The 268,144-nt window shown below is 43.5% G+C and overlaps 2 protein-coding genes and 1 long non-coding RNA gene across 5 annotated transcripts; 1 reads left to right on the top strand and 2 right to left on the bottom strand.

The window, feature by feature from the left end:
- Positions 1-29,656: 29,656 nt before the first annotated feature.
- CNGA3 (cyclic nucleotide gated channel subunit alpha 3) lies at positions 29,657-134,374 on the bottom strand. Of its 3 annotated transcripts, XM_039520813.1 has the most exons (11): positions 134,325-134,374; positions 108,761-108,931; positions 66,993-67,066; positions 64,363-64,494; positions 50,700-50,816; positions 47,368-47,547; positions 44,182-44,235; positions 39,083-39,190; positions 37,246-37,353; positions 33,740-33,846; positions 29,657-31,152 (listed from the first exon to the last, which is right to left on the bottom strand). In XM_039520813.1, exons 4-11 carry the CDS (start codon positions 64,461-64,463, stop codon positions 29,741-29,743), a joined length of 2,187 nt encoding a protein of 728 aa, XP_039376747.1. In that variant the 5' UTR covers positions 64,464-64,494; positions 66,993-67,066; positions 108,761-108,931; positions 134,325-134,374; the 3' UTR covers positions 29,657-29,740. The 3 variants fall into 3 exon arrangements, with proteins under 3 accessions (XP_039376747.1, XP_039376748.1, XP_039376749.1); XM_039520814.1 differs by lacking the exons at positions 44,182-44,235; positions 66,993-67,066; XM_039520815.1 differs by lacking the exons at positions 39,083-39,190; positions 44,182-44,235; positions 66,993-67,066.
- Positions 38,944-43,790, top strand: LOC120395978. The gene is made up of 3 exons (XR_005592908.1): positions 38,944-39,046; positions 43,267-43,392; positions 43,518-43,790. It is a non-coding gene; the product is annotated as an uncharacterized LOC120395978 (long non-coding RNA).
- A 3,598-nt stretch (positions 134,375-137,972) lies between the features above and the next one.
- VWA3B (von Willebrand factor A domain containing 3B) lies at positions 137,973-267,500 on the bottom strand. The gene is made up of 29 exons (XM_039520285.1): positions 267,445-267,500; positions 260,349-260,435; positions 259,675-259,902; positions 257,631-257,725; positions 253,589-253,839; positions 251,625-251,784; positions 244,628-244,797; positions 236,930-237,054; positions 231,238-231,354; positions 227,951-228,147; positions 227,102-227,256; positions 223,996-224,134; positions 222,555-222,686; positions 215,609-215,707; positions 214,058-214,240; positions 211,454-211,581; positions 209,636-209,820; positions 208,898-209,035; positions 207,707-207,746; positions 207,433-207,589; positions 200,593-200,711; positions 192,565-192,615; positions 191,629-191,848; positions 149,668-149,788; positions 144,160-144,284; positions 142,839-142,976; positions 142,182-142,279; positions 138,909-139,138; positions 137,973-138,248 (listed from the first exon to the last, which is right to left on the bottom strand). The coding sequence occupies exons 2-29, from the start codon at positions 260,386-260,388 to the stop codon at positions 138,244-138,246; spliced, it is 3,846 nt and encodes a 1,281-aa protein (XP_039376219.1). The 5' UTR covers positions 260,389-260,435; positions 267,445-267,500; the 3' UTR covers positions 137,973-138,243.
- Between the last annotated feature and the right edge of the window lie 644 nt (positions 267,501-268,144).

Here is a 268,144-nt window from a genome sequence, read left to right as displayed (position 1 = left end):
ATGTCTTTTCAGGATTATTTTAATAAATTCTTTCTAGTAATAGAAACAGACAAATGTTATGTACCTATAATGCTGAATAAAACAGTGACGTTTTTCACCATGGTTCAGTGAAAAAGAAGACAGTGATTTCCTTACTTTTACAAGTTAACATGGAGCATCATTAAACTATTTATTTTGAAACCTTTAAAATATATTATATGCTGAGGATGAGACAAACATTAAACTGTCCAGAAATGACATAACGCAGTGTTGCCAACCGTAAGTATTCAAAAATCATGAGTCAGGCCCCAAACCATCAAGATTGCCTTAAAAATTGAGATTTTTTTTAAATGAGATTTGAAAAGATGCTTTTTATCTGGTTTTGAGCCTTTAGGGTGTACTTAGAATACATTTTCAAGGTTTTCTCCACCACCATGTGGGCTAGAAACTGTTTTTGCTTAAATGAAAGCTGAGATTCTCACCTAATCACATCTGCAGAAGCCAGGGCTTGTTAAAAAAAAAAAAAAATCAACTATTGCAAATCTCTCACTACAACACTGCCTTACTGAATTATTTGAGCACTTCGCCATTTTCCTGTGCTTTAGATGGTGAGCATAGATGCTGTTCATGATTGCCTTGCTGCAGTTTGTAAGTATGAAGAGTTCTTGATACCACATGTTTGTTCTAGAGCTGTTCAAATCATATCCCTTTAATGTGATTTGCCCAGGAAATGTTCTGAATGATATTTATGTCCGGTTCTCTCGGTGTAAGATTTGTGGTGATGGTTATTTTTATATAGCTCCAAAAGTGCTAGGCATTTCACAGTCAGGTAAAAATACACGGTTCTTGCTCTGAATTGATTACATTCTAAATGGATGAGAGCTTTATACTACAGAAGAAAAAGTAACATTAAAATAATGTATAATTGTACTAGCTTTCAAAAAGCATGAATTGCTTTTGAGGGGGCATTACCAGATACATATAAAGCTCGTAGAATTACTAGACTTCTCATTTAAAGATACCATGTTAAAGATACCATCTATACTGGATCCTTCGGCCTGAGTTTTATCTCTTAGCACAGCACTGATGGAATTCTCTAGATATAAAGGCTTTTTTACCCTTGAGGAGTAGAAGTAGCGGTAGTAAGCCAGAACCCTTACTGGCAGCTGCCCGCTGTAAATACTTCCCTAAAATGTTCCATTCAATTTCATTTACTGACCTTATCAAGAAGAAAGCATTTCCCTCAGAGGACTGACTTTTCTGTCTTCAGCTTTTCAGGAACACTGACTGAATACCTTTCACTATTACGTAACTCCCAGGCTGGTCTGGTACAGTAAAGGCCTACAAAATTTAGCTTGGGAACTTGGGTACACCTGTTCAGCACTTTGATGCTTGTTCCTAGGCATTTTAGTGCACACCTTTTTCTTTTTTTATTTCCCCCAGGGTGAAGGCGGGGGGGCATTTTGGAATCTCTACTTTTTTTGCCAGCACGTTGGTGTTTTTACTAGATTCACAGAGCTCTACCATTGCCGTTGTCCTTGGCACACTGACACCATAATATCCTAGGCACTTGAACACCTTACAGTGAGACACCTGTTCTGGTTCAGTGCCTTGTTTGGTGCTCATCAATTATTTGGTTCAACATCCAGCACTTCCTTCAGTGCCCAGGTATCTATGGGCTGTTGATTTCAGGCATGGCATTGACGGAGGAAAGAAGGTTGCTCAGGTGCTTCAAACATTTGCCAAGTGGGCACTCAACATTTGTGAACATAGAGCCCTAACTGTGATGGGTTTTTACCAGCACACACACAGGTAGGGACACACCCAGCTGCAGTTACATACAGATGCTGTGCTCAGCTGTGGATGGGAAGGCTTCACCTAAGGGACTTCCTAGCTACTCACCTACACACACCTCTCCGGGGTATAATATAAACCCAACATTTATACTATCTTGCGCTGCACAGCATAAGCTCATGAAGTTCACCCCCGTTCCCTCCTTGTGGAGAGAAAATACACAACAGCTTTCTGCCCCGAGTTATGATTTTCACACACTGGTTTTAAACAAAGCAAAAACAAGTTTATTTACTACAAAAGATTGATTTTAAGTGATTATAAGGGATAGCAAACAGAGCAGATTACCTAGCAAATGAACAAAACTTGCAAACTAAGCTTAATATACTAAAGAGATTGGATATGAATAGCAAATTCTCACACTAAGTGATTATAAAGCAGGCTGTTAAGGGGCAAGCTGCACTGGCTTGCAGCTTAGAAACCCCAGTTCCATTCACAAGCTAAAAATCCCTTTAGCCTGGATCCAGCACTCCCCCCTCCCCCACCGCCAGTTCAATCTTTGGTCCTCAGGTGTTTCCAGGAGTCTTCCTGGGCGGGGAGTCAGTGAAGAACCATGAGGAGGTCATTCCCCTGCCTTCTATAGCTTTTGTGTATGACAGGAACCTTTGTCTCAAAGCTTGGTTCCCACACCAGTCAATGGAAAAACACTGGTATTCCAAGATGGAGTCCAGCACCAGGTGACCTAGTCACATGTCCCTGGTTACAGCAGAGGAGTGGAGCCTGTTTGTAGCATCCTCAGGAAGGCCCCCAGGTGGGCAATACACTGCTTCTATGGGCTGTTGTTCTCCCTAATGGTTTGTTAATTTGAATGGGACTTTCCCAGCCAGCCATCTACACTGAGAATCTTTTGTCTAGTGGGTGTTCCCCATATGTAAACACATTTGTAATAGATACATAATCAATATTCACAACTTCAGATACAAAAATGATACATGCATACAAATAGGATAATCATATTCAGTAAATCATACCCTTTCCAATGATACCTCACATGATGTATATTGCGTAAAATACATTGTCATACAATAAAATCTCTGAAGAATATGGAGGGCAGTGTCACACTGACCTCTACCTCATCACATATACTGAAGGCAGCTCCCTGAGGTATTCCTAACTCAAAGCAGCTTGTATTGAAGTTTCCTGACTGCTTCAAAGCAGTGAATACAAAGGAGAGAGATGATATCCGTTCCCCATATCACTCTATAGTAAGTGACATGCAGCCATTCCTAGTCCTCTGCAAGGATGCCATGAAGCCCTTAGTGTCAACTTTGAGTCACTCGTCTTCCATGAGGTCAGCAGGGCTATGATCTCAGTGCAGCAAGTGTACACATTCTGAGTCAGCGCTGCCCACACAAGAAAAGCTTTGGCTTAATAATAATTGGAGATATACCAATCTCCTAGAACTGGAAGGGACCTTGAAAGGTCATCTAGTCCAGCCCCCTACCTTCACTAGCAGGACCAATTTTTGCCCCAGGTCCCTAAGTGGCCTCCTCAAGGATTGAACTCACAACCCTGGGTTTAACAGGCCAATGCTCAAACCACTGAGCAATCTGTCTTCTCCACCATCAGTGCCTCAGTACTCAGGCCTCTGACACCGCTAATGTTGGTACTTGCAAATATAGAGTATTTGGGGATTCCATAGCTTTGCCAGCTTGCCATTACCAGTGTTCTGCCTGCTGGAGGCAGACCTGGAGGACCTTTTTAAAACTGCACTGGCAGCTGGTCTCCTCAAACACAGCTCCTGAGTATTCTTCAAGGTGGATGGCAGGGTACAAGATCAAAAGATTGCCCCACTCACGAAAATGCTCCCCTGTTTCTCAATAACGGAAACATGCAGGCAATTCACTCCCTTCTGGCACAGAAAGTCATCAGGCCTGTCTTACCAGACAAGATGAAGTCTTATTCCAGAAATGAATGACTATCTTATCAAAGAAATGCTTAAGATAGTCGCCCTGAGTCATCATGCTGCTTTATTATTATTTTTAAAGAGGCAGGACACTTTCATGTATCTGGGGGTGCTCCCCAAATACTGGAAAATTTGCTGTACTACATTCATATGTTACCTTTGAGGATATCATTGATGCCAAATGTTTTCATTAAAAGGCTGGAAGGGTAGTTGTGTCCTACCTGCACAGCCTGGCAGTACATGTGTTCCCCTACTTGTAAAATTGGCTGATTGCACCACTCTGAAATGTGTCAAAAGATCAATCCCTGTTGTGGAGTGTTGAAGCTGGAATATAGGAGTCACTACGGTTCATGATAAATTACCCGTGGATCCGATTTGTACCTAGCAGACAATTGGAATACAGATAGGTTAAAAGTTTCAGAAGTGCCTAAGGCTTGGTCTACAGTGCACTTAGGCACTTCTGAAAATTTTACCCTGTTAGATATTACTCAGCTCAGACAACTTTGCCTTGGACAGGATCCACAATATCACCATTCTGTCAGAAAGGGGTAAACCATATGCTACAAGAATATTTTGGACTAAGTTACAAATGTTGGGTCTCGTAGCCTAGCAGTGAGCTCTCTTCACATGAAACAATCTCACTGGACTTCATGGCACCAATGGCAACAAGCATCATAGACTCCCACATCATATCTGGGCAACAACTGAGCTCTGGACTTCTCTGCCCTCTTGATGTTCCAGGGACAAACTCCAGTCTAAACACTATCTGGTCAAATACTAGTGACTACCTAGCATTGAATGGAGTGTCCACACAGGGATTCAAAGTTCCATGGGAGTGGTCTCTCCAAGAGCAGCAGTTGTGCAGATGTTTTGCAAATAAGGATGGATCTGTATATTCTAATAACCTTTAGAGACCAGGTATCCCAAAAAGGGTGTCCTGATTGGCATGGTGAAGCAGGCCACCATGTTCTACATTAGCAAGGAATGAGGCACAAGTCACACCTCTGTTGGCAGGAAAGCCTTACAGGTGAGGGGGCTGACTTCTGGCTCAAGATATTCCTACATGCCATGTACCTAGTATGGAAGAAGACTGTTGCCGCAGGTAGGCAGTCAGTTTGACAGAGCCCCCTGAGTGACCTAGCTCAGGAAGCAGCAAACCAGCTCTTCCTCCAGTAGAGGGGGGATATACTGATCCAGGGAGACTTCATTTGCTATTAAAGGGTTTGGGAAGTTCTCTTAAAAAAACGCAACTTTTTTTTCCAGTTGACACATTTGACTGACGTTGTTACCTAAAGAACCATATGAGATGATTTGGAGGATCTGTCTATGCAATTTATTAATGCTGTTTGATAGCTGTTATGAAGTAGCTCTGTCATGGAATACCTCTAGGTCTGTGTAAATGCCAGGGCTTACAAGACTGAAAGCACACCATTACTAAATCAGGGACAACAGCTGATGATTAAGGACTATCAGCACCTGAATAGGTCTTACTTGAAGAAAACAAGAGTAACTGCATCCTAAGGGAACCCAGATCTCTTCACCTTCCCTCCGCTGGGGGCTGGTGATGGATAGAAGACTGGAAAATTACCAAAGAGACATAGACAGACAAGATACAGCAGGAGTGTAAAAAGGAAACGCATGAGGAGGAAGAGGGGAACATAGGAAGTTTGGGAGGAGATGGATACCCAAGGTCACAGAAGGCAAGCTGAGGAGAGAAAAGCTCCATGTTTCAGAACACAGTAGGACTCTGGATGGGCCAAAGGACTCTGACCACAGCCCAAGGGATACTCTGGAGTGCTGAGGAAATGGAGGCAGAGAAATGAGTGTAGGGTTTATTATTTTTGTATAGAACTATGTATTTCTCATGCTTTTGAAGAGCTATCCTGTGTTTGTCTCCTGTGCAAAGTCTGTGTGTGATACATGAGGGCCAACTCTAGGCACCAGCGTTTCAAACATGTGCTTGGGGTGGCACTTTTCAAGGGGCGGCATTCCGACCTTTTTTTTAATTTTATTTGTTTTTGCTTGGAGCGGCAAAAAACCTGGAGCCGGCCCTGTGTTACATGCTATGCCTACCACGAAGGCCCACACATTTGGGTAGAGTTCTGAGTCCTAAGAAATGTAATCAGATCTGTAGTACACATGTTTAGTTTACAGGAGAATTTTTTTGCAACCAGATTCCTAGTCAATCAGTAAAAGTACTTCTTGACTACAAAGATGTTATGAACTACTTTAAAAATACCACACCAACATCCTATTCTGGCTCACAACACCATTGCAGTATATCTCCTGTCCCAAGTTTGCATCTCATAAATGCAAAGTTCTATAGTTCCTGAGATTGCATTATAGAGGAAAGCTCTGTTTCTAAATTTTAGAGAACAGACCAATCTGTAGCTGATAGGAACCTTGATGGAAGGGCCAACAGGTGTGTCATTGCCAGGTCTACAGTAACCATGATCCATTACATTTGCTTGGCTGGTTGTAGCTTTGATTTCACATGAAGGATTATCATAGGCCTGGTTTACACTACAAAGTTAGGTTGACATATGCCGTGTTAGGCTGAGTTAATAATGTATGTGTCTACACTACTGAGTCCCTTCCGCTGCCATTAAAGGGCTTTGTAAAGTCAACTTCTGTACTCCACCTCCACGAGAAGCGTAGTGCTTCAGTTGACATCCACATATCAACATGGGGATAGTGTAGACAGTTATGTAATTCGAATGAATTGGCCTCCAGGAGGTGTCCCACAGTGCTCCACTGTGACCGCTCTGGAGAGCACTTTCAATTCCACTGCACATCAGCCAGCTACACAAGAAACAGCCGCCTTCCCCCATCCCCACCCCCACGTTAAAGCCCCAGAAACTTTTGAATTTTCATTTCCTGTTTGATGGACGTGGAGAGCTCGTCAGCACAGCTGACAATGGATGCTCAAGGTCGCAAACAGGTTCCAGCATGGAGCACACAGGAGGTAGTTGATCTTATTGCTGTGTGGGGAGAAGCGTCTGTGCAGGCAGAGCTCAGAACCAGCAGAAGAAACACTAACATCTATGCCAAAATTGCACAGGGCATGGAGGAGAAGGGCTACACCAGGGACACAGCAGTGCCGCATGAAAATAAAGGAGCTTCGACAAGCGTACCAGAAGACAAGGGAGGTGAGGAAGACATTGACAAGGAAGAGGAGACTGTGAGGCAGGCATGCGGAGGATCCATTCTCCCTGACAGCCAAGAATTTTTTTTTAACTCCGGAGCCCATCCCTTCACAGGATCAATTGTCGGCGGAGCATGATGCTGAGGAAGGCACCTCTGGTGAGTACACACAGGGGTTACATGCTTTTATTTTTAATGTTGAATCTGAATTTAAAAAATGGGATAGAAGTTATCGGCAGCCACTCCAGAGCGTGCGCTCTGAAAAAGGCTGTCCATGTGATGGGAGTGGCCAGGGAATCCTCCCTTGCAATCTCTAGGAAGTTTTCATGCAGGTACTCTGCAATCCCTTGCAGGTTTCTGGGAAAGGCTGCCTTATTTCATCCACCACGGTAGGACACTTTCCCATGCCGCTCCAGTATTAACTCTTCTGGCATCATTGCGGCACACAGCATTGCAGCATAAGAACCAGGTCTGTACCCAGACGCTTGCAGCATCTGCTCCCTCGCCACCTCTGTTACCCTCAGGAGAATGATATCGCATATGGTCACCTAGGGGACAAGGAGGAAGTTTTCAGTGGTAACGCTTAAACTGCAAACAATTCAACAAGTAATCCGCCCCGTTTGGTGAAATCTGGGTCACATAACCACAGTTTCCTGAGCATGCCCTGGTTGTGGTTGGAAGGGATTGCCACGTATTGCAGCCAGCATTTAAAAAGGGGGGCGACACTTCCTGTTTGTGTCCCTTCCACCCCAAACTGGTGCCGGTTTTGTAACTGTTTGCAAGGCTTAGCGCTGGTATTTGTCCTCAAACACCATCCCGGTTGCTATGGGAAAGGAGGCTGTGCTGAGGTTACAACCATTGATCCCAAGGATGTCTTCACAAAAGCTGCAGCACAAGACCTCTCGCTCATGCCTCGTGGCTTTACTCACTATGGCTGGAGCAGCAAAGCGACTCTTGCAATAGCCAGCGCTTCTGCTTACATTGTGGCTTGCAGGGAAGTGCATTGAGGGGTGTTTCTTTTATAAAAAGAATTAACCTTGCACCAGAAACAATGTATGCACTGTCAATGCTACCCTTGTTTTGTATTCTTTGCAGCTGAAACCTTGGCCGTAGGCACATCCTCCACACCAGGACAGAGACTTTCCCAGATTAGAAGGCGGAAAAAGAAGAGTCGGGAGGACATGTTCAATAGTTAATGCACCTGCCGAAAGTGACAAGATGGAGCTCAGCACATGGAGGATTGCACTGTCCGACAGCCTGCACAATGACTGCAAGAACAGGAGAGCATGAGGAAACGTGAGCATGACATGCAGGACAAGATGGTGTGGATTATGGGGGAGCCAACAGACATGTTGAGACATCTGGTTGAGGTTCCAGAAAGGCAGCTGGACACTAGAGTCCCACTGAAGCCTATGCTGAACCTGCTGCCATCATCACCAAGTTCCACATCCTCCTCTCCCAGATGTCCTAGGATGTGGGGGGAGGGAAGTCCAGTATCCCTTGCACTCAACTCCAGGGGAGGGTACAAGGACCAGAAGGTGTCCGTTCCCACACCTTTGATTGTTATTGCAACGCAATTGTAAGAAAGCTGTCCTTGTTTCTCTCTCCCCCGCCAGCCCTTTTGCCCCAGGTTATCTTACTTTTCTTTGCTATCTCTGTGTTTATGTGCAAAATAATAGTGGATTGAGGAGAAAAGGCTCTTTATTCGTTCAGCGCACTGTGGTTAGTGGGGGTGTAGTTTATAGGGGAATACATGCAATGAAGGGGACAGCTAGGTAAGGAACAACACACGTAAGTGTCATGTTACTGTGGGTCATTGATTAAACTAGTTTTCAAAGCCTCACAGAGACGTAGAGCCCCTCAATGTGCTCTTCTACTTGCCCTGGTGTCTGGCTGCTCAAAATTGGCTGCCAGGTGATCTGTCTCCACCCCCCACCTCACTGGAAACTTTTCTCCCTTTGTTTCACAGATATTGTGAGTCTGTGCCCCGACCCGCTCCCCAGCAGAGTGGCAGGGGAAGCTGCAGCACCCGGACCCCGGCTGCGGCCCCAAGACTGGAGGAGGTCTCACGGTCTGCCACGGCCTCAGGGCTGGGGGGAGCTCTCACTCTCCACCACTGCCCTGGGGCTGTGGCAGGTTGGGGGGCACAAAGCTTCTCTGGTCTGGGGGGGCCATAGTGAGGGGGCAGAAAAGGAGAAAAACGGTTGCAGGGCTATGGGGGGGCAGAACGGGGCCCACAAGCAGAAGGGATGGGGGGGTCCCCCCACTTGCTCTGGCCCAGGGACCCACGAAACCTTAATCCACCTCTGGAACCAGGCTAACAGAGATGTAGGTAGAGGGCAAGAATTATTGCTATATTTTAAAAAGTGGAAAACTATAAAATGGCATTAGAAAATGCTGCATTGTAACTGATCAGGAGTCCTTATCTGAGGAAGCACATGGATGGTTTTGTGAACCAGTTTAGTAAATGCAAATGGAACCACCTTTGAATGTTGGACCAATATATCACAATAGATACTGGATCAGAATGCAGGATTTCCTCTTTTACAACAGCTGTTGTTGGCTGAAGAAGGAGGGACGTTTGGGTGGAGCATGGAGCCTAATGAAATTGTCCGGACACATATTGTGTACAGTAATATTTCTAGAAAAGTTGTTCATTAATGTTGCACAGTGGAACAGAGCCAGTGAAGATATGAAGAACTCTTCATGGATTAGAAGGCTTATGGTTGAGAACTATTGTCTGATATATCTTTCATGCTTTTATCTGAGGCTCTTTTGTGTACCTCTGTATTGTGCCAATCAACATTTCTTTAGTAGTGCTACATTCTTCTTGAGTGCAGTATTTTTCCCCATGCACCTTTACACCTTTCCTGTTTCCAAACCGGATACCATTACAATGTAACATACACACAAAAATAACTGATATAAAAGGAAGTTATTACATAGATATTCATACTATAATCTTGGAGAGGCGCAGTTCTTTGCATTACTCAAGTCAGACCTAGAAAGGCTGAATGATTCAGTGATGTCAACACTCTCATCAAGAACAGATCTTTTACATATCAAAGGAAGTGATCTAACGTGATACAATTGAGGTATTTTCATAATTCCTAAAATAATTGATTAACCTTAATTTTACAATTAAATTTGGAAATTCAAAATTGAAATCAACTTCCTTATCCAAATTTTGGCTTTCCTTAATTAGGTGTGAGCACTCGTTCATTACTGTAGGGTTACTTTTAGTCAGTGGGCTACTAGTTTTGATATTTAAAAAGTAAGAGTATTGAAGCTTAATAAACACATACGAAGAATCACGTGAAATTTTAAAAATAGATACATCACCCAAAAAAGTTGGTCACATTTTGGACCTACCAGCTCAACAGGATCCTTTTGAAACAAAAGCCAAAGACTTCTGTATGATCGTGTGATAAGGATTGTTGTTTGGCCAGTTTCTCTCAAATTGGTTCTCTTTGGTGAGTATCTCATTGTAGTATTCCCAAATCAAAAGCTCTGCAGGGATATCCTTTCTGATAAAATTCCTATCCAGCTTCTTGACAGTAATACTTCGGTGGTTGGGTTCTGCACCTACCAGGGTCCATTTCCTCTGCTCCTGCTGCGTGTCTAGTAGTAAGCCCTGGTTGGCAGAGTGCTTCCTCTCTAACTTGTCCAGCAGTCGTTCCGAATAATAATCTTTTAAAAGAGAGCCCTGCTGCTGCCTCAGAGCTTGGAGTTTTTGAACAAAAAGTTTGACTTTGTCATTAAAACCAGCCTCTACACTGGCCGTGACCTGTGCCTTGACAAAGGAGGGCATTTCCACTGCTGTTTCACGCAACCCTAAAAAAGGATTCCTGGAGCTAGATCTCAGTGCGTGGTTCCCTCTGCTCGCGCCGCCGCTGTTATATGGGTGTCTTGGGAGCTCTCCTTTCAGTCTCCTGCCCTCTGCTCTTCCTTCGGGGGACACTGGCACACTAAGCTCGGTGTTGTTGGCTTCTGGGTCCTGGTGCTTTGTAGTGATTAACACAGAAGACATGCCTGGTGTACAGTCACCTGCAAACTGCTTTCTGTCAGATTTCTCATCTTTAGCAGTGTGGGGGCGCAGGTGATCAAAATGGACTTGCTTGTCAGTTCCCCGCCACTTTCTAGAGGCTGGGAAGCTTTTAGTACCTGGCTTACACTCTTTTTCACAGTGCTTTAGATCTCCCACGACTAGCTTTATTTCATTCTCTGAGACCCTTGGCCATTTGATGGATACATCCTTATTCTCTCCTTCCTCATCTTGATAGTCGCCACCACTTTTCTGCCCAGCAGATGAGATGGCAGCCCCTTGAGACTGGAGTCTACATGGAGCAGAAGTCACTCTGATGCTCTGTCCCTGCTGTAAAATGGCTCTCACGGCCTTCTCACTGTTGTCAGTCACAGTGGTGTGGAACGTGGAAAACGCACTCCGGGGGAGCTGTTTGACAAGGGCCCGGTTGCCGTGCAGCTTGGCATGAGCCAGTTCCGACCTCCTCAGCTTGGTGGTGAATCGATTGTACACGATTTTCTGATCAAGCGTTACGGAGTTTGCTGCCTGCCTTTTCATGGACTCCAGGAGGCTGAGTTTCCTCTTTAATAGGGTCTCTTCTTTGCAGTTGAAAGGCAAAGCTAAGTGGGACGTCGCTCCTTTGAACTGGATTTTCTCCCCCATTATGAAAGAGCAGTTTAAAACTGCTAGTAACAAGTGCCTCCGTTTTCCTGCTGTCTTTCCTTTCCACCTCGCTCACGTTTAGTTTGCTGTACTCACTGCTGCTGGAGTTAAAGTATTAGCATAAAGGCTTTTAAATCTGTCAGTCCTGAAATTCTACACCAGGGACCCTGAGTTTGTTGACATGACTTGGTCCATTATATGTTGTCAAGGAAAGACAGAAGCCTTTTATTCAAAGGGCGGAGAGAGGAGGGGTGTGCTGTACCTTTTAAATGATAGGTTTAATGCTTTGGGTAGTGCCAGGAACAGGCCCACCTCCAGCTGAGTAAATGTATTTTGTAGCAGGAAGCCTCAGTGTCTACAAACAGTGCATTGGGAAACAAGCAGAAAGAAGAAGGTGAAAAGTAAATGCACCTTGTTGTCAGCAACCATCTTAATGGAAATCCTAGAGCACTTTATGTAGCAGTTTGTTTTCAAACTATTTAATCCTCACACATACACCCAGTCAGGCAACTAAACTAGTAGTAAGAGACAGTGCAGATTGTGAGGATTTTAAATATAGTCAAGACATTTTTAAGGGATGGTGTCTCCAGCCTCTGTTTGCCAGAAGCTGGGAATGGGCGACAGGGGATGGATCACTTGATGATTCCCTGTTCTGTTCATTCCCTCTGGGGCACCTGGCACTGGCGACTGTCAGTAGACAGGACACTGCGCTAGATGGACCTTTGGTCTGACCCAGTACAGCTGTTCTTACTCTTATGTTCTACAGGTTCTTTTCTTTTATTTAGCTTGTGGGAGTGCCTAAGGGTGCTAACTGTAATTGAGTCCCCATTGTGCTAGGCACTGTCCAAATACCCCAAAACCACATGGGCCATGCTCTGTAAGAGATTGCTTTGTAAGGGCCCAAGCCTGCAAATAATTTGCACCTATGAGAGTCCCATTGAAGTTAATGAGATGACAATGGTGATCCCTTCTGGCTTTAAAGTCTTTGACTCATCTGTGTCATTATTCACGTGCATACACGTTTCCAGACCTGGACCTTAATTTAGGCTGGATTAAAAAAACCCTGAATACTAAAAGCGTTAAGAGCCTGGCTGTGAGTTTCCACAGAACAAATGCATGATTTTGCAGCACACTCTCTCCTTATTCATCAGCCCTGCAGTGTCTTTAAGAAGCAAGTGCTGTTGTAACTCATGTAACACCATTTAGATCAGTAATCATCCCATTTTGAAGAGGCTGTTAATAACCAACTAGCCTACTGTTAGCCAGCAGAAGTAAACCACTCAGTATACAGGAGAGTTAGTTCTGTGGGCTGATTGCTTTGCTGAGAGGAAAAACGTTTGTTTGTGGTGGCACTCCAATGAACATTAATTATGAAAGAGGGGGAGGTTTTGCTCTGCAGGATGATTTAATTATTAATACAATGAGTTAAATATAATGTGTTAAAATAGACGAGCATTGAGGAAGCTGAGATATTAGCTCTATTCAAACACTACAGAGTTATGTTCTGGGCTGATCTTGACTCATACCATTTTATACAGACTATATAAAACCCTTCTTTGGCTAATTGCAGGAGCCAGAGTCATCCCCGAACATACCGCGTGAATAAAGCGCTCATGCTAAAGTATTAGCGTGTTGTTTTACTGACCAAGTATTGTCCAATATTGCAGCTTGACGGGCACCAGCTGCTAAAAGCATTGAAGGAGCAGGAGCAATGGCAGAATAAATGCAGCTCATTCAGCCCGGCTCCTAAAAGAGGATTTTTGACGGCGCGCGGTGATGGGACTGACTGGAGGTGTAACAATGCGGTTTGTAAATTGAGTTGCCACATTGCAGCCTGCTGACCACAGGCAGAGGCCTAGAGTCTCAGGCTCTGGAGGCGTGTCCTGAACCCTTTTGGAAAGGAAGCCGGTGCTCCCACCCCTTTGATTAAATGTCCCTTCAGCCCAAGCAGTTAGCCAGTAGTCAAGGCCAAGCCAAGTTGTTTTCATTAGGAGGCGAAATTGACGATGGAGTCAGGCATATTCTTTGGTGCAAAGAATGTACACAAAGTCCTGTTTCCTTGAATACAGTTGGAATCAAACAGTGTCAAGCAGTTTCCTTGCTCACAATTTCTAAGCCTGCTTTTCCAGCCAGTCCTGGGCCCCAAGGAGCTCTGTGAATGCTCCCTTTGGGATCACGCTCACAACTGGCACTTTCACTGCCTGTTGGCCTGCTGCCTCTCTCTCACACAATGCTTGTCAAACCATTCCATTGCCTCTGCTTGCAGCCAGTGCCAGGGAAACCCCTCTGCGTCTGGCTGAGTGAGTTTTTTCTCAGACTTTTTCATGCAGCCTAATGCCTTGTTTCCACTGATCACTACCTAAAAGGGGCTTAATTGCTCCTTCCACTGGCTTTATAGATTCCAAGGCCAGAAGGAACCACTGTGATTATCTTTTGTAGCCTGACCTCCTATGTAACACAGACCATAGAATTATGTGGCTAGCACAGCCATTAGCTTTCACAAGGTCTGTGATTGCCAGTAGCTCAGAGACCTGCTTGGTGGCAGCTATTAATGCAGTCCAGCATTAAAAGGCTTTGTTTCACTACTCAGTTTCCTATCTACAGCCAGTAAACTATCAGTATAAACTACTGTATAAACTCAGCTTAGCTGCTCGAACTGACTGGCACGATCCTAACTACTGTGAGAGAAAACTGGGATTAGGCCTGATGATAAAAGACTGTGGGGCCGGACACTGTATCCACTGGCAAGGGTTTCTACAATCGTCCTGCTGCTGAAAAGTAATGTCTGTGCACAAACTGCTTCCACTAGCCTAAGGCTGTGCATTTAGGGTGCAGCTAAATACCCCCTTTGTCTCATTAAAGCTTGGCAGTTTGTGCAGAATGAGCCACTTTAACTTGCCGTCCTACATGGTTGGACAATTTGCAGCCTGGAGCCTTCTAGCAGATGCCTGTGTCTTCACCCTTCTCCAGTCAGCCAATGGCCATTTCTTTTGACTTCTTCCCCAGGCGCTTTTCATTAAAAGCTTGGATTGTGAAATCAAGATGCTTCAAGTCATTAACTCAATATCATACATCTTCTAGAAGAGATGCTGTCATTCAATCAGACGTTCTGGGCTTGGTGCAGAAATTACTGGGTGAGGGTCTATGGCCTGTGTTATGCAGGATATCAGACTAGACCAGCCCTTCTGTCTGTTAAACCCACCCTTTCCTGTGTTCAAGGGATTTTCAGTCTGTTTAGCTGGTTAAAATATTAAAACAGAGAGCTACTGGTAGGAGCAAAGCATCTCATGCTGCAGGAGAGGCAGGAGCCCTGCGATTATTGATTGCTGCACTGGCAGTTACAATGTCTGGATTTGTGAACTGAGTAAATTTGCTATAGAAGCAAGTGCAAAGTCATAACTACAGAACCAAACCAGACCATTTTTAGTTACTAGCTGCACTTGTCCCTTAGGGCTCACACCTGCTCCCATCGCCTACTCCTACCACTACCCCCCTTTATTTATTTACTTACATAGGTCTCTCGCAGTTCTGCTTATGTAAAGCAGAATGGAAGGGGAAGTGTTACAAGCACCCTCAATTATGGAGTCTGTCCAGGGGATTTTTCCCTCCATTCCAACAATGCAGCACACTATTCCACGACAGGCTAGCAAGAGAGACCTCAATGAATCATAGAATATCAGGGTTGGAAGCGACCTCAGGAGGTCATCTAGTCCAACCCCCTGCTCAAAGCAGGACCAATCCCCAGACAGATTTTTGCCCCAGATCCCTAAATTGCCCCCTCAATGGTTGAGCTCACAACCCTGGGTTTAGCAGGCCAATGAGCTATCCCTTCCTCTTCCCAGTGAATTAAAACTGCTCGCTGTCCTCAGGAAGGCCGGAATAGCTGAACTGTCTGTGGTTTAACTTACCATGGCAGCGCTAGGAGAAGAAGTCGGTTTTCCGTTTAGTGAATGATTCTTATTACTCACAGGCCTGGCCTGCACTTAGCTCAGGCGCTCAGGGACATGAAAAATTCACCTTCCTGAGCGCCACAGTTAAGCCAACCTAACCCCCAATGTAGATGTGGTTAGGTCGATGGAAAAATGCTTCTGTTACTTTAACGACCACTGCATGGGGAGATGGCTTACCCACTGCAATGGAAAACCCTTCCATCAGTGTAGGAAACATCTACGCTAGGACGCTACAGCAGCATAGCTACAGCACGTAGCTCTGCCACTGTAGCTGCCGTACTGTAAATGCAGCTAAAGGAGTACGTAAGTGTTTCTATGACTGCTGAGTTGTACAGGCACTGATACCTTTAAAGGGCTAGAGTCCTTTTGGCTGTTCCAAGATGGAACCACTAAGAGCATAGCCAAAACATTTGCATTAGGGATGATTTTGATCCACTCAAGAAAAAAATACAAATTTCTGTCCCATTACTCAACTGAACGTATTCAGGAGTGGAAGGGTTAGATTTTTCTCAGGAAATATCAGTTTGGGAGCATATTAAAGTTTGATTTAAAGATAAATGTGAGGTCATCAGTTTGTGTTTTAACTTCTATAAAGCTTAAACTTTTTGACTCTCAGTGTCGCCTGTCATTAACTATTGTCTAACCCCCCCCACCCCCACCCCCGTTACCTACTACGGTGAACATTGAAATTGATAACAATAAAAATGAGCATTATCTGTCAAAATTCTAAAAAAAGTCAAACTCAAACACTGCTAAACCTAAACGCAGTGGGATGAGGCAGAACCCCCAGCTGGGCCACTTCCAGAGCATAGCCGCCCATGACAAACTGAATGTGATGGGGCTGATGCAGCCTCTTGTCCCCCTGACCATGAACAATAAAATGATACAATTTTCCAAACCCTGCAACAGCCAGACAAGCTCAGAAAAAGCAGATAGACTTTCTTTTGGTGGAGGGTGGGAAGGAGGGAATGTTATATAAAGCAAAGGCATTTCTCCTCCTAGAATAATGAATGGTTGGTATTCACAAAAACCTGACTTACAGCAGACCTCCAAGGAAAAGAACTGGGCTGAAGGAATTTTGGGTGTTTTCTCCTTAAGGCTTGCTTTTGCTGCAACAAGTACACAAAATATCAGGCAACTAACAAAAACTCACCCTCGTCACAACATGATGGTGTGCCCTAGCCCTTGTGAGCAATCCCATAAGTAAGTCCCTACCAAAATCATGATGTGATGTTTCCCCTATGCATTTCTTAAGTCTCCAGTGTGCATAAATGGCCAACACCCTGTAGCCTGGCAACAAATGGCTGGGGCCCTTCATCCTGCAAGGGAATAGCTAAAGGTGAACAAAGAGATCAGGTGATCTCCTGGCCCAGGAAAGAGACAAAGGCCAGAAAGGAGGGGCTGGAGGGGATTGCAGTTTGGAGCTGGCTGGGGACAGGAAGTGAGGGCAGATGGGGTTGTCTGCCTTGTTGGGCCCCAGAATGGACCCGGCTGAGGGGGTCCTGTTCTCTGTACCTACAAGCTCTGTTTTAGACCGTGTTCCTGTCATCTAATAAACCTCTGTTTTACTGGCTGGCTGAGAGTCACGTCTGACTGCGAAGTGGGGGTGCAGGACCCTCTGGCTTCCCCAGGACCCAGCCTGGGCGGACTTGCTGTGGGATGCACACGGAGGGGCACATGCTGAATGCTCCAAGGAGAGACCCAGGAAGGTGAAGCCATGTGAGCTTCTTGCCTTGAAGACAGTCTGCTCCAAGGGAGAGGAGGCTCCCCAAAGTCCTGACTGGCTTTGTGGGGAGCAGTTCCAGAGCATCGCCCGGGGACTCCGTGACACACAGCTGTGAAAAATGTGTCATGGACCATGAAATCAGACCCCTCCTGTAAAATCTAGCTATTGGAGGGGAGGGACAGGGTTGGGGGTTCCCCAGCTGCGGGCTCCTATCAGTCCCCTGGCGCCAGCTTCTAGTCCCCTCCAAGCTGGGGAGGGTCAGGACTTCCCTTGCACAATTGCTCTTGTGGGGAGCTCAGACCCACCTCCAGATACCTACCCTGGCTGTAGGAATTGTCAGGGCTGGGCAGTAGCCCCCAGACCTTCCTGCAACTGCAGGCGGTTCACAGAGGTGGAGGTGGGTCTGATATCTGCCCGTGCTGCTGGGAGCGCCCCAGCTGGGGCTCCTAGCCGTTAGTCCTGGCTGGGGAGGGACAGGGCCTCCTCTTCCCCTGCATGGCCACGCTCGAGGGAAGATCAGCCCCACCTCTGGGTACCTGCCCGCAGGCGCTTGCTGGAGGTAGAGTGCTGAAGTGAGGGCGGTAATCCCACAACCCGTGCCCCCCCCCCCCACACACACACACAAACACACAACAGCTTTGCAATCCCCCCATAACCATCTTTTGGGTCAGAACCTCAGGGTTACAACACTGAAATTTCAGATGTAAACATCTGAATACATGAAATTGACTAAGTTTCAACTCCTGCAGCTGTGAAATTGTCCAGACTCGACCTTGGATTGGGCAGGGCTCTACCCATAAGCGTCCATCTGGCCACACACAGCTCCCTACTCTCTTGTTGGTCCCCCTTATTAGGTCTAATTTATGTTGTAAGCCCCTCTAGGCTGTGCTCAGGTCTAGCTCGGTTGGGTGGGGACAGACGTGATACTGTCAGTGTGACGCATAGCAACGTGAACCACCGTTTCCTCCTGACACGCGAGGCCAGCGCGGGAAGAGATTTGGGGCGCACCGAAAGGATGGAATGTTTTGTTGCTATGTAGCAGCACCAACAGCTGTCAGGGGAGGGGCAGTGCCCCTGCCCTACAATGTTCATGCCGCTGCACTCAGTGAGGCGTGGTTCACAAGCGAGCCTGGCACGGTGTTGCCTGCTGTTACTGAGGGAAACATAAAACCACAGCAACATGCCTCCCGGGATGGCGCATGCAGCAGAGGGTTTGGAGTTAAGGCTGTAAAGGTTTAGGCTGAACAGCAGTAGCACCTCGGGGCCTATTTGCTTAATCACAATTGTCTTTCATGTGGCTGGCTTAAAAGCAAGAGCTGGTGCTAGGAAATGCCTGCGGGGTGGAAGCAGAACTCCGACTACTTGCATCACTGTAATAAAAAAGTATTTGCTTACTTTAATAGCTTGGTCGTGTAGAAACAAACTGATGCGTTAACACAGCAGCAGCATAGGCATGAAGATGTAACACAACATTGGAGACAAAATGATTTAGTTGCAAGAGGGACACACTTAGTTGTGACAGCACAGATGGGCACCACAAGGGCCTCAGAACAAGGCTGTTTTAAAGCGACCTGTTTCCTCCCTAATCTGGGCATAACCCCAGGACCAAGGGCCTGGACCAGCTGAAGTGGCCCACAGGCACTGTACCAGTTTTGATGAGTGCTGCTGTCAGTGGTGTTTGAGGGGCAGGGATGGGGATGGGGGTCGGGGAAATCACACAGCCTGAGATTGTTGTCAAAGTTGGGGGGAAGTTTCAACCTGGGACTCAGTGTTGCGGAGGCATCCCATGCTTCTTTGAGTTACACCCCTGCCCCCACCAGCCACACACACAGAGCCATTTATAGCTCACTAGCATTGTTCTGCACTTGGGCTCATAGCACTTGCTCCATGGTTGCCCCTGCCCAGTGTGCTGGAGCATTAACAGAACTAGACCAGTCCACAGCCGGCCCTCTGTTTAGGTTGCCAATTTTCTACTTGCACAAAACTGAACACACTTCCCCGCCCACTGCCCCACCGCTCCTCTGAGGCCCTGCCCCTTCTCTCCATCCCCCTGCCATCTGTTGCTCGCTCGCCCCACCCTCACTCTCTCATTTTCAACGGGCTGGGTTGGGGGGGTGTGCGGGGGGGGCAGGATGAGGGCACCCGCTGGGGTGGGAGTTTGGGCTCTGCAGTGGGGGCCAGAAATAAGTGTTTCAGGGTGCGGGAGGGGGATCCAGGCTGGGGCAAGGGGGTTGAGGGGCAGGTGGGAGGGGTGAGGGCTCTGGCTGGGACTCAGGTGTTAAGAGTGTGGGAAGAGGCTCCGGGCTGGGGCCGGCGGTGGGGGGGTGGGGGTGAGAGCTGTGAGGGGTGCAGACTCTAGAGTAGGGCTGGAGATGAGGTGTTTGGGTGAAGGAGGGTGCTTCGGGCTGGGTCAGGGGGTTGGGGCATGGAGGGGTTCAGGGGTGCAGGCTCTGGGCGGTGCTTACCTCAAGCAGCTCCTGGAAGTAGCAGCATCTCCCCCCACCCCCCAGCTCTATGTGGTGGCACAGCCAGGTGGCTCTGCACGCTGCCCTATCTGCAGGCACCCCCCCCCTGCAGCTTTCATTGGCTGTGGTTCCCAGCCAATGGGTGTTGCAGAGCCGGCACTTGGGGCGGGGGTAGTGTGCGGAGCTGGCGGGAGGACATGCCACTGCTTCCGGGGGCCACACAGAGCCACAGAAGGCAGGGAGCCTGCCTTAGCCCCACTACACTGCTGATTGGACTTTTAATCGCCTGGTCAGCAGTGCTGACCGGAGCCGCCAGGGTCCCTTTTTGACCGGACATTCCGGTCTAAAACCAGATGCCTGGCAACCCTACCTCTGTTATACCAGTGTGAGCCAGGACTCCTGTTAGGGTGGCTGCCGAGAGTTCCTAATTTTTAGGAGTGGAGCCTATACATGTGCTGATTTCCTGGCCCCTCCTCCCACCACCACCACCACCACCAAAAGACAGCTTCAGGCGGAGTCTCTAACCTTGGCAGCTGGGAGTTGTTGGAAGGCACGTCCTGGTCATAGCCCTTGTCCAACATGCCACAAATAATCTGCCCGTAGGTATCGATGTGCCTACAGCTGGTGAGGAGCTGAGACTGCCCAGCCTCCTCTCCCCACAGAGCCAGCAGCTCCAGCAACTCTGGTATGCTCCCAGTGGGAAAGCGTTTGCTATGTGGCCGCCATGGTCAGCTGGGAAGATGCGATGTGAGCTGTCCACGCTGAGCAAACAGAAAGTGGAATTTCAAAAATTCCTGGGCTTTTAAAGTGACATAACCAAGTACAATGTCTACACTGGTGATATAACTTTGCTGCAAAAAACTCTATGCCTCTTGTCTTTTAGTTTTATTTTGTCAGTTGCAGAGGGACCATTGCAGTGCGTACAGCTCCACAGTTTTGGCAAGAAAAGCTGCCTTTTGTCAACAAAACTCTGTAGTGTAGACAAGACCTTAGAGAACCACCTGCTTTCTCTTGCTCTGGTTTTGGTTGCAATGTGGTAGAATTCTGGTGTCTAAGAAATAAAGTAGGTAACATTCAACCTTCCAGAAAGAATATTTTATGTTTTTAATTTACCGTCTCTGTGTGTATGCCATGAATGCCGCACACACTCTGCTAGAAGCCACTCTATTAGCATAGATCTGGTCCAGTCACACCTCCTGTCCCATTAGTCAGGACAGCTTGGTGGCAGGGGGATAGGAAAGGGAATGAGTGCTTGGAAGGGAGTGGTGGCCATTTTTTACCATTAACAAAGGGTCACACGCTCTGTTGCTTTTATAGGCCAATCTCATTGCACACACTGGGGCTCCTTGAATCTCTCTAGTGCTAGCAGATATTTTTGTTGTTTTGTTCTATAGACGATTGCAGACAGAGCTGGTTGAATTTGATGGGTCTGCTAACCAGATACTGGGGGGAGGGTTCTGATTTTCCACCAAAATCAGTAGGGTTCTGCCCCCTGATGGCTAGAACATTTCTTGGAACATTGGAATTGATTAGGATGATGCTGTATGATGGAAATATGACCATTTATAGCATTAATATTTCCACTGTTACACAATTGTAACAAAACGTGTACAAAGTATATCAGGTAAGGTGTCAATGGAAAAGTTATGATTTGCTAAAGATGATTATCCATGTATCACCACTGTACCTGAAGTTATGAATAGTGGCTATATATCTGTATCCCAGTGTTTCTCAAACTGGGGTTGCTGCTTGTTCAGGGAAAGCCCCTGGTAGGCCGGGCCAGTTTGTTTACCTGCCCCGTCCGCAGGTCCGGCCGATGGCAGCTCCCACTGGCCGCGGTTCGCTGCTCCAGGCCAATGGGAGCTGCTGGAAGCGGTGTGGGCCAAGGGACTTACTGGCCGCCGCTTCCAGCAGCCCCCATTGGCCTGCAGCAGCAAACCACGGCCAGTGGGAGCTGCCATCAGCTGGACCTGCTTATGGGGCAGGTAAACAATCAGCCCAGCCCACCAGGGGCTTTCCCTACACAAGCAGCGACGCCAGTTTGAGCAACACTGCTGTACTGCAAATGCATTTGTTCCTGGGAGTAAAATCCACATTGAAGTCAGACAGCTTTGTGTTGATGGCCCCCCGCAAAGACAATTATCTCTCACAGTGGGCCATAGAATAAATGTCCCACCCAGCATGTCTTCCTGTGGACACTTTAGCCTCCAAGTGGCTAGTGGCTGCCGCTGTTAGCCAGCAAGCGATGTAAGGGCATATGGCCTGCAAATATGACACACTCATGTGACCCTGGATTCCATCTTGCGCCTGTACTTTTCCATGAACAGTGCTGGGCGTTTGTTTGGGACAGTAAAATTCCATCCACATGGCAGAGGATATAAAAGACACTTGTATCATTTCCATGGTGCCTCTCTCCTGCTCTGATTCTCTGGACTATGGCCTTACAACTCTAAGGAGCATTCCAATCTCCGGACTGAGGACCTTCCAATCTTTTAGCAGTCCCCAGAGACTTTACAAACCAGCAGACTGTAACATCACTGCTACAAAAACTTTGCAATGATTGTATGTATCTGCAAAAAGAACAGGAGTACTTGTGGCACCTTAGAGACTAACACATTTATTTGAGCATAAGCTTTCCTGGGCTACAGCTCACTTCATCAGATGCTGTAGCCCACGAAATCTTATGCTCAAAAACATTAGTTAGTCTCCAAGGTGCCACAAGTACTCCTGTTCTTTTTGCAGATACAGACTAACACGGCTGCTACTCTGAAACCTGTATGTATACAGTCTATTAACCATTTTTAACTCTCTTCTTCTTTTTTCTTTTAAATAAACCTTTAGCTTTAGTTACTAAAGGATTGGCAGCAGTGTGACTATTGGGTAGGTTCTGAGTTGACCTGGCTCTGTGGCTGATCTCTTGAGATCAGAAGAACCCTTTGTTTGATGACACTGGTTTTCAGTAACCACTCATCAGAAAGTCTAGTGCCTGGGGTGAAATAAGGGCTGGGATGGGTAAGGAGACTGCATTTTTGATTTCTTGATAACCGGTGTGGTGAGACAGAAGTTTACATTTGTTACTGGCTTGGTATAGTCTAATGCTAGAATAACCACCAGTCTGGGGGTGAGTCTGCTCTGTTTCTCAGCACTTTGTCCTCAATCTGGCATCCTCAGCTGTGACTCACTGAGACATGATGACAATCAGATGCAGCTTTCAAAAGTTATCACTGTTCATCCAAACAGGGAAATGCCATGAAGTTGTGTATAGAGCCTCCCTTCACCTGGCCAATTAAAGTGACTAATTTATCATTAAATGCTGGGATGTTGGAAATTACACAACAGTAACAACAATAATACTAAGCAACAGAGAGTCCTGTGACACCTCTAAGACTAACAGATGTATTGGAGCATGAGCTTTTGTGGGTAAAGACACATAACAGTAATACTTTGTACCCGTGGACGGGGGGGTGTCCTGTTCAAAAGTGCTTTACAGACATTATCTGAGCTTCACACCATTGGTCAGTAGTTAATAACTAGAGCGCATCATGAACTTTTTGTCGGAATGACTTTCCAATGAAAAACACCCTTTTTGTGAACATTTTCTATGGGATAATTTCAGTTTTGAAAAATAAAAAGGATTTTTCCATCCAGAAAAAAGCAAAGTGGCAGCTACCCCGTTACCCATCTGGAAGGCTCTTGTTGCTTTCATGTTCTCCCTGCAAGGACAGCGCTCTGGGGTGTCTTGCCACACAGAGAAGGGTTGAGGAGGACCAGCTATATTGGCTATGCAGGGACTTTTGGGATGCAGGGGGCAGGGCAGGTACTGCCTATGCTGCAAAAAGTGTCTAGTTAAGGGAAGACAGCATGTGCCACCACACTACAGTAGGGGCAAAACACAGCTAACTGCCCAGCTTCCTGACTATTAACCACTCAGTGTTTGCACACAAACCATATTTACGGGCAGCCATGCCACCAACTGGCTAATTTGCTAAAATTGGTAGTGCTGGCAGAGCCTAAAGCTAGTAAAACATCAGGTGAAACTACAGCTAGGATTGTGCTACAGTCTTTGTCTTATTAGCCGTGAAAATGCCCTTAGGGCTGAATCCTATTACATACTAAATCAGGAGCATTTTGGGGTTCTGCTCCTGTTACTGGACTTACACAGGCTCCCTAGTCTGCTCACATGCATCCAACTGCAGGATTGGGGCCTTGGTGGTTACAGCTTTTTGTTTAAAAGGAGTGCAAACTAAAATCAGGACTGCACCAGTTTCATCGTGTTTTCCTATCACTTTAAAGCCTTTCTCAAAGTAAAAGTTTGCTGGGTCTTATCCCATAATACAGACTTCATATATTTTTTTAATTTAAAATGGCAACGGTATTAACAATAGGAAATATGCTGAGATGCATGAATATTACTCAGAATATTTTCACACACATACTGTATCCACACTAAGGAGGAATACAGAGCTATATATGGATTTGCAATGAAAGACCACAAAGTATGCAATACCAATCACACCAAAAATTATGCATTTAAAAGTGAATGACATCAGCAGAGTATCAAACACAGTTCTTGTGGTTCCAAACGAGTAATAGACTATATCGGGGAGAGGAAGCGGGAGAGCAATAGACAATTACCTGACAGATAAAGCTGTTCTGGTCTATCAGGTAAATAATATGCATTCTTTTGAAAACATTAATTATATAACAAATAAATACATATACTTTACAAAACTGGACAAATCCATCTTTACTCACTAGGCCAGAACAGAGGAAGGGTTTGGGTAAATAATTGAATATTTTCAAACTTCTGTGACTGACTTAAAAAATACACAGACAGTAAAGCCCAGATTCTCAAAGGCATTTAGGCACCTAATGCCCACTGATTTCAATAGGCCTGAGTGATGCAAATGGGTGTTAGGCACCTTAATACCTCTGAGGATCTGGGCCTAGCGCATGGGCTGTTTAAACAAACTGTCAAGCGCAGGGAAATCCGGCATTCAGACTGTCACCCTTCAGCCACACTCTTGTTCATCTTTCTCTTTTTGGAACAGAACAGCAGCTATTAGGGACACAGTGTGTGCCTTCATTTTGAATTGCTAGGCTTTTTTGTTGTTTCTGTCACAAATTTGATAGCATCTGAAAACAGTATCAATATTGATAAATGAATACCAAGTGAACATCAAACTCAATGCCGTCCTACTCTCCCCACCCCCCACCCACCCCCACTTGACTGTACAGGTTTCTTTATGTAGGATAGCTAATCTGAAACCCACTGAACCCTATAACACATACTAGTGAGATAACAGTTACATTACTATGAGCCACACCTTGTTTATTTCAAGGAACACACCTGTGGGAAAAGACTGGCTGACTCTAGGAAGTTTCACAGGCCCTTGTTTTTTCCCTGCCTTGCACTTAGTGTAGTCATTGACACTTGGGCCTGGTCTACACTTGTGGGGGGGGGGTTTCAAACTAAGGTACGCAAGTTCAGCTACGTGAATAGCATAGCTGAACTCGAAGTACCTTAGTTCGAAGTACTTACCCGTCCTCACGGCGCGTGATCGAAGTCCGCGGCTCCCCCGTCGACTCTGCCACCGCCATTCGCGGTGGTGGAGTTCCGGAGTCGACGGGAGCGCGTTCGGAGTTCGATATATCATGTCTAGATGAGACGTGATATATCGAACTCCGAGAAGTCGATCGCTACCCGCCGACCCGGGCGGGTAGTATGGATGTACCCCCTGGACACAGAGGGCGTAAACCACTGTCAACTCTGAGGTGTAGCATGTTACATCCACTTTGCCCAGGTGTAAATGACTACACAGTGTAGTCATTTATACACTGTGCCAGGCGCTCAAGAATCTAACTGTCTCTGTCTAGTTTGGTCTGGGCAAGCTCCACCCCGGTTCAGGGTCAGCTACAGCAATTGTACTGTTGGCACAGCTCTGCTGGGAACGTTGACACCCCACATGGACACTAGGAAGCTTAGATCACTCATCCACAAGGGTAATGAAGTTGCTTCTAATTTGTAAAAGGATGTAGAGTTATAAAATGTGTTTCCAGAAATAAAGCAAGCCTCTTACGGCAGTAGAACCTCAAAGTTACGTTTGGCCACCTTCATTAAGGTGACACTGAACGAGTTCACAAGAGGCAATGTGTGTGATGTTTCTCCTAGAGCCCCATAAAATTCCTGGGGCGAAAGAAAGGAAAGAGTAACAGCTTCTTAATATGATTTCAGAGGCCACATTTTTTCCACATTTGATTTTATCACCACAACGTATTAAAGAGTCAAACTTTTATGGGCCACAGCTGTGCATGTCAGAGAGAGAAAGCGTTAATGGAACAGTAACAACACAGAGATAGACAAGATTGAAGCTGATAGCACTTTCATGCCACAGCTATTAAAATAAGTAGAGAATAATACAGGCTAAATGTAATGTCTCAACTGAAGAGCTGAGGAAGGGGAAGCTCTGAACTATTACGAGCATCAGATAGTAAATTTATGTTTCTGTTGCTGCAATGGCAATGCTCAAGGTGCCCTGCTTATCTGTCAGGGAATCTATTTTGCCTGGCAGAAGGGAAACTTTCCACTTCTCTGAATAATGATTATTACATGTTTCCTAGGGCAAGTCTACACTACAGCACTACATCGGTGCTGTAATTACTCCACCTCGGCGAGAAGTGTAAGCTATATTGGCAGGAGAGCATCTCACACCCCGAGCGATGTAAGTTAGATTGACTTAAGAGGTAGTGTAGACCTGCCTAGTGTCCCCTGAAACAACTTATGGAGAATGACAACACAGATAGGCATCTCACTGAGCACAGAATCTATCTTGTCAGCTGCTTTTATTTGAAATTCAATAGATCTGAGACATAATGGCAAAACCATAATGAGTTGTCTAATCAATGGGATTTAGAGCTGAGAGGAAGCTGGGGAGTAAATAAACTGCAGGTTAATAAAATTGTCAATAACACTGAAGATGAAATCCCATGCTCGATAAAGAACTTTTGCCATTAACTTCAGTGGGGACAAGTATTCACACTATATTTGGAGGGGCTGCAAATGCCAGTGAGAACAGAGAAATAATACAGGAAAACGAGAGCTAATCAGGACATGAGCAGAAAATACAAAAATGAGGCTAAAGGGAGAAAAGCAAACTAATGCATTTGGGGGGAATAATCCAAAGCACACCCAATGGGAGAGACAGAAATCTGAGACGTAGTCATGCTAAAAGAAGCTCCAGGGGAGGAACACAGTGTAGGGTAGTAGCCATGAGTTTGCAATGGGATTTGCAGGGCCCTACTAAATTCATGGCTCATTTTGGTCAATTTCAGGGTTACAGGATTTTTAAAATAGTCAGTTTAACAGTTTCAGATATTTACATCTGAAATGTCAGTGTTGTAACCATGGGGGTCCCAAAAGAGGGTCACAGGATTGCTACCCTCACCTCTGTGCTCAGAGCTGGGCAGCTGGAGAGTGGTGGCTGCCAGCTGGGCTCCCTGCTCTACAGCCAGTGCTGGTGTCAGCAGCAGAACAAAAGTGAGGGTTGCAGGGTCTGGGGGGGGCTCACTTTGGGGGGCGAAGGGGCGGCCTTACAGGTGGGCAATCGCCCAGTACCCCATGGTTAGGGGGGGCACCATGGTCCTCCAACCCCAGCCAGCTCAAGGTCCTTTTAGCCCCCGAGTGCTGGGCCCTGAGCTGGGGTGGGGCAGGACAGGGCAGGGCAGTGGGTGCCCCACCTGGGGGCTCCTACCGTGTGCCGGGCTCCAGCTGCTAGTTCCAACAGGGCTGGGACTTCCTCTTCCTCTGCAGGGACTGCTCCCAGAGCCGGGTTAGACCCACCTCCCCTGGCAGAGCTGGATTAAGGTTTCCTGGGGACCTGGACTAGAGCAAGTCACGGCCCCTCCCCACCCCTTCTGCCTGTGCCCCCACCCCCGTGCCGCCCCTTCCACCTGCGGTCCCACCCACCGCCCCACCCCTTTGTGCCAATTCCACCCAGGGTCCCCTCCATTCTGCCCTCCCCACAGCAGCCTGTTTGCTCCTGTTTGCTCCTTTCTGCTCCCTGCCCCACTGTGGCTCCAAGACCGGAGAAGCTCTGTCTGCGCCATGGCCCAGGGCTGCAGCAAGGAGTGAGATCTCCTCCAGTCCCAGGGCTGCAGAGGGGTATCAGGTGCTAGGGCTTTCCCCACCACCCCTGTGCTTCTGTGGGGGACCAGGGTGGGAGTGATGGGGCTCCTCCCATCCCACCCACCCGGCGCTTCTACTGGAAAGCAGGATCAGGCGCTGGGGCTTCCCTGCCACCCCATGGCTTCTGCCAGGGATGGAGTCAGGGGCCACTGGGCTAAATTCCCTCTAAGCTGTGTGTTCGGGATTAAGTGCCGTGCAGGCGCTTAGGGCTGCAGTGGGGAGAGATGGCCCCGACCCAGAGCCAGAGCCAGACCAGCCCCGGACCTGCCACAGCTGGGGAAAAGGTGCTGCCCCCTCTTTCCCCCCCAGCCCAGGTGTTACTGTGGGGAGAGCTGGGGGGGGGAGTCCTCTCTCCCCACCATAGCCCAGGGAGCCCCACTGCACCCCCAAACTCCTCATCCTGAGCCTCCACCCCCAGCCAGAGCCCTCACCCCCTGCACCCCAACCTGCTACCCCAGCCGAGCCCCCTCCCACACTCCGAATCCTTTGGCCCCACCCCCGCCACATGAATTTTGTTATGTGCATTGATATGGAGCTGGAGGTCAGCACATGGTAGGAGCTCCCTATCCCTACAATAGCCAGATTTCATGGTAGGGCCCTAGTGATGTGGCAGTAAAAATCCTCAATACAATTTTGCCTGCCAGTGTGATTGCACTTGGGATGTTGCATTCAGTTCAGGGCAGAAATTTACCAGAAAGATAAGTGACAACCTAGAGCAAGTTCAGAGAAGAGCAACCAGAATGGCTAAGGGCCTGAAGGGGCTGTCTTGAGGAAAATTAAGAGTAAATTTTGTCTAGCTTAGCTCAGTAATGCTGATGTGGTGCCATGGTAACAGATATCTGAAAGCCGTACATTCCAAGACGGGAGAGGAATTCTTTAGGCTGGCATGAGGGGGTTATAACAGGAGTAATAAAATAAAAAGAGAAGGAAACCTTAGGCTTAATATCAGGAAAGGCCTCCTAACAGGATCCAGGATCTTCCTCCCCTGCAGAAATACTTGCAGATGGAGATCTGGGTGGAGGATCAGAGCAGAAAAATCTGCTCCCCCCTCACACAATTTCCCTCAAATTATTCAATAGGGGTTACCCCCATGCATTATAGTCAGCAGTTCTGCCCCAAAAGCCAGATGAAATCCTAGGGGATGGAGAACAGGCCCTCTATATAAAAGCAGAAGGTTAAGCACCATTGGTTGCTCTATAAGGACTTTCCAATGACCACAGCACAGCACAGTAGAAAGGAGTCATTTCGAGATCTGTAGCATTCAAGTACCTGGGTATTTCATAGCATGTAACAGATTATATAGCCAAGACAGATTATATAGCCTTTCCTATAGGTTCCTTAACATTGCTGTGAAAGAATATAGATTTTGGGTAGTCTGGATTTACTACATGGATTTAGTAGGTTACTAGGCTACGAAGGTAGAGGGTGTGGACATGGCATAGTTAATTATTAATACAGATCTGTCTCCTCTTTCTGGAAGAGTCCATTACTTTACACATGATTCCTTCAACCAGAGCATGGAAAGAGATAAACAACAATTAAATGTGTAAAGATCTATACATACCACATTAAAGATAATCTGAGCATAACTTGTAAGAAACATGTCATCAGTACAAAAAAAGACCCAAATGACAATCCAAAGTCTCCTCCTAAAAACAAGATAAAAAGTAACAATTTCCTATTTACAAGAAAATATTGCTTTAGTTAAAAACTCTAAAAACCATTCTCTTGGAGTCCATATAAAAATAATTGTGTGTGTGTGAGAGTGTTTTCATATATATATATATATATTTATGGCTTTACATGCTGAAATATTCTAGATTAAATGAGGAAATATAAATGAACTATTAATTCTTTTTCTCCACTTCTTCAGTTTTTACAGATTCTTCCCCTCCATCAGATAAGAAGCCACTTCCATATTTCTTCATTTTGTTTTCCACTTTGGTGAGTCTCTGCTTTACTTTGAGTTGAGTTGAGTTGTATTCTGCCATGAGCCTAGCAAACCTAGTCTGTAGATTGTCCAGAGTGCTTTCAAGTCTTTCTACTTTTTCTTCCAAGTCTTTAGGGTCAGCTCCTGCTTTTGCCGCCTCCTCATCTATTAAATTGTCTTTCATCAGAATTTGCCGCCCTTTCTCTTCCAATGCCTTTTTGGCATCAGGATATTCAGTGAGGGCTTCCATCAAATCATCTTTGGACAAACAGAATAGATCAGAATAACCAATGCTCCTGATGTTGGCTGTCCGTCTGTTACCAGATTTGCTACCTTTGATGTTTAAGATGCTGATTTCTCCAAAGTAGCTGCCATCGCTTAGGACAACAAACTGTGTTATGCCATCATCTGCCACCACAGCCAACTTCCCCTCCTTAATGATGTACATTTCTCTCCCAATATCCCCCTTTTTGCAGATGTAATCTCCAGGACTAAAGACCGTAGGTCTCAGCTTCAGCACCAGCTCAATAAGAAGCCCAGCTTCACAATCCTGGAAGATACGCACTTTCTTTAGCGTGTCCAGATGGACATTGATAGCAATTTCAGCCTTAAGTTTGTCAGGCAGGTTTTTAAGAACTTCCTTCTCATCTACTGTTTTCTTGTTGGTCCAGAGGTAATCAAACCACTTAATGACCCTGGCCTCCAAATCCTTTGTCACCTTTCGGAAATGCATATACTGTTTTATGGAATCAATTTTGGCCTGGAAATCTGCCCTGGAGGCATTCATGTTGGAAATCATAGAGCCTACGTTACCGACAATAGTAGCGAAGATCAGCACACCCACCAAGAAGTCAATGACCACAAAGAGATACTCTTCATCTTTCACAGGAGGCGGGGTTTCTCCAATTGTCGTCAGTGTCAGTGTTGACCAATACAAACAGTAAATATACTTTCTGGACAGACGTCCATATTCTGGATGGGACACATTGGGATAGACCCAGGAGTCAGTTCCAAACCCAATAAGCTTTGAAATTGCAAAATATATGCATGCATTCCAGTGGATGATGATAAGAATGTACAAGACAAGATTTCCAATCCGAAACATATTTGGATAGTTTGTCCTGGTTTCTGTGCGGTCAAAAAACTCAAATAGCCTGGCAAACCTCAGCAAGCGGTTAAACCGTAGTTCAGGGTAGTTCAACCCAAGTTTTAAATATGCCAGGTCTGTTGGTAAAAGAGAGAGCATATCTAATCTGAACTGTACGGTAGTAGTGTAATGTAGTCTTAGTTTCTTTTCATCTTGGACTAGTAAGCCTTGTTCAAGGAAGCCTTAAAAGGATAAAAAAATAACCGTTTTTTGTTATAATACATTAGAAGATGGACCACAAACCTATAATTAGTCAGAAACAGGCTGCAGCTTATGCCTGAAGGATTCCTATTTGCTTGCAAATACTAAAGACATTATTGCATTTGAAACTTATAATATATATGGACATTAATGTACTTTCCATAGGTTTCTAGTATAGTTCATAAAAAGATATTGTATAAGCTTTATATTTAGTAGTAGCAGTAGAATTACAATAGCACATAGACACCTCAACCAAGACTAGGGGTCCATTGTGATAAACATGCGATATACATTAAGAGACAGTACATGCCCCCAACGAGCTTACAGTATAAAGGCCCCAAATTCACAATGACAATTATTTGGACCACTGAAACATGGAGCCCTAATGAAGTCAGTATAGCTCCATGTGGGTGTTGGTTCTATCTGTGCAGATCTCATTGCAGGATCAGGGTCCAAATAGATAAGCCACACCATGAATGGGAGCACTATTACCCCACCCTCCCCAATTGTTAACAGAGATTAAGGGCCAGATTCTGATACTCTTTCTCATGCTGAGTTGCACTTTATTCCATGATTAGTCCCACTGAAGTCTATGGATTAAGATGCTGTTCAGTGTAAGGATAGCAAAATCAGTCTCTAAACGTATGTCTGCACTACAATTAAACATCCACAGCTGGCCTATGCCAGCTGACTCGGACTTGCAGGGCTCATGCTAGGGTCCTGTTTAATTGCAGTGTAAACATTAGGGCTTGGGCTGGAGCCCAAGTTCTGGGACCCTCACCCCTCGCAGGCATGGGTGGCAAGTTTGTAGAATTTTTGGTGGTGCCCAGAACCCGCCCCCCCAAACTCTGCCCCCACCTGCCTAAGGCTCTGGGAGGGGTTTGGGGGGGGGTCTGGGGTGCAGGTCCTGGGCTGGGGATTATGGTGCAGGAGGGTTGCAGGGTGCAGGCTTTGGGATGGAGTTTGGGTGCTGGGTGCAGGCTCCAGGCTGGGGCAGGGGGTGGGTGTGCAGGAGGGGATGAGGGGTGCAGGCTTTGGGACGGAGTTTGGGGGTGAGAAGGGGTGTGTGGGAAGGGGGAGGGGGTGCACCCTCTGGGAGGAGGTGGGATAGGAGGGAGTGCAGGGGTGAGGGCTGTGGGGCTGAGGGTGAGGGGTTCATGATGCAGGAGGGGGCTCAGGGCTGGGGCAGAGGATTAGGGTGTGGGGGGATGAGGGCTCTGGCTGGGGATGAGGGGCTTGGGGCGTTGGAGAGGCTCAGGGCTAGGGCGGAAGGGCAGGGTAAGGGCAGCCTGCCCTGCCATTAGGAGATGGGGGGAGCTAGGACCCTGAGGCAGCAGACAGCAGTTCTGCCAGGAGCCGCTCCACATAGGAATGTGCTATTCCGGCAGCACAAGTAGGCATGGGAGAGGCACCCGCCGCTTTCTTTCAGGCAGGGACACGGGGGGGGGGGGAGAAGACCCACGGGGGCCAGGGGAGAGACCCAGCTCCAAATATTGGTGGAGCACAGCACCCAGCCCTGAATATTCCTGGTGCTCGGGCACCTCGAGCCCATATAACCTGCCGCCTATGCTCGCAGGACCCTATAGCCCATGATCCAGCCTGACCCTGAACATCTACACTGCAATTAAACAGCCCCACGAGGACAAGCCCCATGAGCCCGAGTCAGCTGGCATAGGCCAGCTGCGGGCTTTTAATAGCAGTGTGGACATACCCTAAGTGACCTGCTCCAGGTCACACAGCAAGTCTGTGGCAGAACTGGGAACTGCACTCTAGAAAGTTGCAATCTAGTGCTAGCCTTAACCACAAGACCAATACTCCTCTCCCGATTTAAGTGAATAACTCGGGCTTAGTGATGCAGACAAATATGTGACAAAATATGAAAAACTAATCTATATTTTAAATATATTTTATTTTAAATATATTTATGATAAGGAGGCTGAGTTTACTTTCTGCTGTGAATTGTTTAAATGTCTCCCACGGCAATAGCAGATTTTACCTCCCTCCTGCAACTGTTGTCATCATTTTACTCATGTCATTTGCTTGGTTGCACAGAACATAGTATTAAAGTTCTGGTTCAAATCCACAGCAAGAGAAAAGTTCTTAGCAGAGGCTGTCACAGCACTCTTGCAGGCAAACTGGCTCCGTCACCTCATGACATACTTTTTTTTACACAGAGAATAAATAGCCTGCAGAATTCATTGCCACAAACTATCATTAATGCCAAGACATTAGCAGGATTAAAAAACAGTACTCAACATTTATATGGATTTAAAAAAATCCACCATTATAGTATATAGGGTTGTTTTGTTTTTGTTTTTAAATTTGGAAGGGATATAAGACAGGGAATATAACAATCTCTAATTGAGGGGCGATAGGAAAAGCCTTCCCTAAACACAGGTTATTCCATAATTTCCCACCTCAGAGTTTCCTGTGTTTTCTTCAGAAGCTTCTAGTTTTAGATGCTGTTGGAGACAGGATATTGAACTACATAGGCCACCAGCATACTGATCCAGTAGGGCATAACCCATGTTATGTCTGAAAACAATGTAAAATCCTAAGAGGACTCACCTGTCCTGAATCTGACGAATGTGTCCAGTATGTAGATGATATCTGAGCTATAGTCCAAGACCACCCATAATATAATATGTTTAGTTTGTAGCTCATCAAAACAGGCTCTAAAAAAAAACACAAAGACATGGAAGATTTCATTCCTCTTGTATAAGGAGGCGCAGAGAGTACTATATGCGTATTCTGAAAGCATTTTAGCAACTGTTGCTGGCACTGCACAGGCTATGGACATCATGTCTGCACTGGAGTATTTGCTGTGAATTTAAATGTAATGACTTAACATAATGGGATATTTCTGAAACCAAAGGTCTTACATAGCAGGGGCAAATTTCACATATATACACACATCCCACACATGTTACTCTGCATCAGTTTTCTCAGCTCAGATCCTCAAGAACTCACATCACAGCATCAGAGCTACAAGCAGAGGAGGACTGTACAGAATTCATTCAGATCCCATCAAGTTAATTCTTGGATCAACTGGAAGAAGGTTTGCTCCTGCGTGACACAGGGCACATCATCTCCCATGCCTCCCAGAGGCTAAGTGATATACCTCCATAGCACTCCCATATGACTCTGATACACTGAGTCCGATTGTCCATTTCACATACTCCAGTAATATCTTCCTGCCACTGGAGGAAAAGCCATGTCAAAATTCCTCATACTAACTTTAAATGACTCTTCTCTGCCTACTCCCTGATTTTGCTTGCCATCCACCAGCCTATCTATCCCTTATTGACTACCACAAGTTTCTTCATAAATGGTAATAGTGCCTAGAGAAATACATTGACTTAGTGTCACTTTGTACTGTAGCCACTAGATGGCACACAGATGCCATTGCAGGCACAGATTTGGGAATGCTTGCTGCCAGTCAAAGACTTTTTAGGCAGACAGACAAAAATCATCAGGCCACAAATCCTAACTCATAAAGAAGACGTATGAATAAACTATACAAAGGGGTTGTATGCAAAGTCACCCAAGAAATTTTATAGGGAGATAGAATGATCCAATGGGGAATTAACCAAATTGTACACTTCTAAATGCTACCTTTAAGGAGAAAATAAAACTGGAATAAAGTCCAATAACTACCAGCCAACCCCTCATCTGTAAAAATAAAACTGCATCTTCTGCTATAACTGCCTCTGATGGCACCTAGCAAGCGGTCATCAAACTTCTATCCCAGGAAGGAAGAGAAAAGAACATTTCAGTGACAGGCACTCTGGGCTCCTATGAAAATGCAGAAAGCATGAAATGCACATTCTCAGCTTTTGTTTCGCAAAAGCAGAGATTTACAATTGAAAAAAAGAGAATGGAGGGGTCTTCTCAACCTATCATAGAATCACAGAAATGTAGGGATGGAAAGGTCTTTGAGAGGTCATGTCCACCCCCCTGCCCTAAGACAGGACCCTGACGGATGCTAGGACCATTAAAGGCTCATTATTTTCCAAGTCATGCCTGTCCCCAGCCTGGTCTCTTATGAAGGAATTAAATTCCACATTAAACAATCTAATATAGTATCAGGATTGTTAGATTTTTAAAGCTGCCTCAAAAAAGGGAAACAAGGAGGGTGAGGTAATATCTTTTATTGGACCAGCTCCTGAGGGTGAGAGAGACAACAAGAAGATCTGTGTGTGGCTCCAAAGTTTGTTTCTCTCACCAACAGAAGTTGGTTCAATAAAAGATAATACTTTATCCACCTTGTCTCTTTAATATCCTGGGACCGACATGGCTACAACTACACTGCATAATGAAGAAACAGCTTTTAACAAGAGTGCTATGTTTTTTGTACAAAATGAAAGAGAAAGAAAGAAAATGCATGATGGTGTGGTGTGATATAAAGGTTTTAACAGCATGAGTTTAGCAGTAAGTTCTGCAGGTAATTCCAAATGAATGCTGAGAAAATCTTGATAGTGCCCCATCCAGTGTGTGTGGAGGGGCACATTTTTTACCAAAAAACTATTTTAAGAGAACATCTTAAATGTTAAAGCAACAAAGAATCCTGTGGCACCTTATAGACTAACAGACGTTCTGCAGCATGAGCTTTCGTGGGTGAATACCCACTTCTTCAGATGCAAGTGATCTTAAATGTTATTAGTAATATTTTCAGCTCCCTCTGCCTGGAACAACAGGTTTCATTAGGCTCATGAGCCCAAATATACAGACTTGGAGGGAGAAGAACACTCTTCAAAATCACCTAAAATAGCATTTTTATACAGAATATCAGGATTTTAAGGCCCAGGGAATTTGGGGCCTTTTAGGCTAAAGGCATAGAAAGAATTTCCATCTTTCTGGAATTTCCTCTCATCAACAGTAGAAAGCTCCTGCTTATATCCATGATTGGTGGCAAGATTCTCCTAGCATAATCCTATCACTGATGCAGTACTCACTTGTCCTACACCTCGAGAGCTAGGGGTAGAACTTTTATCTGGTTTGTTGGGCTACTTGTGGGAGGTGGAGAGTAATGACAGCTGTTTTAATCTGTTCGGGAGAGACAGATTAGTGAGCAGAGTGCAGGGAGTCCAAAGAACATGATATATGTACGGGACTCTTAATTTTATCCCATAGATATCGTTTCCACATATGTAGTGTGCATATGTAGGTGTGTATGTATATTAGGCCTGGTCTACATTAGGGGGGGGTCGAACTAAGGTAAGCCACTTCAGCTACATGAAGTCGAACTACCTTAGTTCGAACTACTTACCCGTCCTCACGGCGCGGGATCGAAGTCCGCGGCTCCCCCGTCGACTCCGCCACCGCCGTTCGCGGTGGTGGAGTTCCGGAGTCGACGGGAGCGTGTTCGGAGTTTGATATATCGCATCTAGATGAGACGCGATATATCGAACTCCGAGAAGTCGATTGCTACCCACCGACCCGGCGGGTAGTATGGACGTACCCTTATATACATGCACTTTAGAAGAACAGAAACCAGAAAAAAGGATTTGGAACAGATGTCTGACACATAATCCTAAACCAGGGATCAGCAACCTTTGGCATGTGGCTCGCCAGGGTAAGCACTCTGGCAGGCCGGGCGGGTTTGTTTACCTGCCGCATCTGCAGGTTCGGCCGATCGCAGCTCCCACTGGCCATGGTTCGCTGTCCCAGGCCAATGGGGGCGACAGGAAGCGGCGCAGTCCGAGGGATGTGCTGGCCACCGCTTCCCACAGCCCCCATTGGCCTGGGATGGTGAACCACAGCCAGTGGGAGCCGCGATCGGCCGAACCTGTGGACACGGCAGGTAAACAAATTGGCTCGGCCCTCCAGGGTGCTTACCCTGGTGGGCCGCATGCCAAAGGTTGCTGATCCCTGTCCTAAATCTTTAAAAAAAATAAAATAAAGACATATCCTCAAGAAAACTAATTAGTGAATGAGCAATGCAGCAGCAGTAATGGGGAGGAAAAAGTCTGGGCACTATATTAAAATAAAAGAATCAGGTGGGCTTTTCCAGTTCCAGACAAGCCAGGCACTCCTTCCGCAACCTAAAATAAGCATTAAATATAAATCCATACCTGCACACTAGCATACACCAGTTATAGAATACTGGGGTCGCGATTATGGTCAGCCACCTATAGTACAGGTTGCTTGAAGGATCAATCACAAAGATCTCCTTTTTCTTCCTGAAAAGTAAAACATGCAGAGGTACACCGGGGGAAATTATTTCCATAAGGAGGTCGTGTTTTTGATCTCCAAGGCTGAACATCCTTCTAGTAGATTGTAATGGTTGCAGCTCAGTTAATGACAAAGGTATAGCACCAAAGGGCGTGCCATCCCTGCCGAAATCCCAGATATTACTCAATACAGCAGCTGAAGATTTTCTCATTTGACTCAGTCTATTCCTACATGCCCCAAAATCCAAGGAAATCAAAAGGAACTAGAAAAATTTACATAAATGTCAAAATAACACTGAAACATGTGCTATCATTAGAAAAACCCCATTCTGAACATTCATAGTATAGGCACCCTTCTTTTAAACTGAAAACAAACCTATTTACCTTTCCCACCAGCCAAGAATTTTTACCAATTTCTTCTAAAAACCACAACAAAATTGTGATAACCCTGTTCCTGGAGTCAAAGAGGTCATTGCCTACTTTGCACTCTCAAAAGAATAACCCTTTTTCTTATAAGTCAATCCCATTCTTTTCTCTTCTGGTTTGTTTCAAAGAATCTTAGACTTGTGTGAAAGGACAAACCCCACTGCACACTATGGGAGGTTGACTAAGCTTCCTCTAGAAAGCTTTGGTTAAGAGAGAAGAATCTATGTCCTGGGATCAGAAAGAATCCATCCAGAAGTGGCATTCTTAACTAGGGATACTACAGCAATACGGTACCTACAGCACACTCTACACACATCTGTGATGTATTCATTATAACACACCTCTCAGAACCAGCGTTCATTCTGCACATATAACACTTATTCTCTTTCCATCTTTTCTTCTTTACATGGCATTGAACTAAAGCCAACCCTAATCAATGGGAACAGAGTTTATAAATTGCTAATTAGGGAACAATTGTCTATTTATATAACACTAAGGGCCAAATGCACTGCTTGATGTAAGAAATCACAACCACATTGAAGTCAATAGAGTTTCTCCTGCTCACAGTAGGGTAAATAATGGAAAATATAACTGAAGATGTTGAATTGGTCAGTATTTGTATAAATATAATGTTTATGTTCTGTGCCCCACCTTGAATCTACAGATATTCTGAACCATGACCAAGCCTGTACAGACTTGCAAAGGAGACTGCTGTTAACTAATAGGGCCTCTTAGAGAAGGCAATTTGAATTGCCAGATCAGAGATCATTTGAATTCCCTTTACTGCTCAGCCTGAAGCAGGGGTGCCAGAACAGTTGGGGGTGGAGGGCAGAGGGCCAGGGCCCCATCATTTACCAGCTGTAAGGATGAGCGACAGGGTGAAGAGGAGCAAGCCGGGGGCGGGGTCTTGGGGGAAGAAGCAGGGTGGGGGCATGGCCTTGGGGAGAAGAGGTGGTGCGAGGGCGGGGGCTTGGGCAAAAGGAGTGGTGTGGGGGCGGGGCCATGGTTCGGGCGCCAGTGGCCCCCTCCCGCTTTTAGGGAACTTCCGCTACTCCTGGTCTGAAGTTAGTGCAACAAAACATTGGGAAGGTGCCAAGGACAGACCTGTATGCTTGGGAAGATGCTGCAGGTTCCTTGAGCGGTTGCAATTTCAAATTTGAAATTTTATTATAGCTTTGACATGAGAACACCCCTGCGGCTTGGGAAAACACTGACTGTAGCAGGAGCCTTGCTCTGAAGACTTAACTACTCCATGTAAGGCTCTATGGTGCAGGAGGTGTGTTACAACCATACATTCACTAGTAATACTTACTCCTCTTTTTTTTTATCATCTTTTTTGTCGTCTTTTTTCTCCTCTTTCTTTTCCTCCTTTTTTTCTTCTTTTTTCTCCTCCTTTGCCTCTTTCTTTTCTTTATTCTTGCTGTGTAACACAGTGTAACGTTTAGCAATGTTCCCCAATTTACCAGGCTAGGCTGGGCGAGGCTAAGCGAGGCTAGAGGATGGAAGTTGAGGTGGAATAAAGGAGGCTATAGAGCTGGGTTTTGCTCCTACAGCAGAGGAGAGGGCAGGGCTTCTCAAGTAGGCCATCCACCCATTTAGTATAAATGGGACCTGTATTACATGATCTACGCTCCAGAATTAACAGTAACATGGTACGAAATCATGTTGGCTGATTTTGTGAGAGATTAACCCATGCTTTATCAGGCAAGTAAATACAACAGTGTTTGCTTTGTTTATAGCGAAATGTTTCCTGTTTGCTTGACTCTTTAAAATTCAGGCAATCAAAAACATCTATTTCATGGCATTAGAACTTGAAATGGTTCAACAGTCTCAAGATTTGCATGGTCCTTTGATATACTCTAACCCCAACAGCAGCAACTGCCTATTTAAAGCTGTGGTAGTGATTAAGTAAAAAAGGTCAGATCCTCCTCTCACACTTATTTTGCTCCTGGGTAACTCCATTAAGAGAACCATAGCCAATGTTTGAACAAAGCCAACCAAAGTGTGGAAACAAGCTTTTGCTGTCTATTCAGCACAGCAGTGTTATTCAAAATCTGAACATGAAAGGTGAAATTCTAACCCTCTAGAAGTCAATAGGAATTTGGTCATTGACTTAAATGGGCCAGGTTTTCACCTCACATTTATTAATTGTTCCGTAGACAATAAATGTAAATAAACAAATGGTGTTCTGCTACTGCTCTCTCTTCACACTGTTATTTCCTGACATTCAACAGCATAAGAGGTAGACTCAAGCTGCAAGGTTCTGGTCTGGATACAAACTCTTCTAGAGTTCATATCTGGGGTTTTGCTTCAGCCCAGTACAGAGGAAGCAGTCCTCTATTTGATTTGAACTTCCCCAAAGTTTGGGGTTGTTCAAATCCAGGTTGTGGTGGTATGTCTCCATATAGACAAAGAAACCTTTTTCAGATTGGATGGAAATTATTTGCTAGAATTTTGCCACTACTTGATTGATCTTTAAATTTTGGGCCAAATTCTTTTTGTGTAAATGGTGAAACTCCATTGAAGTTAATGGAACTGTATCAATTTATACCAACAAAGAATTTGCCCCCAAAATTTCTACATACAATGTTTGTATTTAATATTTTTGTTCCCAAAGTAGACAGTATCCCCATGCTTCAGTTAGGAAAGCATCAATATCCCTGACAGTTTAATGTAAATGGGCCACTTGCAAGTCTAAAACTGTACGTACGAGCTGTGGCTTGGGTGGTGGACATGGCATTTTCCTCCCAGGGTGTCCGTCTGTTCCACTCTGATCTGCACACACTAGGGGCTAGTCTACATTGGCAACACTGCTGCAGCAGCGCTTTTACGTGGCTTGTGTGGTCGCATCAGAGCGCTGGGAGAGAGGTCTCCTAGGGCTCTAAAAAATCCACCTCCACGAGGGGCATAGCTACCACCGCTGGGAGCATGACTCCCAGACACCCCCGCCCCCACCAAAACTTGCTGTACTCGGAGTGGGGGAGGTGTCACACCCCTGAGTGAGAAAGCTGCAGTGCTGTAAATTGCCAGTGTAGACAAGCCCGAGGTCTGATTCTGCTCTCACATCAGTGTAAATCAGGAGTAAATTTATTCACGTGAACTGAATCACTCCAGTGTGAAGCTAGAGAATACAAGAGCAGAACCACCTACCAGAGAGGCATGTAGAAAAATCCTATTTGCAGGATCTTAGCCAATGGGCACAGCAGGGAAAAATGCCATGAGCTCACATCACATGTGTTCACCACATGCTCTTGCACATGCCTCTCACAGCAGAGAAAGCTTATGCTGTGGTTTGTAGAGTTACCTAAGAACATGCCAATTTTAATGAGTGTACAGTATTTTAAGGGACAGGAGGACAGTGTGAAAATATATTCACTAATTTTAAGATAAGTGCAATTGGCTTGGAAATATCCCTTACCCAATGGTAATAAACATGAGCTCTGATACTGCTACTACCACACTCCCATTGTGATGCAGTAGGGCATGGTTATTTGAAAGACCCCTGCCTTACTTTGCTGGGAGGATTCAAAATCCTAAAACCATCCCTGTTTGCATACGCCAAGAGGTTATTTAAATGTTCACCAAACCAGGCTTGAGCACAGTCAACACATACAGTGAAACTTCACTGATGCCCATGAAAATCCAGGGAGCACAACTGTAGGGCAAAGCTAGTCTTTGTGTTGATTGTCTGATTAACTGAAAGAGCTCCTAAAGTCCTACTACACATAAGGCCAATCAAATAAGTTTTTGCACATCAACCCACCTTAGCAAGGCTAGCACAACAGCAGAGGGTGCTATTCACAATTTCATTTTCTTTACCATTAGCCTTCTGATCTTGTGTGACTGCATTTTAAAGTCAAATATTGCCATTCCCACAAAGCTCTATGCCATTCAGAAACACTCTTGGGTATCACATTATCCCTTCTGAGAGCAAGCTACTATGCTTTTGTGTATGACATGAACCCCATTCATAACCACTATTAGTATCAAAGCACTGGTCCATGATACTCAAAGTGTTTGGCTCCCAAGGGTGGTTGTATCACTAGGGCATAATATCAGAGGGGTAGCAGTGTTAGTCTGGATCTGTAAAAGCAGCAAAGAGTCCTGTGGCACCTTATAGACTAACAGTCGTTTTGGAGCATGAGCTTTCGTGGGTGAATACCCACTTCGTCGGATGCATGCATCCGACGAAGTGGGTATTCACCCACGAAAGCTCATGCTCCAAAACGTCTGTTAGGGCATAATGTTTCTTTTAAAAAGAGCTGTGCTGCTGCACATTTATAAGCCTGATTATGCAAGGAAGATTCATTTGACATGGCTAAGCAATCAAAATGTATCAGTGCCATTGAACCATGGAAGGGGTGTTTTGACAAAAATCAGTAGTTAACCCACTCACCAGTAGATGGCTGTTTTTATTGTGTTTGGGGATGGAATTTCCCCTGACCCTCTCCATTTACTACAGGTATTCCCTGGGGGCTGGATTCACTCGCCTCTTTGTTTAGACACTGCTCTATCCATCTCCCCGCTCTAAGACACAGTAGCTATTGGCACGGGAATGTTAGTACAATGCAAAAGCACTCTGAAGACTCGCCACTGGACTCAAAGGAAAGGAAAGGCCACTCCTTTCCTCTAACCTGAGAGCAAGCACAGCCCCTGCATGACATCTGCAGACTTGAAGGCCTCATCTCCACTGCCCCAAGAGTGGGCACTCTGCTGCCCCTTCCATCTTGACAAACATGGAGCTTTACCAAAACTGCAGTTTATTTCCTCTGAAGTATTATTGAGTAAGCAGCATTCAAGTAATTGTTTGAAAGGATATTCATGTCTATTCCCTTTGACTAAAAGAAATGGAAAGGTCTTTTGTCCAGTTTCTCCTGAGTACAGGGGGAGCAGATGTCCCTGTAGGCTGGGAAAGACTTGCCTGCCTATACCATTATAATCATATTACTATAGTATTTAATAAAATGTAGTGCTTCCATAATGTTTTTCACCTTTAAACTGCTCTACATATCAACTAACTATGCCTCACAACACCCTCGTAAGATAAGTCAGTATTGTCTCCATTTGGGGAAACTGTAGCACCAATAGTTGAGTGACAGGTGCAAGGTCACAGCATGAATCATGGCCCGAAATGGGATTAGAATTCAGTATTTATGTCTCTGAGTCCTGTGTCCTGACCACTAACCCAGGCTTTGCACTTTTAGTTCTACCATTACTGTTCTACAGTAACAGCCCCAAGTCCTGAGTATTGGGTCATTGTTGTAGCACACATGACACTTATTTTTAAATCAAGCACATGGAAACAAACAAAAACAAATCACTTAAAGAGAGGTAAGAATTTCTCCCAAGTGTAAGGATGGGGTTTTGAAATGGAAAGAAATTTTCAGGATTTATCATTTTAAATTCACAGTGTATTGTGAATTAATTAACAATTAATTGTTTGGGGGAATAAGAGCAATTTCCTCTGTTTCTAATATGGCCTAAAATGATCAAAAGAATTTCCTTTTGGTCCTGGGGATTTTTCTTTTTTGTTTTTACCCAGGGGAGAAATGAAAAACTAGACTAGCATCATGGCAGGAACAAAGCTGCTGCTGGCTGCTGTGCCATTCCCAGAGCTAGAGGGTAAGAGCCATTATCAACAGTAGTGTGGAGTGATTTCAGATTACACATTGTCTAGAGCTCTTCCTTTGAAGGAATTAAATAGCCTTAGAAATCTAAAATGTTCTTATTCCCTATCACTTCCACAGATCACAAGGCCAGAAGGAAATGTTGTGATCATTTCTGTAGGATCTTCTGTATGACACAGGCCATATAATTTCACCAAGCAATTCCTGCACCTACCCAACAACTTTTGGTTTAGCTAAAGCATATCTTTTAGAAAGACATCCAATCCTGATTTACACAGAGTGCATCCAGAACTTCCGCATAACCTGCTCAAGATCAACTTTTAACCACAGATGACAACCTGAAGGAATTTGAACATTTGATTTGGAAGCAAAGCCCTGTGTGTCAATAAAAAAGAGAACACTGTTAAAAAAGAATATAGAGCTCTCTCATTCATAAGTTTAAATGTTAACAAACCCATTAATGAAGCTGCAAAATCAGCCAGCCTGAATTTGAGGAGATGGGGGCTAAGTAGCTGTTTACTCAGACTGGGTGGGGGAAAAGAAGAGAAACTGCCCTTCAAGTTAGGACACTAAGAATTCTCCTGGAAACACAGGGCTATTTCCATGACCTACAAAACTAAATCTTTCTCTACAATAAAGCCATATATCAGGAAGGTGCTTAGAAAAAGATAAGCAGGAGTCTATAGCTACAATTGTCACTAACATGTTTTCAACAGGAAAGAGGATAAGGAGCTGGTACATCACAGGCAGGTAGGTGCTATAAAGCAAGCAGTGATGTACTTACTCTTCATTGGTGTTGTTGCTGTTGTTGACATTAAATCTGGCCAGGGACCAGTGACTGTAGCAAGTTAAATAGAACACAGTAAAGGAACAACATGAAAGCCTTGGACATTTTGTGCACATGTTCACCAGCATGATAGACCAAACTGCTGGTCCTACACATACTCTGAAAAGATTAAGAGGGTCAACTTTGACCGCCGCTGTAAGCCCCTTTGCATAACTATTCAGGGCACCAGTTGCCCTTGATCATGTGTAGAACATACACGTTTGTAACCATGTCAGATGTCTGAAGCACTTTAGCCTGCTCTCAGGCGTATTAATGCTTGACAGCATGAATCTCGTTATTTATAGCAGCGTTCCCATTTGGCTGCTCTTATAAGTGTTTCGCAAGCCTTTCAAGTCTTCTTCATAGAAGCAGTGCCAAGAATCCTGGACAGACAGCAGAAATGCCTACTGTTGCTGCAAAATTAACTCTCCATAATGGCACAACAATTTGGAGCTGCTGTCACATGGCAAGAGCAGTGTAATCTGAGATGGGGAGACTGTGTATCTCAGAATTTGGTTATCTAAAGAAATAACATTGTTGGCACATGACCAGTTTTGTCCACTCTAATGGCTTTGAATCAGAAACACTAATGGGCTCCTAATGCAGAAATCAGAAAATCTCTTGGCTGTTGACTTGAGTGACTAGAAGATAGTAGAATAACTAATCAGACAAAATATATTAGACATACACGGTTTCCAAGCCTGAATTATTAAGAAGCAGTTTCAGCGAAGATGGAACTCTATCGATCTGCAGCAAATCTGTATGATGTTCACTATAATGTGAATTACCAGCTGCAAATTCAAACCAAATCCTTACCCATCTCAGACTGTGCCACAAACTATGTGAGCCTGAGCTTCAAAGTAAGAGCCTGCCAAAAAGTTACAAGTTACATCAAAAACCCATCACTGTGTTTTAACAAACCGCAACATTTTTTTTAGACAGCTGTGTGGGGATAATTTAAGCCACTAAGGCCTAGTCTACACTACAGAGCTAAGTCAATGCAAGGCAGCTTACATTGACCAATATAAGTTTCTACACTAAAATTTCTCTCCTGCTGATGTAACTGCCCCACTACACCGACTTAATAACTCCACCCCCACAAGAGGCATAGTCAATGTTGATGTAGTTAGGTTAATGCAGTGTCAGTGTAGACCAGTGGTTCTCGACCAGGGGTACACGTACCCTGGGGGGTACACAGAGGTCTCCCAGGGGGTACATCAACTCATCTAGATATTTGCCTAATTTTACAACAGGCTACATAAAAAGCACTAGCAAAGTCGGTACAAACTAAAATTTTATACAGACAACGACTTGTACCTACTATACACTGAACTGTAAGTACAATATTTATATTCCAATTGATTTATTTTATAATTATATGGTAAAAATGAGAAAGTAATCAATTATTCAGTAATAGTGTGGCTGTGACATTTTTGTATTTTTATGTCTGATTTTGTCAGCAAGTATCAGACTCCTGAAAGGGCTACAGTAGTCTGGAAAGGTTGAGAGCCATGGTTGTAGATGCTGTATTGGTTACATCGACTGCTACTGGTTTTCAGAAGCCATCCCACAATAGCCCACATTGACAGTACAATCCGTGCAAGTGCTCCTGGTGAGTACGCACACCACCGACACAAGGAGTAAAGTGTAGATGCACACAACCGATGTCATTATTGCAGTGACTGTATGCTGATGTTAGTTAGTTAGGTCACCTTAATTTTGTAGTGTAGACATGCACTAAGTCATGTATTATGTTCTTTTGCAAAATAGAAAGCCTGGAAACACATGAAGGGCTCGCTTGAAGGCATTAGTTCATTTATTTAAAAAAAGATTTTAGACAAGACTAAACCTGCTTGTGGAACTGATGAGTGAACATCTTCTAATGACTCAACTCAGCCAAAAAAAATTCTGATTTCTGGACCAGAAGCCTATCAGTGATTTGATGGAGGATATTTGGGTGGGTATGATTAAGCGTTACTGTATTTTGCACAAATACTTGTAGTGGAGTTTCCAAGCACTAGAGGCTAACGTCCAGATTCTAAATGTCTTTACACTGGGAACTGCTTTCATCCCCAGTATAGAGCAGCAGAGAGACAGCAGGTAAGCTGACCATATATCAATGTGCTCTTTTGGGAAGTATTTTCCTCCCAAACAGTACAAAATAAAGTCCAGGTGTAAGGGACTGTTATGTCATAAGCAATGTAAGCTAAAAACGTCACTTCTGAAACTCTTGCCAACATGCTTTTGAGGAAGAAAACATTTTAAGGAAACAGTATTCATTATCATCATTCATGTGAGGCTCAGACAATTGGTTTGTTCAGTGCTTGAATAGGATTGTGTGGTATAGGTGTTTATACTACAACCTGCCTCTTACTGCAGAGTGGGAAAAAGTGAGGAAACTGGGGCATACAAATAGTTCAGGGGGACAAAGCATTTATTTTCTCCATTCAGGAACTGGGAACTAGAGAAATAGCATTTCTAAGCCGTGGTTGCACATTTGCTAGCAAGCACAATGACTGCTAACAAAAGCAGCAGGAATGCATTAGTTGTAGCACAAGTATCAACATCATCTGCATGTTGCACCCCTATGTAAGAATTTCTTATGTTATATCAGCTGCTGGGGAAATGTATTATTTACCTAAGTGCTCCTGCAAGCTACCTGCAACTGAGGGCTTGTGCCTCCATCTGTGAGGCACAAGACTACAGAGCTGCAATTTCAAACTGAACCATGCCCTCCTCCACTGCTTATCCAGGGAGATTGGCCAAAGCAATGCTTACCTTCAGCTAATTATGTATAAAAACCCGGCATGACAATCCCTAGAGAAATTACATTTATTAAGCAGCTCTATCTTATTTCCGTTCCATTGCTGGCTAAGCTCTATTGAAACGCATGTAATTGGATACGCTGACTTCTGGAGAATTAGGGAAGCCTCAGCTTGGACTATACTCACTATTGCTTTCTCCAGTTTTCTTGGAAGTTGGAGGACTTAAATTACTTTCAGGAAAGTTTCTGGAGAGTATCAGCTACCCGACTCATTTCCTATCCTCAAATAAAACCCAGCATGCTCACATCCCATTCACAGAAAGAACATGATTACCACCAGACCACTCTTCTCCCACTAAAGTACAATCAGATCAACTTACTTTTTCACTTTGCCTGGCTGCTCATAGTTGCTCAAATTGGAATGAGTGTTACTTTCCCTGCTGGATACCTCTTTGAGCTCTGGCTCTCGGATACGTTCAAGGAAAGAATCTGGCCTTTGGTCTTCATGATGCAAATGTTGTGTCGCCCATGATCTCAGTGATAAGATGAAACGGGATAACCTGCAAGGAAGAGACACACAATGTTGTCTGAAGAGACAAGAATCCCAGATAGCTCAGGCTTCCCCCAGGACTAGAGCCATGCCCAGTAGCAGCTAGAACTTCTGCATCAATGGGGCTTGGGCGGAGAGTATCCCAGATGGGGTTTTCACAGCCTCTGGACCCCTGCCACATCACTGGGGTATGACATTTTGCTGTATAATATTAGGCACCTTCAACAACTTCCACATCATGGGCTCCCCATCCTCTGACATGGTAAAGGAACCAGGAAGATACATTATTCACCAGCCTCAGTGTCCCCCACCAGCACCACATGGGACGGGAGCCAGAGAGACATCACTAGCTATATGATCAGCAGGCAGCTTGCCAAGGGGCGAGGGACTGGAAATCATATTCTAGAGCTCTAGAAGCTTCTGACATTAGGAGTAATGTAAAGAGGTGAGAGATCCTGTGCTGAGGGAAGGGGGGAGATGTTGAATCCTCATGTGATGACATACCCAAAGGTTGCCATGTGAAGTAAGGACAAAGGGTGATTGGGTGGTGAAGGAGGATGGGTTGGCTGCAGGCTGCAGGCCTTGTCTTAGGTGCAAGATTTAGGGAACCCATTGATCTGAGATGAGTGACTGGTCTCTTGAGACTGGAAGCAACCTGAATGTGGTTTGATTTTTAGTGTAAGTGACCATTTATCACTAAGTCCAGTTTGTCTGGATGGCGATAGGCTAGAGAATCTCAGAGGACTGTCTGTGACTCTGTGTTAAGACTGTTACAGTGATCCCTGAGATCACATTTGTTACTGGCTTGGTAAAATCTATGTACAGAACATACCACCAGTTTGGGGTTGCTGCCCTGGTTTTCCCAGTCTGCCCTGAGGTAGGCACCCATGGTCGTGCGCCCCTCCAGACAGAGTGACATCATCTAACTACCTTCCTATTTCATTTCCTACTGTTTGTAGCTTTTGCCTGTTGTGTCATGTCAATTATTAGACTGTAAACACTTCAGAGCAGACAATATATCTATCTGTATGTTCTCTAAGATGTCTAGCATACTGTGTGCATTATGAATAACTAATTATGATAACAGGACTAGCCCCTAATATGAAAGCCACTAATTGCCTGTTGCACGTAAACTAGCATTTCCTCATCCTAAAATCCTAATGGAGCACTAGAATAACAAACAAACACTCTTGACACCCATATAAGTTTTATCACTGCTGCACGGTTTCTCTTTATGTTCTTCCCACCTCAAGTTACATGTTCTTAAAGGACAATAGTCGTTCTTTGTAAAAGTGAGTATTTTGCTTCTAAAATATGTCCAAATGACAATATTTGAGACTGACATCCCCAGCAGTGATAACAGTTTATCAATATAATATTCCACAGAGGAGACTATTTTCCTCTAATGGCAGCCCAGTCAGGACAGGTGCTGTGTACTTCCATGCTTCCTAGACCTGCCCTGAGCAAACAACATGGTGAAATGCTGAACAGAGCAGAACTTCTTTGATAGGCCCAGCAATATTCAAGGAAAGTTTCATTAGACTTCTCCAGAAAAGCTAGCATTACATCTGTCCAGAATATACAAGGTGGATGACACAGTGATGAAAACACTAGTGCTTTAGCAATTAAAATGCTACTGTACAGTACATATGCCACTCGATTGCATATTCTCAAGGGCCTAAGACAATAGTCTCTGACAGACTTTCCTCGGGAAATCTTACCCTTGAGTTGCAAAGGATAAAAAAGGAAGGAACACAGAGATCAGAGGACAGTTTTTCACATCTCTGTTTCTTTATTAGTTTCCACATCGGGTCAGTATCATACATATAATCTAAAGCCTACATTAATTAAGGGATAGAATGTAATTCTAAGACTACAAAACAAAAACCTCACCAAGGCCACAGAATAAATGATATAGCCTTCACCTCGTTGACAAAAACCTTCACATATGAAATTAAGATCCAGTATCTTTGTGCCTGTCTGGTAGACCACAGTTTGTGGTTTGCAAATATAATGAAAATGATTCATTTGGTTCATCTTAACTACACTAGAAAGCAGAACATTTTAATGGGGCATAGTCACCTCTTTTAGGCACCAGTTTTACAAACCTAAGATCAGTCAAGAAGTTCCTAATATATATTTTGATTCCACTGAAAACCATTCACCAACAGAATTTGCACCCCACACATTGCAGCACTGTGTTATTGCATGAGAACCGGAAAGTAAAAGTAACTAGAAGCAAAAAGGGAATTGAGTAGTTTATTTTCCATTGTCCAGATGAGAGAAATGGAGAATAATAAACTACATTTGTAAAATGACTTCAGTTTTAATAATCATTGTTTGTTTTAATATGTGACATTTAACTTGAAAGTGTCCCTCACATAATTAATGACTATATCAGAAGACAAACAGAGCTCTGAATTCAGTTGAAATTCTTTAGGTCAGGCACAGAGGCCCCTATTTAGGAATGCACTTAAATCCAGGCTCCACTTCAGACACGCGCTTAATTCCCAATTAACTAAATGGAACTTAAGCACATTCCTGAAGATAAGCATGTGCTTAAGTGCTCTCCTGGAGAGGTGTGTTTTCCTAAATCTGGGCCAAAGTCAGCACCTCCAACCTTTGTTGATTGAGGCTCCAAGTGCATCACAGACATAATTTAATCCTAAAAATACTCAGCAATCCCTGTATTCTCAACATCTACTGTCTGCTTTCTTGTCAGAGCCATCCACCATCAAAACTGGGAGGGAATAGTTATTACACTCTTATTACATAAGATTATATCCAGTTAACAGTCTGAAAGAAACGTATTTATCCCTTCCCTTACTGTCTGACTTTACTACTAATTTTTCCTCCATATTCAATTTATTTTCAGCACTGATTAAACCTTTTTCCTATTTGAACTACAATGTGTTTTTCTGCCTGAGCCCACTCACCAACTCCAGCACACTAAAAATTGAGCTATAAGGTACAAAATTAAGGTCAAAGCATCTTATTGCAAGTCACATGATATTTATGTTCATTATAGGCTTTTTGTGTTTTCAGATGGACTGAACTCATTTTCTAGTAAATCTGTGATGACCACCCGTCCTCCCACATTCAACAACCTTTTGCAGACATGCTGTCCTTTAATATTCAGAATTAAGCTAGTTAGCCAGTTACCTAGCCATTGCTCCAGTGCCTGTGAATGAGCTCCTGCGGGATTCAGACAGGCCTCTTGTCTCCATGGAAATGACTCTCTGCAATTCTGAACAAGTGTCCTCACACAGTGAATGGGTCCTGCAAAATCAATTTTAAAAAAGAAGGCTTTTATTCATCCAGCAATGCATTTGCCACTCATTTAGTTCTTCCACTCACATAATAAGGGGGTGAGAGGAGCAATAATCTTCTCTCCATCACAAAGGCTACTGCAGCCAGGTACAAAGTGAACACATGACAAGCCTAGTTTACTAATTTTCTGTCACAGTCTTGCACCCACTGAAGTCAATGGAAGTTCTGCTATTGATGAAAGCAGACATAAAAGTGGACTTTTTATTGATAAATACATGGTTCAAAGATCATACAGAAGTTACTACAACAGAATGGGGTTCAGTGTTGCCAATTACATGAGCTCAAAATTTATGAGTCAGCCCCCCACCCCAAAAATCATGAGATTGGCTTTAAGATCATGAGATTTTAAAAATAGTGGAGAAACCCTGTTCTTATTGAAGACAATGGGAGTTTTAAAATTGATTTCCATGGGCCAGAATTGCATCTCGTCCAATAAATTCTGGGTTCTTTTTCATTACCTCCTGGTTTTTCACTCCTTAGGATTCACATTTTCAAACTCTTCTCTGCAACCATGAGAACTAGAAATGTATTACTTTTTTAATGAAAGCTGAGATTCTCACATTCTCACATGACTCTGGAACCTGGGGCTTTATGGAAAACACCAAATATCACGTGACTTGCAATAACATTGCAAGAGTTGGCAACACCCCAACAGAGGAAATTAGTTAACTAACTTGGGTGTATTTTCAGTGGAGAAAATGACTCGCACCAGCGATCACACTTACAACTTAAATAGCAACTCTTCAACACACAGTCTGAAAAGAACTCTTTTACCAAATTGTTCCAGAAACTATTGGGATTCTCCCCATGCTGATTGTTTTCTTCTTATTCTCTTCCTGATACGAAAAGATAACATACATTCTGCTTGATGTTAAAAAGGCTGTATAAATCTGACTCAGACCTCTTGTTATTGATTATAGTATTTTATATATAAACAGCGATCTTAGGTACCATTAGTACTATAATGTTATTGCAATTACTGTTCACATTATTTTTTTCTTATGAGTCTAGCAAATAATTTTTTTAAGGAGAGAGTGGAATAGGAGTTCTTATAGAAACAACTAAAATTCAGAAATGTAGAGTGAGAAAAGTACATCTTCTAGAGAAACAGATACTACAGATGTCCAAGAAAGTCAGACCTGTGTATACTGAGAGTAGAATGGCAAATGATTCCAGGCAGAAGATTTCTTATTCCAGAATCAAAGGGCATAGTGTTCATCTTGTACCACCACCACAGCCTTTTGTTCCTCAAAAGTTAGACTAAGGGTATGTCTACACTGGAGGTGGAAGGTATAATTTCCAGCTCAGGTAAACAAATCCTCGCTAGCTCTGATCAAGCTAGCATACTAAAAATAGAAACGTAGCCATAGCAGCATGAACAGTGTGAGGCCCTAGCTGCCCTGATTATCATCCCATCAGAGACACTAGGTACCTATTTGGGGTGGCTAACTTGTCCTATCACTTGTGCCACTGCAGCTACACTTCCATTTTTAGCTTGCTAACTTGATCAGAGCTAGTGCGGGTATGTCAACTTGAAGCAGAAATTACATCTTCCAGCTCTATTGTAGACATACCCTCAGAATGCACATCTCCTCAGAGATGGGCGTGTGATCTCAGAATGAACATCTGTTTGGAAAATCTGGGTTAGGGATTGGGCCATTAATATTGGATGCACATCCATAGGGCCTAATCCTGATCTCATTCCACAGAGAATCCCTTCTCTGTGACTACACATCCTTTCAGCAGCCAGGAGGTAGAAGTGGCTGCCTAGAGAGAGAGGAAAAGGGTAGCTGGGGAGAGCAGGAAAAAGGCTACTGAACTGTTGTTAGGAAAAGAGCCTGCACTGGATGCAGGTCAATCTTTGTGGGATAGGCAACCATGGGTGGAAAGAAGGTGGTGAAAGAGCCAGAGGTTACTCTTGAGGGAGAAGGAGAAGCAGCCATGGGTGAAGAAGAGATATAGGACAGAATGGAGAGCAGGCAGCCATAGGAAGGAGAAAGAGGAGGTAGCAATTACGAAGATAGAACAAATAAGGGAAGCTTCATGTGGGGCAGAGGAAAAGTGGGGAAGTTGAGGAAGGAACTGGGATAGGGGCAAGGAACAGAAAACCAGGAAATCATGAGGGGCAGAAGGAAAACATCAACCAAGGGTGCAGGAAGGTAGTATCGGTGAGAGAACAAGGGTAGGGGGAGGAGCATGACAGCAAAAAAAAGAGGCAGAGAGACAGAAAAGATCATTAGGACTGGGGTAAAAGTAGGGAGAGCCATGGAAAATATGGGGACAAGTCATATGTAGGACAAAGAACATTTTTCAAAGGGGCAATTTTTCAAATAAAGTGGTGTGGGGAGAAGGGTTTAGTGACTGCTGAAAGGTTATAAGTGTGTTCTGTTGAACTTCATATTATTTTCCTGTGCCCTTTTCCTTTCTCCCTTCTAAGAAGGAAATAACCTAAAATTTACAAGGATGTATACACAAGAACAACCATCCAACAGCTGGGTGTCTGATAGACCCCAGCCTGTGACATATTTGAATATTTGCCTTTGGCTAAATCTATACCATCTTGGTAACTATGACCACAGCCAACAGCAATGATGACCAACTATCCCACAAAGAAATTAGTCTACCAGAGCCCAGTTGTACAAATATACCCTATTTGTACAACTGGCAAGCAGATGAAACAGTATAACCACACAAGTCAACAACAGTGTGTTAAGACCTTTCCCATGATGGGAGAAAAGGGCAAAAAAAAGGTTTTGCACATATTGGTTCTACCCGAGAAAGACATCTGATTGTAGAATGAAAGGCAGATGTGGAAATGTAACTGAATGAAAGAGCACAGAGAGAGTTGTTTCCTAACTAGAGTCAAACCAAGAGTAGAGAGAGATCAGTGGGTTGTGAGCCTTGTCTATACACAAACTTGTAATGGTGAAGTTAAACTGGAAGGACTTAATGTAAGCTAAATCAACATAAGTAGGGCCCTACCAAATTCATGGTCCGTTTGGTAAATTTCAGTCATAGCATTTTAAAAATCTTGAATTTCACAGATTCAGATATTTAAATCTTAAATTTCACGAAGTTGTCACAAATCGTGAATATGTATTAAAAAACAACAACATGTAAAGCCCTTAAGTCAGTGTTTCTCAAACTGGAGTTCCTGACCCAAAAGGGGGTTGCAAGGCTATTATGGGGGGGTTACAGTATTGCCACTCTTACTTCTGCACTGGCTTCACTGCTTGGCAGCTGGAGAGCAGCAGCTGCTGGCCGGCACCCAGCTCTGAAGGCAGCGCCACATCCAGCAGAAGTGCAAAAATAAGGATGGCAATTCCGCGACCCCATCTCCAAACACCAGATTTCATGGGGGAGACCAGATCTCATGGTCCATGACATGTTTTTCACTGCCAGGAATCTGATAGGGCCCTAAATATAAGACATTTCTAAACCTATTTAAGTGTCCACACTGGGGTTTGCACCAGTTTAACTAGAACAGTGGTTCTCAACCAGAGGTACCCATACTCTGGGAGTACGCAAAGCTCTTCCAGGGGGTATATCAACTCACCTAGATATTTGCCTAGTTTGACATCAGGCTACATGAAAAGCACTAGCAAAGTCAGTACAAACTAAAATTTCATATGGGCAATGACTTGTTTATACTGATCTACCTGCTATACACTGAAATGTGAGTACAATATTTATATTCCAATTGTTTTATTTTATAATTATATGGTAAAAATTAGAAAGTAAGCAATTTTTCAGTTGTTCCTTCTTCCTCGGCTATCCCTCGATGCAAGGATGATGTCTGCCAAGGAGGTTCATTGGTGAGTTTTTAAGTAGCTGAGGAGCCCAATTCTTGCCCTGCACATTTTTCCACAGAAGTGACAGGTGTAATCTTGGAGGAGATATAGTTGTTGGCTGGACAGTTGTGCCCTTTCTTTCCTCCTTTGTCACTTCTCTGTCTCATAAGCATATCTGATCTCCTCAAAGTGAGCTGTGGCTTGATGCATGGTGTGGCGCCACTGTGTTCTGTTCTGTGCCAAATCCTCCCAGTTTGTTGGGTTGATGCTTCCCTTTTTAAGATGTACTTTCAGTATGACTTTGAAACGCTTCCGCTGCCCTCCGCGAACCCTTCTTCCTTGACTTAACTGAGAGAAGAGTATTTGCTTCGGGAGACGAGTGTCAGGCATAGGTAAAACAGTGTTTATTTCTGTTTATTTTTCAAGGCTTGTGGATCTCCTCTGTGCTAACCCCAGATGCTTTTGTTTGCTTGTAACCTTTAAGCTGAACCCCCAAGAAAGCTATTTTGGGTGCTTAATTTTTGGAATTGCTCTTTTAAAATCTAGCAAAAGCCTAAGTTCCACATGTATTTTTTCCTTTTTGTTTTTTAATAAAATTTACCTTTTTTAAGAACAGGATTGGATTATTGGTATCCTAAGAGATTTGTGCATGCTGTTTGATTAGCTGGTAGCCACAGCAAATTTCCTTTGTTTCCTTGCTCAGCTCTTCCCCGGGTGTGGGGTGAAAGGGCTGGAGGGTACCCCACAGGGAGGAATTACCAAGTGCTTCTTCCTGGGTTAAAAGGTTGGTGTTTTTTTGGCATTTGGGTGGTGGCAGCGTTTACCAAGCCAAGGCCAGAGAGAAGTTGTAACCTTGGGGGTGTAATACAAGCCTGGAGTGGCAAGTATTAATTTTTAAAATCCTTCCAGGCCTCCACTTCTGCACTCAGAGTGACAGAGTGGGGATTCAGCCTTGACAACCTTTTTGCAGATCCCTATAATTGAAGACTTGTTTGAGTAGTCTTCCAAAAGATGTGCTGGTACAGCAGATACTGTATTCAATTTCTGTGTCAATTCTAGCTATTTGGGAAAGGTGGCTGCCAAGGTACAGAAAATGGTCCACATTTTCCAGGGGTTCTCCACTGATGGTGATTTGTGGAGTACGAAGAGTAGTCTGTGCAGGTGAGGGCTGGTAGAGTACCTAGGTTTTCCTGAAGTTAAGGAAGTGTGATAGGTATCTGCAAAAAGATTTAGAGTGCTTTGCAGGTTGGCCTCTTTGGGTGCAAGAATGATACAGTCATCTGCATACTGAAGGTCAGTGATGCCAATTCTCGTGATCTTAGATTTTGTTTGGAGATGTCAAAGATTGAGGAGTTGGCCATCCATATGATACTCAATCCCAATTCCGTCAGGAAGGTGGTCGTGCATGAGAATCAGGATAACAGCAAGGTAAATGGAGAAGAGTGTTGGAGCAATGACACAGCCCTGCTTGACAGTGGTGCGAATGGTGAATGGTTCGGTCTCTGTGCAGTTGCACAAAATGGTGGCAGTCATCCCATCATGGAGTAGTCTGATGATGGAAATGAATTTCTGTGGACAGCCAAACCTACCCAGCACTCTCCATAGGGCATCACGATTGATAAAGTCAAAGCCTTGGTTAGGTCAATGAATGCCATGTACAGTTCCTGGTGTTGATCTCTGTACTTCTTCTGAATCTGTCATGTTGAAGATCATGCTGGTTGTGCCTTGGGATGGCCTGAAGCCACACTGTGATTCGGGGAGTTCCTCGGCAAGGGGGAGGAGGTGGTTTAGTAGGATCCAGGCAAGAATCTTCCCTGTGATGGAGAGGAAGACAATACTTCTCTAGTTCCTGCACAAAGATTTGTCCCCTTTCTTGAATATAGTAACAATGTTGGCATTCTTAGTCAGGTGGAATTTCTTCGCAGGTTCCAGATTTTGTTGAGGAGTTGGCAAACTTTGTGCTGGAGCATTGTTCCACCAGCTTTAAAAACCTCAGCTGGGATGCCGTCTGGGCTTGGTGTCTTATGATTTTTTGTCTGAGTGATGGCATACCGGACTTTCTCAGAATATGAGGGATCAACAAGGTGTTCCAGTGCTGAGTATTGTGGAATAAACTCAATGGTGTCTTCAGAAACCTTGGATTTTTGGTTTAGTAGGCTCTCAAAGTGCTCATTCCAACATTGTTTAATGGCTGCATTATCCTTGAGGAGGCTGGAGCCATCCTGAGAGCGAAGGGGGTTGGGCCTTTGGAGCTTGGCCCATATACAGCTTTTGTTGCTTGAAAGAAGCTTCTCATGTCATCCTAGTCCACGAAACCCTGGATCTCAGAGGCCTTCTCTTGCCACCACTATTTCAGTAATAGTGTGCTGTGACACTTTTGTATTTTTATGTCTGATTTTGTAAGTCATTTTTAAGTGAAGTTAAACTTGGGGATACACAAGACAAATCAGACTCCTGAAAGGAGTACAGTAGTCTGGAAAGGTTGAGAGCCACTGAACTAAAACAATTTAATTAAACAAGGGCAAACCTGTGTAAGTTTGGGTATAGACATGCCCTTAATGTACCTGGAGTCTTAATATAAGGAGTCCCAGAAGAAAATCGGCAATAATACAAAAATCAAAGTGAACACAGATTAAAATATTTTGGCCATGTTTTCCTGAAGACAACTAGAAATAAAACCCTGTGTTCTGCCTTTACTAGTGACTTACAAACCTCTGATTTCACAAATCAGATCTTGCTGCAGTCAGGCACAAATCTCAGAGCGATTTTAATTTCAATTGTATTAGACTCTAAGAGCACACTGAAAAAAATTAACACTGAAACTAATATAACTGTGCTGGTTTATTAGTAGGAACATAAGCCAGGCAGGAGGTAAGAGATACTACGAGAAAAACCTTATTTCCTAACCTGCTTCACTTTGTTTTTCATTAAAACCAACGTAATTTCCTTCTTTGACTGATTTAGTGGGTAGGAGAGAAGCTGTAGACATGATATATCTTGATTTTAGTAAAGCTTTTTACACAATCCCACATGACAGTCTCATAAGCAAATGAGGGAAATGTGATCTGGATGAAATTACTATAAAGTGGCTGCAAAACTTGATGAAAGACCAAACTCAAAAAGTAGTTATCAATAGTTTGCTGTCAAACTGGGGGGATGTATCTAGTGGGGTCCTGCAGGGGTCTGTCCTGGGTCCAGTACTATTCAGTATTTTCATTAATGACTTGGATAATGGAATGGACAGTTTGCTTATAAAATCTATGAATGGGATTGCTAGCACTCTGAAGGACAGGATCAGAATAAAAAACAACCTTGAAAAACTGGAGAATTGGTCTGAAATCAACAAGATGAAATTCACTAAAGACAAGTGCAAAATCCTACACTTAGAACAAAAATCAAATGCACAACTACAAAATGGGGGATAACTGGCAAGGCAGTAGTACTGCAGGAAAGGATCTGGGGGTTATAGTGGATCTCAAATGAAATATGAGTCTACAATGTGACGCAGTTGTGAAAAAGGCTAATAGTCTGTGGTCTATTAATAGGAGTGTCATATGTAAGACCTGGGAGGTAACTGTGCTGCTCTGCTTAGAACTGGTGAGGCCTCAGCTGGCATAGTGAGTCCAGTTCTGGATACGTTAAGAAATATGTGGACAAACTGGAGTGAGTCCAGAGGAGATCAACAAAAATGATAAAAGGTTCAGAAAACCTGACCTATGGATGAGAAAAGGTTAAGCAAAATGGGCATGCTTAGTCTTGAGAAAAGAAGACCGAGGGGACACCTGATAAGAGTCTTCAGGTATGTTGCGGGCTGTTATACAGAGGACGGTGATGAATTGTTCTCCATGTCCACTGAAGGTAGGACAAGAAGTAATTGACTTAATCTGCAGCAAAAGAGCTATTAGGGAAAAAGTTCTAACTATCACAATAGTTAAGCTCTGGAACAGGCTTCTAAGGGAGGTTGTGGAAACCCCATCATTGGAGGTTTTTAAGAACAAGATAAACACCTATTTGTTTAGGTATACTTGGTCCTGCCTCAGTGCAGAGGGCTGGACTAGATAACCTTTTGAGGTTCCTTCCAGCTCTATGTTTCTATGATTTCTATGAAAACTCTCTAACCTCAACTTCCTGTGTTTTGGTCCCAGCACAGCTATATCTTAATTAGGGCTGTCAATAAATCGCAGTTAACTCACATGATTAACACAAAAAAGCAATCGCTATTAAAAAATTAATCGCAATTAATAGCAGTTTTAATCACACTGTTAAACAATAGAATACCAATTGAAATTTATTAAATATTTTTGGATGTTTTTCTACATTTTCAAATATATTTATTTCAATTACAACACAGGATACAAAGTGTACAGTGCTCACTTTATATTATTATTTTATTATATTATTAATATTTGCACTGTAAAATGATAAACACAAGAAATAGTATTTTTCAATTAACCTCACACCAGTACTGTAGTGCAATCTCTTTATTGTGAAAATGCAATTTACAAATATAGATTTTTTTGTTACATAGCTGCAATCCAGACCAAAACAATGTAAAACTTTAGAGCCTACAAATCCACTCAGTTCTACTTTTTATTTAGCCCAATCACTAAGACAAACAAACTAAGGTGACACTGTAAACAAGAAGCAGGCAACATTATCTCCTGCAAATATAAACAAACTTGTTTGTCTGAGCGATTGGCTGAACAAGAAGTAGGACTGAGTGGTTTCATAGGCTCTAAAGTTTTCCATTGTTTTATTTTTGAATGCGGGGGTGGGGAGGTTGTACATAATTTTACTTTTTACGCTCAACTTTCATGATAAAGAGATTGCAGTACAGTACTTGCATTAGGTGAATTGAAAAATACTATTTCTTTTGTTTTTTACAATGCAAATATTTGTAATCAAAATAAATATAAAGTGAGTACTGTACACTGTGTTGCATTCTGTGTTGTAACTGAAATCAATATATTTGAATATGTAGAAAACATCCACAAATATTTAAATAAATGGTATTCTATTATTGTTTAACAGCGCGACTAATCGCACGATTAATCATGATTAATTTTTTAATCACTTGACAGCCCTAAACTTAATACTTGCTGGTGTTAGATAAGGAGTTAAGTAAGCAGCTGACAAAGTCCCACTCTGCAAGACACATATCTATTGTGAGAGGCCTTCTGATCCATGGTTGCCTCTTCAGTACACTGTAGCTCACTCAGAAACTGAAAATCCGGAGTCCATTGTCCCCCTCACCCCTCGTGCTTGAAATGGCTTAAACATGTATAATATAATCACATTTTGCACTTCAATAGAGCCCTTGAGACTCTGAAGAATCAGCTGGGGAGCATGCAACTACCCATCTAGTTGCTAGCATTAGCTACAGGGAACATATTAACCAGCTCTTCATCAGCTGCATGAGCTTTGTATTTAAGTCTGGGTGTTGATTTTGATCTATAAAGCTATACAGTTTGAGTCCTGGCTATTTGAATGATCAACTTTCAACCTAGTTAAGATCAGCTGGCACACTCAAGCTAACAGTCACCAGATTTAATCACCTAGAATCCAACCCAGTGCTCACTGAAATCAATGGAAAGACTCTTCCATTGACTCAGGAGACATTGGGTTAGCCACCCCCGCACGCTCTCCCCATGACCAGATATTCTTAGTGTAGGGTCCTTGACTCCAGAATTTACTTCCTCAGTTGCTCCATCCGAGCCAGAATCTTCTTAACTTCAGGAAAAGGAACAAGGCCCAGCTCTTTCCTCAGGCTTTGGCTAAGGGACTGGTGCTGGGTGGGTAAATGGCTGTGTCATTGTATTTTGGGAGGTCTTGTGTTTTGTTCTTGGTGCTTGACTTTTGTTTTAAAAAGGTCGCTTACCGTATTAAGCTGTGTACACATGCCCTGAGACTTTTTGCAGTTGAGCTTATTTTATCAATAAATATATGCTCTGTAGGCATGTATAATGTGGATTTGTAGCTTAGGAAAAACAGAACCCTTGTGAGAAGACTGTACTGAAGTGATGACATTCCACATTCACAGAAATGGGTTCTATACATTTGCAACTGGATTTACTTTTTTTACGAATTTATCAGATATCTTTGTTTCTGAAAGTGTCATTCCAACATCACAGAGAAGTAATTGAAAAGAAATTAAACCCGATCCTACTCACTTATAAAAGTGTAAATCAAGAGTAAATCTAAAATGAACTCCATTGCCTATAGAAACACAAAGATGTATATAAACTAGTATTTTCCTGATTTTCTCTCCCATGCTCTTTGCATGCTGCTTGTCCTCTTAGGCCCAGATCCTGCAACTGGCTTTATCCAGGCACAAAGGTCAGTTTACAGGAGCCAGCCGCAGGATCGGTGTTTTAGTTGCAAACTCTTCAGTGCAAGAACTGTGTCTTTTTTTGGTTTTACACAGTGCCAGGCACAATCCTGATAAGGGCCTCTAGTTACCACTGTAATATTAAAATATTAATTATTATTATTATTGTTAATGTTGAGCCAATGGGTTACACTGGTGTAAAATCAATATGAGAGGAGACTATGGAGTCACTGAACAAAAGATAATAGGTTAAAAAACAAAAACTCATATTAGTTAAATAGTGCCTTTTAGGCCCAAACCATGTTAGGCATGGTGAAGAGCCACACTACCACAGTGGGAACTATGGCACTGTGCCTCAGGGTATGTCTACACTATGGAGACTATGTGTTGGCATAACTATGCTGGCATAGCCCCTTAGCGCAGAAGCACTTACTGAAGGGATTTTTCTGTCAGTGTAGGAACACCACCTCCCTGAACAAAGTTAGCTGTGTTGATGGACGCCCTATTCCATCAGCGTAGACCAGGCCTCTGAGAGAATCAATGGTACATGCAGCTGCTGCTCCACCCTTAAAGGGGTGAAGTCTGCAAGCTCATCTGCAGTTGTCCATATCTAGCTCCAACCTCCTCCCATCCCTTCTGGGTATCTGGCAGAGCTAGCCCTGCACAATGCTTACCCTGGTCCATGCATAGGAAGTTCAGGTCTGGAGGCTTCACCTTGCCCTCTTTATAGAGCAAAATGAAACAAAATCACTTTCACCTGCAAAAGACAGTTTGACTTAATGGAAACACTTCAAGGTTCTGACTCAATTTTTAATGTCCCCTTTTGAGCAACTGATGCCATTTAGACATCTAACTACCCGATTGTGCCTCCATATCAGCTAGTTTGATATCCCTGTTATGTCAACCACACCCATACATTATGGGAAGCTGGATTTTAAAAATCAGAGCTAGAGTTTTTTGGTACAGTGGACTAGGTTGGTAGCACACTTTCGCTCTCAATCACACCCACGAGTTACAGAGAAAAAGCTGACACTGTACATTGTGTGGGGCAGAGACTACCTCTCTTGCCAGTACTGATAATTTTCACTACATTTGATGTTTAACTTAAAGCCCTAGCTCTTGGAGACCTGTTATTAAATGAAAATCTGAGTTTTCAATTTCTTAAAAAGTATTCTTTTAGTCCTCTTAGTCCTCCATCTCCCCAGTACGCTTCAGGGAGTCTAATTCCCCTCCTATCTCCTCAAACTGGAGAATGAGAGACATAAGGGAACCGGAGATGTGGATTTCCACCTATCTATGATAATGACTCATGGTTTATAATAAAAGCCTTAATGTGGGTTTGGGGATAAGAACCACCTTTTGCAATTTGTGAAAGACAACATATGAAACAACGCATTACAACACATGAACTCCCGAAGTTCTCCATTCACCTACTCTCTTTGCCACAATTCCAAACTTCCTGAAATTTTTTACAAACATGTAGGTTATAAGCTATATTTCCTGTTTTTGTTTCAATCACATTGGTAACATTTTTGCAAAAACTGCATGAGCTTCATGGAGTGCTTCAGTATTATCAAAAAATTCACAAGTTTGTCTCATTGTTGCTTAGAATTACATACTTACTCACAGCCTGACTAAGCCAAACTACATTGTCTCTTGATAAATACCGGTATATCTCACGGAGTGTATATCATTTCAGGCTGCTGATTGATATTACAAGGGCATTTTATATTTTCTAGAAATCATCTTACAACTCTTCTCTCTCTATCTTTCTCACACACACACCCACACGAATATCTAATCCAATTACCTTTAATATGTCATCTCTTTTAAAGGGAGATTACCTTTTTTTTACTCATCTGTAATTCTTGTCATTAATATTGGCAACAGCAAACAGAATGTTTGAAACAAATGCTTTTCCAGGATTACCCTCATGTTGGGAGAGTGTAATTCATGTGGTAGACATGTATATTTAAGCCCCATTAGCTGTCATAATTAAGTCTTTACCTCAGATATTGACACTGAATGCAGTGACTCGGTTTTACATTTAAACCTTTAGACAAATGCAGTCACAGCTGCATAGTAATTTTGTTCTGCAAACTGTCGATCACTGCTATCCTTTAGTAAAAGGACATAGAGGAAAGAAGAAAAGACTAACCCTTGCCTTCAGCCACATTTTGTCTCTTTTGCAGCGGTGTCAGTGTGCACAGATGCAAACCCGTGCTAAGATCTGCAGTCATGGTAGCTGCAGATCTCCCCAAGTGAGGACATTGTTCAGTATCGCTAGGTCAAACAGGCCATTCTGAATGGAATAAAGGCAACTCCACTTTCATTATGCAGCTGTGAACAGCCATATATAGCCTATGTTCAGGAAGAAGGTGCCCACTCTATACAGAAGGAAAAGTCAGTGGACCCAAAAAGGGGAAGTGGGTGTTTCCAGGTTCTCTTCTGGTTACTCAACACCCCACACCCATTATTCACAGAACCAAACCCATTCAGGCTAATACGTTTCTCCAGTCTTAGAGCACAAATAATAAACACCCCACAGTGGTTGCCCCTACAAAGAGGCAAGCTTGACTGAGACGGTGTGCATCCTCAAGAACAAACCGAGCCATATTTTCACTGTTGTAAATGCACTGCAGAACATTCAGGGTAAATCCTACTCTCCCTCCCCGCCCTACAGGCATGGGGCTCATCTGAATTGGGAAAATGAGTAGTGTTTTATAATACATTAACTCATTTGCTTATACGTTATATACACCATGCATTCTCCGAGTCTACCCATGCCCACAGAGAGCCCTGAGTGCAAAGGTAGCTGGTACAATTCCACTGTATGGGAGGAAGATATGAAGAGCCTGCAAAGCAACACACCACTCCTATGAGCCCACAGCCCTGTAAGGGGCTCTTTTTGCCCCAGACTGCAGGGAGGTTTGAGAGATGACCTATAATTAGAGCTAGTGGATTTGCAGCTATGCAGATTCAACAGCCATTCCACCGGGAGAAGCAGTAGCTTGGCATAGAGAGAGGATCCCTTCTCCTCTAACCCTTCCAACTCATCCCAGTACAGAGCCCAAAAATTTGAGGAGTATTCTGTGAATGGGATTTGGTTTTCCTTGAGCACTTATAGTTCCCACTGAAGTGAACAGTGTTGTTACCCAAGGAATGCAGGATTTAGCTCCAGGAGCAGAAGTGATAGTAGCTTTCCTATTGTTGTGCCTTTTGCTCATCACAGCTACTAACAGTTGAAATTCAGTTAACTTCACTGGGTCAAAGACTGTGTGGGCAAGCACTCCCATAATGCATAGCACTACAGGCTTGCCACAATATATATGCAGTAATTTCTGTCTTCTTGACTGTGAAGAAAAGAACATATTACCTGCTAAAGCCATTTTCAATTCTTTCAATGTCTTCATCAGTGGTCCTAATAGACAGCCTGTGCATAGCAGGGTAGGAATGCTGGGTGTTGATTTTAGCCATTTTGCTTTACATATCAGCATCCAAGTGACAGCTAAAACACAAAAATAACATATTGTAAAGACTGCAATAGAGCTAACGTGTTAAATATTTAAAAAGTGATTTATTAGAAAAGAAAATTCTATTAATAGTTTGTAAAATGGCCAGTGATATTTATAAATGTAATGTGAACATTACGTGGTACATTTAAACTAGACAGGGCAAAACATTAGTGAATGTCAACAGAGAATAATTCTGCATTGGAGGAGAAAAGGACTAGATGATTTAATAGACCTTTCCACCCTCTAGCTTCTACAAATACTCACTGACAGACATATTTTATATAATAAAATTACATTAAAAAAATCTTGTTAAAGAAACATTTAGGATGCAAAAAGTTAAGTTATACCTGAATTAAGGTTACTTGTGCAATCTGAATTTGGCCCCTTTGTTCATTATGACACAGTCTTTAATTACATGGTCACATATTATTTTTTTCACAGGACCCCCATCTCATTCAATGCACAGGATGGACAGTGCTCACTCATGGGTAGCCAGTCAATATTTCTTTTTAGCCTCATCATTAAACATGTGGCACAATTCATTATTTACTGTTCACAATCCAACCCAGAACTGAATGAAAAATTATTCATTTCCTCCTGGGCCTTTCCATGGTGCTCTCACTGTAGTGTCTTAGACCCCAATCCTCAAAGATATTTAGGCACCTAATTCCCATTGAAAATCATTAAAGCACTGCCGCGGCAAAGGACTATCCTTAAAGTGCTGCGGCCCCTTCCCACCGTCGGTGGCCCTGCAGGTACGGACCCTACCGGCAGGGCCCCCGACGGGAGGCAAAAGGGGCAGGAACATTAAAGCACTGCGGCAGCAGCACTTTAAGGATGGTTCTCTGCTGGGGGGGGGGGGGGCTAAAGCACTGCTGCGGCAAAGGACCCAGCAGCGCTTTAATGTCCCTACCCCGTCCCCTCCCCGCCCCCGGCTGCTGATGGGCAGAGGGGGGGCAAAGAGAGCAGCTGCCCTGGGGCTAGTGATTTAAAAGGGCCTGGGGCATCAAAGTCCAGAGCTCCAGGCCCTTTAAATCAACAAAGGAGCCTCGGGCAGCCTGGCTGGGGCCAGAGCCACCCCCCCATACCAGTAACGGTCCCCAGTTACTTTCACCCCTGGACAAATTATAGCAGGAATGGCAAAAGGCATATCCCTGACACAATTGCCCCACTGCCCAATGTCAAGCCCTTGCTCCAAAGCATGGAGGCTCTACAGTTTCTCAGTGAAACTTGTAATGTTTTTAATGTGGGCAAAACACTACTTTTCTTGTTCTTAGAAACAGCTGAACCAATTCAGCAGGAACTTCCCCCAAAAAATCAGCCATAGGCAGACACCCAACATGCCCAAACAGTTTGGCAAAGTTATAAGCAACAGAAGATAGGGTCTTATAATGGAACATGTTAGGCAACTTCAACGACAGGAAGCACTACCTGAGCTGCCTATAATCATGCAACACATGATGGTGTGGTATAAAGTTTTAATTGGCAGGACTCAAGAACTGCTACATTGTTCACAAGTGGCAAAGCGAATGAGATCCAGTAGGATCTCTATATTACACCTCTCCATAATGTATTACGTTATGTGCCACAGATCTTACAGTACTGCTATTTTACAAATGTTTTAAAGAGTTTCAAAAACCATGATTGGGTCTATGTATGTATCCCTCCTCTTGTAAAGCCAGATGCCTTAGTTACCCTTAGAGAGAGTCATGCAGAACTTCAAAAGTGACCTAACATACTTCTAAATGTAAAATTGCCACATATTTAAATTTTGACATCACAGGCTCTTGCAGGTCTAGAAATCACTCCTGTGTGTCCTATTGGAAACCTGGCAATCTCTCCCTCCGCTAATGTAAACATCCCATTTCTAGCTCTAGCAGGAGTGGCAGAAGTGCCCTAAAAGTGTGGAGGGGGGCACAGTCGCCTGAACCCACGCCCAGCCCGTTCCCGCCGACACCCCCCCCCGCCGCACTGCCTCTTCTCCTAAGGCCCCAGTCCCATGCTGCCTCTTCCCTCCAAGACCCCACCCCTGTTTGCTCCTCTCTGCCCCATCTCCCCGGTCTCTTGCCCTTAGGGCCAGTAAGAAGTGGTGGGGCCATGGCCTCCTGGCCATCCCCTCTCCACCATTCCAGTATGAATCTTGTACATCCTTGAACACTTGGCCAATGTAATTTTTGAAAGAAAAAAAATCTGCTGATTGCTTTAAAACACAAGGGCTGTTTGAATCTACTCAGAGATGTGAAATTTTAGACGTTCCAATAATTCATGTGAATTCATTCATAGAGTGCAGGTGAGATAGTTTTATGCCAATATACATGTAAACACTAGTAGAAATTTTAACTGAGAATAAATTATCTGACAAATTTATCCCTTTTATCTGTTCACAAACCATTTGTCAACCTGACTTCTATGAATCTATTAGATATTCATAAACAGTAACCAAATGTTTTGTTCAAAGCATTTCAGACAATCAGTTGCTTCTAATGCTCACCTCAACTGACTTCATTTTATATTATTCCTGATATGTGTTTGGTCACCTAAGTCATATTATATTGCTTCTGCTTCCTGAAACATTAATCACTAATGAACAGCAAATAATGCATTCTCAGCATGACTTTTCAGAAGAGGTTATGCTAAAATTATCAAACCTTCAGGATTCATACATTTTCATAAATTAACTAGCGAGCTAAATAATCACCAAAAAAAACAAAAAATATGACCCCATAAATAACTCACCATTATGAAAATATTCATAAATCACTTTTTGTATTATCTGACCACTTCTTGCATATATGCACATGCATACATATGCATACATACACAAGCATGAACAGAATCATGGATAGACACATGAAGACACAATTGAAATTATTTCTGTTTGTTACATTATTTCCTTTGTCTCAATTGCAAGAGTTCTGGGAACAGTCATGTCTCAAAAAGTTAATTTGTGGTTAATTTCAGGTGGTGAGAAAATGTCATTCTCCTTAGGAACCCTCTTGTTGTCATCAGTGATTGCTTCACAGTTCAGTTTACTAAAATCTGCAGATCTATTCTGTGACTTATGCTCTGTCACACTATGATGATTTTCAGCTGTGGGGTCATGAGCTCCAGATGGGCAACAAGGAAGAGGCCATGGTGTCACAGCTAAAATCTCTCAATTTAAAAACAAAACAAAATGCCTGTTTGCTGGCAAATTGTTGGACAAAGAGGGAGAGTAGGGGAGAGAAGGAAAAAAATGCTTCTTCCTGCTAATGATCTGCTCCTGCAGCCTCTCTAGCACCTGTTATTCATTTTCATTTCCTTGCACTGTACTAGGCTCTAGGAAAGGCATCTTTCATAGTGTGGCCAGCTGCCTGGATTCCGCTGCTGTCTATGGCCCCCTTGCTCTCAGTGCTAAGCCACTTTCTTTAAGCAAGAGAAAGTGTACAACAGCAGAGAACACTGCAGGGGAGAGAAGGAAGCTAAGTTGACACTCTTTCATCCACCTACCATCCTCCAGCACCCCTAACCCATTTTTATTTTTGCATTAGTTTAATTTTTTTTTAAAATGGGTGATGGGGAAACAGAATGACTGACAGGATTAGGATGACCAAACTGCAAGTGTGAAAAACAGGATGAATAATGAATTGAGACATGCATATCTCTAAGGATCTCTTCACTAAAAAATTACAGGAAGTTAGGATACAATCTTCAGGAGTAATGTTAACTAGCATGGCATTGACCACGCCTTTGCAGTTATTTACCACCACCCAGTTGGCATGATGGCAAATATGACTTGTCCATCGACACTGGCTGCTAAGTCATGGTCAGCATAATTTAAAATTCAATAAGTCAATATGCATCTAAGAGTGCTCAGAATAAACAATATCTCATTAAGAAAAGCCACCCAAAAATTGGAAGGTAGCAAAATGTTGTATTTTAAACAGGGCTGTGATCCAGGACCTGTAAGCTGTACATCTGTACCTGGTAAATTGGTTGAAACAGCAATTAAAAACAGAATAACAAACACCTGAAGTTAGCATGGTTTCTTCAATGGAAAATTATTTCTTACTAATCTCTTAGGAATCTTTGAACTTGTCAATAAAGTAGTAGATAAAGAAGGATCAGTTGACGTAATTTATTTAGGACTTCCAAAAGGCCTTGTCCCACACAAGAGGCTACTAAAGAAGCTAAGTAGTCACAGGGTCAGAGGCAAAACATTGTTATGAATCAAAAATTGACCAGAAAGCAAAGAGTATTAATCAGCTGTGCAGCCTCCTCTGGAAAACTGTGTGCTGTCCTGGTCACCGCATCTCAAAAAAGGATATTTCAGAACTAGAAAGGGGTTCAGAGAAGAGTGACAAGAATGATCAAAGTCATGAAAAAATATGATGAGAGATTGAAAAGATGGAAACTGTTCACCTTAGAAAGGTGGGGACATAAAAATATAAAAGTAAAGTTGGAGCCCATTTCAGAACCCATTAACCCCAACTGCAAAACTCAATACACCTCAACCCCGATATAACACTGTCCTCGGGAACCAAAAAATCTTACCGCGTTATAGGTGAAACCGTGTTATATCGAACTTGCTTTGATCCGCCAGATTGCGCAGCCTCGCCCCACCCGGAGCACTGCTTTACCGTGTTATATCCGAATTTGTGTTATATCAGGTCAAGTTATATCGGGGTAGAGGTATATTCGGTATACAACCTGCCCCAAACTCTAGTTTGTGCAGCCTCAGTGGGGCAGGATAGTAGGGAGGACCAGTCCCACTAAGGGGAGATAAATAATGTGAAATGATGTATGTGCTTTTGGAGCGAGTTAGATGAATAGTAGATGGAGGTTAATTGTTAAGCAGTGTGATCTGTCCCAGAGGGACATAGTGCTGGAGTGTGAGTAACAAATAACTCAGTAGCTTGGTAGGAGGCCAGGTCCTAGAAGCTCCGTGCAGCTACAGATTTGGCAGCATTTCCTGGCAGCATCCTGCATGATATGAAGTCCTGAGAATGCTCTCCCTTGTTTGCATTGTGACAATACACTATTACATGAATTGTGGGGATGCAACTTCATGATGCAAACATTGCAGCACATCAGCATGCTGTGGCATCATTCTTTTATGGCTTTTTCTGGTACCATTTCATAAAGAAGAGGCTCTCCAACTCATCAAGATTTAATACTGTTACTAAGACGTTATTTATTTGCTAAAATTATTAGGAGGTATAAATAAATGCTGATTGTGGGATTAATCCTACTTACATTGAAGTCAATGACAAAGATCACATTGACTCTAATGGTGCCGGATCAGAGCCTATATTTGCTATTTTTTCTTTACTAGAAAATAATGGCATGTGTTTAATAATATTCAATAGATTTTCTGGTAATAGTATGCAATCTCCTCCTGTACCAAAATGCAAAAGGAAGTGCCAATAGCACTTGCCCCAAACAGACAACACAGCAATATTATTTATAATTAACATTTATGGCCCAAAATCTCAGCTAGTGTAAATTGGTACGGTTTCATTGAAATAAATAGATTTATACCAAGAAACATCAATGAGGACCTGGCCCATATCTTTAAATTGCTATACAAATATTAATTAAGCCTCACAACATCTCTATATTGTGTACAAGTACATATTACTATCCATATTTTCCAGATAGGAAAACTGAGACCAAGAGAATTTAAGTGACTTGACCAAGACTACACAGCACTTAAAATGTGAGACTAGAACTCAGGATTTCTTGTTTCCTAGTCTTGTGTTCAATCCACTAGAGCCGAGCAGATAATGAAAAAAATCAAACAAGGAAAGTGCAAACCGAAAATGCATTATTCATGTACCTTATATGCTTTTTAAAGAAAGATTTATTGTAACCATATCTCCGTGGATAAAGTAGAAAATCCGTAGAACAGGGGTCGGCAACTCTGGCACATGGCTCACCAGGGTAAGCACCCTGGCAGGCTGGGCCGGTTTGTTTACCTGTCACATCCGCAGGTTCGGCCGATCGCGGCTCCCACTGGCCATGGTTTGCTGCTCCAGGCCAATGGGGGCTGCGGGAAGCGGCGCGGGCTGAGGGATGTGCTGGCCACCCTTCCCGCAGCCCCCATTGGCCTGAAATGGCGAACCACAACCAATGGGAGCCATGATTGGCTGAACCTGCGGACACAGCAGGTAAACAAACCGACCCAGCCCGCCAGGGGCTTTCCCTGGGAAGCCGCATGCCAGAGGTTGCCAACCCCTGCCCTAGAAGATACTTAGGGACTGAATTTAGTGCCTGTGACAACACAAATGTTATCTCAGGATCTTACATCAACATTTTATATTTAGCCACAGAACAGTTAAAATGAGTGCATTGGTCCCCACATTATCTTGTCAACATGCCTTGCACAGATCCACAGAGCATATTGTGCCTTTGATTTTTATACATTCTCTCTGAGTGTACTCTGTTAGTGCTAGCCTTGAGCCTCCAATTTTTCGCAAAGGGGAGACCCACAACTCCACTACTCCAAGATTGGTCCCTTTGGCTTCAGCACTGCTGTCTCTCACTGTGGCACCGCCAGCAGACCAAAATGAGTGTAGACCTTCGTCAAAGATTTAGGGCTGTCTACACTTTAAAATCAATCTGAAATAAGGGAGAGTGTGAATTTAAAGTTGATTAATTCTTCCTGATTAACTACTTGTGTGGTCACTCTTATTCTGGAATAAGACTATCTTATTTCAAAAGCTTAAACCACTGCCAAAGCAGAAAAAAGTAATTTGGAATAAGGCACTCTTATTCCGTAATAGGGACACCCACACATGGAGTTAATCAGGAATAGTCAATCAGGAATAGCAAGTCTAGAATAACTCCCAGCATAGATAAGCCATTACCCTGCCTGGGAGTCATACAGCCATCAGATATTTATAGTGACACAGGACAGACTTTTCAAAACAAGCCAGCATTTATTAGTCATGTAGGGTCTTTAGTTTAGAATGGAAAAGCAAAGCTTATATATATGTCCATGATGCTAGCCCAACCAGCCCCACTTGACCAAACTTCCAGGATTCAAATCTCTCTGACTGCATTGGGCAGCAATCTACTTAACCCAGTCTGCTCATGCTTCTGGTCTTGTTTCAAGTTATAGTCATGCTGTTTTCATACGTTCTGACTTCCTTGGCTGACAATCATGAAGTTAATGTCTGGTCATTGGTCCTGAGGCTCCATCCCTGGCCCCACTCCAGCCCCAGACCCACCTCCAGCTGTAGACCCAGCCTCAGCCCCATAGGCTCCAACTTTCCCCAGCACCAGTGGGCGCTCACGCCCCCCGCCCCTGGTCCCGCCCCGACTCCACTCTTTCCCTGTCCCTGCCCCGCCCCCATTCCAACCCCTTCCCCAAAGTCCCTGCCCCTATTGGACCCTTTCCCCAAATCCCCGTCTCTTCCCCGAGTGCACCGCGTTCCTCCTCCTCCCTCCCAGCCAAGCGAAACAGCTGTTTCGCGGCGCAAGCGCTGGGAGCCAGGGGGGAAAAGCAGGAACACGGTGCACTCAGGGGAGGAGGCGGAGGCGGAGGTGAGCTGGGCGGGGGGGCAGGGAGTTGCCAGGGGAGCTGAGCACCCACCAATTTTTCCCTGTGGGTGGTCCAGCCCCAGAGCACCCACGGAGTCGGCGCCTATGCTCAGCCCCCTTACCTCTGTCCACACACCCCCAAGCCACTCCCAGCATGCAGGATTCCCCCTGAGAACTGGACTCTGAGGACTTGAAAGCAAGATCTCTCAGCTTGGCCCTTTCCTTCTCCTAGGTGACTCCCAGTTTGTAGAGTTTTCCTGGGAAAACTTCTCCCAGCCAGGCTAAGTTAGCCTTCCAGCTCCCTACGGGGTATCAGTCACCACAGGGCCAGTTCTGCTCTGGCTGCTAGTCTAGGGCTGCTGCCTGCCATGAGTGTATCTGAATGCTGGGGTGAGAGACTAAAGTTTGGATTTTAGTATAGTTTCGTAATCTGTACCTTCAGCCCTGCATCCCTAAGTGGTATGGGGAAATCCTGGGAGCAGAAGCAGCCTGACTCCTGCATGAAGAGGATGCCTGCCAGCAGTGACCATCAGCCCCGTTGCACTGACTGAGGATTCTAGAGTCATCTCTAAACCTGAGGATCATTCACAGAGTTTGTGAGTGCACTATCTTTTAGTTAATTAGTCAGGGAAATTGTTTGGGAGACCCCTTACTCCCTGAACTGTGTCCTCAAGCCAAGGGGTCAGGGTTTGGGGATTTTATTACCTGCTGCCTATGAACCCTGAGGAGGGACTTACCACCTTATCCCACTTGTGAGTCCTTTGGGCTGTACTGAACCCAGTCGCCACGCTGCTAACTGCTGCACAGACATGGTCATAGGTCATCAAGGGCCCCAACAAAGTATATGTACCAACGGTTCACTAATTTTCCATTTGCTATATCAGGTCATGCAACTGGGGAAATTCACAGATATTATCAGCATGGGCACCGGTGATCATAAGAATAGTGCTTTACTTTGTTATATTTATCTCCTGTTTAATAAAATTACTGTGTTGAATATATTGTATGCATTGGGAGTATTCAACTATTTAACAAGTAAGCGGCGGTTACCCCATGATTAGAATTTTCCTCCCAAACTGCCCCGGTGATCTTGTCAGGAAGGAGTGAGAGGGATGGAGGCACTGCCACATAAATTCATATAGGAAGAAAATAAAGGAGATACACCCTGCCAAGTGGGTGGCAGGATCCAGAAGAACCCAGGCCTGTCCATCAAAACCTGTAAACAAATTGGCATTAAAGGATGTAACCAGGTGGAGCAGGGGCACTACAAATATGATAATAGTGCTTAATAGTTCATTCATACCAATCAATATGCCTCTTGCCTACATCCTACCCAGTTCCCTGTCGCAGGCAAGAAATTAACCCCTCCAATCCCAGCTGATAACAAAACAAAAGTGAGCAAGGAAAGCAAGTAATGACTATTTTTCCTAAAAATAATATAGAAATTTCCCACAATCTCTGCAATGCCAGAAGGTGGCACCTCTAAAATAAGAAAATAAGTCTATTCAGCTGTCCATTCACTCCCTGGCCTCTCTGTTGAGGCTGCCAATTTGTGCCAATTGTGATAAAGACACCTATCTCACTGAATACTGAACATATATGACTGAGCAGCCATCAGATGGTAATATCTTAATAGACAGTGGGTTTAAAACAAACAAAAGGAAGCATTTCTTCACACAACGCACAGTCAACCTGTGGAACTCTTTGCCAGAGGATGTTGTGAAGGCCAAGACAAAAAAGAACTAGAAAAGTTCATGGAAGATAGCCATTGATTGACCTATTAGCCAGGATGGGCAGAAATGCAAAACCATGCTCTGAAGCATCCCTAGCCTCTGTGTGCCCTGGGTGACACAGGGTGGATCATTTGATGATTACCTACCTGTTTTGTTCATTCTCTCTGAAGCACCTGGTATTGACCACTGTTGGAAGACAGGATACTGAGCTAGATGGACCATTGGTCTGACCCAGTAAGGCCATTCTTATGTTTCAGTGACTACCAACCTAAATAACCAGCAGGATAACAATTCTTGTAGTGATAATGTAGTGTAAAGTAATGATAATTTTGATTATGGGAATATCTGTCCTCTAGACACTGGACTGAAACCAATTAATTTCACAAAGCTCACTGAACAGCTATCAGATGGAAACAACTTCCTTCCAGTACCTGCATGGGGCTTCACTGATTCATCACTATATCACTAGGATTTAGACTGGTGTGACTCCACTGAAATCAACAGTCATACTGGCATACCACTGGCTTAATGGAGTGGTGAACCAAGCCCATGAGCTACATGTAAACCAGAGACACTCAGCTGGAAAGCTTCATAAAAATTCCCTGAAGTCTCCAGTCCTCCATATAGATATATATATATAGATATATATATACACACACACACTTTGACCAGACAGCACCTTTAATTTAATTAACAATCCTCAACACTAAGCATGAGATTTTCAAACGCACCTAAATCAATTGATGCATCTAAGTCCCTTAGCTATTTCTGAAAATTCCACCCTATATTATATAATAGTTCTGGGCCCAATCAAAGTTGAGGGTATTCATCATCTCACAGAATCAATCACCACTGCTAATACCTATTATGAAAGGATATTAAAATAGAAAATACACCTCTACCTCGATATAACACTGTCCTCGGGAGCCAAAAAATCTTGCCGCATTATAGGTGAAACCGCGTTATATCGAACTTGCTTTGATCTGCCAGAGTGTGCAGCCCCCCACCCCCTCACCAGAGCACTGCTTTACCATGTTGTATCAGAATTTGTGTTCTATTGGGTCGCATTATATCAGGGTAGAGGTGTATGTGAAAAAGGTATACCACATAGAAAAGTAATGTGGAAAAATCATAATACCTACCATCCTTGTCAAAATTAGGGTGACCAGCCAGCAAATGTGAAAAATCGGGACGGGGGTGAGGGGTAACAGGAGCCTATATAAGAAAAAGACCCAAAAATCAGGACTGTCCCTATAAAATCAGGACATCTGGTCACCCTAATCAAAATCTAGAGCAAATAAATAAATAAATTACAGAAAATAAAATTGTAATAGTCTATAATCAGATATCCAGTAACTTAATTATAGGGATTGATCCTGCAAACCCTTACTTCTTCTGATAAGCAATTATTCATGAAAATATTCCAATGACAGTGTGAGTGAGAGCAACTCAGATGAGTAAGGGATGTAGGATTGTGCCACAAGTTATTACAAAATGTACTTTGCTACAGCAAAGGTATATAATGATGCTTATGTATTAGAAAATGAAAGACAACTTCCTGACATGCAGTCCTTACTCCCTTAAGTAATTCTTACTCCCATGAATAGGCTCATTTAAATCAATGGGACTAATCACATGAACACAGTTGTATAAGATTAGGCCTGTGGGGATGACTATACTACTTTAAGTTAAATAATATTATGGGTCAGTGGTAAATAGCATAGCTCCTTTGAAGTCAATAGAGGTAAGCCCATTTATACCAGCTGATGATCTGGCCCCATTTTTTTAAATAAACTTGGTATTATAATTGGAAATGTTTCTCTTCATGACTGAATTAGTAAGAAGAAAGAAGATTATTTGATCAGAAATCCTATTATTTCAGTCATTTATATGTAGTATAAAGTACATACAAATCTTGATACACTACTGATCATCCTTCTATTTCAAGGAGATATTTTTGCTCTTAAACATGTAGGGTTCATGTGTTTAATAATACACATACAACATTCTTATGTGACACTTAGGAGACTGTTTTCCATATTTCATTTTCTCTCTTGAGATTTGGTCAGTATTTTAGAGTTCTAAAACCTTTAAAAGAATTGAAAATGTAAACGTAATTTAATCTTGGCTGTACAGAATGAAAGTCCCATCATGCAGGTAAAAAGGATAGAATATGACCCTCATACAAAGTAATTAGTGATGGACTTACTCATGCTGTTTACCCTGTGCTAGGACTAAATACGTTCCTACCTTCCCACCTCCCTAACCTGTATACACCACTGAAAGAGATCCTGCTTCCACTAAAGTCATTACAAGTTTTGCCACTGATTTCAATGGCAAGGGGTTAGGACCCTGCCCCCTTTCTATTCACTGTAGGTTGATTGTCCACTCCCTTGCACCATGTGTATTCATTTACATTTGGGCAAAGTGAGTGCTTAATGGAGATAAACCACTTTCAGATTAGAATGGTAGCACTTTACACCCACTTTGCTGAGATGTAAATGACTACACAAGGTACAGAGCAGTGGAGAATCAACCCTGCAATATTCTCATTCTTTATAACACAAAGAGTTGCATACGTATAGGGACAGGTCCTACTCCTATTGAAATCAATGGGAAAACTCATTTGTACAAAAAGGGAGAAGGAGGAGTTGATCAGTGCGGCCGGCATCCCTGGACATGACTCACAGACCCCCTGGAGTACCCTCGCAGACCCTGAGGGGTTCGCAGACCCCAGTTTGAGAAACCCTGTTCTAGCTGAAAACAACTCTGGCTCTTGTAAGTCTGGCATCTTTAACATCAACTTAAACCATACTTTTCTTTGTTTTGGAAACTAATTTAACATTTCTCTCTTCAAAGTCAGTTATGGCAATCTGAAAGTGTTGAATAATAATTGCACATCCTAGAGTGTTGCTTCCACATACATAAATTATCAAATAAAAACTCGGGCTAAATGAGAAATTTATATCATGCTACTAAAAATACAATGAATTATATATTTAAGATAGTGCTGCTTATTTCATATGCAAATAATTCAAGTACTTTTTCATCCTTCTTGCTTTTAGATTTGAACAGCAACTAATGTGTTGTTTGACAATAACTAACATAATAAAAGATACATTTTAGGTAGGACTGAGTCATGTGTTTGACAACAAATATGGATTCAGGTGAGATTTGACAATTTCAGATTCAGATAAGCATTTGCTAATTTAGAAGAAAAGGTTTTGTTCATCTGTCTGTACAAATGTGACCACTAAAGACTTGGGGCCTCATTCACTACTCTTTTACAGGATCACCTTTTTGTTTTGTGTTTATATAAAGCCTGGAAAAATGGGGTCCTTGTCCATGAGTGGGACTCCTAAGCACTAATGCAGTACAAATAAACAATAATAGTTTTACACAAGTGTATCTCTATTGAAATCCAAGGATTAAGGTAGTGTTTAATCAGACCCATACAGTTTTGATATGCGCAAATTAAGATATAGTCAAAACTCAGATAGGTAAAATTCAAAAAACATGCTAAATGAACAAAAATTAACATTTCACAGTATTTTATGTTAAATAAAAATGTGCCTCCTTATTGACCTCTAGGCCTGATTTTCATTCACACAAGTGCCATTTTACACTGCTCTGGCAGTGAAAACTTACAACAGCAGAAAAATATATATTTATATCCACTTTAAGATCTTTCTTCAGGTATAAAGTGGCAGAAGGTGGCCTTAGTGTAGGTGAGAATCAGGCCCTCTATTTTTAAACAGTGTTCCTCATTTTACTGAAAAGTACACATGGTCATATAAATTATTAAGTTTTTAACTAATATATAATTGTAATAAATAATTTTAATGGAAAATAGGTTTTTATCATTTAAGCAGAAACTGCAAATACCAATTCTGTTCTCAGCTTCAGTAGTGTTAATCTGGAGAAACTTTGTTGATCAGATTTACACCAGAATAAACTAGATCAGAATTTGGCTCATAGTTTCACCAAAAAAGTCCAATCCTTTGGCTGTTTCAGGTAAAACTCCTAATTACTCAAAGTGACAATGATATTGCTGTTGGAAATAAAATGTATTACTGTACTTAGAAACAACTGAAAGTTGAGTACACTGCACATACCCTTACCATTAATATGGCTGAAAAAGGGTAGGGCTAATATGGTTTACATTTACCCAATGAATATCTAAAACTGTCTCCTTTTGTAACTGTGAGAAATACTTCACCCTGGAGAGAGCTTGTTTTGAACTGTCTACTTCTAAAAATTCTAGAAGAACCAAAAATTGTTGTAGCACTATAGTTTTAATACATGCATCTTACGTCAACAGGAGTTCTACCAGAGTGAGGATTTAATATTCCAAAAGCTGTTGTATTTAGATGATCAGAACTGTTTGCAGAAAAACAGCACAATTCAAATTCAGCATTTCAAGGTGGAGTATTTATCACTGTCAAAAGAAGGCAGTTTTACCAACTACACAAATGCAAGCCTACTAATTCCTACCCCTTATAAACGTTCTGATAAATAATAAATAACATAAGAGATTTTGTAAATATTTGACTTATTATCCCAGCATCAGTTACACTGTGCACAGGTTTACCTACATCGTTTACATAAGACAGGCTCCAATCCGCTACCTCTCTGATAAGTCTTTTATACCTTGGCATTTGACCTCCATGTAATTATCCTTGTTACAGCATCATAATAGCTGGATTGGAACGGTTGATTATCCAAAAATACAACTGAAGGCCTGATTTCCCTGCCCTTATTGGGTCTGATTCAAGTAAACATGCCCACCCTCCCCAAGCTGCAAGACCCGGAATCCACTAAGTGACCTGACCTAAATGTCTATGCCATGCCATTCATGAGGGAGAGAGTCAAGGAAGTTTGGTTCCTCAGAGGAAGGACAGCTAATGGGCCTGAGTCAGCACTCTCTTACAGTGGGTTTATACCAGTATAACAACTGTTATAACTGTAATGGAGTGGTGAATCAACCTAGCCTGCTGTGTCTAAAATTGGTATGTAAGGGGAATAATGGATGAAAGTTCCCTGTTAAAGAGGAAGGGAAGGGAACCTGCAATGTGTCCAAGTCATGATTGTGGAAACTAATGTCTGTGTAAATAAATGGAAATTTTTGATTTAATTATACTTTGCACTAGTGTAAACGACCACACAAGGTAAAGACAGTGGAGACCAGGTCCCTGTTTCCCCCCACAGGGGCTCAAGTTATTACCCCACAGAATGCTCCAGGCTTGTCTACACTGGCAGTTTATAGCACTGCAACTTTCTCACTCAGGAGTGTGAAAAAACACCTCCCTGAGCGCAGCAAGTTTCAGTACTGTAAAGCACCCATGTAGACAGTGCACCAGCGCTGGGAGAACGGTAGCTACGCCCCTCGTGGAGGTGACCACACAAGTCACGTTAAACACTGCTGCAGCCGCGCTTTAGAGTTGCCAGTGTGGACTAGCCCTAAGTCAGCACAAAACAGCTCCTATTCCACAGCACTGAAGTGTATGCTGAGCAATAAAGAGCACCCTAGCAGTGATGGGCCTGAGGCACCTGCAGCCTCAGATTTGGCAGCTTTGTCTGAATTAGTCTTAGCCCTTATTTTAACAACATTTGCACTGGCTTGAGTGTGTAAAGTGTGTAGTTTCTCTCTCTCTCTCTCTCTCTCGCATATATTCTAACTTCAAAAAGAACTGTAAAACTGTGCCCTCAGAGTGGCAAGATAGTAGGATGAACCTTTTCCATCAAGCTCCATGGTTCTGGAATTTTCTCTCCCTAACTGAAGATATATTTTATTTTCACTTTAATTTTGGTTTGTTGCTGTGGCTTTGATTGTTGATATAGTGCAGGCATGATGGGAATTTATTAGTGGTTTTGCTCGTCTTTGCTTTTACTGGAGTATTATACTATGCTGCTTGTTTTTCATAATCAGGGCTTTTTTTTAATTTCATGCCTATAGGCCACTTGGGCAATGGGCTTTAAGAAAATTAAAATATTATAATATTCATACTATTAGAGCATTCAAAATGCTTGGCTCTCAGGAGTGGAATTAGAATGAAGGAGCTGAACTAGAAAAGAATGAAAGTAGCTTGTGTTGTGTTGTTTAGAACACTAATTTAGGCCCCATGAGGGCAGTAAAAACCATGAGGGCAGTCCTTTGTGCCCATGGGAGCTCCACTAAAGTCAATCAGTATCTCACTGCAGGATCAGGGCTTCAACTATAAGAATAATAACTACATAAAATAATAGCAAATATGTTATTTCCAGTCAATTCTAAGACATAATTTAATCCTACATTCTTAGCTACTGATTTGGTATTATATCTGCTTCATTCTTCTGTACTAAATTAAATAATAAAAAAGATAAAAATAATATACTTTACCTTTTTAAAATTTGAGGGACTGTTAGTGTTCATGGAAAGACTGGTCTGACTGCACACGCTAACAGAAAGAATAACAAAGATGGGCTGTCTGCTTATTGTTTCAAGCAGCTTTGACAATTTGCTTTATTCCTGACATGCAACATTTCTGCTATGTTGGGGGTCCTTGCCTAAGAAAACATTAAGGCACCTAAAGATAGGTTCCAAGTGAGATTTCCAAAAGCAACTAGGTGCCTAACTCCAAACCTCACTAGGCATCTATCTACATCTCTAGGCACCTAAATACCTTTGAAAATCTGGCCTTTTAACTTGAAGCAACTTTAAGCTCTAAAGTCAATGGGACTATTTATGTGTTTAAGTACATGCTTAAATGCTTTGCTGAATTGGGGATTTGTGCAAAAAACGTACAGTCCTAACTCTGCAAACTCTCATAGACTTCAGCTTTGTTTATGTAAAGGCTACTGGATCAAGTCCAGCAAGATGAAAAGGGTAATAAATAGGTTGCCTTACTTAGGCCTCTGGTGCTATCCTTTCGAATTATTAAGGTAATAGTTTAAAACTGCAATTTGAACTATTCCTTTGAGGATTTTTTTAATAAATGTTTTATTTAAACTCTTTTGAGTATTAGCCAAATTATATGGCATTTTCTATGGTGTCCTTATCCCATGAAGATCCAAAGAATTTATATGTGCATCGCTTATTAACCGTCTTAGCAATATGCCTTTAGACAAAACCCATATACATATAAGCTCAATAGTGCTTGAAAAGATATGCATATACACTTTTGTATGTATACATGTGTGTATGTATGTACACATACAATTTTAAGGTAAAGCAGAGCTACTGGATTGAACTTCACAGGACTGTCCTTGAACCATTAGCTTTGTTGGATTTTTGCTAACTTTTAGCTAAAGCTGAGTGAATACTCCTTAGCAAATAATTTATTAGATAAATTGAATCGGGAGGGTTCTGTTCCTGAATTGCCTCTGAGCAAATTTCAATTTTATTCAAGATTTATTCACCATTCGACATTTTGCTAGATAATTTCTATGAATAATTATTGGATAGTAGGTTTTTCAGGAGCAGTCAGTTATAAATATTCAACACATGCGTCTGATGAAGTGGGTATTCACCCACGAAAGCTCATGCTCCAATACATCTGTTAGTCTATAAGGTGCCACAGGACTCTTTGTTGCTTTTTACAACACAATATTGTAAATTCAAATTCCAAGATGTGTTTAGTTTGATTGGATACCCAGATCACATGGGATTGTTTCTGTTCCATGACTGGATTAGCATAACACTTAAAAGCAGATTTCTCATGCTTACTTGTTCAAAATAAATTTTCTGCAAATATTCTCTAATATTTGTCTACAAAGTGCTGTTTCCGCAAACATGTCTGACAATACATTTATTGGCTATAATATCTATGAAAAGTGAACACAAAAGGGGGATGAACTCAGCTAAAGCAAATTCATATTTTATTTGAGGGAATATTTATAGGATTTTTTTAAATTATTCATTCAAATTTGCTTTTAGCATACTTTATGTAGACTGCCACACAAGTGCATCTTGATTAGGAAGGAAAAACAGAAGAGCTCATTTGTATCACATTTTGCATGTGGTAGAGTTCAGTAGAAGAGGATTTAAAAAGACATTAATGAAAAGAGATAACAATATCAGAGAATGGTACAAGATAATGTGTTGACCTGAAATGACGGAATCAAGGTGCAAATTGGATGACATAATCTGGGGTCATACAAGGGAGGATGTTCCAGCCACGGCAAATGTCCATGGTGTTCAATTTTTCAAAGCTGATGAGCTCCCTCTCACAAATTGTGTACTGCTTGTTTACCATGATTACTATACTTTATTGGTCACCATGACAATCCCACTACTACATGAAAGATTCGTTTTCCTAATCAGCTTGTGAAGAGAGACAGGAGATATATAAAGGGTGATTTTACCCTCAGTCCTCAATGAAGGTGACACAAAAACATCAAGAAAAGGAAATAATGAAAGCATGCCAATAGAAGTCAAAGTTATCCTTGAGTTGTTTCAAAGACTATAATATTTGAAATTCCAATTTACTCAACTGTAGCCATGAAAATAACAGCTGTAAATACAGTATCCCTATTACTACTTATTTTGACTGTAATCTTTCTGAAATAGAAAGGAAAGAATAAAAACTGTTAGCTACTAGAATATACCCCTCTGATACTAGAAAATATTGACATTTATTTTTAGCATTTTTATTTCTTCAGCAGTTACAAAATTAATGTTCAAATAAACTGGCCCCAAGTTTCCTTTGCCTTTTGCCTTTAAAAATGAGTGTATTGTATATTAAATAAATGCACTGGTTATAATAATTATTGTATAGTGAATATTGTCTTATGTATCTTAACCTTCTCTACACTAGGAAAGTTTTGCAAAAATATTTCATCAGTGTTAATGCATCAGTTAACACACACATCAGTTTCACTGCAACATTGGGAACTCTAGTGTAACGGGGCCACTGAATGCCATCACTGTTTTAAGGACCATGTTGGTTAGAGCTGTTCCGAGCATGGTTTGATAATGCAGTGCTTAAAACACTGGCAATTGCCAGCAGGCCATCTAGACTGGGGTGGGCAAACTACGGCCCACGAGCTCCCACTGGGGAGCGGGCTCTAGGGCATGCCGCGCTCCAGCCAGGGCTCTGGGGAGGGGGCCACACCATGCAGTGCAGCCCCACTCCAGCCAGGGTGCTGGGTCGGGGGCCACACCATGCAGCATGGTCCTGCTCCAGGGCGCTAGGTCAAGGTCTGCACCATGCAGTTTGGCCCTGCTCCGGCGCTCCAGCTAGGGCACAGGATTGGGGCCACACCACCCGGCTGGACCCTACTCTGGTGCCACTCCATGCAGCTCCCAGAAGCCGTGGCATGGCCCCGCTCTGGCTCCTAAGTGTTCCAATGGGCGCTGCAGGGGCAGTGCCTGCGGATGGGGCATCATGCAGAGCCGCCTGGTTGCGCCTCTGGGTAGGAACCGGAGAAGGGACATGTCACTGCTTCCAGGAGCCGCTTGAGGTAAGCACCGCTCGGAGCCTGCACTCATGAGCCTCTCCCCATGTCCCAACCCACTGCCCCAGCCCTGATTCCCCTCCCGCTCTCCAAACCCCTCAATCACAGCCTGTAGCACCCTCCTGCATCCCAAACCTCTCATCCTCAGCCCCATCCCAGCAGGGGCGGCTCTAGGAATTTGGCCGCCCCAAGCAGGGCGGCACGCCGCAGGGGGGCGCGCTGCCGGTTGCCGGTCCCGCGGCTCTGGGGGACCTCTTGCAGACGTGCCTGCGGAGGGCGCGCTGGTCCCGCGGCTCCGGTGGAGCATCCGCAGGCATGCCTGCGGGAGGTCCACCGGAGCCACGGGACCAGCGCACCCTCCGCAGTAATGCCTGCGGGAGGTCTGCTGCTCCCGGGGCTCCGGTGGACCTCCCGCAGGCATGACTGCAGAAGGTCCACCGGAGCCGCATGCCGTCCTGCTGGCAAAATGCCGCCCCAAGCGTGCACTTGGCGCACTGGGGTCTGGAGCCGGCCCTGCATCCCAGAGCCTGCACACCCAGCCGGAACCTGCACCCCTTCCCGCACCCCTGACTCAGCCCTGATCCCCCTCCTGCCCTCCAAACCACTGGTCCCATCCCAGAGCACCCTCCTACACCCCAAACTCCTCATCCCCAGCCCCACTCCAAGACCCACACCTCCAACCTGAGCCCTCACCCCCTCCCACACCCCAACCCCAATTTTGTGAGCATTCATGGCCCACCATAAAATTTCTATTCCCTGATGTGGCCCTCAGGCCAAAAAGTTTGCCCACCCACGATCTAGACTAAGGCTCCTAACATTGCTAATGATGGTGACGATGAATTGGAGTTGGCAGTAGTTGGGAAATTTTTTCCAAAATTTGATAGACAAGGTTTATGTGTACTGTGACTGTACCCATACATTATTTGTGGCATTTGCCATATACTATCAATTCAGGTAATGGGGTGAAGAATTCAAATCCAGTTTGGGGTCCTTAAAAGGAAAGTTAGAGGGATATGTGTTTTTTGTTGGTTTTTATTTTGGTGGGGGCGTTTGTTTTACATTTACTATTATGTTTAGTTTTAAGGTGTTCCTGCTCTCAGTAAAGTCAATGACAAAACTTTCAAAACCTCTTCCACAGTTTATTTTTAGAGAGAAAGAGAGAGAAAGAGAGAGTTCATTTTGCAGGGCAAGGGTTTGAGTTCGGAGTCTTTTTCATTAGGTCTCATTTGCATTTGCTTTTAAGACATTATTGTTGAGCATAATGAAAACCAGAATTGCATGGGGATAAAACTCCCTAGGAAAAATAGTCCACTTCATTAAAAATCAAACAAACAAAAAACAGGGCATTATCCCCTAAGGTGCTCTGTGCCCTCACCTCCTATGGAAAGCAACAGGCCCCTTCATTTCAATAGGACTACTTGCAAAGTAAGCTAATATTCATCCTGAGGAAGGGGTGATGAGACCAGATTCCCACCTAATGCTGATTGCACTTTGCACCTTGGCTTGCAGGCTGCCATCCGAAGCATGCATCCTCGGGGCAGGTTTGGCTAGCACTCAATAGCTGTTCAGAGATGGGAAAGCTGAAGGAGGACCTGGAAACCATTTGGATCAAATCTGATTCATTTACACACGCGCGCGATTATCCAAATACTGTACTTTACGTGTGGCCTAGAAGTCCCATGGCAAGTTAGAGGCGCAGGGGCAAGCGCAAGGCGCTGCAAGATCCCGTGCGGGCTATGCAAACCTTGGGGCGCCGAGAGGGAGCTGGCGGCTGCTGGGGCAGGGAGCGAGCTGCTCCGAGGGGAGGCAGAGGAAGAGCCCCGCGTGGCAGCCCCGGTGCTTGGCGCATTAAGATTACAGCGAGAGCCCAGGAGTAAACCCGGCTAAACGACCAAGGAGCTCTAGGGTTTTACTATCCTGTTAAGTTCTTTCCAAGGATCAGACTGTCAAGCAATTGGTTTGTGCGAGGCACAGTTGTGGCCACCCCGAGGGGAGGGTGAACCAGCTGCTAGCACCTCACCTCGCCACGATCGAAATGCCCTGCCGGAGTGACCCCGCCCCCAGCACCAGCCGTGCCCGGGGCTTTCCAGTGCAGGGCAGAGGGAGTCTGGTTAGCCGGGGAGCCGCCGCCTCGCCACTGCTGCTTAGGAAAGCCAGGGGCAACTCGTACACACACACACACACAGAGCTCTCATACACATACACACACAGCTGTCCCCCCCCCCCCCCACACACACACAAATACCCACACACAGCGCTCTCTCTCCCTCTCGCACACACACACACACACACACACCCAGCCCCTCAGCGGGGTCTCTGCGCGGAGCTCCTACCTGGGGGTGTCCGGCCGGCGCACAGGGGCTCCGCGTGTCACCATGTCCCCGCGCGCGGCGAGGCGGGGCGGGGCGGGGGGCGGGGCGGCGGCCCGGCGGTGCCGGGGCAGCGGAGCCTCAGTGGCTCCCGCGCTGAGCGAGCCCCGCCGCCGCCATCCCGCGCCGCTGCCCGGTCCCGGCTCACAGCGCCCGCCGCCGCGCTGCTCCCCTGGCAGCCCCGCCGCGGGGCCCGCTCAGCCGGCTCGGCGGGCGGCTCGCAGCCTCGCCACAGCAGCCCATGCCGGGGCGCGGGGCTCGCCGCGCTGCCCTCAAGCTCCGAGGCTGCGGGTCAGCACCGGGGGCGGCGGACAGCTCCGGGCGGGGAGAGACACCCGGCTCCCCGCCGCAACCCCAGCCTCCCTCCGCCCCGCCAGTCCCGGCTCTTCAATCGGCAGCGGGAGCGCAGAGCCAAGGAGCCGGAGCGCGCTGCCCGGGCCCAGCCAACCCGCCGGGGCTGCAGCGCGCTGCTCTCCGCCAGCACCAACTCCCCTAGGCCGGGAGAGGCGAGTCCCTCCCCCCGGCTTAGCGTGCGGCGCGGGAGGGGGCTCGGAGGTGGGAGTGGGCGGGTGTCCGGAGCAGAGGGAGGGTCAGAAATTAATTGAACCACGCTCTGGCTGAGCCTCCCCTCCCCTCCCCCATTGCTACAAACTCCTGCGGAGCCGGCCCGGCCCTGAGGGCTGGGGCTGCTTGGGGAGGGCGGCTCGCCCCCAGCTCACCGGGAAGCCGCGGCTCGGGTGTCCACACTCCCCCTTTGCAAAGTTTCTGTGCCTGCCTGGCGCGACAGGGAAGCCCGCGCACTGAGGCTACTTCCACGCTGTGTCCGCTAAGGAGAGTTCAGCCCCGGAGCCGAGCACGGGTTTCCTTGAACACGGGACACTCTCGCTGAATCCCCCAAAGGACCCGCTCCGCCGCCTGGACTTTGCAGGAGTTTTGGTTTTCATGCTTGAGTGGCCGGCGGGCTTTCATGCTCCTCTGAACTTTACCTTATAACCGCTGCTTCTGCAAGGCCTTTAACTCCCCGTCAGAGACATTCAAAAACTACCTGAGAGCCGGGAACAAACGATCAGAACATTAGGTAGAAACACTCCGTGCAACTAACGTTCATGTTGGAAAAGGAGCTGACAAAAGCCACTGCATTCAGCACCGAAAGAGGCTTCGGCACAGCTGCATGGGTCTCAGCTGCAGCTTCCTAGAGAATCTTAATTCAAATGGACTGAACATAAGAATGTGCCAGGTACACTAGGGACCCCATTTGTTTATTTATTATGATCTAAATAAAAGGAGACAGCTAGGCACAGCTCTAGGTACCCTGACACTTATTTTAAATATCAAAGACTAACAGCCCAGCACCATAACAAAGCCCCAATGCACAATAATATTAAGTTAACCATCCACTAATGTAAGTAGCAAAAACAAAAATGCCACCCACATCCTAAATGATACCTTACTTAACCCCTTCAGCCCCTTCCAAAAGCTCTAGCAAACGGGTGGGTGTTGCAGCATGTCAAACCAAGGTCAACAGACTCAGGCTATTCTGGATTAATATGAGGGTAGTTCCAGAAGCCTGGAGCATAAAATATACAAAGAGCATCTTTTCTTTCCATACCACTCCTCCTGGTAGTATCTTGTAAGTGATTGGTATTGTAACCAGCGTTACTGGAGTTAAAGCTTAAGCGTAAGGCTACAGTTTGCTCTCAGGAGCTTGAGGCACTATTCAAAAATTCATGCTGGTGAATGCAGAGTAAGTGTAAAAATCATCCATGATTTAGTAAAGAACAAGGCCTGATCTTACACGTATTACTGATGATTCATAGGATAACGCTGCTGCACTAATTTAGGTATTAGAGGCCCCCAACTGGAAATTTGGTAAAGCATGAAGCTAAGAGGGACAGCTGAAGAAGCACCATGGCTGTTTTGTTTGCATCCTACTTGTAATAAAGGAGATTGCCCAACCCAAAACTGGATCAAGGATGGTTGTTTGAACTTAGATCAGAGGTGGGCAAGAGTAAATTCTGCCCATGTCATTAAATGACCATTGCCTCCTGTGGTTTGAGGTTGGGTTGCACCTATTCTTACTGTTTGGATAGTCCACATTAAGAGGTTAATGGATCCCAAGTGTTTCAAGAGGGTTCTGAAGGAGATTATGATTTCTCTGACAGACACTATTAATGGATTGGTTGGATTTTATAAAGATCTTTGGTCTTTAATCTTCAACAGCTTGGTTCATGCAGAATCTGCAGCAGGTGAAGTGAGCAGGCAGATGGCTGAAGTGCCCGTAGAAGTACCTTGTATAGTCTGACCAGCTCTGTCAAAGATTTTTTTTTTTTAAATGAAGGCTTTTTATTACCTTTCCTGAGCAGTTTTACTGGTCCTGATGTGACCACACATTTCATTGCATTCCTACCAACATAACTCTGGTGGAAAAGGTCCAGGCAGCATCTCTGCTGCATTCTGTCCCACTAGGGCTGCCCATCCCATGCTGCTCCTACCTCCTCCTTCAGGGCTTCCCCTCGGCCTAGTTCCCATCACAACCAGCTTTGATTGTCGGCAAGGGCACAAGCTCGCCCTCCTAGGCGTAGAGGGAGGGAGCCCAGAGCATTTGTGGAGTCTTCAGTCACCGGCTAGGTTGTCGAAGATTTTAAAAGATTTTATATTGTGCCTGTGTGGGAGGCAAAAAGATTTCTTTACCTCAACCAAAACCTTCTTCAAATCTCAGCTAGCACATTTGTTTCAGGTGGTAATATCCTGGTTAATCTGGACATTGTCCTCTGCCTCAGTGGTTCATATGAGTCCCTCATTCTGAGGGAATTGTGTGTTACTTTGCTGATATAACCATACAGATTCAGAGTGAAATGTCCATGCCTATAGGAACAGAGCAATATCTTCAGGGGATTAATACTAAGTCTGCTCTGTTTGTGCTCTCTGGACCAAAAAAAGAAAAAGAGAATTAAATATGAATGCCTAGTTAAAATGAAGTGGTTAAAAAAATACTGTAAAGCATAGAATAAGTATTTTGAGACTTCTTGTTTTCGGCTAAACTCTGTTCTTTCATTACCTTGTCCTCCTACCTATACCCATTTGCTTGTTTCATCTACCTGTTGCATTCTTTCTGATATGAGATTGTAGGCTCTTTGGGGCAGGGACTGTCTTCTTTTTTATCTGTACAGCACCTAATATAATGAGGCCCTGATCCTAGACTCTACAACAGGCCTGCACAACTCGTAAAGCGGAGAATGCCACATTACTCCAAAGAAAACAGCTGAGGGCCGAAACCCCCCAGCCCCGCGGAAACACCCTCCTAGCACCTCCCGGCCCCCCGCCCCAGTGACGCCCAGCCCTGCGGAAACAAACCCTCCTTCCCCAGCGCCGCCCCACCAAAACAGCTATGGGCCAAAAAGGAAGGTTGGGGGTGGAGAGGTGATACTTTATTTTAAATCAACCAGGGGCTCCCAGCTGAAGAGGTAGCTGGGAGCACTCAGGGGCAAATTAAAGGGCCCAGGGCTCCGTCGGCCGGGGGAACCAGGAGCTTTGCGGGGCTGGGGCAGGGATTTAAAGGGCCCAGAGCTCCTGCTGCTGAGGGGAGCTAGAGCCCTTTAAATCCTGGCCCCAGCCTGGCCACGGGAGTGGCAGCCAGGATTCAAAGGGCTCTGGGCTGCCTGCAGCCGCAGGGAGCCCTGAGCCCTTTAAATCCCAGCCGTGGCAGAGATTCACCATTCCTTACCCATCCTGGCTAATAGCCATTAATGGATTTAACCTCCATGAATTTATCTAGTTCTTTTTTAAACCCTGAGTTCCACAAGTTGACTCTGTGCTGTGTGAAGAAGAACTTCTTTTTATTTGTTTTAAACCTGCTGTCCATTAATTTCATTTGGTGGCCCCTAGTTCTTACATTATTGGAACAAGGAAATAACTTTTCCTTATTCACTTTCTCCACATCACTCATTTTTTTATATACCTCTATCATATCCCCCCTTAGTCTCCTCTTTTCCAAGCTGAAAAGTCCTAGCCTCTTTAATCTCTCCTCACATGGGACCCGTTCCAAACCCCTAATCATTTTAGTTGCCCTTCTCTGAACCTTTTCTAATGCCAGTATATCTTTTTTGAGAGGAGGAGGAGATGTACGCAGTATTCAAGATGTGGGTGTACCATGGATTTATATAAGGGCAATATGATTTTCTCCGTCTTATTCTCTATCCCCTTTTTAATGATTCCTAACATCCTGTTTGCTTTTTTGACTGCCACTGCACACTGTGTGGACGTCTTCAGAGAACTTTCCACGATGACTCCAAGATCATTTTTCCTGATTCACTGTAGCTAAATTAGTCCCCATCATATTGTATGTATAGTTGGGGTCGTTTTTCCCAATGTGCATTACTTTACATTTATCCACATTAAATTTAATTTGCCATTTTGTTGCCCAGTCACTTAATTTTGTGAGATCTTTTTGAAGTTCTTCACAGTTTGCTTTGATCTTAACTATCTTGAGCAGTTTAGTATCATCTGCAAACTGTGCCACCTCACTTTCTACCCCTTTCTCCAGATCATTTATGAATAAGTTGAATAGGATTGGTCCTAAAACTGACCCTTGGGGAACACCACTAATTACCCATCTCCATTCTGAAAATTTACCATTTATTCCTACCCTTTGTTCCCTGTCTTTTAACCAGTTCTCAGTCCATGAAAGGATCTTCCCTCTTATCCCATGACAACTTAATTTACACAAGAGTCTTTGGAGAGGGACCTTGTCAAAGGCTTTCTGGATCCCGCTTGTCCACATTCTTGGCTGCCCTGCTTAAGACACTTTAAAGGGGCAATATTTTCAGAGTTCTGAACAACCACCATTTTAAAAGGTACCTCAGGTTGGGTACCCAAGAATGGAGACATCCAAAATTACTAGCCCTGTCATGAATAGTTAGTAAAGGGTTAAAGCATAGTACCTGGTGGGCACCTGACCTGAGGACCAATCAGGGAAGAGAATTTGAAACTCCTAGGAGGGAACTTTTTCTCTCTGTTTGGGGGGGTCTTTGTCTTTGGCCGTTTGGAAGTCAAGAGACCAGACGAGTTAATCAAGTCCCTACAAGTTCCACCTTTCTGAACTAATTTCTTCTAGTCAAGATAGTGAGTATTAGAAAGATACTTTGTGTCCTTATCTAATAATCCTATGTTTGCAATTCTGTGTGTTTGTTATTGATTATTCTTAATTCTGCTTGTACTGGTTGTACTGAGAAAGAGAGAGGATTCTCTCCAGAACTTAGCAAGGTTATACCCTATGAGTGTCCAGCTTGGACTCATAGAGATTCTGTATTTTCTTTTTGTTCTCTTAATAAATTCTTTTCTTTTCTTTGGACTTGGTTAATTCCTTCCCTTGGGGAAATTCAGGAAAGGAGGGGATGGGCTGCTTCCTGCTCTTGAATCCAGACATCTTAATTTACACAGAGCAGGCTTTGGAGAGGAAGTCAAAGGCTTTCTGGATCCCTCTTGTCCACATTCTTGGCTGCCCAGGAGGTCTTAAGACACTTTAAAGGGGCAATATTTTCAGAGTTCTGAACAGACCTACCCTAGATTTTGGGGTGGGAAAGACACATGCTGGTCCTCACTTTGAAACCCCCCAGTTTCAAGTGAGGGTTCAGACCAGGACAAGCCCTTTGAAAATCTGGGCCAATAATAATAAGTCACTAAAAATATATCCACATGCCAAGTTACATTTCTAACCCAAATTCTCAGCCTGATCTTGCAGCCCTTACTCACACAAGGAACTAATTGTGCAAGCCTGGGAGGGATGGGTAGGAGGGGAAATGCCGTGTACCCGGGGGAAGAGGTGGGGCCGGGGATGTGGGGAAGGGGTTGGAATGGGGCGGGGAAGGGGCAGAGCTGGGGCGGAGCCGGGGGACAAATACAGGATGCACAGTTCTTCTGTATTTGCAGACCCGCGGGAAGTACTGCAGCAATGGGGGACATGATGGTTTCTTTGAGGACAGTTTAAAAAAAGGATATAGTGAAAAACAATTCAAGTTTGTTGGTGGTGTTCATGGAGCAGCTACAAAAGGTGGAGTCCCACTTCTGGGCCTAAGAAACTAGCACTGCCTGATGGGATTGCATCATAATGCAGGCATAGGATGACAAGCAGTGGCTGCAGAACTTTCAGATGCAAAATGCCACATTCCTGGATATGTGTGCAGCGCTCATCCCAGCCTTCCAGTGCCTGGACAACAGAACGAGAGCTGCACTGACAGTGGAGAATCATACTCCAGAAATTTGCAACAATGGATTGGTACTAATCAGTAGGAAATCATTTTGGAGTTGGAAAATCCACAGAAGGACCATTATCATGCAAGTGTGCAGGTCCATTAGTCATTTCCTGCTATGCAGGACTTTGACTCTCAGTAATGTGCAGGACGTAGTGGATGGATTTGCAGTAACGGGGTTCCCAAACTGCTCTGGGGTGAGAGATGGCATGCACATCCCTATTTTGGCACCAGACCACCTTGCCATGAACAGAAAGGGCTACTCTTCTATAAGAACATAAGAATGGTCATATTGGGTCATACCAATGGTCCATCTAGCCTAGTATTCATTCTTTCGACAGTGGCCAATGTCAGGTGCTTCAGAGGGAATGAACAGAACAGGGCAATTATTGAATGATCCATCCCCTGTCATCCAGTTCCAGCTTTGGGCAGTCAGAGGCTTAGGGACACCATGAGCATAGGGTTGCATTCTTAACCATCTTGGCTAATACCCATCGATGGACCTATCCTCCAGGAACTTATCTAATTCTTTTTGAATCCAGTTGTAGTTTTGACCTTCACAACATCCCATGGCAACAAGTTCTACAGTTTGACTGTGTGGCGTGTGAAGAAATACTTCCTTTTGTTTGTTTTAAACCTGCTGCCTATTAATTTAACCCTCTGTTTCTTCTGTTACATGAAGGGTTAAATAGCACTTCCTTATTCACTTTCTCCATACCATTCATGATTTTATTGACCTCTTTCTTATCCCCCTTAGTCATCTCTTTTTCCCAAGCTGAATAGTCCCAGTCTCCTCATATGGAAGCTGTTCCATGCCCCTAATAATTTCAGAATCAGAGCACTGAACTTTACCAACTTCCCTCCGACACTCTTTATCAGGATATAGAGCTGCCCCTTTAATAATTTCATCCCTAAAAGATGTTTCCTGAACAGTGTGCTCCTCCGTATCAGTTAGCTTTCCCCCAGCCCTTAGTTTAACAAATCCTCTGCAACCTTTTTAATTTTACATCCCAGCAGTTTGGCTCTATTTTGGTTTAGGTGGAGCCCATCCTTCCTGTCTAGGCTCCTCCTTTCTCCAAAGGTTCCCCAGTTCCCAATAACCCTAAACCCTCCTCCCTACACCATGGTCTCATCTATGCATCAAGATCTTTCAAGTCTGCCTGTCTTTCTAGCTCAGTGCACAGAACTGGAAGCATTTCAGAGAATAGTACCATGGGGATCCTGGACTTTAATCTCTTTCCTAGCAACCCTAATTTGGCCTCCAGGACCTCTATCCTACCTTTCCCTATGTCACTGGTACCTACATGTACCACAACCATGAGTTCCTCTCCAGCACTGCACGTAAGTCTGTCTAGCTCTCTTGTGAGATCCTGCAAGGTACAAAGGTCATGGGTATTTACCGTGCTGTTCTCACAGTCACCACAAACCCAATTATCTATATTTCTAATAATCCAATCCCACATTACTATTACCTGCCTCTTACCCATGACTGGGGTTCCCTCCCCAGAAGGGATAGCCTCCATGCAAGAGGATACCATGACATGAACTGGAAGGGGGGTCCCAACTATGTGACTGTTTCCCTCCCCTTCAGCTTGCTGTTCTCCTTCCCGAAGCTGTCAGACTAGGGGTGGGACCATTCTATTGTGTCCCTAAAAGTCTCATCTCAGTACCTCACAGTCTCCTTTAGATCCTCCAGTTCAACCACTCCAGTATCAAGAGCAAATACCGTGTCTCTGAAGGCCATGAACTGCTTGTACTGCATCCACACATGCCACTTACTCACAAGGCGGGTAACCTTACATGCTGCATTCAGTGAAATAAGCTGGATAGTCCCCACTCTGCTGTCCTAGGCGCTGCATGAACACAGAACAAAAGGACAGTCCCTGCTTCATAAAGCTTGCAATCTAAGTATAAGACTATCTTAAGAGACAACAGATCGAAAGAAACAGACTAATTGTAAGAAGATAGCCTAGCTTAAGTAAAGGTGATAAGCAGGTCTGTCCTAGATAAAGGAATGTGCATTTACCTCAATTTACACATTAGCCATAAATAAAGCTATCAAACAAACCAGTGGGGGTTCTCTTGCACCTGAACTTGAGTGACAGAGAATCAACATGGCTCCTGTACCCCAGAGACACATAAGAGACTGAATCCCATGGAGGGGGGGGGCTTACTAAGTTTGATAACAAAGACAATTCTTTGAGAAAATAAGGAACACCTAAGACGACAAGGGAAACCAGCATTCCTCATACTTCTGTGGAATGTGCTCACTGAGGGACAGTCAGCAATGCCGGCCAAAGTAATTGGTGAGCAAAACCATCTTAGACAAAAAGACTGTGCCTTGCTAGACAAGTTTTAGACTTTTATTTACTTGTAACCATCTTTACCTTTATTTCTTTTAGTTTGCATCACTTATGTCCTGTTGTTGATAAACTCATTTTATTTTAATCTAAACCAACCCAGTGCTGTGTTTGAACTGAAGTAATTGTTAACTCCAGTTAACGTGGCAAGCTGCTGGGTATTGTCTCTTTAAAGGAGCAAACAAACCTTATTATTTCTCTGAGTGGTCCAGAAGAGGGCTGGACACATCAGGACAGACAGTTTTGGGGAAATTCAGGACTGGGAGTGTGTTAGGATCACCCAGCAAGCAATTACTAAGGCTGGGGAAAACCAGAGTGGGGCTGTTGTGTTGTAGGCAGGCTGCTAGGGTCAGAGAGCTGAACCAGGCTGCAGAGCACAGATACTCATGGAACTGCACGCTTGTCTGCTGGCTGTTGGTGTCTCAGCTGTGAGCCACAGCAGCAGAGCATATAAAGTATTACTGAGGAGGTGGTGACAGCCCCTTACTGGTCTGGACTGCATTCCAAAATATGACACTTATCAAAGACTGTTTTAGTCGTTTAGGAATAAGGGCCCGATCCTATCCCATTACTCTGTCTCTATCCATCTGTTGTCTCTTAAGACAGTCTTATACTTACTTTGCAAACGTTGAGGCAGGAGCTGTCTTTTTGTTCAGTGTTCATACAGCACCTAGGACAATGGGGCCCTGGGCCAGGAATGAGGCTCCTACGCACTACAGTAATACAAATAAGAAATAATGATATATCCTATTGCACTTCTGTGGGCCTAAATTCTTTTGGATACTTTTACCTAATAGAAATTCTCAACACCTCAGAAAGGGAGTGCCCCCAACACACACAGCCCACCTCCATTACTTACCCCACCTGGGCCAGTTGCTGTCCTTCCAAGCAATGTGGTTTGAGCATTGGCCTCCTAACCCCAGGGTTGTGAGTTCAATCTTTGAGGGGTCCACTTAGGGATCTGGGGCAAAATCAGTACTTGGTCCTGCTAGTGAAGGCAGGGGGCTGGACTCAATGACCTTTCAAGGTCCCTTCCAGTTCTAGGAGATTGGTATAACTCCATATATTTATTTAACCTGGGCTCTGCAGCATAGATCTGTGAGCAAGAGAAATGTCCCCTGTTAGAGGTCTGAACAATTAACTAGTTAAAAGGTGATGATGTTGGAATTGATCTATTTGCTGCTGCGGTAAAGCCATACAAAAAATGCTTGTAAGCACAGATATGCCCCAGAACTGAAACATGGCTTCTTCTTCTAATTTCAATCACGTGATTTACATTTGACTTCAGTGGTGACTTATAGACCCAAATAGCAAGTCTTAAAGTTACTAATTGGAGCACCTGGGTTCAAGGACAAGTTTTAGGATTCCACTTTAGCCTTTACCCTAATAATAATCTTAATACTTGGCCCATCTGCCTCACTTTTTCTTCAATGATCTGACAGTGCTGTACAAACATTACTCCAAAGGAGGAAAGGCAAAGGATAATACAGTCAGCACTTCACCAACAACTGAAACCAGGCCAACTTCAGAGAGACGAGAGGGAGCTATATAATACCACACAGAAAACACAAATTACACAATAATTTAGTAAAGAAAATTAGATCCAACTGAAACTGCAGGGAGGTAAAGTGTTAATATCCATGTTGGAATTTGGCCAGAAAATGGAGGTTAATCCCCAAGCTTATGAAAAGTGTTATGGGACTGAGGACCACAAATTGTCCAGTACTTGGTTTTACAGCTCAGCTGAAAGGCAGCTGCTCCAGCAGCAAAGCACCTCCCAATTCCATGTCAGGGCACTGGCTGGTTTACTGACTTAAAAGGAAGAGTGCCACCTACTGAATCCCACTCCCACTCCTTGGTGCTTCCAAATCCTGGCCTGGCACAGGGAGAACCGATACAATCACAGGATGAGGAGGCATGGCTGCAAATCAGAGTCATAAAAGTGACGTGCTCATAATCACAAAGGAGAGGCCCACATTTTACTATATAATCCTGATTCCCAGAGAGACATTTGTATCAGTTCTGTTGCTAATAGGGTGACCAGATAGCAAGTGTGAAAAATCGGGGCACTTTTTGTGGGGGAAGGGCATATGTAAGACAAAGCCCCTAATATTGGATGTCTGGTCACCCTAGCTGCTAACTTGCTGATGGGAGGATATGCTATTGGAACTTCATAACACCAATGATAATAAACTGCAATACATTGGCACTTGGGTAATGACCATGATAGTTAAGTTTCCAAAACAGTTTCCATTAAAACCTTCTATTTATAGATGCTCGGGTGTTTCACAGTCACCCTATAGGTTGAAATTTTCAAAGATTTATCTCTATCCTGTGGTCATTTTATTTTTAATTGAGCAAAATCAGCATTGTATTTTTGAGAGAAAATGTGAAATAAAACACTTTTGCCAATATACTGTGCATATAAAATCATAATTTCATTATGATGGCTACAGCCAAGATGGCTGAGGTTGGTAAATTGTAATTTGGCATTGAGTTCTCTTTCCATACAATCTTGGTATGATGTTTAATGACAGCCAATCAGAGGGCACTACTTATTTCCTGAATCCAGGTTGCTTCATTATACTCTATAAAATATAGTTAGCAATGAGAGGTAATTACTGATCTACTCCAGTGTTTTGTGGAAGAATAGTGAAAATATGCTTTCAAATTTGATTGATTCAAGGAGAAACAATTGCAACTATAGCAACAACTTGTCTGAAAAGATTAATCTGAAACTAAAAGGAGTAACACACTGAACAGTATGCTTCCATGACTTGCTGAAAGGACAAAGAATTACTCCAACTCAAATACATTTTCTCTCCATAAATACCTCACCAAAGAAAAGATTTTATTTCAGTGAATTGTACAAGGATACCAAGAATTATATTTGAGCCTTCTTGAAACATGTGATGTGACTTGTTCATGTAGCTATCTCTGAGGAGAAAATAGATAAACTTCTTAAAGCTAAATTAATCTCCAATAAAATCTTAAATGACTTACTGGAGATGAATTTGGTCCATTGATTCAGTATGGGGTTGGTTTGATTGTACAATTCTTCTGTGATAAAGAAGAAGAAAATTCAGTGTCCATTGAACTGAATGTTACAAAATAGGACTTCCTCCAACAGCTCACATTATTTTGATTAGGCACTGATCAGGCCGCAGGTGGGAAATGGACATCAAATCTAAACTGAGAAAGTGTGCTTCCACACCAGATGGGTTTTAGGATCAATTTTTAATGTCAGACATCTGTGTACAGTGAACTGCTCCTTCTCCCACTGGCACTGGTGTGAATCACAAGTAATGCCATTGAAATCAGTAGTGTTCCACAGTGTAAAAACAATGTGATAGCAGAATCGGGCTCTAGAGGGAAAATTTTCAAGGACACAAATGGAAGTTAGGTATTTAACTACCATCAACTTTCAATGGGAGTTAGGTGCTTGCCTTTAAAGTCTTCCCGTATATCTTTTAGGTGATTAAAGAAATAATCTGCAATATGTCCAAGAAGTAATAGTTTACCCTTTTATGAAGGCCTTTTTGTTTATTACACTGATTTCCAAATCCTCACCTGGTTTAAACTGATGTAGCTCCAGAGAAATCAACAAGGCTATGCTGATTTACACCAGCTGGGGATTTGCCCACACACATCTGCAGTAAGGAACATTTAAATCATGCAAATTGCTCTGGCAGATCTGCTATGGCTACAAAACAAACAAGATGTATTGCAGGAGAATGTATCATGTTAATGGTTGCAGTTCTTTTCAATGCTTGCACTGGTGCTTTGACCTTTTTCTTCTGATTGCCCCAGTTAGGTTGCTTACCATGAGCATGCACAGCCCTCTAAAATAATTGAACTAAAATCCAAAGCCAAGGAAGCTCATCTGGTTGCATTATCAAGTCTAAAACCTGGCCAGATTTTCCTAAAGGGCCGCCAACATTCACACTCCTTTCAGTGAACGTTGGACAGCAGCATTATAGTTCGGAAGCCAAGTGTCACTTAGTGGGTTCCACTGAATTTTGTGTTGAGCTTGTGGGTTTATTCAAACACAGAAATGCAAAGCAAAAAGATTACCAGGAACCTAAAGGACAGAGTTTTTGCACAGCTCCACTACAACCTGATCCTATGAGGTGTTTAACGCCCTCAGCTGCAATGGGAGCTAAAAGTACTTGGCTTTTCACAAGATTAAACCCTTGGGGAGCAGGACAATATGCAGTTTACAAAAGGCATATGGAAATACTGTGTAATTTCAAAGGAAAATATGAGTTTACAAAGCTTTGCAAAAAAATAGCAAATGAACAGCAGCTCAATCCTGTTCCCATTGAAATCAATGGAAAATATCCTATTGATTTGAGTGGGCACAGGATTGGGCCTACAAGTTATAATTTAAAATCTTTTAGTAACTCTTGAAGTCATTCCTTTTAAAAGTAAAGTCAAACAATACAAGCCACTGTAGGCTATGTTTTCAGAAAATGCATTTTAAGCATCTAATGCTGTGTAATAATAATGCTATTGCTGACACATACTGCCAACGCAAAAAGAGATGTTTGCATAAGAATAACCTCGTGCAGTCATAGATCAAGAACTTTCAAGTGAGCGCTCAGATGTATTATCATATTATTTCTATAGCACCACCAGTTTGCAGAGCAGTGTACAGCAAAGCAAATAAGTTTCTGCTTCAAGGAGTTTACAACGTTAGGAGACATAGCAGCATACAATGGAATGGAGAGCAACCACTAAGTGGTGCATGGCTATTGTACAAAGAATAGTTCATAGAATAAGTGAGGGAGGGGGGTGAGTTTTTGAAGGGAAAGGCAGGAAAGGAGCTTGAAGAATATTGATTAGGAGGCTTTTGTGAGTATGAGGGTGGCACAAAGAATGAAGTCTTTGTTGGGGATGGAGAAAAAGGGAGCTGTTAAGAAAGAGCCTGGGAAAGAGCCCAGAGGAGTGGGAAGGGATATGGGAGGCTCTCAGGGTGGAAAGGTGCAAAATATTAAACAAAAAAAGTGTGCCATTAAAAAAAAATTAACAAAAATGGTTTGTATGCTCATAATTATACCCTGGTCAATGCTCTCTTTGAGAACTGACACGCACACACACACACACACACACCTGCCCCCCGCCCCACACCACACACATTTGAACTACATAAGTGGCTTATAAACAAGCCTGTTTTCTTTTCATTCAAATAATCATAAAAATTAGGGCTGGATTTAGGGGCCGGCGACACAGGCAACCACCTAGGGTGTGGGACTTGGGAGGCGCTGGGCTCATATATTTACAGATCCTAGCATACAAATTTATCGTCTTATACGACAGGGATAAATCATGCATGTAAATCATGCATCCAACTTGTGAAATTGGCTACAAATGCAATAAAAAATAAGGTATTCAAAAGTTTAACAAATGCAGAGAAGGCACTGAAGATGCTCCTCGCCTGGGGCACCATTTGGTCTAGGGCCAGCCCAGATCAAAATGACAGTTGCAGGAAATACTCTGGTCATTACTGATACAAGAACCAAAATGTGGATTTCTTTAATGCATCACCATGTTTTGGGGGTTTTTTTCAGGGAAAGTTTCAGCAATGCTTTTTTTTTTTTTAATAGTAGTATTTTTGGTACTGTCTCACAATAACACAGGAAAAGCTTCAGCCACTACACAGCAGAAAAATTTAATTCTTCTTTTTTATTCAGGAAAAAAAATACCATAAAAATACCCTACAAATTTTGAGGGATCAAATAAGACAGTTACAGAGTTAAGACAGATTTTCAGGTGAGATATCAAATGAAATGGAGATCTAGTTGACTGGTGAAAGAAAATCTCATTTTTGCCTAAAGGCTGACAAATTGTAATATTTTACTTATTAGTTTTATGCAACTTAGTTGCTGGTATTTAAGAATGCAAAATCTGTGCTTGTTTCTTCATGAGGAACACACAGAACCTAGTTGAGGAATGGATGGCTGGAGGGCTGAGAGGGAGTGGGAAGGGGAAAAATGGTTGCATAATTTTTAAACTTTACTTCTAAAAACCTCTAAAGGTGCTTTTTAAAATTTCAAAGTCCCATTTTCAAAGAGATATCACAATCAAGCCTTTTGGAATCTTTTCAAGACAGCAAAGAAGAAGAAGCGATCACAGATCAGGGTGTGAGCAGAGCTAGAAACTGAGCAGGGCAGGCACAGGAGCAATCACAGCTGCAGAAATCAGCATTAAGCAACCCTCAGCGTCACCTGCTGGGTTTAAGAGCCCATCTGCTGGTTCCTCCATCCTATCAGGTGGTCTGGCCAGGCAGGTGATTCAGCTGTGAGCCCTCTGTTGCTCACTAGGGAGGTGGAGCTAGCTGGTCCCCGGTTCAATTGCAAGCCCTAATTCCTGACATATCTTCTGATAACACTTCTCATCTGTACATCTCACAGCACATTACAATAGTAGGTAGGTTTTATTATCCCCTCTTACACATGGGGAAATGGAGGTGAAGTGACTTGCCCAGGACCATACAGCAGGTGGGTGGAAGAGCTGGGAATAGGGCTCCTATGCTGCCTCCCTTGAGTTCACTTTGGCTTTTGTAAGCCATGTCAGCATGGTGGTAAGGGCAATGTGACTGCACAATGAATTCCTCCTACTGTAGTCCACAGGGAGTTTTTACTGGTGGGTTCTGCTGAGATTCTTCCAGACACATTCCACTAAGGACAGAGAAAGGCATCTGCCCTGGGGCCTAATAGAATGGTCTGTGCTGCCATGCTGTAAACATGAGTATCTTCCTTGTCTCAGGCTTTCATTCTATGGCTTTTCAGGGGTGCTTAGTGACTAGGGGGAGAGTGTCTTGGCTTGGAACAGCTTCCCCTCATGCCCTCCCTGAGGGAGAGCAGGAGAGAAGTAAAGAGGAGTTTTCCTGTTTCTTTGTGACTCTGTGCTTCCCTCTGTTACTCAGTACAAAGGGAAGCAAAGTACAGTACAAGCAGAAGGGCACACAGGGACCTGAATCTGCAGACCAACATGACCTACACTCCTACCCTCAGAGCCTGGGGGTGCCTCCCGGCAGTGTGTGTCTGTGGATTTTGAAGGGGAGAATATTGGGAACAGTGAGTGGATGCTCCCAGTATTCACTCACTATTCCTAATATTTTCCCCTTCAAAATCCACAGACAGCATAGCATGCTCCCCTCCCAGTTTGGCACATTCCCAAGCAAAGATCTGTACAGGAGTTAATGCTGCTCATCCTAATCCACAGCTTCTGACCCTCCTCACAAAGAGCAGGTAGTGGTTAGCCTACGCCTTCCAATCTCCTGAGTGATTCATAGAGCCAGGGAGCAGGAGGCCCAGTGAACCATACAGAGCTGGTGAGAGGCCTTGCAGATGCCCACAGAACTGCAGATTTCCCTGTGGATCCTCAGACTTCACAATTTGAAGGCAATTTGACTCCCAACAGTTCCCCACAGAGGAGAATGAGGCTTTAACTTGTGGAGTTTTCAGAAGGGGAAGGAAGAAAACGTAGTCTCTGAAGAGGTCAGCAATGACAAACAAATATCACCCCAGTGGGTTAACAATGGTGATTTCTAGCTACTCTACAGTTTGACTACTGTACCTCTCCTATCAACACAAAAAGAGCTTCTGCTGTTACTACAGCACCCCAGGAGCATGTTTATTTCATAACTTGCTGTTTGTGACAAACCTACCCTGCAAAGACACCCATCCTGATACTCTAGGAGATTTTCAGCAACATGCCAGTCAGGTCTGAGGTGTGTGGAGAGGCACAGAGGAGGACTGCTCCAAACAGAATAAATCAGCATTTAATTTAAGCCACTTAACGGGTGGTCCATTACCACACAAGCAGAAGAGGAAAGAAACAGAGCAAGGATAAAAGCTTTTTCCCTAAGGCTCCAATCCATCATGTTTTATGAAGACAATCACTGTCAGCACCAAGCCTCACTAATGAGTCTTGGAAAATCCAGTTGACAATCCGTAGTCAAATGTTGCTAATCACAGATTAAAGTCATCTCCTTCATGAACTCAGAAATTCCTTTCCTTGGCTCCAACAGTAACAACAACAGACTACTAGTTGGTTAGTGTCCTGACAGAAATATCTGCATATATGAATGGCAGGTCCCTAACTGCTTCCTATAAACACTGCACTAAATCTGGGAGGAACTCAAATAAGAAGGTATATTCGAAAGCTAAAGCGGGTTAATAAATCTAAGTTGTCACCTGCTGTATTCACCTCATTAGCAAACATTACAATAACCCATCTCAGCATTAAAACAGAAAGCTGTGATGTACGCCAGTCACTGAGCAAAGAGGAAATAGAAAGTGGACAGGATCCTTCCATTTTGTTTTGTTTTAGCCAATCCCATTTTATTTCAAGCTGTACATGTGTGAAGCTCTGGGTGGAGATTATTTGTCACTAACAAGAAATTCATAGATTTATAGACTCTAGAACTGGAAGAGACCTCGAGAGGTCATCGAGTTCAGTTCCCTGCCCTCATGGCAGGACCAAATACTGCCATGAGGGCAGGGGACTGGATTGAACTGATTTAGATTGGAGCCATCAGAAAGTTTAAGTTAAATTTAAAAATAACAGATACAGAGCACTCAACACCTAAATAAATAGCACAATCTTACTCTAGTGCCTAAATTCCCTACTAACTCTGATTACACGACAATACTTACATTTATTTGATTCCCACAAATGGAGCATGAAGTACAACAATGATCCCTTCTGGCTTTATAGTCTGTGACAGCAACAATCTGACTGCAGTGTCACACAGTCCAATTAAACACACAGAGCACTTAGAATATAGCCACTGTACGAAATGACCAACCACCCCCCAAAAAGTTACAGAAATTGGATGATGTGAACTTGACATACTAAAGGTGCTAGAATGCCTTTTAAAAATGTACTGCAGATACTGAAATTAAGAGGCTGCCTCAAATATACTACTGTATTAAATTACACTAGTGATCAACTACTATATAACAAACCATCTGCTGCCTTTCAAAAAAAAATTGCATCAGCTCCTTACTTCATACTTTTCCCTGTCTTTCTGTGAATTGGATTATTTCCCCAGAAAATGCCCTCATTTTGCTTATTCTCTCTCTATTCATGGTATTATCACATTCAGATGTGGGGGCAGAATAAGCCACTGTAGTGTTGTGGTACAGAGCTCTGGATTAGCAGTTTGCAATGAGATTGCTGCTAATCTTCTGATACCTTTGGTAAGTCAAAGAAATGCCAGTGCAGCTACCTCTGGGGGGAGAGATTGCTCAGGGCAGTGCTGTGCTTTAAACAGAGAGGAACCCCAGTTAACAAAGGTAAGTTGGACAGTAAACAAAAGTAAGAACCACATGTAAACCTAGTGAGTTTGACAAGAGCTTGACCGGGAGGGGGGTAGTGACATGAAAGAACACAAAAGGTTAGTCCTGCCGAAAGCATGTTTAGCTGATAAGGATTAACCCCAACTGTACCTGCCTATGCCAGGAAGAAAAAACGCTGCCTTCTAGACTTACTGGGCAAGTTGGCTGATCTTGACTCTGGCTTTAGTCTAATGATGAGAATGGTTCTAAGGGGAAATTCTTTCTATGGAAAGGTCATTATTTTCCCACACCTTGCCTAGAGCAAACTTTTCATTTTCCTAGAAAGGCTCAACAGGGGCAACCCTAAAACCTTCAGATCTCTGTTCCAGGGGCAGGGGTGGCTCTAGGTATTTTGCCACCCAAGCACGGCAGGCAGGCTGTCTTTGGCGGCTTGCCTGCGGGAGGTTCCCGGTCCCGCGGATTTGGCAGCACGCCTGTGGGAGGTCCGCCAAAGCTGCGGGACCAGCGGACCCTCTGCAGCCATGCCGCCAAAGGCAACCTGCCTGCCGCCCTCGCGGCGACCGGCAGAGCGCCCCCTGTGGCTTGCCGCCCCAGGCACGTGCTTGGCGTGCTGGTGCCTGGAGCCGCCCCTGTCCAGGGGAGAGGAGGTTTCTCTTAAAACTGAAAGCTTCAGGCCAGGAGACCACTGTACTAATATTGTGCACTTCCCACTTCAGCAACACTAAGCATTTATATAGTGCTTTTCATACAATAATGAATGGAGCTTCACAAAACATTGACAGGCAATAGGTAGGAAGTAGTATTCTACTTGTTTTTCTCTACAGATGGAGAGAATGAGACAACAGTGTACTGTAGGTACTTACACTGAAAGTTTACTGGTCATAGACTACACTGTGAACCACTGTCAGAGGTGAGATTAAAACTAATTGGTCCTGCTGCCCAGTCCCCTATTCAGTCCACTAGAAACACCTTTCTCCTAAAGCTGCTGCCTTTGCTCTAAGTCAGGGGTTACCAAATTTGGTTCGCGGCTTGTTCAGGGTAAGCCCCTGGCAGGCCATGAGACGCTTTGTTTACCTGAGCGTCTGCAGGTACAGCCACTCCTACTGGCCATGGTTTGCCGTTCCTGGCCAATGGGAGCTGCGGGAAGTGGTGGCCTGCTCTATGCTAACTCTCCAGGGGAGATATGTATGCAAAGAACCTCACAAACTAACAGTTCCGTAGTTTTTAGTACCTGTTCCCTCATGCCACACCAGGTATAAAACAAAGTTTTGGTTTTCAGGAAATTCCATTTTCCCCACCTTCTCCACAACTTCACTCTCAGTGTGAATGGTACAGACAGATACATGTGGCTGTAGCACTGTATAAGCACTTTGAGAGAGAGAGAGAGATTTGTATGCAGGCTTCTGCCATTGAGGGGTACCTAATCACTCAAAGCCCACAAGCCTATGCTATATACCAATACAGATTCCTATCCATATCTCATTCATCTGGATCATTTCAATTCACTGAGGATGGAGGAGGAGGAAAAATTTTCACAAAATCTTTTAAAATGGGCTTGGATCCCTATAATTTACACAAACCACCATCATTCACAACTAGACTCCATGTAACTATCAACTTCCTTGATAAAAGGACATTGTGAGCCAGATCCTCAGCTTCATAAGTGGCTGACTGCTACATCAAAGTCAATGGAGTTATGTTGATTCATGCCAGCCAAGCAGGGGCGGCTCTTGCCATTTCGCCGCCCCAAGCACAGCGGCACGCTGCGGGGGGCGCTCTGCCAGTTGCCGGTCCTGCGGCTCTGGTGGACCTCCCGCAGACGTGCCTGCGGAGGGTCCACTGGTCCCGCGGCTCCGGTGGACCTCCTGCTGGCACGCCTGCGGGAAGTCCACCGGAGCCGCCTGCCGCCCTCCCGGCGACCGGCAGAGCACCCCCCGCAGCATGCCACCCCAAGCACATGCTTGGTATGCTGGGGCCTGGAGCCGCCCCTGCAGCCAAGGATCTGGTCCTGTGGTTTCAAGAGTGGGTGCTTCTAATCTTCAGCAGCCAGAAGTTAAGTGCTTGAATACATATTGCAGGAGGAATAAAATCAAAGGAGGTGGTAGGATTGTAGGCACATGGAGTCTTTCCACTGACTAAAATGGGAGTTGGAACCAACCCTTGCTAAGAATTTCAAATAAAGCAAACTCCTATCTAACTAGACTTCACTGTGAGCTGTGGATGATCAGCACCTCTCAGGAACAAGCCCCTAAGATTGTATTCTAAACTAGAACTATTTAAAAGCCATGCCATTTCATGCTACTTTTCCTAAAGAATTCACACAGAGCTGCTCAGCTCACTGATCACTGCCCTACAGGAGGGCTATTAGCCTTCAAAAGATTAATTATGAGAGTTCAGTCCAAAAAAAAAAAAAAAGTGAAGTCCCTTTACAGGGCAATAACAATTCAGGGGACAACAGCACTTCATGCAAGTCACTGAGCCTTTTCCATTGTGGCTAGATTTTATTTATGCATAACATATAGGAATGAACAGTAGAGGGTGTTAGCTTAAAGGAAAACTCCAGTGTACTAGAGAACATATTCTAGTCACTGACTAATTACAAAGAGTAAATCTTTATAAAAAATTCTTAAGTGCAATTTTACTCAGAAGTAGAAGTAGATCAGTAAAAATGACACTATGGAGTAAAAGGTCTATTTTATCTCTGTTCATGGATAGACATGTGCTCCATCTGAAAAAAAAAATCCTAACTACTAACCCTACAAACTCACCATAGCCTCAGAGAGTCAGACTGGGTTCTTTCTTTCTCATGCTTCTTCAGTGCAAATTATGTCTTCATTATACCTAGGCACACAGTGACAACAGTGCAGCCTCTTTGCCTTCAGTCGATTTGCACAGATGGGTCTGACTGGAACTTGACCCTGCAATGTACAGAGCTCTCCTAAAAAAGTTCTTGACACCCTTAGTTCCCACGGCTCCAGTGGGAGATTAGGGACAGATTTTTAAAAGGGATTTAGGCACCTAAAGATGCAGCTAGTCACCTAGTCGGATTTCAAAAGCACCTACCACCTAACATCTATTGGGAGCGAGGCACCTAAATGCACCTATCTGCATCTTTAGGTGCCTACATAACTTTGGTGCACAGAGCACATCACAGGAGCACTCATCACCTTGTAGGACTGATCCCTAAGCAACCCATTCTGTTCATGTTATACAAGAAGAGACAGAATCCAGCTCACTCTCTTAACTGCATTGGTTTTGCTGCATTAATAATAGCAAAAAGCAGCAAAGACTTATTTCCGTCACTAACGTCAGCAAATATGATTTGGAAATCACACAACAAGCATATCTGCTGAGTAAGAAGATATAATTTTACATAGTGTATTTTCAAAGTAAAATTGCATTGAAGAGCTTGATTCTCCATGCACTGTTTATGTCAGCCGTAGGAGTAGGCAATATAGACTGAAGAGAATAAGTACTGTAAACAGCAAGAAAGAAGTCACTGTCTTTATAATTCAGCAATTTAACATAAAACTGAAAGAACTGGCTTTGGCGTCAGAAAGTATCAATGTAGTTATTCCCTGATAAATTCTATCATTTAAAACCATTTTTAGGTTTGAATTGTTAAATTAACTATTACATTAATCCCTCAGAAATGTGTAAATAAAGAACTTTCCTTACAGCAGCTCAGTAACTTTCTGGAGTGGGATTTTCAAAAGCACTTAAGTGACTTTGGGCCCAGATTCTCAAATGAATTTAGGTGCCTAACTTTCATTTATTTTAATGTCTGCGTATAAACACATTTGAGTATTTGGGCATTGGAGCAAGAGGCCTAGTAACTTTCAGTGAGAGACTTGTGCTTCTGAGGGCACATCTACACTGCAAAAACAAACTAACACCAAAAAATCCAAACCCCATAGCAGTGAGTCTCAGAGCCCAGGTCAAATGAACTGGGTTCACAAGGCTCACGCGATGAAGCTAAAAATGGCAGCATAGAAGTTCCTGCTCTGGCTCTGAAATCTGGTGAAAGGGATCAGTCTTAGGGTATGTCTACACTACCTGCCATATTGGTGGGCAGTGATCAATCCAGCAGGGATCGATTTATCGTGTCTAGTCTAGACACGATAAATCAACCCCCGAGCCCTCTCCCGTTGACTCCTGTACTCCAGCACCGCAAGAGGTGCAAGCAGAGTCGATGGGGGAGCGACAGCAGTTGACTCACCACAGTGAAGACACCGCAGTAAGTCGATCTAAGTACATCGACTTCAGCTACATTATTCACGTAGTTGAAGTTGCATAACTTAGATCAATCCTCCTCCGCCCGCCCCCCGCCCCCAGGGTACACCAGGGCTCAGAACCCTAGCTCCACCCAAGCAGGAACATCCACTTGCTATTTTTAGCCTTGTAGCTCAAGCCCTGCAAGCCCAAATTGGGCTCTGAGACTCACTGCTGCAGTGGGTTTTTTTGCAGTGTAGACGTACCATAAGTCACGCAGGTGCTAGTAAAAACCCACCCCCTAATTTTCAAATTTAAAGGCAAAGCTGATTCTTCCCAATTCTTGCATAGTCATACAAGCCCTCTTCTTGTAATATTTAACAATCTCCCCCTGAGATACACCTGCCTCATTCAGTGGAGGGAGATGGCTGTTTCTGTTTTAATTCTGTAGCTCTGAAAAGAAAAGCTGTTTTAAAAATTCTGTAATATATATAGTACCATATTTCTGTATTACTGTAACTTCTCACTGAATTTTCCCTTTAACTAGAATTAGAGGCTACAGTTGGATCCTAGATTCACAAGCATTCATCCACTACAAGTCTTGCATGTATGTGGATATGAACACACACACACACACACACACTTCCCAGAGTAGCTAATAGAGTATTAACTGTTCCCATGCATTTTAGATCACAAGTGGCATTTACATCACAAATAAAATACATTTTCAAATCAGTGGCAGGGATAAAATCACAGGAATATTATGGATGCTAATGGGAGTCATGAACCTGGATAAATTCCTTTCCACTACTTTTCAAATGTAACCCTAAATAATTATTTGTGGTCGCTGTGGCAATGAAGAGATCAAGGTTGGACGCCTTTCAGCTAGATACTGTACTAACACATAAGATAACAGTCCCTGTCCTAAAGAATTCACAATATAAACTGACGAAACAAGACACAAACAGCTATAGACAAACATGCAGACAGTGTATAATTGAAGATAATTCCTAACTTCTATTCCCTTTAAACAAAACATTTATTTCCTGCCTTGTATTAGCGTTACCTACCTGTTCTCAGAAGTGGCTATGCCAGCTTCTGTAACTAAATGTGTCTGACCTCTTTTCGTTCCTCTGAATTGTTAGAAGCTACAGCGCTGCAGCTTGCCTGAGCATGTAAAACACAGATACAGACAGGTTCACATGTAGGTTGGAAGCAGAGAAGTCTGGGGAAGGTGTAGTCTGTGGGGGAAAAAATTAGGAATTCTGTTCAGTCTCTCTGAATGTTATGAATTTAAAAGCTTCACAGGTAAATGGCACAAGGATTATTTATGATGTAAACTGGTCAAAACACAATTTTTAAAATATTGATTTCTTCAGTTTAAAAATATACATTTTTGTTGGGCAGAAAAAGCTCTGCTTATTTGTTACCCACAAAACTCATTACTGAGAAAGAAACTAAACAGATTTCATCCTGTGTAAAACACTGGGAGTCCAACATGGGAGAAGGAGCCATCAAACTGCAAGGGATGGCAGGGCTTTTCACTCCTTGCTAAAAACAACCCTTTCACTTTGCAGTCTAGGAAGTGTAACCCATTGCCCTGTTACTGTAGGGTGAATGATCTCTTTCCTGTTGTTCTGCTGCTCAGATATGTTCAATTAGGCAGAGGATCAATGCCATGAACAAGGGAGAGGAGGAGGAGGAGGAGGAGAAGGCAGCAGCAGCTGTACCCCATTACAGAAATGTAGTGATGGATTATATGGGAAACTGGTGTGTAACCATAGATTTGCCATTAGGTGATGTGAGTGGTTGAGTCCCTGGTGTTTTCTGTCAGTCCAGCCAATATGCAACATTTAGACATTTATTTAATAAGATTTTTTAAACACACACACACTAGTGCTACAGTCCTATTTACAATTGAATTGTCTGTAAATACATACATACAAAAAAAAAGTATGCCAAAAGACGTAAACACCCAGACACTTGTCAAGAAGATTGTGTGGATTAAACACTTTCCTCTATCTGGTAGTTAAAGGTCTGAGTTTCCTAAACAAAAGGAGGAGGGTTGATGCTCAAGCTCTATCCTTGAAGGCCATGTGAGCCCAGGGGAGAAGTTTTGAGCTAAAGGGGTTTCCCAGGTTTAAAGCTCAGGGACTGGAGCAGGAAGTGAAAACTGTATATAAGCAATTGGTTTTGTGTGAGACCTGCGAGACAATCTCAAGGCAGCTGCTTTTTAGGACAAGGCAGTAGTGCATTACCTGAAGTTTCTGCAAAAAGCAATTATCTGTGTTGCTTGAAGTTCAGATTCTCAGAAGTAGGACATGTGTACAAATTACACCAAGAAAATAGCCTGACTCCAAGACACCAATTTTTCAACCTCAAATGAGAAACTGACCTGTCAGGTCATAAAATCTGCTATGCTCAACAAAGAAGCTACAATACTGTCTGCAATGTAATGAGGAATTGTAAGTTATCACTTTAGGAGTTGTGGGGTTTCCTGCACCTGCTTGCAGGCTACAAGGTTCTTAGGGAAGTGTGCAATCAGAGTGAGTCTGGAAAAACCTGACTTGAACAAGGTAGGTTGAGCTGTGCTTCTCTTCCTTGTAGGCCTGGCTTGACATAAGTAAGGCCTGGTCTACACTACGCATTTATACCGAATTTACCAGCGTTAAACCGAATTAACCCTGCACCCGTCCACACAACGAAGCCCTTTATTTCGATATAAAGGGCTCTTAATATGGATATCTGTACTCCTCCCCAACGAGGGAAGTAGCGCTGAAATTGGTATTGCCATGTCGGATTAGGGTTAGTGTGGCCGCAATTTGATGGTATTGGCCTCCGGGAGCTATCCCACAGTGCACCATTGTGACCGCTCTGGACAGCCATCTGAACTCAGATGCACTGGCCAGGTAGACAGGAAAAGCGCCGCAAACTTTTGAATTTCATTTCCTGTTTGCCCAGCATGGAGCGCTGATCAGCACGGGTGGCCATGCAGTCCCAAATCCAAAAAGAGCTCCAGCATGGACCATACAGGAGATACTGGATCTGATCACTGTATGGGGAGACAAATCTCTTTTATCAGAGCTCCGTTACAGAAGATGAAATGCCAAAGCATTTGAAAAAATCTCCAGGCTATGATAGACAGAGGCCACAGCAGGGACTCAACACAGTGCTGTGTGACAACCGTAACGGAAAGCCAAAGAATCAAATGGATGCTCATGGAGGGAGGGAGGGAGGGGGGACTGAGGACTCGAGCTATCCCACAGTTCCTGCAGTCTCCAAAAAGCATTTGCATTCTTGGCTCTCTGAGCATACTGTCTCCAGGGCAAGAGGCTTACACAGCTTCGACCATCCTGGGTCTGACCTCGGAGCATTCAGCATCCCCTTCCACACCGTGCACTTCCTGCAGCATGTCTGCCCGGGCGGGGCTCCTGGGAAAGCCAGAGGGTCCTGCACCCCAACTCTGCAGTCAGACATGACTCTCAGCCAGCCAGTAAAAAAGACGGTTACTCACCTGTAGTAACTGTTGTTCTTCGAGATGTGTTGCTCCTATCCATTCCAGTTAGGTGTGCGCGCCGCGCGTGCACGGCATCTCGGAACTTTTTTACCCTAGCAACACCGGCGGGCCGGCTGGCGCCCCCTGGAGTGGCGCCGCTATGGCGGCTGTTATATACCCCAGCCGGCCCGTCCGCTCCTCAGTTCCTTCTTGCCGGCTACTCCGACAGTGGGGAAGGAGGGCGGGTCTGGAATGGATAGGAGCAACACATCTCGAAGAACAACAGTTACTACAGGTGAGTAACCGTCTTTTCTTCTTCGAGTGATTGCTCGTATGCATTCCAGTTAGGTGAATCCCAAGCCTTACCTAGGCGGTGGGGTCGGAGTGAGACGTGGCGGAGTGTAATACCGCGGAGCCGAAGGCTGCGCTGCTCGAGACTGTTGCACCAACGCGTAGTGGGAGGCGAAGGTGTGGACCGAAGACCAGGTGGCCGCTCGACAGATGTCCTGGATCGGAACATTGGCCAGGAAGGCAGCAGATGAGGCGTGCGCCCTCGTCGAGTGTGCGGTGAGGCAGCATGGCGGTACGCGAGCCAGCTCGTAGCAGGTCCGGATACACGCAGTGACCCAGGAGGAAATCCGCTGGGAGGATATCGGCTCTTCCTTCATGCGGTCAGCAACCGCTACGAACAGCTGGGGCGAATGCCGGAAGGGCTTAGTCCGCTCAATGTAGAAAGCGAGCGCCCTGCGGACGTCGAGGGTATGCAGCTGCTGTTCCCGAGGCGAGGCATGTGGCTTCGGGAAGAACACCGGGAGGAAGATCTCCTGGTTGAGATGGAAAGCTGACACTACCTTCGGGAGGAAGGCCGGATGAGGGCAAAGCTGCACCTTGTCCCCATGGAAGACAGTGTATGGCGGGTTAACCGTCAGAGCGCGAAGCTCAGAAACTCGTCTCGCTGATGTAATAGCGACGAGGAAGGCCGTCTTCCAAGAGAGGTAGAGCAGGGAGCACGTGGCTAATGGCTCGAACGGAGGACCCATCAGCTTGGCCAGCACGAGGTTCAAATCCCAGTTCGGAGCAGGACGCTGCACCGGCGGGTACAAGCGGTCCAGGCCCTTGAGGAAGCGGGAAACCATCTGGTTCAAGAAGATGGACCGACCTTCCATGGAGGGACGAAAGGCGGACACCGCTGCCAGGTGAACTCTCAAGGAGGAGACCGCAAGACCTTGCTCCTTAAGGTGCCAGAGGTAGTCCAGGATGGTAGGGACCGGGACTACGAACGGATTGAGACCTCGTTGATCACACCAGAGTGCGAATCTCTTCCATTTCGCTAGGTAAGTGGAGCGCGTGGAAGACTTTCTGCTCTCAAGCAGGACTTGCTGAACTGCTGCAGAACAGCCCCTCTCCGCGTGGGTCAACCACTCAGGTACCAAGCTGTAAGATGGAGGGACTGCAGGTTCGGATGGCGGAGTCTGCCGAAGTCCTGGGTGATAAGGTCCGGCCACAGCGGAAGGGGGATGGGTTCCCGAACGGAGAGCTCGAGCAGCAGGGTGTACCAGTGCTGCCTCGGCCAGGCCAGCGCTACGAGTATGACGTGGGCTTTGTCCCTCCGAAGCTTCAGGAGCACTCGGTGCACGAGCGGAAACAGAGGGAAGGCGTAGAGGAGGCGATCCGTCCAGGGGTAAAGGAAGGCGTCCGACAGGGAGCCCGGCGAGCGACCCTGGTACGAGCAAAACAGGTGGCACTTCCTGTTCTCCCTGGAGGCAAATAGGTCTACTTGGGGAAACCCCCACCTCCGGAAGATTGTGTGGACGACATCTGGACGGAGGGACCACTCGTGGGAGAGGAACGACCTGCTGAGATGGTCGGCCAGCGTGTTCTGCACTCCTGGAAGAAAGGATGCTTCCAGGTGAATGGAGTGGGTCACGCAGAAGTCCCACAGGAGCATCGCCTCCTTGCAGAGGAGGGAGGATCGGGCTCCGCCCTGCTTGTTCACGTAAAACATTGCTGTTGTATTGTCCATGAACACTGTTACACAGCGGCCTTGCAGTCGGGTGCAGAAGGTGCGACAGGCCAGACGGATCGCTTGCAGCTCGCGGACATTGATGTGCAGGGCGAGCTCCTGGGGCGACCACAGACCTTGCGTGTGGAGGTCGCCCAGGTGAGCTCCCCAACCGAGTGCTGAGGCATCCGTGGTCAGAGTGGCCGACGGAGGAGGAGGACGGAATGGGACTCCGGCACACACGACCTCCGGGTCGAGCCACCAGTGGAGGGACTCGAGGGTCGTCCTGGTGACCGTGACCACCATGTCGATGGGGTCTCGATGAGGCCGGTACACCGACGCGAGCCAAGACTGGAACGGGCAGAGGTGGAGCCGCGCGTACGCGGTGACATACATGCACGAAGCCATGTGGCCCAGGAGGTGGAGGCAGGAGCGCACCGTCGTGGTCGGGAAGGTGATGAGGTCCCGGATGATGGAGACCATCGTCTGGTGTCGAGCGCGAGGGAGACAGGCCCTGGCCACTGTGGAGTCGAGGACCGCTCCGATGAACTCCACGCGCTGTGCCGGGATCAAAGTGGACTTCTCGGCGTTGATGAGAAGACCGAGTCGCTGAAAGAGAGACAGGATTTCTGTCATCTGGTCCATCACGAGTTGTTGGGACTGACCTCGAACCAGCCAGTCGTCGAGATACGGGTAGACGTGTATCTGACGACGTCGGAGGGCTGCGGCAACTACCGCCATGCATTTGGTAAATACCCTCGGGGCGGTGGAGAGTCCGAACGGCAGCACGGCGAACTGGTAGTGGGTGTTGTTGACCACAAACCGGAGGTAACGACGATGGGGAGGATAGATTGCGACATGGAAGTAGGCGTCCTTCATGTCGAGGGCGGCAAACCAATCTCCCGGATCCAGAGAGGGAATGATGGTCCCCAAGGTGACCATGCGAAACTTGGGCTTGAGCAGGTACTTGTTCAGCTCGCGAAGGTCCAGGATAGGACGTAGCCCGCCTTTCACTTTGGGGATGAGAAAATAACAGGAGTAGAAACCCCTGCCCCGCCTGTCTTGAGGCACTGCTTCTATGGCACCCACGCTCAACAGAGTCTGGACCTCTTGTAAGAGGACTTGCTCGTGAGAGGGGTCCCTGAAGAGGGACAGGGAGGGTGGGTGGGAAGGAGGGGGCGAAAGAAATTGTAGGCGGTATCCCGACTGGACCGTTTGAAGCACTCAGTTGTCCGTTGTTAACTGGGACCACGCCAAAAAGAAATGGGAAAGGCGGTTGTAAAATAATGGGGAAGGATCCGGTAGGGAGAGAGATGGGCCGTCCTCGAGCGTCCCATCAAAAGGCCTGCTTAGCCCCCTGAGGGGCCTTGGAAGCAGCCTGGCCCTGGTTGCGGCGGTTGCCGGAAGGACGACAGCGATTTTGGGCCGGTCGCCAGCTATTGTAAGGCCGATATCGAGACTGATAGACGGGTCGGGAGGGCTGCTGCCGGAAGGACCTGCGCTGCGTCGCCGGCGTGTGCATGCCGAGAGTACGTATCGCAATACGGCCGTCCTTCAAAGTCTGGATTCGAGAATCCGTCTTTTCGGAGAAAAGACCCTTTGTGTCAAAGGGCAGGTCCTGTAGCGTGTATTGGACCTCCGGCGGCAGGGTGGAAGACTGCAGCCAGGCGATGCGCCGCATCGTCACGCCGGAGGCCAAGGTCCTAGCACCTGAGTCCGCAGCGTCGAGGGCGGCCGTGATGGAGGATCTAGACGACCTCCTTCCCTCCTCCAACATCGCCGCGAACTCCTGGCGGGAGGCTGTTGGCAGGAGCTCCGTAAATTTCGCCAGGGACGTCATGATATCGAAGACGTACCTGGCGAGGAGGACCATCTGTTTGGCTATCCGCATTTGCAGACCGCCAGCGGAATAAACCTTTCGGCCTAGCAGGTCCATACGCCGCGCATCCTTCGATTTGGGTGCAGGGGCCGGTTGGCCGTGCCGCTCCCTATCGTTAACCGATTGGACTACCAGGGAGTCCGGGGTCGGGTGCGTGTACAGATACTCATAGCCCGTGGGAGGGACAGAGTATTTGCGTTCAACCCCACGGGCCGTAGGAGGGACGGACGCAGGCGTCTGCCAGAGAGTGGTGGCATTCTTTTGCACTGTCCGCACGAAAGGCAGTGCAACTCGCACTGGCACCTCTGCCCCAACTACATTTGTGATGGGGTCCTCGTCCTCCTGTACCTCCGCTATCGGCAGAGCCATAGCCGTCGCCACGCGGCGAAGGAGGTCTTGGTGCGCTTTTAAGTCTATGGGCGGAGGCTCCTGCGTTGACACTCCGGCCACCGCTTCATCAGGCGAGGACGAGGAGGACAAGCCCTGGATGACCGCCTCCGAAGAGGGATCCGCCGCGTGCTCGTCGGGGGGGTCGGTCTGCGCGTGCCCCTGGGGTTCAGGCGGCATAGCATCCGCAGCAGGCGGCGAAGGGGCCGGTCGGCTGATTGTCGCCTCTGGTACCCTGCGCTCGGACGCGAGTGGTCTCGGGGGGAAGGGCACCCCCTGAGCCTCATACTGGGCCCAGGGAACCCAGAAGCTCCACGGCTGCGGCCCTTGAGGATGGCCCTGCGGGGTGGGCGGCATGAGTCCGTAGCCCTCCGTCCCAGAAGCGACCGACACGAGACGGGATGGCCATGGAGGTGCCGAGGCGCTGACGGAGTGCGCTGCGGAGTGAGGCAGGCCGTCCCCGGATGGCAGCGAAGAGCGATGCTGGTCCGCTCGGTACCGGGATGGCGACCGGGAGTGACGTCCGTCACGGTGCCGGGAGCTCGACCGGTGCCAGAAGCTCGACCGGGATCGAGACCTCCAGTGCCGGGAGCGCTCGCGCGAGTCACGGCGACCTCCGGCGGTGCCAACGTGATGGCGACCTGGACCTCGTGCGGCGCCGGGAGTATGACCGGTACCGCGATGACGAGAGGTACCGGGACTGTGACCGACGTTTCGACGGCGATCGGTACCGCGATGGCGAGCGGTGCCGAGATCGCGAGCGACGGGATGGAGACCTGCCGTAGGACCGGGAACGAGACCGGGACCGGGTGTGTCGTCCATGTCGCCTGTCCAGAGACGGTGGCCGGGTCATTCTTGCCGGCTTTCCCGCCGACACGACAGCCCGCACCGGCGGTGCCGGGGGCCGGAGGCCCGGTGCCTCTATGAGCTGAATCAGCTCCCGCGCGGAAGAGAATGTCTCCGGCGTTGACGGCAGCCGGGGCTCCACCACGGACGGTACCGGGGAGCGTGGCGGCGCCGGACTCGACGGGCCTTGCAGCGCCGGAGTCAAAAGTCCAGTGCACGGCTTGTGCACGGTCACCGCGGGAGCCGCAGGTGGCGCAACCGCTTTCGCCGAGTCCTCAGCGCGAGCCTGCGCGAGTGCCTTCACCAGCCTATGTTTCTTCGAAGGCGAAAGCGAGCGGTGCCGAGACTTCGTAGCCGCTTTCTGAGGCTGTGGTGCCGTGGAGCCGGAGCGGCTCGGTGCCGCCGGTGCGCTCTGTACCGAGGAAGCCCGCGGTGCCGGCGCGGACGGTGCCGGTGGCTGCAGCGACGCTTCCATCAACAGCTGCTTTAAGCGGATATCCCGCTCTTTTCGAGTCCGCGGTTTAAATGTAGAACAGAGCGAACACTTATCTGTTCTATGCCCTTCGCCCAGGCAACGGAGGCAGGCGTCGTGCGGGTCTCCGACAGGCATAGGCCTCTGGCACGCAGCGCAGGGCTTAAAGCCCGGTGCTTTGGGCATGAGCCCGCACCGGGTGAGGCAAAAGGGGAAAACCCCCCTTTTACCTTATCTATTAACACTAACTATCTAACTAACAAACTGTAAAACTAATCACTAAACTAACTATGTACAAACAAGAAGCGAGAGCTAGGGTTGTGGAGGACAAAGAGCACTCCACAGTTCCAACTGGCCGTCACGGGCAGTAAGAAGGAACTGAGGAGCGGACGGGCCGGCTGGGGTATATAACTCGCGCCATAGCGGCGCCACTCCAGGGGGCGCCAGCCGGTGTTGCTAGGGTAAAAAAGTTCCGAGATGCCGTGCACGCACGGCGCGCACACCTAACTGGAATGCATAGGAGCAATCACTCGAAGAAGAACAGAAGGTTTATTAGTCAACAGGAACACAAAGTAGAACAGAACTTGTTAGCACAGAAATCTGTGACTTTCAGTCAAGTCCATCTTTGGAGAAGGGAGCCCAGAGCCAGGGCTCTCATCTTCCCCGAGCCCCAAGCCAGCCGAGACTGACTCGCTTCCAGCTGCTTGGCCCATTGCTCCTCCTCCAGCCTTTGTCTCACTTCCTGGGCCAAGAGTCACCTGGTCGCATCCCCGTCCTGGCTCTCAGGTTATGAAGGGGCAGCTATAGCATTGGTGCAGGCAGCTGGAGCAGCCTCCGCAAAAGTCACACCCCCTTATTCCCACCACCTAGACATTGATGCAATAGACAGGGAAACTGAGGCACACACCGCATTCATGCAAAACAGTAAGACTCACAGAGGCTCACATACAACATAAGGGAAAATCCCCACTACATCACATCTCTCCCTCCAAGACCGAACTGAGCGGGGTCACTTTAGCCAGTGACCTGGGGAAGTTCAGGCCCCCATCTCCAGGACAAAGCATCAGCTATAACATTTGCACTCCCCTTAACGTGTACCACCTCCAACGCATAATCCTGGAAGGACAGGTTCCACCTCAGGAACTTGGCATTGGCCCCTCTCAACTGGTGCAGCCACGGCAGGGCGAGTGGTCCGGGTACACAGTGAAGTGCCCAGGGGTAGCTCTAGCATTTTTGCCGCCCCAAGCACGGCAGTCAGGCTCCCTTCGACGGATTGCCTGCGTGAGGTCCGCCAGTCCTGCGGCTTTGGCGTACCCACTGCCGAATTGCCGCCGAATCTGCGGGACTGGCAGATCTCCCACAGGCAAGCCGCCCAAGGCTGCCTGACTGCCGCCCTCGCAGGGACCGGCAGGGCGCCCCCTGTGGCTTGCCGCCCCAGGCATGCGCTTGGAGCGCTGGTGCCTGGAGCCCCCACTGGAAGTGCCACCCAAATAGATCCAGCTGCAGCCTTTTAAGAGCCCACTCCATGGCCAGGCACTCCTTCTCCATGGCTGCATAGCCCTGTTCCCGGGGCAGCAGCTTCCTGCTCCAGTACATGATGTGGTGTTTCTCCCCCTTTGCATTGGCCTCCCTCGGCACCAGGCCCAGCCCTGTGTGTGGAGCATCAGTGAACACCATAAGAGTCTTGTCAAAGTCTGGGTTTCCCTGCACTGGGCCCTTGACCAGATCCTCCTTCAGTGTGCAGAGAGCCCTCTGGCACTGCTCAGTCCAGACCTTACCCTTCTTGCACAGCTCAGTGATGGGAGCTGACACAGAGCCCTGCCATCCCAATAAAGACCTGGGCCTGTTTCTTAGTTTCTTAATATGCTTTGTGAGGTATCGTTTGAAAACTAACAACATACTGGTCAATAATATCATTGTGAAATACCTGTTACAATGTTATATGAGTATTTAAGTACTCTCTGTATAATGTTAATAGACCATGTTTAAGACCAGATAGCCTAGCCTAGATAAAGGTGACCAACAGGTTTGTCCTAGACAAAGGAATGTGGGTTTACCTCAATTTACACATTAGCAGTAAACAAAGCCCTCAAGCTAAACCAGTGGGAGTTATCCTGAGACTGAACTTGAGGGCATGGCTACACTTGCAGATATAGCGCACTTTGAGTTAAACCAGCCTTCGTAGAGCGCAGTAGGGAAAGCGTTGCAGTCTGTCCACACTGACAGCTTCAACCGCACTGGCATGGCCACATTAGCAGCTCTTGCAATGGCCACAGAAAGCAGTGCATTGTGGTAGCTATCCCAGCATGCAAGTGGCTGCAACATGCTTTTCAAATGAGGGGGGTGGGGTGGAGTGTGACGGAGTGTGTTGTGTGTATGTGGGGGGAGAGAGAGTGGGTTTTTGGGGAGCTGAGAGCAGGTCAGCATGCTGTGTTGTAAGTTCAGACAGCAACAGACCCCGCCCTTCCGCCACACACAGAGCATTCCACAGTAATGGTTGCTTTGTCTCAGAGCAGATAAGCATGCCAGCTGTCAGAAACGGAGCTTTCAAAGGGCATATTGGCATGCCTGCAATGATTCCAAAACAATGACAAGAGCGGCCACTTGACTTAAGGGGATTATGGGATGTTTCCAGAGGCTGATCAGAGCGCAGTAATGCAACATCTCGTTCACACTGACACCTGGGCGTTTCAGTCAATGCGCACCAAGCGTTAATCTTCTCGCCGAGGTGGAGCACCAGTAGCGCTGTAGCCGTGGAGTCAGAACGCTCTACGTGCCTTGTCAGGGTGGTCAGGTAGTGAGCTAGGGCACCCAGGGCTGCTTTAATGCGCTCTAACTCGCAAGTGTAGCCAAGCCCTGAGAGACAGAGAATTAACGTGGTTCCTCCACCCCAGAGAGACAGAGGAGACTGAATCCCCACGAGGCCTTCCTGAGTTTTAGGACAAAGACAATTCCTTTAGGAATATAAGGGACAGAGATTCCATCTTGAATTTTCACTTTAAGGCAGGGGTCCCCAACGCGGTGCCTGCGGGCTCCATGGCACCCGCGGGGGCATCTTAATGCGCCCATGTCCTGCCCCCTGGGAGAGCACCCGCTGAAATGCCGCTGTGGCATTTCGGCGGGGACGCCTCTCGATGACGACGCTTGTCGCCGACAAGTGATGTCATCGAAAGGCGTTGCTCCCGAATTTCGGTGGGGACGCCTCTCGATGACGTCGAATTTCGGCGGGTGCTCCATCGCCGCAGCGGTCCTTCGGCAGGCACCCGCCAGTCAAAAACGTTGGGGACCACTGCTTTAAGGAAACACATAAATCAAGCAATCTGATCTCTGTGGTGGGTCCCGGCCTGAGCGGCCAGTAAAAAGCTGAAAAAAAGACTCTGAGTAAGAGAAAAGCCATCTTGAACAAAGACTATCTTGCTAGATTAAGTTTTAGGCTTTTATATGCATGTTTTCACCTTTATTTGGTTTTAACCCAGGGCCGCCCAGAGGATTCAGGAGGCCTGGGGCAAAGCAATTTCAGGGGCCCCTTCCATAAAAAAAGTTGCAATGCTATAGAATATTATATTCTTGTGGGGGCCACTGCGGGGCCTGGAGCAAATTGCCCCATTTGCCCCTCCCCCCCGGGTGGCCCTGTTGTAACCATCTCTGCTTGTGGGGGTGTTTTTTAAGCTTGGTATCACTTAATCCATGCTCTTTTGTTAATGGACTTGTTTTGCTTTCATCATAAATCATCAGAGCTAGGTAAGTTCAGTAAAGTGTGTGCTTCTAGTAAGCAGGTTGGAATGCTATTCAGTCTCTGTCGAGGCAGCAAACCTAATACCTTTTCTGCGAGGATCCAGTGAGAAGGACTGGACCCTGCAGGAGGATTACGGTGGGACAGTTTCAGGGCTGGAAGGGTACTAGGATCAGCCTGGAAGGAGTATCCAAGTTGAGCAAAGCCAGCCAAGGTGAGGCTTGTTGGCTGCTGGCAGGCTATTGAGGTCAGAGCTCTGAACCAAAGCTGCATAGTCACAAGACACTCAGGGTCACAAGGCAGACGTTGACTAAAGCCCTTACTGGCCTGGGTGAAGCCCCAAATGTCACATCTATCTAAACACACTTATTTTAGACTAAGGAAAACAAGAAAGAATAAAAAGAATGCCCCCGAGACGGCACAGCATGCATCACCTCTTCAGTAGGCTTCAGAGAACAAATAGCTGCTATCTCTGCAGAGAGGCAGAGATCTGAAAAATTGAAGCTTCAGTATACAGAAAACAATCATTTTAGGCAACACAGCATAAGTAGCCCAGAGGTGAAAGTAAGCCGGTCCGGTCTGGTACAGCGTACCAGCAAGAGCCAGTACGCCGTGCTGGACCGCATCAACTTCCACGGCAGGGATTGAAAGGGCTCTGGGCTGCCCCCGGCGGCCGGGCTGGGGCCGGGATTTAAAGGGCTCAGAGCTCCTGCGGCTGCGGGCAGCCCAGAGCCTTTTGAATCCCAGCCGCGGCCGGGATTCAAAGGGCTCAGAGCTCCCCCCCGCTGCAGGCAGCCCAGAGCCCTTTGAATCCCGGCAGCAGCTCCGGCAGCCGGGCTGGGGCCAGGATTTAAAGGGCTCGGGGCTCCCTTCAGTGGCAAGAGCTCTGGGCCCTTTAAATCCCTGCCCCAGCCCTGCAAAACTCAGGGTTCCCCCCGGAGCCCCGGGCCCTTTATTTTGCCCCTGACCCCGGGGGGGCTACCAGCCACCTCTTCAGCTGGGAGCCCCTGCTTGATTTAAAGGCCCTGGGTCTCCCAGCCACAGCTGGTGCCCCAGGGCCTTTAAATCTTGAGAGGCCACGCCTCTTCCGGATGAGGCCACACTCCCTCAGGACTCTGGCAGTACCCATAAATCCTGTAAATTACTTTCACCCCTGAAGTAGCCTGAACTCACGCCATAACATTTGCAAAAGCCTTGGTAAACAATGAAACTTAACACCAGACTTCTGCTTTATTGCCTCCTGGCGGGTCATAAGTTCAGGAGCCGCAGGCCACCAATGAGAACATCCTTCTGCTACAGCCCACCAAACACATATGGGAACTGCTCAAGTGACCTAGTTAATCTCAACTGCTGGGCAAGAACACAGGGATAGAGGCAGTCTCTAAAATACACAGGGACCCAAACCATAATGGGCTTTATAGATCAAAATCACCACTTGCAATTGCACCAAGAGGCCATGCACTCTCTGGAGCACAGGTATAAGGCCGCTTGTGAGAAGTACTCAGGCAAACTCCTTCTGCATCAGCTGAAATTTCAAAGTGTTCCTCAGGAGTAACTCTAAATAGAGCATATGGTAACAATCTAGTCTGGGGAGACGCTGAGCTTGACAAGTGGGAATCTGATAGTATTTACTCATCTTAGACACTACAAAACTTGAAACAGCTCACATTCATCTGGAGTCATGTTTAATCATGAACACAAACTTCATCACAGGACCATAGAAAATGTTGCCAAAGTTTGTGAATGTTTTGGATGGGATGACAAGTGATTAAAAAAATTAATTGTGATTAATCGCATGATTAATCACACTGTTAAACAATAATAGAATACCATTTATTTAAATATTTTTGAATGTTTTCTACATTTTCAAATATATTGATTTCAATTACAACTCAGAATTCTTTATATTTATTTTTGATTACAAGTATTTGCACTGTAAAAAAACAAAAGAAATAGTATTTTTCAATTCACTTAATACAAGTACGGTAGTGCAATCTCTTTATCATGAAAATTAAACTTACAAATGTAGAATTATGTACCAAAAAACCTGCATTCAAAAATAAAACGTAAAATTTTTTGAGCCTGCAAGTCCACTCAGTCCTACTTCTTGTTCAGCCAATCGCTCAGACAAACAAGTTTGTTTACATTTGCAGGAGATAATGTTGCCTGCTTCTTGTTTACAAGGTCACCTTAGAGTGAGAACAGGCATTCACATAGCACCATTGTAGCCAGTGTCACAAGATATTTACGTGCCAGGTGAGCTAAAAATTCATATGTCCCTTCATGCTTCAACCACCATTCCAGAGGACATGCATCCATACTGATAATGGGTTCTACTGAATAACAGTACAAAGCAATGTGGACTGACGCATGTTCATTTTCATTATCTGAGTCAGATGCCACCAGCAGAAAGTTGATTTTCTTTTTTGGTGGTTCAGGTTCTGAAAGGGGTAGGACTGAAGATTGTCTTGGCTGGAGGACCAACACACTGCTACCTCAGACTTTGCAAGAAACGATGACCTAAAAATGGAGAGCTGCAGCTGAGTGAGTTGTACCCTGATGCACCCAGAGACAATCCAGTCACATTATCCAGATGGCAGCATATTGTAGGTGGCCCAGTGTCCACATAAAGAACAGGTTTAGTTAAACTGCTCAGAGCAACATCACATCACTTTCTGTGCTATGTGACTCACATTAGAAGGGTCAGCCATGTAGCTAATTGGAGTTCAGTCACAGATAGTCAGCCAGTTAGAGCTTAGCAAACAAGGTGGCAGTTTGCCATTTGCTGGGAATAGGGAACTGAATGGAGTATGGAGGGAAAGACCCTATATATATATCTTCAGGGACTGGGTCAAAGTTTCCTGCAGATCCCTCTTTCATGGAGCTGCCACTTTTGCATGAAGGAAAGAATACGCATTTGAAATCACAGTTCTGCAAACTGAATGCCCGGTTACTGGTAAGCATTTTTCTTTCATGCCTTTATAGTTCTACAAAGTAGCCTGGTGTAATCTTATTTTTTTCCCCCTTCCTTTGAAGCATCAGTAGATGATTAGTGCCCAATGTCAGAGGCAGTATCTCTGACTTAAGTATCAAAGGTCCGATCCAGAATGACAAATCCAGGCAGGTAGGTTAATGTGACAGCTTCTTTCTCAGATTCTCTTTTCTTACCAGAGAGAAACAGCAGAGTACACAATGAGTAACATCCTGATGGTCAGCAGGGAATTACACAAGAGAGATTGAGAAACATCTTACTAACCGGGCACCATATTAACACTTGCCTTCTTATCACAGATCAGTAGAAAGAAGGTGACAAATGAAAACATATCCTGTTGTGCATGTTCAGTGCTGTGTGAATCCCAGTTCAGAACTTAAAACATGCAGATTAAATTGGCCAGAACAATAAAACAGTATAAATCATGTAGACAGTTTCTAGACTTTATGAGAAATAATGAAACAAAAAAGTTTAACTAAATTGATAGAAAATCCTTCAGGGGTCGCAATAGGTAGAATTATCCCATGAGAGGTGATCTGAGGGGTCAAACTACAGACCCAGAAAGGAACAACAATGTGGACCCTTAAGACAAAAACAGGGAAGATCATCTATCACTTTCCATAACTCTACAATAAATCCATTCTTAAAAACTAGCTTCTGTCTAAAGTGCCAACAAAGATCTATGAGCAGCCCTTTATGAACTATGATCTCGCAAATGCATTGATTACACTTCCAGTTCTAAGACTCCAGCAGGGTAACATTTTGCTTTATATTTCTCATGCATTAGGACTACATCCAGTAGAAAATTGTAGTTTCTCCCTGGACCAAGTTTTCAAAGGAGCTTCAGCCTTTGGTTGGTACACAACTTTGCATATGCAAGTGTTTGCATGTGCAGTTATTTTACACAGGATCACTCAACTATTTATGACAAAATATGTGTGCAAAACTCATCTGTAGACACTTTTTGTATGCCATAGGATTGCATATGTTGGGCCAGATTTTTAAAAATGTTTAGTACCCAAAAATGGGGCCCACTTTTCAAAAAAAGAGCTCAGCTCCCATTTAAGCACCTAAATGTAGTGGCCAAATTTTCAAATATGGCCAGCACCCCCTAGTTCCCATGAAGACTTTTCTCTCTTTGATAGCAATGGGAACTGCTAGGTTCTGAGTAGAGCTGGTGAAAATTTTCCATGGGTGGGGGGGGGGGGAAATGGATTTTCAGTTAAATAATTTTTCTGTGAAAGGTGTCTGTTTCAATTCCATCTCTTTTTGTAGAAAAACTGAATGCCTGAAAACCAAAATATTTTGGCTGAAAACAAAATATTGTTTAGGATATGGTACTGCAGTGTGCATGATGGGAGTTATAGTTTGGTGGTTTCATATCCCCATTCTCCTCTATGGACCAAGCTTCCCAGCTGGATTACATCTCTTATGACGTACTATGTCTGGGGACTCCCATGATGCACCTTCACCTCCCCTCTTCAAGAAGGGAGGTGAAGGTGCATCATGGGAGATGTAATCCGATCAGGGAGCCCCACCTACAAAAGAGCATGGGAGCAAGAGGTATCTGAACTACAACTCCCTTGAGGAAGCACAGTAGCATTTCTGAGCTGAAATTTTTTGGTTTTGAATTTTTACTGAAAAAAATAAAAAAAAAAATCATGCAAAATTTAGATGAAAAGATTTTTTTTTCATTTTCATCAACGTTTTCCACAGAATCCCCCTCCCTCCAATCCATTTTCTGAGTAGCTCCAGCAAATCTGGCCCATAAATTCCACCTACTGCAGGCTGACGTGATTGCAGGTTCAATGCGGTGAATACACAAAGAGAAACCACATTTTGAAAATTTGGCCCTTAAACTATAACTTAGCTATTTCTAAAGATTGGGGTCTGTAATAGAGTCTAACTCCTTTCAAACAAGCATCTTTCACAGGGAAACTCTGCACCTATCACATGCACATACAGGCAGGCAATCTGTCACACACACACACACACACACACACAGATGGCATTAGGTCATATTCAGATTTCATATATGCTGATTAATATATGAAGCAATTCCACTGAAACCAAAGGTATACAATACTCTAGATTTACTGAGATCAGAATTGGACATCTTGATTTTTGTCACACCTGTACAAGGTTTTATCAGAGAAATTTAATTAAATTGTTTTGTGGTAAGAGATTTCTCCCAAGATCAACGTAGTTACATCAATGATTTGTGAAATTCCCAATGGGGCAAGCCACACAAAAGTCCTGAAGCTACAGACCAAGATAAATAGTAAAATGTAGTGTATTTAATAAATGTTAATGAGAATCATGAAAAAAATACACCTATGGCTGTCAAGTGATTAAAAAAATAATCGCGACTAATCGCACTGTTAAACAATAATAGAATACCATTTATTTAAATATTTTTGGATGTTTTCTACATTTTCAAATATATTGATTTCAATTACAACACAGAATACAAAGTGTGCAGTGCTCATGTTATATTTATTTTTATTACAAATATTTGTGCTGTAAAAAACAAAAAATAGTATTTTTCAATTCACCTCATACAAGTACTGTAGTTCAATCTCTTTATCATGAAAGTTGAACTTACAAATGTAGAATTATGTACAAAAAATAACTGCATTCAAAAATAGAACAATGTAAAACTTTAGAGCCTACAAGTCCACTCAGTCCTACTTCTTGTTCAGCCAGTCACTAAGACAAACAAGTTTGTTTACATTTACAGGAGATAATGCTGCCTGCTTCTTGTTTACAATGTCACCTGAAAGTGAGAACAGGCAGTCTCATGGCACTATCATAGCTGATGTTGCAAGATACTTACATGCCAGATGCGGTAAAGATTCATATGTCTCTTCATGTTTCAATCATTCCAGAGGACATGCATCCAGGCTAATGAGGGGTTCTGCTTGATAACTATCGAAAGCAGTGCAGACCGATGCATGTTCGTTTTCATCATCTGAGTCAGATGCCCCCAGCAGAAAGTTGATTTTCTTTTTTGGTGGTTCAGGTTCTGTAGTTTCTGTATCAGAGTGTTGCTCTTTTAAGACTTTGAAAGCATGCTCCACACCTCGTCCCGCTCAGATTTTGGAAGGCACTTCAGATTCTTAAACCTTGGGTCGAGTGCTGTAGCTATCTTTAGAAATCTCACATTGGTACCTTTACGTTTTGTTAAATCTGCAGTGAAAGTATTCTTAAAATGAACAACACGTGCTAGGTCATCATCCAAGATTGCTATAATATGAAATACATAGCAGAATGTGGGTAAAACAGAGCAGGAGACATACAATTCTCCCCCAAGGAGTTCGGTCAAAGTTTAATTAATGTATTTTTTTTTAATGAGTGTCATCAGCATGGAAGCATATCCTCTGGAATGGTGGCTGAAGCATGAAGGGGCATACGAATGTTTAGCATATCTGGCACGTAAATACCTTGCAATGCCAGCTGCAAAAGTGCCAGGTGAACACCTGTTCTCAATTTCAGGTGACAATGTAAATAAGAAGCCGGCATTATCTCCTGTAAATGTAAACAAACTTGTTTGTCTTAGCGATTGGCTGAATAAGAAGTAGGACTGAGTGGACTTGTAGGCTCTAAAATTTTACATTATTTTGTTTTGGAGTGCAGTTATGTAACAAAAAAAATCTACATTTGTAAGTTTGACTTTCAGGATAAAGAGATTGCACTACAGTACTTGTATGAGATGAATTGAAAAATACTATTTTTTATCATTTTACAGTGCAAATATTTGTAATAAAAATAATATAAAGTGAGCACTGTACACTTTGTATTCTGTGTTGTAACTGAAATCAATAGGATTTGAAAATGTAGAAAAAAATCCAAAAATATATAATAAATTTCAATTAGTATTCTATTGTTTAACAGTGTGATTAAAACTGTGATTAATCACAATTAATTTTTTTTAGTTAGTCATGTGAGTTGACTGCGATTAATCAACAGCCCTGTATTCTCTGCATCCCATTTTGGAGAGGAGAGTATTTTATAGACTGTGTCTTAATCAAAATACCTTAGAAATACACAGTGTAAACCCCCGACTTCTTAAGGCAAGATAGTATCATTAACCTCCAGTGCAGACAGTGTGTGATTGTACTTCCAGTGCTGCTGAATTCTTAATTAAAAACTAGTGCTTTCTAAGGGGTTAGCTCAGGAGACATGAATGGAAATAAGTGTAATAAATCCACTATTTACTTTGAAGCCGTGCTTTTTAAGCAAATACATTGGAAGAATTGTTTAAACATCTTTGGAGTGGACCAGAAGAAAAATTGGATATTTCTCCATTGCAAAGGTCAGAGAAGAAAAGCCTGCAGAGAAAAACCCTGGCTGGCGGGGTGGCCCGCCGGAGCAAGTGCTCAGATGGCGGAGCAAGCAAGGTGCTTTCTTCCCCAGGTCAGAGGCGAACTCACACAGATGCACCTCTGAACCCTGGGTCTTCACGGACGTAGGGCAAGCACTGAGAGTGGGGCATGGTGAGGGAGCAGAGAGGGGCACAGAAAAGGAACTGCTGGTTCTCAAGAACATGAGGCAGATGACTCTGCCCCACACACGCTGGGGTGGGTGTTCTGCTCACAGTTTTATGATTATGAATCCTGCTTGTGGCATTTTCCCTAATTAATGTTGGTGACTTCCCTCCTTTCATTAAAAGTTTCTTTTCTACACTCAGACTCTGTGCTTGTGAGAGGGGAAGTATTGCCTCTCAAAGGTGCTCGGGGTGGTGTGTAATTTTCACAGGTTATTGGGTGGGGGCTTGTAGCAGGGTGGAGTCCCTGCTCCGGGGTTTTAAGGGGTTTGAAAGCAGCTTGGCAGGGCTTGAGAGCTGCTACTCTCAAGCTGGGCTGATTGGGGAGGTAGCTGCAGCTGGGCTGTTGCCGGCTCAAAGAGCCTGAGGCGGAGCAACAGCGGGGGTTCGTTGCCCGGTGTGCGTAGCACTAATTGACACACCAGGGTGGAGAAGCATAACCAGGTTTATTTGAGCCCAAATAAGGTGCCAGGGAGAAAAACCATTCTCAAATCCTGCACACCCGCGCGCAGGCGGGATCCCAGCATTTATACCCCCCTTGTTTGTGTAAGCCTTTTGTTCGGTTTTCCCCCTCACCCCTCCCTTCCCAACAGCAGTTACATTAGGCATTACATTTCAGCGTGTTAGAAAAGTTCTCATCCGCATGTTTATCTCTGGCCTTCACAGCACAAACGCATACAGATTTTTCTCACCCCTCTCCCCCTCCTCCCCGCCGCTTCTGCTATTTCAAACTCCTGCATCTGCAAGCTGAAACAGCTGACAGTTACACATTTTGCTTGCTGTCTGTTAGCATCTTAGGCTGGTTAAAGTTCACAGCATGGAAGACCTCTGGTTCACTCAGGCCTGTAGTCACAACTTTGGTTTACTTAGGCCTAGTGACACCAACAGGGCCACACCCCAATCAGGCCACAGCTGGCCCCTATAAAAGGCTATGAGCCAGGAGCCCAGACAGTATCTCTCTGGCTATAGAGAGAGATGGGCCTGGCTGCTTAGGAGCTTGAGACTGGATACCTGAGTGCAGCAGGGCTGGGGAAGGCTGAGGAGCTGGGGAGCTCCAGCCTAGAAAGCCCCAGGCTGCGGCCTAGCAGTGGGCCAACAGGTACTGCGGGTTGCAGAGGGCAACCTAGGGGTAGGCCAAGGCAGCAGGTCCAAACCCAACTTTGCCTGTGATGAGTAGGCTGATACTGCAGTCTGCCCCAGAGGGTGGGGCTAGACAATGACTGGCAGTAGCCAAATACTGAGGCAAGGTAGGGATAGAGGGTGGGGGTTCCCTGAGACAGAAGGGGAGACCCAGAGAGAAAGGGGTTACTGCTAGGGGGCAGCACCCCATGTAAAAGGGCACCGGGTCCAGGGAGGGCTACGGGGGGGCCTAAGAACAGGTGGATCACCAGCCTGCAGAGGGTGCTCCAGGGCTGGACTGAGCTAACTTCGGAGAGCAACCAGTAGGAGGCGCCGCAGGGGTGAGTCGACCCGTTTACAGGGTTGAGCCAGTTCTGTGTTGTATTGTTGAAAAGGAACCCCCAGATATTGAACCCAGCACTGGTTGCTGCCAGCTCCACCTGGCAGAAGAGTTACATAAGCATGAGTCCCAGTTGGTCAGAACTGATTCTGTTCTAAAAAGGGAGAGGCCCATGCCAGGGCCTCCCCATTAAGCAGGCTCAGTACTAGCCCCACCTTAACTTAGTCTCTGATATACTCCTGGGGCTGGAGCATAAATAGGAGTCTGCATTGAGTAACGAACCCATGAAACTTACTGAAGGTACCAACATATCTCTCTGGCAAAGGAACTCTGGAGCCAGCCACTTGAGCCAATATGATAAGAGAAGCTGAGTGGTCACTCGCAGCTGCTCAGAGTGCTGTAGCTTGCTCCTGCAAGGAATGATTTCCCATCTGCAGCTGTCATATTTGGTCCCTCAATTTCTGGTTTTCTGCCTGGAGCGCACCCCTGGTGGTGTCCATACTCAGTCCAGCAGTTCAACAACGAGTCCCTGAAAAGACCAAGATTGATCCGAGCAAGCTGCCAGGACCCATAACGTGGCCTCTCTCTGGCAGGCTGCAATAAAGTTATTGTTGTTGATGCTCGCAGGTGCTGGCTGGCTCTGTTGATCTGTAGTGACAGAGCAAGAGCAATGAAGATGCTTTGGTAACCTGTGAGTTGAAGTGTTTAGGAGACAGCCAAGATTCTGATCTCGATGAAGTTGATGAAATGCAGTGAGTAGAGGAGTGACTGGGGGAGAATACATATTATTTAGTTAAACAAACATTTATTTTATACCTATTAGAAATATTTGAAGAATAGATAAAATCATAAGCAAAAAACCTTATAACTCATATCATGCAACATGTTCTGCAAGAATCAGGTGGGCCAATTGACTCCAGGGAAGTGATAGTGCAAAACTCCAGTGTAAAGGGGAGTCTTCACTGCTTTCAGCACCCTCAGAGGTCTAGTCACAATTCCCTTAATGTATTAACCTATAACTTTCTCTTAATGTATTATCATTTCCCACATATGCATCTTAATAGGTTTGCTATTAATAGGAGTGTGATCTTAAGGATAAATGATTATTTATGAAGCACTGGTGTTTTATAGCTATATAAAATACCAAGGTCTCTACTGTCTCTGCTCACAGTATAAATTAGACCATTAACACAATGAATTGATGGTGAGGAAAAAGGGTGAACCAAAACAGTCAGAATACTATTTTCCAGCTCAAAATAGATTGCATATATTGTTTTGCTTTTTCTTGAGCAGAGAAAGTGGGTTTTAAAACAGTCATACCAGCCAGGTGCTGGAGTGGTGGAATACCAGCTGAAAGAAAGCTGTTTTAAGGAGACATTTGAAGGAGGAAATTTAGGTGCATAAGAAGGAAGAGCTCTAAGCTCGACAAGAAAAAGAGATACAGAGTAATAAGTGGAAGAAAGAGGGAAAAGAAAAGAAAACACCAACTGCTCCAAGGCGTGGAACATTCATAGTGCAAATCAAATGTGCAAATCCCTCCCCCCACACAGGTAACGGCACTCAGTTCCGCAGGCAATTACTTGTTGTGCGCACTTCTGCACACATTTACATGCAAACAGACCTCAGTCACCAGGCAGCAAGCACCCGCTTTTAAAAAATGGTTACTTATTTGAATTGCCATGGAAACATCATCACACACTTTGGTATATTTTCTAGATTTTTAGAATACATTTTAATAACTTTATTCAAATCCTTCATGCATACCCATCAGTGGCACTGAGTGATTGTGAAGATATAAATTTCTTCTCCCTCCACAACCTACAGAGGGCCTATTGCATGTCGCAGTAAAGCCAATGGAAGACTCCAATTTATTTCAGTAGGAAGTGGATGAGACCTGTAAACACTCCATCTCTGTAAATCTCCCTGTAAAAACCTTCCTTTTCCCAGTAGCTTATAGTTTACTTTCTCCATAAAGCATGTTATCCTCTATAGGAGGGTTTCCACAAATAAATTTGTATACAGAGAAATGTATTTTGAGCTACAACACCATTCTTCAAAAGTATCACAAAATACTTCATAGTGAGACACACCATAGATATATTATTTGGAGTTGGATACAGAAGCTTCTTAGTGAGGCAAAATATAAAGTCATAAGGAATATAGAGAAGAATAAAATAAAATATATTGATTTTTTTATATTATTAGTTACTTTTATTAAAATAGTGCCTAATGGCCAACCAAAAACGGGACTCCACTATGCTAAGTCATCAATGACTTAGACGTTGGCATAGAAAGTACGCTTATTAAGTTTGCAGATGATACCAAACTGGGAGGGATTGCAACTGCTTTGGAGGACAGGATCATAATTCAAAATGATCTGGACAAATTGGAGAAATGGTCTGATGTAAACCGGATGAAGTTTAATAAAGACAAATGCAAAATTGCTCCACTTAGGAAGGAACAATCAGTTTCACACATACAGAATGGGAAGAGACTGTCTAGGAAGGAGTACGACAGAAAGGGATCTAGGGGTTATAGTGGACCACAAGCTAAATATGAGTCAATAGTGTGATGCTGCTGCAAAAAAAGCAAACGTGATTCTGGGATGCATTAACAGGTGTGTGTGAGCAAGACACGAGAAGTCATTCTTCCGCTCTACTCTGTGCTGGTTAGGCCTCAACTGGAGTATTGTGTCCAGTTCTGGGCACCGCATTTCAAGAAAGATGTGGAGAAATTGGAGAGGGTCCAGAGAAGAGCAACAAGAATGATTAAAGGTCTTGAGAACATGAGTGGGGGCGGGGGGGGGCGCATGGGAGCCGCCGACTTTCCCAGCCTGCCGCTTCTGCAGAGCAGCAGGGAGAAGCAGGCCCCAGCAGGCCCAAAGTGGACGGTCATTGGAGCGGCAGCAGCTGAGGGCTCCTCTCTGCCCCTGGGTGAAGGGAGGGGATGCAGGGTATGGAGGAGCCGGCAGGCAGGGGCAGGGGGTGAAAGCCTGGGCTGGCTGAATGGCCGAGAGGTGTTAGCAGCTCGGGGTGCAATGCAAGTGGAGTGAGCCAGGCTGCGGCCGCTTTTGAGCATGGGCTCAGTGCCATGGCGCCACTATAAAGTTGGTACTGTCAACATGCAGACTGAGTTCATGGCGAAGACGAGAATATATGACATACATGGCCCTATTTTCAAAAGTGCTGAGCTTCTGTAGCTCCCACTGAAGTCACTGGAACCAAACCTGCGGGAGCTCAGCATTTCCAAAAACCATGCCAATATACATACCAGGTCACCACCTAGATACACAAAATGGCCATTTTGATTCTTCTTGTGAAATTGTAAGCTAAGAGTCAGGAATCTGAAGCTCCACTGTGTGTTGCTATGAAAATATCAGTCAAGCGAGAGAAATAACTGTACCCTGGAAAGTTGAAGGCATCTGATCATATAGTGCAGTTTAAGGAACAAAGTTTGTTGGTAAAATAGTGAAAGCCACTGCAAGCTTGTTGTTATCTTGAAAAAATTGAAGACATGCTGTCAAATCTATATTCCTTACGATGTATTATTCACAGACATCATATTATTTTCTTTACTCAGTGCACACAGTTTCCAGAAACCTTCTGAAAAAGTTATAAATAAGCCATTTGTCTCTTGCTATCTGAATCTGGACAGAAATGAGACTGGATAAAAATCACATTACTATATCAACTGATCTACACTTTGTTCCATGGCACATCTGCCTTTTCCACTCTCTATGGCAAAACAGCTGACTACTGGTTTAACACATTTCTTTTTCAGGTGCATAAAGAGCCATGACAGGGGTGAGAATATTTTTGAGACATTAGCCTATAAACAAAATCTCAATCCAGAGGCCTCTCAATAGTCCTTTACTATACACAGCTGCACTAAATGACAGATTCAAGCTGAGATGAACTGACATCAACGGCTAATTAAATAAGCCGTGACCAACAAATGGGAGCACTATGCTTTATTACAATGACATTATCCAAATGCTAAATGAGCTATGGGAAATGAGAAAGGGAAATGAGCGTGTCCCTGGAAATATAAATAGCTAATAGGGGGGGAAACAAGTCCATCCACTAGCTTGCCAGTTGTCACAGCTTCCCTCTTGAACAGTTCTGAAGGCAGCGCCCTGCCAGCAGCAGCGCAGAAGTAAGAGTGGCAATACTATACCATGTCATCCTTACTTCTGCACTGCTGCCTTCAGAGCTGGACAGCTGGAGAATGGCGGCTGCTGATGGAGGGCCCAGCTCTGCAGGCAGCAGCACAGAAGTAAGGGTGACAATACCATACCATACCATCCTTACTTCTGCGCTGCTGGTTGCAGTGGTTCTGCCTTCAGAACTGGGATCCCGGCCAGCAGCCGCCGCTTTCTGGCTGTCCAGTTCTGAAGGCAGCGCCACCACCAGCAGCACAGAAGTAAGGGTAGCAGTACCGCAACCCCCCACGCACACAATAACTTTTCAAACCCCCACCCCCCCCACCCCAAATTCCTTTTTGGGTCAGGACCCTGTAGATTGCCACGGACTCGCAGGGGCAAAAGAAAATGCAGGCCTGTTATTTACCAGGCTGCACGTGGCAACAGACTATATTGGTAAGGGATGCAAGGAGAGTATGGGTCACGATGCAAACTGCAGACACACACACACACACTAAAATTAATCAATTTAAAGTTTTATTGGGGATAATTACAAGGGGTCAGGGAGCAGAGTATGATTAGCTAATAGAGTTAATGAAACTTAAAACACACAATGACTAAAATATCTACTAACAATATTTATAAACAAAGATGCAGCATTTAGTAATAACTGATACTTACAAATACAAACCAACGCATAACGACCGGCAAACGTAGAAGCTCTGTTTGAAACACGTGAGCTGAGAGAGAGGCTTCGAGGTGATTAGACTCGGTTACGGGTGTACACAGGATACACAGGATTCGTTTTTCTTTCTCCTCTCCCTGCCTGCACATGGCAGGCAGGCCTAAAGTACCAACTATGACATCATAGACGTGTCATAGGGGACGGGGCCCAAAACCTGTTTGTGTTCGTTTCTGATTGGCACAAGCAAAGTTTACACCAAGTAGGGGAGCAGGTGCCTTAAAGTCTGGCTTCGCTCCCAAAAGGTGAGGAAATGCATATTGGTATAGAATGCGTACAACACTGAATGACAAAAGAAGAGGCCAGGGCAATACCGGTATGGGCAAGTTTTACAGGATGCAGACAGGAACTCATCTCAACAGACCCCCTAAAATTACAACACTCTGAAATTTCAGATTTAAATAGCTGAAATCATGAAATTTATTATTTAAAAATCCCATGACCATGAAATTGACCAAATTGGACCATGAATTTGGTAGGGCCCCAGTGATGGGGTTCACTCACCACTGTGGTGCCTCCTGCTGGCTGTCCCAAGGATTAGCTCTGCTAGCCAGTGCGCCCTCTTCTGGTGCTATCTCACCCACCGTCACTTCTGCTCCTGGAACGGTGTCGTTCGAAGGACCACGGCGTCTTCTGCAGGACACAGCCCTTCGGCCACATCACATTCTGTTCTCTCCCCTTCTGGGGGAACTGCAGTCCACTGTCCAACCACTTCCCTCAATGGCAACTGCAGCCAATTGTCTGGCCACTTCCTCAGCGGCAGGCAGGGGGCAGGTGGAGACCCAGGCTTGCCAACTACTCTGGGTCCCGGCCCACGGCCCTGTAGATGGCTGCCACTTACTGCATCCCCTCCAACTCCTCAGTTCATTTCCCTGGGTCGCTTCCCCATGGCCCTCAGTACCCTCTTCTCCCTTGCCTCAGGACCCCAGCCTGCAAATCCCTGCAGCCAACAAGGAGCCGTCTTTTGCTTCCCCGTCCCCCAGTCATTGGTAGCAGCTCTGCTCTGTCCAGGTGCTGGCACTCCTTCCTCCTGCTAGGAGCCTGACCTTCCCTCCTCGAGCTCCAGGCAGCTACTGACCTTGCTCTGCCCTGCAGCTCTTCTTATTTGGGTCTACCAGGCCCCGATTGGCTGCTCCTCACAGCCCCTCTCTAATTGGCTGTCTCCTGCACAGCCTCTCTAGGGCCCTCTCTAATTGGCTGCCTTCTGTACAGCCTCCCTAGGGTTCTATTAACCCCGTACTGGCCAGTGTGGGGGCAGATACCCCATCGCAAGGCCCAATCATGGAGTCCATATTCATTCAAGTCAATGGATGTTTTTTGTGAGTAAGAACAGGCCTGGGCCACTGATTACATGCAATCAGGTAACAGTCAAGAATATTTTAGCTGAAAATATGCTGGCTTGTAGACATTTCAAAATCCTCTAACAAGTTTGCTTTAGTACATTCATACAGTACCCAAAAGCAGTGAATATATTAGGCTTCATCAAGTAGATTTTTCCAGTTGAATAAATTTACCTTGCTAGCTAAAGAAATTAAGAACCATATTGTACAACTCTTATTCATGCTAGGGAGCTCCTACTCCCTCTAGTAATCCCACTGAAATCAATGAAATGTTGAAATATATGTATGAAATCTATGGGACTGCTTATGTGAGCAAGAGTTCACTAACACAAGCAAGGGTTGCACATTCTGGTTCTATGGGTGATCAACCAAAGCCAGACATTTGAGGACTGGGTAGACTAGCTACAAAGACACTGAAAGCGTATCTCAAGAAAACTGATGTGAACATCTCAAATTGGGAGGCACAAGCACTAACTGACCCCAATGGAGCCACAGGCGGCATCAGGCAGTGGCCCGCTTTGAGGAGAAGCGCCTTGCCCTTGAAGCTGAAAAGAAAAAGAGAAGGAAGGAAAAAGAAAGAACTTTCTCCCAGCAGGCAGCTGATGCACCAGGAAACATCTACACCTACTGCGGGCGGGTCTGTGGTTCCAGGATGGGACTCCAGAGTCATCTCAGGACCCAGATGTAAATCCACAATAGAGATCATCCTCGAATCGAGGGATCGCCAATGATGATGAGGCTAGCATGGTTTTTAAGAAGGAGGCACTTTTTCATGGTACCAAGTATTTCTCCCGTATTACACTAGCGTGAATGGACTAGAGAAAATATGCTGCACAATTATGAACAAGAAATTCTTGTACTACAGGCAAACAATCAGGAGTATTGAGTAATTTGTTTTTATACAAATGAAAAGACATTAAAATTACTCAGGTATTAGAAACTATGTGGGAGGATTATAAACCTTTTAAATAAACCAATGCCCAATTCAATAGACTGCCTTCAGAAATCAAGCAATCAAGCAATAAGTGTAACCTCGTTACTGTAGGCTGTATTCAGGCTATTATAAATTATTAGTTTGTTTTTAACTATTAATGGAATTTACAACTATTCAAAAAAATTCTTTTGAATTGCTGAGATGGTGAACTCCTTTTTAAATCTGCCTTTAACAAGAACAATTAAGAAGTACTGAAGACTTTGAAAAATAATGGCAAACAGCAGTGTAGAGCACACTTGGAAAGTTTGAACATATACATCAAAGGCTTTTGGGTGTCTAAAGATCATCATCTTAAGGTGCTAAGGGCCAGATTTTAAAAGGCATTTAGGTGTCTGAAGATATAGATAGGCACCTAGTGGGATGTTCAAAAGTACCTAAGCAGATTGGGTGCCTAACTAATAAAGCAAACATGGTACTGAACTTTAAAAAAGGAAAGCAGAGTAATCCTGGGAACTAGTATTAGGTAAATCTAACTTCAATCTTTAGTAAAATAATGAACAAATATAAACCCCCTAACACATAACAGACACACATGATCCATTCTTCATGAGGTAGCAAGCAATTCCAGAATGAAAGGGTTAGGAAAAAATGTAAATATCTAGGGCCAGATTTTCAAAGGTATATAGGCACCTAAAGATGCAGATAAGCACTTTTAAAAATCCCACTAGGTGCCTAGGAAATCAACAGGAGCTTAAGCCTTTAAAATCTAGTCTCTAGAGATTAATGGAACACCACATTCATAGGACGCAGCTCTGCAATCCTCACTCATGTTGATGAGCACTTACTCATGCAAGTGATCCCACTGGTTTAAACAGAAGCATTTGTCTAAGTGCTCATCAGTATGAGTAAGGGTTGCAAAGATGGGATCTCAATAAGCAGCACATTTAGCACCAGACTATTAACTACTGTAAACTGCCAGATTACACCAGATGAGGATCTGGCCCATGAGACAAAAATGATACCAGGCAAACTTGGGGGTTTTATTATTTATTTATTTATTTAAATAGCATTAAAATAAATAGTGGATGTATGGAATAAACTACATGCAGTATGTCTGGCGTTTAGTAACATATTGACACTGGCTCACTAATTTTTATTTGCAAAATTGATTCAAATTTTCTTGGCTATGATAAGCACTATCATATACACTGAAAACTGACTGAACACCTGCAAACAAAGAGTAACAATACTCAACAATGTGTCAAGTTGTGAGAATGCATTCAAAGAAATCCTGTAGGGATCAGTGTAAGGACCAGTTTTATATAACATCTTTATTAACTGTATGAATATCAGAGGTTCTCCTCCACTTCCATCCATTCTGAGACACAAAGGGGTATGCAAAAAAAAAAAAAAAGGTAAAGCCAATGGTGCCATAAAAAGGGGACTCTGCAGCATGTTCCACCTCATGCCACCTAGAAGAATCTTCTTTGTGGGACTCAGATGGCCAAGGCTCTGCAGGATCTGGGTAAGGCATGGCCGGGATGGGCCAAGGTGATAGCCACTCTCCTCAGATTCATCCTTCCTTCAACCTGCAGGGAATTAGTAACAGAAGAGGCTAATGGGATCTCATGTTCATTCACCCTCTGCACATTGGAATCCTGGGGAGTTCAGAGACATCTATCGGCAGGGAGCCAGTCATGATATGGCTTCTGAGGAAGCTGTGCTGCTACAAAGGATGGTGAGAAACCTGGGCAGTACTGCAGTATAATGCTACTTCAGTACCAGACAGATGTAGACAAACTGGATGGAATTGACACAAGAGCAACAAAAGATGAGTACTGATTTATGAGGAAAGATCAGAAGAGCAACATACAAATAGCTTGACTTGATGACTGAGGAGTAAACATAAAAAAATATCGGGAGGGTCTAGGTAAATAGCCAGGATGTAGAGAAATTTGCTTAAGGCTGATACCAAGGGACGTAACTAGTATAAATAGACAAAAATCAAGAAAGCAATCTCATCTTGATGCTGAGATTAGCTAGTCTGTGGAATAGTCTCCCAATGAAAATGGTGGAAACTTCATCCTTTGCAACATTTGAAATTAGACTGGACAAACCTCCAGAAAATATACTGCAGGGACCTTTCTGTAGTGGCAAGGGAATGGACTAAATGACCCAAAAGGTCAGTTCCATCTCTAATCTTTATGATTTTATGACTTGACCAAATAATTTGTTCCCCACTTCTTTACCTTCAGTTTCCTCTTTGTCACTAGGCAGTGAATTCCTTTCTTTGTTTTTCATTTCCCTCCTGGAGATAAATAGAAGATCATCAGAGTCTGAAGTCTTCTCCCTGGGATGCTTTTTGCTTTCTACTTTCCCTTTTTTTTTCTTTTTACCCCCATCTTCTTTCAATTTTTCCCCCTTTTCTTCTTCTTGTGGAGATGAGTTCTGGATGGATTTCTCAGCCTGTACATTTGGGCTAGAAATCAGAAGAGAAGATTCACTGATATACATCTGTGTGTGTAAATGTGGTATATCATGCTATTTCAAAACATCTTTATTTTATTATTCTAACACTTTGTAGGTCATCTTTCCCCACCTCCCACTATGTTGATAAGAAAAAGACTCATTGTGCTGACAGTAGCCTTGTGAAGTCGCCAGAGTTGGAAGAATGAGCCTGAAGTTAAGCATCACAGTGCAGATCTTTTTAGCATGCCTCACATAACAAGTTTCAGGTAGGAACACATGACTGACTAAACTCCCTGAAACAGGGGCTATAATGGAAATGTTGACACAATCTTTATTCAAGCAGTGCAAATGGCATAGCCAGCATTAGTACTGATTAATTTGCAGCTAATGAAATACAACTGTCTAATGATTTTTAATGCACAGTTTCTCATAAAAGAGGAAAACACTCATTAGACACTGTGTGCTAGACTACAATAAGCAATGAATATAAAGTAATGTCATGGACAACGTTGAATCTTTACGATTCAATCAGTGAATTAAGTTAGTCAATGCCTGGAAGAGGACAGGATGCATATCTACATGACATAAAAGTAAAGTGTTAAATAATATGGTAGAAACTGTTACACTTCAATGAGAACATTATTCCATTTACAAATACAGTATCTTAATGGAAAACAATAAAATATTGTAGAGAGAGCTTACGCGCAAAAGGGGAAAATTCTGCACTAGTAATTGTGTTCATCTGAGGCCACCTTCTCCTATCTCAGAGAAAACAATTCTATAGAGATGTAAAGCCCCAGCTATCAAAGAGGCAGCGTTGCCTAGTGGATAGAGCACTGGACTAGGACTCAGAAAAGCTGGGTTCAATGCCCTGTTCTGTTATTCATCTGCTGGGTGACCTGGACAAGTCTCCTAACTCTATACACCTCAGTTTCCCCGTCTGTAAAATGGGGATTATGATACTGCTCTCTTTTGTAAATCACTTTGAGATCTAAAGATGAAAAGCACTGCATTTAGAGCTCGATGTTATATTATCAAGAAGCAGGAGAAAAAAAAACAACCACAAGAGACAGATCTAGCCATGCTCCAACCCGTTCATAAAACAGACTAAAAATGCAGCAATATTAGAGATATGTATAGAAAAATATAGATTATTTAGGCGGGATGGACAGATAAGTAGCATGAAAGAAGAGGAAAGACTACAACAAATATTATTTCCAGCACATAATTTTCCTTTCTTTTCCCATCCTAATCTAAAAAGCAAAATTCAATACAGCAAAGCCAACAAGAGTGATGAGTAGCAAAAATATGGAGGTGCTTAGGAGTGCTTGGGGCTGGCTGGGTTGATGACTGAGCCAGCCAACTCAGCCAGTCAACTCAGAGTAAATGATTGAATGGATGTGAAGGAGAGAGGGATGGAATTAATGATGTTTACGGGGAAAGACAAAACAAAATTCTGTAGGATTCTTGAGTGGAATCCATGATCATCTTTTTATCCATGACAAACAACCAGTCTTAAGGGAGGCAGTGTGGCTTAGTAGTTAGAGCACTGGACTGAGACTCAGAAGACCTGGATTCTATTCTTGGTTCTGTCACTAGCCAGCTGGGTGATGTTAGGCAAGTCACTTCACCTTTCTGTGCCAGTTTCCCCATCTGTAAATGGGGATAATTATATTAATCTCTTCTGTAAAGTGCTTTGAGATCTATGAATGAAAAATATACAAGAGTTAAGTGGTTTTGATCACTATAGCCATTGACTGCGGCCAATGGGAGCTGCGGGGGTGGCACCTGTGGGCAGAGACAGCGTGCAGTCTCACCTAGCCAAACCTCCACCTAGGAGCAGCAGGGGCATGTCACCGCTTGTAGAGAGCCGCCACGGTGAGCACCACCTGGATCCAGCACCACAAAATGCCGGTTTCTAGAGTTTTCCGGTTTATAAAGTCCTGGAAAACACAGCTTTTACTGTACCATGTTCTTTATCAGCAATGTCACTGTGGCATTGATCAGAGAGGAAATGAAGATGGAATCTTTGGGCTCTAGAACCCTATATAATATGAGGGATAGCTGAGTGAGCCTCTTCCCATCTCCAGGTGTTTCTGACTCCACCCTAAATAACTTCTTCAAAGGAGGAATGAAGGGGGATGGAAAATTCTGTTCTGGTTTTGGGTGAGAAGTATTAACGCTTTGATTTATCTGGTTTCTCCTCTTTCTCTGGCTAGATTTTGATGGGGGTGAACACTTTCCCCCAAACATACCTGAAGCCATAGGAAAGAAGGCATCTCTCTTGCTTCATTGATCAGGTTTATATATTCCACAGGGCTTTCATGTTCTCTCTTCTTTGGAGAGGGGAGAGTAGGAGCCACTGCCTCAATACTTAAACCCCAGAACAGGGTTTCTACCACACAACACACAGCCTGCTAATGAACTCTGAAATCTATCACTTCTCAGGGATACTTCAAATGGGTTCATGGCTCAGGCTATGTAAAGGCCAAACAGAAACCGAAATTTACCTGGAAACCAATATAAGTTCACGTCCTATTCTAATCAGCAAACATCAGCCAAGATCTACGTAAGTTCACCCTCTCCAAGCCATTCCCCAGACTCAAGCCCAATAAGATACTGAGTAGTCTAAATACATTTCATAATTTGAAGCACAAGTTCATATCACAAAACACATCTTAAAATAAAAACTATCTCCAACTTCCAGCGTTTTCTCACTTCGAACTTCCTGTTATTAAGAACCAAACTAGCACCTCCCACGAGTCCTTCCCAAACTGATACGGTGCAGTTCCCTGCCAGGGAACTTTAAAAGCATGAAGTAGACAATTAATAACCATCACATCCAAACACTTAGTGGATCAGACACACATGGTGATGTGTCCAGGACCACCCAACCTGAATGAACCCTGTTCTAGTTTAAAAATCTACTTGTTATTGTATTAGATATGGAAAATCTAAAGCAAAATTGAATACAAAATATGCTTCTCTTCCCCCCCTATATTTTAGAATGCACATAACCAAAAGTTTACATATTTCAGTTCAAACATACTCACAGGAGGCAATCCACCATATGGGCCATTCTTATATAACGGCAGGAACAGGCATACTTTGTTTGGCTGATTTTAATAAGCCCACTTCGTATACAGTGTTTCTGCAATAACACAATCAAATTCATCCAGTTTAGATCAGTGACTTCTAAACCTCAGAAACAGCAGTTAAGAATAAAGGAACGCATAAAGAAAACAGGCACTTTGGTGCAACCGTAGGAAGCATCTGAAAAACCAAGATGACAATTTCCTAATGATAAGTACAATTTCTTTATAAAACACAATGAGAAAAAAAAAGATAAAATTACCATAATAATCTCCAACAAACAAAGCTAACAAAACACACTAAAAATAGTTTTATTTTATCCCATCAAAAACAATCCTTATTCTTCACATTTGCAGTCTGGAGCCTGTGAAAGCCAATAAATGGATTATGGAGAGTAGAGTAATGTTTGATTTAAGGATAAATTATGCTACACTCCTTACCAGTTTGTCCATTATGTTGGCCCAATACTTGGCTCTGAAATTTGATTTGATTTTGGTCAGCTGGACGGGTGAGTGGAACAATGTGCTCTTTAGCCAGACCAGTTATTTCTGCCTCATCAAAACCAGAATTATAATAATGCCATGGCAAACTTCGTATCCTTTCACAGGTCTACTTACTTTCTTATTGTTGTACTTCAAAACTGTGTAGAGTTTATCATCTGCTTCAACTCTTTTTGGTGTTGCTATAACAACAGCAGGCATATAATAATCATTTCCTGTTTGTGTCCCAGTTCTGGCGAATACATAGTCTCCAACCTGTGTACCGGAAAAGAATTAGGCTGCAAGAGCTTCATAGCATACCAGTTTAAAACGACGGTTTGACTGTACAAAACAACATGCTAATCCATTCTAATGGCTTAAAATGGAACTCTAGAGGAAAATACAAAGGTACCAATCATGCCATGTGCTGACTACCTTCAACTGCCACTGGATCAGCACCTCACAGGATCATGCCTTAATTCAGCATCCTATGGAAACGTCCTACAGAATTTCAGAGGGATCAAGCTAACAGGCTGCTAAAGAAATTATTCCAGCCCTTTATCCCTTAGAATTTAATAGAGAATTATATTTGTTTACGTTTTTGAAACACCACATGGAATTCTGTAACAGGAATATAATTTTTAATTGAATTATATAAGATGATTTTTAAAACCCTCTAGAAAGATTATAATTTTCTATTAAACCTGACAGGACACTTCCAGAATTGGACTCTCCACACAGAATACAGAGACATACTATTAATATCAGCAGGAGTTCCTTACATTATACAGGGAAAGAGTCAAGTCCCTGGTTTTAACTGTAACCAACGCAGGGTAGCCCATTGCTTTTTGTACCCATCATCCCTGTCTCTGCTAAAATAAGCCCCATTTGAAAGAAGAATTGTGATAATAGACGATTAGCTAGCTAACAAATACAGAAATGGAATATGATTTTTGTTTCATTATTGTTCTTTGGGGTTAGTAAAAGGGTGGTTTTTTGTTGGATTAAGCACATACAATGAAAAATAAATGGCTAGAGCCTGCTGTATGTTATAGTGTGAGTAAAAGGCTCTGTTAGGTTCCTATGCTGTGAGTGTAAATTAATTATGTGTATTGTTGGGAAACAGTAAGACCACTTGTGCTGAGTGACCTGCCAAAAATACTATTTTAGAGGGAAATCATATATATTTCTGATATACAAATATGTGTGATTTTAAAGAGCAAAGATTCTAAACTCTTATCACATATCATGCAATAACAAGTGACAAACATAAGAAATACTGGAAATAGCATGGAACCAAAGGAAATTTCACTATGAATGGAGAATCTTCTTTAACATTTACAAATTTATCCAAAATACAGAAATGATCAAACTATTATGTATCATCATGCTCAGATGTGAACTGCAGAACAAAGTTAATGATGCACATATGCTGCCTTAAAAAGTAATAGTTTTTCACCTGCAGTGATGGGCAAGGCATAGCACCCCCGACAGGTATAATAAACTTTATTGGTACAATCTGCGTCTCTCCATGGCTGAAGTTGACAAGTGCCTGGGAGGAACTGATACTCTTTATCACAGTTCCTAAGAGTTAAACATGAAAAATATAATATTAAAATTACATTTAGTATGTTTACCAATATATAAGAAGGCTAAAAATCCTGTAGCCTGTAACATGTCCCCATATTTCCTGCAGTAGAATCTACAATATTTGCACTAGGCACTGACAATGTACATTATACTGTACAAGTCACACACAAAAAGAAAGTCACTGCCCCCAAAGAATTTATAATATAAAGCCTGAGTTCTGCAAAATAATTATGCAAAAAAAGAAGAAAAAAAAACAGGAAACCCACCTGGAGATCATGTAAGAAACCCAAAGCAACTATCAAAACCTGCTGACAGCCATTCAACACAAAAAGAAAAAGTGGAACCAGCTACAACAACTCCACAACCCACTGAACTTCAACTCCAGGATAAACCATGACACCAGGACCCACCACATGGACACTAAATTACACCACAACATCATCAATATATCCAGAGTACCTCTTACTGGAGCTGAATTATCTGTACTCTCCAAGGAACTGAACTTCTGCCCCAACATAGAACCTGATACAATACTAACACATGGAGAACTTGAAGAAATCTTTCACTGACTCCTCCTCAAAGAATTCTTTTACAATAAGGACACCACCACCCACAACCACCACCTCCCCACGAACAGTCATAAGAAAAAAGAATCGGCTGACTGGCCACCCCACAATGGACGAAACAACACACTTGATCATTACAGTGATTGCTTTTGGGGAAAAAAAAACTGACTGTGAAATCCACTACAATCGCTCTACCACCAAGATGTCAGCTATACAGTCCCTGAAATCCAACTACCAGATAGGGATCAAGCCAGCAGACAAAGAGTGGTGTCACTGTAGTTTTCAACGGTGATGACTACGTCAACAAAATCAACCAAACAACTCTCCAACACCACTTACTATAAAGAACTCAAAGAAGACCCTATACCACAATTCACCTAGGAATTAAGGATAACATCAAATCCTTGCCCAAATAACTCCAAAAGAAACTCTACAACCTCATCCCCCACAACCCCTCTTCCCACCATTCCAGGACCTTCTCCATGCTTCCCAAAACATACAAACAAGTGAACCCAGGCAGACCTGTCATATCAGGCCATGGCACTCTTATTGAAGGAATATCAGGACTCATAGAAACCATCTTCAATGACTCACCCACAAAGTGCCAGCCTCCTCCAGGACACAACAACTTCCTCCAGAAACTCTGCAACATTAACCACCTCCCTCATAACACCACGCTTGCCACCATAGGGCTAGTCTACACTTACCTGCCGGGTCGACGCGGTGAGTTCGACTTCTCGGAGTTCGAACTATCGCGTCTAATCTAGACGTGATAGTTCGAACTCCCCGCGCGCTCCGGTCGACTCCGGTACTCCACCACTGCAAACGGCGGTGGCGGAGTCGACCTTGAAGCCACGGACTTCGATCCTGCGGGGTCTGGACAGGTAAGTAGTTTGAACTAGGGTACTTCGAGTTCAGCTACGCTATTCACGTAGCTGAACTTGCGTACCCTAGTTCGACCCCCGCCCTTAGTGTAGACCTGCCCATAGATGTCACCTCCCTATACACCAACATCCTTCAGAACGACGGCATTGATGCCTACTTCAAATATTTACAAGATAATGGACAACACTCAGATATCCATCCCAAATACATTGCTACACTCATCTATTTCATCCTCCTCATGTAACAATTTTACATTCAATAACAAACACTTTGTCCAAACTATGGGAACATCCATGGGTATTAGGATGGCTCCCCAATATTCCAACAACTTCACGGGACACCGTGATGAAGAATTTCTGGACAAATGCACCATGAAACCAATGATATACCTGATACACATCTATGATATTTTCATCTTCTGGACAGACGACCTAAACTTTCTTATAGATTTCCATCACAACTTCAACAACCACCACTCATCCATCAAACTCTCTCTAGAACACGACCATACCAGCATCAACTTTATGGATACCATGATCAGCTTCAACAATTGAACCTTACAGACTACTATATACAAGAAACCCATGGATCACCACACCTACCTTCACAGATGCAGTAACCAACCCAAACACACCAAAAGATCTGTTATCTACCATCAGGCCCTCAAATATCACAGAATATGTGCCGAGGAAAATTTCTGGGATACACAATTAACACACTTAAAACCACCTTCACCAAACAAGGACACTCCACCAGCTTCAATACAGAAGAAAAAAAAAACCCATTGTCCACATACCCCTTGTTGACACTTACCACCCCACACTGGAATCCGTACAGGACATCATGAAACAGTTACAACCCATACTCAATGGGGACCACATCCTTAAAGAAATCTTTCACAAAACCCCTCTTCTAGACTTCAAACAAGCCCCCAATCTCATGAAACTCATCATCAGAAGAAAGCTCCCCGCAGACTGGTGTTTGGAGGACAGGGGTCAGAGGCAGAAATAGAGAAGACAACATACACTGGGTGACCCACAGAAGGGAACAGCTTAGAAGATGCATTAAAAAACACAACAACAACATTATTACTATTTTAAAACAATGCAACTACAGAATAACTACTAAGAAAAGAAAGATTCTAAAATTAATAGAAGCCATAACAACCCTTTTACTATGGACCCTGATTCAGCAAAATACTTAACTATAAGCCTAACATCATCACTGTGAGACGCCCAAATGATTTCAATGGGACTATTCACATGCTTAAAGTTAGGTACATGCTTAAATACCTTGCTGAATTGGAGCCTTGATGAATGTGCAAATAGTTCATTCCCATTAGAAATAAAGTTTGCCTTTTTGTGGGGCTTGTTCAGAGAAACTAAAATTATTATTAATTTTACTGAAAAGGTAAATATAATTATTTTTAGGGAAGCAGCATTACCTAGTGATTAGAGCAGGTGACTGGAAGTTAGAACTAAGTTCTACTCATAGAGGTGCTGACTTCCCATGTGACCTTGACAGATCACTTAGGAAATAAACACAGAAAGGTTCATTTATAAAATGGTGATTATAATACCCACTTTGAGATCCTATAAATATTATAAATTATCTGCATGTGGGTAAAATGATGCAACAGTCTTCTCACTGTGTATAGTGTCTGTCATTTGGGGTCTGGCACATGATGCAAGAGACCCTCATGCATTTTGTTATTTCATTTAATGAAAAGGTCAAATATTCAAAAGAGTATGCAATGAGCAGCTAGGCAGGCAATTACCCAAATTGTGTGCACAATAGCTATGTGCTTCAAGCAATGGCAGGATTTTCTAAGGACACTTTTGCAAACACATCCATTGTACTCGTCCCTGAAAATCTGGTCCAATATGTGAAAAGTAGCATACCAAATTCTAAAGAAATTCAGTACACTGTTATTACTGTACCATTATTACTGTACCAACTGCAATATCTATCTTATGTTTTGAATTATAGCATTCTGAGAAAAAATAGTAAATGAATATTTCAGTAAATTTATACTGTACGGTCTTATTCATGTTAGGGTAGGAAAAAATTCTCCCTTTTAGACCACTTACCTTTCACTCATTTGATGTTTTACCGAATTAGCATTTGGATATAGGATAGAGAAACTTTCAACTATGTGACCAGGAAAAGAATACACAGCAGCATCAGACCATCCTTAACACTAACAGCTACAAAGCTAGATAAATAGCAAAATGGTTTTCTGATCCAACTGCAAAATTAAAGAATTCAGCCTGTGATTGTTAAATTGAAAACTGTTATCAGGCAATCAAAAAAGTACAGAAAAAATAAGCCAAGCTAACAAAAGCAATGAACTTTTCTCCATATTTTATCTGTACATGAAACAGTCCTAACAATAAGTGTCTCTGTTGGAATATCCTTAATTTGTTTTAACTGTAACTGATTCAGTGTCCATGAATGTGAGGAACTAACAGCACTGGCTGACGAGCCAGATGTAGTGTAAAGAGTCACAGAGCACGCTTCCCCACAAGGTTTTGCCAGGGGCGGCTCTAGGCATTTTACTGCCCCAAGCACTGCAGGCAGGCTGCCTTCGGTGGCTTGCCTGCAGGAGGTCCCCGGTCCCGCGAATTCGGCGGCAGCCTGCGGGAGGTCCGCCGACAGGGCCGGTGCAACCATTTAGGTGACCTAGGCGGTCGCCTAGGGCACTAGGATTTGGGGGGTGCCATTTTCTTCGGCAGTGACCGCGGCGGCCAGATCTTCAGCCGCCCCGGTCACCACCAGCATTTAGGCGGAGGGAGCTGGGGCAAGGGAGCACGGGGAGGGCCACCTGCAGCAAGAATGGGGGAGCACAGCACGTAGGGGAACTCCCCGCCCCAGCTCACCCCCACCCCGCCTCCTCCCCGAGCACGCCGTGGCTGCTTCACTTCTCCTGCCTCCCAGGCTTGCGGCGCCTAAGCTGATTGGCGCCGCAAGCCTGGGAGGCAGGAGAAGTGAAGCAGCGACAGTGTGCTCAGGGTGGAGACGGAGCAGAGGTGAGCTGGGGCGGGGGAGTGCCTCAGGGCGGGTGGGGGTGCCTCAGGGCAGGGGCGCGGGGCGGGAGAAGAGGGCGCAAGGTGGAAGTTTCACCTAGGGCGCAAAACATCCTTGCACCAGCCCTGTCCGCCGAAGCCGCGGGACCAGTGGACCCACTGCAGGCATGTCACCGAAGGCAACCTGCCTGCCGCCCTCGCGGCGACTGGCAGAGCGCCTCCTGCGGCTTGCCACCCCAAGCATGCGCTTGGGATGCTGGTGCCTGGAGCCGCCCCAGGGTTTTGCCAATGCACTTCGATCCTCAATACGCCAACTGTTCAATTCTTGCACCTCTCCTGAGAGCAGACTTCCAATGATGTCAAATTGCCTGTGAAATGTTCTCTGATGTCAGAAACTGTCCTGGAATACTTTGTCAATCATACAAAAAAGGTATGGGATTAGTTAGATTTTTTCCCCAATACCATATCATGAGATACAAATTCATACTACAAATATTCTGACTTAGAACTCAACAACACAACAGAAACAACTAGTGAATATTCTGCATATAGCAGATGGCTCAGCCTTTGCTAAATCCTAAATGGAAATAAACCAGCCTAGAAAGAAAAAGGAATAGATTGACACTGTCTTCCAATTCAAAATGTACACCATTTTATTCCAAAACATTTCCCACCACTTTCTTCTTAAAAAAACAGACCTATCAGTAGGGTGTCTGCAGAGCTTTCTGTACCTTTCTTGAAGCATTATGGTGAGAAAAGATTAAAAATCCAACAATATATACAGTAAACCAAATTAAAACTGAACCAGGTGAAAAAGATTAGGTAAATGTTGCTCTTTTTTCAGCAATCTTTCTAAAGATTTAAAAAAAAACATTTGAAATACACACAAAAACAATTTACCTGGAAAATAAAATCCTGTGATGTCAGATCTTGCAATCACCTTTTGGCCTTTGAGAGTCTCAAACACTTTTCCTTTCTGTCTTTTCTTAGACTGTGTCTTTACATTCTCTTCTGTCAGTTTCTGTAATTGGGAAGATAAAAAGATATTGCTCATAATGATAACCCAGTCAGCATAGGTCTATCTTTTTGAATGAATTAAGCATTCATGTAATTTCATGCTATGGATTAGATGTATTAATACTGTTGCTAATCAACAATAAACTTGATGATTGTAAGTACTGGGAGTCGTCAGTGAATATGGTGAACTATATGATAGAAAGAGCTGGCAACAATGCGTATCATTAAGCCTAACTAGCACTTTGTATGGAAAGATCCTGCTTTCAGCTGCTCACAATATTGCTAATCTTTAATTATCCAGCTGAAATTTTCCATGCTGCATGTCTGCCTCTAGATGAAGTATTTTGGAAAATCTCAACAAAAAACAGTTCATTTATTTCCAAGAACAAGGTTAGGGAAAAATGACGGTTACTCCCCTGTAACCAAGGTTCTTTGAGATGGACTTTTTACCGAGGGTTTTTAGAACCCAAAACAGTGGTAATTTAACTGTTTTACTTTAGGCAGTGTTAGGAAAAAATTAATGGGAACTCAGCAATTTTTGTTTGATAAATAATTAATACAAGTAAGCGTGCTTTTATTTAAAACTGTAATTTATTAGATATTAAGCATGTATAGGTTTAAAATATTGTAGATATAGTTACAGTTTGAGATAGTTTTGTGTAATTGCTAGCTGGATTTTTAGGGGCTTTGGTTTGTTTAGCTAATGGGGTGTTTAGATGTTAGGTTTGTTTGTTTTTTTTTAAGAAAAGTTTTTTGTGGACCGCTCTGAGATATTTATTTTTATTTAATGTTTATAGTTAATTTTAATAAAATATATAATTTATAGTGACTTTAGTGGGTTAATATAATTTTATTGGGTTATTAATTTTTTAAATTTTAAGAAATTATTTTAAAATATTTTCAGTATTTTCATTATAATATATTAGGCATATTTAAAATTAAGATTATTTAATTTTTTAATATTATTTTAATTAATAAACTGCAAATATGCAAGCATTTCACCTTGTTTTACAAAGGTTTAAGATTATTTCTAGCTATGTGATGTTTGTTTTTTATCTAGCAATGGCTGCACATACAAAATGGCTGATTGCAGCACTGTCAAGTTCTGGGGTATACACACAAATATCAAATTCTGGGGCAACACTCCCCTCCTTGCAGATTGGATATTTTTAATATTAAGATCTGCATACACACATACACAACGAGTTCAGTGGATTACTTGCCAGCCATCCCAAGACTGTGCTCTGGGTTAATGGACCAACCAATTTTCCTGCCACTCTAGCCAGATCAGGGGTGAAGGGCCTAACCTCTACCCATTCTTCTCCTCCTTGGTTACCCTCTTGGGGATCAATCTTCCTTACTATGGGGGCTATGGGTGCCTGCAGCTCTTCCAGTGTTTCGAGCAAGGGACCATATGGGGACTGCCCAGAGGAGTCCAAGGGAAAAGGAAGCTCACAGGTACCATCCCTCTCATCCTCATAATGAGGATACAAGTAGAGATTCACCTCTGACTCACCCCTCCTTCTTAGGCGATGACTCCCACGAATCACAACCACTATTTCTTTCTGTTCTCTCAACATGGCTCTGAGAGCACAACTTTGTCTCTTACATTCCCCATGATCTGCCTGGGTCTTATCCTGGGAATCCTTTAGTAAGGCTCTATCAGCAGATTCACACTCAATTTTTTGTTGTTTTAATTCAGACACTTTCCGCTCCAGCCTGTTACCCTCTCGCTCACTGTCACACTCCTGCTTCTGCGGTGCCACTATCTGAGCTGCCCTCAGGCTGGATATATCTGTGTCTTTCTAAAAAAATTTTTTTTAACTTCTTTATTTCTGCCTTTAATTGCTTTATCACTACCATCTGCTTACAGAACCACAAGAGCGCTCCAGGACTGGTAGAGCTCCCAGACTTCCAAAAAAAACATTATCATGCTCCTGCATGAAATCTACCAAGCTGTTATCCAAATCCATTTCCAGCTTTTGTTTCTTTCCAGATGTTCCCTGTCCTTCTGACATCCTTTTACTGAACCAGGCTTTTCAGCCTGAGCCCTAAATCGACAACAGAATGTGACCATAAATCAACTCATAGGTTGTGACCCTGTTCCACTGCCTCCTTTACCTATTGCAAAACAAAACAAACAAACAACTTGTATTAATCATTCCCTTCCTCTCTATCACTCCTGGCAAGTGGCTCACCAAATCTGTTATTCGGGGTTTTCAGAACCCAAAACAGTGGTAACTTAACTGTTTTACTTTAGGCGGTGTTAGGAATAAATTAATGGGAACACAGCAATTTCAGTCTGATAAATGATTAATACAAGTAAGCGTACTCTTATTTAAAACTACAATTTATTAAATATTAAGCACAAACAAACATAAGCAATAGTTCAGGACATTTTAGATATAGTTATCCACGGTTTGAGACAGTTTTGAGTAATTACCAGCAGGACTTCCAGGGGCCCTTTTTTCATCCAGCTGATAGGGAGTTTAAATGTCAGATCTTTTCCCAAAGAAAGGTTCCCTTGGAGTGCTTCGAGGTATTTACTCTTACCTAATTTTTTATAGCTTACTTTAACAAAACACATAACCTAACCTAACTCCTAGTGGGTTAACATCATAACTTTTTTGGGGTTACTATTTTTTTTTAATTTTAAAAATGTATTATTTTAAAACATTTTTAGTATTTTTAGCCATAAAAATATGTTAGGGACACTTAAAACAAAGGTTGCTATTTACCTTTTTTAAAATAACTTTTTATTTTATTTTTATTTTGATTAATAAACTGCAAAGCTATTTGACCTTGTTTTACAAAGGCCTAAGATTACTCCTAGCTATGTGATGTTTGATTTTCAGCTAGCAATGGCTGAGCATACAAAATGGCTGACCGCAGTACTGTCAAGTTCTGGGGTACACACAGGAATGTGCATATTCACACTCCCCTCACAGAATAATGAATGTTCCAAAGCAAGGGTATAAAAGAGGCATGGATGTCCAGCTGCCTCAGTTCTTTCTCCTGTAACTCCAAACTTTTTGATAAATAGCACTCTTAGGTGAGGCAGGTGGGGAGTGTGAATATAAGGGTACATCCCGAAGAAGCTCTGTTACAGGTGAGTAACCTTCATTTTTTCTTTGAGTGTCCTCTGCGTATTCCCACTCATGGGATAGATCAGGGGTCGGCAACCTTTCAGAAGTGGTGTGCCGAGTCTTCATTTATTCACTCTAATTTAAGGTTTCGCGTGCCAGTAATACATTTTAATGTTTTTAGGAGGTCTCTTTCTATAAGTCTATAATATATAACTAAACTATTGTTGTATGTAAAGCAAATAAGGTTTTTAAAATGTTTAAGAAGCTTCATTTAAAATTAAATTAAAATGCAGAGCCCCCCGGACCGGTGGCCAGGACCCTGGCTGTGTGAGTGCCACTGAAAATCACCTTGTGTGCTGCCTTCGGCACGCGTGCCATAGGTTGCCTACCCCTGGGATAGATTGAAAAGCAGTATCCTGAGCAGGATGATGGGACACAAAGCCCTAATTAAATAAGGACCGCAGAACTGCTTTACCAAATTCTGCATCAGGTCTAGATTCTAAATTTGAGGAACAGTGTTTAGTAAACACATAGATAGAAGTCCAAGTCACCACTCTACATATTTCTATTAAAGGAATATGCCTAGAAAAAGCCATAGACACTTCCCTAGCAGAATGTGTCCTAATTCCTTGAAAAAGGACATCTTTTTTATTCAAAAGTAACTTTAATACACAATCTAACCCATCTAGAGAGCATTTGTAAAGAAACAGCTTTTCCCTTAGTTTTTCTGTTATAAGCAATGAACAGTTTATGAGATTGTCTAAATTGTTTGGTCTTGTCTAAATATAAGGCTAAAGCCCTTCTAACATCTAGAGTATGTAGTATAGTCTCTCCATCATGAATATGAGGTTTAGGAAAGAAAACCAGCAAAATTATAGACTGATTTACATGAAAAACAAACCACTATAGGCAAAAATGTATGGTGCATATGAAAAACTACCTTGTCTTTATGAAAAATTGTGAATGCTGGATCGGCCATCAATGCATATACACCGCTACCTCGATATAACGCCACCTGATATAACACGAATTTGGATATAATGCGGTAAAACATTCTCCGGGGGGGGGGAGGGGGGCTGCGCACTCCGGTGGATCAAAGCAAGTTCAATATAACACGGTTATATCTGCCTTTTTTTTGTACAACAGCTCTCATAAAATATAACTAACTGGTACAGTACATGGAACTATGGAAATCCACAATCAAAACCTTTTTCTTTTATGACTGTCACATTTTCTTGCGAATTCCTTTCTAGAATGTAGCAATACATTCTGCATCTCCAATGAGCAGAGTTTCTAAATTTCCCAGAGTACTATCTCCCATGTTGTTAGGTGGAAAGACTGAAGTGCTGGATGATAAATCATGCCATGCTGCTGTGACAAGTCCAGGGCCAGAAATAGAGGTTCCATTAGATCTCTTGACAGGTGAACTAAGTCCAAATACCATAGCTGCATTAGCCACACTGGCACTATTAAAATTACCTTGGCCTTGTCCTGTCTTATTTTGTTTATGACTTTTTGAATGAACAAAATCAGAGGAAATGCATATATCAGGCCCTGACCCCAATGAATTAGAAAAGCATCTGATATTGATTCCCTGTCACTGCCTGATCTCAACCAAAAATTGACACTTTTTGTTGTTGCTGGATGCAGAAAGATCTATTACTGTACTGGATTCCCCCATGAACTGAAGAGGTATGTTATTATGTCCTTCAAGGACCATTCATGCATCTGACATTTTGACCTGCTCAGATGCTCTGCAAGGGTGTTTTGCAAGGGTGGATCACTATTGGATGAAAACACTAGACTCTATACTCCCATTTCAAGGCTCTTTGCCTGCATGAATAACTGTAGAGAACAAGCCTCCTCCCTCCCTTGTTTGTTCAGATTATAATGTTATCATATTGTCTGTTACTACCTGAGGTACCTTGTGTTGTACCTGAGGTAAAAATACCTTTAAGGCCAACGTTTTCTTTTGGTGACAATGAGCTCTGATAAATAGCTTATTGTTTAAATGCCCCCCCAACCCAATGTACATGCATCTGCAGTAAGTATCAGTGATAGAAAAAGAGAACTGAAGTGTATACCCATCATTACATTTTGAGCATTTGCCACCACATTAGTGTTGAAAACACTTGTTATGAAATTATTCTTCTTCAGTGCATGCTTCCTAAACCTGGTCTGTAATTTATTGCCAATCAGTGCTGGAGGTCCGTCATCTGAAGACGTGCATATGGTGTCACTGATGTGGTTGAAGCCAATAGACTTATCAGCCATAGAAAAACTGGTATTGGTTGTTGTGGGGATTGATAAAGGAGATTATGGACAGCTTTATCTTTAAAAGCAGCAAAGAGTCCCATGGCACCTTATAGACTTGCATCCGACGAAGCTCATGCTCCAATACGTCTGTTAGTCTATAAGGTGCCACAAGACTCTTTGCTGCTTTTACAGATCCAGACTAACACAGCTACCCCTCTGAGCTTTATCTTTATAAACTTTTCTTCTGGAAAAAAAGCCTTTGCCATAGCCAAATCTAGCATTGCCCCAATAAAGCAGATCTTCTGAACTGGGATCAAAACTGACATCTCCTGATTTATTTTTAATCCTACATTGGCAAAAACCAATATATTTATTTTACATGCAAGATGATATCCTTCCTGGATAACACTTTTATTAACCAATCATCCAAGTATGGGTTATACAAACAGCCCCTGCTTTCACAGACACACTGCTAATACCAATAGACATTTTGTAAAAACCCTGGGTGCTGTAGACAACCCAACTGGGAGGACCTGGTACTAAATGGTCCTTTGTCAGCACAAAATGCAGGTTATCTCCAATGACGAGGTCTTTTTGAGTAATGGCAATATGCATTTAAATTCAGAGCTGCAAACCAATCCTGAGAGGAAAGAGAAGCCATTACAGATGCTAGAGACAACATGCGGAAACAAAAATTTTTTACATGGGTGTTTAATTTTCTTAAATCCAATACAGGGAGAAGATACCCTTATTTTTTTTAAATTATAAAATAATGGTAGTAAAAACTGTTCCCTCTCTGATCTAGAGGGACCAGTTCTGCCACTCCCAAAACTTATTTACAATTGAACTTTTGCTCGTAACAACTGGAGGTGAGCTCAATCCCTGGTCAGGTATAAAGGAGGCGGATTGTTTGCGGGTAGAGATTTGAACTGGACTGTGTGTAGCCATGAGCAATTATTTTCAAAACCCATCTGTCCTATGTTATCAACTTCTATTAATGATAAATGGAACAAACAATCACCAAACAGTAGAAAACCAATGTCCAGTTGGCCTGGCCTGAAACTCCCAACCCTTATTTCAAATCTGAGACCTCCCAGATGACAAAGCTGTAGAACTCTTCCCTTCTGTCTTATAAGGCTTTTTTCTCTGTCGATGATACTGAGAATTATGTTACTGAAGTTGAAGGCAATAATTCCTCCTCCAGTACTGAGAAGACATCGATGTAGTAGGAAATTGCCTTTGGTACTTAAACATGGCAGCTGTAGATCATCTCCTATTCATATTTTAAAAAACCCTAGCAACCTAGCTGTAGATCTCAAAGTTTTCATATTCTCTAATGTTTCATCTCTATGTACACTAAATGAACCTTCCCCTTCAAAGTGAAAACCCTTGATCCTCACTTTTGCCTCATGAGGTGAAACTACTAATCTGAGCCATGCACGCCTCCTTAAAGTGATGGCTGATACTACTGTCCAAGCTGAAGCTGAGTCAAATGTTCCTCTCAATTGCTATTTGGCAACATTCTGCCCTTCCATGACTAGTGAATTCACAAATCTCTTATGCTCCTCTGGTAGTGTATTCAAAAATGATAACATCTTTCCCCAAAGATGGTACTGGTACCTTGCAATGACTGCCTCATAGTTCGAAATATGCATAGCAGAAGTGGTGGAAGAAAACATTTTCCTCCCAATGGCATCCAGTCTCTTTCCTTCTTTCTCAGATGGAGTAGATGCACCTTTGACTGCTGTAAAGCTAATTCTATCACTAAAGAATTTGGCGATGGATGGGTGTGGAACATCGCCATACATTCCTGAGGAAACTGGTACAATTTATCAGCCATTGTTGATAAAGGTTGAGAAGATGACAGATTATTCCAGACTAATTTTGCTGGTTGGCATAATCCCTCCAATAATATATCTAGTTGCGGATCCCAAAATACCAAAAATTGGTTGAGATGATTCCTCAATTAAAACTGAAGGAACATCCAGTGTTCTCACCATGCGATCTACTATCTCATGAAAAGCCACCTCTTCTTCTAAAGGTGACAAAGCTGACTTATCTCCTACATTTTCATTCAGGGGTGTCATGCCCCCAGAGTCTGGATCTGACTCTCTCAATTCCATTCGTTCTTCCTCTTCCAACAAAAATTCCTTCCGTCCTACAGGACACTTACCAGAGTTCATCAGATTCTATCAGATATGTGTTTTTCAGGTCCAGATGTTGCACCTCACTTATACACTAGCTCGGCGACATCCTATTTCCATACATCAGGAATTGCTGATATGGCACTGGGGAAGGCCAATGAGGCCAATTTATCCACAGTAGTATTTGCTAATCTAGCCAAAACCCCATATTCAGGTCCAGATGCATATATCTTTGTCCACATGGACCTGCTTCATATAGGTGTCTTTACTCATAATACTCCTTACCTGTGTCTGGTCTGCAAATCAAATTCCTTCTCCAATCCAAAACCACTCTCAGCTCTGACGGAACTGGCGACAACAATATCCTTGCCTGAACAAGGGATATTGGAGAAAAGAGAGGGTTACTCACCTCGTGCAGTAACTGTGGTTCTTCGAGATGTGTGTCCATATGGGTGCTCCACTATAGGTGTAATCGGGTCCATACATCTCAGATTGGAGATTTTAAATAACACTGTCTGTTTGGCCTGCACATGCACTATCCCCATCTCATGCTCTGCTTCGAGACTATCTACCATTGCATGGGCAAACCACCCTCAGTTCCTTCTCTACCGTAGAGCCCATTGGTAAGAACCACAGTTACTGCACAAAATGAATAACCCCTACTTCTTCAAATAGTGTCCCTATGGGTACTCCAATGTAGATGACTCCATAGCAGTACCCTGATGGAAGGGTGGAGCTTCGAAGTTGAGTCTAATGTTGATAATACAGTGGAGCCAAATATGGCATTGAATGCTGAGTCATGGGTGATTGCATAGTGTTCAGCAAAAGTATGAGCAGATGCCCAAGTTGCTGCCCTACATATTTCTGTGATGGGGACATTTTTGAGGAAGGCAACGGAAGGGGAAAGAGATCTCATGGAATGAGTTTGAACTCTAGAGAGAGGTTGGAGATTGTGAGTGCGATAACAATAGGTAATGCAGTCCGATATCCATGTACAGAGTCTTTGTTTAGAGATTGAGAATACTATTGATCTTTCTGCAATAGAAAGGAATAGTCTAGGAGACTTTCTGAAAGGCTTAGTTCTATCCAAATAGAAGACTAATGCTCTCCTGACATCAAGTGTATGCAATATTGCCTCTCTCATCTCAGTGTGGCTTGAGAAAGAAGTGTGGGAGGGGAATAAGTTGGTTTATGTGGAAAGCAAAAGATATTTTCAGGAGGAATTTGGGGTGTGGTCACAATGTAACCTTGTCTCTGAAAAAAACTGTAAAGGAGGGATGCTCCATTACAGCCCCTATTTCTCTGATCCTCCAAGCCGAGGTCATGGCTACTAAGAGCACCGTTTTCATAGATAGACGTATAAGTGAGCATTTGGCCATGGGTTCAAAAGGTGGCCTTGCAAGAGACTTGAGGATAAGCCTGAGGTCCCATGCTGATGTAGAATGTCTGATTTGTGGGAAAAGGTTACCCATATCCTTGTGAAATCTTTTCATTGTAGGATGAGTGAATATGGAGTAGCCTTCTATCTTATGATGGAAGGTGGTAAGGTTGCGAGATGCACCTGAACTGAACTTAGAGAAAAATCCTGACTTTTTTTAGATCTAGGATGTAGTCTAGGACAAACAGGAGGGGACAGGGTATGGGGATAACATGTTTTGAGGCACACCCGAGTTGGAACCTTTTCCGCTTTTGGATATGTGTGTGATGAATGGTTATTTTTCTGTTATGTAATAGCATGGGATAGGCAACCTATGGCACGGGTGCCAAAGGCGGCACGCAAACTGATTTTCAGTGGCACTCACACTGCCCGGGTCCTGATCACCGGTCCGGGGGCCTCTGCATTTTAATTTAAATTTTAAATGAAGCTTCTTAAACATTTTAAAAACCTTATTTACTTTACATACAACAATAGTTTAGTTATATATTATAGACTTATAGAAAGAGACCTTCTAAAAATGTTAAAATGTATTACTTGCACACAAAACCTTAAATGAAAGTGAATAAATGAAGACTCGGCACACCACTTCTGAAAAGTTGCCGACCACTGTAATAGCACCTCTTTTACATCCTCTGAAAAGGACATCTCTGTGCTTTGGAATCATTGAGCAGCCATATGTTGAGCCAGAGAACCTGCAAATTGCGGTGATGAATCTGACCAGCATTCTGAGAAAGGAGGTGAGGAAGGGGCTAAAGAGTGATTGGCAGGCACATCACTAACTCAGATATGGAGATGTGGCCATGTGGGAACTATGAGAATAAGCCTTGCATTTTCTTTTCTTATCTTGAACGGGACCTTTGATATTAGAGGAATTCAATGAAAGGCGTAAAGAAGACCTGTGTTCCACTGACAGAGGAAGGTGTATCTGAGAGAATGATGACCCAGTCCGGCTCTGGAGTAGAACTGGGAGCATTTCTTGTATTTGACTGTGCCAAACAAGTCTATCTTTGGGACTCCCCAATGCAGAAATGTGTTGTTGCGAATAGCAGGGTCTATTTCCGATTCATACTCCACAGAAAAATTCCTGCTGAGAGTATCCGTTGTAGTGTTCTGTATGCCCAGAAGGTAGGATGCTGAGATGTTGATGCAGTGTTGAATGCACCAACTCCCTAGTTTCACTGGCTTGGTACAAAAGGAAGGTGATCTCTCTCCTCCCTGGTGGTTTTTGTAAAAGACATAGCCTACGTTATCTGTTATAATCTGTTATCAGTTCGCCTTTGATCCGTGATAGGAAATGCGAGCAGGTGTTCCTGACCATTCTGAGCTTTAGCAGCTTCATATGCAGTGTAGATTTAAAGGGGGACCATTTGCCTTGAGCCATATGCTTGTCTAGATGAGCTCCACAGCCCAATAGAGATTAATCTGTTGTCCATATCAACTTCGTAGTTGGTTGAGTGAAGGGAACCCCTGAGCAAACATTCTGTGGATCGTTCCACCATCCAGAAGAGTTTTTGACAGTCAAGAGCATCAAAAGCAGTTTGCTCAGTCTGTGTTTAGTGAATATACTGTTTTGAGCCATGCTCGAAGGCAATGCATGTGGAATCTTGTGTCACTTGTTACAAACAAGCTTACCACCAAGTGCCCGAGTAGCTGAAGACAATTTCTGGCCAATGTCTGGGGGCTCTCCTGGAAGATGGATATTAAGTTGGTTAAGGTGTTGAACCTCTGTAATGGGAGGAAAGCTTTGGCCTTTATTGCATCTCATTACACTCCTATGAATTCTACAAGTTGTACGGGAGTCAGAGTTGACTTTTGAAGGTTTAGTTGTAATCCCAGCTGCATGAATAGATCAATAGTTTTTGCATGACTGTCAAGGTGTCAAAGGGTCGTGCCTTGAGCAGGCAGTCAGCTAGATACAGCAATATCATAATTCCTAGTTTGTGAAGATGTGCTGCTACCACAGAAAAGACCTTCAAGAACACTCTGGGTACAGATGATAGTCCAAATGGAAGCACCTTGTATTGAAAACAGTCTTGAGCCAGGGTGAATCTTACAGACCTCCTGTGGGATGGGTGGATTGTGATATGAAAACAAGCATCTTCTACGCTGAGTGCCAAGAACCAGTCTCCCTGGTCCAGAGATGGGATTATTGCTGCCAAAGTGACCATCTTGAATCGCTGTGTTTTTGAGTGAGCTCAGATCCAGAATGGGTCTCCAGTCATCGTTCTTTTTCAGTATTAGGAAGTATTTGGAATAGAAACCCTTCTCTCTGCGTTGAGTGGAAACTAGTTCTATAATACCCAGGTTTAGGAGATAGTTTGTTTCCTGATGTAACAGGTGCTTACGAGAAGGGTCCCTAAAGAGGGACAGGGATGGAGGGTGGATAGAAGGGAGGGAGACAAAGTGGATTGAGTATCTTTAAGGTCAGCTGACTGGGGGCCACTGATGTAGAGGGAATCAACAGAACCTGCAGTCTTCTGCGGTCCAATGAGTGGCCAGAAGATAATGTCCTGGTCCTTTGTGAGGTTGAAAAGCTTGGTACTGAGGCCCTCACCATCTCCAGCAGTGTTGTTTTAATGGAACTAGAATGCTCCCTACCGCTCCTTTCCCCTTACAATACCGATGTCCATGAGCCTGTACCTCTCAGGTCTTTATGCTTACTAGTGGTACCAATACCTTTGGCAACTGAGGAGCCTATAGCCACACGGGTACCCAGCCGCAGGTCAGTTGGTACCGATGTGATCGACCTTGCTGGGGATCTCTTTTTCCTGGTCAATCTTTAATCTGGGGACTTGAAGCCTACCTTTCTGAACTTTTCTGAGAGGAATCACCAGATTTCCTCTTTAAAGCCACTGGAGAGTGCTGCACCGAGGACACTGATGCGATTGGTCTCGTAAGGGACTGTTGCACCAGGGGGTCACGGGACAGAAGCTGGCCTAAGTGAACTTTCCATCATGAGGAGTCTGAGCTTCAGTTCATGTTTTTTTTTTCTTGCTCTTGATTTTAATTTCAGGCATAAAGTGCACTTTTGTGGTATGTGGGACTCTGTGAGGCAGTGAATGCAGCATGAATGGCCATCATGACTGGAATAGTTTCTCTACAGGAGAGACATTATTTAAATCTTGGGGAGCTGGTCATACCCTTTTTGGGTTTTACTTCCTGGGCTCCCTGTCACACTGTGCTACTATGACAAGCTGCAGGCAGGCTCCCAGCCCTACACTTCCTCCAGCATTCACACAGGTATGGACACACCCAGCTGCAGTTACATGTGGGCTCTCTGACCAGCCACTGCATAAACCAACAATAGAGAGGCTACAGCCAAAATAACCACCAGCTTCTCAGCCTAGGACCTCCCAGACTGGAGTATAAACCCAAAATTTTACAGTCTTGCACTGCACAAGGAACTGTACAGCGTAAGCTCATAGAGTTTGCCCCTCCCTCAATGTGAAGAGGAAATGCAACAGCCCCCTGAGCTAAGATACCCAAGCACTTCACTCTAAACTTACTGGTTTAGATTAAAACATAAAATAAGTTTATTAACTACAAAATATAGATTTTAAGTAATAAGTGATAGCAAACAAATCAAAGCAGATTACCCAGCAAATAAACAAAAACGCAAACTAAGCTTAACGTACTACATTGCTAATTCATATCCAACCTGTTTCTCACCCTGAGAGATAGTACAAGCAGACTTGCAGATTCTTAAGGTACAAACTGCACTTGCTTTACAGCTTGGAATCTCCAGGTTTTTCATATATAGGCTAGAAATCCCTTTAGCCTGGGTCCAGCACTTCCCCCAGTTCAGTCTTTTGTTCCTTAAGTGTTTTCAGGAGTCCCCTTGTGTGGGAAGTGAAGAACAGATTATGTCACTCCCTGCCTTATACAGCTTTAGCATATGGCGGAAACCCTTTGTCCCAAACTCAGTTTGTGGAAAAACACTGACATCCCAAGATGGAGTCCAGAGTCATGTGGCCTGGTCACATGACCTTGTAGAGTCATAGCAGCCATTACTTACAGGCTATCTGGAGCATTCTCAGGAAGGCTCACCAGGTGATGGATAGGCTTCTCCTAAGACCTATTGTTTTCCCTAATGGCTCATTACCCTGAATAGGCCTTTCCCCACCAGCTATCTGGACTGAAAGCATCTTGCCTAGTGGGCATCACCCAGGTGTAACTACATTTGAAATACAGATACATAGTCAATATTAATTACTTCAGATACAAAAATGGTACATGCATAAAAATAGGATAATCGTATTCAGCAAATCATAACTTGTCCAATGACATCTTACATGACCTGTCGTGCATAAAATGCCCCATAATTATGCCATAATCATATCATAATAAAATCACTATGAATAATATGGGGTGCAGTGTCACAAGGGAGATAACTGTTTTCAAAAACAAAATAAAGAAAAGGAAAGGTTTTTTAAGAAAAAGAAAAAGGAGAGTATTAACCTAATGAAAACTCAATGAGCTACACTATTAACTGGAAATAAAGTTCAGAAATAAAATTGTCACTTGGACTCTGCTAAGGTTCCATCTCAGGCTAAAGGCAGTTAAGACGCAACTGAGGGCAGTTCACCCACACAGTACTAGATAGCCTAGAGGAAAAGCACAAGACAGGGAAAACACATGTGCAGGCTGAATGGACACTGCTACCTAAAATCTCCAATCTGAGGTGCAGGGACATGGATACACTTACAGTGGAGCACCCACAAAGCTACTACTCAAAGAAGTAGTTCTTTTCTGGGGATCTAGAAGGTTTCCTTGGAGGTAAAGGAAGAGGAGAATCCCCAAATTCCTCTACATGTCCTTTCCCTTCTGGAGACAAACATATTTAAGACTGTTGTAGTATGGTGTCTCCTTGCTTCAATAACAAAACTGACCCCATACCCAGCAGAGCTGAGGTCTGATCCAATCTACGAACCTGTGCCTGAACAACTATGCAGTGCAATACTGTACTATCAGTCACCAGTGTCGCAGTATGCCCTTGTTTCACCAGCTCCTTAAGTCTCTTTTTTGCAACTGGCTCGTCCGGATCCGAGGGCTACAGACCCAAAGAAGGAAGATTCCTCACCTTTCCATGAAGCTGCTTTTCAGTACCTAGTTCCTTAAATTAGGTTTGTATAACGGATTCCTTCACTCATGGCTTGTCTCTCTTAAGAAAGGTAGACATACTCGAGGGCTTACTACTGAGGTCCATCTGGGCCAATAAATCATTATGAAGAACACTGGCTATTGATATAGAGGCTAATACTGCAGAGGTTTCCCTCTTTTTCTGGGTCTTGTTACCAGGCCACTTAGAGGCCAACGAAGATTACTTATCTTTTTGACCTGTAGAACCATCCAGGGCCAATGATGGTCTATGGATCATCTTATGGGCCTGTTCCTTGCCAGTAGCAGATGGCTTTGCCACCAATACTTCTTTCAACAGGACAGATTGTAATCTATTCTTTCTTTTTTCTTTGCTCTCAAGGTGAACGCAGAACAAATTTAGCACTTGGAGGGTAAGTGTCCCCCTAAGCATGACAGGCACTGAGCATGTGTGTCAGATGCCGGGAACATCGCTGGACAAGATATCTTCCGAAACCAAGTTTCTTTTTTGGTTCCATCAGAACTGAACAATACTATTACTATCTATATTACTAAACTATTTATAACTACAGCTACTAAGAATTAAGATTTTAAACTAACTAACTAATGACAGCTCTGAGAGGATTCCTGACCTCCACACAAAATGTTCAGCTGATCGCAATTAGAAGGAATTAGAAAGCAGCTGGAGTACCACACCCCTTTTATACTCCTGCTTTGGAATGTTCAGTGTTTTCTGAGGGGAAGAGTAAGGAAAGAATGTGAGCACTGTAATGACTACTGCTAGTTAAATCTCTACCAATCAGATGTACCAGTCCGGAGCATCCCATGAGTGGGAATATGAAGAGGACACTTGAAGAAGAATATGTTGTTTTTAGGGCTGGTAAAAAATTTCATTACAGCTGTTTTTCTATGAAAATTGGGTTTTCAAAAAAACAATTTTCATGAAAAATATCTGCTTTCCATATAAAGTTTTGACTTTTCATCAAAAATTAAGACAAAAACCTTGAAATTTTTTACTTAAAATTTTAATCACCAAACCAAAATATCAATTCAGAAGTATCTAAATTTAAATACCATCAAAACAATTAAACCAAAACAAAATGTTCCAATGTTCTTGAATCATTTCAACTCAGTTCAACATTAAAACTCTTTTTCCTGAACATGTCTCATGGGAGTTATAGTTCTGCCACCTTATATGCTTTCATTCTTCTCTATTGACTGGACTCCCTGGTTGGACTACATCTCCCATGATGCACTAGAGATGTGTTACTCCCATGAGGTGCTGCAGCAGAGCAAGTGGACCAATTTTAAATGGTGAACTGATCCAAAATTAAATATTGGCTCAACAAACTGAAATATTTTAATTTGGGATGACCTGACCCAAAGCAAAATATTTTATTTCAATTTTTGAGATAGAAACTTTCAGTTTTTGACCAAAAGTTTTTAGTGTTCAGGTTTCTGAAGAAAAGTTAAAATTATCTGTGAAGCAAATAAAATAATCCAACCAGCTCTAGCAATTTTTCCAATGTTAAAAAATTCTTACAGCTGTTTAGTTGAGAAGATGTAGCATCTTAATGCTTAGGCACAGGGACTTGATATTTCACAGGAAAGGTTGTTCTGAGATCAGAAGATATCTTTTGCTGACCCTGTGAAAATCCAATCAAAACTTGCCAAATTATAAGCCTTGGAAAACTGCTGTTTACACATGCTCGGTAGAAGTTTGTTATAGGTTGGCAGTAAGAGTATCCAAATATTCCGTCTGTACTGAGCATGCTCCACCCCCACAGAGCTCACTGAGAATGGTCCAGCATAGGTCAAGCAGGACTTTTCCTGAATTTGCTCCTCCCAGCTATCGGGGAACAGAAGTGAGAGCAGGTAGACGGTTCCTCCCAGGAAGTGTGGAGTAGGAGGAAAAAGCTGCTTATCTAGAATGTAGCATGGTGAGGAGTTGAATGGGCATCAAGTGCAAGCTATGGGGGGACAGGAACTGAGGGAGGAAATGGGACAGGAATAGACAAGTGATGGGGGCAGGGAGAGAGGGGTCTTTAACCACGATAGCATACTCGCCTCCATATTCTGGAATTGGACCAAGGATTCCCAGATCTCAACATTCCTCTGCTCATGTCAACAAATATTTGTGAAGCCCATTGGCAAAGTCTCTCATATCCCTCTTGTGTCTGGTCCACAAAGGGGATAACACCCTCTACTGTTACCACTTACTCCATTAGCTCAAGTGGTACAGGTCTGTTTTGTAAATCTAAGGGCTCCAATCCTGCTGATGACCTATCAATATGGTTCTACGTGAAGTCAATATGGTTCTATAGAATGGATTTTTTTTAGTTCACTTTCTTAAAAAAAACAAACAAAAAACTAGGAAATTACATTAAAAATGTACGTTAAAATCTGTTAAGTTTGCATAGTCAAGCACTCAAAAGCTAGGAATCGCCATAACTAAGGTTGCCAGTGCCACATTAATTTGGTCCCCTTTGGTGCATTATAATACACTCTTTAATTACATTATCACATTATATTTTTTCCACAGAACTCCTGCCTTATTCAGTGCACAGGTTGGATCTGTTCTGGGGATGAATCAGGGTTGTGAAGTATGCTGTTGTCTGTAGGACCCTTGCCTCAGAAGGGTGCTGCAGAAGTTGGAAGGCTTGTAGTGAATGAAGAAGGGGACTGGAGGAAATGAAAGGAGGATCTGATGGTAAAGGAAGTAGAATGCCACCTTTGAGAATTTGATTATATCACTGCCTCTGCCAAACAGCTCCTTTGTCATTCTGGGCAAGTCACATTAATCATTATTTTCACAGGTGGCCCCTGTGTGCTCCTCATTTTCTGGGAACCAACTTAGGACACCTGGAGTCTGAGAAGTGATGAGCACACACAGCTGCAATTGAATTCAATGGGAGCTGTGCTATGAATATATAAACATCTATAAAATGCAAAGCACTCTGAAAAATTAGACCTCTGGCTTCTCAAAATTGGCTCCCAAAATTAGAGGACACTTAACAATTTTGTTCTCAATCAATTTGTGCCTCAATTCCCTATTTGTAAAATGAGGCTAATACCACCATCTGATGTCACAGGGACTGTGAATATGCTTGTGAAGCACTAATAGGCTATGATGAGCAGCACCATAAAAAAGCTCACAGGGAATTGAATTATTCTGGATGCATTGCAGGGTTTGAATGGTGTACTGTAAATAAGGTCTAGGGCCCTACACTGAATGATGAGGATAAAAAGAATTACTGATCAAACTCCCGCTAAGATGGCATTTCCTGAATTCTGAGTTCTCAATTTTGAAATATTAACGTTCTTTTGAGATTAGGGTTTTTTTATGCAATTATAGATAATTTTGTGAGGTTTAGGAGTCACCCCCTTTAAGGCAGCTGTATCCTGGAGGAAAAAAAGGGAAGATGGGGAGTTAGTTTTTCAGTTTCCTCCCACCAAGGTCTCTCTCCCCCAAGACAGAGAGATTTTGGGGAAGGATGCTGAGAGGGGTGGCATCTATGAAAAAACATGGGGATCCCTGGTCCCAGTTCTTCAGGACTTTGGGAGTGTCAATGCTTGATCCAGCCCACTTCATCCCAAAACCTCACCATCTTCCTCGGGTTGTTCTCCCTGTCCTGCAGGCTCAGCAAACGCTCTGTTTGCTCCTGCATATCCTCACTGCTGCCATGAGGGATCACTAGTGTTCTCCTATCTACTAGCATTCAAATTAAACATTCAGTTTTTTGTCTCCTGAAGAAGTTATGAAAACAATATTTAAAGACAACAGAAAAAAACAGTTCACTCGTGTCAGGGTTATCTCTATCCCAGACTTTTCAGGTTCGTTGTCTGACTGCAAGAGAGACAGGCAATCCAGCAAAGTCCAAATACCAAGTTCTTTATTGATGTATGCACACACACAACAAAGAACCAGCCCGTTCTCCACACAGAACCAGCCCCACTTCTGCAAATTCAAATTGCTTTTATTAGCTGCTCCGTCGCGTCATCACTTACGTCACGTCATCACTGTACCTTCCCAGTTTTACTTTCCCAGCATACAAGAGAAAAACAAAGAGCAACTGTTATTTCTTGATAAGCTTCAAAAAGGTACAAGTTGCTTCACAAAGTGTCTGCAAGCATTTTTCCCAGACTCTGCAAGCACGCTCTTATCTAGCAAGGTCATACAGTCAGCAACCAGGCAAGCGCCTGACTGTTTCAGCTAGTATATTTTTTCTTCAGTAGGCCTTGCTGTGTTATTGCTAAGCAAAATAGGCCATCAAGGCAAACTCATCAACTCGAATATTGGAAATCATGTAATCCAAATCAATTACTTTACAGGTAAATGTTAATAATTGGCAATAAAAATTCATCTACATTTACTACACTATGGAACTCCTGAATTGCAATGTATACTTCTCTCCATACTTCTAAAGCTAATGCATCTGAACACAAATCATAGGGAAGTGTCAGATTATAAAAAATAAATCAAACAATCTCTCTTGCCCAATAATTCTTAAAGCACTAATTCATCAGCACACCTGGCAAATAACAATATGCACGTTCCCTTTTCCAACATCACAAAAATATACTGTTTGAAATCAGCAAGCTTCTATTTAGGTTCCCACAGATTTACACTCTTTTTATACACTGTATTTATGCACAGAAATATAATCCACACATTCCTACAAAATACTGCTGAGAAGGGAGACCATTAGCTTCCTCCTTCCTATCAGGACCTGATTAGTTTCCGCCCCTTCCCTTATAACAGTACATTTGTCATTAATGCCAACAATGCCCTGGAAAACAGTGGTGGTGCAGAAGACAGGCATCATTTTTTGTTGAATTGCTCACTGAGGGTTTTCCTGTAATTGTCATTAACACTTCCCCTCTCTATTCTTTCATAAAGTAATGCTGAAAAAAAACCAAACAGGCACGCTTTTCATTAAAAGCCTGCTTTCTAATTTTACCCTCTTACTAGAGAGCACTCAGAAAACACAATACAAAATGAGCTTTATAAACATTTTTATTTTTCAGATATAGTCTATAACAAAAGAACTTAATTGTCTGCTTGCAAAGTAAGATAACAAAGGCTAGTTTCGAAGACAGGGGAGAGGGGTTATCACTCCACTGACATAAATAGGTATTTAGACACTTTGCATATTTTTCCTTCGGTGACAAATAGACAGCTGCTGTTGAATATTTATTTTTAACTACAGTAATTTGTGATGCATGACTAACAATTTGTGCAGCTTTCATCATTCTACATTAATCTTAACATTAAAGACGGACTAACTGCACAAATGAGGATTTTGAACACTGCAGAATCCAGGGGATTCAGAAGCACATTTTCAGTTCAAGCCAGTCTCTGCTGAATACCATTTGCATTTACAACATACAGTGCAATTAACACAAATATTGTTAGAATTCCAGTTTCTGTGATAAAGTTGTGTGGTAACTTTACTACCAAAGAGCCGAATCCTGTTCATGAGAATGTCCACTAAAGTCAATACGACCAGTCCCACTTCCATTGGAGTCAACGCATCTGCTCATGTAAGGTCAAGCAGGATTTGGCGCACAATGTCTTTTCCATTTTGAAATTTCAGTTTCAAAGAGATTCCCTGTTTCACTTTTCTTTGATAAGGGTCATGTTAAGATAGATACAGAAGACTCCACATACAGTTCTGCTAATGCGCCTCAGTCCAGAGAGCAGAGGCCAACTGAGACAAGTATGTCATACTTTCATGATTTTAAACCCGGCTGTCAAATCCATTCTGTGTAAACAGCCACATTTCATTTTTAATTTTGGAGTATAAATTTAGGACTACATACTGCAATCCCCACCTGTCCAAAGGAGGATTCCCATCAATGTCAATGGAAATTTTGAACAAAGATCAAGCATATAATAACCTTTTAGTTGTTATTTGTAAGTCTTGCTTTACATAAGTAACTTGCCTCATTTCTTAGGGGGCACTATTGGGAAGGTGAATGGAAGGTTAAGTTGTAAATAAGAGCTTAACAAGAAGTATGCTGGAATAAGGATGTCTGTGCTAACTAAAATAAGCAGGAACACCTTGCTGCTAGGGACAATAGACAAGATAAACCTGGAATGAAAAGATCAGGTTCCTACATGAACAGCACCAGGACAGAGCATGCTGTGCAGGGATTGGCTCCTGCAAATAACCAAGCCAGTCCAAAAGCATGTGATATAGTATATAGTAAACGCAATGTAATGTATTAATGTATATAAAGGAAGAGGTTTTCTGTGCAACTTTGGATGTGTGATATGCCCCAGACCCCACCCCTTATGCTTGAGTCTCATCAGCTCAGTGTAGATTGCTGTATGCCAAATAAAGGAACCTGAATGATGAAATCTGGAGTTGAACTGAGTGTTTTGGATCCAGAGAACCTGATGAAATGTTCTCCCAGAGCTGGACACGGTGTTCTGGATAAGCTGAGTTGAAAAGGTCTCGGAGGGAATCCCAACATTATTGAGTTTTTTCTCACATTGTTTGTGGGGCTTGTTTTCTCTGCTACTCCATAAAATATACATAAGAATAAACAGAGTAGATGCCAATATACACATAAAACATTTGAAATTTAAAAGGGATGTTATAAAGAGGACAGGGATCGATCCTCATTAGCCAGTGAGGCTAGAACAAGCAGTAACAGGCAAAAGAATTAATAAGAACATTTAAGCAATGGAAGAAGCTGCCAAATGAGACTGAAAACTGCCATTATTGGAAATATTCAAGACTGGACAAAACACCTCTCAACTAGGGATAATTAAATCATTCTAGCCACTTGATTGGAATGAACTAACGGACACACTAGAGGTTCCTTCCAACCCAAATAAACCTATGCGATAAATCAATCACACTGTACATATGAACCATTTACAATTTTTTTGATGATAAGGTAATCTTCCTACTTCTTCCTTGGAATTATGTAATGAGTTCAGCATTAACTTAACTGTTCCCAAGTCAACAGAAAAACTCACACTGACTTTCAGAAGAACAGTTAGCCCAATATTGAGTGCTTTTTAAAATCTCACCCCAAATAAACAGGGGAGATGGTATTTTTTATTTTGTTGAATGAATAGAGGGTGACAGATTACATTTGGGAGTGATCTGCAAAAGGATGAAAGAAACAGCTGAGGCCCTGCTTCTGCAAACATGTATGCACATGCTTACAGTGGCATGAGTCTGTATGTGACGGGATAAGTCTCTTCACTAGCAAGGCTAGATCCTGCACCCCTTACTTAGGTCAATGGAAACTTGGCTTAGGTAAGCAATGGAGTATTATATCTGGAATGAAGAAGACAAAAGGGCAACAGTTTGCATTTTGTTGAAGGAGACAATGTTCATGGTTAGTTGTCTAAATGAAATAGAACTATTAATGTGCGTCTGTAAAAAGCTCTGTTATTTACATTAAAAAACAGCTGCATGAATCAGACGCAAAGGAGAACATGTCACATTAAAATCCATATTCTGAACAAATAGGTCCACTAGCAAACATTGCGGCTGTATTTCTCTGAAGCCATTGAAGGTCCATCAATGTACGGAAAAATTTAGTATGAAGGGTGGTGCGACCATCACTCTCAGAAGGCAAGCAAGTTAATCACACCTGACTTTCAGAAAAAGGAAAGAACTAAAATGAGGGGAAAGAAAATGTTAACGCCGTCAAAGGGGTTTAATATTATTTATGTGAACACCCCTGTCCTTGCATTATCACAATCTGAGAATAACCATGTGCAGTAAATGGTCAAAAAGTCTATTAATATTGGCCTCGTACTGTATGTTCATCTTAGGCTCTGGCAAATTTAAGCACCTACTTGTCGGCTGATGATCTTTTCCATCAATTTTCATCAACAAAATTATGAAATCTCTCTCATTATAATATCTGTGAAATATTTCAGGCTAGTTGGACATTGAAAGATGGGTGTGTTCCACCTCTACTGGGACCCATAAGGCCTTAGGTGCCTCATTGAGAGATGTCTTAATTACAGTGTACAAGTCCCTTCACATGGAGAAAGTACCCAATACTAAAGGCCTCTTTAATCTATCAGAGAAAATCATAACAAGAATCAAAAGGATGGATTCTTCTGATGGCTGATGTAAATGTAGAGCAACAGCTATTTTACGTTTAGATGTTTAAACCAGATAATTGCATCTGGAGCAGCAGAGTGTATTGCTGTGATGCCTCCTTTGTATTTTTCAGTTGGGCATTGAGTTGTTGTATATTCCATGTTCTGTACTGGGTGACCACAGTCGGCACACTGGACAGTCTTTAATTTTCCATTTGCGCAGCAAGTATCCGCATCTGCCATGGCTTGTGCAGATATGGTCTAAGGCTGCCCATGAACTTTGTGGGAGATTGAAGACAGGGATCTTCTGCATCTGGTCTCTCACCAGGTGTTTACTTATGACTTCTTGTCAACTCCATTCAGCTTTCCAAGCTTCGTCAAGGTGGAAGTCACACTGTTGAAGGTTAAATGCCTGGGTCCAAAATGGCTTATGCTACTTCAGGAGGTGGAGAGAGATGTTAAGGTCCTGGTGGATGGGAAGACATTCATTTTCCACGATCCTCTAGAATTCCCAAAGGGTTGTGGCATCTCGATGAATGGATTGGGGAGCAATGTGCTGTCTAAAGGTTGGATGTTAAAGCCAGACAAATTCAAATCAGAAATAATGCACAAATTTTTCACAGCAAAGGTGATTAACCATTGACAAGTGATGGATTCTCCATCTCTTGATGTCTTCATATCAAGACTGGATGCCTTTCTGGAAGATATGCTTTAGCCAAAACACATTTTGTTGGGCTCAAGGCAAGGGTAACAGAGAGAAATTCTATGGCCCACCCTATACAGGAGATTAAAACATCTTTTTAATGCTGCATAGATTTTAAGGCCAGAAGGGATTGTTAGATTATCTAGTTTAAACATTGCCCTGGGGCAGGGTCATCCAGGGGGACCTCAGGATCACAGCATGAGCCTCTCTATTGCCAACGCTAAAGAACCAGATCCATCAGCTTTGAGGCAGTAGCACACTCAAACTTTGATGCACTGTCTAGACTTTGGAAGGGGACAGAAAACCACACTGGTTTGTGTGGATTAGATTCTAAAAGCAGAGGTTGAGCAGCTAAAGAATCTGCTACATCTTGATAGAAAGGATGAAGCTTAATGAATGTTTCTGATCCACTGTTAGAGATTTCAGTGTTTCATTATCGATAAATGAAGTCCTCAAAAATTGACGAGTGAAATAATTTGCTGGACCATACTGGGCTCCTTTTCTGACCAGAACACCTTCTTTGCCACTGTGATACCCTGTACAAATCAGTCTCAAGCCCTGCAGAGTTTAAACGAGGTGTCACTAGTCAATACTAGCCAGCTACCAGAACTATAGTGTCACAGACCAATTCTCTTCCACAAATACAAGTTAACCTAGCATTTATGTCACAGGAGTGATGGCACCTGTACCAAGGTTTAGATCAAATATGTACACGGTATTATGCTAAAATGTACACCGAGGGAACAGTTAACTTGAATACAGGGTCAAATCAGTGACAGCTCAATCCAACACTGATCTTTGTCTCAGATACAGACTTTCCAAGGACAAGTTTATTTTGAAAGAAGACTTAATTCCAGTTTTATGAGGCTAGCATGAAGTGTATACATTTGCCCAGGCAAACGTATACTAGTGAAAATTCATGCAGCAAATGCTGTGCATCTGCTAGCAGTCCATTTAGAAGCATTTACGGTGGACAATGGATGGGCCAGACTCGTCATATTCCTGTTTGCTGATCCACATCTGCTGGAAGGTAGAGAGAGAAGCCAAGATGGAGCCACAAATCCAGACAGAGTATTTATGTTCAGGTGGAGCAATAATCTTAATTTTCAGTGCCAGTTAAATGGCTTCATGACCATTTGAATGGCTCTTTAACAGTTTCAATGTTGTGCTAATAGGTCTGGCAGGCTGAAAGGCTTTTTCACTTAAGTACTAGATCCCCTCTGGAGGGAGACTCACCAGGCTGCAGGAACCAGCTGTGGTGGGAGCCTGCAGGAAGGGTCAGAACAGGGATAGGAAGAGGCAGGAGGGTGGAGACTAAGACCGAGGGGTGCCCCAAATGTTCAGGTGTCCTACGCAGCCTCCTATGCCTAAGGACAGCCCTGCCTGCAGGACCCCACTCGATATGCCCTTTCAGCTTGACTGTGAATCACTGATAATTACTTTGAGAACGGTTTTCCAACCAGTTATACACCCCCCTTATAGTGGATTCATCTAGGCTATATTTCCCGAGTTTGTTTCTGAGAAGATCATGTGAGATAGTATCAAAAGCCAAGATATATCACATCTACTGCTTACCCCCATCACCAAGAATTGTTACCTGTCACAGAGCAATATTTGGTTGATATTTATTCTTGACAAATCCATGTTACTTATCACCTTATTATCCTCTAGGTCAGGGGTGGGCAAACTTTTTGGCCCGAAGGCCACATTGGGGAATAGAGATTGTATGGAGGCCCATGAATGCTCACAAAATTGGGGTTGGGGTGTGGGAGGGGTTGTGGGCTCTGGGGTGGGGCTGGGGATGAGGAGTTTGGGGTGTAGGAGGTTGCTCTGGGCTGGGACCGAGGGGTTTGGAGGGCAGGAGGGGGATCAGGGCTGGGGCAGGGGTGTGGGAAGGGGTGCAGGTTCCAGCTGGGGGTGCGGGCTCTGGGGTGGGGCTGGAAATGAGAGGTTTGAGGTGCAGGAGGGTGCTCTGGGCTAGAATTGAGGGGTTTGGAGAGAGGGAGGGGGATCAGGGCTGGGGCAGGGGGTTGAGGCATGGGGAGAGGCTCAGGGGTGCAGGCTCCAAGTGGCACTTACCTCAAGCGGCTCCTGGAAGCAGCGGCATGTCCCTTCTTCAGGTCCTACACTGAGGCGTGCCCAGGCAGCTCTTGACGCTGCCCCATCTGCAGGCACCGCCCATGCAGCTCCCATTGGAGTGCGTAGGAGCCAGAGTGGGGCCATGCCAGCTTCCGGGAGCCATGTGGTACAGCCCCCAACCCAGAGCCCCAGTTGGAGCAGGGCCGAGCTGCGTGGTGGGGCTCCCACCCTGTGCTCTGGCCAGAGCGCCAGAGCAGGGCCAAGCTGGGTGGGCCAGCTTGATCTGGCCCACGGCCCGTAGTTTGCCCACCCTGGTCTAGGTGCTGTTCCCTGTCTCCTTAGGACAAATAGTGGAAGGCAAGAGCACAGTACAAATAAACATAATGGTTTAAGCATACTGGAAGGATTTGCGGGTCCTAAATCAGGCCTGGGGGCTCAAAGGCCACTGCAGCATCCACAAACACCATCCAACAGCTCTACTAGTAATTGGAGAATTGGGAACCCTAAGGCCTTACGCTCCACTAAGGATACCGCCCACAGGGACCTGATTAGTGGCGCTCCGGAGTCCCTGATTGGGCTGGGTACACTAATTAAGCCAGAAAGACACAAGAAGTTGTCTGTACAACAAAGTGGATCCTGACTTGCTGCTGCTACAGACCCTGCCTCCGCTACCTGATCTCACGTTCTGCTGGTTCCTGCCTCGTTCATGATCCCTGCCCCCGGTCTCCAACTCTGGCTCCAACCCTTGGCCTTCGACTCTGACTTTAGCTCTGACCCCTGATTTCAGCTCTCACTGCCAGCTCAACTCCCGACTCCTGATTTTGGCTCTGACCCTGACTTGACTCCCAGCCCTGACTCCTGCTCCAACCACTATGTCCGACTGCCCAAGACCCACCCGTGACACATATAGGGGGTTCATCATCTCAAACAGACTTAATAAATTGTACGTAGACAGATTCCCCAAAATCATTACACCATGTAACCAAGATAAATTGAAATAGATCAACTTTCTTTTCAATGCATTTGGCCCCCAAAATGGCCACCAGTCCTGCATTTCACCTAACTTGCAACAGAACTCATACTCTGTAATCTTCTACTTTCGTACAGTTTATTCATTTTTGCCTTGTAAACTAAAGTAATAAAATGTGTCTGCTCATTTCCCCAAATGATCTACAGCTGACATAGCTAGAGGTTTTCAATATTCCCATAGTTCTATGCAGATGTCTAATCCATCCCCTCTAAATAAGGCACACTTTCATAGATACCAACACAGCAGCAGCATGAATGCAAAACCAACAGAAGGTCAAAGCATAGACTGAGAATAACCCACACCATTAATTCAGTTGCAGGCTTACACAGAAAGCTGCTGTACCAAGGACATCCAAAAAGGATTACTACTACTATTAAGTAGCTGTCAAGGTACTTAGCCATGCTTAAAAATAAAGGTTTTTAATTTAAATTTTAGCAAGAAAGCATCAGACTATTTGTCTATTTGCTGAACAGACTTTAAAGAATGTTTTGCTTGTCCATCATTCACAGTACTTCCTACTATGGCAATTTTCATTCTGTACTACACAAGCTATTTAAGAACAGTTGATAGTTACCATCATATATTTCAACTGGCAGTTAAAATTATTTACATCCATTTAGTGGATTGAAGTCACAATTAGGAAAAAAACAGCAGCCTTTTGAACAGTTTAAAGACTAGAGGCTTTATACTTCTTTGCATTGCATAAATGGAATTCTAATTACATTTGCATTTCTGCCACTCACCGGTAAAGCTTTTCAGTTGCAGATTAGCAATTACTGAAGATGGTGCTCTCATTAGGCCCCTAAAGCAGGTTGACTCAGGATAAGTGATTGCACAATGTTAATCATACCATGGGTAGCAACCTACACTGATACTTCAAAACAAGAAGAAACTGCCCCCATCAAGTCCAGCTCAGTTTTTAAGCTCAGCCTTATGCATAGTGGATCAGGATTTTGGGAGTTCATACAGCATAGACATGCTCTATAAGACACAATAATGTATCGCATTAGAGTCTCAATGTCTTGAGTTGAAGTGCCCCCAATGAGTGGGGACAAAACAACTTGTTTCAAGAAAAAGCTCTTGTCTATTTCTGGGCAGTCCTTTAAAAATCGTAATAATTTTGATAGCTATCTTACAAATCATAAATCTCTCCTATGCCAGGATTACCAACCAAAGCAAAAATGAAGAGTGAGAAACAAATGAGGACACAATACATTTTACCAAATTAATTTTGAATTATGGAAAAACTACTCTCTGAAATAGCTTTGAGATTCATACTGCACCATTAATTCATTATGTTATGGGCTTATGTTATTATATGAAGCCAATTCAATTTAAACATAATACAAAGAGCTATTTGTATCTTAAAGTTATACTATGAAAAAAGCCAACAACTCAACAAGAAATATATGGGGATTACCTTGTACTGTATTTTCTAATCTCCACAGAATAGTGATCATAGGCCAGCTGCTGCTCCTACTGAAGTCAAAGGCAAAACTCCCATTGACTTCAATGGGAGGAGGAGGCATATGTTCCATATATCTCTAAACAGAGGGCTGTTGGTTAAAACTACAGGTTTGCATTAACAAAGAAAACAGCATTATTCGTACATTCATTATGCATCAGGAAGAGAGTGCCACTACCTGAACCACTTTACAAGGAAAAGACATTTCAACTATGGAAATGCTGATAATTCACAGCTGTGCAGGTACCCTCACAACACTCACGTTGGTTGGAACCAGTTTACTTCATCATATAGATTACTACAACCAGAAGGGACAATTATGATCATCTAGCCTGACCTCCTGTATAACTCAGCCAACAGAACTTCGTGCAGTGACTCCCGCATCCAGCCCAATCACATTATATCAATGTTTCATTTAAAATTTAACTTCCCTCACTCATAAAAATAAAGCAATGAAAGAGCAGAAAAATAAAGTATGAACTTGAAAATGATTTCTCCTCCTTTTTTTTAAAGCATATATTCTGGTTGTGCCTAAAGGCTCGCAATCAGGATTTTCTTACTTTCCTATTCATTTACAGTTGAATTTAATCTAATACTAACAGTACAGCTCAGATTAAAGAATTTAAGGATCTGCTAAGATTTAGAAGTCTGCTGCTGATCTTCTGATGTCAGCAGTTCCATCAATCAGTAGAACACTTTTTGAAGGTGATGTGGATTTTACAGGAAAAAGTTCATAACTCACTTAGGAGAAATTGTTTGCATTTTTAAAAGTTCTCATTTTGAATTTTAAAACAGAGGTTCTAACTTCAACAATGAGCATGGAAACATCTTTCATAGGAAAAATATTAAAGCACTTTTAAAAAACATTCTTGATATCTCCAAGAAATCTCTCAAATACTCTACCGTGAGGCCTGCATAATGTCCTATGCTCTACTGAACCCTATGTCAAAGAACCTAAATGGTTCATAGCGTAGGTCTACGCAGGGATAAAAAACCTGTGGCTTGCCCAGGTCAGTTGACTCAGGATTGCAGGGCTTGGGCTCCAGGGCTGAAAAATCACGGTGCAGACATTCAGGCTTGAGCTGGAGCCCGAGATCTGAAATCCTGCGCGGGTGCAGGGTCTCAGAGCTCAGGTTCCAGCCTGATCTCAAATGCCTATACAGCAATTTTTAGTCCTGCAGCCTGAGCTCTGCAAGTCTGAGTCAGGTGACCCGGACCAGACATGGCCAGGCTGCAGGGCTTTTATCCCTGTATAGATATACCAACAGAGCCTTATAAGAGCCCCCTGCACTGGAGTTAATTTCACCTAATGGGCTTTGCCTGTTTCAGATGCACCCTTCTCATAGACTAAGCTGTCAGCAGAGAATATGATTTTGTCACAGTAAGATTATGTATAATTCATGGCACAGTCATGATAGAAGATTGGTAATTCCATGCTATGGTCACAGCAACCTTGTGGACCCTCCTGCCATGCAATATTCATTTGTTAGTTCACTCTGATGTAGTCCTCTTTGCATTGGGATTAGAACAAAGCCAATTAACTGTTAATCTCCGCTGGGGGGCTTGTGGGAGCCTGCCCTTGTCCCCATTTGTCCCCACTTCCACTCTGACCCCCACACCACAGACCTCTGGCCCCAGTTCAGAGCTCCTAAAAGGGGCAGGTCTGGGTCTTTGTAACCATCATGCCCCAAGTCCCCAGGGGTAACAGCTCTCGTTCTCTACCTTTTTTCTGTGTTGTAGGTCCCCCAGTCCTCAACACAGATACTCATCCTCCTCTACCCCCAGCTCACTGGATCCCCGACCCCCCAATCCCCGACTCCCTCAATCCCTGACCCCTCTTTCACCGCCAGCTCCCCTGATCCCCACCCCACTTTCCCATCTCTCTCCCCAGCCCATTGCTGGAGGAAGGTTGGTTGGAATGGGATGTGACAGGCTTGAGCTGATCTCCACCAACCAGCTGGCCAGTGCACCTCTCACTTCCCTCTGGGAATGAAGGGGTTTCTCCAGACTGGGGCTTTGGAGCCTGGCATCTGCCAGTGAAGTGCTGAGCCCAGCAGCAGACCCCAACGATAAGGTAGAGAGAGAGACAGCAAAGGGGATTGGCAGCAAGGAAGAGATGAGGGCAGGTAGAAGGCTGGTCGAGCTGGGGAAATCAGGGATCCAGTGAGCTGGGTGTCGGGAGGGAGTATGGATCAAGAGAGTCAGCCATGGAGTAAAGAAGGAAAGAAGGCAGAGAAAGGGAGCTGTCACCACAGGCATTCTCAGTGGTGGCAGATGACAGAACAAGGAGTAATGGTCTCAAGTTGCAATGGGGGATGTTTAGATTGGATATTAGGAAAAACTTGTTCACTAGGAGGGTGGTAAAGCACTGGAATGGGTTACCTAGGGAGGTGGTGGAATCTCCTTCCTTAGAGGTTTTTAAGGTCAGGCTTGACAAGCCCTGGCTGGGATGATTTAGTTGGGGATTGGTCCTACTTTGAGCAGGGGGTTGGACTAGATGACCTCCTGAGGTCCCTTCCAACCCTGATATTCTATGATTCTATGAGGAGGAAGGCAAAGACCCAGCCCTGTCCCTCCTAGGAGGTATGCACTAAGAAGAGGGGTTTGTGTGGGTAGTCAAAGTCAAAAGCTCTTTGCTTACTCTAAGAAAATGCTTAATTGATTCATGCAAATTTAAGAACATGCACAATACAGCCATTACAAATTTTTCACATTATAAAAGAACGATGTCATAATGGGTTCATCTTCACAGGGATAAAAAGCCTGCAACTGGCTCGGGTCAGATTACTCAGGCTGGTGGGGCTCAGACTCGGGGGCTGAAAAAAAATAGCTGTGTAGATGTTGGGGCTCAGGCTGTAGCCTGAGCTCTGGGACACTCACCCTGCTCAGGCTTGGGCATCTACACAGCAATTTTTTGCCCTGCAGCCCGAGCCTTGCAAGCCAGAGTCAGCTGACCTGGGCTAGCGACAGGTTTTTTACCTCTGTGTAGAAGTACCCAGTGTGGCTTGGCAAATAGTATTTATACTGGCTGTCAATCCAAATCTTCCAAAAAACATGCCAGCGTATGCTGATTATGATTGATCAAGATACTAAAAGCATATATGTGCTGCTTATTTCATAAGGTCATAGAGACCAGTGAAGAGATTCTCAGCAGACTCCCAGAGAGAATTTTTCTTATAGCTCCCAAATGGCAATCATCCTATGTCCATTCACAGACCTCCTGTATCTCGAGAGTTCTACATACAGCATGTATGTTATGATTCACTGAAGATGTCTGTTACACTGCAGTGAATCTAAAGCTAGTATACACTCTATTTGTATGTTCAATAACATTTCAGAAAGCTGTAACTTTGTATATTCTCATGAGATATTTCTTTGTCTTACTGACAGCTTAGCATTAAGGTTAAAATCATAGGGCCAGATTTTAAGATGGTGTAAATCAGCATAGTTCCACTGAGGTCAACAAAATTGTGTAATTTTATACGAGTGGAGAATCTGGCTCATAATGCTGCAAGTTGTCTTAGCAAAGCTCTGCAAGTTTATTAATACAAATAAAGCTTTGAGGGACTTGAGATATAAACAAAAAAATGGTGACAACATAGCATGATGCTTCTCAAGACTATGCACTAGCGCAGTGGTGCACGAACTGGGGGACGCACAAGAGGTACTCGGGAGGGGTGCAAAAAAACTGGGTCCCACAGGACCCGCTGCCATAATAGCAGAGGCAGGATAAAAACAGAATGGGTATTGCAGGGCGGGACGGGAGCAGGATTAAAAAAAATAGTCCTCCCGCCCCACAAACAACATGATCACCCCAGCCAGCAGCTACCACTCTCCAGCTGCCCAGCTCTGAAAGCAGCGCCACCACCTGAAGCAGCAAAAAAGTAAGCGGGGGGGGGGGGGACAAATTCCATGAATGATAAATGGGGGCATGATTGGAAAAGTTTGTGCACCACTGCACTAGAGCATTTTTAACTTCAAATTTTATCCTTACTCTCCACTGGCAACAAACCAAACCCTGTTTTCACGGGTGTATGCAAAGATACTGTTAATTGAATGTACTGCTGAACATAAAAAAAAATAGAATACACAACAGCTTTGGATTCATTCCAGCCTACAGACATTTAAAGTGGATCATATTGGTCTATAATTGTGTCAACATCCCTGGCATGCAACACTACCCCTGGTCTTTAGGCTCTTTCTATACTCGTATCTAGTGGCTTCTCCAAAACTTTCTGGCATGCCCCTCTTCCACCACTGCCGATTAGTGCCAATGCCTTTGCTAGAGCACTCAGTCTGGTACCTCAAACTCCCATCTGCCTCCTCTGAAGGCAGAAATGGATTTCCTTCCTCTGAGAGCACACAGCAGCATCTGTCACCCACTAGTAGTCCACAATTCCAATTTGCATAAACAAAAGAAGGCTTATTTAAATACAGAAAATAAAGGGGGGAAATCAAAGTAAATACAAGAGAAGCAGAACTAAACAAGACTCAACTAAAGCTTATGCAATTCTGAAACTTGTAGATGCCTTACTGCGTAAATGGGTTTTAATGTCTTACACTTCAATGTTCATTTGGTTCCATCCCTGCATCACAATCTCTAAAAGTATATAGTTCTTGCATCCTTTAAATGAGAGAGACCGTTAGTTTCTTGATTATGGGTCTATCTCTTGACAGCAAGAGTTTCATCAATTGTCAAGGTTACTGGGAAGGTTGTAGTGAGAGTCTTCAGATTTCCTTTATCCCCTTCAGTCTGATTTTAAACCTGGATATGCTATGGAAACTGAATTAGTCTCATTGGCTAACAACTGCCTAGCTATGTACAAAGGTCTGGTATCTTTATCAATTTCCCCTTAATGTGTCAGCATACACCAACAGTATAGGTGTGCTTAAAAAAATCTACATTTACCACACTGTAGTACTTTCAACTTTAGTAAATTTCTTAAACATGCATTTGGTAAAAACCCTGGGGGAAGAAGAGAGGCTGAATGGAAGCACTGTGTACTGACATTGGCATTCAGCCATGACAGTAACTTTCTGTGGCTCAGTAAAATCACCACATCAAAGTAGGCTTCCTGTTGGTCCACAGCAGCAAACCAATTATTCTGAGACAACATGGGGAGGACAGTCTATAGAGTGACCATTCGGAACCTCATGTACCCAATATATTTGTTGAGGTCGCAAAGACTGAGGATGGGTCTTATCCCTCCCTTGGATCTGGGTACCAGGAAGTATCGGGAGTAGAAACTGTGACCCTGATGTTCCTGCGGAACCTTCTCCACTACAGGTCTGTCATCTTACGCTGGGGTTACGTTCCACAGTCAGCGCGTAAAGCGAAAATCGCGTACAGTCAAAATTACATTGAGTGTAATGGCGGGCAGAATCGCCCACACTACAGAAACAGTATTTAAATTGTTATTTTTCTCTCTTTTTTTGTTTTTTTCTTGTTTTTGCCGACTGCGTAAAGCTGAAATCGCACATATTAAAATGTGCCTAAGATGCAACAGACCTGTATTCCCAAAGCCAGCAGAGAGCGGACCTGTTCATGAAGCAGTGTCTCGTGAGAGGGGTCCCTGAAGAGGGATGGGGAGGAAGGGTAAGGAGGAGGCCTGGAGAGGAACTGGATGGCATAACCTGATCTGATGGTGCTAAGGACCCAGCTGTCGGTAGTGATCGAGCCCCAAAGTGGGGGATGACGAGTGAGGTGCAACAACTGGAACAGTGCTCTGGACCAAGGAGTCAAACGGGCACTTGAAAGGCGTTGGGGGAGGGAACGTAGGCTGGCCAAACCCCAAGCCTGACTGCTTTCTCCTGTGGGACCTATCCCTCTTTCTGGGGTAGTCTCGTTGCGTCAAAGGAGGGAAAGGCTAGCCAAACGTGCTGTGATGGGCACTGCTGCTGCTGTTGGACACCACAGTGGCACCTCTCCACTGGCAGCATGTACACCTCCAAGGAAAGCAGAGTAGCCCTTGGGTCCTTGAAGGGGTTAAGCATCTTGTCAGTTTTGTCTGAGAACAGTGTATGGCCGTTGAAGGGCAAATCCTCAATGGCTTGCTGGACATCAAAGGCAATACCTGTATTCTGCAGCCAGGAATCCCTCTTAGTGGTGACCACAGAGGCCATCACCCTTGCTGAGGTGTCCGTGACATTGAGTGTGGACTTCAAGGACTTTGTAGCCACCGAGCAGCCCTCAGTGACAAACACTCAAAATTCCTCCCACGAGGCGTTGGTCAGCTGGTCTGCAAACCTTGACACAGCTGTGCAGTTAAAGTTATACATGGACAGCAAGGCTGGCTGGTTAGCAATTCACATTTGTAAGGAAGAGGAGGTATAAACCTTCCTGCCCATGGGGTCCAATCATTTGAAGTCCCTATCCTTATGGGTGGACTTAAACCTTCCCTAGCTCAGTTGCTCACTGCAGTTATGACTAGGGAATTTGGGGATGGATGGAAGTAAAACCCCTCAAATCCCTGCATGGGAACGAAAGAGAACTTTTCCAAGTTCTTAGCCACAGGCAGTACCAAAGCTGCCATGCTCCAGAGGGCCTTAGCCAGTTCAAGGCACGCACAGTTTATAGGGAGGGTGACTCTCCCAGAGGCAGTAGATGACTGCAAAATATCCATCAATTTGTGGGTGTTCTCTTGCAAGAACTCTGCTTTGGTACCAAGGGAAGCATCTACATGCCACAAAAAGTCTTGATATTCCTTAAAAGGATAAGCCAGTCAGCACAGAATTCTTCAGAGATGAAGATGAGGACCTTAACTGATTCAAAATCAGCTCCTGTTCCACGGCTGATAGACCCAGATAGGATGGCTCTGGAGGCTCCACAAGGAGAAGGACCACCGGTGCCTGGGCCTGCAGCAGATGGACGGTCACTACAACAGACTTGGCTGGCGATCTTGCTTTTGAGTGAGACCTCCATGATACAGACTAGGCATTGGCAGCCAGGAGGCACCAGGCCAGGGATCTCTGTCGCAATCATGAGATGTGTACCAATCCTGGTTCCCATAATGGTCCATCAATGGCCCTTGACACTGGTCAGGCGATGGAGAGCAGGAGGATGACCCTGATTCAGATGCAGAAAAGCCCTGGGATCCTGTAGACAGCAGTACCAGAGTATCTGATGGTACCAATGTCAAGGGCGGTGAAAGCTGCCACAGAAGCATTTGTGGTGCCGACTGCAGGGGTGCCAAGGAGGTTCCTGGTACCAAAGTCCGCTATACCGATCCCAGTACCAACCCCACTTCCACAACCTGTGGAAGAGAACAATGGGGTGCAGTGTCAACAGACCCAAGGGATCAGTGGCTCAGTCAGTCAAAAGGGCTATAGTTGATGCAGCCCAGGCAAAGTCCTGGGCCAAAGGAGAGACCAGAACCGAGAGGAGGAGGAGGTCTGTAGCTGCCTGGTATGGCACCAAAGTGGAAACAGTCAGTACCATCATCTCCCTCACTGGCACTGGACTCAACAGACACCTGGAGGCCAGAACCAGGGTTTCTGACATCCCTACTAGGTCCTGGGGAAGGGCTAGAGGTACCTGTACATGCTGAATGCCAGCAACAGCTCCATGCAGGCCCATGCTTTTCCTGGAGGAGGTGGAAGAGTCACTCTGAGACCTGGAGCAGTCTCAATTGGTTTTATGCAACCTTTTCCTCAGCACAGTCAAAGGGGAATGGCTCCTCCATTTCTTGGAGAGGCGTCTGCTTTGGAACATGAAGCAACAGTGCTCTCTGACCCCAAGGGCAATCTCCAACCTGATGAGTGCCTCAGTACTGAAGCAGGCCACATGGCCTGTTCAAACAGATGCTGCTTCAGGTGAAGATCTTGACTTGAGCCACTTGAGTCTGTTTCTTAAACAATCTGTAGATCATGCAATACTCCTTGACTTGGGCCTCACCAAGACAGAGCAAGCACTGTGAGTGGTGAATCACTCTCCCAGACGAAAAACAATGTTTAAACCCCCATGAGGGCACCACCGAGACCAACCAACTACCACAACACTAACTAACACTAAGGGTACTACTAATTAAGTATGAGAGAAAAAAAAATAAACTCGTTGAGAGGTTGAGACCAGACAGAGCTCTGGGGTCGGCACCGCCTCATGTAACCAGGGAAGGGGCTACAGCCAGAAGGCATGAACACCGTCCATCTAAGAGTACTGCTAGGCAAATTCCTCTGGCTCCTGTGTGCTGGGCATGCACACACCTAAGTGGAATACACAGCTGCATCTACTCGAAGAACTGTTTTTCAACAAACCTTCTCTTGGTACCAGGGCTGGCTCCAGACCCCAGTGCGCCAAGCGCGCGCGTGGGGCGGCATTTTAACGGGAGGGCGGAAGGCGGGTCCGGCAGACCTTCCGCAGTCATGCCAGTGGGAGGTCCAACGGAGCCACGGGACGACCGGACCTCCCGCAGGCATGACTGCGGCGGGTGCGCTGGTCCCGCGGCTCATGTGGACCTCCCGCAGGCATGACTGCGGCGGGTGCGCTGGTCCCGCGGCTCGTGTGGACCTCCCGCAGGCATGCCTGCGGAAGCTCCACCGTAGGCGCGGGACCAGCGGCACGTCTGCGGGAGGTCCCGCGGAGGCGCGAGACCGGCGCCCGGCAGCGCGAGCGGCGCGGCGCGCCACCCTGATTGGGGTGGCGGAATTCATAGAGCCGCCCCTGCTTGGTACTCTACTCTTGCAGTTGAGAGTTAGTTGTTTATGCTGTTTATTCCTAGATTTGATTTCGGAGTGGTCTGGCGGCAAGGCATTCACAATGAAGGCCCTCAACTCAAGAATCTGTTTCCTTGATTGGTTCAACAGAGCAGACATTTATTGAACTGGCACATTACACGATCTATCTAGTCATTTAGGATAAAATGTACCCCAGTGCATAAGGTCCTATTCATTACTTAAGCTCCACTGAAGTCCCGTGTTAAGAGTTTAAGTGGTGCACAGGGCCTTATGTGGGCCCTCTGCCCATGAGTGAATTTCACCTTCAGGCTCTTGCCCAAGAAGGTGGATTGATCTGTCTTTCTTCTTTGGCTTGGAGCATTGTCTTTTAATCAAAATTCTATCAAATTTAGTTATGTTTTTATGTGTGTGGTTGTAAGAAAAACATGTAGAGATTTTGACAAATCAATTTAAATACACTGAAAAATAAGTAAGTAAATGCTCTTGGACTGTCAAAAGCTACAAACACAGAAGCACACCGTAAGAAGATGTCGCTTGAGAATCCCGATTACAACCTTTCACTAAGGACAAGTTATTGTTCTTAGAGGACTTTTTTGTATTCACACTGGCACTAATGGTAGTAAGTATATTTGTGTTCCTACTGGGAGAGAGCAAAATTCTACTCTGAAGCGGACATGTCGTGCACCTTGTTGTTATATCTTTAACTGCATTCAAATGAACCGCACAAGGATCCTTTTGAAGTGGAAATCTGAGGTAAGTATGAACCTTTGTAGAGGACTGAGTCATTTAGAGATATTTCAGTGCACTTTATGTTTCTTTTTGAATGAGTTGCTCACAGCACTGGCAACACATTGAATCTTTGAGCTGTCAAGTTTCAAACAGCATTTGACACACTGAGCATTCTCTGTCAGGCAATCAAGATTGTCATTCATCTCAATATCTTTCACCTGCCACTTTCAACAGGCATTGTGATGATCAAAGAGAGCAGAAACATCACAATCAGTGCAGCTAAAGTCAATCTCTGAGTTTTTTATTTAAAAAGCAATATTCAAAAAAGTCATATTGTACCTGTGGATACACCCATATGGCTCCCACTGAAATCAAAGAGAACCACATGTGCACATCCGAGGGCAGAATTTGCCTCATCAGCTATCCCTTATATCTTTGGACAGGAAAATAAAATAAAATCACCATTTTCTTTGGAAGTGGGAGCCACTACAAACTCAACAAATACAAACAACTTCTCCCTTATCATCCTCCACTTGCTAAAAGCAATTTGATTTTTGAAGCCACAAATGGCAATTAGGTGTCCAACTCCCATGGACTTTCAATAGGAAATAGATGCTTAACTACCATTCATATCTTTGAAAATCTCCCTCATAACTGGAGTCAGAAAACTTTTCGAGGTGAAAAGCTGAACTGTTTATCTGCTAGAGACAGAGATTGGGCAATACCTGTTCCTAAGATTCTAGACGAGATTCTTGATGTGCTGCTGGATGAAACAGTACAACCCAACTGTCTGGATTTGCATATCTGAAAACTATCAGCTCTCCAGTACAGGAAATATTGCTGCTTTTTATTAACAGAATACTAATGTGAACCGTGTGTTGGTTACGTTAGAAAAGAAACTATTCAGCAGTAGAATTATACTGATTTATACTGATCCTGTGAGGTGCTGAGCACCCTCAAATCCCACTGAAACCAAAGGGAAGTGAAAACACTAAGGGCCAGATCCTCAAAGGTATTTAGGCTCCTAATTTCCAATCTGGGCCTAAGCACCTTGTAGCACCAAGCCCTTGCATTGTAGTTACTATGAAAAGAGAGAAACTTAAGATGTTTTCAGTAGCCATTCTAAAAATTGTGATCACTAGTGTCTCTTGATGTTCAGCCACATCCTTAAGTTTATCCTTAGATTTCATACTATGCAATTGTTGCTAAATTAAGTAGCTGTCTTGGATCAATAAATATTTCACCACAAAAGTTATTTTGAATCTAAAGCATTAGATCAGGGGTCCCCAAAGCGGTGCCTGTGGGTGCCATGGCGCCCGCCAGGGCGTCTAAGTGCGCCCGCGTACTGGCCGTCGGACGAGCATCCGCTGAAATGCCATCAACATTCGGCAGCATTTCGGCGGCGACGCCTCTGGATGACGCTGTTTGCCGCTGACAAATAGCATCATCCAGAGGCATTGCTGCCGAATTTCGGCAGCATTTCGGCGGACGACCTCTGTGGCTCGTCGTCTGGTGACGACGGTTGGGGATCACTGCATTAGATCAATTAAAATTTTAATTAATTTAAAAATCTTAATTGGAGAAGGAAAATTCTTTTCCAAAAAGTACTCAGAATGATAATCAGTTTAGCCTTGACAATTATTTTTAAAAATTGTTTATGCATTTTTATAAAAATTAAAAAATATTTATATTTGCAAAGAAATTCTCAGTTAAAACAAAACAAAAACCCACCATACACACAGACATATATACACACGCACACATTTACTTCAAGGCATTTTGTAAGAAAATACTAAAAAAAAAATTCCATATTAAAAAAAAAAAAAAAGGAAAAGAAAAAGAAAAAGAAAAAAGAAAAAACATTCAAGACTAAGGCCAAACATTCAAGACTAAGTTATATGATAGGTATTTACCTATCATATAACTTACAAAACAAAAACAAGAAAGAGAATATGTAAGCATATCATTAATATTACACTCAAACAAATAAATAAACTATTCTTGTTAAGCCTAAAGAAATGTAACATGTGACTATGTCCTTAACTCTGACCCAGAGGGAGATATGTACTGTTGTTATCTCAGTTTCAGCATTCTTTTTTATGGATACTGTTAAGTGGTAAATATTATCTGTTAATAATATTGTCAAACCAAAATGGAACCTGTTGACAAGTTACTCATAACTGCATAATTGCTGTTTCTTAGAAATAATGTTCATTGATTTATGGTAAACTTTTGTGTGTATGTTACCTGCATTTGGGGCTGATTAATTTGTACAGGGAAGGAGTATTGATTTGGAGTCCAAATCTACTTCCCTCCACCACTGTAAAACTGTAGGAGAGCTGAAGGCTTGACACTGTGCCTCACTGAAAAAGTAAAATCGTGAAGCTTAAGGTTGGACTCTTCCTACAGCACAAGTTTGGATACCTGTATTCTATACTGGAGCTGCACCCACCCACAGGTACTTACAAGAAACTGATATACCAAGTTTGCCAGCTAGTATTTCACCTGCATACCACACCGAAACCATCCCCCCCACATATTCAACACTTCAGAATAGTTGCAAGCCCAGAACTTTCCTTCTACAAACTGCCCTCAAACACCCTCTAAAGAGCTGGAATAGAGAAATGGTAACCATGAAGTTATTGCAATGGTCAACAATCTACAAAACAATTAAAGTTTTAGCTTACCGAAAAAACATGTAAAGAATATGTTATATGTACATATAGATATAGAAATGTCCTACAAGAATCTCACTAGTATGCAGTAGTAAAACTCACCCAAAGGCCCACTTAACCACGTAAGCTCTCTGTTAGCCTTGTGTTTAGGAGGATCACAGGCAGAGAAACTGCCAGGGAGCAAAGAGGATATGTTTAAACTGCATACTAAGCCTAGGCTCTGACTCAGGTTTACGCCGAAGCCCTGCTTCCACAAAGCAGTCTCACTCAGGTCAGCAAGCACTCAGGACCAGGTCCTACAACTTTGCTAGGGAGATGGGTCAGGGCCTGAATCATTCTGAGACTCAGGTCCAACCTCTTTCATTTTACAATGTGGACACCGTACAAGGTGCAGGCCTGAGCCAGAAGGCCTGTGTAGTGCAGAATGGACGTGTTAGCATGGCTGTGAGACCCAGGTCCAGCAACTGTAAGCCCAGATTTACAATGCAGAGTGGATGCTCTAGCCTGGGCTTGGGCAAGCCCAGATCCCACAGAGCTGGGTTTACAATTCAGTGTAGACATACCTGGAGAAGGGCTCAAATTTGCTGCACTTACATGACCCAAAAGCTCCTCAAATGGAAATGTGAAGGTGCAATGGCCACTATTTCAGCCCCATAGATTGGAATAACGGTGGCAGAGAGCCAACAGATTGGGCTGGGGGTGGATTCTATCCAATCCAACCCCTATGGAGTTCCCTGCACAAAATTTAACTACTCAGGCTTAGTATGATGCTGGGGCATGAATTTCACCCTAAATGATTACATTTAAGTATTCTTTTTCAGAGGAAACAAATCTACCTTTTGTTAATGAAAAGAAACATGAGGTATGTTTGTATGCATATATTTTTATAGGTGTGACTCCAGATGGCACAGAGCTATGATATTTACCCAAAAGGTTGCATGTAATATATCACTGGAAAACTAATAACTCAATGATCATTATCAGAGGAGTAGCCATGTTAGTCTGGATCTGTAAAAAGCGACAAAGAGTCCCATGGCACCTTATAAACTAACAGAAGTATTGGAGCATAAGCTTTCATGGGTGAATACCCACTTCGTCAGATGCAGGTGCCACAGAACTCTTTATCGCTTTTCAATTATCATTACAATTTTCTTGTGATATATGTATGTTTAACCCACAAAGAACTTTACAGGTGTGCTGGAAATATGTGATTAAAATGTGTTTAGATCAGGCGTGTCGGGGGAGTTGACAAATGGGTTTTCTCCAGACAAAGGAAAGAGGCCAACACCTCAAACCAGGTGTGGACAAATTCAAAAGGCTACTCTATTGTATTGGAGGTTGCAGGAAGAGATCATTTGCTTTGTCAAAAACCACCAGTGGGGAAGGAACCAGCTTGGAGTATACACCAGACAGCCTACCATCTACACCCAGCAGGGCAAAGGAACTTTATCTAAGGATATACTTCAAAGAATACATTTCAATGATTTACTAGACTATAAAGAGAGAGGAAGAAAAACCCTAAGTTATCCTTCACCTGAAGAGACAAAGGAACTAAGCACTCTGAGCTATATGAAAGGTCCTAGCGAGAATGCCTGGTCAACCAGGTTGGAAAAGAGACGTGGCGAGAAACACTTATTTGAACAAGTTTGTTATATCAGGTTTTAGTCTTAAAAGTGTATTTTCATTTTTGTATGCTTGTAATCCTTTCTAGCTTTATTCCTGATACTTGGTATCACTTAAACTTTTTTTTACTTTTACTATAAACCAATTTCATGCTTTGATTCAAATAGAGTGATTACCTTAACCCAAAAAAAGCAGCAAAGAGTCCTGTGGCACCTTATAGACTAACAGACGTTTTGGAGCATGAGCTTTCGTGGAGTTAAACTAATAAGCAGCTGGGTACTGTCTCTTTAAGGAGCAGTGAACTTAATACCTTCTGTGAATGTTTAGCAAGAGGGTTGGGCACTACAGGTCAGACGTTTTGGGAAAATTCAGGACTGGGGAGGCATTGGGGTCACCCTGCAGAAAGTAATTGGGTGGTGGAAGCCAAGGTGTGACCTGTATGCTTGTTTGCTGGGGTCTGGACTGTGAGCCACAGCAGCTTAGCATTTAAGATCCCAGAGATGCAGGACAGGTGGTGACACAACCCCTTACTGTTCTAGTTACAATAGGGAAACAAACTTTTCCACAAAATAGCAGGTGATCACTACAGCTTCATCTCTTTTTAGAGGCATTATTAGCAACTCAGTCTGCATGTTCTTCCCCAGTTTGTATAGAGTTATGGTTAGTGCCAACCTATCAAGTAGCTAAGTGACAGGTGAAATTATCCTAGGAGCAGACACTGAAGAATATTTGAAAGAAAACGCTTGCTTGCCCAGCTAGTACAACCTACCATTTTACTGTGGTTGATGTGTGATACAGAGGTTCTCTGAATTTCCTTTTTGGCAGCTTCCTGAAGATCAGAGGCTTGTTGGATGTAGGTTAATCCTGCCAGAATCTCATCTTCCAAAAGTGTCACATCATCATAAGAAACAGGCCAACCCAGATTTTCTAAGGCCTGTAGCAAAGCTTCCTTGTGTTCCATATACGAGACTGGCTCCTCCTGCTCAAATCTTTAAAAAAATTAGAACAGTTTACAATTATACGTAGTAATGTTTTTTATTTTCAAGACACTTTACAAATGTTAAGTAATTAAGCAGCACACTGCCCCCGTGAAGTAAATAAGTGCTAACTTCACTGCTCTTAGGGCTGTTCTACATACGGTTTTTGTACCATTCTAACTATATCAGTTTAAAACCCGATCTGATTTAAGTGCTACAAACCCCCAGTGTAGACGCAGTCATACCAGTGTAAAGGTGCTCATAATCTGTATAGCTTATCCCCTCACAAACCAATCCTTGGAGTGCTACTCACTGGTCAAGTAGAGAAGGGTTTATGCTGATGCCAAAGATGATGATGTCCCAATCCTCCCAAACCCTTGCCATTCACACTGAGCATAGATTAACACTGTTAAGGGAAAATGCTTATTCTCTTTTACAAAAATGAACAGCAAGGGGGAGAAGAAATCCTCTCACTTTGTAACCTAGTGGGTGGCAAACCAAAACCTGAAGCTTACATGTTACCGTGTCACACATAAATTTTTTTACCAGTAAGGTGTAGACAAGAAATACTTGAAAGTAAAATAAACTGGCCATGACAAGAGCAGCCAAAAAAGTGTGTTAAATATTTATAGCCTGATCCTCAAAGGTGCTGGGCACCACAGCTCCCATTCCATTAATAAATGTTTCAAAAATTAAATTATTAAGACAAGAAGAAGGTGAAAACTTACTTGTCTCTTTCCTCTTGAGATAGTGCTCTCCAAATAATTAGATTTAGGCGCCTATTAAATAAAAGAAAACAATTCCTGAGAGAATGCGATCAGTGTGTGGCTGATTATCATAATATCAATGAATAAACCAGAACACGCAGTTCTAAAGATATCTACCATGATTTGTATTCTGAAAGCACAAACTGTGTTCTTATCATTCAACTATGAATTTATCATCTGCAAAAGGATATAGGAAAACAGCATCTTCCATCTGGTAGCAACATGATTATTTCAGGGTCACTGAGAGATTAGTGGCAATCACTAATGTTTCCTGCTGGAATTTCAGTGGAGCGTTCAGTCCAGCACCCAGTAATCTAAACTGAGCAATAGTGCCGATTTAATGTCAGCCAAGAGCTGCCCCCGACAAGTTAACAGCTTCAGCATGAAGGCACTTGAGAAGCAACGTTAATGATTTTTTTCCCCACTTAAAAATCAAATGCAATCTCACCATTTAAATTTCTACTTCATTCCACTCTGCTCATTAAGGAAAGCTGTTGTGGTGAAAACAGAACTGCCTACCCAAAAGCATTCAAGTTCTGTCATTTTAAAAACACTACAGGTTTTTTTCCTTTGTTGCAGATTATTTGTCTTTTTTTATTTTAAGGCATAGATTACAAATTTCTACTAGCCAATTTAAATTTACAATTGTATCCCTAAATGTCAACATCCCAAAAATTAAGCCATCACATAACTATCTCTCTTATTTCACAATACAGAAGCAAATCTCTGGGAGTCCTAGCTGCCATCATACAGAAAAGTGAACTCTGCTACATTATTGTTTACAAATGTCTGAGCTGGCATCAGTTCATTTCAGAGACGACTCAGACCTTTCCAAACATTTGTCTTTTTCCAGTCTTGGTGAATTAACTATTGCACTTACAAAAATCCCCAACAGTCTATACAAAATTAGATTCTGAACATGGATTTCCGATTGATTCAGTTCATCTGCCAAGGAAAACAAGCACCAGCTACTTCAGAATGTAAATTACTAGTATATTCATATTCTGCATTCTTAGCATGCTCAGCTGTCTATTTCACACTTCTAAATTCTGCACATTCATAACTAGCTCATTTGTAAATGTCTGTAACTATTCAAGATCACACACTCTTTGTAGATCCCAGCTTTTTTCTCCTTTGCTGAAGGATATTTCTCTGTGGGAACATGAAATTATTGCCACCACTTTCCCCCTCTCTTAATGTTATGCTATTAATCAATCTAGGTATGGTGAGGTTATTGTCATGGTTTCTTCTATTCTTGAAACTGGCATGTACTACCATATTGTCTAATTTATAGATGTCAAAATAAATTTGCGACTATTCACTAAGCTGAACCCTCGCAAACCTTACAAATTCAATTATCAGAAATGTAATACAGTATTCATAGCACAAAAGACATGGTTAAATTGATGTTTCAGATGGAAATGTGGAGTTATAATTTGTCACTTACATCCACTATAGGTTGAAACTTGGCATCCACATATTTAGGCAAGGAATGATTTCACCTTTCACACGTACCCCACCTCCATCCTCAATAACATTTGCTGAAACTGTTAAAATCTTTATTGCAGCCTTGCAACTGCAATGCTATAGTTTAATTATACCAGTGTTTCTATTTTATAATCTTAGTTTCAAGGATTTATAGTTTGAGAATTTGGGATTTTAGAAAACTGCTTTTATTAAAAATTGTTACATACAGTAGAACCTCTGAGTTACAAACACCTTGGGAATGGAGGTTGTTCATAACTCTGAAATCTTTGTAACTCTAGTAACTTTAAACAAAACATTATGGTTGTTCTTTCAAAAGTTTACAGCTGAATATTGACTTAATACAGCTTTGAAACTTTACTATGCTGCTTTCTCTTTATTTTTTTTTCTTTTTTAGTACCTTACGTTTAACACAGTATGGTACTCTATTTGCTTTTGGGGGGGGGGTAGGGGAGGGAAGGATAATCTCATCTGCCCGATTGCATACTTCCAGTTCCAAATGAGATATGTGGTTGCTCAGTTCATAACTCTGGTGTTTGTAACTCTAATGTTCTACTGTATATGCCTTTTCCATGGTGAACGCCATGGTGCAAAATTCCATAAGCAATTTTTTTTTGTCTCACAAACTAAGAAGAAACAATATTTTTGGTTTTGAATAATTTTTCACTCACTTCTAAAGGAAAAACAGCTAAAATGTTCATTTTGAAATTTTCATTAGTATTAATGCTCATAACAACTAATGCCTTCAAGCAGTTTTATTTTTTACACATATTTGTAAAAATATTGGGCCCGGTCCTGCAAGCCCTTATTGATGCTAGTAAACCTGACTCACTTAAGTCAATGGAACTAGCATCAGTAAAGACCACTCATGTCAGTAAGTTTCAGAGAGATCAGGCATAATACTTTAACAGTCAAACCTGTGCTCTAGCTCTTCAGTAAAACACTCATAACATTTTATCAGAAGTCATTTTTCTCCCAACTCTACTGAAGTCAACCAGGATTATTTTTCAACACATTCCACAGTAGTGAACAAGATGGAAATAGTTATCAAAACCTCACCATTAAAATCAAGGACAAAATTCCCATTGACTTCAAAGAACATTGGATCAGGCCCCTAGAACTATTAACATTCAATCTAGTGAGCGCAAAATAAAAACAAATATATCTTAATTGATTTCCATAAATATTATACAAAATAAAGAGTTTCCAAATCAGTTTTTACTTTAAGACCGTGAAAGACAGGGCAGGTCTACACTACACCAATGTAGCTCATCTGGTGAAGACGCTTTAAGCCAATGGAAGAGAGCTCTCCTGTCGGCTTAATAACTCCACCTCCCTGAGAGGGAGTAGCTATATTGACAGGAGAAGGTCTCCCGCCGACATAGCACTGGGGTGTTAAGATTGGTGTAACTATGTCGCTCAAGAGTGTGGATTTTTCACACCCCTATGAAATCCGACGAAGTGGGTATTCACCCACGAAAGCTCATGCTCCAAAACGTCTGTTAGTCTATAAGGTGCCACAGGACACTCTGCTGCTTTTACAGATCCAGACTAACATGGCTACCCCTCTGATACTGTGTGATGTAGTTATACCAGAGTAAGTATGTAGTGTGGATCAAGACACAGACTTGGCAACAAAGACTGGGAATGGAAAGGGGATTTGTTCGTTGTTTCACAAAGGATGGAATCAGTCACTGAGATCTGTGAAGGAGAGTAAGACCTTGCCTACACTACAGTTTTGTTGATAAAAGTTATGTTGACAATTAAAAAGCGCTATAATAAAAATCGGTATTGCATATTCACACTCACTCCCTCTGTTGGCAGAGCATGTCCACACTTGGGGCACTACCATCGACAGTGTGAGCAGTGCACTGTGGGTACCTATCCCACAGTGCAGCTCGACACCTTCTGCCGTTAGGTCTTGTGGGAAGGTGGAGCAGATCGCAGCACATTTTGGGACCAAGCTCAGTGTCCCATGATGCATTGTTTTCCATCCCAGCATTCCATTGGCTTCCAGCTTTCTTTTGTGGCATTTTTCTACGGCCCTTGTTTGCTGTGCATCCTGGCATCTTTGAATGAAGGGATGGATCCTGCTCTGTTCTCCTATGCTTGGATAACTGTCATTAACACATCGCAGAGGGCAGTATTGTTAATCATGAAGTTCCTAATTGAACAAGACTCCCAGTTGCCTGACATAGTGTGTGATATGGATAGGAGGATCTTTAGATTTCTTTTGGCATTCACAGAACAGCTGCACACGGTGCACCGTTGCTTTTGGTCTTGGGAGAGAACCGCTGAATAGAGGGATCACATTGTCAGGCAGGTCTGGGATGATGAGCCGGGGCTACAGAACTTTCAGATGCAGAAAGCCACCTTCCTGGAACTGTGTGCGGAGCTCGCCCCATCACTGCAGTGCAAGGATACCAGAATGAGAGCTGCCCTATTGGTAGAGAAGCGGGTGTCAATTGCAGTGTGGAAGCTTGTGACTCCAGACTGCTATTGATGGGTCACCAATCAGTTTGGAGTTGGGAAGTCAACCACTGGGGCTGCATTAATGCAAGTGTGCAGGGCAATTAATTGCATCCTGCTACGAAGAAGCGTGACTCTGGGAAATGTGCGTGAAATAGTGGATGGCTTTGCAGAAATGGATTTCCCCTAACTGGAGGGGTGATAGATGGCATACATATTCCAATTCTGGCACCTGACCACCTTGTGACGGAGTACATAAATAGGAAATGATACTTATCCATCGTGTTGCAGGCGCTCGTGGATCACCATTGGTATTTCACTAACTTCAATGTGCGGTGGTCCGGGAAAGTGTATGACACACACATCTTCAGGAACACCAGCCTGTACAGAAAGCTGCAAGCAGGGACTTTCTTTCTAGACCAGAAGATTACAGTGGGGGATGTTTAAATGCCCATATTGATCCTGGGAGACCCAGCATGCCCCTTAAAACCATGGCTCATGAAACCTTACACAGGAAACCTGGATAACAGTAAGGAGTGGTTCAACAACAGGCTGAGTAGATGCCAGATGACTGCAGAATGTGCCTTTGGCAGATTAAAGGTGCGATGGCGATGCCTTTATGGCAGGTTAGACTTCAGTGAGGGTATTACACCCATGGTCATAGCCGCATGTTATACGTTGCATAATATTTGTGTAGCTAAAGGTGAAAGGTTTGCTCAGGGGTGGAGTGATGAGGCAGACCGCCTCACTGCTGATTTTGAGCAGCCAGATACCAGGGTTATCAGAGGGGCCTATTTGAATCAGGGAGGCTTTGAGGCAACACTTCAAAAATGAGAACCAAATGTACATCTCTGTGATTGGTACTGAAATGTTACATTACATCTAGTTTTCATAGGAAGCGATTGTGAAATTTGGGCCTTAAATTCCAGTAAGCAAATGATTAAACTGCCTGTGTATGGCTTGGTAGTGCCTGCTATCTCAATTTGTAGGACACAAATAAAGATTAGTTATTGTTCAAAAATTTGCTTTTATTTCAGAAAAAAACAACACACACACAAACGCACAAAGATGCTTGGTGGGAAAGGGGGAACCAGGGAAGGGCAGACTTTCAGAACTGTGTGTAGGTCCAGCTGTCATTTTGAAAGTTGTCCAAGAGGGTGAAGTGAATGGGAAACTGAGAACTTCTGGAAAGCAGAAAGGAACATGTGGATGAAGTTTGGGGGGGCATGGAGAAAAGAGTTCTGAATGTGCTGCAGAGGGCGGGCACACATCTGCTCAATCTGAGGCATTATTAAGGACTTCAGCATCTGCATTTGCTCTTCCATGACTTTATCCATCTGCTCAGTAGTGTCCTTAACAAACTCCTAATTTTCTTTTCTGTCCTGCCTTTCAGCTTCCCTCCACTCCCTGCATTCCCTTTTCTCTACATTGGAGAACTGCAGTACCTCTCGGAACATGTCTTCTTTGTTCCGTCTTGGGCGCTTTCTTGTCTGGCAAAGATGCTCTGCCGGTGTGTGTGGGGTGTCCCTCAAGGCCACATCTGCAGAAGCACAACAATGCACAGAAATGTGATTGTTAAGTTCACGCACAACATTGAAACATTTCAGTAAAATACATCTCTGGTAACATAACAATCACTTTCCCACTGACCCTTGGTGAACATCCCAAGCATGGTGAGTGTTGGCTGGAAGCGGGGGGTGCTCTACATGGGGAAAAGAGTGCTCTGGAAGGGTTGCAGTGCAGCCAACTGGGGGAAAAAATTCTAAATTCTACCACACTTTTCCACAGGTATGGGGTCATTGTAGCAGATATCTCACTGCTGAGAGTAAGCAGGGAAGTGAGGGCATATCTACTACACACTTGTGGATTCTGCCCTGATCCCTATGCTGCTCGTCTATGTGCTGCTTTGGTCCCTGCACAAGTGATTGCCGAATGGTGCGGGAAAGTTTCCTACCATTGGGGAAGGAACAAATCTGCTCTGCCAAGGAACCTTTAGCAGAGGATTGCCGAGTACCTCCAGGAAAGATTCCTAGAGATCTCTCCGGAGGATTCCCGTGAGATCTCCGCATGCATCAACACACTGTTCCACCATATTGATTAGCTGCACAGAGAAATGTCCAGCTCACAGAAACACAGCCAGCCTTGTACATTTCTATACCCTGAACCCACCTCTGCACTACACAAACCACAGCCACTTACCAGATGTCTCATCTCCTGCTTCTTGCTCACTGGAGAGCAACTGCTTAAACTGGCTAGAAACCTCTGGAGTGATAAACAGTTCCTGGCTGCCTGCCCCACCAGACGACCCCGCCCGGAGCTTCTCATCATCTTCTAACGCCACCTCTTCATCAATAACTTCATCCTCTGGGTTAGGTCCTCTTTCTGCTGCCTCCAGGCCCGCCAAAGTATTCATGGGGCTCTTGGCAGAGGAGGTGGGGTCACCGCCAAGGATAGTATCCAGATCCTTACAGAACTGGCAGGTCTTGGGTGCAGCACCAGAGCAATGTTTTGCCTCCCTCCCCTTATGGTACACCTGCCTCAGCTCCTTTATCTTCGCTCTGCATTGCACCGTGTCCCAGTCATAGCCCTTTTCACAAAAGCCTCAAGAAATCTGCCCACAGATATCAAAATTCCTACAGCTGAAGTACAGCTGGGACTGCACAGCCTCCTCTCCCCAAATACTGAGCAGATCCAGCAGCTCCGCAGTGGTCCAGCCAGGAGAGCGTTTGCTGCATGAAGCCGCCATGGTCACCTGGTAAGATGCAATAAGACACCTCCACGCCGAGCAAACAGGATATGGAATTTCAAAAATTCCCAGGGCTTTAAAGGGGGTGAGGCAGATGTTTTTTACTTGGCTGCAGGACAGTGGACTTCAAACTGCTTAGCACAGCAGTCAGGATGGGCGTTGTGGACACCTCCCGGAGGCCAATTAAAGCAATAAAATCAAGCGTGGGTGTCTACACTGCCACTTTATCGACAAAAAATTTGCTCAAAAAGCCTTATGCCTCTCGTCGGGGTGGTGTTATTTTATTGCCAAAGAAGGGCATTTTTACTGCCAAGAGTGACATCGTCGTGTGTGTGCATCCATTGTTTTGTTGATAAAAGCTGCCTTTTGTTAACAAAACTCTGTAGCATAGACAAGGCCTAAAACTTGGGAAGCCAACTCAACAATTAGTCAAGAAAGGAAGACTCAGATGTCATACATTTATTAGTTATTAAATCTGTACATTTTATCAGAATAAAATTTGACTAGACATCTAGTTTATTAAAGTTTTATGTCCATAAAATCCTGTTAAGATTACTAATCATCACACAATTTTCAAAAACCACAAACTTAAAAGCCAAGACATAAATAGTTAAGATTTATAAAATCCTTCCAGTGTCTACTTCCTATCTGATCCTGCAAACAATAAGCACAACACAACTCTTCTGGAAAAAAAAACCACATAAAAATAAGGGTCAATATCTTACAACACAGGTGCCTAAAGTTATGCTCCTAAACTCATAGTTAGCCTAAATAAGTAGTCTGATTTTCAAAAGTGCCAAGCGGTCAACAGCAAAACTCAGGACAATTATTTAGGCACCTAAATATGGATCTAGGAGCTTAATGTTAGGCACCTGTTGTTTATTTCCTTGACTATATTTGTATTATGTCTCTATTTCTGAAAAGGTTTTGTTTTACATTTAACATTTTGAGATTACAGTTGAGATTAAAATGAATTTTTGTTACGTAAAAAGAATAATGTGTGTATTATGTGTGCAATGTAATATTTATGGTGTCCCTGACTACTCATTTACTTTTAATGCCACACTTTTGAAAAGAAGAAAACATTTCTCTGATAGGATATATTTTTAGACAATGGTGGCTGTTTGAAAATGCTCAAATGTACAGAATGTTAAAATACATCTTTGAGGAGATGGATTAGTGAGCAAAGAACAGGTACGGCAGTCAGAGATGTAAAATGAACCCAATTCATCATATGAAAAAACGGAGTTAGTCTGTCAGCATGGAGAAAATCTGAAGAGCAGACTTACCTTTCATAGGATTTAATTGCTTGTTCCAGTTTCTCTTTATAGGCATCAAGATTCACTGCCTGAGGATTAATTAGTGTGATCCGATTCTTGTCATTGCTAACATGGGCCAGGGTTAACACCTACAACACAAAAAAAGGGAAAGACTTCATTTATTGTGTTCTTCTTTATCTACCAGAATACTGGAATACTCCAACCTTACCTACACAAGGCAAATCTCAAAGGAAAAAAAAGAAAAAGCAAGCACTTGATGTGAGTGATCAAGTGTTTGGAGACCCATCAGACTGATTTCGATCAAAGGTAATGAGGTTGAAACATAACATTTGTTTCTGAATTAAGACATCATTTTATTGTACTACATGTACACAAGCCTTGTAGCTACTGTGACCCCTTTAAATAAAATGTTGGAACCCTGCAAATGAATTCCTATGAGGCAAGGGACATTAAGCTAGCTAAATCTCTATTTAAATTCTAAATGGAATGAGCAGCACTCTCTCTAGTCTTAATCTACTAGTTAAAGGGCAGCACAGAAAAGATGCAAACAGGATCTACAACATGAACATACTATATACTGTATTATTTTAATACATCATTGTATTATACTTCTGTATACAACACCAGCTTATTGTCATCTATTTGTACACAACATGCAAATAGGGAATTTACTTATTTAAACATTTTAAATGTCATATCTTATACTCTAGGGGCAGATTCCACCAAGATATTTAGGTTCCTAAAGATGCAGATAGGTACCTATTGTGATTTCAAAAGATTGAAGTAGGTTAGATGCTTAACTCCCACTGAAACTAATGTCATTGATTTCAATGGGAGCTAGACGCCACACATGCATAGGCACTTTTGAAAATTGCACATGGTGTCTAACTACATTTGTAGGTGTCTAAATATTTTTGAAAATTTGGCTGTAGGTGTATGACAGGATCTACAGAAGCACACTTCATTACAAAAATAGCACAGCCAGACACCCTAATAAGGGATCTTAAAGAAAAGAGGGGAACGAGACCTCCCACAACTTCCCAACCCCCAAACCCAACCCATCTTCCCACAACCCTTCAAACAACTAAACTATTCCAGGGTAATTCTGGAAAAACTCCAGTGCACAGTACCACAAGGAAACATGAGGTACAGGAGGAAGGTACTACTGTGCTCAATGTAACAACACAGATTCTGCAAAACTTCTTTTGTCTCAAATGGTGCATTTAAATCTCTTTCCCAATGTCCATCTGAGTTTGGAGCATGGATGACAGAGAGCTGGCTGAAGTTCAATCCTGATGAAACTGAAGTAATGTTGATGGGTTACAGAAAATGATCAGAAGATGCATTAAAAAAAAAGTGCCTCTAACTGAAAGTATATCTCTGCCATGTGTTACTTGTGTCTATATCATGGGAGTCTGGCTGGATTCCCAGTTATTACTAGATGATCATCTTTCAGGAGTAGTCAGAAGGCTTTTTCTCCATCTGCGGCTGGCTCCAAGGTTGCCACCTTTTCTTTCTGAGAATGACCTTGTCACTGAGATTTAAGCATTTGTGTCACCTCACTAATAGACTACAGCAAATCACTTCACAATGGACTACACCTTAAACCCATTCAGAAGCTAAAGCTATTGAGAATATGGCAGCTCAGTTGTTCATAAGTGGAGTATTTTGTCCAAACAGATGAGATCAATCTTTGCTCTGGGGGAAATACTCAACAAGCAATGCCTGCCTCTGGATTTCCGGATGGAGTTCAAGCCCTAAATAGCCTGGGACCTGCTTACTTGAGATATCACCTGTTTTCCAATCCCATACTGCCATAGTTGAGATCAGTAGTTTTGCTCAAGCTGTGGTCCCCTTTATATAAAAGGGGTAAGAGACTGGCAGGATTTTTTCCACATAGGCTCCCTTTTCAATGGAATGCGTCCCCCCAGCACCACCCTTTTTCCCAACAGTACAATACATTAAAATTCAATATAACTTCTCAAGGAATGGGTCTAATATTCTGAGTGGTACTTGAAGGGAAAGCAAAAATACACGTATCAGAGGGGTAGCCATGTTAGTCTGGTTCTGTAGAAGCAGCAAAGAATCCTGTGGCACCTTATAGACTAACAGACATTTTGCAGCATGAGCTTTCGTGGATGAATACCCACTTCTTCGGATGCAAGATGCACTGCTTGCATCCGAAGAAGTGGGTATTCACCCACGAAAGCTCATGCTGCAAAACGTCTGTTAGTATATAAGGTGCCATAGGATTCTTTGCTGCTTCTACAAAAATACACGCATTATTATGGCATTAAACTTATTAAAGACACCACAATCTGCAAAGCAGATACACAAAAGAATCTACAGAGAAGTATTCCTCCAGAACTACTAGATGGGGACTGTACATTATGCTAAACAGCCAGAACACCTTTTATTCTGGATATGAAACTGATGCGTTGTGTAATGAATTAATCTCTTTGAAATAGCTCAGGTGAAACTGCCAGGGCTCACAAAAATGAAAGAGCACACGAGCATGATGTTAATGAAGAATTGCCATGGCAACCTTTTTGCTTGCTTCTCTGTTTCCAAAATAATAAATCTGATGTTAGTGCATTAATGTTTGTAGAGGATGAAAATAAAAATAATGTCCTCTAAGAAACCAAAGGAGCATTTTACCTCCAACAAAACCAAGATCTGAGGAGAAGGAATACCAACAATTGTGTATGTATTTATGATTCTGAATGGAGCCTTTTCAAGTATAGGAGCAACCAAGATTCTTAACGCAACCTCATAATTCCTGCTCAAGCTTTATAATTAGGGTCCTACCAAATTCACGGTCCATTTTGGTCAACTTCACAATTATAGAATTTATTAAATAGCCAATTTAGTGGTTTCAGATGTTGCCATCTGAAATTTCACAGTGTTGTAACCGTGGAAGTCCTGACCCAAAAGCGGGGGGGAGGGTCACGGGATTGCCACCCTTACCTCAGCACTGCCTTCAGAGCTTGGCTTCCAAGCCAGCAGCCACAGAGCTTCCTGCAGCCAGGGGAGGTTCCCAGTGTTGAGTCTGACCTGGCCCTGGGAGCTGCCCCTGCAGGGGAATAAGAAGTCCCGTCCCTCCCCAGCCCAGCCAAGACTAGCAGCTGGAGCTCACCCTCCCCTACAATAGCCAAATTTCACGGGATGATCAGATTTCATGGTCCGTGATGCATTTTTCAAAGCCGTGAATTTCATAGGGCCCTATTTATAATTAAAGTCACACCCTATTCTCAACTTTTCCTTCAAGTGTTGGCATGGATTCCAAAGGAGATTGAGTTCCAGGGCTGATAAAGGTAATTCTGTTGACTCCACTTATTAGTAGTTCCAGTTCCTTTCCTTCCTTGACATACAGCATATTCGTGACCTGCAATAATGCAGGCTCCAGCATTTCGGGCCATAACCTACCATTGAGCTATTCATTAGATGTCTTAATGAAATCTGTGGGGAAGTTCTCTGTAAAAATAGTTGGCAGGACAGGAGTGTTAATTTATAACTGCTTCTAACTAGAGCTGGGCAAATAATTGATTTTTTGATTCAGCCAGCAAACTGAAAGATCAGAGAAAATCTGCTCATTTCCAAAAAGGTTTGGAATTTGTCAGCAAATTGGAAAAGTCTGTTTCAGGTCAGGTATGTGCGTTTCCCTTTATAACCTTTAGCTCAGTGGTTAGGAAAATGGTATGTGGGAGACCCACTGTCAAATCCCCCCTCTGGAGCAGGGACTTGAATTCAAATCACAGCCCTGCCAGGTAAGCATCTATCGACAGGCTATAGGCTACTCTGGGTGGGTTGCTCTCAATTTCTCCTGTTGAAGCTGTTCCACTTTATTTAACTACTTAAATATTCAGTGGGCCAAAGTGAGAGTGACTCTATAGCCTCGTGATTAAGGCACTGACCCAGGAGATGTGGATTCAAATCTTCCCTCTGCCTGACTAAAAGGAGGAGTTTGAATCCACATCTCTTACCCCTCTCTCCCCAAGTGAGTGCTTTAATCACCAGCTATAGAGTCACTCTCACTTTGGCTCAGTGAATATTTAAGTATTTATACAAAGTGGAACAAATTCACTCTTATTTCTCTCAAACTGACCCTGAAAATCTTTCCCCAAACAAAACTATCAGGTCAGATTCACGAATAGTTTTGTGTTGACCAAAACTGCATTTTTCAGCAAATAAACTATTTTTTTCTCATAAGAAAAAAATGTGCCCATCTCTATCTGTAATTATGTCCCCGAACCCAAAAAGCCTACAAATATTGCATTGTTTGCTAACAGCTATACCATTATATTCATTTCAAATATAATGGACTACATTAATCCCTGTGGATGAATTTGGCCCAATAATATCTAGATAAAATATTTCTCTAAAATACCGTTTGCAGAGGTGGCTCAAACTATTCTAGAAGGCTTTTAGTTTTTACAAGGTGCTTCTTTCAAGCAGCAGTTATAACAAATTTTCAAGACTATCCTGGAAAGATGCAAGGAGTGCTTGGGAAACTCTCCATGGGGAGACCTGAAGAGAACAGCTGGTAGGGCTCTCCAGGAAAGGGCATAGGCATAGGCTACCAGCTCCCGCCTGGGAGGGTGGGGGGTGGCCGCTGACCGTGGGAGAGTGGCACAGACAACAGAACAGCCAGCAGCCCCCCCAGCAGGGCCAGGCCACAGCCACATGCTCATGGGGGGGGGGGGGGGGCCGGTGCGAAGACGCGGAGCGGGCGCCGCGCGCGCCCCCGCGGCCAGCGGCGGCCGGGCGGGGCGGGCCTTGCAGGGGCAGGGACAAGCCGAGGAGGAGTGAGTGGCCCATCCTCTGCAGCCGGGGCAGGGCTGCGCTACCGGCTCCCGCCGCTCTCCCGCGGTCAGCGGCCACCCCCCACCTCCCAAGTGGGAGCCGGTAGCGTGGCCCTGCTCCGGCTGTAGAGGATGGGGGGAACAAGGTGCCTGGGTAGGCCACTCCTACTCGGCTTGTCCCCACCGCTGCGTTCTCCTCCTCCTCCTCCTGCGCCACCTCCTGCCAGGGGAGGGGAGAGGGGAGCAGAGCGGCAGCCCAGGCTGAGCCGAGCTCGTGCCAGAGCCAAGGCGAAGACGAAGGATGAGCGGGGCTGGGATCCAGCAGCAGCCCCAACCCCTGGCCCTGGGAGCAGCGGTGTTGGGAGATGAATCCACCTCGGGCCAGATCCACAGCAAGGTAAGAGTTGGGCCAGGCGGGAAGGCTTTGTTAAAATTAAATGTTAAAATTACACTAGTAGGAAAGGTTTCAGAGTAGCAGCCATGTTAGTCTGTATCCGCAAAAAGAACAGGAGTCCTTGTGGCACCTTAGAGACTAACACATTTATTTCAGCAGAAGCTTTCATGGGCTACAGCTCATCCAATGAAGCGGGCTGTAGCCCACGAAAGCTTATGCTGAAATAACTTTGTTAGTCTCTAAGGTGCCACAAGTACTCCTGTTCTTTTTACTAGTAGGAAATTGTTTTATTTCACTAACTACAAATTCTCTGTTTTCATTTTTTTAAATTTTAAACAGTCAAATCAAAACTGCAAAGTGCAAACATGTGTAAAAGCCAAAAAAAAAGCCGGGGGGGGGCAGCCAACATTTTTTTTTTTGCTTGGGGCAGCAAAAAACCTAGAGCCGGCCCTGGGCATAGGGAGCAGTGACAATTGCCAGGAAATAGCCCATTAGAGTTTTGTCAAATTCCCAGTTTCTGTTATGTGACATTTCATACCCAAATTCACTGTTTTCCGCAGGTTCACATAAGTTTTGCTTTATTCAGTTTTGGCAAAACAGCTGTGAAATATGAAAATATGAAAATGTATACATTTTGAGGCAAAAATATATCTTTCTTTTAAAAAATGTCCCTCTCCCTTTTTTTATAGATCAGAAACAAGCTTGATTTTTTTTTGGCTATTTTCACTAAAATAGTGAGCCTATTTTTTCTTTAAAAATCTGAATATCACAGCAAAAATTCCCTTAAAAATGCACTCAAGTTGGAATTTAAAACTGAAATTTAAAAAAATCTTAAATTGCATGTAGGTTCACATTTTGTTATGAATATCTCACCCAGGTTTACATCATATCCCATTCACAAAGCCTTTACCTCCTCATTATTCAGTTTAAGCTCATGCTCTCCAGCTTTTCCACTGCTGTGTTGTTTTTGTAAAACATTTATTATTTAGCATGAACTACAACAAATTCTCAGCATGTATAGAGAGAATACACCAATTTAAGAATTCCTCCAGGGGTAACCTTCCACAACATGGATTGCCCTTTGGGGAGGGCATAGGTTCACATTTCAAGACAAATAATTCAGTGGAAATTGTTAACACATAGAACCTCACAAGAGGCACTCAGCACCTATCAAGATGGGATCCTAGATCATTTCAGTCTGTTCTTTTCTAAAAGCACTCTAGAGAACATGTGTAGCTCTGAGAACTCAGTGATCCAGGAAAGCGTAACCAGTTTACTAGCTGACTAACTGAGCCCAAAATTCAAAACTCCAATGATTTAACAAATACCATTAATGACTATGGCCCATAAACAATTTTTGAACACCTGGTGGCTGCATGTTGTCACCAACTGGTATATAGGCAAGAAATGCAAATAGCATTGAGCTCTATTATCTTGTCACGCTGCAGGAAATATAATTAATAATTGTATTTTTCATTATTTGTTGTGAATAAATATTTCCAAATGTATACAGTACATTTACTGTGAATAACCCACATTCTGTTATGGACACTTGAGGACATACTTATTCAATATTTATCTAGATGAATAATAATAAAAAATAAAATTAAAGGTAAATTTTAAGTTTCCCCTGAAACAGCATAAGAGTTTTACCTCATCAAATACTTTAGAAACAACATGTTTGTCTAAAACCGGGATGTATTTAGTGCTGTGAGGAACAGCTGTAGGAGCTAAGGCATCCATTATGGTGAGTCGTCTAGCAACCAAACTATGAGTCTTTAGCCAATGAGCTGAAGAAGTATCTAGAGAACTAAAAATAAGAGATTGTGAGATGTAATATCAAACAGAAACATATTTGGTAATATAGCAGTTATGGAAAATAAAGAAATATAAACTACTACCACTTGTGTGTGACACATGTACGTACTCTTTAGATGTTCTTTTTGCCACCTTTTGAATATTCAGCTCTGTGGAAAAACATTTACAAATTTACAAAGGCATCATGTAATGGTTTTGCACAAACACACATACACACACACACACCCCACAAAGTAATTAGCATCGGCTCTATCTGAGCCTATTAGAAGTGCTACTAAGGCTGTACAATAATGTTTATTCCAGCTACTAAATTTATTCATGAGAATTAATCTCTCTTGTGTTTCAGTCATGGTGCCTGACCACTCACACTTCACAAGAACTAATAAAAACAAAAAATGTAAAAGTAGATATAAGCACTAAGGCTATGTCTACACTGTGTAAGATGTTTACACTGTGCACCTTACAAGGGCATGGCTGTGTTGCTGCAGCCACGCCGTTGTAAGGTGCGCTGTGTGGTGGCAAAATAAAATCACCTCCAAGGAGGGGCCCATAGCTTCATCGCCAGGAGCGCGGCTCCCACCAATGAAGCGCTGTCCACATCAGCGCTTTTCATTGCTACAACTTTTGTCATTTCACACCCCCAAGCAATAAGTTTTAGTAACAAAAATGCCAATGTAGACAAACCCATTTCAAAATTATTTTATACTTTGTTTAGATTTATAGCCTTTAACTCAAGAAGGAAGATTCACCAAGCTTGTTCCTCAACTCAGGCCATAGTAACATAACATAGTGTCATTGCCATCTCATTATGCTAATATACAATGTTCATGTTTCTTTGATTACAATGAACAAACATATCCTAGATGTGCACCCTTTTCAGGAAAAACAACTGTGATTCAGATGTGCCTTCAGCAGTCTTCAATGACAGTATTCTGCACCACCTTCATGGAAAATGACCCTGCCAAAGTGACAGTGTATAGACAGTGTGCAAGGACCTTGAGGTCTTTCCAAAAAAAAAACCAGACCATTCTTTCCCTTGCAGATGATGCTAAACTGAATGCTATTTACAGATGTGTGAAATTGTATTCAATTTTCCATCGGTATCCATCATATTTTAATATCTCAAATTTACCATCCTGATGAAAATGCTTCCTTGACCAGGTCAGTGAAACCCAGTCGGAATTCTTTTTACTGCAGTTTACAAGCTCATCAACAAATCAGCTCTGTCTTAAATGTGCTTCCACCAGATTTAAACAAATTAGAATAAATGACTTCAATTTCCCCAGTTGTTATAACTTGCCTTTAAAAATAGGGGCAGATTTCAGGCTATTTCTGAGCAAACAACCCTTTCTTTCAGGAGATATTCTCTCATCTGGTCTTTCTTCACAGGATCTCACTCGATGGCCCAGGGTCCTGAGCAGACTAGTCTTTGTTTGCTCTGCAGGTATTCAGACAGAGAGAAAAGGACAACTAATCTACAAATCAAACGGCTGCCTGCAATTCTTGAAAACATGAATTTGGTTTTCATCCCATGTTCTTAAATGAACTGTCTTAGACAAGCCCTCACAGGTAACAATACTTCAGCTCTAATTGGTTCTCAGTACTTACCCAAGGTTTTTTTAATTAATGCTGTAGCTAATAAAACACACACGAGGTCTTAACAGTAACCTCAAACAATGATTCATTTATTTGCATTAAAAAGAGAGAGGAGTTAAATACCTACTATTAACTGAACTGCTTAAACTGTATTTTTAAAATTTCAATCAAAATAATTTAAATTAGGCATTCCCTTGCAGGGTGTGCAAGCCAACCATCACAGCACTGTACCAGAAAGTGCAAATGACTGGACACTGACCAGTCTAGGGTAAATGTCCAAGATGAACAAAATGCAAAAACGATGGAAGATAAATTAGAGTTTTAAGATAATGTTTTGTTTAAATAATCAAATGTTTTATTTGCAACAGAGATAACAGAATCATTTCACAGTGGATGAATAAATTCTGTTGAATAATATGCATGCTTCATTTTAGATAGTTACCTGCATACAGTGCTGTCTTCCTTCTGACTGGACTGTCACAACGAGTTTGCCATACATCTACTGTACGCTGGTGTGAAGTCAGCAATGGCTTTTCTGAGGCACAGTATGGCTTACTGGTAGGAGAAGTGTTCAGCTCCTGAATGTGTGTGGTTACAGAGGATGCAGTAAGAGTCTGCTTGTGATGCCTGTTTATGAGTGATAAAGACAAGAAACAAGCAAGTGAATAACCTTCCGGAGTATAAATGTATTTGTAAGGAACCACGTTTCAAACGTTAAGTTTAAATGCATGCAGTACTTAAATACTGATTTCAAATGCTCTGCAAGACTGCAAAATGATTCACATTATTTTACTACAGTCGTGATTTCACAAATAGGTTAAAAAATGTTAGTTTTACTTTCAAAAGTTCATGTAAAAAACCCTGATACACATGTAAGTTGTCTATCCTGTACTGAGGCCAGACTATTCTATTAAAGCTGCTTTGAATTCCCAAGGGTGGAGGGAAGAGAGTGAGCCATCCTATAAATAATAAGTGATATAAATGTCTCTACTAATGTTAACGACAACAACAAGCACTGACATAAGCACTTTAAATATTTTTTATACTGACCTGCTGACCGTTCCTTCCATGCATCTTAAATCATTCTGCACATCCTCTATAACAATAAATCATGAACTTTTGCTTGTATTCAGATAATTTTTTTAAGGCAGGAGATGGTTTTCATTAATTGTTGAAATCCTTTTTTGAGATGTAATTTTTTTGGTTTTGTATTTGTAGTACACAAGTGAAGTGGGCATCAGGTGAAATAATTTCCTCCTTTTTGTTTATTTAGTGCTCTTGTAAGGTATCCAATTGATATACCTGGAGATCTAAGATCTCTGAATTTCTATAAAATGGAAACTGCGTAATCAGCAGCAATGAAAACTTCCCTCAGTGCCCTAAGAATCTGCCTCCATCCACCGTGACCTAAAGGACATCTCAGGGACAGTCATTCTTCATGCACATTCACTCTTTGTCCAATTAGACTTTCAAAGAGCTTGTATATTGGTACTGAATGTAGTGGTATTGGGGGGAGGGAGGGGCAGAACTGAACTAAGACCATAAGGATCAATATGGAATCAGGGCCGGATCCAGACCCCAGCGCGCCAAGCGCACGCTTGGGGCGGCATCCTGCGGGAGGGCGGCAGGCGGCTCCGGTGGACCTCCCGCAGGCATGCTTGCGGATGGCCCACTGGTCCCACGGCTCCGGTGGAGCATCTGCAGGCGTGCCTGCGGGAGGTCCACCGGAGCCGCGGGACCAGCGGACCCTCCGCAGGCACGTCTGCGGGAGGTTCACCGCAGCCGCAGGACCGGCGACTGCCAGAGCGCCCCCCCCACGGCGTGCCGCCGTGCTTGGGGCAGCGGAAATCCTAGAGCCGCCCCTGTATGGAATGAATGTACAAACGTGTTCTGTGGGATAAAACTGAAGGGACAAACTGTTTTTTTCCAAGCATGTACTGTCTCCAGGAGGCCAAAGAATACTCACAGTATCTGAACTGGTTCGTGTTATTGCTGCCACCTTGGCTCACACACCATTTTGTTCCAATTCCCAGCAATACATTTTCATCATCTTTTTCTTCCAGACTTCTTTTTTTTTTCCATAATGATTCTTACAATAGTATTAATTAAAGATTTTTCAACCTTTCTTTGCAAAGGGAAAACATCTTAAGGAGAATGTCAGAGGTGAAAAATGCAAAATGAAGACAAAACAAGAAATGTAACAGGTAGCTTGCATAACCTATAGAGCACTCTGAGGCATAAAGACAGTTTGAGGACATACTTATTTTCACAATCTTTTTCTCCATTATACCAGTTCATCATCAGGCATTCAGTGTGAAAGGTCTGCACTTTCTCAAGATCTCTTTCCCCCTGTTCAATTTCTCTTTTTAAAAGGTATATATCTTCACTCTGCCAAAATAAAAATAAAATGTGTTACTATAATTACGCTTAAAACATGCTTCATTCCTTAACAGAAACAATCCAATAAATAAGTTTGGGTGTAGAAAAAGGGAATGACATTTTGGATTATTTGGATTTTTTCCTCAAAGAGTTTCCCTTATTTCTAAAACAAAGTTTGCTTTGGTCGCTCACCAAACATAGACTGACTATTAGCATAAAATTAAGAGGGAGGAAAATGATGATGGCAGTAATTTCATGTTCCCACAGAGAAATATCCTTTAGTGAAGGAGAAGCAGGCTGATGGCAAAAAATAGCACTAAAGTGTATTTGGCAAGACAATGTAAGCTTTGTAATTTTCTTAAGAAGAAGACTGCAATTACCTAACAAACCAGTTATCTCTTTGAAAAATTTTACATACTCCAAAAAAAAACCCACATGGATAGCCCTGTTGCTCCAAACTTTTAGTTACACACCTTTTGCTTCCCTTGTCCGTGTTTAGTGGTGGTATTATATTACAGCTAAGCTTCAGTAATTGATGTGGTTTCCCTTTTACTGTTACACATTAAAGATATATTTTTTTATTTCTCAAACAATTACAGCAGCATATCAATCAAATAGGCCTGATTCTGATATCACGCCAGTGTTAGACCTACTACTGAGAGTAAGGACTAGCAGTATAAATAAGGCTTTTAACTTAAATGAAGAGACTGCATCAGAATTAAACATGTCAGGAAAACCATATACAGCACCCACAAGATAACAAAAAGAGGTACAGGGGAAAGTAAAAAACCTGTACTTAATTGACCCCGTTCATACCCACTTTTCACCCACATCTAAACATCAGGTTCATGTTTGATAATATTTTTAATGCCCCAAATACCCTACTATATTAAGGGCCTAATTCCACAAGGTGCTGTGCCTGTTGTAGTAATCTCACCTGTGCAGAGTGAGTGAAAACTGGAGGTAAAAACATTACCAGTGCAGAATGGTAGCATTTTACACCAACTTTGCTGAGGGCTAAGTAACTACAACAGGTACAAAGCAGTGGAGAATCTACCCTAAATGATTACTGGAGAAAAATGCTGCTATAGTCACATGCCCATCATTTACTGATGGCAATAGTACATTGTTCCATTTTTTCAGAAACATTTTGCATCAGCTCTATTGACAGCCTTTTTAAAAAAAATGGTTGTATCATGCTTATATTCTCTTAACCAGTCATTAGTATTATTAGACAGTTCTTAATATTGATTATTGTTTATATTTAACTAATGTTCATGGGGGAAAAGCACTCATCCTGATCTTAAGGTGCCTTTGATTTAATTAAATGTACAGTAATATAGAAGATAAAACCAGCAGTTTTCCTCAACTTTAAGACAAGAAAATAAGTAAATAACCTACAAGAGATTAACATGAAACCAAACTAATACCCAGCACACCCCAAATCCCATCTTTATCACGTCCCTGCTTCTCCAAAACTTGGGATAAAGAAGTGCACCTCAAAGCATGACTGGAAGGTGAACAGATTTGGGCTCTTTTGGACCAGGGATGGGATCGAGAGTGAATTCTAAAGATGGCTCTAATATTTTCCCCATTAGTGAAAGAGCACAGAATGCGAAAGATACAAGCTTCATCCTTCCAAAACATTCTGGATTCACATAATCCACATCAGCTGAGCTATAAGGGCATCTATTCCTATGGAATATTTTGAATTGCATTATTTCTAGTCTTGCTTTTCTGAATTACTGTCTCTGATGTCCAAAATTTCATACTACTCTCTTGTTCCTAATTATGCTAGTTCTTATTCCACTTTTCCTTGTGTTTGGGGAACTAATTAATTGGTTGTATGCTTTAATTCAAAACAAGAATATTTAAAAAAAATGATTATTTCTGAAAGTCCATGAAGAAATTTACTACTGGGGATTTTTAGATTGAGCTTATTAGTTACACTTGGTAGGTCTGTGCTGTTTTGTAAATTTAGTGCTTATGGATATGGTTTTATTCCCTCCTGTACTCTCTCCCCCCAGCGGCAACTGTATGTCAAAATGTTAGGCATGAAACTCTCTTTAGCTATATATGCTCACATTAATTAACAGGACATTTATTACTGAAGTAAAAAATCATAGATCAATTTCAGTTCAGGTGTAAGCATAACTCCCATCTCAGACACCAGGAATCACACCTGCTTTTTCCAGGGCACAGTTTGACTTCCATATGTATTCCAGGGCACAATTTGACTTCCACAATACCCATATAAATATCCATTAAATGATATTTGTGATTTAGGTTTGTTTTGGCCTAATAAAATTCTATCACTGAGCAATGGCAGGCCTGGTGCTTTAAGATCACCTTAGCCTGACTGTTATTAAGTGATTAGTCTCTTTCATAAGTCACATACTTATCAAATTGCATATCTATGTAAGCTCTGTTGCACCTTAACATGCCATGAAGATTCATCCTCTCATATTTAGTTTGAATTACTCACCACAATAGGCTCTGGAGCTTCAGGATCCGTCACATAAATATTATAGTAATGAAACCGCCCCCCTGTTTCAGTTGACAGTTCATGCAAAAATTTATTGGCCTCCGTATCATCACAGTTGAAAGATATGGTATGAACAGGAACTTTATGACGAAGTAGGATTTGGGCCAGAATTGTTTTTGGTGGCTGTAAAAATAAAAAATATATAATAAATAGTGTTAAATATGCTGCAGAGAAACAACTATTTAACAAACACTGTACAGAATTTCATTAGCCATGGCGCTGCTTGTAGGACCAATCCCTGCTGCTTAAGGCACAAAGAAAAAGAAAAATATTTGCACTTTTTCCTAAAGATCCAAGAGGATTCTGGTTTATAACACTACCTGAATCACTGATTTATCATGTGAGCTTGAACAATTCACTTGAGGTAACATTCAACTCAGCTTTTAATCTAAGTAATATCCAGACTTTGTTGAATGCCAGATGTTGCAACTGAGCTGAATTTTCCTCGGTAATTGAATTATTTTAAAAATGCCCTTATCAGCACATTGGCCAGTTTTCACCGTGTATTATAACTTAAATTTTCAATTATGTCTCTTGTATAGCACGTGTAGGTGAACAAGAGGTGCTTTCCTTTCAGTTTTTGTTTGCTACATTATATCTTCTCAAACCTCATGCCATTTTGTATTAAAATAACACAACTTCATCTGCTATAAACATATTGGCACAAATTTTGATCTCACTTTCTCTTATATAAACCAAGAGTCTGAAGTTATTCCAGAACTATACCTTGTGAAATGAGAATCTGACCCAACGTGATCAAAGAGATGTTTTACATTAAAACAAACAGCAGTTTATGATAGCATAGATACTTGAAAAAAAATCTAAGATAAATGTAAGTCAACAGCTAATTTTCTGCCTACAGTATTTACTACAACATAAATTCTCCAGAGATGGAATAGCCCTTATGTGCTTTCAGCAAATGGATGGGAGAGGATCTACATGGCTACTTTGTATGTGTTATTTGGGGATGGGAGGAAGTATTGTAGCTGAAGGGCCATCTCTTTATCTACTTACTAGTCATTTTCACTTCCTGGTTCTTATAGAGTGCACAAGACTGCAATGTTTCAGTTGCAACACTGCAGGGGAATCTTTAAATCCAAATATATTGTTGGATTTTCAATTTTTCTGCATTTTTTTGATTCATGAGAATTTCTCTGTTAATATTACCTTTTTTTACTATTTAATCTTAGATTTAAGATATCCCTTCAGCCTTTTAGCCAACCACCAGCTGGTTAAAAAAGCTTCCTATAGAATTAAATTAAGTGCCATCCATCAGCTAAAACAGGGTTGCTGTAAGAGAGTTCAGGATATAAACCCATAACCCCCACTACCACTAGTTTAGAGATAGAATTCATCAACTTTGCAACAGACAACCACACAAGATTGAGCCTCCTGGATATTTTACTCATTCCTATTGCTGTGCTTTGGCATCCTACCACTACCACCACATCATCACACTACCCCATCTCTGTTTTCTTATTTCACAAATACCTGGTCAGGTCTCCCATCAGTCAGAAGATAAATGGCTTGAGTGTCACTATCAGCAAGTGCAATTTGAAGTGCTTTGAGTGTATTTGTGGAACTTCCAACCTAAAAACCCAAATGAGAGAGAGAGGTATACACAAAATACTGTAAAACTGCTAAAAATAGACCATCAGCTCTTTCTAGCAATTTCAGGAGCTAATTCATGATAAAAGCAGTGACATGGTGTAAATTACATGTTGAGTGTCAGCTGGTCAGAAAATTGATGGAAGTGGTAAAGTAGTAAAATTTGCACTAAATCAGTATTCAGTGGCTGTGCAAACAAGCATAACTTAAATATCAAGAGGCTGGAAGAGAGGGTTACTCACCATGTGCAGTAACTGAGGGTTCTTCAAAATGGGTGTCCTTATGGGTGCTCCACTTTAGGTGAATCCGCATCCCTATGCCTGCGATCGGAGACTTTCATTAGCAATGCCCATTTGGGCCGCACATGCTCTCTCCCAGTCTCACGCCACTCCTGGCAGCTACATAGCACTGTGCAACCAAACCGCCCTCAGTTCCTTCTCCACCACAGAGTCCATCTCTGAACAATGAAGTAGAGGGGAGGAGGGTGAGTAGTGGAGCACCCAAAGGGACACCCAACTTGAAGAACCTCAGTTACTGCACAAGGTGAGTAACCCTCTCTTCTTCGAGTGCTATCCCTGTGGATGCTCCACTTTAGTGACTATACAGCAGTATCTCTCGGTGGAAGGAAGGGGCTTTGCAAACGAGGATAAGAGAGTACTAACAGAGCTTTCAAAGTCAACTTGTTCAATTGGGTAGTGCTCCATGAACGTGTGTGCTGATGCCCTAGTGGCTGCTTTACAGAGTCCATGATGGGTACATTGTTTATTAAGGCTATCGAATTGGAGAACAATCTGGTGGAGTGTGCCATTGCCTGGGGGATGGGTGGGTTGCAGATCATGTTGGCGGTAGCAAAGGTGAATGCACCCAGAAATCCATTTTGAGAGCCTCTTCTTGGATATGGCAGATCCTTCAATCTTCCCATAACAGAAAGGAATAGCTTTGGTGACTTTCTGAAGGGTTTTGTCCTTTCAAGATAGAATGCTAATGCATGTCTAACATCTAGGAGTATGAACCATTGCCTCGTTTGTTCTCATGGAGGTTTAGGGAAGAATGATGGACAGTAGACAGGTTGGTTCACATGGAATGAGGAAAGCATTTTAGGTGGAAATTTAGGATGTGGTCTTAAAGTAACCTTGTCTTTGAAAAAGACTGTATATGGGGAGTATGCCATGAGAGCCCCTAGTTCTCCTACTCGTTGGGCAGATGTGATGGCAATAAAAAAGCCACCTTCATCAATAGGTGCACAAGTGAGCATGTCACCAAGGGTTCAAACGGGGGACCAGTAAGACAGCATAGTACTAGGTTAAGTGGGGCAAGGGCTTATATTTCAGGACAGAGGTTCCAAATACTCCTGAGGAATCATTTAGTGATAGGATGGATGCAGACTGAGTACCCATCAGCTTTGTGATGGAAAGCCATAATGGCTGCAAGGTGTACTCTAAGTGAGCTCGAGGACAGACCCAATTTCTTTAGCTCCAGTATGTAATCTAGTACCAGTGGTAAGGGGGAAGTAACAGCCATGGTTTGCTCATTCTGACACCATATGTGGAATCTCTTCCATTTGTGCAGGTAGAGTATAACATGTAGTCTACCTTCTGCTGTTTAATAGTATGTCCTTTACATCTTCCAAACAGGTCATGACATTGTCCTGGAACCATGGAAGAGCCATGCCTTCAGGTGGAGGATCTCCAAGTTTGGGTGGTGAACTTGACCTGCATCCTGAGACAGGAAATGTGAAAGAGGGCATACCGCCATCTTCAACTGGTAAGGGAACCAAGTTTGTCTGGGCCACATGAGAGCTATCAAGATGACTCTGGATTGTTCAGTCTTTATCTTGTATGTCACCCTGGATAGGGGGAGCTAAGGGAAAACACGTACAGCAGAGGCACATCCTATTTGATGAGGAAAACACTGCCCAGAGATCAGGGCCCCAATCCTGTTCTTGAGCAAAACTGTGGACACTTGGCATTCTGGGATGCAACAAAAAGGTCTATAGTCAGGAAACCCCAGCATCTGAATATATTCTGTAGGACCGTGGTGTTTATTTCCCACTCATGCTCCTGAGAGAATTTTCTGCTTAGTGTATCCACTGTGGCATTCTGACATCCTAGTTGATAAGTAGCTGATATGTTGATGTTGTGACAGATGCACAGCTCTATCATCTCAGTGCTTCGGTGATTTTGCTCCCTCTTGATGGTTTATATAAAACATGCAAGCAGTGTTGTCCACCCTTATGGTCTTGTTCCTGATGAGAGGTAAAAAACATGAGCATGCATTGCAGACTGCTTGTAGTTCCTGTAGGTTGATGTGTAATGTTTACTCCAAGGGGGACCACTGGCCCGGGATTGTGTGGTTGTGCAAGTGAGCTACCCAAACTAACAGAGAAGCATCTGTTGTAAGTATCATTGACGGAGGAGGCTGTGTGAAGGGAACTCATTGTGGGGTTGAGTCCACCAGTGTAGAGTTTTTGACTGAGAGTAACATCGTAAGACACTTGTTCAGGCTGTTTCTGTGCAGAATGTATACCGTCCTGAGCCAGCACTGATGACAATGCATATGTAGCCTGACACGCCTTACAACAAACGTGGTTGCTGCCATATGATCTAATAATTGCAGGCAAGTCCTGGCTGATAACTGTAGGCTGTTTTGTGGCAATCAGATTAGCTTGGGTGACAAATCTGTGTAGTGGTAATGAGGCTTTGGGCTCCAGTGCATCAAGTTGGGCCCCAATGAATTCTAGTTTTTGTTCAGGTGCCAACATTGATTTTTGCATGTTTATTTGTAGTTCTAGTTATGAGAAGAGAGCCAGTTTCAAAGGTGTCTTCCCGGGAGGAGACTTGGAGTAGACAGTCATCCAAGAAGGAGAATATCATTACCCCTTGCTTGCAGATGTGGACCGCCACCAATGCGAGAACCTTGGAGAACACTCAGAGAAATGTAAAGACACTGAAAGGCAGTACTTTGTACTGGTAGTGATCTTGTCCCAGAACAAATCCGAGGAATCTCCTATGTGATGGGTGTATGGTGATATGAAAATATACATCTTAGAGGTCAAGGGCCGAGAACCAGTCCTCCTGTTACAGTGCTGGGATTATCATTGCTAGCATGACCATCCTGAACCACTGAACCTTCACAAACTTGTTGAGTTTCCTTAGGTCAAGAATGGGCCTTCATCCCCAGTCTTTTTCCTGGTTAAGAAGTAATGGGAATAAAAGCCCTTCCCTTTATATTGTGTTGGTACTGATTCTATTTCCTGTTATAGAAAATGCTCATGAGAAGGTCCCTGATGAGGAACAGGGAGGGAAAGCAAGCAGCGAGGAGGAAAGGAGGTAAACTGAATTGAGTAACCAGTGTTGATAATTTCTAATACCCAATTCCTCCAAGGTGATGGTCTGTTATACTGGGTGGAATGGGGTCAGCCAGCCTGTGAAGGATGGACAGTTGTTGACGGTTTCAGCACTTGGAAATGGGACAGGTATGTCAGACCCTCGACCAAACACTCAAAATTGCAGTTTTGAGGAGAGTTGTTGGGATGTTGATGGCTGAGATGGGAGTGGTCTACCTCTATGTAGGCCTCTGTCCACATTGTTATGGGTCATATTGTTTCTGTGGTTGGATGTATGGTGCAGGCCCATTCGTTGTGCTAAGTGGTATTCCCCTGGCTTCCTTCTTTGTGCAGATGTGCAAATGCTTGAAGACCGAAGAGTTGTCCTAGAATTTTTTAGGGTATGGAGGGATTCATCAGTCTTGGCTGCGAACAATTTCAAGCCCTCAAAGGGAAGATCAACAGTAGATTGTACTTCTTTCAGAAAACCAGAGAGGTGACAATAAGAAGCCTGTTGCATAACTCTGGCTGTAGCAATGGATTGTGCTGCTGTGTCTGACGCATCCAACGAAGCTTGAAAGGCTATCCATGCAAGAAGGGGACCCTCCAAGATGACTGCTTTGAATTGTTCTTTTTTGTCATCAAGGATGCAATCAATAAACTCAGACATTTTAGAATAATTTGTGTGACTGTATTTGGCCATTAGTGCATCGTAACTGGCGATTCCGAATTGCAGAGTTGCTGACGAACAGGCCTTGCATCCAAAGAGGTCTAACCACTTCCAGTCTTAATCATACGGGGTGGCTCTGGAGTGGTGTTGTCTGCGCCATTCATTCCTGGCCTCTACCACGAAGGAATTTGGTAGGACATGTGAAAATAAAAAATCCAGATCATTAGAAGCAACTTAATAATTCTTCTCCGCTCTCTTACAAGTGGGCGGTATCATTGGGTGGTCTGCCAGATGGTTTTGGCTGGATCCATGAGTGCCTCATTTATGGGGAGCACAATCTTCAATGAGGTTGATGTTTGCAAAGTGTCCAACAGCTTGTGTTGAGATGCTGCAACTTCTTCCAAGGGTATCCTGAGCGAGTCAGCAATCCTTTTAAATAGCTCCTAGAATAGTTTAAAGTCATCAGCTGTTGTGGGTAGTGGAGGCATGATGGCTTTGTCCAGAGAAGACGAAGGAGATATTGGTTGATGGGGTGACTTCTGTTGAAACAGATCTTTTAATTGCCCACGGCTGGGCGGGTGTTACCAGTATCAGTGAGAATTCGGAAACCAATATGCTTCATGCACAGTAATTTATTTGAGGAAGAATCACAGAAGCAGTTAAGGTTACACAGTACACATCTTTTCCTATAAGCCTCAGCTCCCCAAGCATAAATCCTCAGTAACTATGTTAGCTCTACACAATATCCTGATTGTCAAACAAAGCAGGTATATCTACCAATTCTAGATGGAGCTGTCTTCTCTTCTCTTCTTTTCCCCTCTCAGGAACTTGGTCTGTCAAACATCCCCAAAGCTGGGCCTAGGTCCACCCTGAGCCCTTCTGGTTCTAGAAATGCGCAAAGGTCCCTCGAAGAAGAGTCTAGGTTACTCTGAGGACTTCTGTCTCACAGTCTTGAACCTCTTCAGATGTTAATTGGGAAACTAATCTAATTAATTTACTTTGCTAAGCATTTATACCTTTTGTTCTCAAAGGAGTCACACGTCCCAGAAATATGCCTTGTGGGTGTTTAATACTGGTATACTCTAATTAATAAAGGGATTGCAAAGCAGACACTGACACAGTCCGAAGCTCAATCATCATTTACCCTCTCACCCAGCACGTCCCTGCAGCCCGCCACTTCCCGCAGCTCCCATTGGCCAGGAACGGCAAACCACAACCACTGGGAGCTGTGTGGGGCCATGCCTGTGGACACTCAAGGTTAACAAAAGGTCTCACAGCCCGCAATCAGATTACTCTGATGGGCCGCAGGTGGCCCACAGGCCGCAGGTGGCCCACAGGCCGCAGGTGGCCCACCACTGTTCTACATCCAGGGTTTTGTAACAGCAAGTGGGCCCATCAACTCCTCACGGGGATATCTAGCTGGAAATTCTGGACTTTTCTTGTTACCTGGTATCAGTCAGCTTCTGTTATTTCCAGTCCATGAGAAGTTATAACTACTCCTAATCATAATTAACTAACTGCCTTTGTGTTATGTATGTCAAGTATATGCAGTGCTTTTGGGAGAAGTATACACAGCCACTAATATTAGGGGCATGTCAATCCTAAATACATCATGTTTAAATTGTTCATCTTTTGGTTCTTTTGGTTAATGGTATGTGTTTTTGACCTAATCTGAAATAAACAAAATATGCTCTACTACATCATGGAAAAACAGATTTGCTTGGTAATACAAGTGATATGAAGAAAACACTTGAAGTTGTCCCATCTAGTTTTCCATCATCTCAAGAACTCTGAAGCAATACTGTATTCGACACATCGCTGATATTTTTATCTATTAGTTCTAGCAAATTTGACATATTTTGTATACGATACTGTTATCTTATATGATATAAGTGTTGCCACTTGTAAGAGAATTTTCCAGGAACTGTTACTGTTTTACAGTCCCGTCTCCTTTTGAATACCCCCTCAAGTACATTACATGATATCAAAGAATTTGTTTTGATTAATATTCCTAGTGATTTGCTGTTCTCTTTAACTTTCTTCTTAAAGCCACCTTCTGATCTGAGACTTGTACACATGCTCTTTTAAATATACTGAAGGTCAGCAACAGATGTCATGCTTGGCAGTAGTTTGAAAAGCACAGGGAATTGCACAAGAACAAAAAGATCTAGAGCTGAGTGCATGACAGGAAATTCATAAAGACAACCACTTAGCCAGCCCTACTGAATAACAAAGAAAATGGATGTTCCTCACTGACTGGCTGAAATTATGCCAAATGGATGCCTTTTCAAGGTATTCCCGGTCTTGCATGATATTGTATTGCATACATGGCTTAAGTAAAGCGGTGATTTATTTGCAGGGAATGGAGGAAGCCCAGAAAATTCAATTTCATACCAATTAAACTATCTGTTCCCTGATTCTAAACATTCAGTAACTCCCTACCCAGAGCTTAGCAATGTTTCCCCCTCCTCTCTATATTCGTCTGTGATTTCTTACCTTCTCTTTATATTAGTTCACAGCTTCAAAATCCTTATGTGGCTTCTTCACCTTGCCCACCCCTCACTCCCAGGAACTCCACAAATAAATCACTGGACTTGGAGATATACAATGATATTACTAAAGAATTTTAATATCATAAGCTCATGAATTTCCACTAAAATCAAATACAAACTCTATATAACTACTGTATATGAGCGCCTTCTAGAACTCCTCATGGTCAAACTTTCCACATTACTAGTCAATTAACTTAATTAACTGAATAATATTATACAAATAGGGGATGTAAGTGGAACTTAGCTCATACATGCTTCTTGATATGTTACTCTCTATTTTACCTCCAGATCTTTTATCCAAAGCCAAGCATCTTGCAAATTCTCTTCATTAACTTCAGCAAGTTTCTCTTGCCAAGCTACTGCTTGAGCATCAAATTTCACAAAGTTAAATCTGCTTTTGTGTCTCAGTTGTTCCTGTGAGAGATAGTCAGTTGCATTTTTCTCAATATTAAAAAAAAAATCCATGTTACATTTGGAAAGCAACATCCACAAGAGTAGTTTTCATTCATGTATAATTGGTAGTTTAAGCCCAATAAATAATGACAAGTATTCTTTATACATATATGTTAGGTGGGAAATAGTAGCATCACCCAGTTTGCCTGACATTTCCCATTATAAGATCCTTCAGTTGCTTATAATTTTGTCATGAATGACTATGAATTGCCACTTTGAATGACAATGAATAGCCATTGGGCCAGGGAAAGAGAGTGAGAATGACTCTATAGTCTGGTAATGAGGGCATTTACCTAGGATATGGAAGACCTAAGTTCTAATCCCTTTTCTCATCAGGCACAGAGGGGAATTAAACATGGGTAAAGTAAAGCGACAAGTCAGTCATGGATTCTGTGATTTTACGTGACCTCCGCAACTGCAGCCTCAGGCAGCTGTCAGCTCTGGGCAGCTGGGATCGGGCTGTCAGCTCCAGGCAGCAGGGCTTCAGCTCCAGCCCCACACCACGGGGCTCAGGCTTCCGTGATTTAATGTTTATTGCCCGCGTCCTGCTTGTGACTTTTACTAAAAATACCCGTGACAAAATCTTAGCCTTCAACATGGGTCTCCCACATTCCAGGTGAATGCCCTAGCCACTGGGCTAAAGGTTATAAGGAAGCCAGTGGCACCACAACCACCTTCTTCTTCACCACCAGCCATTTCTTGAAATCTTTGCTTTTGTCAAAATGCCTGAGAGTCCAAAAGAAATTTTACAGGTCTAAATGAAAGGTTTCATTTCAACATTACCAAAATGTTTTTTTCTTTCAGTTCAATCAGAACTATTCAGTGAACTCAACACAAATTCACAAACTGTTCTGGTTAACCCCAAAATGCATTTTTTGGTGAATAAATTATTTGTCTAAAAATATGTCACCTAGCTCTAGTTACAAGCCTTTGTGGCGGTGGGGAATCACGATTCACACATGCTCAGTAGAGAGTTGGTAGAGCTTAGCTAAAATCTCCAAAGATTCTATCTGCAGAGGGCATGTTCCTGCCCAGGGCTAAGCAGGACTTTCTCTACAACTGCTGCTCTCTGCTGCTGCTGGCTGAGATTGGGCACCTGAACTGACAGTATTTTTAGGAAAATCAAATGTTTTCGCAAAATGTTTCATTTTTTTTTAAATGGCTACTAATTTTAACTGAAAACAATGTGCAGGGAAAAAAAGCGTCAATCAGCTCTAAGTGCTAGTACTGCTACACATATCAGGTTTCTGGAACCACCATTTTATCTAACCTGAATGAGCTGAAATATTTTCTCCTTCACAAGTGGAAGTTTGTCCCTCATAGACTGAGATGTATCAATGAGAATATAGATGTGATCTTCAAGCACATTCCCAAAGAGACCTCTGCTCCCTCGCTGAAGCCATTTAAGCCTGCAAGAAAAAAAAAACAAAAAAAAGTCACCTGAATATGGTATGAAAGGCAACATTTCAATAACATTTTGGAGCTAGAGAGCAGCATAAAGCAATATGGTAACATTAAAGCCAATAATCCTCCAGACTGAACTGGCTGACCCTGGGAGCGACCAAGGTGTTCCTACTGCTCAGTGACTGTACTCCAGACCCAATTCAGGGAAGCACTTAAGGCCCTGATTCAGCAAGAAACTTAAGCACTTAAAAACAACTTTAATATTAGGCTCATGTTTAAATTCCTTACTGAACAGGAGCCTTAACCACATGGTTAATTTAAAATTAACTGGATTCGAGCACAGGCTTAAAGTTAAATGTGTGCTTGAGTGCTTTCCTGAACAGAATTATTTTCCTGATTGAGAGCCTCTAACCGGTTCCACTTTAGGTTCCTCTGGTGAGCTGTAACAACCTGCGTACATTGCACTGTGGGATATTAACAAATAGTGCAGTGGCTCGGAGATAAAGATTACTCACCTTTGTACAAGTTAAAAGAGAATGATGCCATAAAAAAAAATAAAAGAATCATGTCACATTTGCAGTTGAAGGACATTTTCTCATGAAGTATTTCACAAAAGCATGCAAAGTACTCTACCAAGGTTTCATGACGAATGGACAACCCATTCAAAATAGAAGAATCTATGCTGGTGTTCTCGGATTTGAAATATAAAATCCTTGACTCTCAAATCTTTCCTGCTAGGAGCTTTCACTGGCATGTGAATTTCAACCAGAAGAAGACAAAGATAGGATAAACCAAGGAAAAATAACAAAACCCTGGATGTTGATAAATATATTCAGGCACTGATACCCTTAGTGGGAAGAAACATGAAAAACTATGAAGAGAAATGCTTGAACACAATTGTTTCTGTTACATGGAGAACAATCCCTAACAGACAAATATTATAAGGGCCAGGTTATGCCCATTAATTGCACGCCTGAGCTCTGGGTGGGGCAGAGCCGCACTGCACCAGCAGATGCTCTTGGAAGGATTATGCTTTAGGGAAGCAAAAGGCCTCTCGGAGCTCCTGGGGAGCTCCACTGCTGAGCCATCCCTAGGATTCAGCACCATGTTCTCCTCTCTATGGCCAGCCACCAGATCTAGTTAGGGTGGAGAGGAGGGTGTGACAATCAGTCCAGATGTCCCAAGGGAGGTACAAAGGGTCTGAACCCCAAAGAATAAGCAATTGAATCAAACAGTTGTATACAATGTTATTGTGGATAAATATATATCAAGAAAGGTCTTTAATGAAAGCTTGTAGTGTTCTGACATTGACGGTCATTAGGAGAGGTGTTTACAAGTTATGGCTATGAATATATGTTTAGAACATTGTAACTGTTGTGCAACCACAGCACCACCTCACAACAGAGGGGTGAAGCAATCAGGCAGCAAAAGACAATAGTGGAATTAATGGGGAAACATTAAAACAACTTGAAATTGAAATGAAAAGCCCAGTCTTGGAAAACTAAGAGAGAAGGGAATTTCCTCCACCATGCAGTATCACCATAGTCTGAGAGGGGAAAAAAAATCTGCAAATCCTCAAAAGAGAGGGGATTTGAAGTGAAGGACATCCAAAAACTGAGAGCCAGCATCTAGGCAGGGTGCTGTCTATGGAACACTAGATCCCCTCTATATAGGGCACATTGTGAAACTGTTCAGAGTCAGTAGGTAACTTATATTAGAAAAGAGAATTTAGCTAATATAGAAGTAGAAAGCCTGAGATTGACCTTTATGTTTATTTTCTGAGTGACTTGTATGTGTTTGCTTTTCCTCACAAATTTGTCTCTGAATCTCTGATTTTTCTATTAAATAAACGTTTTGTTTGGTTCTACTCCAAGCAGGTCTCTGTTGTGCAAACTGGAGTGTGTGTGTCAAAATGAACTGATAACAGGTGTCAGTTTTCACACCTTCAGGGGTGTCATACCATAGGGGAAGAGTTCAAGTGTCTGGTAGTTAAGAACTCTGGGAGATGGATTTGGGGAGAGTTGGACTAGACGTGCTGTTGGGGGCACCCTGCAAGGAGTATCTAGGCTCTGAGTCATAGCCACATACTATTAAGGCACCCAAGATTACAGGGCAGATGATGGACAGAAGCCATTACTAATCTAAGTGATTCCCAAAATGTTCCAGAGGGCCATAGCCTAACCCCCTCTCCACACTTTTTCAACAAGGAGATACACTTGTGATTCTCAGATGGAAGATGCTATACATGTGCAAACAATTTTGAATTATGACCTGTCTTACTTAATATTTATTATTGTAGCATCTGATTTGAACAAGAAACTTTCAGCTCATAGATAAATGGAGTAAATGCCTATCTAGTTTTATTGTAGATTCTAAAAGTACCTTTACTAAAAGGCAATTTTTCAACTTCTTACATCAATGCTCTACAGTGATCAATATCAGGCATTCATAGACAGGGGCGGCTCCAGGCACCAGCGCACTAAGCGCGTGCCTGGTGCGGCAAGCCGTGGGGGGGCAGTCAGGCTGCCTTCGATGGCATGCCTGAGAGAGGTCCGCCAGTCCCGTGGTTTCAGCAGCAATTCGGCAGCAGGTAAGCCGAAGGTGTGGGACCAGCGGACCTCCCATAGGCATGCCGTTGAAAGCCGCCTGACTGCTGTGCTTGGAGTGGCAAAATACATAGAACCGCCCCTGTTCATACACTCCTGGTTGCAAAAAATAGACAATTTTTCCTTCCACTCGAACAGAAGAATGCAAGGTTACAAAACTGTGTTCAATCCATACATTAGTCTTTCCTCGTAAATGAATACTAAGAGGTCCTACACATAAAGGTCAGACTTAAAAAAAGGTAACTAACTTCTTTATAACTTTTATTGAGTGTTTACCCCCTGCTTCTGTCTGCCATGGCTGTAAACTTAAAACATTTCTGCATTAGAGCACAGATCTGAACAGATTTCATTTGAAACCAAACTAACCTTCTTTCCATTTGTCCAAGAGCATTCTTCATTCTCTCTTCATATTGCCTGTACTTCTCAGTAGAGACATACACATGAACCACAGACCCATCTTTCCAGTAAGTGTGTACAAATTTATCACAGTATTTTGCGTGGATTATTTTTTTATTCGTCTCCTACAGGGGCAAGGAATTATTAATTAAATGTTTTAAAGTGTGATCTTTGCAATGTGCTGTAACAACATTTGGAAAATACACTTAAATAGCTGCAGAAGTAGCCACAGATTATAAACCTGCTCAGGACATTGGCTCCTGATATGAAATCAATAGAAACTGTTTCCCTGTCCTACTTGACCTGCTCTTAGCTAGAAAGAACAGGAGAAGGATAGTGAAAAGTGTTCTGGTGGAGCTTGGGAAGAGCAAGCAAACCACAGAATAATCCAACCCTTCACACTTTGCTTTGAAACCCGGTAGTATTCGAGCATCTGGGGCCTCTACATCTCCTAGACCATGTGGAACAGAATAAAAACTGACAAACATTCCTTTGCCCCATTCCACTGAGTCATAAAGATGAGGAAAAACAAGTGGTTGCTGAAACCATCCTCCCATCCTTCGCGGCAGATTCCATAGTGAAAGCTGTCCTTTCAGGGCAAAGAGAGGGTCACTTCCACTCCATTTCACTTATGAACTTCTTCATCCTGTTCCATTAACAAGATTTTATTATAATCCTCCAAATAAGGATGAGGTTACAAACAGACCACATGCTGTACAAAAGGCTAATCTATAAAGTTTCATTGCAAGTCTGAAAAGCAGAAAAGCAGATAGAAGCCAAAAAGGCCACAGCTTTCGAGGGAATCTTAGCAGTACTTACAGCATCAGTTTGTAAAGATTCATCCTCTGGCTTGGCTTTTATGTCAACCACCCCGTCAGCGTGCCGAAAAGTACAGTCAGCAAGTGCTTCATACAACGTCAGCTTCTGAGCTTTCAAGCCATTCTTCTGCAACCACTCCTTAGAACTTATATAATCCTCAGGTTTTGGCTCAGGCACTGGAGGATCAGTTTTGGTTGCTGATTTGAAAATATACATAACTAGTTGTACTTAACATAATTCACCAAAGAGTTTCTGTAAGCTATTACAAAAGAAGACTGATATATGGTTAACTGGGCCAAAATTTACAAACCTAAGGCCAACCTTGGGCTCCTAACTCCATACTTAGACACCTAAATAAAGAGTCTGATTTTCAAAAGTGTAGACAAATCATACTGATGCCAATGGAAGCTGCGGGATGCCCAGCACTTTATAAATGAGGCCAGCAATTTAACTGCTTAAGTATGGATTTAGGAGGCTAACGTTAAACAACCATGTTTGAGAATGTTGATCAGAATTCTGAGTAGAATCACTGAATAATTATAGTTATAGACATCTGACTGCATGCATGAAGTTGCAAGAACAGAGCCTTATCATATGAAAAGAATTGCCTTTTGACTGCTGATCAGTGGCCTTTCACAAACTCTGCTAAATCATGTTTAAAACAAGTCTGTTTGCATATTTTTAAAACAAATGTGTTTGCATTTTTTTCCTTTGCATATACTTTATGTAAAGGCCACGGCTTAGTGTGTATACATAATGTATTATCTGAAGAGTCAATGGAAAGTAGGCAACCTCTTTTTCATTTCACTAGAACAGAACAGAGTACATTTTAGGATACAAGAGTTTTAAAGAGATCAGAAAGACAAAGAAAGAAATGTAGACAGACGGGACAACTCCAGTTATCTGAATCACTGAGAGACAAAATAGGCTGCCCGAGTTCAGCTATTAATCACACTGGAATTTAATGTTTTCTTTAATTCAGTCTAGTGTATGATCAGAATATTTTCACATTTTATACAGTGATTATATATGAAAAAAATACATTAAAACAACATTAAGGTTGCAAAGTCAAACACTCATAAATTAGGAAATGTCAGAATTAAAGTTGCCCATGTAACCTTAATTCAGGCCCTTTGCACATATTTATTAAGAAAGTCTTGCCCAACATCATATAGGAAGTATGTGGCAAACCCAGGAATGGAACTCAGCTCTCCAGTACTACTCCAGAGAATGTCCTTTCTCTCCCTGCATCCCTCTGTCTCATTTATTGCCAAACCTGTGTACTGAACGAAGCAGAAGTTCTATAGAACAAATAACATGTGATTGTGTAATTATAGACTGTACCATAATGCTTACACACAAGGGAACCAAATTAAGGTTGCACAGGAAGCCTTATTTCTGACATTTCTTAATTCTGAATGCTTAATTTTGCAATCTTACTATTTTTAACCTGTATTAATGTAATTTCCTAGTTTTTTTAAACAAGAAAATTGAAAAATAATGGAATAATACTGATACACACACCCCACCCATGGATCATCAGCAGGATGTGAATTTAGGACCTTTAGATCCACTGCACAGATCTCCAACTTGAGCTAAAGTATTAACTGGTAGCAGTAGTAGGCTATTATCTCTATAAGGTCCAGCCACTAGATGGGGAAGGTGACACTTACTTTGCCAGTGGCTTACACACTATTTGTAAGAGAGCAGTGAAATGTTGGGAATTAAGAATTCTAGGTTCTATTCCTGGCTCTAGAAGGTAGTGCGATCCAATGGTTACAAACAGCATAGCCAACCATATAGATATGGCACAACTATTCTTAAAGGCAGAGTGGCTAAGTAGATCAGACTAGGGTCTTCCATATTGGAGGCCTGGGTTCTCTTCACAGCTCTGCCAGAAGCAATCTTGTGTGACCTCTTAGTTACACCTTCTGGGTATAAAGGGGGGGATCCGGGGTCAGAGGCCTTGTCCAGAAGTAATGACTATGAAGTGCACAGGATTAACACCTGAGTAGTGGAACAGCTGAGATCAGAACTCTTGGCTTACAACCCAGAACACTTTCCCCTAAGTCAAAACATGCTTTTCAGCTGTTTCTTTGCTAACTATCCTACAGAGCCAAGTAGGGAAGCCTGGGAACATGTGGTTGCCATGCAAAAGCCCCATCAGGCCTGGAATCATGATCAGGGCAGATTGAATATTCAGAGATTTTAGCAACAAACCTCTACACCTAAAATGTAGGCTGACCTAGCTATGTCACCCAGGGGTGTGAAAAATTCACACTCCTGAAAGACATAGTTAAGCCAACCTACACCCCAGTGTAGGCACCACTAGGTCGATGGAAGATGCTATTTTTCTCTTCCTCTTAGTTCCCACACTCCTTCATTTTCATTCGGTTCAGACTGGTGATAGGAGACCCATTGTGAACAAGACAATACTCAACTTACATGTAAACAGATATATGAAGAAACATCTCGTCAGGCAGAAAGCCTGGTTTTCACTTTTGCTAGTGACACAGACTAAGAACATATTTTCAGTATATATATTCAGAACTCCTTACATAGTATCTGCATACATATTTCACAACAATATTGATTACCAGTCTGACACTGGCTTTTTTTTGAGACCTCACATGACATAAAGTGTACAGACCAGACTCAGGTCTCCCCCCCACACACACTATGTCCTTTGCCAGTTGACAAACCTGGGTCACAACCACATTCCAGTGAAGGGTTTTAGTGTGTGGATGAGCCCTGAGTAAGGAGCAACTCTCGAGTTACAACTCAAGTTAATGCTGCAGTGAAGACAAGGCCTAAGCAAATGACAATTTTCAGAGGTTTATAATTTGGTCAAATGTGGATGAATTTTTGTGGGGCAGCTGAACTGCACAGCTATCCCCTGCCAGGTTTCAAGTCCCTCCCTCAAGCCATAGAGCTGATTGAGCTCCTTAGAAAAATAGCTGGAAAAATTAACATTAGTAAAACTACCTGTTTTCGCTAGTCTTGTTCTCAGAGACATCTGAATAGTTTTTGCTGAAACTTTCCAAAAGGCAGAAAGCAAGCATGGAAAAATTCACCCAAGAATTGTTAAAGTTTAACAAAGTTAAAGCAACTGTAAATAGAAGCTTATAAAGGTAAGTGTATGCAACTGTAACTATAGATGTCATGTCTTGGTCTTAAAATAGTCTTAAAAAGAAAAATCATCCCTAAGCTGGCAGTTTATCAAAATTGCCCACAAATGAAACAAATTAATCATGAACACAATGATATCTTTCTAGAAAGAACAATACCTTTGCCAGATATAGGCTGGTCACACTCTGATAAAATATTCTGAAGTTGTATCAGCGCATTTCTGGCCTCCTCCAACTCCTTCCAGATCAGGAAGACGTCCTCTCTGACACCAGCTACTGTGGGAGGAATAATGCACAGACTTTAATGCTTTCAGACAAATTCTACTTTCACCTCTACACCTGCTCAACAATCCTAAAGTCAATGGGGTTGCCTGGGTAGGTACCATTTTATTACCTTGCCCATAGGGTCTCTTTGCAGTGGGAACTCCTCTCTTTAAAAGGGGTTCAAGGAATATACATGAGCAGAGAGGCACCAGCAACGAAGCTTCACTTGAGATGCGTTGCCTGGGCTTAGGGCTCTGGGCCCTAAAACAGAAGAACCCAGCCTCCTGGGTTTGGGGTGGTGGGTTTTTGGTTATAGCCTGTCCCATAGTGAGGAGCAAATCCTCCTTCCCAGCATGGGGAAACTCCACAAGGAAATTCTCATAGAATTCCCCTATGTATTTTAATGCAGAAGTGGGAAATCCAGCCCTCTGTTCTTTTTTTTTTTTTTTTTTTTTAATTAAAACCGGCCTTTGCATGAGAAAGCCCAATCCCAAAATCTAGAAAAGCTGACATTTTCAGTTGCTTCAAATTCCTAAAACTACTGAGCAGATGTACTTGAAACTTTAGCAGTCCCCTAAGTATAAGTGATGTGATTTTAGCAATGTACATTTGCCCTCTTGCTATAACTAACCAAAACCTTAATGACACCTAAGTAATTTGTAAAATTCGTTTCGATTAGGCAGACAGGTGTCAATGAAATAAATTACTCAGTGCAAACCCCAAAGTTAGAGTAGATCTCAGACTATTTTAAAAATTCAAGAGATACTTTGCCCTTGATTAAAAGCTTAAAATTGGTCTTTAATAGAATTAAAGTATGCAAAAGCTGCAAGTTCAAAGCTGAAAAATAGAGACGGCATGCAATTCTGTTTCAAGAAGTCTATACAATGCTGTGAATAAATTAGGTAGCGTGGTCTATGAGAACTTAATACTGTAATATGGATCAGAAGGAAGACTGGCATAATAGAACAATACGAAACGTAAAAGGATTGAATCACAAGTGCTCCTTTCTGTAAAACCAGATTAGTAGCCTAATGCTGAATTACATATTACAACACTGAATTTGTCCAACTATATGTTAACATCTGCTGATGCAATCCAGCGTACCCAAAACAATTACAGGATATGCCATACTTGATAATATACTCAATATATCTCTACTAAAATAAACCATCACTTAACCTACACCAAACAAAACCCGCTCATTTTGACTGTTCAATAAACATCGTAGAATTGCCTTAAATGAACAATACATATATATTTTGTAAATACATCAACACAGTTTTAAATATGAAAGGCAGTTAATTTTCCATATAATCTTTTATAATGTGTTACTGTACACTGCCATCTCCTGGTATCCTCTTGTATTCTGAGAGTTCTGTTTTAACCAATACAAGTTAACATGAAAATCACTCTCCAAAATCATAAAAAGTTCAAGCAAAATGGAACATTCCACAGCATAAAACTGAAAAGGAAAAATAAAGTATAAGTTTCTCATTGACCTTAGAAGATCGAGAAAAATATTCTGACCAAAACACTTGATTCAGTTTCATTTTAAGAAACACCACGCTTAAAACATGACAATTGGCAAAACTGTAGCAGAGTTACATAAGAACATAAATGCACTATAAATTTGCAACTAACTACAACTACCAGGCCATTGAACATGTACCAGCTACAGTGATGTGGAAGTAAAACCACCAAATATAAATCATATATGTATTAATCAAGGTATTGAACATAGGGTTGTGCTGACAAATGCAATTCAGAAAAAAATATTTCCTTCCCAAATCATCATCTCCTACTAAAAGGGATCCAGATTTAATTTTGTGAAGGTTTTAAATGTTTCTGTTGAAAAGTTGAAAAATAGAAGCACTGTCAATGTTCTGCTCGTTTCTCCATGTCTTTCTAATTTATATGTTTTGAAAACTTACTGTATGTACTGATAATGTATCCAATATGGGACATGTATTGAATTCAATATTACACAATAAAACATTTATTGACATTTTTCACTTTCTTTTACGCCACAGCATTGTGAAATCAAATAACATACCCGTTTGATAGCAGATGTATTTGGTGACAAATCCTTTAGATGATAAATGCATTTTACTATAAAAAAACACAATATTTTTTTTACCCAGGTAACAACCAGGATTTACAAGACCAAGGACAAGATGTCAAGCGGGTCCTACCTGGTGCCTAGTCCCCCACAGCAGGCCAACCCTTCTAGAGATTGCTCCAACATCATCCCCAGCAACTCCTTTTTCTCCAACTGAAGGGTTCATCTCCCCCTTTTTTCTGTCCCACCCACCACATCCAGCACAGCCTCACACCCTCAGTCATCTTCCTCCACCTGAGAAGCCACAAGAGAGAAAAACTGCTCCTTGAGGCCACCCGAGAATCCCCCCCACACACAAATATAATAATATAAACATCAATATCCTTTATATGCACAGTGTCCCAAGTGATCTCCGTCATACTGTCCTACTCCTCATCCTTCCTTTCTCCTGCCTCCCTCTCCGATGCTGGCTCTCCTGTTAACCTCGTCTTAATATTTGTTTTTCCACTAAATATTAACAGCCCTCAACAGCACTGATGCTGGTGCCCACTTGTATTGCAATTACCTAATTTTAAAGGGGTGAAAACATTATCTATTTCGGGGGAAATCAAGCACCGACCCACTCCAGGCGAAGAGCTTGTCAGTTTAACTGTCTCTTTGGATCTACCTGAAGAACTCAACAGTTCCATTTCATAAAGGGAAAAGAACTCAGTGATGTCCATGGGGTTACAATGGAAACAGGCAATACGCTGGATAAATATGCCTACAGCTTTTATATTTACTCTCCACTAGCAGCAAGAATGAAAGTTGAGCTTAAAGTTTGTTTTCTTCTGCCTGATTCAGCACCATGTTGCACTAATTTTGTGCCTATGTAACTCCACTGATTTCAGCAGAATTACACCAGCATTAAGCAAGAGTAACACAGTGGTAAATCAAGCCCCTTATTTCCTTTACACAATAAGCTCCTATTTTGTGCCTAGATAACATTTTAAATTGAATGACTGACTCAGCGTTAGAAGGGTAAAATAGTTATTTAACTGTGTTCAAACCCTTACAATGAGTAATGTTTCAAAATTATTAACAGAATTTTAGAATTGGGTTCCAGACATTTAACACCTTTTACTAAATATGTACTACCTATTATAGTACCAGATATGTACTTCACAATACAAATAAAGATGAATTTCCTGCCCGGAGGGCTTACAATCTAAAGTAGCGATAGCTAAAAGGCTGAAAAAGAGCAAGAAATAATAACTAAAAATTTAAATTGCGAATGGAACATTTTAACTTGGTAGAATGTATACCCACTTTGCTGTACAGAATCAAAGTGTGTGTGTGTGTGTGTACACATACAAACTACAACTAACATACAACACCCCAACAAGCACCCCTTTCCACCTCCCAATTGCTGAACATCCTCACAGACAAAAAAAAAATCAATCTGTTCCAGTCTTACCTCCGAGCTGCTATACCCATCCTGCAGCCTGCTTCAAAAACTACTCCAACCCCACCTGATTTCACAACCAAGATACCAAACTAGCTTACAGCCACCAGCAAAGCTAAACAAAAACTGGCAAACAAGCACCAACATTTCTAAAAGTCCAAGAAAGAGAAGAAAAAAAAAGGGGGAAGAAAATTAATTTGCAGAAGAGACTGGAATATTAATTAATTCTGTGATCATTTGACTTAGATCAGGCTTTACAAAGGGAGAACAGACAAATGCAAGAAAATTAGACATTTTAAGTTGCTCAGACTTATTTTGCATACAAGCCAAGATGGGGAATTTAACTTCTTCCTGCAGAACCCTGCCTCCGCCACTGCGCGGCAGTAGAATACAGTACCATTCTTTAAAGTGCTGCTGTTTAAAGGCAGCACTTCAAAAATTAGGTACACACGGTAGCACTGGAGATGTATTTGCCTGCATACCTGGAACGTTCGATAACAGAGAAGCAAATCCTGATCTCCTTTCCACTGGCGGGAAGGCCAGTGGGATGCTATGCAGGTGAATTCTGCAGCCAATGCACTACCATGGAGCAGGACTCCATGGGGGTTCTCTCCATAGCATAGGAAGTGGGATTTGGACAGGGTTTCCAACTTTCTAATTGCACGAAACTGAACACCCTTGCCCCACTCCCTGTCCCACCCCTTCCCCAAGGCCCCAGCCCTGCCCCATCCTTTCTCTGAGGCTCCGCCCCTACTCACTCCATCCCCCTTCCCACACCCTCACTCACTCACTCACTCATTTTCACTGGGCTGGGGCAGGGGCCTCGGGTGCAGGACGAGGTGAGGGCTCTAGCTGGGGGTGCGGGCTCCAGGGTGGGGCCAGAAATGAGGAGTTCCGGGTGTTGGAGGGGGCTCCAGGTTGACGCAGGGGATTGGGGTGTAGAAGGGGGTATGGGCTCTGGCTGGGGGTGCGGGCTCCAGGGTGGGGCCAGAAATGAGGGGTTCAGGGTGCAGGAGGGGGGTGCCAAACTGAGGCGGGGGTTGGGGTATGGGACGGCGTGAGGATTCTGCCTGGGGGTGCAGGCTCTGGGAGGCAGTTAGGGTGTGGGAGAAGCGGTGATATGTCCCCTGGCTCCTAGGCGGAGGTGTGGCCAGGCGGTACAGCTTCTCCTACCAATATAGCTACTGCCGTACGTGGAGGTGGTTTTATTATGTCAACAGGAGAGTTCTCTCCCATCGACACTGAGCGGCTACACAAGCGATCTTACAGTAGCACAGCTGCATCAGTACAGCTGTGCCGCTGTAAGCTCGCTGGTGTAGACATGGCCTCAGTTTCCAATTATTTTCTTTTGTAGTTTATTCCACATATGCAAGAAACAAACACATTAGAGGCTAATCAGCATTTTTATTATTATTGCCCTCTGCATCATTCAAGAAGGCACCGTGAAACAAGAGACATCAGACATGGAAGAAAAGAGTAATCACGGCAATATATTTTCTGCTCTGAAAGGATTTAGAATCTAGACACAACTGGAGTTTTCTGATTGGTTGTCAGTGATGTCATAAACATGGCTATAATGCTTAGTAATTGCACAAGGCTAATTGTCTTCCTTTTTAACTTGTAAATTCTAGTCCATAATAGCAATAAGACATACCACACAATGCATTTCAAAGAGATTACTGCACTTTTAGGTGATTAAAGCTACTCATCATTCATCTTTAGAAACGATGGCATAGAAACAATTTCAGATATGCAACATTTACTGAAATGCTCCCACCACACCCCTAGCATATATACAGCAACACCCTTCCCTCTTTCCAAACAAAACAATCTTGTTCTTTTCTGTGTATCTCTCTCATACACACAAAGCTCTGTCAATTTCTCCCTTCTTCCTTCCCCCTCTGACCACGTACATAGTATCCACCCTTTCTCACCCAGAGGCCAGCCATTTGTCCTGCCCCCTTTCCCAGATGGTGAAGTGGGAGCACTGCTCATGCTTATGTTTATTAACACTTGGCTACATTTCCTAAATTACACTGTTATTCTGAAGGTTTTAAGAAAGAACATGCTTGTATTATTTTTACCTAAAGGCACCTTTCCTTTCAATTTTCTTGAATTCTGGGTGGCTAGACTTTCTCCATCCTCCTCACTCTTTGGTATAGGTCCAATGATATCTATGTAGTCAGTTCTCTCAGCAAACGCATGGAATCTGTAATATAAAAAGGGTTTTCATCTCTAAGTAAATTATGTAAATACATCCCTAGTTTATCCCTTCATTATGTACCTCTGAGCATCCTTGTTGCCCTTCTGTAGAACTCATTGATTTCTGTTACTGTATACTCATACGGTGAAGAGGCCAGAAATTGGGGTACTTCAGAAGTGTCAATATGAAGACACTAGCATAAATGTTCAGAATCATTTCCTTACCTGGACCCTGGAGTCTTTTTTAATCAGGGCATCCTGCAAGTTCAGAGCCCCACAAGTCCCTTTATTGAACTACTGATATACAAGCCAGGGAGACAGGCAGAGCTCAATCATCCACCTGAAAATATTCCACAGGAGGAGACAAGTTATTCCAAACACACTGAGGGTTTATTTCCGTGGTACTTGAGCCATAACATCTGATTAATGCAGGCCTCACGGAAAGGGACAGAACAGGCCTTTCCAAAACAGGGATGTACAAGAAACAAAGGCACTAACCATGTGGATCCCATGGATTCCTGACTAGAGCTATGGAAAAGCTAGGCTTACACTTTCCTCCAGGCTCCCTTCTGGTTGCACAGCCAGCTACCGAGCTGCCTGCACTGCATCTGTGCACAGCTACCCAGCTGCAAGGTGTTATTGCTGGTCCACTGAGCATCAACATTCACGCTAGACTTCTGCAGAATTATTTAGGGCTCAGGAGGGATCATAGCACATAGAATGGTTCTGCCCATACCATAGCTCTGCAGAGCCTCTACAACATGGCATTCCTGAGGAGGGACTGCCACGATGCCCATCATTATTATTATTATTATTTATTTGGATTATGGTTGTGCCTAGAAGCCCAAATCAGGTGTGAGGACCCATCAGCCTAGTCACTGAACCAAAACAGAGCAGACCTTGCCCCTAAGAGGTTACAACCTAAAAAAAAAAACAAGACAGACAAACAGAAATAGATAAACAACAACTAAATTAACTTAATATAAATATATACAACTCCTTAGTTTCCACCCTCCTCCCCCCCCATACACACACCATCACCCTTCTCCCCGCAAACCTATGGCCACTGTTCAGGACACAGCCAATCTGCATGTCACTGCCATTGCCCACCCAATGGGCCCTCCTTCCACCTTCTCCACCCCAAGGGAATACATTCAACACAGTCAGCTGGGGGAGAAACCCTGCCCAGTGTCTGAAGGCTGATACCTGCCTCTTCTCCCTGTGGAGCTGGTCACCTAACTGCTCCCCAGAAGGATGCGGCAGGTTGCCCCCCTCCCATGTGTCCAGCAGGGACAAAGCAGACTCTGGGAAGGCATGATACAGTGCGGAAGCTCCCCTCTATAAGGGCTGATGGATAACATCACCTTTGCTTCTTCTTGTCCCAAGACCTGCCTTAAATTAGGTAACATTGCAGCAGTTCTGACACTTCCTTTTGTGTGTTACAAGTCATCTGGCCAGCCCTCTGCACTGAGGCAGGACCACGTATACCTAGACAATCCCTGACAGGTGTTTGTCCAACCTGTTCTTAAAAAATGTCCAGTGATGGGGACTCCACAACCTTCTTCAGAAGCCTAGTCCAAAACTTACTATCTTTACAGTTAGAAAGTTTTTCCTAGTATCTAACCTCAATCTCCTTTGCTGCTGATTAAGCTGATTACTTCTTGCCCTACCTTCAAGGGACATGGAGAACAATTGATCACTGTCCTCTTTTAAACAGCCTTAACATATCTGAAGACTGTTATCAGGTCCCTCCTCAGTCTTCTTTCCTCAAGACTAAACATGCCCATGTTTTTAACCTTTTCTCACAAGTCAGGTTTTCTAAACCTTTTATCATTTTTGTTAATCTCCTCTGGACTCTCTCCAGTTTGTCCACATCTTTCTTGAAGTGCAATGCCCGGAACCAGACACAGCTGAGGCCTCACCAGTGCTGAACAGAGTGGGACAATTACCTCCCTCCAATATCTTACATATGACACTCCTGTTAATAAACCCCAGAATATTAGCCTTTTTTGCAACTGCATCATATTGTTGGCTCATATGCAATTTGCGATCCACTATAATCCCCAGATCCTTTTCTGTAGTACTACTACCTAGCCAATCATTCCCCATTTTGTAGATCCGCATTTGATTTTTCCTTTCTAAGTGTAGTACTTTGCATTTGTCTTTAATGGATTTTATCTTGTTGATTTCAGACCATTTCTCCACTTTATCAAGGTTGTTTTGAATTCTAATCCTGTCTTCCAAGGTGCTAAAAACCCCTGCCAGCCTGGTGTCTTCAAAAAATATTATAAGCACACTCTCCTCTCCATTATCCAAGTCACTAATTAAAATACTGAATAGTACTGGACCCATGACAGACCCCTTTGTCACTCCTCTAGATATTTCCTCCCAGTTTGACAGCCAACCACTGATAACTATTCTTTGAGTCTGGTCTTCCAACCAGTTTTTCACCCACTTTATAGTAATTTCATCAGAACACATTTCCCTAGTTTGCTTAGGAGAATGCCAGGTGGGACTGAGTCAAAAGCCTTCCTAAAATCAAGCTATATCATGTCTGCTGCTTCCCCCATATCCACTAGGCCAGTAACCCTATCAAAGAAGGAAATTAGGTTGGTTTGGTACAATTTATTCTTGAAAAATCCATATGAGCTATGAATTATTGTTGGCCTCTCCAAAATTTTGTTATATTACGGGTGGAAGCAAGGTTAGTATGTGTTCAGTTCATGCCCCTCTAGGATTTTTAGCAATAGGAAAGATTAAGGACAGGGAAGTCCAGCACTAGAATGCCCCCCACTCTTGGGGGACAACATAGAGGGAGACCAACTGTATAATCCAGCCCTTTGCACACACACCCCCGCCCCCCGAAAGGCTTACAATCACAGGAGAATGTGATGAGTGTGTTCCAAGCCCTGAAACAGGAAACAATCTGACTGGGATTTTTCTAGCAAAGACTGCTGCTGCTCTGGGTCCTGATGACATTGGGGATTACTCCCCATTTACATCCTCCTACTATGTGGCAGGAAAGCCAGTTACTGGTTTAGCCTTGATTTATGCAGGAGAGTACCAACAAGACCTCTTTTCAAGACAAACTCCCTCAGCTCAATATAATGATATTGCTGCACTGGTTCAGGCTATAAGAGGTGTGAAGATGGGGAGTGCTGGTGTCTGATTTGAGTTTTGTGTGTAATGCATTTACTGCTTTTCTTCCATTCGATAAAAAAAATGAATGGAAGAAGAGTGATGGCAGGAGCATTAAGCATGCAGGCTTGTGAAAGTGATTGGATCAGGTGACACAAGACAAGGGATTGATGGAGGTCTGGGTAATGAAGGATAAGGCACAAGCCAAGAGTGGAAAAATTAAAAGATGGAATGATGAAGCGGATAGGGCAGTAAAGGAAGCAGCCAGAAGTGGATTTATATGGCCAGGAGAGACAGCCACCGCTGGGGTAGAAGCAGTGACAACCAGGGCCATGAATCAGAGAGAAAAAAGATTTTGATCTACAGGCGCTACAAAAGGAAAATGAGGAAATACAAGACACCTTAAAATTATTAGGTGGGGGAACTGGTGTATTATATGAATGGGAACTAAAAAGACGGGATGGACTACTTACGGCTTGAAAATCAGAGGAGGTCCTGGTTGGATTAAGTGAGGAGTTCATGAGAATAGACACAGAGCAGGTGGACATTTAAATTAACTTAGCACTAAAAAGCGAGTGTTTACTATGCAATGGAGGCCAACAACTACAATTGCTAGAGAGAATAAATGCTTTTTTGTAATTGTAGATGCTTTTACTAGGCGTACAGAAGCTATTCTGACTCAACACTGTACAACCATCACCACAGCTCAGGTGCTAACAGAGCAAGTATTCTCTAGGTGGGGTCTTCCTAAGGCTATGGATAGTGATAATGGTCCAGCATTCATGGGAAAGGTGATAGGAAGGTTTGTGAGATACTACAACATGATCAGAAATTCCATATACCATGCCACCCACAGAGTTCAGGACGGAACGAGCCAACCTGACAGATTAAAAACAATGCTGAAGAGATGGTAAGCGGCTCAGGGAAAGACTGGGATGTTAAGCTACACCTTGTTTTAAAGGTCATAAGGGGAAGCATGGTGAAGGCTATGTGGGTTACCCCTTTTGAGACTATGACTAGAAGGGAGATGAGCTATTCATTAGCCCAGTGTAACAGAGCAGCAGCTCAAGGAATTGGTACGGCACATACAAGAGGTACACAAGATGGTTGCAAGAAGCCTAGGAGAGGCCCGACAAAAAAAAAAGAAAAGATAATTGATGACCAAGCCTCTGGCAAGGCATATGAAGTGGGAGATCAGTTCCTCATGCAGTAAAAGGCCATTTCCAAAAGCCAGTTGGGAGAGTCCCTGCTATGTAATGGACAAGGCTAGTCCATCCATACTGCTGGTCCGGGAAAAGGATGAAAAAGGAGGGGTGAACCACTGGTTGTATGCTATGCAGATGAAACCATACAGAGGGAAGGACAGAAGGAATCTATTGATATAAAAAAAGGAAGTGACAGTAATTGTTTTCTTTTTCAGGTATTGATCACCATGGGAGGTATATTATGCACTGCATTGGGGTCCGTGGTATTCGTGATACAGCAGAGGAACAAGTGGTGACAGTGCACAAGGGGGAGAAAGCCACCCTAGCCTTATGGTTTCCAGGTAATCATGCAGGAAAGCCTACAAAGCTCTGGTACAGACTGAACTGCAGTCAAGGTCGAAGATCCTGCAGCACAAGCAACTCTCAGAAGCAGGGACTTGGACTGGGGAACCCAAAGGGGGCCATGTGTTTAAATGGGATGGTAATGGCTAACCTAACCAGTTATAGCATGCAGTTAACACATGCGGGAAATATTACAGTTACTCTAGCAGATCATCAAATGAACTTCTGCCCAGGAGTCCACCTACCATGCCAGGAAAGTGACTGAGGCTTTGAGGTTCTCTCTGAATGTGACTAAGAACTGGCAGAGGACCACCACTGCTTCTGAACATACTGGTGTAACAATGCTTCCTATTCCAGAATTGAAGCACGATGAACCATGCCCAGAAATGGAAGCAGGACCTGACAATGGACTAATGATAAATTGTGAATATCAGATTATGTATAATAATGTACAGTACCAAATGATACCCATAGTATTGAATTTAACCAATTTTACATTCCCACAGCAGCTCTGTCATGCAAAATGTGCATGCTTCTATATGCAAATGGTAGTAAATGTGGTGCAAAATTTCAGACAATCAATGGATGGGGTGGAATTGGAGGAAATTTGGTAGCCTGGGGAGGGAAAGAGTCAGGGAGGAAGAGATAAAAGAGATACAGGAATAGTACAAGGAGTTGAGGCATTGGAAACATCAGCATGGAATCATATACATATCAGAGTATTGTGGGAAGAAAATCAGAAAATGAGTTCAATTACGAAGCCTGTTAAAAAGTTAACTAAACAACAGAATGAGGATATAGTGCAGGATTTAAAGGGTTTCAGGATGCTAGAACAACAGGACAGTTGTTTAGGGAAGTGGAAGCAGCACTCAATGAAATGCAAAAAATCATGAACCATCTTAATGTATCAAAGGTGATTACCTGTTTGTGGTATGGCAGCTTCCTAATACAGGAGCTACAGATAGGACTAAAGGAAATTCAAGGTGGGGAAGTGCCTGGGTTGTTGACAAATAAGGTGCTACTCAAGGATCTACTATGTTGAGAAAAAGTGCATGCTTCATGAGACATGGATCTTTCCTATAGTACCAACAATACCAGTGACCACAGGACTAAGTAAAGCATTAACAGTGTATAGCATCCAGTCCATAGGTATGTTGGAACCTACCCTGGCAGGTTACATCTTAAAGGAACATGTCACTCATCCTCAGATACTGATAAGGAAGGGTGGGGGAGTCTGGAAAGCCCCGGATACCTCATGTTGTTCCAAGAGACATGGTACCTATTTATGTTGTTGTGATGTACCGCATGTGGGTTCACCTTGGATGAAGAAATCCAAAACAACACATTACAGATGAGGCAATGGGGACAAGGTCAAGCCAAGGTTGCAAAGGCTGGAGAAGGCAAACACTGTATAACCTCGTGTGTTGGACATTTTCAGGATGGGACACAAACGTTATTATGACTGGCCAATGTTCTGCTCATTTTGTGCTTTAGCCTTTGTGATTTTGTCCCTACATGCCTGTGCTCTTCTTTTGTACTCATCCATAGCTATTTGTCCACATTTCCACTTTTTGAGGATTCCTTTTTGATTTTCAGGTTATTCAAGAGCTCCTCAGGGAGCGATTTTGGCATCTTACTATTTTTCCTATGTTTCTTTTGCAACAGGATAGTTTGCTGATGCACCTTTAATATTGTCTCTTTGAGAAACTGCCAGCCAGTGCTTGAATTACAGGGTAGCTTGGGGGAATGGGACCCCTTACTTTTAGGGGATACCTCACTTCTGTCTTACAGCCCCCTTACTTCTCACTATGGTTTAAATGAAAGCAAGCCACTTGACATTCAGGGGCACACAACTTTTCTCCTATAATTTAAGCATTGCTGCGAGTTCTCCTGAATGACTTTTTCCCTTAGATTTTCTTCCCATAGGACCTTACCTACCAATTCCCAGAGTTTGTTGAAGTCTGCTTTTTAAAAAAAAGTCTATTGTCCTTATCCTGCTGCTCTCACTCCTTCCTTTTCTTAAAATCATGAAATCGATCATTTCATGAGTGCTTTCACCCAAATTGTCTTTAACCTTCAGATTAGCAACCAATTCCTCCCTTTTAGTTGGAATCAAGTTTACAACGGCTTCCTCCTGGTTACTTCCTCCACCTTGTGAAACAAGAAATTGTCCCTGGTACATTCCAAGAACTTATTGGACATTTTGTATTTTGCCGTATTAGTTTTCCAACACATCTCTAGCACGACTGCTAACTATAACCACTGCAGCCTCTGCATAAAGCTATAGATTGTAATTAAGTCAGTAAGATGTTTGCTTTATGGTTACCTCCTCTTCCAACCCCACTCCACCCATTTCATTGTCTCATCCACCTGCCGAGTCTTGTCACAACTTTGTGAATTATCTGGGACAGAGGCTGTCTTTTTACTGTGTGTTTGTACAATACCTAATACAACAGGGTTCTGAATTCCTTATTGTTGCCCACAGGTGTTACTGCAATACAGTATATAAATCAATCAATCATCGTTTCAGCATATTTTTGTGTCCATCTCTTTTTCTTGCACTTTTTTTTTCTGCAGAGCCAAGAATAGGTGGAGCGGACAGATTGTTTCTCATTTACATAGTAAATTGACTTAAAGAGAGACCGTGAGCACGTGTATGGAGGGAAGTTTGGTCTGAGCACAGGAACTCTTGAGTTTTAATCCCAGCTCTTACAACGATTTCCTCTGTGACCTTAAGAAAATTACTTAACCTCTTTGTCTCAGGTTTATCATCAGTAAAATGGGAGTAATACTCACTTATCTCCCAGGTATGTTGTAAGGATTCACATGTTTCTATCTGTATAGTCCTTCAAAAGTACTGAAATCATGTAGCAGTAGTAGTAGTATTCCCCATACCTTCCAGAGGTCAGTTGGCTCAGCTCCTTTAGGAAAAGGATGGTTTCTTCCTCCTTTGCATTAAAAGATACTGTGTGGATTGGGTATGGGCTGTTAGAAACCTTCTGCAAGAGTAGCTGCTTCATGTCCTTTGGAAAATCACCCACAGTAAAGTAATAAACAGCTTCAACCTATGGTAGATATATTATGCATATTATTAAACAGAAAACAAGAATAGGAAGCCTTATTTTGCATATAGCTGCTTTGGATTTATTCTAGCAATGCATTATGCTGACATGATGAAAGAAAAATCAGTAGAGTTGACTCATTACGAGGGTCACAAGGCTAATAGAGGCTGGGTTCTCCTTCTCACTTATATTGGTGTAAATCAGAGGTAACTCCACTGGAGTCAGTGGAGTCACACTAACATAAAACTCGTTGAAGTGACAGGAGAATCAGTCCCATAGCTATTATAGCCTAGTATCTGAGACAGAATATGGTAATAACTGCAGTACCTCAGGCACTGTGTAAGTATTAATAAATGATCACTTTTAAAAGAAGCCACTCTCCACATACACAGTAGGGATCTCTGGAGCACCCACTGAGGAAAATAAGAGAAGATAAAACTGGTTGAGCCTGAGAAGGTATTAAGGAACCAAGTCCGTGCCTTCATTCTGCTGTAAAGTACAGGCCTACAGTAAAGCAGATTCAATCCTCCATTAGACCCAGTGAGTGTTTCAATTTTTGCCTTCTAAAAGGTATGTATACACTTTGAGCGGGGGCTGTAATTCCCAGTTCAAAGAGACATACCCGTGCTAGCTCTGGTTGAGTTAGCGTGCTAAAAATAGAGTGTAGCCTCAGCAGCAAAGCAACAGGAGGCTAGCTGCCCAAAGTAGATACCTAGCATCTTGGACCGCCATATGTAGTTGGGTGGCAAGCCTGTCTCACCACTTGTACTACCACGGTTACACTATTTTTAGCATGCTAGCTCCATCAGAACTAGCACAGGTATGTCTCTTGAACTAGGAATTACAGCCACAGCTCAAAGTATAGACACAACCTTAATGGGTCTTCATCTCAGTCCCCTGAATCCCTGATGAGCTAATAGACCGACACATGGGCATTTTTACCCCAACTTTTACTGCATGCACAGAGGAGGCAGGATTCTCCAGCTATCCCACACAGTTAGTAGGTGTTGGGAACTGCAGGTTAAATACGCTGACTCACTGAGGAAGGTGTGATTCATTAGATTCCACCCTGAGTGTAAGGGAGGGAGGACTAGCCCTCTGGGAGAGTGACCTAGGATTTGAGACAGGTAGGTCCTGAGGAAAGGAGCCCTAGGGAGTAGCTATGCCTGAGATGAAGGACAGTACCAGGTTTACAATGGCGCCATTGTGCCAGGCCACATGCAGAAGGTGCCAATTATGGTTGCCAAGCAGAAGCGCTGGAAGCTCCCTAGAAGTGGGGGGGACCACTGGTGCCTGGACCATGGCCCCACCCCCCATGCTCCACCCCAAGGTCTTGCCTACACTCTGCCCCTCCCCCCTTGGTCCCACCTGTGCTCCGCCCCACAGCCCTGCCCCGCTCAGCCCCTTTCCCCAGGCCCCACCTGCCACTCATTCCTCTCCACCCCCATCCTGCCCGTCACTCACCCTTAAGGCAGGAAAAAAGGCTATGCCCTCCCACATTTAAAGTTATGGGGCTCTGTTGCCTGCTGTCCGGTTTTTGACTGGAAAGTCCGGTCAAAAAGCAGACCTGGCAGTGTCTGGTCAGCAGTCTGGGTGCAGGAGAAACCGCAATCAGCCTCCCCGCCAGGAGGGCGGGAAAAGCAGCTGCTTCTGCCTGGAGGAGCTGCAGCTCGGCTGGCAAGAAAGAGAACTGGCTCCCAAGAACCCGGCTCTGGTGGAGAGAAGTAGGTACTGGCGCCGTGCCAAACCAGGGGGATCCTGTCCACTCTGCCCCACTGCCCTGCTGGGCTTGCCTCTGGCCCCTGCCTCACTCTGGGGACCAACCCTCCACCCCATCCTGCTGTGCTCTTGCCTCCGACCTCTGCCTCACTCAGGGACCAACACGCCCACCCCACCCAGCTATGCTTTTGCCCCTGTCTCGCTCTGGGATAGGGTTGCCAAACATCCGGTTTTTGACCAGAATGCCCAGTCAAAAAGGGACCCTGGCGACTCCGGTAGGCACTGCCAACCGGCCCATTAAAAGTCTGGTTGGCAGTGCATCAGGGGCAGAGGCTAAGGCAAGCTCCCTGCCTGCCCTATCTGCACGCAGCTCCCAAAAGGGTCCGCCAGGTCCCTGCAGCCCCTGGATGCATGGGTGGCCAGGAAGGCTCCACGTGCTGCTCCCACCCCAATGCTGGCTCTGCAGCTCCCATTGGCCGGGAACCATGACCAATGGGAGCTGCAGGGGAAGCACCTGCAGGCATGAGGGCAGCGCACAGAGTCTCACTGGCCACTCATGTGTCTAGGGGCCACTGGGACCTGGCGGCCACTTCCTAGGAGCCGCATTAAGCACCACAGGAACCCCGCACCCTGAACCTCCTGCCCCAACCTGGAGCCCTCTTGTGCACCCAAACTCCCTTCCCACAGCCCACACTCTGCACACACACGCACACCCCAACCCCTTGTCCCAGCCCTAAGCCTCCCGAAACCCTTCATCCCCGGCCCCACCCCAGAGCCCACACCCCCAGCCCGGAGCCCTCTCCCACACCCTGAACACCTCATTTCTGACCCCACCCCAGAGCTCACACTCCCAGCCGGAGCCCTCACCCCTCTCCCGCACTCCAATCCCCTGCTCCCAGCCCGGTGGAAGTGAATAAGGGTGGGGGAGAGTGAGCGACAGAGGGAGTGGGGATGGAGCGAGCGAGGGGCAGGGCCTCACAAAGGGGCAGGGTAGGGGTGTTCAGTTTTGTGCCATTAGAAAGTTGGCAACCCTACTCTGGGGACCAACCCCACCATGAGGGCCCACAAAAGATTAATCTGGCCCTGATGAAGGTTTAGGCGAAGTAAAGAAACCACAGGAGCAGCCAAATCTGGGGAAACAGTTTAGCTACTGTAAGTTTAATGTGGAATTATTTTTTTGTTAACAGTCTCCATGATTGAGTCACTTTATGACTCTATAACGAAGGTGTGGCTTTTGCCTGGAGCGAAGTGGGTACTTCACTAGTTTACACTACACTACACTGAACATACACTAAATGAATTTTCATTGATAAGGTAATAGTTGTAATTAAACTCTGGTCCATGATGACCAACAGCCAAAAGGACTCTCCTGGATGGTGCACTAACCCACCAGGGCTGCCCAGAGGATTCAGGGGCCCTGGGTCAACACAATTTTGGGGGCCCCTTCCATAAAAACAATTGCAATACTATACAATACTATATTCTCGTGGGGGCCCCTGTGGGGCCCAGGGAAAATTGCCCCACTTGCTCCCCCGCTCCCACGGGCGGCCCTGGGAAAAGTAAACCTTCTGCATCTCGGCTGTTTTGAGAAAACTTCTTTACAAGGTATCACTGGTTCTCAGCATCAGCTAGTGCTAAAAGGCACTAAACCTCATTAAAAGGGTTGGACAAATATTTTCCGTCAAAACTTTTTTGGATCGAAAACTAGGGGTTTTTAAAAAGCAGAAAAAAAAATCATGGACAATGTCTGCTTTCCTTCAAAATTTGTTGTGTTTTTTTTAATTGAAAAGCTGAAATTAGTCTGCCAAAACCTGAATATGGTTTGCGGTTTCAGAAGCGTGTGGCCAAATATTTTCTGCTTTCTGTGTTTGATTGTTTAAAGAAACAAAAAAAAATTCTGCTTAAAAAAAAATCCAAAACTTTTGAACCACCTCAGCTTGTGACCAAACGCGTGAGCCCATCGAGTCAGAGATTTTTCCAGATTTCTGATACTCTGCTGGCTTCCTTGACTCATATCTGTCTCCATAACTTTGGGTTCATTTAGGTTAGAACATAAGAACAGCCATACTGGGGTCAAACCAAAGGTCCATCCAGCCCAGTATCCTGTCTACCGACAATGATCAATGCCAAGTGCCCCAGAGGGAGTGAACCTAACAGGTAATGATCAAGTGATCTCTCTCCTGCCATCCATCTCCACCCTCTGACAAACAGAGGCTAGCTATCCAGCTAGGTTACCCATCCTGGCTAATAGCCATTAATGGACTTAACCTCCATGCATTTATCTGTTTCCTAGAGACTGGCTTCATGGGGTCCCTCAAACTGGAGACGGTTACTGTGGGTTTGTCTTTAGTATAGCTTATATACATACTCCACGAACTGAGCATTTGAGCTTGTTCCAGAATCTGAGATGAGCCTATGCTGTGAAAACTGAAATGCTCAAAATAGCACATGCATGTGAATGGACACAGGGTACTAAAATTAAATTAACCCAGGGGTTCTTAAACTGGGGGTCGGGACCCCTCAGGGGGTCACAAGGTTATTACTGGGGGTCGTGAGCTGTCAGCCTCCACCTCAAATCCCGCTTTGCCTCCAGCATTTATAATAGGGTAAAATATATATAAAAGTGTTTTTAATTTATAAGGGGGGGTCGCATTCAGAGGTTTGCTATGTGAAAGGGGTCACCAGTACAATAATTTGAGAACCACTAAATTAACCCCTCTGAAGCCTCAGGAAATGCAGGGGTGGGGGCTCTCCCTTCGTAGGGTTGGGAAGGAGGTAGGTGGTGTAGGATACTGCTCTTATCATGTGATCCCTCCCCCAGTGGCTAATTTTAAATGAAGCTACCCTCCCCTGACCTGAATCTCCCTATGGCACTGAAATTAAATAGAGACTATAATTTGGCATTTGAGAAGTGAAAGGGATGGTAGCCCTAATGGAAAAGCTAACAGCTTGGCTCTTCTGCAAGCCTCAAACTGCTGAATGAGCTTTAGGGTAGGGAAGGCTGTGCCTCCCAAACAGCCTGGTCCTGCCCCCTATCCGACCCCCACCCACTTCCTGCCCCCCCGACTGCCCGCCCCCCTCAGAATCTCCGACCCATCCTGCTCCTTGTCCCCTCACCGTCCCCCAGAGATCCCCCCCAACCACCACCCCGGGACCCCACCCCTGTTCCCTGTCCTCTGACTGCCCCGACCCCTATCCACCCCCCTGCTGAGTCCTGACAGACCCCGGGCCCACGATCCAACCCCTGTTCTCTGTCCCCTGACTGCCCCCCCAACCTCTGCCCCCTCCCTGTCCCCTGACTGTCCCCAGGACTCCCTGCCCCTTATCCAACCCCCCCAGCCCCTTACCCCTGGCTCCCCCCTCACCTGGAGCCTCAGCGCACCACATCCAAGAGCGTCCCTGAACAGCGGTGCAGCATGGCCCCGGCAGGGCCTGAGCTCCGCCCCGCTCAGAGCCGCATGGTAAGGGGGCGGGGCTGTGAACTCCAGGCCAAGTGGAGGGAGCTCAGGCCCCGCTGGAGCTCACAGCCCCACCCCCTTACCACGCGGCTCTGAGCGGGAAGGAGCTCAGGCCCAACCAGAGCCACGCTGCAGCGCTGTTCAGAGATGTTCCTGGATGCGCTGAGGCTCCGGGAGAGAGGCAGAGGCGGGGTCGGGGATGGAGCCCCAGCCGTTCTCATGGGGGCCCCTGTGGAGCCCGGGGCCTGGGGCAAATTACCCCACTTGCCCCCTCCCCACCGGGCAGCCCTGTATCCCACCAGTGTGTTGAAAAATAATAATAAGGCATATGGGTGAAGTTCTCTACCAGTTGGCTGGATTTTTTAACATTCTCTTCAGACCCGGACCTACAAGGCCTGATAAGCCTGATTTTTTTAGCCAGAAAATACTGCAAACTGGTAATGTTTTCCCAAAAAAGCAGTGATTGTCACATTGCTAAAAAATCAGACATAAGAAAATGTCACCCTTGGACAAATTAACTCCTCACCCAGTTTAATTTTAATATCAAATTACACAGGGGTCAAGACTCATCCACCCTGGTAGAGAACCAGGAGGCCTAAGCACCACCTTACATCCCACTTAAAATAACTTCTCCAAGTAAGACTTAAGTGGAACCTTGCACTGGCCCTCTGCACATCCCCTGTGTAAACAGATAACTCAGTCCAAACACAGAGGGCCAAATTTACTATTGAATTTAGCTTTAAATGAGTTGTACCAATTTTCTCCAGCAATAAATTTGGCCCAATGTGTCTTTGCTGCCAAAGGAATGGAGTGGCCGGCTAAAATTATGGTATATATTTTTATATCCTTTGGCTTTTCTTTAATGAGTAATGTAATATGGCCCTATTAAAAATAAACAGAATTTAACTGCAAAAATACTTGGTGTGCTTTGGGCACTATACTGTAAGAGAGTTGCTCAACCAGCTGGTGAGGCTACAATTTGGATGTCACAGGAGAGTTTACAGAATTCTTGGAGTCAGCTAGTGCTAAGTTAAAACCGTCTTCACATATATTTTTGGATTTTCTTGCATATTTCAGTAAGCAATACAGAATAAAAATGACATCCTTTTCTTGAGTAATATTTAATATTAACATTTTCATTAAAAATATTTTGAAAAGTAATCATAAAATAATAATAATAATATATGGAGATATACCTATCTCATAGAACTGGAAAGGACCCTGAAAGGTCATTGATTCCAGCCCCCTGCCTTCACTAGCAGGACCAAGTACTGATTTTGCCCCAGATCTCTAAGTGGCCCCCTCAAGGATTGAACTCACAAGCCTGGCTTTAGCAGGCCAATGCTCAAACCACTGAGTTATCCCTCCCCTGGTGAAGTCACTGGAGGGAAAATATTTATCTTACCCATCATGACTTCAGAACATATTGCTCCACAGGAAAACAAAATAAGTTTCTGCTTTCAGAACCTGATACATTTCCATACAGTATTGTTAAATATGGGCTGTAACTGTACTGGAAAGAAATACCTTCTAGATAGCCACAAGTTCTCTCTTTGGCCCTCCACAATTCATTAGGATAAAACTTGCAATCCAATTCTCCCACTGGATATTCTTGGGTTTACTGGAGACTTCAGAAGAGATGTATAAACTTACTGTCTCATCACTTATGGCTTCCAACAGAGCCTCGGTGGAGCTGGTAGAACTGATGTCTGGCATATGGTCCAACTTCCAGAGCCATTTAACAGCAGACTCTATAGAATATTCAGACACAGGAACGGCTTTTTGTTGCCACTTCACAAGATCTTGTGCAGTGCTGAAAATAATATTAGTGATTATTCAGGAGTAATGAGGAGCCACTGACAACACACAACAGCAGAGCTCAAAATATTTCTCCTGTATTAGACCTTTAATAATAATAAACCACCAACTCTTGAGGTTGAGGTTCCATTAATAGGACAGTAGTTAAAATACACATTTCTAAAACCAGACTAGTAATAAGATAAAGAGGCAAAATAAAACCCTCATAAGGCACCACAAGTTGGAAAATTAGTTTCTAGGGCAGTTGTTTCCAAAACAGAATTAAGATAACTAAAAAAATATAGCTGCTTTAAGAACAATTTCTAGAGCATAGTTCCCCTTAAACATGCATGAAACAATGTAAAAGACCTATCTGAGAAGTAGCTGACTATACAGGCTGGTGGGATGTGCTGGGGAGGGAACAGAAATATTCCAAGAGTAAGAAATAAATAATCAGTTTTAACAGTGTTGCCAAGCTAAAACAAATGACCATGTTCTCTAAAAACTGGGGAGACAGCATGGTCCAGTACTTAAAGCACATGACTGAGTGTCATAAAACCTAGGTTTTATTTCTCCCTTTACCCCCTAACTTGCTGTGTCACCCTTTGTGACTAATGAGTGATTTTTAGCCACTATGTCATCTGTAAAATAGGATTAAATACTTACCTACCTACCAAACCAGAAAGTTGGGATGTGGAGTTCATCGGTATTTTAAAAAAGTGCTTTGAAGTTTTTGCATTGAAGGCACTACAGAAGTGCAAAGCAAGCGCACATGTGCATGTATACAAAAAAAAAGAAGAAGAAAAAAGAAAAAACAGGTGGTTCTAGTCTCTGTGACATTCCAGAAACATCATTCGGAGAATTTCTAGCAAACCTGGGAGAGTAGTATTGTACTGTCACAGAAATTTTTTTTTAAAAAGATAAAATGTATTTTTGTCCTAAATCCCCCTCCACTACCTGATAAATTCAGCAAATACTTAACTTTACTGTGCCTCAATTTTGATATAACTTTGCAGATCACCTTTAAAAAAATGGTGGGTGTGTCCCCATAAGCTCACTTCTGATTTTCAAACCTCAAGTGTATTGAGAGGTGGTGAATTAAGCACCTCAGGGCACCAGAATCAAAACTGTGGCATAAATCAGGTGCAAAATTACTTTAAGAGTCACAATCTAATTTTTAGTAGACTTTCTGAAGCCAGTTTTCAAAACAGTATGCATTAAATTGCACACAAACCTTTGCGTACACATGACTTGCATGCACACAAACTCCCATCCTGACATGAATGTAAATCCTGTTTTGTGTGTGTAAATATCTATATGCTTGCGTAAATAAAGGCTTGCACATGCACATGAATTTGAAAACCTGGGCCTATTTGTCACTGAATACGAATTAATTTACTCATATTAGGAAAGGAATACAGTCTCTTTGTTAAGGCACTGGACTGGGACTCAAGACATCTGGTTTCATTTCTCAACTATGCTACTGTGTGATTTAGTGTGTGACACTGGGCAAATCACTTTATTTCTCTGTGGCGTAGTAGCCCACCTGTAAAATGCAGATAGCAATACTTCCTTTCTCCCAATGCATATTGTTTCATGGTAGGAACAGTACAGATGTATGATGCCTAACATAATGAGGCACTGAACTTGGTAGGATCCTTTAGGCACTACCATAATACAAATAATAACACCATAATACAAATAATAATAATGACCATTGCTACTGCAGTAAGCATATCGTCGGAATACAGATCTATACTCCACAGTACTTCTCTTCATCTCATTAACAAAAAGTAGAAAATAAACACCATTTCCCTTACCGAATGAGGTTAAACTTGGCAAGCTGGGCCACTTGCTGTGAGAGGACCATAGAAAGCGCATCACGGCACAGATCAAATTCAGTTCTACACACAGTGCCAAAGTCCAGAACAATGGTGATGCACGATTCCAGAATCACTCCAAATATCTGCCGACTTTCACTGGTTACCCATTCCATTCTCTGCTTGTACAGCTCAATAGCTCCAGTTAGACAGTCCACAAAATGAAGAATTAGCTCTTTTTTGGCTGTCAGCTTTATTTAAATACAAGAGAGAATGAAAATGAAGATTGAAACAAATAACTCAAAGCAGTCCCAAGTCCAGCAAAGCTACAATGACTGATTTGTAGTGCCAGATATGCCAGCCAAGGTAGCAATGGAAACAACCCATTTTTCGTTCACTATTTCAGCAGCAAAATACTTGACAAATGCCTCTGAGTCACTCACATATAATGGAAAAGCCATTGCACTTTATCCTAATTGCATTCCACAATATTTAAGTAAGCATAGGGTAGTGTCAACTAGTTTGCATGACTTGTTTGTGACAAGATCAGAGTAATGTAAGCGACTTAAAAGAAATGGGGGCTTTGGGGGTTGGAAAGGACTGCAGAGCAGATGGATGGATATATTGGGGGCATTTGGAAACTAGTTATTAAGTTAGGGCAAGATTGTGACTTGCTCTTAAAATGCTGTGCAGGGGAATAAGGGGATGTACAGTTCTTTCCTGGGGCAGTGTAATCTCAATCTTGTCCTTAAGCAGCAGCTGAAAGGAAATTAAAAATGTTTTTTTGTATTTTTGTTCAGGATGCCCAACATTCAGTATCTATTGGGCCTAAATATTTGTATTTAGGTATTTGGTGCAAATTAAAAAACAACTAACATCCCATAAGCCTCAGCCCCATCAGTAAATTAAGCAAAGCCAAGGCCTACCCCTGGAAAGAAAAATAATTATAAAACAAAAGAGAAATATATCTAAGACCTTTTCTGGACCTTATGACATTCACTCCGGGGTTCTAGGCAAAGTTATAGGCATTACCCTGACTCACGTACATAAGAACAGCCACACAGTATCAGACCAGTGATCCATCTAGCCCAATACCTTGTTTTCCAACAACAGGCAGTACCAGATGCTTCAGAGGGAATGAACAGAACAGGGCAATCAGCAAGTGATCCATCCCCTGTCATCAAATCCCAGCTTCTGGCAGTCAGAGGTTTAGGGATATACAGACCATGGGGCTGCATCCCTGACCATCTTGGCTAATAGCCATTAATGGACCTATCCTCCATGAACTTATCTAATTCTTTTTTGAACCTAGTTACACTTTTGGTCTTCATAACATCCCCTGGCAACAAGTTCCAAAAGTTGACTGTGCATCTTCTGAAGAAGTACTTCTTTTTATTTGTTTTAAACCTGCTGCCTATTAATTTAGTTGGGTTACCCTGGTTCCTGTGTTATATGAAAGGGTAAATAAAGAGCAGATGTTGTGGGAGAACTATCCATAATGACTCCAAGATCTCTTTCTTGAGTGGTAACAGCTAATTTACAATTCATAATTTTTAAGTATAGTTGGGATTATGTTTTTCAATGTGCATTACTTTGAATCCACATTGAATTTCATCTGCCAATTTTCTTGCCCAGTCACCCAGTTTTGTGAGATCCCCTTGTAACTCCTCTCAGTCAGCTTTGGCCTTAACTATCTTGAGTAATTTTGTATCATCTGCAAAACTTTGCCACGTAACTGTTTACCCCCTTTTCCAGATAAATTATGAATATGGTGAACAGTACTGGTTCCAGTACAGATCCTTGGTGGACCCACTATTTACCTCTTTTTATTGTTAAAGCTGACCGTTTATTCCTACCCTTTATTTGCTGTCTTTTAACCAAATACTGATCCATGAGAGGACCTTTTTCCCTCTCAGCCCATGACTACTTACTCTGCTTAAGAGCCTTTGGTGAGTGACTTTGTCAAAGGCTTTCTGAAAGTCCAAGTACACTATATCCACTGGATCATCCTTGTCTACATATTCATTAGAATTCTTTGAGGGTCGACAGATTGGTAAGATATAAAAATCAACGAAGAGTCCTGTGGCACCTTACAGACTAACAGACGTACTGGAGCATGAGCTTTCGTGGGTGAATACCCACTTCGTCAGACGTATTCACCCATGAAAGCTTATGCTCCAATACGTCTGTTAGTCTATAAGGTGCCACAGGACTCTTCGTTGCTTTTTACAGATCCAGACTAACACGGCTACCCCTCTGATGGTAAGATATAATTTCCCTTTACAAAAGCCATGTTGACACTTCTCCAAAAAATCATGTTCCTCTATGTGTCTGATAATTCTGTTCTTTACTATATTTTCAACCAATCTGCCTAATACTGAAGTTAGGTTTACCACCCTGTAGGATCACCTCTAGAGCCTTCTTTTAAAAACTAGCATAACATTAGCCATCCTCCAATCATCTGGTACAGAAGCTGATTTAGCAACATGGTACACACCACAGTTAGGAGTTCAGCAATTTCATATTTGAGGTCCTTCAGAATTCCGGGGTGAATACCATCTGGTCCTGGTGGCTTATGTCTCTTTAATTTATCAATTTGTTCCAAAACCTCCTTTACTGACACCTCAGTCTGGGGCATTTCCTCAGATTGGTCAGTGAAAAAGAATGGCTCAGGTTTTGGAATCTCTCTCATGTCCTATGCAGTGAAGTCCAATGCAAAGAATTCATTCATCTTCTGTGCAATGATCTTGCCTTCCTCGAGTACTCCTTTAGCATCTCAATTGTCCAGTGTCCCCACTGATTGTTTGGCAGGCTTCCTGCTTCTGATGTACTTAAAACAAATTTTTGCTTTTTTCTTTTTGTGTCTTTTCCTAGCTGCTTTTCACATTCTATTTTGGCTGCCTAATTCTACACTTTGCTTGCCAGAGTTTATGTGCCTTTCTATAATCCACCCTAGGATTTGACTTCCAATTTTTGAAAGGTGCCTTTTTGCTTCTAATCACCCTTTTTACTCTGCTGTCTAGCCATACTGGCATTTTTTTTTTGGGTCCTCTTACTGTTATTTTATTTGGAGTACAAACTTAGTTTGAGCATCTATCATGGTGTTTTTAAATAGTTTCCATGTGGCTTACAGGCATTTCACTCTTGTGACTGTTCCTTTTAATTTCCATTTAACTAGCTTCCTCATTTTTGTGTAGTTCCCCTTTTGGAAGTTAAATGCTACTGTGGTGGGTTTCTTTAGTATTTTTCCCCCTACAAGGATGTTACATTTAATTACATTATGGTCGCTATTACCGAGCAGTTCAGCTAGATTCACTTATTGGACCAGATCCTGTGCACCACTGCCCTGAGCCCCCTGCCGCACCCCGACCCCCTGCCGTACCCTGCACCCTGACCCCCTGCCCTGAGCTGCCTGCCGCACCCTGCACCCAACCCCCTGCCCTGAACCCCCTGCTGCACCCCAACCCCTTTCCCTGAGCCACCTGCCACACCCTGCACCTGACCCCCTGCCCTACCCCTCACCCCTCCTGCATCCCAACCCACTGCCCTGAGCCCCCGCCACACCCCTCCTGCACCCCAACCCCCTGCCCTGATCCCCTGCCACACCCCAACTCCCTGCCCTGAGCCCCTGCCACACCCCACACCCCTCCTGCACCCCCCGTGGGCAGGGAGGGGGAGGAGTTGGGTGGGGATTTTGGTGAAGGGGTTGGAATGGGGGCAGGGAAGGGGTGGAGTGGGGGAGGGGCCAAGGGCAGCAGGGAGGAGGTGTCAGTAATGTGGCCCTCGGGCCAATGTACTAATCCTCATGTGGCCCTCGTGGTCATTTGAGTTTGAGACCCCTGTTCTAGATCATTAATCATTTGGCGCAGTAGAAATAAAATCATCAAAAGATAAAGTTCCCATTTTGGAAATACATCAGTTTCCTGTCAGCATTTCTTTAGAAGAGGAGATACTTCAGTCACATCATTTTGTTACACTGATATTATCTTTTAAATAGGGGAAAAGTTATTACTCTATTGAACCACAAGTCAGTCGCACTTACATTATATACTCTGCCGTCTTGTACTCTCAAGTATTGAGGAAACAGACCGTCTGCATACCGAGAAGCCACAAATTTCCCCAAGGTGGACACATAATCTACATTCAAGATTATAAACGGTTGCCAGTTATTGGGACTATTTTCATTATGAACTGTTTTTCTAAGTCATATGCAACAGAAGAGAAGATAAATGGCACTTTCATTAAACTCTTTTCTTTTGGTTAGCCAAATAACATTTTTACAGCAATCTACAAACCAAATTCAGTAACGCCTCTATAGAAGGGACAGTAAGGTTCTTTGGATAAAAGGCGGAATTTTTCCATTAAGTGATTGATACATGTTGCAGGACAGATCCTAAAAAAAGTTACTGTCCAAATTTAGGTTCATGCAGCTGAGAGGGAGGATTTGTACTATCTATGTGATATTAGTGAGCTTTAAAAAGGTTCTATTTATGTTGAGTTGTAGAAATTATTCTCATCTCCTAGAACCATGTCAAGTTCGATCTAATGGGGAATAAAAAAAAAAACCTATCATCTTGCTTACTGGTAGCAAGCTTCTTGTGACTTTAGATTTCTGCAATTCAACGTCTGTATTCTCCATTTACATCTTAAAAGCAAATGCAAGTATTTGTCACTCAAAAGAGAAAAAAAAAATCATGGATGTACGATGCCCTCCCATGACACATAGGGAAAGGAACAAAAGTGGATGCAGCTGAAGGCATGTCTACACTGCAACGAAAGGTATGCAATTTGCAGTACAGGTAACATAACTGAAGCGCTAGCTTTAATCTAACTAGTGCACTAAAAATAACAGCGAAAATGCTGCAGCAGGAACTTCAGCATGTTCTAGCAATGCGAGTTTGTCCCTAGAGAGGCTTGTACAGCCTGTGTGAGGCTGGTGCCACTGCATTTATGCTGCTGTTTTTATCATGCGAGCTAGATTAAAGCTAGCACAGGTATGCCTAGCACAGGTAAATCACATCTTCAGTTGCAGCGTGGACATACCCTGAAGAAGGAAAAGCATGTTCTCTGCTCCCTGGACAACAAAAGTTTCTTGGCAGATCTGCATAGCTGGGACTCCACTGACAGGAAAACACAGGGCATGTGAATATTTAACAGCCACGGAGCAGCTATTCCATGCAGCATGTTCCTTTGCTAATCCAGTGTCTTTTTGCTGGTAAAACCATGCTATAAGAAGCATTGTATACCTCCTTAATCCAGAGAGGAGTGAGTGTGCAACCTCTAGCCTTCTAGTAATGAAAGTAAGGCTCCTGGCAGGGGAGAATACAGTATTCCCCATGGCTCCAAGCCAGCTGCGTTCTTAAATTAAACAGCATAAAACAATTATTAATACATTACAACTACTGCTTCTTAAACTGTAAATTCTTCATGTCAGGGAATGCCTTACTGTGCTCTGTAAAGCATTATTATGTAAATGATTTATAATTATTATTTCTCACAAACTCTCTCCTCCAACTGCTGTACAACTGCAAATTATAATTTGGCTTTGATATTGCAGAGCTTGACTTTGCAAGAAAAACAGCCTGAGTTTAAATCTGATATGGAATTACCTGTCTAAAAATTAGCAAAATGTTCAACTGGAAGCACAATAATAATTTATGGCAAGGAGCTCAGGAGCATCTTTGTGTTTTCAGTCCATGAAGGACAGGGTTCTTATGGCAGTTACATTTTCGGACTCCAGGGAAAAGGTTTTGCATGTACTGATTCTGGAAAATTCAGTATCTAAAGTTATTTCACAAATGTAACTAGACTGAGATCAAGATTAAAGTGAGGAACATGATGGCGCAGATTAAAAAGAATAGTCTGTCTCTGTCTCCCTCCTCGAGAGATGAGCAGCCATATGGGATATGTTCCCAAGCTAAGGTGAAGATGCGGAATGTGACTTCCCCTTCTCTTTTCTAAGACAGCACCAAAAAAAGAAACAATTTTAAAGGCTCCACACCATATACTGTGCTGCTAAAAAGGAGCATGGAGCTCTGGACTATTCCAAGTCAACTTTTAGCTTTTACCACTGGCTTCCCTCCTACCTTCCCTGTGCTGAAATCCAATTTGTGATAAAATCTGAGAGAGGGACAGTTTGTTTCTCTTGAGTCCGTGACGCTGAAGCCACTGAGAGGAGGAGATGAGAGGCTGTACATCCAAGTCCCACAGAGAGCTTTTCGGTCTCCTTTCCTTCTCTTTTGACTTGCCCTCATGGGCAATGTTGGAATCCGAGTTTTCTTGCTCTCTTGCGTGTTTCATATCAAAGGTAACCTCTATAAAGAGAAAAAGACACGAATGTTTACACTTACCAAAAAATTGTTTATTCCCTCCCGCCATCACTTGTCTCACCATTCCTTTTGCAAGGCACTTTTTATATTTATCTCTCTACCTTTTTCTCATTCTACTGAAAAAGTGTGCTTAACTATGGACAGTCACCTTCAGTTCCAGGCATTTACCAGATATCATGTCCCTCTCCCTCCTCCATGTACATTCACTTCAGTAAATTGGGTTTATCACCAAAAATTGCTCTTTGTTTTGAAACCCAAGCATTGGGAAGGCTACATCCAGTCTGCCAGAAAGCAACCCTTCGAACCCACAAGAGACTTCACCCCAAATACTGGGACAGATAATAGGCAATCATAACATGCACATCAAAAGCTTTCTATTGTAAATCATCCAAGAATACATGCAAAATATGTCTACTTCTTAAGATACTCACGGTCACTCCAGGCAACTCTTTTACACAGATTTCCGGTCATTCTGGACTTCTTGATTTGGGGTCCTTCTTTGTTTTCCTCTTAAAAACCTGAAGAATTAAAACCAAACAAACACTATTCAATATAGTACCACTCAGAGGCCCGATCACGACTGGGACTTTATTGTTCTAGGCAATTACAAGTATAAAATAAAAAATAGCTTGTACCACAAAGAATTTACCATCTAGAAGGCCAGTCTTAGAAACACATGCATAACTTTAATAATGCAAATAGTCCCATAAGATAACATTATGCATGTGTGAGACTGCAGTATCAGGGCCCAAATGTGGAAAAGACACAACAGGTGGGTATAGAACAGGGGTAGGCAATCGTGCCGAAGGTGGCACAAGAGCTGATTATCAGTGGCACTCACACTGCCTGGGTCCTGGCCACCAGTCTGGGGGGCTCTGTATTTTAATTTAATTTTAAATGAAGCTCTTAAACATTTTAAAAACCTTATACAACTAAACTATTGTTGTATGCAAAGTAAATATTATAGACTTAGAGAAAGAGACCGTCTAAAAACGTTAACATTTATTACCGGCACGCAAAACCTTAAATTAGAGTGAATAAATGAAGACTCGGAACATCACTTCTGAAAGGTTGCTGACTCCTGTTCTAGACTGAGCACTGAGTCCCATTGGATAGAAAGATTAACCTAAATCAAGGGTCGGCAACCTTTCAGAAGTGCTGTGCTGAGTCTTCATTTATTCACTCTGATTTAAGGTTTCGCGTGCCAGTAATACATTTTAATGCTTTTAGAAGGTCTCTCTCTATAAGTCTATAGTATATAAATAAACTATTGTTGTATTTAAAGTAAATAAGGTTTTTAAAACATTTAAGAAGTTTCATTTAAAATAAAATTAAAATGCTGATCTTATCAGTTTAGTGTGATCCTTTTCCTTGCTGAGTTTTCCAATGTGCATCACAGCAGGGAGTGGCTGAGGCCAGGAGCAGAGCCCCGGGCTGGCTGCCGGTACCCAGGCCAGCAGTGGGCTGAGCGGGGCTGGAAGTCTGGATACCGGCTGGCAGGGGGGCTGGTGGCTGGAACCCCAGACCGGCAGCGGGCTGAGCCTCTCAGCCTGCCACTGGCCCCGCTCAGTCCACTGCTGGTCTGGGGTTCCGGCAGGGGTAAAAGTAAATTAAATTTCTTACAGGTACTGTCATATTACAACCCCCCTCGGGGGTGGGGGAGGAGCTCAGGGGCTGGGATGTGTGTGGGGGAGCACTCAGAGCAAGGGGTTAGGGTGCGGGGGGATCAGGGCAGGGGGTGGGGATGTGGATGGTGCAGGAGTCAGGGCTGGGAGCATGGGGGGGTGTAGGAGTCAGGGTTGGGTGGCGTGAGGGGTTCAGGGCAGGAGGTTGGGGGGTGTAGGGGAAAGTCCCGGGGGGATAGGGACTTGAGGCTGGCCTGGGACAGTCCCGGTTGTGGCCGGGTTACCTGGATGGTGGATGGGTCCCTGCCCCATGCTGTTCCTGTTTCTACCAAGGGAGCTGTGGGCCAGCAGTGTGGGGGCACTGCATCTGCAAGCAAATGGCGGGCAGCGGCAGAAGACCAGGGCCAACTCTAGGCACCAGCCCAGCAAGCAGGTGCTTGGAGAGGCCAACGGAGCGGGGGGCACGTCCAGCTCTTCGGCGGCGGGTCCCTCTCTGAGGGAAGGACCAGCCACTGAAGACTGAAGCGGCGGTGGTAGAACTGCCGCAGATCGCAATTGCAGCTTTTTTTTTTTTTTTTTTTTGCTGCTCTGGGCGGCAAAAACGCTGGAGCCGGCCCTGCAGAAGACCCTCTGGCCTGCCACTCCCTTCCCCCAGGGGCCGCAGGGATGGCACGTGCCTGCAGTGCCCTGGTGTCCAGCCACAGTAGCGAGAGAGGGGCAGCAGGATAGGCTGGGATGCGGACACCTCCACCGCGCCTCCCGCCGGCCCCTTTCACTTGCCTGACTGTCTGCTGCTTCGGCCGCCAGCACCAGCTGCAGGAGAGTTCCAGCAGCCAGCAGCCCCTCCCCACCAGCTGGGAGTGCACCGCGCGCCCCAGCATCGGCCGGCTCTGGGTTCCGGCTGGGTTTCGGTTCCGGCTGCTGTCCCCTTGCCAGACGGGGTCTCAGCCGCCGGCCTGCTCAGCCCACTGCCAGCCTGCGGTTCCGTTCACCCAGGCTGGCGGCAGGCTGAGTGGGGCCGGCGGCTGGGACCTCAGCATGCCATTTAAAATTGGGTCTCGTGCCACCATTGGCACGCGTGCCGTAGGTTGCTGACCCCTGGTCTAGAAGATACCATCAGAGACGCTTAGTTTTGCAGTTCTCAAACTGTGGATTTCTGTCTCCAGAGATAACACGCTTGTTAACAGCAAAAATGTTTTTAAATAAAAATAAATAAATACAGAGGTAAGAAATAACAGACCTCAACCCTATTGTCCCTCCGCAAATTTGTGTACACAAAGTCAATCCCTTACCTCTCTCTAAAAGTGCAAAGTTTCAAAAAGTTCAATGAATAGAAGATTGTTGAGGGCAGAATAGATCTGGACAAGGAGAAAAAGTCTGGAGATAAATGTGAGAAGGGAGGGACAGGCAGTAGAAACAAAAGTGAAACTGATTAAGAGCATATTCCAGAAGTCTTAAGGTCTTTCTGAGTGTAACCTTCATTGATTTGAGATCTATCATGCCATTCTCTCACTAGAAGGGAAAACCTATAATGGCAGTAGGCCGTAAAAGAGACCCACTTTGGAAATATTTTCATGAAGTTCCTCTACCTGTGGGTAAAACAGGCCTGCGTGCAAAATGCAAACAGTGCAACAAAGAAATGCAAGACCTGGTTGCCCAAATGAAACATCATCATGAGATGTGTTCCTTCTCAGGTGGAAGCTGCGTTGAAGATGATGAAAGGAACATGTCGGAACATGCAGGATCTTCAGGTGGCTAAACTTTTTTATTTCAGACTTCTTTCTTAAGGACTGACTGTCTTCCTTCTGGACTATTCTTGAATTCTCATGTTTGAGCAAAAAATATAGTTGTTACTCTATGGTACTATCATTTTAGATGCAGTTGTAATAAAAAATAAATATCTGAAATAGGCAAATCTTCCTTTTACAATTTCACCTTTAAAGTAGTACTGAGTGTCAGTGAATGCAATGAGTGATACTAACTGAGCAGTATGGTAATAATAATTAAATAACTGCATTGACTTATTTTGTTTAGGAGAATCCATCCTCAACATACAGGATTCTGAAGACTATCCACCTTCAAGATCACCATCATTTCTATAGTTTCAGCATTATCTGCCAATGATAGTGTTCCAGTCACATCATGTATGTCACATAGCCACAGTATATCTATCACCTGTAGCAAAAAGAAAAAAAAATCTCCATCATCCAGAAACAACCCTAGATAAGTTTGTGATAAGAACCAGCAGATTACAAAAAGAGGTAATTGATGGAAAAATTGCCTGGTTTGTTTATGCAAAAAATTCTCTTTTCCGTATGATTGAGAACCCACACTTCATTAACATGGTTCAGTCATTAAGACCAGGATATAGTCCACCCAACAGAGGAGATGTTGCAGGCAAATTGCTGGATAAAGTGTATGAAAGAGAAATTGAGCAGTGTGCAAAGGTCTAGCGGGTAAAATTGTTAACCTGAGTCTTGATGGGTGGGAGCCAGGGGCGGCTCCACGCCCCAGCACGCCAAGCGCGTGCTTGGGGCAGCAAGCCGCGGGGGGCGCTCTGCCGGCGCCGCGAGGGTGGCAGGCAGGCTGCCTTCGGTGGTTTGCCTGCGGAGAGTCCGCTGGTCCCACGGCTTCGATGGACCACCTGCAGGCGTGCTGCGGCTTCAATGGACCCTCCGCAGGCAAACCGCCGGAGGCAGCCTGCCTGCCGTGCTTGGGGCGGCAAAATCCCTAGAGCCGCCCCTGGTGGGAGCAATGTCCACAATGATCCTGTTGTATGTGCTGGTGTGACAACAGAAGAAGGGAATGTCTTCCTTATAGAAACAAATGATACATCGGGAAATGCACACACAGCAGAATACTTACAAGAAGTAGCAGTAAAAGCTATAACAAACTGTGAAAAAAAATTCAAATGTCAGAGAATGCTACAAATGTACCCAGGATGAGAAGAAATTATTTAGAAGAGAGTGAAGAGAGTCCCAAGCTAATAACATACAGTTGCAGTGCTCATTTGATGCACCTCCTAACCAAAGACTTCAGTGTTCCAGAAATAAAGGCAAATGTTGTTGAAATTGCAAAGTACTTCCGTAACAACCACTTTGCAGCAGCTGCTCTGAAAAAAGTAGGAGGAACCAGGCTAACTCTCCCCACAAGACGTGTAATGGAACTCATAGTGGACTGTTTTGAGCACTATATCAAGAACTGACCTAATCTGATGACGGTTTGTGAACAAAATCGTGAAAAAATAGATGGCACTGTCACAGCCAAAGTTCTCAACACTGGGCTTAAGAGAAATGTTGAACACATGCTGAGTACCCTGAAGCCTATTTCTGTAGCCTTGAACAAAATGCAGGGAGACAGCTGTTTTACTGCTGACAGAGCTGCTGGAAGCAGCGTGGGCCGAGAGACTTACTGGCCACCACTTCCAGCAGCTCCCATTGGCCCAGAGCAGCAATCCACAGCCAGTGGGAGCCGCGATCGGCTGGACCTGCAGACGGGACAGGTAAACACACCGGCCCAGCCCACTAAGGGCTTTCCCTACACAAGCGGCGACCCTTGTCTGAGAAACCCTGCACTTGATCAAAGGGTCAGGTACTTATCTTTAAAAAGTTGTGCCTGAATGAAAGGATTTCTCCCAGCTCAGATTCGTTTCCAAGGGGGCAGGGGAGGGAGAGAAGGGGGAAAGCCAAGCTAACCCCTGAAGGGGTATTTCATGGCACTCTCTCCCGGTGCATCTCACTGAGCCCCACCGGCTGTACTACAGCGCAGGGTTACCTGGCTGGCGGCACTGATGGTGTTATTGGCCACTCGGGGCTTCCTTCCTGGCCCTGGTAAGTTCTCGGCGGCTTTCTTGTTGTTCCTCGGGAGACTCGGGCTGTGGGGCTTTAGGAACATGAAGTCGCTCTTGGCAGACTCCGGGGTCAGGCATACTTTGTAGTAGTAGCCCCGAGGGCTGCTGCCCGCCACATCCAGGCAGTTGGGCACTTTGCTGCCCAAGGAGAGCTGGGACTTGATGTTAGAATTTTTGAAGACGTCGGCCGGAATGCCACCCCTGGAAATGTGCCACCCCAAGCACGTGCTTGCTTTGCTGGTGCCTAGAGCCGGTCCTGCTGGTGATGTTCTCTTCCTAATACAGCATGGCAAGAAAATCCTCCAAATATTAATGATTAACCTGTTGAACTGGAGATACTTCACCTCCCAATGGACTTCATAAATATCTGCTTCAATTATCTTTGGTAAATGAAATAACCAATCAATCATTCATTTTCTGATATAGCTGTAAAACTAATCTGAAAAGTTTTCAAAATAAATCACTTTAAAAATGTATAGTGTGTACCTTCTAAAAATGAAACCTACATCTATCTCTGAGTTGTGAAGAATATGTATTAAGGTTATAACAACCAACAAGAATACACTTTTATGTAGAAATCCATGATTTCCTGACTAGTGATTTAAATCATGGTTTAAATCAAATCCACCCTGGTTCTTAGGGGCTCTGGTAAGAAAAAAAAGCAAGGAGTCCTCTTTGCAACCTGATAATATATGCTATGTCTATAACATATGTACTATATTTACAGAATAATTTTATTTTAGCTTAATAAAATTAATCATTATTAGCAGGGTTTAACTATCCATATAACATCCAAAGAGAATACCTTTTATTGGGCAACCAAAGGAGATGTGTCTGCAGGTAGCAGCTACCTGTGTGATTTCTAAGCAGAAACAGACAAACTAAAAGGTTCCTTATCATAGCAGTGTCATGTAAACAACTAAACTGAGCAGTATTTTGAACAGTTTTCTGCATTTAAGTTGTGGATCCCAGAAGCCATCTCATTTTTGCAGCTGCCCAGAGTTTGACTATAGATTTTCCTTCATTTTATAATATAAATGCCACTCCTGCTCACCCCAGCTGAACAGCATCTGTATGTGAAATGCATTTTAAGAGGAGAAGAAAAAAGTTTCCTACACAAAGAAATTTTGACAAGAATATGAAATGGCATCAATATAAATATCAAATTAACCTCAAATCTAAGGAAAGGCAACCAGCTAACCTTGAGCCCAAATTCTGAACCAAAACAGATTTTTTAAAATTCAATTAAAGTTCACCATTATCCTTTCACTCTGCCAATAAAGGTCTCCTGCACCCTCAGTTACTGTGCATCTTGAGTTTTTAATCTGTGCTGGGAAAACTAGACTATTTTATAAATACAAGAACACAGCCTGGTGGATTTCAAGATTGGAACAGAACTGATGAGAGCCCAGCAAAAGTGTGAAACCTTAGCATGGAACATGTATTCAGAGGGCTAAGGTAGAAGGCTGTTTCATTTGGGGAGAGGATGCGATCTGGAAGGAGTTGGAGGATTATGAGGAGAGGGAGAACACAGAAAAGGTTGTCAAAGATCTGACACCTACCCATGCCTGGGAGAGTACAGCAAGCTACTTAGGACATTTTTAGAAGTCGACAGCCATGCAGAAGAGTAAAAGCCACAAAACTGAAGTAACAGATGGATCATGAAATACAGCAAATAATAATGCAGGAGGGAATGAAAACACAAGTCCTGGGGGGAAGGGAATTTATGGTTCCATAGCTTGATTTTCTGAGCACACACCACCCATTGCAAACCAGGCATGACTGTGGCTACACTATCCTATCCTCACCTCTCTCCTTCCACAGGAACCTGGGTGTTTTGAGGGTTGCCCAGCAATGGCGCTCAGGGGCCTGGGGCTTTAGGGGTATTCGTGGGGGGAAATAATGACAATGAACATTTAACTCGCTGGGGCGCCTGGGAGCGGCCCCCCTGTGCTGGGGTCAGGGAGAGGGCTCCAGCTGCAGGGTGTGTGGGGGGGGAAGGAGATGCGGGGTTAACCCCTCAGGGCTGGCTGGCGCGGCAGCTCCGCTCACCACGTGGCAACGTGACATTCCATCCCGGCCACAGCGGCGCCCCCTGCCGGCCCCCCGCTGGCTCCCCTCACCTGGCTCCCGCCGCTCCAGTCCCATTGTGACGAACGCGGCGGGTTCTACGGCGCGGCCGCCCCATTGTTGACGCTGGAGACAGCTGGGTTGCTAAGGCGGGGCCGGGGGGGGGGGTGTGATGCAAGCGCAGGCCCCGGGCTAGCGCCACGCCCCCAGCCCCGTGCCCGGGGAGCGGGGTAACCCAGTGCCTGCGGGTGGCCCTCGCTCCGTGCAATGGGACCGTACGGTCCGTGTGCGAGCCTGGGGGCGTGTTTACGGGGCTAGCCGGGTGCCCTGATGTATTTCGCTTGCTCAAGCTGACTTCCAACAAGCGCTGGTGGTTTACAGGGCGCGGTGCGCCGCGTTTTAGCTGTTTCGTTGCTCGCGTATCGCCGGCAAGACGAATAGTTCTTGGTTAGACGGTTCGAAAAGCACCAGGGAATTTAACAGCAGCTCTGGGAAGAACTTTCTTTTATTGGGGGTCCAGGTTAAACTGAATTTGCTTCCCACCCGTCCTTCCACGCTCCCGGCATGAGTCATCGTCGCTGATTGTATTAGTGTCAGTGCAGCTGTAGCCATGTCGGTCTCAGGATATTAGAGAGACAAGGTGGGGAGGGCAGCAGGTTTGTATAATTTTTGGTGGTGCACA

This window comes from Mauremys reevesii, linkage group 1, assembly GCF_016161935.1.
Source record: "Mauremys reevesii isolate NIE-2019 linkage group 1, ASM1616193v1, whole genome shotgun sequence".
Classification (NCBI taxonomy): domain Eukaryota; kingdom Metazoa; phylum Chordata; order Testudines; family Geoemydidae; genus Mauremys; species Mauremys reevesii.
The sequence above is the reverse complement of the archived record's forward strand: the minus strand, read 5'-3'. Positions and strand labels throughout refer to the sequence as shown.

Excerpts from the sequence above, each read along its gene's own strand:
- CNGA3 (XM_039520813.1), bottom strand. The coding sequence starts at position 64,463 with ATGGCTAAAATCAACACCCAGCATTCCTACCCTGCTATGCACAGGCTG. Across the intron at positions 50,817-64,362 it reads ATTGAAAATGGCTTTAGCAG|GACCCATTCACTGTGTGAGG; the intron begins GTAATATGTTCT and ends TTGATTTTGCAG. Across the intron at positions 47,548-50,699 it reads GGCACTGGAGCAATGGCTAG|GTTATCCCGTTTCATCTTAT; the intron begins GTAACTGGCTAA and ends TCTTCCTTGCAG.
- VWA3B (XM_039520285.1), bottom strand. The coding sequence starts at position 260,388 with ATGACCGGAAATCTGTGTAAAAGAGTTGCCTGGAGTGACC. Across the intron at positions 253,840-257,630 it reads AAGACGGCAGAGTATATAAT|CTGACAGCCAAAAAAGAGCT; the intron begins GTAAGTGCGACT and ends ATTTAAATAAAG. Across the intron at positions 142,977-144,159 it reads TGCCTTGCCCATCACTGCAG|GTTGGAGACTATGTATTCGC; the intron begins GTGAAAAACTAT and ends TCCGGTACACAG.